Source organism: Cupressus sempervirens, chromosome 11, assembly GCF_028749045.1.
Source record: "Cupressus sempervirens isolate cs-2001-9-10 chromosome 11, ASM2874904v1, whole genome shotgun sequence".
Classification (NCBI taxonomy): domain Eukaryota; kingdom Viridiplantae; phylum Streptophyta; class Pinopsida; order Cupressales; family Cupressaceae; genus Cupressus; species Cupressus sempervirens.
The window spans coordinates 680,247,816-680,536,173 of NC_143128.1; the positions used below are offsets into that span (position 1 = coordinate 680,247,816).

At 33.3% G+C, this 288,358-nt stretch overlaps 1 pseudogene; it reads left to right on the forward strand.

Moving 5' to 3' along the window:
- The first annotated feature begins 70,616 nt into the window (after positions 1-70,616).
- LOC149531546 (putative cysteine-rich receptor-like protein kinase 33) lies at positions 70,617-219,049 on the forward strand (annotated as a pseudogene).
- Positions 219,050-288,358: the final 69,309 nt, after the last annotated feature.

The window sequence follows — 288,358 nt, forward strand, 5'->3', positions numbered from 1 at the left end:
ATAATGGATTACTCTTAGTACACAAGGTGCCTGAATTACCAAGTTTTCACCAAGGTACCTATCCAAGGTGCTTGAATTGCCAAGTTTTCACCATTAGAAGCTTATTTCTCTTTACTATTTTTTTTTTTGTTTTTTTTTAAAAATAAAAAAGCTGGGTATACCAACGATATTCAAGCATAGAACTTCTTGAGATGAATGATGTTAGTAGGATCATTCAAAAGTTCTCCTTCTAGTGTAGATAGCTGATAGGCTCTAGAGCCAAAGGATGCAGTGACAATATAAGGACCAAGCCATGTAGGTTCAAACTTGCCTTTCTTTTCTCAATCTACTTGGACTTTCATATTTTCTTTGAGGACCATGTCGCCTAGCTGAAAGTGTCATGGAAGTACCTTCTTGTTGAAATTCCTTTTGAGATGAGTTTGATAGACTGTGAGATGATCATAGGCTTGTTCTCACTTCTCGTCTAAGAGATCTAGTTAGGTGAGTCTGGCTACTCTATATCCTTCATTTGATATTTTCCCTTGCAAAGATATGTGCAAGGAGGGAAGTTCAACCTCTATGGGTAGTATAGCTTTAGCACCATAGACTAAGGAGTATGGAGTTGTGCTGGTGGATGTGCGAAAGGAAGTTTGATAAGCCCATAGGGCAGGATTAATCTATAGGTGCCAATCACGGCCAAAATCATTGACAACTTTCTTTAGGATTTTGAGGAGGGTTTTATTAGTTGCCTCTGCCTAGCCGTTACCTTGTAGGAAATATGGGCTAGAAAAGCGGTGATGGATGCAGAGGGAAGTGCATAATTCTTCCATGTTGAGATTTTCAAAGTTACCTCCGTGGTCGGTGAAGATGGTGGATGGGATGCCGAAGCAGAAAACAATGTGGTACAAGATGAACTTGGAGACCTGAACTCCTATAGTTAAGACTAGGGGGACTACTTCCACCCACTTAGTGAAATAGTCTATAGCTATTATTATCTATTTATGTCCATCAGATGAGAGAGGTGTGATAGTTCCAACTAGATCAAGGCCCTAACAAGAAAAAGTTCAAGGGGGTGCAATGGGCTCTAGATCTTGTGCTGGAGCGTGCACGAGATTTGCATTCTACTGACATGGGAGACACTTTCTAACAAAGTCACAGGAGTCTTCTTAATTGGTAGGCCAATAGTAGCTTGTTGTAAGGATTTTTCATGCTAGGACAATACCACTCATGTGGGCATTGCAATGTCCAGAATGTACTTCTTTTAACACCATCGCAACCTCATTTTCATCTAAACATCAAGAGAGAGTATCATGATAACCCCGATGATATAGGGTATTGGCTATGGTATGAGGTGAGGGGATATGATACCATCGTTAAGGTAAGTGTGAATCTCATGGTACCAAGGGGATTGGGGACCAACCAAGATACAAACATGGTTTGAATCCTCATTCGCATAGGTAGGTGTGAGGAGCTGCTCAACTAAAAACTCATACCGTGTAACTACTTGGGGAATTTCCAAGAGTGAGCCGATAGTAGCCATAGCATCTGTCGCTTTGTCCTGCATTCGAGGCACTTGTGTAAATTGAAGCTTTGTAAAATGTTGGGTTAGCTGATCAACTAGCTCTTTGTAGGGTAATAGCTTTTCATCTTTGGTTTGATATTCATTTAGGACTTGCTTGATGATGAGCTAAGAATCGCCAAATATTTGTAACTCAGTGATATTCCATTCTACAGCTATCTTTAATCCTGCTATGAGAGCCTCATATTCAACTATATTGTTGGTGCTAGGGAATTGTAGCTTGAAGGCTTTTGGAATGTAATCTCCTTGAGGTGTGACCAACAATATTCCTGCCCCTGATTCATGAGATGTATATGAGCCATCAAAATAAAGTTTCCATGGGGGTTGTTCTTTAATTAGATAGATATGTCCATCTAGAAATTTTGTGATCAAAGGATATGCATCTATTAGAGGTGCATCAACTAGGTGATCTGCTATAGCTTGCCCTTTGATTTCCTTTCTATCCACATACTGGATGTCAAATTTGCTAAGGAGCATAACTCATTTGGCCAAACGGCCTGTAAGTGCTATTCTGGAGAGCATATACTTGAGAGGGTCTAGTTTGGAGACTAGTTGGATGGTATGACTTAGCATGTAGTGGCAAAGCTTTTGAGTTGAGAAAACAATTGCCAAACAAGTTTTTTCCATAGGAGTGTAATTGAGTTCATAACCAACTAGGGTTCTACTGATGTAGTAGATGGCTCTTTCTCTATCGTAGTCATCGAGCTATGCTAGAAGTGCCACTAGAGTAGTAGGCGTTGCTGATATGTACAAGATCAAGGGATGACCAAGAACTCGTGGAACCAAGATAGGGGGATTGGCGAGGTACTGCTTGAGCTGATCGAAGCTGCATTGACATAAAGGATCCCACTTGAAGTTTTCATCTTTCTTCAGTAAATGTGTAAATGGCATACACTTATCTACAAGCTGGGAGTTGAAGCACCAAATAGATTGGAGCTTTCCCTAAAGAGAGCCAAGTTGTCATAGTGTCTAGGGAGGAGGCATGTCTAAGATAGCCTTGACCTTCTTGGGGTCGATCTCTATACCTTGTTTGGAAACTATAAAGCCTAGAAGCTTGCCAGATGTGACCCCAAAGACACAGTTCTTGGGATTCAGCATGAGATTATATTTGGCTAACCTATCAAAGACTTTCTCCAAGTCAGTAGGATGATCCATGAAGGTGTGAGATTTAACTAAGATATCATCCACATAATCCTCCAAAATGGTATGGATAAGATCATGGAAAATGGCTGTCATAGCTCTTTGATAGGTAGCCCCTGTATTCTTTAGGCCAAAAGGCATCATGTTGTAACAAAAGGTTCCCCAAGGGCTAGTGAATGCTATCTTATGCTGATCCTCTGTTGCAATCTTGATTTGATTATACCCGAAAAATCCATCCATGAGGGACAAAATTTTATGTCCAACTGTACGATCTACAATCATATCTATGTTGGGCAAGGGAAAATCATCTTTTGGACAAGCTTTGTTAAGATCTTTGAAATCAGTGCAGATTTTGATGTCACCGGAAGGTTTAGTGATGGGGACCATGTTGGAGATCCACTTTGAGTAGTTGATAGGTCGGATAACCTTAGCAACTAACATTCTTTCTAATTTAGCTTTGACCAGTAAAGCCACCTTGGGGTGCATTTTTATAAGCTTTTGTCTGACGGGCTTGATCTTTGGATCGACTGCAAGATGATGAACTACAAGCTTTGGATCCAGCCCTGACATGTCTTGATATGACCATGCAAATTGGCCAATTTTCTCTCTTAAGACATCAAAGAGGAGATCAGCTTGGTCTTGTGATAGGGATGTAGCAATGTGAACAAGTCTGGGGATCTTTGAAGAACCGATGTCGACTTCTCTAGTATCCTCAATTAGAATAGAAGACACCTCTAGTCGATGATCTTGAGGAGGCAATGCTAAATCCTCATGTTCTACTTGTGACTCTAGATTTTCTTGTTGAGGGGTTCTCTTCACTGCTTTAACTAGTCTCGATTTCACCTTAGTTCCAGTTTTGGGTGGATCAGAACTAGGTTGGGGATTTTCTCCAAAATGCCCCTTGGGATCTAGCTTATAGATATAGGCAAATTCTGGCTTTGTTTTCCTATGAGGAGTTTTGGCTCCCATGAATCTCAGAAGTGCTTCCTCTGATGTGAACTCATCAATGTGTATGATTCTTGGTTGGTCCCAATCTATGAGTTGTGGATGGGCAAGTGGTAGGTCAATGAAATGGATAGATAGTTCTTGGAGAATAGAGTCTCCTAGGGAGATTTGGTATGGGATATCATCATAGGCTCTCTTTTCAACATCCTCAAGAGTGTCTTTGATTTTGATAAGGTTGCGGTGAATGTTTGAAAAAGCGTGACCATTCTCATTGGTGCCCCCAGTTATGGTATGCCAAAGCCAAGACCTGACTTTGATTCCCACTTGTGTGCGTCAATGGGGCACTACATGCCTCTTTCTTCTAGTCCTAGACCACCACCTTGATAGTTCCATTTTTTAGTGATGAGCTTATGTTCTTGGGGATACTTCTGGCTGAAGTGATCAAGGCATGCTTGATTTCTTGGAGGTGCATCCTTATGTAACCAATTGTTGATATCTGGAGTGAGCTCCTCATGAAGAGGGATTTTCGAGGATACAAAGGTTGTTGGGCCAAACTGTTTGTATCGAGGAGGTGGAATCTCCTTAGCTTTGTGATATGTCAGTCATCCATGGACATGTGGATCAAGTGGGAGTGCCCCGACAACAAATGCATCTAATAGACTATACTCTCCACAGCCTTTGTTATTGATCTTCACGGTAGATAGGGTGGAGGCAAGGATGGTTTCTGGGTCATTACAAGTGTGGGATGAGCTGGCGATGGTTGTGCCAATATCAATTCTAGGGAAATGGTTTACATATGAAGCTTCAACCGCATTGGAGTAAGTAAAGGGTTCTAAATCAGCATGGATGGTTACCTCAGTGCCTTGATGCAAAAATTTGACGCACTGATGGTAAGTGGATGGAACAACTTTCATGGCATGAATCCATGGGTGACCAAGGAGGATGTTAAATGGTAGGTTTAGATCAATAACATGGCAGAGTGTTTCTTCAATGACTGGCCCAACCTTGATTGGCAGCAAAATAGTTCCTTCTCTGGTTCTTTCCAAGTTGTCATAAGCTTTGATGGTGATAACCTCACTGATGATATCTGCCTTAGTATACCTAACTTGTTTTATGAATTTTTGAGCACAAATATTCAAGGCTGATCCATTATCTATCATTACTCTTTTTATAGAAAAATTGGATACCATAATGGCTATGTGAAGTGGAAGGGTGTGATCTGGCTCGACCACAGGTATGTTAGTGGGTTTGAAAGATAGGGCACATGAGGAGGATAGGTGTCCAACGAGATTACAAAAATTAGTAGTGTCGATATTTGAAGGGACATTAGATTCTACGAGAACACTGCCAAGGATGTTTTTCTACACAGGACTAGTGCAGAGAAGGTCTAAAATGGAGATTTGGGTTGGCATGTTCCCAAGGTGTTCCAAGATATTGTACTGGCTTTTTATGGAGCTGATGGTGCTGGTGAAACGGGTGGGCCTGGGATGTTAAATTGTGCTCTTCGAGTGGTGACTGCACACTCATCGTTTGGTCCTTGGATATTGATAACATTGACATAAGGCTCTTTCTCGAATATACAACCTATGAGGCTACCATAGTCTATATAGGATGAAGTGTGGTCATTTTTCTTCCCATTCTATTGGTTTGGCTGGTGGTTGTTGGTGTTGTTGTTGTTGGTTTGGATAGGTGCTTTTCCAAGATTTTGGTTGTTGTGAGGAGGAAAAGAATTTTGATAGATCTATAAGCCTGCATTGGGAGAGGTTTGGGCACCAACGGTGATTTCTTTCTGATCAATGAGGTCCTGCACATAATCTTTCAGTTTCATGCATATGAGGGTAGTGTGACCTTTTACCCTATGGAATTTGCAGTACTCATTATCTTTGTACCGTGTAGCTTTGGATTGGATTGAGTCAATTTGCTGGGTAGGAGGAAATTTGATGAGGTTTTCCTTAGTCAATTTCTCAAAAATGACATCTAATGGCTCACCAAGTGGTGTATAGTTTCTAGGTGCAGGTTGGAATCTGGGCTTTTGCCCTGTAGCTACATTGATGGCATTAGCTTGATTGTTAGACCTTTGAAAGTTGGGTCCTAGATTGTGGCTTTGATAGCTTTGGCGATTCTACTGTTGGTAGTTGATAGCTTGTTGATTGTTTGGTTGATAAGGTGGGTTGGATTGATTTTGGGAAGGACCAACAATATTCACATGTCTCGTATCAGTAACCCCATATGTTGCAACGTGCTTGTTTTTTTTCCAATACCTAGACTTGTCATTTGAATGTGTTTGATTTTGGTTGGCTTCTTTGTAAATCTTGACCACACCATCTTTAATGAGTCCTTGCTCAAGGATCATTCCTTTCTCTTTGATATCTTTGTAGGTCTGCAAACAGTTCATGGTCATGTGGTGAGCCAAGCTGAGATGGGCATTATCAATAAACATTTTCACCAAATGGCGCTCTGGCAAGGTGCAAGATATGTGGGTGGTAAGGGTTTGCCATCTTTGCAAATATTCGGGAAGGCTTTCTCCACCTTTTTGTTTAGTGTGGACAAGATCCACTACTGATAGCTCTATTTCAAAAAGATGGGCATATTGGGCTACAAATGCCTCAGACAATTCAAAAAAGTTTTTAATTATGCCATATGATATTCTATAAAACCATTCAAGAGCTGGTCTGGCCAAGCTTTTGGGAAAGAGACGCAAGAGGAAGACATCATTGTATGCCACTTCTTGGCAATGCATGTAAAATTTGTTAGATTATGGTGATTGATCAGGAAAGTACTATACATACTTCATAAAAAATTTTGGGCTGTGGTTGACATGGTAGTCAACATATTATGGCCGACATATGGCTGACATGTTGTAACCCTAAATTGAATAAAATACTTGTATAAAAGGGTTTAGGGTTAGGTATTTTTTATTATGTTGTGATGCAAAATTGGTTCTTGCAGCAGTATTGAGCTGTAAGGGATTACGGATTGTAATCAGGTTGTAATCACTAGATTGTAATAAGATCGGACTTGTTGTTTGGTGGATGTAGCCTAGGGATTGGGTGAACCACGTTAAATCTTGGTGCCTTCTATTCATTTTTGTGTGATCTATTATTTTTGTTATTGGTTATATTTGCATGTAGTTTTTATTTATGTCTGTGGTTTATCCTAACAAGTGGTATCAGAGCAAGGTTGTCTTTCAGTTATCCTTTGCAAGAAAGTCTCATAGTCACGGTTAAGTGGGAGTCTCATGGTTGAGTGGGAGTGATGGTAGATGAGGGTAAGCTAAGGGTTGACAAGTTTAATGGGCAGAACTTCTAGTTATGGAAGATGCAAATGGAAGACTATCTATATTAGAAGGATTTATGGAAGCCGTTGGAAGGCAAAGCCAAGAATCAAGGAACTATGTCAGAGGCTGAATGGAATCTTTTGGATAGAAAGGCACTTGGAAGCACTTGGTTATGCTTGGCACCATCGGTGGCATTTAATATTACAAAATAAAAGACGATAGAAGATTTGATGAAAACCCTAGCAACAGTGTATGAAAAGCCCTCCGCTTCAGAAAAGCTATTTCTCATGAAGCATTTATTTAATATGAAAATAGTAGAAGGTGGATCCATTGTAGATCATTTAAATGAGTTTAATACTATTACTAGTTAGTTATCTTCTATGGGTATCAATTTTGATGAAGAAATTAGGGCTCTCTTGATTTTGTGTTCTTTTCCTGAAAGTTGGAATGGCTTGGTAATGGCAGTGAGTAATTTTGTTCCTAGATCTAGTACCCTAAAATATGATGATGTGATCAGTGTTATTTTAAGTGAGGAAACTCATAGAAAATCCTCAGGTGGATCTACATCAGGAAGTGCTTTGAATGCACAAAGCAGGGGCAGAACAACTAAGAGAGGAAATAACTCTGGAAATTGTGGGAAATCAAGAGGAAAGTCAAAGGGGAGGAGGTCTAAATCGAAAGGACCAAATGATTGCTAGTACTGTGGGAAACTAGGGCACAAAAAGAAAGATTGCTGGAATTGAAAGAAAAATGAAGGAGATAAATCAGATGGAGACAAGGAGGAAAATGTGGTAAGTAACAAATCCGAAGAGGATGCTTTGCTTCTGTCTTTAGAGAGTGTTGACAATTCATGGATTTTAGATTCTAGTGCTTCATTTCATGCTACACCTCATAGAGGTTATTTCATTGATTATGTCCAAGGGGATTTTGGGCTTGTTTATTTGGGGGATAATGAACCCTGTCAGATTGTTGGAAAGGGAAAAATTAATATTAAGTTGCAGAATGAGAATCATTGGCTACTACATCAGGTAAGACATGTTCCAAGGCTGAGTAGAAATTTAATTTCAGCTGGGCAACTCGGTGATGAGGGTTGTGTAGTTACTTTTAATGGTAAAAATTGGAAGGTTTCAAAAGGTTCCCTTGTAGTAGCAAAAGGTGAGAAAGTAGGCACCTTATATCTTTGTACAAGTCATATTGTTCCTTCTACTTTAATTGTTTCAAAGAAAAATGAATGTTCAGAAACAATTGTTGCAGTTGAGTAGGGAGAACAAATAGCTACTGTAGATTCTGATATAGTGTTGTGGCACAATAGACTTCGGCACATGAGTGAGAAAGGTATGAAAGTACTTCATTCAAAGAAAGTTTTACCAAGTTTAAAATGTGTGAATATGGATTCCTGTGAAAGTTGTGTGTATGGAAAACAAAAGAGAGTGAGTTTTGTAAAGACAGGGAAGGAAAACAAAAAGGAAAAATTAGAGCTTGTGCATACAGATGTATGGGGACCAGCTCAGGTATCTTCCCTTGGTGGATCTCATTATTATGTTACATTTATTGAAGACATAACTAGAAAAGTATGGGTTTATTTCCTTAGACAGAAATTTGATGTATTTCAAACTTTTAAGATATGGAAATGCTTGGTTGAAAATGAGACTGGTAAGAAATTAAAATGTCTCAGATCTGATAATGGTGGTGAGTATTGCAGTCATGAATTTGAAGATTATTGCTCCACTAATGGTATTCATAGATAGAAAATTGTTCCAAAGACTCCACAGGAAAATGGAGTGCGCAAGGAGCATGAGGTTGCATGCTGGGTTTCCCTTACACATGTGGGTGGAGGCTGTCAATACTGCAGTATACTTGATTAATAAAGGTCCCTCTACTCCTTTGGGTTGTGGTATTCCAGAGGAAGCATGGACTGGTAAGAAGGTGAGTTATTCTTTTTTCAAGACCTTCAGTTGTGAAGCTTTTGCTCATATAGACTCTGAAAATAGAACCAAGCTTGAAGCTAAATCAAAGAAATGTGTCTTTTTTGGATATGGCATTAATGAATTTGGTTATAGGCTTTGGGATTTTGAAAATCTCAAAATTGTTAGAAGTCGGGATGTCATATTCAATGAGAAAGTGTTGTACAAAGATCTGTTGCAGCAACATGAGAAGAAAGAAGATGATTATGTAGTGTTGGATGATACTCCAAAAGCTAATGTTCTAGGCATTCCTCATGATGTGCAACAACTGCAACAAAAAATACCACACGCACCAGTAAATGTTAGATGGTCAACAAGGCAAATTAGACCTCCACAAAGGTTTTCTCTCTCTTTCTATTCTATTTTACTTACTGATGCTGGTGAACCTAAAAGTTATGATGAAGTTGTGCAGGTGGATACTAAGATTTAGTGGGAGTCTGCAATGAAAGATGAAATGGACTCTTTGCTGAAAAATAAGACATGGGATTTGTGCAAGTTTCCTGCAGGTAAAAAGGCTTTATAGAATAAGTGGGTTTATAGGTTGAAAGAAGAGGAATGAGGTAAGAAAATATTTAAGGCCAGGTTAGTTATCAAAGGATTTGCACAGAAAAAGGGAATTTATTTTGATGAGATATTTTCTCTTGTTGTTAAAATGACTTCTATCCGTACTGTTTTAAGTCTTGTGGCTACTGAAGATTTGCATTTAGAGTAGTTGGATGTTAAAATAGTCTTTCTTCATGGTGATTTGGATGAAGAAATATATATGGCTCAGCCATAGGGTTTTGAGGTCAAAGGTAAGGAGAAATTAGTGTGCAAATTGAAGAAAAGTTTATATGTCTTGAAGCAAGCACCTCGAAAATGGTATCTAAAATTTGACAGTTTTATGCGTGAGCATGGATATAACAGGTGTCATTCAGATTACTATGTTTATTTTAAGAGGTTGGATGATGATAGCTACATTATTTTATGTTTATATGTTGATGATATGCTTGTAGCTAGGTCTAACATGGATCATATTAAGGGGCTAAAATGCCAGTTAGCACATACATTTGCTATGAAGGATTTGGGGGTAGAAAAACAAATCCTTCGTATGAAGATTTGCAGAGATAGGATGAACAGAACCTTGACACTATCTCAAGCTGATTATGTTGAGAAGGTGTTGCAACATTTCTCTATGGAGAATGCTAAAGCTGTCAGCACACCTTTACCTAGTCATTTGAAATTGACTAAGGAGATGTGTCCCAAGACACAGGAAGAGGAGGATACAATGTCCAAGGTACCCTATGCTTCAGCTGTAGGAAGCTTGATGTATGCTATGGTATGCACTAGGCCAGATATTGCACATGCAATGGGAGTTGTTAGCAGGTATATGAGTCATCCAGGATTTGAGCATTGGAATGTTGTTAAGTGGATTCTCTAATATTTGAGAGGAACATCCAATAAGTGTTTACACTTTGGGGGCTCTACTACTGATTTATAGGGCTATGTTGACTCAAATTTGGTAGGGTATATTGATACCAGGTGGAGTACTACAGGTTATTTCTTTACTGTTGGTGGGGCATCTGTGAGCTGGGTTTCTAGGTTATAAAAGATTAATGCTCTATCCACTACAGAAGCAGAGTATGTTGCTACTATAGAGGCAACCAAAGAGATGATATGGCTTCAGTTCTTCTTGGAAGAATTGGGACATCCTTAGAAGGATAATTATTTGTTTACAAATAGTCAGAGTGCCATTCATCTTGCTAAGAATCCAACTCTGCATTCTAAGACCAAACACATACAGTTGCGGTACCATTTCATTCGGTCAATTTTGGAGGATGGACAATTAAAGCTGGAGAAGATACATACCAATGACAATCTAGCAGTTATGTTGACAAAGGTTGTAACAAGGGAGAATTTGAACTCCTCTTCAGCTTTGGTTGGTCTTTTAGATTAACCATGAATAAAAGAACAGCAAAGTCTAGGGTGGTTTGATCTAGTGGGAGCCCCATGTGGTAGTAGTATTGGTACAGGATCAGTCTCCAAGTGGGAGATTGTTGTTTCGTGTGGAGCCTGATTAGTCCCCAAGTGGGAGATTGTTAGATTATGGTGACTGATTAGGAAAGTACTGTACATACTTCATAAATAGTAGCTGACATATGGTCGACATGTTGTAACCCTAAAATGAATAAAATACTTGTATAAAAGGGTTTAGGGTTAGGCATTTTTTATTATGTTGTGATGCAAAATTGATTCTTGCAATGATATTGAGTTGTAAGGGATTACAAATTGTAATCAGGTTGTAATCACTAGATTTTAATAAGATCAAACTTGCTATTTGGTGGACGTAGCCCAGGGATTGGGTGAACCACGTTAAATCTTGATGCCTTCTATTCATTTCTGTGTGATCTATTATTTTTGTTATTGGTTATATTTACATGTAGTTTTTATTTCTGTCCGTGGTTTATCTTAACAAAATTCTTTGATATGTGTGACAGGGTCTCCTTTTCCTCTGAATTTTTCAAACTTGGGTGTCTCAAAATGCTTGGGGAATGGAGTCATAGTAATGGCTCTGTCAAATGGGTAAGGACACACATTCTCAAATTTGAAGGTTTTTGGATCATTTCCCTCTTGGATGTTCTTCAAAGCTATCTTCATGGCTTCCCATTTTGAATTAATGGGTGATGGCTGGGGTGCCCCCAATGTAGGAGTGCCCTGAGGTAGGTATGTGCTAGATGGGGCAATGGAATATGGATGGCTTTGAGGTATGGGCTGGTAGGGATTGTACATGGATTGGGCAACTGAATGATGGATGATGGGTTGCGCTGGTGGAGGTGGCACATATTGCTGCATGTGTTGTGAGGCTTGCTGTTGATATTGGATTTGAGGTTGGGATTGAGGAACATAATTTGGTTGTGGGATAAATGGATTTCTTTGTGGAGGTAAGGTATAAGATGGTTGTGAAGCTTGGGGAAAGGATCGGGGAGCTTGTGGAACTTGAATTTGGATTTGAGGAGTTTGACCAATATATGTGGGTTGTGCCCCCATTTAGGAAGGAATCTGCATGGCAAAAGAGGCCAAGTAATTGGTAGTTGGTGGTGGTGGATTTCCTCCTAGAAGTGGCATAGAAAAATAGTTGGTAATAGGAGGTAATGGATTAGTTGGTGGTGGAGGTGGTGGGAATTGAAAGCTTGGAAATGGAACTAATGGGGTTTGATAGCTTGGTGGCTAGATTTGAAATCTTGGTAGAGGAGTGGTAGGTGCTTGGGTCACTTGAGAGCTTGGAAGAACATTGGTAGTAACCTGTGGGGTTTGATAGCTTTGTGGAGTGAGGGTAGTAGCATGTGGATTTGTGGCTAATGGCACTGAGCTCCAAGGACCTAGTGGAAATGATTGAATTGTGTTCTGAGCTGAGCTAAACAAGATAGGGGTGATGAAGGGTTGATTGCTTGGCCCCATGGGTGGCATCTCGGTTGTATATTGCTGAGGTTGGCCAAAGATGCTAGCACTGATTTGGGAGATGGGTGGATTTGGAAGGCTGGGTTGGAGAGCAGTAGCAACAATAGTGAAGGGAGTGAATGATGAGGTGTTTTGGATGAAGGGGGTTTGGGATGGAGTGGTATGGACCAATGGTGGAGTGGTGGTGGCTGGATTGGTTTGTAGAAGGGAGATTTCAACTTGAGTGGAGGCTGGTATGTTTTGGTCTGCTGGATCATATGGGGTGGGTTGAGGCTCTTCTTTTGGCACATATTGAGGATAATTTGAATCATAAGAGCCTATGGGTGGTGGGAGTTGTCCAAACAACAGGTGAGATGGATCTAATAAGGGAGGAGGTCTTCCAAAGTTGAAGGCTCCTATGTTGTCCCTTTGAAAGTTAGCCATGATTGTTTCTTTGTTCTTGTCTATAATGGCGTTCACCAATACTGCATTTCCTAGTTGGTTCATGAAAGCTTCAATGTTAGTAGGTGATGGTATAGTGTTCTCTGGACTGAAGGATGGTTGGGTGCTCAAGGGGAGCAAAGCTGTTTGATCCAAATGATAGTGCTCCATTGTTTCCTTCTTCTTGGGTAAACGAGTGACGGGTGGCATGAAAATGCAAAATGTTCCTAGGGATGAGATGCAACAATGCTGATGGATGCAAAGGGGGAAGGCTTTTCTATGCAAATGATTTCCTAGGTTGAGGCAAAGCTGTATGACAAAACCTAAGGAGGATTGGGTTGGGGATTCTAACTTCAAAGATATGTTGCCAAAGCATGAAAGGTCTGCTTTCCTATGTGCAAGCTTGGTGGTGATTGTGTCAACTTAAGGATAGACTAATGATTCTTTAGGAAGAACACGAGATTGACCACTTGTGGATCCCAACCTTTAGCTCAAGGTGATGAGGGATAACAAGTGACAAAGCTAGATTACCCTAGACAAAGCTCTGTCAAAGGGATAACCTTGGTGAGATTGGTGGATTTGGAAGATGTTAGGAATGGTAAACTTTTGGCAAAGTGACAACAATTTTGAAAGCTTGGATGTGAAGTTTTTGGATTGCTGGCTAGATGGTTTGGTTCTAAATGAGATGGATGAGTTAAAATGCTTAAGGGGAGGACTAAAGATGGCTATCTTTCCTACAAAGATGACTCTAAAGTGAAGCTTATGAAAAAAGATGTGGAGAAACAAGGGGGTCTAATCATAGAAATCATGCCTAGTTGGTAATGCATAAGCAGGGTTAACTCCTGGATGTTGGTTAAGTTGGATAGTGTGATCTAACTAGGCATCTTGAAGGGCTTCGTTAGCAGCTTTGTCCTCTACTTTGTGGAGTTTGGAAATTCGAGGGCTTGGTGTTATTTCCTTTCTCTTGGCTGAAAGTTCTTGATATGCCTGAGATGGCTTGAGCTTGGCTTTCTGAAACTTCTATTTGGGTTTGGGTTGTTCTGACGTAAATTCTTGAATCTGCTTGGCTTTGAGAGATCTCGGTTGTTTTGCTTCAACTTGTTCAACTTCTAGAATAGGCAGTGACTACGCTAAGTATGCCCTAAGCTAGGATTGACCAAGTTTGGCAAACATTCATTCAACAAAATAAAAAATCAAGCAATAGATAGGAACAACCAGATAGATGTCTTTGATTCTTAGAATGTGATACTTGCGCCAAGGAGTGTGTATGTTTTACAAATGTTTCGATCAGTCACTTCAAACACATTAACACCCTAGATGGTTGTCTACAAGGATGACAGTTGGTTCAGCTAGGGAGTCCTTGATATACCCAAGGTACGAGAGGCCCAAGTCCATAGATGAAACCAAAAAGATGTCACACAGCCAAGAGGAATGGTAACCCACTTCTCCTCTTTCACTTCTCAAGGGTATAAAGTTCCTTGAGGCTTAGCCCGAGTGACAAAATCTTGATTTGAAGAGAGGTGTCTTTGGATTCACCTCCCAATATTTATACTCCATTGGAATGCTGGAGTTGAGGTCATCCAAGGGGTGATGAAATCCCCAAGCAGGCCTCCTAAAAAGGGAAACAAGGTTTTGGATCCTAATCTTATGCACCCAAGATGGCCTCGAAAGACGACAAGGGGAGAGAAGACTTGGATGACCTTGCCCTAAAAAACACGCTTTTTCTTTTTCCAACTGATGCTTAAGTTTTTTGATCTAGACTTTAAAAACACACATGTTTAGGATGCAATATTTATTCCAACTTTGAAGCATTTGACAAAAGTAAAACTGAATGAAGAATGAATACAAGAAGAAGAGTTAGGGTCAACCAAAAAGTAAACTTGCATGCCTAGAGGCCCTCCACGTCAAGTATCGATTAATTTCTTTTAAGGCATTCAAGAGTTGGTGTGATTTTGTTTTAAGCCCAAAACAAAGATGTGTGAAATTTTATTTCAAGTGCACTCCCCGAGGCCCTCCACATCAAGATTTGTTCAAATTTTGATGCCCAAATGAAGTGTTAGCGAGCCTAATGTGCATTCAAGGAATTTTCTAAGTTAGAAAAACTAATAAAAATACAAGTGAAGTTTGATCTTTGTGGAGCACTTAACACCCTCTTAGGTGGACCCATCCCCATAGATGGCGCTAATATTGCAACCAATGGTTAAATTGATGGGTGATTAAAGAGGGTGAGTCCAACTACAAACTCACTTAAAACATCTTTATTTGGTTTTTATAATTTAGGAAGTTTCTAGAATGTAGATTCTTTTTATGTCCCAAAAGATGATTATTTGATCTATGGCATTCAAGATTGGATTTGTTGTTTTAATCATGCATTCATAAAATAAAAAAAACTTGATTTTAATACATGGCACTCAAGAGTGATTTTAGCAACATGCATTCAAAGACAAGTGATTAAACATTCAAGTTGTTTCCTTTGAGCATTCAAGATTGAGATTTTGTGTGTTGTTTTAAGAACTTTGAAGTGCTTTGTTTTAACCTTAGATCATTCAAGATTGTGTTGGACTCAAAAGTGAAAATGACTCTTTGGACTTTGGTTTTCATTTAAGATTTTGTGTTCTAGTTTGCATATTTTAAGCCCAAAAATGATATTCCTAGATTGTTTTGATGCATGAAAAACCTAAGAAACATTCAAGATTTTGCAACAAGACATTTTTTTGGAACAAATAACAAAGCTTTTAGGACAATTTTTGGCAACCATTTAGGACTCTTAGTTTTCATGAGATTTTTAAAAGAACTTTAAAATATTTGCAAATGAGGCTCATTTTATCCTTGATTGATGCTTTGAGTTTGATTTAGATTTTAGTGTGCACTTAGTGTTGATTTTGAACCTTTTGAAATGGAAACTTGAAGTTCTTTTTAAATTCTCAAAAATGAAGTGTTCCTGACTTTGCATGAATGCATCTAAAACCTTGATGTTGCAAGGATGCAAATGATTGGATTGGATTAGTTTCACTTATTAAAAGATTTTATTTTATTTTTTGCAAATTTTTAGTTTTTCAGTGGATTTAAGTATGATTTGGGGGTTCATTTTAAGCACTAAAAAAAAGTGTGTATGATTTTTCTTCCTTAAAAAAAAAATGGCCAAGATCTCCCACAAGAAGAAGAAGAAGAAGTAGATGGAATAAGAAGAATATAGACAAGAAGAGGAAGAAGAATTCCAAGTGCTTTGTCCACCTATAAGCTTGAAAAATCTGCAAACACTATGAGATAGACTATGAGTTCCTTTATCTTCTTCATGCCCATGTGGACCTACAAAACCAATTTATACAATCCTACCAATCACAAAAAAAAGAAAAATAAGCCAAAATTAGCAAATGACATACAAAACTTGACTAAAAATGCTAAAGAAGATGACCCATGCAGGGTCCCATGGGGCATGCCAAAATGTATATGAGCAATGTTAGTATGCTAATAGAAACCAAATTTAAATAAAGCTTCTAGAAACTAAAAAAAATTCATAAACTTCAAGATAGACTAAGATGAGCTCTCTCAATAAGAAGCTCTCTTGTTGAGTGGCTTTGTCTAAATAGATAGGATGTATGCTCAAGCTTATGCTTCAAAAAGAGCTTTAAATGGAGTTCAAATTTGGGTGTGAGTGTATGGTTTTGATGTAAAATGGCTTCTTAAAATGGCATTATGACTTTACTTCATGGATTGTGTTGTTTTGCAAAGGGGAAGGATCCAATTTATAGGCAAGAGGCTTGAGGGATTGAGGGCTAAGATGCAAGGATGGGGAAAAGCTCATGGAGGGCTTAGATTGCATGAGAGGAGAGCACATGGATTGTGCTTCCTTACAGCCAATCAGGGAGTGACACATGTCATAGGGTGACAAGATGGAGGAAAGGGGAAGGATGAGTCAAAAAAGGAGGCTCAAGGGATAAAATCTTCATAAATACCCTCATAATGGCTTGTAAGAGCAATGAAAGGGCTTTGGAAGAGTCATTTATGGCCTAGTGGGCTTCATAAAGTTTTATGGTTGGGATATTTTGAGGGAGATGAGAGGAATTTCGACTTGGGCTTGATTAGGAAGGTTTTAAGCTTGCTTAGGATTGTGCAAATGATTAGAGGATGGATTATGATGGTTTAGCATTTAATGAGGGTGGGTGAAGGAGGAGATATTTGTTAACTTTGGCTTGGGTTAGTAAGTCTTAACCCATGTTTAGGAAATGTGACAAGGTTAGGAGGGGATTAGGATTAGGTTTAAAGACATCTTCTAGAAGAGTCTAGACTTTGGATGAGGATAAAGACTTTCTAGAATAGTCTAGAACTTCCTAGGATGAGGATGAAGACTTCCTAGAAGAGTCTAGAACTTCTTAGGATGAGGATAAATTAGATTTTTAGGAAATAAAAAAAGTTTTATTTATTTCAAGGGTTTGGGTTGAGGAGATATTTATTAAAACTTTTTTAATAAACATGAGGATTAATATTTAATCTTAATTAAATATTTTGAGTTCAGATTAGGGGTAGGAAATGATGGGATTAGCCTTTAATCAAAATTAAAGAAGGATTAGAAGATTTTGGAAGAGATTAGTGGTCTTAAGGAAATTGGCCAAGTTTTCGGCAAAAAATAAATTTTTTATTTATTTTGGATTTTTTGGTCAATTTATTAATTAAATAATTAATAAATAAGAAAATAATGTTTAAATAAGATTTAAACATTTTTGGGAGGGATTCCTTAATTAAATATTTTTAATTAACATAAAGGGATTTAATGGCATAAAAATAAATTAATTAATTAATAAATGATGATGTCATCAGGAATTTTTTAGAAAATAAAAATACTTTATTTTCTAAGGGATTTTAGGTGTCTACATTAAGTATTTTGTTGCTTAGTAGTGTAAAAACACCAACAAGGTACAAAGAGAAAGAGAATACTTGTAGAATGACATACATGAGAGGACATGTGAGAGAGAGTGAAAGTGAGAGAAGGGATCCGTATGGTATGAAACTTGGGAGGAAGGATAATGAGGGATCCAATAGATAAAGATGTTTATAGGAGAGACATCTAGATATATTTATCATTTTCAAATTGTAGAGATAACATCTTGTATGTTTTTTTGCAAAATATAAAAATGGAATATGGGATAGAGATGGGGTAAGGGCGAGATGAGGTAGAGAGAGAGAGAGAGGAGAAAGATGTAGATGATATAAATATTTAGAAGGATGATTATTAAGAATAAAAATAGAGAGTTATGTTGATAGGATGGTGTGTGTGTGTGTGTGTGTGTGTGGGAGAGAGAGAGAGAGAGAGAGAGAGAGAGAGAGATGGATGGTGAAGTCAAGAATAATAATGAGAAAATATTGGTTCACAAGTTCAACAACTGTTGGAAAAATGAAGATGGGGTAACTGAGAGGGGAGGGGTGAATCAGTTACCACAAAAATAAATTCAACAGTCCCAAAGATGCCTTAAACTTAGTTGCTGCAGCTACTCGGTAAACACATAAATTACTGCTTAAAATTTGATAGATGTTTAGTTAATTTATTAAGCATTTACTGAAATAAGAAACCATGCAAAAGAAAGTAATCATGAACACAGTAGACACCAGATTTACGTGGAAACCCAATATGGGAAAAACCACCAGCAACTAGTCACCAATTTTCACTCTTCTGAAGTGAGCCCTGTTAGGAGCCAACCCTGTTAAAGGTTACAAAACACACTGTTAGGTGTGACCCTGTTAGAGGATTTAATCACCCTGTTACGAGTGGCCTTGTAAGATGTCTTTAGAACAATTCAACTGAATTGCCACCCTGTTAAAGGATTTATGGAATGGCTGTTAAACCAACTCTGTTAGGAGATTTTGGAATCACTGTTACAATGGTTAGAAAGCAACAATGAATGATCTGAAAATACATGCAACTTATCTTGCTGAATACAGATCTCAGTTTAGCTCCACAAGATCCTTACTGATTAAATATATCTTTGCAGCTCCAAGATTTCCCTCTGCTCAACTCTACTTAGGCACACATAAGTCTCTTCCTTGCACTTCCTTGCACTATCTGTATACACTCTCTATTCCACACTTTTCTGCATCTTGAGCACCTCTTTATATACTATACATAATACCAGGTCGGCCCAACCAACTTGACAAAACATATTCCAAAGTCGGCTTGAACTAACAATCAAAACAAAATTCTTCACTGGCCGACGCTGCTCGGTCAATACAGAACCAAAAAAAACTGCTTCCTGTGTTAACCGGCAGAACTCGGTAAAAACTACAATTACCAGGGAATTCGGTAAACCTGCCACTTCCTTTGGAAATCGACTAGACTCGGTAAAAGCTGTCTTCGACTACCGAGTGAGCTCGGTAAAAACTAAGCTTTCCTTAGCTTACCGTGCGAACTCGGTTAACACTAACTGTCCGCTACAAAATCCTTTGATACCCGAGTGATCTCGGTAAGAACTAAACTTTTCTTAGCTTACCGTGCGAACTCGGTTAACACTAATTCACCGCGTGACATACAGGAACGCTCGGTATACACTGCAAAAGGCTTTATTGACCGACTAAGCTCGGTAGACTCTGTAAACTATTTTCCTAACCGACAGAACTCGGTAGACTCTGTCTGATAATTGATATGGCATTTGTGTAACATCAAAGACAATACACAATTACTTAATTGTATCCAACAATCTCCCTCTTTGGCATTGATGGCAACACAACATGTCATAGCAGAAATGAAATTTGAAAGCAAGTCTACATCAACACAACACAATTATGTAATTCTCCCTCTAAGATAGAGAACTCTCCCTCTTACAGTAATCTCCCTCTGTGAAGGAATTACATAATCAAATTTCGGAAAGATATGACAGTAAAACTCTCCCTCTTTGACAACACATGCCAAAGACAATCCAATTTCAATGAATTTCATTGTACCTTTAGTACTGATTCATATGCAATATTTTCTTGATTTGCTGCATCAACTGATGATTGTTCAATTTTGTAAGAGCTGATGCATCACTAAAACTTATTTTTAGTGAACTTCAGATAGGGGAATGACCCCTAACTTACCTCTGAGATACAAAAATGCATCCTTAGGTAAAGGCTTTGTGAATATGTCAGCAATCTGTTCCTTTGTATGGACATATTCCAATCTGATTTCCTTATCCTGCACCAATTCTCTGACAAAGTGATACTTGATTGCAATGTGCTTAGTCTTAGAATGCATTACTGGATTCTTAGATATGTTGATTGCACTTGTATTATCACAAAACATGACAACTGGTTCCTTGATTTCCATCTTCATGCCTTGTAGCAATTGCTTGAACCAAACAATATTAGAACAGTTTACTGCTGCAGCAACATACTCTGCCTCTGCTGTTGATTGAGATGTACAATTTTTCTTTTTGCTTGTCCAAGAAACCAACCTCTTTCCAAGAAAGAATGCACCTCCACTTGTGCTTTTTCTGTCGTCAAGGTTTCCTGCCCAATCAGCATCAGTAAACACTTTTAAGTCTAGGTTTCCTCCAAATTTATACCATAATCCATAATCTTCAGTTCCTTTCAGATATCTCATTATCCTCTTGATTGCCATCATGTGATTTTCTCTTGGTTTGGCTGAAAATCTTGCCACAATTCCAACTGCAAGAGCAATATCTAGCCTAGTTTGAACTACATATTGCAACTTTCCAATCATAGATCTGTACAATGTCTGATCTATTTCCTTTGAATCATCTTCTTTTGTAAGTTTTAGTCCAGTACACATGGGAGTTCCAACTGGTTTACAGTCTTCCATACCAAACTTTTTCAATATCTCTTTGATGTATTTTGCTTGAGTGATGTAGATGCCATTCTTGTTCTGCTAAATTTGAGGTCCAACAAAGAATTTGATTTCACTGAACATTGACATTTCAAATTCCTTGCTCATTTGTTCTGAAAATTCTTTGCAAAGATCATTATTCCCTGTGAAAATAGTATCATCTACAAATATTTCTGCCAGGACAATCTTATTTTCTGGTCCTTCCTTGATATACAAACTACTGTTATCATTATTTCTTTGAAATCCAATTTGAATAAGATAGCTATGCAATCTTTCATACCATGCTCTAGGGGCTTGTTTCAGACCATACAGTGCCTTGTGCAATTTGCAAACCATATTCTTTTTATCTGGATCTATAAAACCTTCAAGTTGTTCAATGTAGACCTCTTCATCCAGTATACCATTTAGAAATGCTAACTTGACATCCATCTGATAAACTTTAAATCCTTTGTAAGCAGCATATGCTAATAAGGTTCTAACACCTTCCAATCTAGCAACGGGAGCAAAAGTTTCTCCATAATCTATGCCTTCCTCTTGAGAATATCCTTTGCACACTAATCTAGCTTTGTTTCTTGATACTTTACCATTTTCATCCAACTTATTTCTGAAAACCCACTTTGTACCGATTACATTTTTGTCTTAGGCCTGGGTACAAGAGTCCATGTCTTGTTTTTCTCTATTTGCTCTATTTCTTCATTCATTGCTTCAATCCAATTATCATTTTCTAATGCATCTTTGATAGTTCTAGGTTCAAAATCAGCAAGTAAACAAGTACCTTTCAACTTACTTCTTGTGATGGTTCCTTCAGATTTGTTTCCAATGATCTGATCTGCTGAATGATGTCTCCTGACATACTTGGCTAGAAAAGGTTCTTTTCCTTTTGGATGAATCTTGTCGTTATCTTCTTGCATTTCACCTTCATGCTCAGTTTGGTCTGGCTCGATTTCAACTGGCTCGGTATGCACATGCTCGGTTACCTCAGGCTTGGTAATCTCTAACTCGGTATTCTCTGACTCGATAGACATTGGCTCGGTAGATGTTGGCTCGGTAGATGTTTCCTGCAACTCGGTTAGTGATGACTCGGTAGAAGAAGGTTTTTGATTCTCAGATGCAGTTGATATTATATCTGGTTCACTGAAGACGAATCTTTTGTAATCTTCTGGTTCTCTTCTGCTTTCTTCTTCAGTCTTTTCTGCAAACTCATCAATTTTCACATGTATACTTTCTATGACTTTGTGAGTAGATAAGTTCAAGCATCTATATGCTTTACTCTTGCATGAGTATCCAAGAAATATACCTTTTACATCAAATTTACCTTTTCTAGATTCTTTCAAGATATAACATTTGCTTCCAAATACTTTCAGATAACTTACATTGGGTTTATAGCCATACCATAATTCATAGGGAGTTTTGAATGAGTCTTTTTTCAACTGTACTCGGTTTAAGGTATGAACTGCTGTACTGATAGCCTCCTTCCAGTATTTGATAGCAACATTCTTTTCTATCATCAAAGTTCTTGCACAATCCATGATGGATCTGTTCCTTCTTTCAGCTATGCCATTTTGTTCAGGAGTACCTGGTGCTGAAACCTGTCTTTTGATTCTTCTTTCAATACAAAAGTTATTGAATTCATGTGAAATAAATTCACCACCTCTGTCTGATCTTAGGCATTTCAATCTTTTCCCTGTTTCTTTTTCTACTCTTGCCAAATACCATTTGAACTTTTAAAATGCTTCTGATTTGTTCCTTAGGTACATGACGGTCATCATTCTTGAATAATCATCAACAAAAAGAATAAAACATTTTTCACCAGTATAGCTTTCAGTTCCAATAGGTCCACATAAGTCAGTATGCACAATTTCTAATAAATCTTCAGACTGATAATTTTTGCTTTTGAAACTAGACTTACCCATCTTTCCAATTTGACAATTCTTGCATAAACCGACCTCTGGTTTCTTTAAATCAAGAATGCCTCTCACTTTCTTGAATTTGCTTATCTTTACCAAATTGTCAAAATTCACATGACATAACCTTTTATGCCATAACCAACTCTCTTCTACTTGAGCAATAAAATATGAATGTTCACCAAGTTCAAGATAGAACAAGTTACCTTTAGTTTGAGTACCAGATCCAATAATCTTTCCTTTACCGTTCAGCAGTCTTGCTTTGCCTTGGATGAATTTTACTTTGAGTCCATTGTTGAGTAACTGTGCCACACTCAAAAAATTGTGCTTTAGGCCTTCTACCCAATAAGCATTATCACATACAAGTTCCTGGGTTAGAGTGATTCTTCCTTTTCCTTTGATGCAACAAGGTTCATTGTTTCCAAATCTTACACTACCACCATCATACTCTTCAAATTGATCAAACTTTGTTTTATCTCCAGTCATATGATGTGAGCAGCCACTATCAATGATCCATGTATCATTCTTACTTATGTGAGAGATGAGTGCCATTTCTTCATTGTCAGATTCATCTTTTACAGCAATGTAAACAATCTCATCCTCTTCTTCATCATTAGAATCATTAGAATCTTTAGCCATAAAACATGATTTCTTACTTTTATCCTTAAATGATTTGAGATCTTTCTTACTGTTCCATTTATTATCTTTCTTTTCATCTTTATCTTTTTTGTTTGGACACCTTGCAACAATATGACCGACTTCTTCGCATGAAAAGCAGATTAGGGGTACTTTACCTTTGTATTTACCTCTTCTTCTTGAATATTTCCTTGCAAGTAGAGCTTCAATTACTTCAAGGTCACTGTCAGAACTCTGATCTGATTGATCTTCACTGTCTGACTGAGATTCCTTCTTCTTCTTGCCTTTGTCCTTGAGTGAAAGCTTGGCTTCAAATTTAGACTCAATGTTCTTTGCAGCTGGAACATAATTATCAAAATTATCTAGTTCAAATGCTGTCAATATTCCAACTATGGCCTCTAGGTTTATCTTGTGATTGGCTTCACACCTTCTTTCTTGAATGGCTGATACCCTGATGGCATAAACTGGAAGTAGAGTTCTAAGAACTTTACTTATGACTGTCTCTTCACTGATACTTCCTCGAGAAGCTTTGATAGCACTGACACATGCTTTAATTCTTTCAACATATTTGGCAATGTTTTCATCTTCTTTCATTTTCATCTGATCGAACTGTCCTCTCAGACTTTCAGCTTTGGCTCTTCTGACATTGTCATCTCCACCATAGATCTCTTTCAGTCTTTCCCACATTTCATAGGCAGTAGTGCAGTCCTTGACATCATCAAACTCTTCATAACTCAAGGCAGATGCAACATCAATCATCATAATGTTATGAGTCTTCTTTATAGCAATGTCATTGACTGATAATGTACCTGATGGTTCTACATATTTCTCATCAAGATATTTCAGACCAGTGTCACCAATGGAAGCTAGATGAAGTCTCATTAATCCCTGCCATGCTGAGAAGTTGTTTCGGTTAAGCCTTGGGATTTCCCTCTTGTAAGACATCTTGATCTTTGGCTTAGATTTTTGAAATCTTCTCCTGCAAGGACCAAAAGCTCTGATACCAATTGTTGGAAAAATGAAGATGGGGTAACTGAGAGGGGAGGGGTGAATCAGTTACCACAAAAAAAAATTCAACAGTCCCAAAGATGCCTTAAACTTAGTTGCTGCTGCTACTCGGTAAACACATAAATTACTGCTTAAAACTTGATAGATGTTTAGTTAATTTATTAAGCATTTACTGAAATAAGCGACCATGCAAAAGAAAGTAATCATGAACACAGTAGACACCAGATTTACGTGGAAACCCAATATGGGAAAAACCACCAGCAACTAGTCACCAATTTTCACTCTTCTGAAGTGAGCCCTGTTAGGAGCCAACCCTGTTAAAGGTTACAAAACACACTGTTAGGTGTGACCCTGTTAGAGGATTTAATCACCCTGTTAGGAGTGGCCTTGTAAGAGGTCTTTAGAACAATTCAACTGAATTGCCACCCTGTTAAAGGATTTATGGAATGGCTGTTAAACCAACTCTGTTAGGAGATTTTGGAATCACTGTTACAATGGTTAGAAAGCAACAATGAATGATTTGAAAATACATGCAACTTATCTTGCTGAATACAGATCTCAGTTTAGCTCCACAAGATCCTTACTGATTAAATATATCTTTGCAGCTCCAAGATTTCCCTCTGCTCAACTCTGCTTAGGCACACATAAGTCTCTTCCTTGCACTATCCGTATACACTCTCTATTCCACACTTTTCTGCATCTTGAGCACCTCTTTATATACTATACATAATACCAGGTCGGCCCAACCAACTTGACAAAACATATTCCAAAGTCGTCTTGAACTAACAATCAAAACAAAATTCTTTACTGGCCGACGTTGCTCGGTCAATACAGAACAAAAAAAACTGCTTCTTGTGTTAACCGGCAGAACTCGGTAAAAACTACAATTACCGAAAAATTCGGTAAACCTGCCACTTCCTTTGAAAATCGACTAGACTCGGTAAAAGCTGTCTTCGACTACCGAGTGAGCTCGGTAAAAACTAAGCTTTCCTTACCTTACCGTGCGAACTCGGTTAACACTAACCGTCCGCTACAAAATCTTTTGATACCCGAGTGATCTCGGTAAGAACTAAACTTTCCTTAGCTTACCGTGCGAACTTGATTAACACTAACTCACCGTGTGACATACAGGAATGCTCGGTATACACTGCAAAAGGCTTTATTGACCGACTGAGCTCGGTAGACTCTGTAAACTGTTTTTCTGACCGACAGAACTCGGTAGACTCTATCTGATAACTGATATGGCATTTGTGTAACATCAAAGACAATACACAATTACTTAATTGTATCCAACAAAACAACATAAACAATAGGAAAAGAATAACAAGAAGAAAAACAAAAACAAGGAAACATTGTAAATATAATAAGAAAAGTGTCACACTATCATAGGTCCTAGGTGACTTTATTAGTGCCACTAATGCATACAAAAATAAAGAGAAAAATATAAAAATATTTGAAAGACAGGGAAGCTTTACAAAACCCTAATTAGGGTCGACATGCAAAGGTAAAAAGGATAAAAGAGGAGATCATGAAGACTTGTTAACATAGGATTAAGAAATTTAAGAGTTTGTTATAGAACCAAATTTTGGTCCTACATTTGGTTACATAGAGCATACAAAAGGATTGAGGAAGTAGAGATAGAAAACAAAGGATCTCAATTGCTTTACATAGAAAGCATTTTATAGGTCATTGCTACCTTGCTTGAATACTTCATAGTTTATGTGCAAGTGTTTGTGAAATCCCTTACCCAAGGAGTTCTTGGTAGGACTAATTGTTTTAAACAAAACTAATTGTAAATCCTTTAAAAAGGTTAACAATGTATAAGTGGGATACAATCTCTTACAAAAATAGCCTTTATTAGGACTTTTAGATATATCTAATAATTTATTAGTCACCTTAACAAGGTGAGTCACTTAGAAGGTGATAATATTTCAGCTCTTAATTGGGAAACCCTTTTACTATAGTAAAGAAATATGGGTGATATCCCCACTCTAATTTTTACCTCTAATCAAGGGTTTTTGAAAGATCAAAACTCATGGAGTTATATGTGGATGAATGATTTTATTATGATTATTATTTTACTAATTTACATTTCAGCGAATAGTTAAACTCATTATCATTGCAATAGTTAATGATTATGCATAATTGGTTAGTATATTTCAAATTTGAATTATGATTAATGTTTTATTTGGTGAATTTTTAATAAGTGCATATTAGTTTAATTAATTTTCACTTTCATTATAAATATAAATGTACTTCATTATTTACATACACATTATTAAACATACATCTTGAAATGATTTTACATATATACCAAATTCATGACCAAAATGTTTATGTCAAAATAGAATTAAGATGGAATATGACACCTCAAGAAATACCATGATCCCCAAGAATGCTAGTTCATGCTACCACAATCTTAAGTGCTCAAAGATATGATAAGTACACTAAGATAAATATGTGGGACAAATATCATCCAAGTTCTTCACAAAGGATTGAACCAAAACATAAGCTCAATACAATCACCATGATGATTTAAACAATTAGTGGGACATCAAGTGGTAGATCATTTAATGATAAAAACATTAATGTACAATATGCAAAGAAAATGTTATTCGTCTAAAGGAAAATTAATGCTTAGCCAACCAATACACCTCAATTGGTTGAAACCAATTGATTTACAATCATAGATGCACTAATGAAGCACCAGAGGTTGGAATAAGGATGTTAACTCTAATGACAAACATGCTGATAACCATCAACCTTATATTCCAATAATTAGTAACCCTAAGTCAAAGTGAGTCCAAATCTCTAATTAAAATCAACTCCAACATTAATACTAAACTAAATTGAACCCAAAACTTGTCCATGGCCAAACCCTAAACCTACTTCAACCCTAAACCAAATATGGTTCAAAATAATGGTTAGAATTTGATTAGAGAAGTATTTTAATTATAATTTAAATAATTTAATTTAATTCTTAGGATTGGCCACTCACAATGCTACTAGCTATACATATTATATAGTATTATATAGAAAAAGCCTATAGATATGGAGACTTTAATTTACTTTTAAAACAAGGTCTTCCATTAAGAATTAAGATATTGATAACTCATGACTTTCTTTATATATATTGTATACCATATATTTCCACACACACACACACACACACACACACACACACACACACAGGTAGTCCTATCTATGCTTGAAAAGGTTTTAATAATGTCTATATTTTTTATTAAGAATATGCTTTAGAAGTCAAGTTTTTTTGGTTCTAGAGTCGTGTTGAAGATTTTCATGTCAATAGTTAATGGAAATAATCACATGGCAATTAAGGTATAGCTTCAAATATTAATTTCAATCGATCTACATTTCAATGATGAAAACCATAATTATTTTGTCAAACAAAGCATACATTTATGTTACATTGACTAAATATATCAACTCTCATTCTTTCGTTTACACACAGAAAATATTTTTTTGAACTCACATGACATAAAAAACTATTTTTTTTCTTCCATCCCTCTCTAATCCAAATAATCCAAATATGATTTCAGCCCTACAATATTATTCTTTAGAAGCCTTGCTACATTTGCAATTATTAAATTTTAGGCATTTCTTATTCATAACATAGCCTAATTTATACAATTAATTACAAGATTTTCCAATTTCATAGAAATCACATAAGATTAGAATATCTTATTATTATTTCATTGCATTCTTGCAGTATCTTTTACTAGGATTTTTTTTTTTTTTTTTTCACGCAATGCAATCTTAAATATAATTACTAATTTCTTCAATATATTTATTAATAATTTAACATAGGTAGATGATTCTAGGATGAGGAGAGAATGTTGTAGAGGTGCAAGGAAGTTTTGGGCTAAGGCTTGGTCCCTAGCCTCCTATGCATCTATGTCCTTTTTTATTGTTGGGTGCTAGATTTAATGACAATAGTGTTTGGTTTTTTTAACTATTGGAAAACTCTTACAACCTTTGCTATTGTTGGGACTTTTGTTGCTAGGTTTTCATTTTTTTCAACATTTGTTGTGGTTGTCGAATTGAGGTTTTTTTATTGTTGCTATGACTAGGCCTGAGATTTCTTCTACATTGGTGAGGATAGATGGTTCTTCCCCAACTATGCATGCAATGAGATCTAAATCATTTTATTTAGGGGAGAGCTCTAAGATGAAAAAAGTTAATGGTTATATTCTACATAGCCATGATCACCCTATTCTAGTTATTCCTCCACCGATGATGATGAAGGATATTGAATACTGGACTATGTATGCCTTGATATGCAAATTTATTAGAATCTAGATTTTCTTATAGTCTCTTGAGGCATGGATTTGTCGCTCATGGAAGGTGGAAGGAGATATGAAAATCATGTTGGCTTGGTAAAGCTATTTTTTTTTGTATTCTCATGCATGTCTAATCATAATTGTGTTTTTGAAGGAGTACCTTATTTCTACAACCATGTAGGGATAACTTTAAGAAACCCCCCTTTGGAAAAAATGTATAAAAACATGGCGAATCCAACATTATTTTAGGGGTAAAAAACTAATTTGAATTGGCAAATTGTTTTTTCAAAATAAAAATAAAAATTAATTTTATTAGCAATTTTTTCCTGTTGTATGATAATTTTGTAAAACCATGAAAAATCTTTAATTATTTTAGAAAATCATGACCAAAAGTAAAAATATATAGAAACCATAAATTTGTATTATCCAAGATACAATAACCCTATTTAATGACTTTAGATGATCCTAAATCAATAGTCTACATCCCATTTCGGACTAAAAAGTTAAAGTACAACAAGTTTCAGATAAAGTTTTTGAAATAATGATACTTGTCCATAGTATAATCTATTTCGCGCCAAAGATTAGAAGGATACAAATTTCCTAAGAAATTCTTTGGAATAGAGACACTTGTCAAATATATGTACTTTACCTATAACTTGACTTAAAGTTTTACCATAGATTAGCAAATATGACCATCAATTAAGACATGCCTTGTAAATTGTGGGTGAAAACATTTAATTTACCATGTGGAAAGATTAGATTCTATTGGCAAATTCATTGTCAAAATAAAAATGATTATGTATCATTATTGGTGATTGGTTTGAGCATGCAACCTAGTTTTTGTAAATTGCAAGATGTTTCCACCCAAAAAAGTGCCAAAAATTTGCCAAATTCAAGGTCCCTGATGAGTGAGAATAGCCATTTGGTGAATATTCACCACTAAAGTAAACCCTGCACCATGTGGGTTTATTTGTCAAACCTTAGCATTTAGGATTTTAACTATGTTGAGGATCTCCCTTCAATAGTGCCAGTGTGGGTTTTCTTGCTTCACCTTCCCCTGGAGTTCTAGACAGAAGACATTCTCCATGAAATTGTTGCTCTACTAGGAAAGCCAATTGTGACTGCATATCAATCCCTTGATAAAAAGGTTATTTCTTTTTTTCTAGAATTTGTGTTGAGATTGATTTGAATAACCCATTACCAAATCCTTTGGAAATTTGTCTTGGGTCTTCTTCCTAGGTGCAATAGTTAGATTATGAATCCCTCCCTTTTTGATGTTGGACATGTCATAAGTATGGTCATTTATTGCATCAGTGTCCGTGAAAATATATTTCTAAAGGAGTGGATGGTTCTACAATCAACAATGGAGGTGGCCGTATGGAAGATGTTGTAGGAAAAGGAAAAACTCAAATGGATAATACAACTAAGGGGAAAACTCAACTAGATAATATAGTAATAGGAAAGGCTCAAATGCAAGATAAGAACGGATTTACCCCTACTCACCCATGAGCTAAGGGGCACAGTTCAAAGAGGCCTTTGAAAGATTGACAATCTAATTTAGGTTTTAATTGTTTTGAGCTGCTGGATAGTATAGTTTTAGAGGAGGGTATTCCTCCTAGTATCTCTTTTAATCCATTTTTCTCAGATGAGGGAGCTCCACCTCATGATGCTTGTGGTGCATCCTAGGTTTTAGTACACTATAAGAGTGCTCCACATGTGGTGCCTGAGGATAATGACATTGTTTTGGCCAACTTGGTTAAGGATGTGCTAGCATCTGGTAATGGTAAGGGGTCTCTTCTCCCCTTGGGGTTGATGCATAAACCCTTTAAGCATGTTTCCTTTACTCCTCCAAGGAATGGGTGCAAAATAAACTAGGACAAGATTAAAATCCCATGAGATATATTGATAGAGTCTTGGTTAGTGAAACCATTGGATGCTCATTTTACCCATTCTACTCAATGATGATTGTTCTCTCATTGAATGTTAGGGGGTTGAATATCATCCCTAGACAAAATGCTATCAAACTCTGGCAGTTGATTATTCTCTTGATTATTTTTGTATCCAAGAGACTAAGCTCTCTATGGAGTCTATGGTTTGATATGCTTCTAGTATTTGGCCTTGTGGACAATGCCAGTGTGCTGGGACTATGAGAAGTCTTGGTGGTTTAGCTACCTTTTGGGATCAATAGAAAATTTCTCCACTTGGTTGGGTTTCTTTTTTCTCACCTCTCTCTATGGTGGCTATTTATTTGGACTCGGGTGAGGTGATCATGATTAATAATGTGTATGCACCTATTGATTTTGTGCGAAAGGAAGAACTTTGGAGGCATATTCAGTATGTTTGAAATTTTTTCCCTTTTCATCCTTGGGTGTTAACATGAGAATTCAATTTGGTTTTAAGTCTGGAAGAGAAGTAGGGTAGTTAGGCTAGATTGGGGCCTTCTTCTACTCTTCTTCATCAGCACATAACACTTTTTCACCTCTTTGATGTTAAGCCTTCTAATAATCTCTATACTTGGAATAATAGAAGGGCTAGGGCTGATGCCATCTCAAACATCTAGATAGATTTCTTATTTCTTATTTTTGGGTTAGTAGAACCCTTACTCTCTCTTTGGAAATTATAGAGTAGAGGGGTTATGATCATTAGCCAATAAAATGTTATACTACTAGGGTTCTTATTCCAAGGTGTCCACCTTTTACGTTTGAGTTGATGTGGCTTTGTGACTCCTCTCTTCATTATCTTGTATTTTTTGGGTGGAGAGATAGAGCTCCTGCATATGGTACTACTATGTTTTCATTTTATAAAAGGCTTCAATATGTTAAAAGGAAGCTTAGAATATGGAATCAAAATTTTTTTAGGAACCTTCACTCTATTAAGAGGTTTAGTTAGGAACATCTCAATGTCATATCTTGGCAAGGTTGAATCCCTTGTTTCTAGAGTTTTAGAAGAATTAGAACTTTGAGAGGAATTTTTTGGAAGCAAAGGCTCGAGTTGATTGGCTCCAAGAAGGAGATAGGAACACTTCTTTTTTCCATAAAATTGTGCAATCTCATTGGAATCAGAGCAATATTTCTTGATTGGTTAATTCTGAAGATATTCAACTATCTTCCTTTTAAACTTTGTTCTAGAAGGCTACTCTGTACTTTTCTACCCTCTTTTCTAAGGACTCTCCTCCTAATGATAATGAAGAGAATATTATTTTTCATGTCTTCCTTCCCTTATTACCTAGGAAATGAATGACTGTCTCATGCAACTAATCTCTTTGGATGAGTTGAAGGAGGTGGTCTTTGGCATGCCTAAGGGAAAAGGTCCTAGTCCTGATGGTTATCTAGTTGAATTCTTTTAGGAATTTTGGGACATCATTATTGGAGGTGCTTAAGGAATCATATTCTAGCAAGTAGATGCTTTGGGCATTGAGTTCTACTTTCTTGACTCTTATTCCAAAAAGAGAGGGGGCTAATCAATCAAAGTTTTTTAGACCTATTGCTTTATGTAATGTGGTTTACAACTTGTCATTGCTAAGTTGATTGTTCAGAGACTTAAAAAGTGGCTCCCCATTATTAACTTAGAGGAACAAGGTGTTTTTGTTGTAGGAAGACAAATTTTGGATAGGGTGGTTATTTCTACTAAGGCTAGTCACTCTATGGCTAGTTCAAAGGAATGATCTATGTTTGTTAAGTTGGATATGGCTAAGGCCTATGATAAAGTTAAATGGAGTAATAGAAGGAATATTCTTCTTACCTTTACTTTCTCTTTGACTAGGTGAGATGGACTATGAGTTATTTTACTTCTGCCTCTTTTTTTGTTCTTCTTAATGGTCAACCCTCCCAACTATTTGATGCCTCTAGAGGTCTCCACTAGGGTGATCCTCTTTCCCCTCATCTTTTCATCATTATGGCTAAGGGCTTGGGTAGATTCATTAATTATTAGGTATCCCAAAACTCTATTTAGGGGTGGTAGTGGAGTAATGGTTTACCTACTCACCTTCAATTTGTTGATGTTTCTGCTCTTGCGAGACTTTCTTGGATCAAGGAAGTTGAAGCCTTTCAACATATTTTAGATATTTATTTGGTGGCATCAGGGCAAAATTTTAATGAGAAAAAATCTTCTATTTATTTTTTAACACTCTTGATTCTATTTACCAAAGGATTGTTAATATCTTGTGGTTTTAGATTGGCTCAGCTCCTTGGACCTATCTCAAGATCCTTATATATTGTTATTTCTAGGTAGCCACAAATATTTTGGAAAAATTTGATTAACAAGCTTTAGGAAAATGTAAATCATTGGACTCATACATGGTTGTCTACTATTTCTTGGGTTATCCTTCTTCAATCTATTATTCAAGCTCTTCCTACTTATAGAAGCATAGTTTAGGTTGCTCCTATTTTACTTTCTCAAGATGTTTGATGCTCTTTCTCAAAAATTCCTTTGGAATGGTAATTTGCATAGCTCTAAATGAAGTTTGATTAGCTAGGAGACTATTTGCATGTCTAAGAAGGATGGTGATCTTGGTCTTGAATAAACTATGTTCAGTAGTCAAGTTGGTGCTGGAGCACCCATAATGAATCCCATCAACCTGTCAAACCTTTTAGACCAGGTCAAAAACCTTGGATCCAATTATAAAACCTCAGATCTCAAAATAAAACCTCAAAAAGATTAATCAAATAGGCATTTAGACCAAATTGTATGACTCAGTTCCAAGATTGGCACTGTTATAAGCCCTTGGTCAACTATGGTCAAAGATGGTCAAAGGGCCTAGAATCTTAGGATTTTGGATTATTTCATGTTTTATCATGTTTAAGAACTATTTGGGTCATTAGATTTAAGTTTTTATAACATTTTCTTAAATAGTGCAAAATTGCTTGAAAAGTTGTCAAGCAACTGTTTGCAAATCAAAGCAAAAATTCCCCAACGAACATAACAAGTTTGAAATGTTGTAATGACCATTGGAAGGCCTATAATAAGCCCTTTCAGTTGGGTAATAGGTAGAGGGAGATTATGTATTTTCAACTTTCAATTTAAAAAATACCCTATTTTTATTGCTAACAACCTATTGTCCTATGTTGTACAGATTTGTACGAATTCATCCAGGGTTTAAAACCTACATTTTTGGATAGGTGGATGAAATAAATTTCCAAAACTTCTAGTTTGAAGTCAGCATCTATTCCCTTACTCAATAAATTCACATTTTTGTGTAAGTAGGTCCATATTTCTTGCTAACCTAGGGTTTTGACGAATTTTCAAGCATAGATGATGTAGTGCCTACTGTAGTTTGTATTTTGAAGATTTTTGTCGAACTCTTTTAGGCTAGTCTTATGCTTGATTATCAGTAGAATTATTTTGAAATTATCAGATATTGTTTTACATTCAATTGATTATATGATGAGATTACTTGGTACTCTATACTGCATGTGTGCATGATGATTATTACAATGTTTTCAGCTATTGATGATGATTAGTTAGATGGTTATTATCCCTATTTTCTTATGGATACTTACCCCATACTTGCATGTGTATGGTGTGTGTGTTTGTTTTCATTATGTATGACATTTCTGATGTGGTTGAGGAATGTAGTCATAGTCACCTACTAATCAGGATCTACACGATGCACCACTTACTGTCATTGCTTGTTTAGCTTAGAATATTGTGTCTGTACATGCATGGATTTTTTGCATGTTGTGGGTACTGGGTGTCGACTTCCCTGAATTGCTAGGATGAGCATACCCTATTGCATTATCTCAATCGTAAGAGATGGGAGATAAGTTCTTAAGTCCAAATCCTAAACCTTTAAGTCATTTGTCCTAATTGAAAATTAGGACAAGTATCTAAGTTAAGTACCCTTCCAAATGTGTCGAATGACGTTAATTCATGATTATTAACCATTTAGTTTGATTTTGAATGTGTTTTTCTCTGATGGGTTTTCGTATTTTATTTCATGAGTCTTTGGTAGATTTTCTATTAATTAAGTCTGATTAAAAGATTAAATTAATGATTTAATTTAATGGAAAATTATTATGATATTTTAATATTTTATTATATTTAATTAATTGAGAAATTAATTAAATTAAAGAATTAAATTTGAAGATAAAAGTTATAAGTTCAAATCTAGAATGTGATAATATTTATTTAATTTAATAATAATATATTTATAGTTCATTTTTAAATAAATGCTAAATAATATTATTATTTAAGTTAATAAATATTTTATCAATTAAGTTTCAAAAATAAATTAAAAAGTGAGAAGATATTAAATTATTAAAAAGTCTCAAGTTTGCATGATGTATGCATGAGGTTTAAATATGAGAAATTAATTAAAAGATTAAAAAAGTAAACTTAATAAAGATGTTGCATGATGTGCACATGAGTTTAAAACTTAATTAATTAATTAAAAATGAAGTCAAGTAAAAATTTAATAAAGTGAATTAATAATTCAATTAAATGTGCATGGGAAAAGATAAAGAAAGATAAATAAAATTTAATATTGAGTTAAGAATTGTGAGCAAGGAGTTCTCTCGAGTGAATGCACAATTAGTGCCCTGATTTAAGGAGAGAATTCTTTATCACAATGGAAGGGTTCATTTTTTAGAGAGGAAATTTTTGATGCAAATTTTGGAAAGGAAAATTTTGAAATTTTTTAGAGAGAAGTTATGGGATAGATGCTAAATTTTTGCACAAATCTTCTGGGCATTGTGAATTTAGCATTAGAATCCATGTAGATTCTTATGATTTAAATTGCATAGTTACTTATGTTTATTTAGATAATTCTGTCTTCTTCGTGACTATGAATTGATTGTCTTTATTTCATTGCAAACAAATATTTCAATCTTATCATCTGGAAATTTGGGCATGAATGTTGTTTTCATCTGGTTATGGGAGATAAAAAAAATAAAAAAAAATCAATGCAATCCTCCCTTAGTAAAATAAAAAAGATTGGAGATTTAAATCGAGAATTGGGTTTGAGTTAAAAATGAAATTGAGAAATTAAATCCAAGTAGGGTTGAAGATAAAAAGAAAATTTTTAATTTAGAAATTTGAATGGTTACACTTATTCTTCCTATCAGACTAGTATTGTAAATGTTATATATATATATATATTTTAAAAGGTGTTTGTTTGGGTTAAATTTTATTAAAATTAAATGATAAAATTTTAAAATAAAATGAAGTGCGTATTGGTTCACATTGGGAAACTAGTTTTAAAGCTTTGTTTTTAATAAATTAAAAATTATATATATATATATATATATATATTTGGGAGGGGGGGTTTAACCCCACCCCATCCCCTTACCTCTATGCACGGAGGCACTGCCTATGGTAGCAGTCCACCTACCGCACGACAGGCATCATATTCTTTATGGCTGGCAGGCCTTAAACATGTATAATATTTTGTTTAAATTATTTTTTTGTTTTATTAAAGTTTAAAATTATGTTTTAAGAATTATTTATTAATATATTTAATAATTAATATTAATTTATATATATATATATATAATATTAATAAGCTTTAATTTATTAAATGTTATAATAATAATAATAATAATTACTAGTTATTATATGATTAGTAAATGAATAATCATTTAGTAATAATTAAAATTATAAATAATAGATATTAATAACTTAATTAGGTGACTTAAATTTTAATAATATTTAATATAGTGTTAGTTAAGTTATTATTAAAATAATGGTTGGGATCGTAAAATTGCAAATTATGTAATTAACTTAATTAAATATGATCTGATTAAGATTAATTTATAGGGTAAGTTGTCTAATTAAGTTTTAAATTTATTAAATTATTATAATACTAATTTTAATAAAATCATGGATTATTTTATTGTAAATCAATGATTATTATTTTAATGAGTTAAAAATAGATTACCCTTAGTTTAGAAAATTCACTCTAACTAATAGGGGTAATTCTGTTTATTCTTCGAATATTAAAATGTGTTAATTGTGGGGGTAAACTCAGAATTGTTCATCTACCTAGAACATGCATTAAAATGATCATTGAAATGCAAATTGAAACTTAAACTTTATTGTTCTACTCAACTCTATGTTTTCAAAACTAACCCAACCATGTGATTCAAAATGAACTAAAACATGTACTTGCATTATGTTTTTTATGTATTGCCTGTGCTTTCGGGTTTTGGGGTTGACCTAGCATTAACCAGTTTAGGTTGTTACGAAAGCCTTGGAAGTTATGAATTTGTGATGTCATGCTGATATTTTGATCTCGATCTTTTAGCCAAACCATGCTAATGTGATGGTGTGCTCTATGATATGTTTGTATTTACTAGTTTGACTCATTGATTAGTTATGTTTGATTTGTTTTCCAGTCAGCTTGAGAGGAATGAGATGTTTTGGATGATTTGTTCTTGATGATGTCATGTTGTGACATGTTTGACTTGACCATTTTGGAGTCTTCGATCATTATTATTTTGGGATACTTTCTGGTTGCTCATTGAGAAGTGATGGAACTTGTGATTTATCTTTGATGTTTTTCAGTTGCTCATTGAGAACTGTTGTGATTATTATGATTATCTTTTGGTGCTTCCCAGTTGCTCATGGAGAACTGGTGTGAATATTGTGGATTATCTTTTGATGCTTTTCAATCGCTTGTATAGGGCTGAGGTGATTTCTATATGATTATTGAATTGTGCTTTTATTGAGCTTGGGGTAGGTTATCTATATGTAGTGTCAAGAAGTGGCTTGCAATGGGGGATGGGGGCCCTAAGTGGCTTTGGGGATAAATCATTGTAAGTTGTTTTTATAAGTGAAAACATTACACTAAATACTAACTTAAATGAACCTAATAAGAGTTAATTGTATGTTCTCATCCATGCCTTGAGTGCTAGTACAGACTAGGATGGGAGTAGAGAGAATATTTGGTTACAACCTTGCATTCTGTAGTATGCCTCGTTAGTACAAGAGGATAATAGTAGCTGCATAGGGATCACTAGAGGCCCTGGAGTCCTAAGCTAACTGCTAGGGTAACTTCTACATGATGTGTGCGATGACACTTTCCCGCTTACATAATAGGTTTCCTATGTGTCTTGTGTGCCTTTGGGTCTAGATGTTGATCTCTGTGTTGGAACCTTTGAGTTAGTATACTTTTAGGATTTCTTGGACTTAGAAAGTATTTGTGTTATGTGATTTGATATCCTATTTGGGACTTGAGACTATCTCCTCAGCACAGTGGGAGTGGGCCGTTTAAGTTCCACACAGTCGAGTGGTAGTGCTTTTTACTCTTACCATTGAGATCTATTTGTAGTCACTATGGCTAGAGCTTCTTGAGATTTTTTTTATCATGTTTAGGTGATGTTATTACTGACACATTTCCTTATATTGATGATTAGCATGTGATAGGTGATGTTATCTACTTTGTAGGATCATCTTATGCTTTGTTCTAGCTTGTCAGATTTCCTTATGATTATGTTGAAGCATGTTTTAGTAGTGATGTCCCTATTACTATAGTACCAATGATCTATTCAATGGCTTGGGATGTTGAGCGTGAGAGATGGCTAGGGCCCATGATGGTCTTATGATGCTTTTGATGGATGGGAGGAACCATACACTTAGTTAGTTGTGTTTTATGATGGATAGTTGTATTTCATGTTGGATGTTATATCTTTTATGATGGATGGATGTATCATGTAAGTTATTGGTTTCTTTTATTTTACTGTACTTTGTATCATGGATTTGAGGAGGATGATGTATCTTTATTTCTATTTCTACATATGTATATTCTTTTAGCCTTTCATACCCTGTGGCATGTAAAGTGGATGATTGAGAATTCCAAATTAATTTTCCAAGAGGCATTAGGAACAAATGTATAGTATGGACATTGGACTTTTTGATTATTCTTTTATGTGGATGTCATAGTTGTTAGACTTAGAATTAATTAAAGTAAATGTGATTCAACGTCATGGGATCCTTAAAGAATGAAACCTATCATGTATGCTTTTAGTTGATTGTATGTTATTGCTTCCGATACTATGTGTTTGATGTTTATGATTATCTTTCTTGTTTTCAAAAAAAAATGAAAAATGTTTGGAAAACTTAGTAAAACTTTAGGTTAATTCTTTTGGATCCCTTGGTGGGGCATTATAATAAGGATTTCACCATGGAAATTTAATGACCTCTAGTGAAATCATATTATAGACATGTACTTTAAGATGCAAGTGTTTTTAAGTTTGTACTTGCAGGGATCCTTGAGAAATTTGAAGCCCTAGGCATGCAATTCCCATGTGCATGCTAGGAAAAGGATGCAACATCTTCCACAACTCCAACCAGACTTGGCATCAAGGCTTGAAATCAAAATTTTAACTTTTCTAGGGTTGTCCTCACATGTTTCGATCATTTTTTTTTAGGATGGAGTCCTAGAAAATGTACTGCCTAGTTGCCCTAGTTGCCTAAGTGAGAAAGTGAACAAAAGCCAATTTTTTTGTGTCATCAAACCTTGGTGCCTTATTATGTTTTCTAAGTCCCAAAAGGGCATACAAAACTGAATTTTTTTCCCTAGGTTGTGTGGGGATATTTCCTTTAAAATTTGATTTTTATCAAAAAGGGCTACTAGCCTTTTTGGATGGCTTAACAAAGCAACTATGTGGAAAAACTTACATAGTTTGGTTTGACCATTGTTTCATGTCATTGGTGGCCTAAATAGACTATTACCATGTTTTGGAGTCTTCCTTGGTTATTTGAAGAAGTTTAAGGTTGTTTTCACACAAAAATGGTCAATTTGTGCATTGTGAGCAACTTGTGATAAGTTGTCTTGTTCATAGGGTCCCCTAGTGATTAGGGTTTTCCTTGTTTTGGTGTAGGGTTTTGATAACATGGTATCATCCTTGTAGCACTTTTGATTGGTGTTTGCACATTTGATCATATTTACTAAGATATTTGATTGAAGGACTTTAGTGAAGAGGGTTTTTGGACCAATTGATCACCTTGTGATCAATCCCACTAGGGTCCATTGCATCACAAGCATTGGCTACTAAGATTTACTAGTGATAGTGCTCTAGATAACATCAACTTTGGGCTTGTATTATTACTCAAAAATATTTTAGAGGTGTTGATCCTTTCTCTATTTATGCACTTCTTCTTGAAGGTTGTGGCAATATGATCTAGCATACTCTCAAGACTGGTGCTCTTTTAGTTAAGAGGGGTCTTTCTGGATATGTAACGGAGGCTCTAAGGCTTTTTTTTTATCTAAATCTTGGGATGGATTCCCCTCGATCTTATCCATGTACCCTCATCTTCAGACTTTCTAAGATTCTTTTTTGGCTGCTAGATGGGATAAAGTGGCTCATTATAAGACTCTTTACAATTGAGACCTATTTTTGGTTATAGATGGAAGCACTATTTAGATTAGCCTCTTGGAGGCACAAATGTGGATCATTAGGAAATTTCTCATATTTTGGCCTCTAGGGCATGTTTCTCTCTTCTAGGACTAGATGTTTTGGCTTAGGGAGGTACCTTGTCTAGTAAATATTTTGTCTCTATAGGGTATCAAGAGATAACTAGACAACTATTAGGGGATGCAAGTTTGGAATAAATTTTCTTGGTCCAAGTGTAAGTTTTTCATGTGGCTAGTGGCTTACAACCATTTTCTTACATGAGATAATCTTTGTAAACATGAATCTCAAGGCCCCTTGTTTTGTGTTTTGTGTGGTAATGGGGAGGAGTTTGTTTCCCATCTATTCTTCCATTGCTTATTTTCTAGTTAGTTATGGCACATTTGGTGGAGTGCTTGGGGTTTCTCTTTTTGGTATGCTTCCTCTTTGCCTGAGTTCTGGGCCTGGTTGGGGAGTGCTCCCTCCAAGGCTTCTCCTCTCCATGCTACTTGGATTATTGGCCCCTCGTTCATTCTTTGGCATATCTGGCTAGAGAGAAATTAGTGAATCTTTCAAGATGTTTGAATTAGTGTTATGCATCTTTGGTGGAAGATCTCACATTCTCTTTGAGAAACTTTTCAAGCAAAGTGTGAGCTAGATGGGGGTATGGATCCAGTTGATCTTCTTATATGCTATTGGCTCAATTTTCATCTTCAAGATGGGCCTGTAGCTCAATGGTATCAAAGAGTACCCAAACAGCCTCGACAATAGGTGATCAGGATGGGCATTGGAATCCTCCTCCTTATGGAGTTCTTAGAATTAACACTAATTGTTCTTTCTAGGGGAATCCAAGACTTGCTAGTATTAGGGGAGTGCCTCGTTGTAGCTATGGTGAAGTTAAATTATTTTTCTCAGTGCACATGGGTTACTATACTAACTATTTCATGGAGGATCAAGCCATTTTATATGATGTGGAAGAGTGTTGTTTGAGGGGATGGTGCAAGATTATCTGAGTCCGACTCTCAAGTGGTGGTCAACTTGCTTATGTCATAGGAGCTTGAGGATGTTAGTTAGAAATTGGCTACTATTGTTAATCACACTCTTCTCTTTTGTACCTCTCTTCAGTTCATTAGGTTAACTTACATTCGTCATGAATGGAATAGAATTGCTAATTGTTTTGCCAAATTGACTTCTTTTCATGCACTGGGCAAGAATATTATGGATAGGGGGCAATTACCCTTTGATTTGTTACAAGAATTTGATGAGCTTGTTGATCAAGATAGAGTTCCTTGTTGAGCTCTCCTTATTACAATCCTTTATGTCTTAATAAAATTTTACCCTCTTTTTAATTAATAACTTTTAAAAAAAACTCATTTTATTTTAGAAAAATATTTATTATCTATTAAACTTTAATTTTAGACTTATTAGAATGTAAAAACAATTCTATTTTAGACTTATAAGGCAATCTTAAAATGAGAATGATGGAAAGAATGAAGTAGTTATTTTGGCAGTCAACAAAAAAGGTGTTTAAATTAATCAATTTTGACACTCTGTGAAGAATTTTGTATAATTCACATCTTTATTCATATATGTGTTTCGTGATGGTCAACATTACACCACCATCGAGGTAATCATTACACCATATTTTGGTATAAGTGCTAGTGTACTATAATCTAGGATAACAATTTTATTTTTGATATTATATTAAAGGATATAAAGGTTGTGAATTAGAATGTGCTAGAGTTGTTGCTACATTACAAGATTAAAATTGTTCTAATAATGAACAAAAAATAATATTATTCAACAAGGATCACTATTGAGAATTTTCAAGATAAAGAGAGACTACCACAAGAAAAATAAATATTATGGAACATATCAATAGAGCTACAAATAAATCCAAGAAACCTTGAGGGAACTTAGTATAATTTCATAAGCAAAGAAATAGGTAATATTTGTACCACGACATAACAAAACCTATTGAACAACTCAATGACCATTTAGAAAATGTAATATAATTTTACAAAAGATTACATAATATTTACAAATTCATAAAAAGAATATGTAAGCATTGGAGATTTCCATTATTTTTTTCATCTAGATAATTTAGATTTCAATTTATATAATATAAAATTCAAAGTTAATAATTATTTTAAAAATTATTAAACTTTTAAACAAAGTTTAAACCTCCAAGTCTCAGTGTAGAATATTTAAAAGATACGATAAGTGAGAGATTATGATTTTAAAGCAGGTGGAATGAGTGTTCTGAAGCAAATGTTAACATTGCATAATTGAATTTCACTGAGAGGATGAAATATGATCCACCTCGCTGAAGTTAATATGTTCCCAATTTGAGTCTAATTTCAAGCTTGGATTTTCTTCCATAGTCTGTCCAACATCAACATTTTCAGTCCTTGAACCATTTTCCAAGAAAATCTGTTCCCAACTAGAATCTAACTCAAAGGATGAATTTCCTTCTACTTTTTGGAAGACATGAACATTTTGTAGCTCACGGACATATCTTGAATCTTCAATGTTAGTGGGACATTCAGTATAATCACTCATATTATATTCTATTTGAGAAGGTTCTTGTAAATCTCTGAATTGTTCTTCATTTTGCTTGGTTTCTGCGTTTACATTTGTTTTCTGGTTCAAATGGTAACTTTGTAGGTTCTTAGGCTTGAACTGTGCGCCACTATAATTCCTCCTCTTCATGGGGCAATCCACTACAAAATGACCCAGCTCTCCACAACCATAACAATTTCTATTTCGAATTTTGTAGGTCGGTCCATTTAAATTATTATGCGACACAGTTCCTGATTTCTGAGCATCCATTCCAGACTTGATAACATGATCCATGGAATCTTTAAGCAGTACAAACACTTTGCCTGGTTTTTTAAGCACAATGATTTAAAATTTCCCTCCACAAAATAAGACTAGAAACTTATATTACTGTCATCAAATATGGTCCTCCAAGTTTGGTTATTTGTATGATTATATGTGAAATAAGGTTGCAGCAGTCGCACCCACAAGGGTAATGGGCGCATCGATAGAATCTGTTGGTTAAAAAAAAAACATTCGATTATATGTTAAAAAGGTAGTTTTCAATTACTTGATTTCACTTTCTAAATGATTAGAGAATGTTTTAGTTTAGTTTTTATAGGTAAATTAATAGGACATTTATAAAGGATTTTAATGCTGAAATGGTTATACTTGCTGTTTAATAATGGTTTTCTCTTTTTTTCTTTTTCTGTATAAAAGTACAAAATATCTATTCATTTAATAATTTCTAATTTGTGTTAATTTCTTTCTGAATTTAAGTAATATAATCTTTTAACATTGATTTTTTATCAATCACAAAAAGTAGTTTCCAACTTTTGATGCCTAGAGCTTGTTCATGGGCAATCTTAGTTCTATTCAACATAGATCCAATGATCTCAAATGACTTTTTCTAATGACCACTCTTGACATAACTTAGAATCTACACATATTTTAATTTTTCAATCAGTAACGCATTCAAGGTCAGCAATTAATAATATTGCGTGCAATTTCAATTAAGTTGTCCTTTTTTCAAATATGTTTCATAGGTTATCTATAATTTTACAAATGGATGCATTATAAGAATAATGAAGTGCTAACTAATAACATTATTAGGAACATACTATAGATGCTTGCTTGATCAACAAGACTCTAGAATTTATTCTTCCATAATTGACCTCACAAGTACAATACAAACCCTCCATGGTCAACACCATCCTTATCCAGAAACCTCTTGAATATTTGAGTATATGAAGTGTTCCTACCAGTGGTAATCTTAGGTGACAAATTAGTAAAACTTATGCAAAGCAAAGTTCAAAATGATACCTACTCACTCTCCATTAGAGACTCTCATTTCTCTAGTGCATCAAATAACTAAGCAACCATGAATGTCTATCACTAGCATGTGGTTGGCCTTAAGAGAAAATGCTCCTAGCATAATCCATCCTACTATCTATGTGGTACAACTAAGACACATGACATAATATGCTCCTTTACTACTATTAATTTTCAGCATGGATAAGCTTATCTCTAAATTGGTCATAGCCTTTCCATTGGTGATGACCGTAGATGGAGAACTATAGCCTACATAATGAAGTAATCAATAGATACTTATTTGGTTTTCCTTATAGTTAGTGTACCATGTTGCTGTTTGAAGGATATATAAATACTATAATCCATACTATTTCAATTTGCTTGGATTTCACTAAACTAGAAGGGTTCAGTTATTCAAATCTATTTGAGCCAACAAGGTAGTCATAGGACTATTACATAAACAATGATGGTTGTACTCTTCCTAGAAAAATGTTAAAAATGTCATGAATTGATCAATTAAAGCTAGGGGTGCTATGATTATTCTTCTTATATACCAACCAATAGCAACAAATAAAAGTATGTAAAATTCCAACAAATGATTTATCAGCTAAAATAATTTTTTAAAAGAATTTTATTATTAATAATTATAAATATAAAATATTAAAGTACAATACAACCAAATTTAAAAATCAAATGTTTGACATACTCATACCAATAAAAAAAGAAAAATCTACAAGCCAAATCAAACGAATGATCAAGCCATAAGTATGTGAGGCTAATTCCAAGAACCTGTATCTCCATAAGGATATTCAATGTCAAACCTTTTAAGATGGAAGTTGATGAAATGACAACTATAAAATTTCCTACAAAAGTTGGAATATTGAAAAACTGAAAAAAATGGCCTACACTTGATTTTGCCATATGACTGCCATGACTTCCAACTACGAAAGCTCTGAAAATGGTGTCTTATTCCTAATCCCTTCTCATATTTCTCCTTTCAAGAAGATTATAATATTACTTGGCCAACACTCTTTCCTTGGACTATTTGTTAGTTGTCTATCTTCATTATTATTGCTACTCAAAGAGGTCTTGGATATGCTTTTCCATTTATTCCTCTTCACACAAAAAATTTTAGCCTACAAAACTAGCAATCATACCTTAGTGTGCAAATGGGTATGTCATAAATGTATGAAAGGTCATTTAAGTATTTTTCCTTTTGTTGGATGCTCCCTCTCATCCTCTCTAGGTCTCTTTATTTTTAAACTAATATATCTCACCATCTATATCTCTTTCTATTGCATCCTTTCTACATCTTCCTATATATCTCCCTATATCTATTTCTATGTTTACTTTTCTTTCTTTCTATCCATCCTTTACTTTCCACCACCCCCTTTCATATACCTTTAAATCTTTACATCTATATTTTTCTTCCACCATATCTCCCTATATATGTATATCTATTTTGTTATATCTCCATATATTTTTATCCCTAATATATCTCCCCCATTTGTATGGGAATATATCTTGATCAAGTTATCTTCATACAAATCGCTATCCCTATATCTTTCTCCCTCCCTTGATCTATCTCCCATATTTGTGTATCCTAATCTTTATCTCTCCCATTTCATATATATTTTTATAAATGTACTTATCTATGTATAATGTCTCTCTATCAATCTATTTTCTCCTCCCTCCTCCTCTCCCTATATATTCCATCATATTTTTACCTCTCTATCAATCCATCTTACTATCTATATATTTCTATTGATCCCTCTCACTTCTTATCTTTTGTTCTCTATCTTCCTGGCTCTCTTTATCTTTGTCTCATCTTGTACCACTCTCTATCTCTTCATCTTCTATTTTTTCCTTTCTCCCTCTCTATTTTCATTTCTCTATCTCTAAACACACATCCCTCTCTCCATTCATCCATACCTCCTTATCATTATTTCCCCATCTCTAGATATACTTTATTTTTATCTCCACCTTTATCTTTCTATTTCTCAACCTATTAAATGTAACAAAAAAAAATGATTGATAATTAAACCTAACTACTGTACTATTAAACTTTATCACAATTTCAAAATGATCACCTTAGTAAAGAATAAATATCAATATATCACAACAAGACTCGGCATAGCTATTCATCACAATGTATTTTTCACTAATCATTCTTATTTTGAAAGTATTTTAATACTTTATATACAAGAAAAATTGATCACCTAGCTCAAGAATAAAAATCAACAATGACACCTCATTTCTATTAACAATAAAATTTTAAAGAAAAGTGTCTTCTGAATAACCAAAAATGTAATTTGTATTGATAGAGGTGTAATTATACCATTTGATTTTCACATATGGGCTACTCATTCAAGCACTTGTAGGGCTTCAAATTTTTTTAGAAAATAGGAATGTGAATGATATTAGTTCTAATTGCCTAGATTGAAGATTTGAATTGATCTACTCCCCACAAGATTAAACCCCTCATTGTCTAGTGAAGCATTGAGGTGATCTACAAATATTATTTTGAGAGGATTCCCAGAAAGCTTTAGACAACATCATGCTTCGTTAACATAGAGGATAAAATTATGTGTGAAGGATTATATATATTTTTAGAGACACTTGAAACTCACGGTGGACCCTCATATCGTAAGCAACCAAGATAACTTTGCAATTGTAGATTAAGTTTTGTCTAGTAAATTAGGAAGTACAGTTTGGCTTCCAACTATAAGGATTACAATGTACCACCACTTTGTTATCTTGTGAGTAGTACAAGAAAAGGATTACAATGTACCACTTTGCTAGTACTATTGCATTCAATTTACATGATTAGTGAATTAATTTATAATCTATAGACCAATCATAATGAATTATTTTTTGATTAATCAAACATTTCTAAAGTTTATATATTAATTTATTAAAATAATTTATTATTAAATCTAATTTTCTCAACAATGATTGACTCATTTGATTTGGTCTTATAGGACCCCTTTTTTCGGATGCTCTCCATATTGATTTATTTTTTACTATATTTTAGATTGTTATATTTTATTAATATTTAATATTTCTATTTTTTAATGAAGTTATTTATAAATTTACATATAATTATTTTAATCTTTTACTATTAAACATTACTTGTTGATTACTTTTAATATATATAAAAAATTCTTTTATAATTTATTATATTCAATTTACTTTTAACAATCAATAAATTAATTTATAAACTATTGACCATTTATAATTATTATTTTTCTTTAATCATAATATTTTAATATAAATTATACATATTAAAAGATAAAAATATTTATTTTACAAAATACACATTTATTAGTATTTAATATTTATATATTTCTAATGAAGTGATTACTTCTAATTACTTTTATCTTATACTATGAAAAATATTTTTTATTAATTCTTAATACATACAATATTAAATATTTTACTAAGATAAAAAATAAAAAATATTTATTTCACAAAATACATATCAAACTAATATATTTGTAAATTATATTATATTATTTTATAATACTAATACATTAAGAAAAAACATTATACATCTAATACATGCCAACAAAACATAGATGGGGCTTATAATACTAATACATTAAAAAAACATCATACAGTTTAAAAGACCCATCTCACCTTCATTCAACACCTTTCACAAGATAATGATAACCATGATGAGTGTTTTTTTGCTAGTTAGAAGATAATTAATGATAACACCATGACAATGTTTACGGAAGCCGAATCATCAAAATCATCTTTGTTGGTAAGTGAGACTTAAATAAAACACACAAAACTTTGACAATCAGTTTCCACTCAACTATAATCAATATTAAATATTTGAATTCAAATTATTTGAACTCAGTGGCAGGTGGATACCCATAACTATTTAATCTCCATCTTAGTTGGCTCTGCATATATATATTGTATATATTTTTCTACAATGGAGGTGACAGATATTCCTAGAGAAAAAGCGAGACTCCTACGGCAAAGAGTATATGCTTTGAAGTTTTTAATGACCACGCTAATTATCAGTCTTAACGTGGAGATGTCATAGTTGTCTCGTGTATTTCTTCTGTATTCTGCCTTTGCAATCCAGAGTTTCTTGAAGAATTTAAATCCTTCTCATTTCCATGGATGCTTGGACCGTTTTCCTGACTTCTACTTCCAGAACTCTTTTTCAAGAAGATAGTGGATAACTTATTTATGAAAAAGGATAGAAGAAGGTGAATATATTAGAAAACAATAATATTATTAGTGCTTATATCTTTGAAGGATGCAAGGGTTATGGAGATCGTCTTTGATATATTTAATTTACATGCAAATGGAAGTATTCTTTTTTCAACACTTTAGAGTTGTGAGAAACAAAGTCTAATAATTAAACTTTAATTTTTTTCAAAATATTTTAAAAAGTAGTATATAAAAAATGTATTACAACATTTTGAAAAATCTTTGGTAGTCAGAATATCAAACAACTCTTTTCTAAAATTTATCTACAAGACCTCTCATACATACATATGAGATATAGATTGTGAGGACCAAACTTACCACTCCTATTCCAAACATTTGTAAATTGAAATCAAAGTCAGGTGAAAAATTGCAGTATTCAAATTATCAAATTTCCTATGTTTCGTGTTTACACATGTGAACTATTTGACAAATTTCTTCAATGATCTATAGTGAAATAGATGTAATACTTGCAAAATGCAATTTTTTTTTTCCAACTTATGAAATATTTTAATTACAAATGAAATATAAGTTCTTCCAACTTATAAAGTAGTCTTTATATGAGAATATTTTATTTTTATTTTTATTTTAAAGTAATTTTTGACACAATATATGTATTTTTATTTAGCTATGGAGTTGATGAATAGCATATTACCTCTTGCAAATTATCATTTTTATGAGAGATAGTTTAGTAAATTGGCTAATAGGTTTATTATTTGTTGGATCATAAAAGTAGATATAAAGTTTAGCAATGATGGATCAGGAACAGGTCGATCAACGTCTAAGATGGTAGGCAATGGCTATGCAGCCAGTTATTTAGATAACTTCTAAAGGGAAATTGTTATGCTTACTTTTTTTTTTTTAAAACCTCCCCGTGGTAAATTATCTAAATAATTGGTTGCATAGCCATTTCCTAGATGGTAAGGTTCAAGATTTGATTGTGTGAAGGTATCTAAGGTCTTTATGGCACCCGTGTTTCGATAAATGAATGATCCCCCATTGGAGTTAGAAGGTAGCCGATGAACAAGGTATATCTTTGAAAGACTCGTTAGTCTAAAAATTTAGTTTGACATGAGGCCAAAATCTTGACAATGAGAAAGCTCCAATAAATTTTCCAACCTTTATTTTTGTTACCATTAATATTTGACATGCCCATTGCTTCTACATGGGAGTTTTTTCAAACTTTGCACCGACATTTGTGTTACCATTGTACCTTAAAAGTTCCTCAAAGCTTATTCAACTCCATTTGTGTAGTGCCTACCCTCGTTCACATCTTTTCTAGACTCATTGTTGCTATTATTATCAGACTTTGATGGACTAGTATTATGTTGATGGATTAGTAGGTATTGTTTTGACACTATCAGACAATATGTTATGGATTCAGTTGTTATATGATGAGATCATTTAGACTTTACATTTCATGTATGTATGATGATCATTATACTGTTTTCAGTTATTGTTGATGATTGGTTAGATGGTTTATTATCTCATGTGTTATATTATGGATACTTACCCCATACTTGCATGTGTATGGTGTGTGTGTTTTCTTATTGTATGGCGTTTCTGATGTGGTTAAGGAAGGGAGTCGTAGTCACCTGCTTAGTCGGGATCTACACGATGCACCACTTCCTGCCATTGCCTGTTTAGCTTAGCACTATATATATATAGTATGTACATGCATGGCTTTTTTGCAGGTTGCAGGTACCGGGTATCGACTTCCCTGAATTGCCAGGATGAGCGTACCTTATTATACTATCTCAATGATAAGAGTAGGGAGATAAGTTCTCAAGTCCAAATCCCAAACCCTAAAACCATTTGTCCTAGTGAGTTGGGACAAGTATCAGAATTAAGCACCCACTGAATGTGTCCGATGACATATTTCATGATTTTTAATCCTTTAGACTGATTTTGTATGAATTGACCTATGATGGGTTTTCATATTTTGTTATGAAGGTCTATGGTGAATTTTCTGTTAATTAAATCTTAACAAATAGATTTAATTAATAAAATTAATTATTTGAGAAGATTAAATATCATGATTTTGATATTTTGATTATAATTAATTCAAGGAGAATTAATTGGGAGAAAAGAATTAAATAAAAAAGAAAATTAGAAAATTAAAATAAATAATAATTATAAAATACTAATAAATTAATAAAAAAATAATAATAATAAAAGTTATTAAATTAAAATGGGAGTTATAAATATTGAAATGGAAATTAGTTAAAAATAATTGGAATTATAAACTTGCTTGGAAATTAATGCAGTTCTCCATTTTTCATGTGTCAACAACGCGGGGGTTAGTGCATCAATTGAGCACATGGTGTCTACAACCCTAGGGCTTATCAAAAAGGTTGGAAATAGGCCCATGCTTAGTTGGTGACATCTTCCAGCTGGTTTTAGAAGCATTCTAGGGTTATCCTGAGAGCTCTTTATATTCGAGCATTCCTTAGAAGCTTGGACATAACGTGGAGAGCGTGGGTAGTGTGGATAGTGTGGAGAGCAATTGGAGCATTGGAAGATTCGAGAACTCTGAAGAAGGGAGCTTTCTCTGCGGGTTTTCTAAGGAAGAGCGAATTAGCATCAGAATTCGGGTAGATTCTTGTGATTTTACTTATGTTATTTTCGCATCATGCATTCCCTGTCTTCTTCGTGTCTTCCTTATGTCTTCTGAGAAATTACATATTTCTATTGCATGCATTCTCAATATGGGCAAATAAGGTTATTTGAGAATTTTATATGCATAGATCTGATAAGATAACGGGGCTAGGGTTTAAACTCATGACCAAAAATCCATTAGATTATTAGATAAATTTGGGAGTTAAAAGTTTATAAGAAAATTCTGAGAGTTAAAATATATTGTGTATATATGATTTTGAAATCTGCATACATAAATATTGTATATATATGCATTATTTACACAAATACTGTGATACAAATTCGTATATATATACATATATATATATATACATATATATATATACATATATATATACATATATATATATATACATATATATATACATATATATATATATATACATATACGTATATATATATATACGTATATATATATATATATATACGTATATATACGTATATATATATATATACGTATATGTATATATATATATGTATGTATTTAATTGGTGAATCAATTATCGAATCGTAGTAAAGATTCATGTTAATATCGCATGAGAAAGTTTATACAAAAATTATTTAAAATTGCATTGGGGAAAACATATATATGAATGCGTAGTGGGACGGATGTACCCCATGCGCTTTGTTGGGCGCGGAGTGCCTGCTGCCGCAGGTACTGCGATGTCAGCAGGTACTACGTACCTGCTGCCACCGCAGGCCTGTGACCGCAGAACCCTGCGTGCCGCAGCTGGGGTCACTTTGGTGATGGCCGACGGCCTGTTTAATTTCAATTTTGTTTTAAAGTTTGTTATTTGATTTTTATTGTTATATAATTAAATTTTGAAATTAATATTCGGTTTTTATAAAATGAAAAAAAAAATTAATATTATATATTATATATGTATGTATGTATATATTTAAATATAAAAATATATATATATATGTATATATTTAATATATATATATATATATGTTATTAAAGGATTTAAAATTGTTGATAAAAGATTTATGAATTCATCTTTTATAATGATGAATAGTTTTGTAATTTTATAACTTTAATTGTTAAGAATTAATTAATAGTTTAAGATTATAAAATGTATAAAGTATGTGAAAATTAAAGTTGGTGGAAACATTTTTTTTAAATGTTATAATCGGAGATTAAAGTTTAGAGAGAACTTTTAATCCTTCCAAAAATAGCACATGGAAAAAAAACGTATAATATGTTCCTTTAAACTTGGAAACATAAACTGAGACTTGGCATTTGAATTTAAATTTGAAACTTAGCGAAACCAAAACATGTGTCTACATTGTGTATTCCTTATGTTAATGTTTTGGGATTTTGGGTTGAATAGTGTTGACCAGTTTTAGGACGTCTACCAGAGGCTTGGGGGTTATGTGATTGTGATGTCATGATGATGTTTTATTTCTCGATCTTTATAAACCCAACCATGATTATGTGATGGAATGCTCTATGTATTGGTTGTGAATACTGATTGTTATAGTTGAAATTCTTATGTTTGAGATACTTGACTTAACCATTATTTTTGGTCATCGATCAGTTATCCTTGGATATATTCTAGTCGCCATGATGGGACTAATATGTGGATTTATTCTTGATGATGTCATGTTGTGACATGTATGACTCAACCATTTTGGAGTCTTCGATCAGTATGATTTTGAGATATTCTTGGTGGCTTGTTGAGAACCAATGGATATGGTGATTTATTTTGAGATATATTTTGGTTATTGAGAACCAATGGATATTTTGATTATCAGTGATACTTCAGTTGCCAATAGAGAGTTGTTGTGTTCATGATTTTCTATGGATGTTTGCTCATGGTGATTTGATTCTTTTATGCATATTTGATGATTTTATCATGGATATTTGATGATTCTTATTGTGGATATTTGATGATTTTATGGACTTTCTTTATGATTATGATACCATGAGCATTAGGGTAGGATATCTGCATGTAGTGTCGGGAAGTGGCTTGCAATGGGGGCCGGGGCCTTAAGAGGCTGCCAGGATAACTCATTGTAAGTTGGATTAATAAGTGATAACATTCACACTTAATACTAACTGAATGAACCTAAAAAGATAAGAATTTTGGTTCTCGCCCATGCCTTGAGTGCTTGTATAGGCTAGGATGGGAGTAGAGAGAACGCATGGTTGCAACCTTGCATTCCATAGTATGCCTTGTCATAATGAAAGGATACTAGTGGCCGCATGAGATCTGTATGGACCCGTGGAGTTTAGCTAACTGCCAGGGTAACTTGTATGAGATAAATGCGATGACACTTTCTCGCTTGCATAGTAGGTTCCTACATGTCATTGTGTGCCTCTGGGAAGTAGATGTCTGTTTGGGTGATTGGAACCTTTGAGTTAGTATACTTTTAGGATTCCTGGTCTTTAGAGATTTGTGCTATGTGGTTAGATAGCCTATTTGGGACTTGAGATTATCTCCTCAGCACGGTGGGAGTGGACCACTTAGGTACCACACGGTCGGGTGGTAGTGTATTTTCCACTCTTATCATTTGAGATTCATTGAGACATCGTGGTTGATGCATCCTTCGTGATGGTGGATATGTATCCTTTCATTGATGATTAGCATATGCTAGATGATGTTATCTTATGCTTATATTTGCATGTTAGATTACTTCTACATATGATGTGGTATTTATTAGGAGTGACATTCATACTATGTTAATACCGATGATCTTCTCGGTGATTTGGAATGTTACGCACGGAGGGATGGCTAGGGCCCACGATGGTCTAATGATGCTATTAACAGTTGGGAGGAACTGTGCACTTAGTTTATTTTGTTGATCTTTATGATGGATGTATATGACTTTTATGATGATGTATCATGAGTATCATGTGATTATCTTTACTTCGATGTGCCATGGATTAGAATAGGATGATGTACCTTATTCTACATATGTATATTCTTTTAAGCCTTCATACCTTGTGACATGTACAGTGGATGATTGAGCAGTTGGAAATGTAATAATTGAACATTGGACTTATCATTATTATTTCATGTGGATGTTATAAACATGTATGTAATTCACGTTAAGGGATCTTAAAGAATGTAATTTGTTGTGTATGTTATGTTTACTCTTTAGATGGTCATTGCTATTGCTTCCATTATTGTGCATAAGTTTTATGTGGTATTTACTTTCATGAAAAAAAAGAAGTTACCATACTTAGTGAAAAATTCTAGGTTAATTCTTTGGATCCCTTGGCGGGGCATTACAATTTGTGCATTATTGGAAATCATGATATCTAGATTGGGCCCTATATTAAAAACTTCATGTATATTGTGTTCTCCATGAAATGGTGAAAAGGGAGTTACATTAAATGGTTGGTGGCCTCGTTTTTAATTAGTTCTTCTTATCACCTTCGCATTGAGTATGATTAATTGTAAAAGGTTGTAACAAGGATAATGAATGTGGCAATGCCTTAGTTTAATTGAAAATGCACATGAACATGACAAAGCTTAAATATTTTATCTATCGGTACCTCAACTAAAATTGTGTCTATATATCATAGACATGCAATCACATGCTCATCACACTAAGACAAGGACATATAAGTGGTTTCTATATAAAGAAGACATATTATTGATTGATTCTCACAACTTACTAAATATGTATTAGCATCGACTTTGGTTCTCCCATCACTTCCGATTGTAACGATTTGTCTCCTACACCTTAAGAGGCAATTTATCATCTATACATTCATAAAATTCAATTCATCTAATTTATAATATATAGGGTTGCTATAATGACCCTTAACAATAGGCCACTAAAAAAACCCCTAAATTTAATACACTACTGAAAGTATATTGCTAAAATAAAGAAATTGTTCTACTTAAATAACTAATGTAAAATAGTGCCAATGTATTCATTCAATGATCACCAAATGTTTTTCATAAGCTATGCAATTTTCAGCATCGAAACATTATGACATGGCACAGTACAGACAAACCCTAACTAGCTATATATACAATTGAGAACTTGTTACAACTACAAATTGAAATGAAGAACCTAGATTGATAAGATATTGGAGACTGACTACTAATGATGATATGGTGAAAGTGCAACTCCACTTGAAACTCCAAACCAACAATTAAGCACAAGTGAAAGGACTGAAATATCCTTCCCACAGCTGCAATAATTCAGGTGATCTTTCACACCCTCAAAATTGTGTACCAATTGAGAGTTTTTGTTCTCAATGGCCAATTGTGACTACGTGTAGAAACCCTAGGCTCCAGACACACATCAAAAAATATCAATATAAATCTCGATAATAGGCAATGAGCCCTCAATGCCTATTTATTCTTTTTTTTCCTCGATAGGTCGGCCTCCTTTTTAATTTTTTCTCTATTTTTTCTAGCAACCTCTAGAAGATTGTTTTATTTAATGACTTTATAAAACATATTACTTTATTAAGTTAATTAAATATAAAGTTACCTTTATATATATATATATATATATATATATATATATATATATATATATATAATTATAATTGATAACTTTATAAATAATTAACTCCTCCAAAAATGGGACATTACAGGTCCACCCCTCCTAAAATTGCTTGGCCTCAAGCAATCTTAATGTTGGATGTTGCAAAATCACTTCTCCCTCCCAAGTAGCATCTTCAATAGGTAAATCTTTTCACTTAACCAGATACTCTTTGATTACTCTTCTGTGAAGCTGCTTCTCTCTACTGTCCAAAATAGATTTTGGCACTAAGATCGATTTCCCCTCATCATCCAAGGGAGGTAATACTACAAAAGGCATCACATTCTAACCCAACACCCTTTTGAGGCGTGATACATGAAACACATTGTGCACTCTACTATCTGTGGGAAGCTCCAACTCATAAGCCACCTCACCAACTCACTTGATGATCCTGAATGGTCCATAATAGCATGGCTTGAGTTTCTCTACACCACTCTTCTTGAGAGTGGATTGCTTATATGGCTGCAACATGAGGTAAACCATATCATTTACCTCAAAACTATGCCCAGTCCTCTTCTTGTCTGCATACTACTTTTGCTGGTTCTAAGCTCTAGCAATGTTGTCTCTGACAATAGCAACTATATCCTTACTTTCTTGTAATAGTTCACCTACACGAGGTACTCGACTGTCTCCCAACAACAAATCTAAGAAACTAGGTGCCTCATAACCGTAAAGTGCCATGAAGGGAATCATTTGTATAGTCATATGATATGTAGTATTGTAAAAATACTCATAGGGATATATCCATTTGACCCAAGCTCACTGTTGATCTGCCACATAATTCCTCAAATACCCTTCCACCCATTTGTTTACAATCTCTGTTTGACCATCGGTCTGTGGGTGATAACTGGTGCTAGGTGTAAGCTCAGTGCCACACAACCGAAATACCTCCTGCCAAAAATGACTCATGAAGCGGCCGTCCTGTCACTCATAATGCTCCAAGGCAAACCATGTAATCTAAAAACCTCCCTGAAGAAGACCTCTACCACCTGATTTGCTGAGTATGTAGTAGTGATAGGGAAGAAGTGAGCATATTTTTTCAGCCTATCCACCACCACATAAATACAATCACGCCCCTGGGCCCTAGGCAAGCCTATAATAAAACCCATAGAGATGCACTCCCACTTCCTGTCTGGAATAGGAAGTGGTTGTAGGAGCCCTGCTGGATAAGTGTGCTCTTGTTTGTTCTACTGGCAATCATGACACTCACGCAGATATTGCAAAACATCAGCCTTAAGTCCCTTCCAAGTGAACCATTCCCATACTAACCTGTAAGTCCTTAAATACCTAGGATGGCCTACTGTAGGTGAATTATGGAATGCTCTCAAAATCAACTACTTCACTTTCAATCTTGGGACTAAGTAAATCCTATTCTTGTAAATGATCAAATCATCTACGAGAGTGTACCTGGTGTCGATTTCTTTTCCCTCCACTATATTAGAGGCCCATGTGTCTCTGATATATTCTACTACAATCAAGTGTCGTCAATCCTTTGATATTTGAATCATAGAAGTGAGGTGTGGCCTATGGGATAAAGCACCTACAACAATATTCTATGTCCCCTTAACATAGGTGATATCAAAATCATAGGCCTGTAACTTACTTACCCACTTTTGCTGACAATCATTTAGGTCCCGCTGTCCCAAAAAATGCCTCAAACTAATTTTATAAGTTTTTAATACAAAATTTTCTACCCATAAGATACTGTCTAAATTTGGCCAAGGCATGCATGATGGCCAACATCTCCTTATCATATATGCAGAATGATCTCTCTGGCCCTCTGAGTTTCCTTCTCTCATAAGCTATAGGATGCTTGTCTTGCATGAGTACAACACCAACTCCCTCTCTAGAAGCATCACATTGAAGATCAAATGGCTTCATGAAATTACGCAATGCTAATACTAGGCATGTAGTCATTATTTTCTTGAGCTACATAAAAAAGTCTTGTACCTCTCGAGTCCACACAAATCTCCCTTTCTTCAACAAATTTGTCATGGGTGATGCATGTTGTGAGTAGCCATTGACAAAGCTGTGATAGAATCCACGTAGACCAAGGAACCCTCTTAACTGTGTAAGGTTCTCTAGTGGTGGCCAATCAACAATAGCACGGATCCATTTGCACTCCTTCTGCACTAATGATGTGTCCAAGATACAACAATTCTGTCATCCCCAAATCACATTTGGACTCCTTGGCATATAAGGACTCCCTCTGTAAAATGCTCAATACTGTCTCCAAGTGCTCTAAATGTTCTTTCCATGTCCTACTATAGATCAAAATATCATCAAAGAACACCAACATAAATTTCCTTAACTAATGGTGGAAGACTTTGTTCATAGTGGAATGAAAAGTGGCAGGTGCATTAGTCAAACCAAAAGGCATGACTACAAACTCAAAGTGCCCACAATGACACCTGAAAGCAATTTTCTCAATATCCTGCTCTCAAACTCTAATATGGTGATAGCCTAATCTCAAATAAATTTTTGTGAAATAACAAGCCCCATGCAATTCGTCTATCAGTTCATCAATGTGTGGGATGGGATACCTATTCTTTATAGTTCTCTTATTCAACAACCTGTAATCAATACACATTCGTAGAGTACCATCCTTCTTTTTTACCAAAACAACAGAAGATGCAAAAGGTGACTTACTTGGTTTGATGTGTCCTATTGCTAGCAACTCCTTGATGGTCCTCTCAATCTCATCTTTGATTCATTTTGGGTTCCGGTATGGTGTGATCATGACAAGCTTAGCGCCTTCCTCTAGCTCGATAATGTGCTCAATGCCTTTGTCTGGTGGCTTGCCTAGTGGAATCTCGCTAAAAACCTTCTCATACTTGATTCTCAATTTCTGAATATCTGGATGATATTCAATCTTATGTTGCTCTTCTTGGGTAGGCATCAAGACGCATATTGCCACCCACTCTATATTATTATGCCTAGCTAATCTCTCCAACTATCTAAGTGAGATAGTCCTAACATCACCATTATGAATAGCCTTTAGCACATGAGTGCTGCCATACACCCTGAACCATATCTCCATATCCTCTAGTCTTAGAGTAACCTCCTTCAAAGAATGTAGCCACTGCATCCCAAGTACTATGTCCATGTCACCCATGTTGACCACATGATAGTCCGCCTTGAACTCATAGTTGTTCAGGCACAAAAGTAGATCTCACACCATCCTGTCATAGTGAAGAGTATATCCATCAGCTACCTTGAATCTCAATCCTTTGAAATCCTCAATAATGAGTCCACACCTCTCCACAAATCATGCATCAATGAAATTATGCGTGGGACCTATATCCAACAGAGTAATAACCTTCTGTCCTGCCAAGACTCCCCAAAATTTGAAAGATCCCTATCTTTGAATACTAGACAGATGTGCCTCCTATAAATGTAGCTCTGGAGCCTCTTTTTTCTCATCACTATCTACCTCTTGTTCACCCTCTACCTCATTAGGATCCTCATCATGGTGCTCTGAGATGTCTGAATCCGAACCTTCGTAATAAGCCCACATCACTTGGTTAGCCTTCCCCTTAGGCCTAATAGGACAATCATGACCAAACTCATAGGGACCTTTGCAAAAGAAGCATAGCTTCTTCCTACGTAGGTCATTAAGCATTTCCTTAACCCAAGGTGTAGCTTGCTTGCCTTTTGAGTCACTAACCTTCTCTTTACCCTTGCTAAATTCCCCTTTGTTATCTCTAAATGATGAAGAACCCTTTGAACTAAACCGGTTTTCTAGAGTTGCAAGTTCCATACTGTGGGCTTTCTTCATGGCTTCCTATAATGTAGGAGGATCAAAGGCCTTTACCCACCCCTTGAGTGGTTCAATTAATCCCTCTGTGAATAAAATGACTAGCCTCCATTATAAAATGTCAGGCACCATCACTGCAAGAATCTAAAAGTCATTGATAAATTGTTCTAAGCTTCTTGACTATCTCAATTGAGCTAACTCCCAAAAATAAACTTCAAGATTTTTTTTATCAAACCTTTCTATCAATCTATCCACAAATTCTTGATAAGTGGTTACTTGATTGTGTTGCAATGCGATCATGCCACGTGTCCACCAATCATGTGTTACCCCATCTAAATGTAAAGTCGCATACTTGAGTGCTTCAAATTATATCATAGTCTTCAGTGATAGGAAAGTATCCACCTTATGAATCCAAGCACGAGAAATCATTTTTCCACTACCATCAAATGTGGGTAATACCAACTTGTTGGTGACTTGTCGCAACTCACTGTGTTTATCTGCCTGCTTTTGCCTGGCATCTCTATATTTCATGTACCTGTCAAATGTCCACCCATCCTATACATATGTTGGTAACGAATCCCACTCATTCCTTTCTTGTCAAAGTTCATCTACAATATCTATTACCATAGCATCAGGTGTGCATGCTGGAGTTTCTTCCCTGAATGTAAGATGTGTGGGTCTGTCAGTTGTTCCAGACTGTCCTATGTTGTGATCCTGCTATGTTCCTATCATCCTAGTTAGTATCATGATTATTTCTCCTATTTTCCCCAATCAAATGTTGCATCATAACCATCATTGCTTGTGTACTTGCCTCTATTGATTGTAGAAGCCTCTCCTGATGCTGTAAAGTCTCATCATCTTGCACACTTTTGGATGGGCTTTGAGAACATCTCTCAGCCATATTCTTAGTTATGTTGGTTCCCTGCGTAAATTGGCTAGATAAACCCTATCAGGCTGGCAGGAAACCTACTCTGATACCATTGTAATGATCCTTACCAATAGGCTACTAAAAAAAAACCTAAATTTAATACACTGCTGAAAGTATATTGCTGAAATAAAGAAATTGTTCTACTTAAATAACTTATGTAAAATAGTGCCAATGTATTCATTCAATGATCACCAAATTTTTTACATATGCTACGCAATTTTCAGCACTAAAACATTATGACATGGCACATTACAGACAAACCCTAACTGATTGTATACAATTGAGAACTTGTTACAACTACAAAGTGAAATGAAGAACTTGGATTGATCAGATATTAGAGACTGACTACTGAAGATGATATGGTGAAAGTGCAAATCCACTTGAAACTCCAAACCAGCAATTAAGCACAAGTGAAAGGATTGAAATATCCTTCCCACAGCTGTAATAATTTAGGTGATCTTTCACACCCTCAAAATTGCATACCAATTGAGATTTTTTCATTCTCAATGCACAATTGTGACTACATGTAGAAACCCTAGGCTCCACACGCACATCAGAAAATATCAATATACATCTCAATAATAGGCAATGAAACCTCAATGCCTATTTATTCTTTCTTTTTCTCAATAGGTTGGCCTCCTTTTTAATTTTTTCTCCGCTTCTTCCAGCAACCTCTAGAAGATTGTTTTATTTAATGACTTTGTAAAATATATTACTTTATTAAGTTAATTAAATATAAAGTTACCTTGTAATATTTATTTATTTATTGATAACTTTATAAATAATTAACTCCTCCAAAAATGAGACATTACAGTTGCATTTAAATGAATTCTACAATAGTTCACCTTCATATTTTCTAGGATTACACATGAATGAATATCATAATTTATGTAGAGGTTGAGATCATTACAAAATAGTTGAACATAACATTATGCTCTTTTCAAATAAAATGCTTATATTTAATATGTAAGTTTGAATTTTGCATCTCATTATCCATCTGAATCATATGTTAAAGAAATATTTTACCCAAAACATCTCTTTGTTGTTCGAAAATGCCCATCAAAGAAGAAGACAAAAAATTTGAATTAAGCGTCATGCTGGATGAAACAAAAATTGAGGAGAGCCAAGAAGAAACTAAGGTTCAACAAAAAAATTTGTAAATGAGAATGGTGAAAATACTACGAGATGGAAATAATTTCTTCAGAGCTCCGATAGATAAACTTGAAGGTGACCAAGACCAACACTCTAGTATCATGGAATGATAGTGAAGTATATTATGGAGAATCGTCCTTAGAGTTTGAACCTTTCTTTTCTCAAAAAGATGACGTGAATTCTAAAGAATACTATGAAAAATACTAGAAGATGGAACTTGGGTACACCATTGTGATATTTATGCATTCTCTATGGTGACTTGAACTAACATTTATTAAATTTATAATTTTGATAGCTCAGATAATCCTACACTCCATGTCTCATATCACAATGGAAACAACTACAATAGTTTCATTAATAATAATGTTAATGTTCGTGTAACATCTATTCTTTTGTAGGAGGATAAACAAAGTATGATACAAGCAATAATGAATAGGAGCCTATAAAGTTTATTATTGATGAAAAAGGGTACAAATATGCTGAAAAATGGTGGAAAGAAGATAAATTATTGAAAAGACAAATGAACCTCGATGAAGTAAAAGTCTAATAGGGTGTATTCCATGGGTACCAAGGAAAATAAAATAACAAAATTAAACATTATCTTACCAAGGTTTTACTATGCACAAATAAGTTATGAGCACACTTTCCAAGTCAACACTATAGTGACATCATTTGTATATATAAAACTATTGGCCTAAACCTTATACCCTTCAAAGGTTCAAGTGCTAGTAATTTAGTAGCCACGACCATAACGATGTGGTAGGAGCTATAGTTCATCATAAAGACTATGATAAAACAAAATTGAAATACAAATCTTATTTCAATTGAAAATGTAACAATATACCATGAAATAAAAAAAAGTGAAATACAAATCATATTTCAATTGAAAATGTAAAAATATACCATGAAATTATAAATATAGTAAGTTATAATTTATTTTTGTAAAAGAATGTGTGAAGTTGGCAAAAAAAAAAACATATGAAAATGTTGTACTATAATTTGTGTACTCAAAACCATTATAATGAGGGTAAATATGGTCAAGAATATTTCTATCTTGATAACTACACACACACACACACACACACACACACAATCTTTCATTCCTCGATTTTAGTCAAATGAAAATAATAATTTAATTCTAAGTGTAATTATAAAATCGAGGAATGAAAGATTGTGTGTGTGTGTGTGTGTGTGTGTGTGTGTGTGTGTGTGTGTGTGTGTGTAGTTATCAAGATAGAAATATTCTTGACCATATTTACCCTCATTATAATGGTTTTGAGTACACAAATTATAGTACAATATTTTCATATGTTTTTTTTTTTTACCAACTTCACACATTCTTTTACAAAAATAAATTATAACTTACTATATTTATAATTTCATGGTATATTTTTACATTTTCAATTGAAATATGATTTGTATTTCACTTTTTTTTATTTCATGGTATATTGTTACATTTTCAATTGAAATAAGATTTGTATTTCAATTTTGTTTTATCATAGTCTTTATGATGAACTATAGCTCCTACCACATCGTTATGGTCGTGGCTACTAAATTACTAGCACTTGAACCTTTGAAGGGTATAAGGTTTAGGCCAATAGTTTTATATATACAAATGATGTCACTATAGTGTTGACTTGGAAAGTGTGCTCATAACTTATTTGTGCATAGTAAAACCTTGGTAAGATAATGTTTAATTTTGTTATTTTATTTTCCTTGGTACCCATGGAATACACACACACACACACACACACACACACACACACACACACAATCTTTCATTCCTTGATTTTAGTCAAATGAAAATAATAATTTAATTCTAAGTGTAATTATAAAAATTAAGAATTGTCTTTTTGTTATACTAATATTGATTGTTTCTTTATTGAGATTCAATCCTTAGAATTTATGTAATATGGTTGTCCATGTCATGGGCACTTGAGTTTTTTAATGATTACCTAATAATAGAAATATTATAAGTATAATTTTCTTTTACTTTGGTTTCATGTTGGGTCATTATAACTATCATTTCAAGATGACTTTGTCTTTGAATTTATTTTTATTTAAATTTTAATAATGATTTTCTTTAATGACATTAATTTTAACACATTTCTCCATCTAAAAATGTAGTGACCTAATGAATATTTTGTGGCCAACATTTAATGTCATGTAGGATTGCTTTCAAAGAGCACATTAAAAGTTTTGTAGCATATCTCATGTTTCTTGTACACTTATATATTATGTTCTATAATATTATTCATCGTTAGTTTTATATATTCCAAAAGAGGTTCACCTTCTAGTCTTTGATTTCTACTTTAGATTCATATTTTCCAATCTATTTAAGAATGAGAATTCCAAGATAAAAAGTTAGAAATCCCTATTAGCTCTCCATGTAGTGAAATCATCTCTAGATTGTATATATTTAACTTATCATCATTCCATGCAAGGGTATATATTTTCTTTTGCAATCCATCTGTAACGCCCCTCTCGGGAACCCAAGAGAAATAAACCTAACATGTTACAATGTTTACTGAACTATTTTTTTTTTTTAAAGTTTAAACAACATCAAGATAAAATTAATGCGGAAGCAATATGAACATACACAACAAATACACATTTGCAATTACAGATATAGTTTCAATTCCTCAAGGATTCCTTTACGTTGAGTCACATTTAATAAATTTTAAATTAATTAGTTTAAGTTTCCAAGTACAATGTCTCAAGATCATAAAGAAATAACAGATACATAATCGCATAAGCAAATGCATAAGTATAACAATACAATGAAAGTACGTCCACTAAATAACATCCACTGCACATGTCGCAGGGTATGTGAAAATAGATACAATACATCATAATACATGATCACATATATATACATCATCTGAAAAGAAGTCTCTGAGATAAGAAATAAGAATGATAAAGGTACATCTCCTGCAATGAACCTCCAACAGTTGGCAATGTGAAGGGGGAACCCAAATGGTAAGAAGGCACTACCTCCTGACCGCGTAGTTACCTAGTCAGGCTTCCACTCCCACCGTGCAGGGAAGATAATGAACGATCCACAAATGGCTATCAAACATAAAACACTCCTAGGCATGGAATACCTACTAGCCAAAACTATCTCAAAGGTAACACATACTACTCAAGAAGATAAAATAATCCAAAAGTAAGAACACTCAAACCAATACCGACACCACATAACCAAACATCATACACGAACCAAGTATAAACCAAATACCAAGATCATAAGATAAAGTCAACGAAAGATAATCATCTCAAGTCAAAAGCCACATGTCAAAAGTACAACAACCATGAATCACCAATCATCATCAATGAAAGTAAATAACCATAATGAACATATCCAACAATAAATACACCACATCCAATAGTAAGTACACCATTAGAGATACACAAAATCTACAGAGGAGACTCAGCTACATACTAGGGAGTGTCATCACATGGCTGCTTGAGTTACCCTGGACTGGTTACTTTGAACCCTGGACCCTCAACATCACACATATGGAAACTAGAAAGCCCTCTCAAGAAGACGAGGCACTCATCTCATTCCCATCCTTATTCTATAGAAGCACTAAAGGCATGAGTAGATCAAAAATCTCTAACTTATCTTTTTAGTGTATTTTCCCCCCATAAATTTTAATTACTAGATTATCACTTATTACATAACTTGCATTAGGTTACCCTGGTACTGACCACTTTGGGTCCTGGACCCCTATGCAAGCCACTCTCAAGTCACATACCTAGACAACCTCTCCTAAGCACATAAATCCACAGTTGTGTCCCATACCACAACACCCATAAAGATCAAACTCAGTTCCTTAACAGGCAACCTGATAACAAGATGGTTCTCCCACCCAAGTAGACATAATTGTACCACCAAGCAAATCTCATAAACATAATTTCAATTTAAATCACAAGATATATCATGACATCCAGTCACATAAATAGTATCAAAGAAATCCGACAAAGCCTCTGGTGTACATCCTAGACTGGTCAAGATCTAAACAACCCCAAAATCCAAAAGCATAGATAGTACAAGCAAACAGTATAATTTCATAGTTTGGGTTTGATTTGAAAGGACACGATAAGTAAAGTTTTAGTTTTTCAATGTTTGTGTTCACGTAACTAGTCTCATAGTTCAATTGATTGATAGTATACTTTTGAGTTAATCTGAGGTTTCCATTTCTAGTTGAGCATATGTTTTAATCAGATAAAACCCATAGTTCACCCTTGCAAAAATATCTTGTTCCTATATCCAAATGAAACACACAATTACCCATAATTGATTTCAAGTTAAGTTCCCAAAACAACCCAAAGGTAATAATTAAATTGTCAATAATACTATAATTTTATTACAAATTAATATTACAATAACTAAGTAAAACTTATAACTTAGTTAAACAACTTTCATTATTAACTAATTCTAATTAAATTATATTTAATTAGGTTAATAATATCCATATCAAATTTTAATCTCATGATTATAAATCACTTTGATAATAATTTAATTAAGATTTAAATAAAACATTATCATAATTTAAATCAATTAATTATATTAATAATAATAATTTATTACAACATAATTTAAATGATTAATAATAAAAAATCATTAACATTTTATAAATGAAAAACTAATTAATAGTTAACACATATTAAATAACATTTAAAATTTAATAAAAATATATACTAATACTAATTAACAAATATATATATCATAAAAACTATGATTAAAACTTTATTTAAAACTTTCTAAATGCCAAACAATCTGCAAGCGATTTTAAATTGTTGTAGGGCTTAATAAAGCCATTGGCCAAGATGCCATGCGGCCACTTTACTGCCCCCCCCCCATCGCAGTACCCTGCGACTTCACCGTGCAGGTACACGTGAATGCCGCCGGTCGAATAGGTAAGTGGGGGTAAGTTAGTTTAATTTAATTTTTTTTAATATTTATTTTATTTTTGTATTAAGTTTTCCTTTTTGCCTTTCCCCCCCATAGAATAACTCACATCATTTTATTTTTAGATTTATATAAACTTTAATCATAATTTATATATTAACACTTTTTTTTTAATATATGTATTTTAAAATTTTAATTTATTTAAATTGTGACAAAATAACCATCTAAATATATAATCTAAAATTTTATTTTATTTTTAATAAAATTTTAATCCAAAACAATGCCCCCATCAATTATATAATTTATTTATTTATTTATTTTTAAATAAATGATTGCCATTTAAATTTGGTAGGAGAAATTAAGTTGAACCAATCTAATTTTCAATCTACGATCAAATCCTTTCCAAGTCTAAATTTCTCAATTAAGAAAAAATATTTTCATACTAGAAAAACAACACATGTAAAAGACACGGAGCAGACAGAAACTTGAAAAGCGAAAAACTACTATACAATTAAACCACGAGATCCTACCTGGATCTGATGCTAAATAGTGGAAGCTATATAAAGATTCCTACTGCAAGTGAAACCCTTCAAGCTACGAAAAACTTCCCTTCTTTTCCAAACCCTCTGATTTTCCCTTCAAACCTGTGTGTGTCCTGAAATCTGTGTCCAAAAATCTCCCTTGAAAAATGAACCCTCAAATTTTGATAAGAAGTTCTCTTCCTACAATCGGGGCACTAATTGTGCGTTTACCCGAGAGGTCTCTTGATCAATTTTTTTAACTCTAAAATCAACCTTTATTTATCTTATCTTTCATATTTTCATGCACGTTAAATGGATTATTAAATCTCTTTATTTAATTTCCACTCAACTTCTATTTTAATCAATTTATAACTTATAAATCTCATGCGCACTTAATGCGATTAAATATCTTTATTAATTTCACATGTTTAATCTTTTCAATTAATTTCTTTTATATTCAACTCATGCATAAATCATGCGAACTATAATCTTTATGATAATTAAATATCTTTTCACTTTTAATTTCATTTTTAGAAACTTAATTGATAAAATATTTATTAACTTAAATAACAATAATATTTAGCATTTATTTAAAAATGCACTCTAAATATATTATTATTAAATTAAATAAATATAATCACATTCCAAATTTAAACTTTAACTTTTATCTCCAATATTTAATTCTCTCTTATTTAATTAATTCATTCATGCACAATTAATTTTCTTTTTAATTAAGATATTCTTTTATTAATCCTTCATGCACTTTAAGTGAATTGTTAAATTACTTTATTTAACTTTCCACTTTGACTTTGCTTTTAAAGTTAATTTATAATTTTAATCTCATGCGTACTTTATTAAAATACCTTTATTCAAGTTCACATGTTTTTATCTTTTAAATTAATTTCTATATTTTAAACTTATTCATGCGAACTTAAAACATATTCATAATTTAATATCTTTCTCCTTTTAATTTTTTTTGAACGTTTAACTTGATAAATATTTATTAACTTAGATAACAATAATATTTAGCATTTATTTAAAAATGAACTCTAAATATATTATTATTAAATTAAATAAATATTATCATGTTCTAAATTTACTCTTAAAACTTTTATCTTCAATTTAATTCTTTATATTTAATTAATTTCTCAATTAATTAAATATAATTAAATATTCATAATATCATAATAATTTTCTATTAAATTAAATTATTAATTTAATCTATTAATTAGACTTAATTAATAGAAATTCATCAAAGACTCACAAAACAACATACGCACAAAATACACACGGGTTTAAAAAGGGTAGACAGTCTGTTACAAGTCCTCCTTGCAGGACAAGTATTATAGGCTTATGGCTAGGATTGGACCTGATCATTATCTTCCCATTCTCACCATTTGAGTATTTGTAATAGGGCACGCTCATCCTGGCAATTCAGGGAAGTCGATGCCCGGTACCTGCATCCTGCATAAAAGCCAAGCATGTACATGTATATAATATATCTAAACTAAACAGACAATGGTAGGGAGTGGTTCATCGTGTAGATCCCGACTAGCAGGTGACTATGACTCCCTCCCTTAACCACATCAAACACGTCAGACAGAAAGATAAAATAAACACGCGCACCATACACATGCAAGTATGGGGTAAGTATCGTAAAAATCACAAGTCTAATACAAAATGCGCACATGTAATAATGCATCTCTATCAATACAACATAATCATCATTAAAGATATCACGTTAACATTGTTACAAAAGAAACCACATTTACTAATTAAGAATCATTAAGACATCATTAACGACACATGAATGAAATCAACTAAGCAACAATAACTGATACATTTGTAATCAAAGTCATGAAATAATATCATAATATTACAAATCTAGTATCTCTAAAGCTAATCAAAGCATAAAATCAACCTAAAAGAATTTGACAATGATAACAGAAATGCGATCTAGGGGCAGGCACTACACCATCACAAGGAAGATTTAATGAATCATTCCGAGGATCTTTGTATTGACATTATACAACTTTAACCTTCATATGTATGTATGTATGTTATTTTAATGTATTTTGTATTCCCCTTGGCATGATTGAGTAAATATTATGATATTTCTATTGTCAAACTCGTTGACCCAATATTTTATGAGTAGTGTTTCACAAGAACCCATCTCTCATGAGAATTAATGGAATAGTTAGTACTCATTGGATCTAAGTGATTCTCTTTGAGGAGAAGTACCGGGACTTCCCTAGAGGTCACCCATCCTAGTAATACTAAACTAGGATCATTAAATAGACTAGGATCATCTTGTAAGGATCAATTTCATGTTTTTCTTCTTATAGATGGACTATGAGCTTTTCATATTGTGATGTAATTCTCAATCTTTATTTTCTTATCTATAGCTACATCATGCCTCCAATCAAGTTCAACCATCAATAGTGTACTATATATTATTAAAGGATATAAAGGCTACAAATTAGAATGTGCTAGTTCAAGTGTTGTTATGGTACAAGATTAAAATTGTTCTAATAATAAACAAAAGTTATATCAATTAACAAGGATCGCTATTGAGAGGTTTCAAGGAAAACAAGGACTACCACCAAAAAAAAAAATATTATTGAACATATCAATAGAGCTACAAATAAATCAATGAAATCTAAAAGAAACTTAATATACTTTCATAAGAAAAGGAATAGAAAATAATTGTACTACCCCACAGAAAAACTTTTCTAACAATTCAAAGACCATTTAAAAAATGTAATTTAATTCAAAAAAGATTATGTAATATTCACAAATTCATTAAAAGAATATATAAGTATTTGAGATTTCCTATTTAATTTTTTTATTCATATAGATAAATTAATCTCAATTTGTATAATATAAAATTCGCAGTTAATGATGCATTGTTTTAGAGTTATTGAACTTCTAAATAAAGTTGAAACCTCCAAGTTTGAGTGTAGAATATTCAAACAATATGATAAGTAAGAGATTAAGGTTTTAAACAAGATGGGATGAGCACTCTGAAGCCAATGAAAACATTTTCTAGGTCACGGACAAAACTTGAAGCTTCAACGTGAGTAGCACATTCAGTATAATCACTCATACATTCTATATGACAATCAGAACAGCTCCTAGGTTCTTGTAAATCTTTGAATTGTTATTCATTTTGCTTGGTTTCTGGTTCAAATAGTAACTTTGTTGGTTCTTAGGCTTGAACTATGCACCCGTATAATTCTTCCTCTTCATTGGACAATCCATTACAAAGTGACCCACCTCGCCACAACCATAACAATTTCTATTCCGAATTTCGCAGGTCAGTCCATTCAAATTATTCTGCGAAACCATCGCTGATTTCTGAGCCTCCATTCCAGACCTGATAACATGATCCATGGTGTCTTTAACCGATAGAAACACTTTGACCCACAGTGATTTCAAATGTCACTCCCCAAAAAATAAGATTACAAACTTGGATTACTATTATCAAATATGGTCCTCCAAGTTTGCTTATTACGCCGAAGGCGTTCCCTATATGAGAGTGAGAAGCTAAAATTTAAATCCGATGACGGAAAATCATGCAGAGCGAAGGACTGCCATTGAAGCAATGTTAACCGTCGATCGATTTTCACCTTTTCATCATAGCGCATGACGTACAGAACACTGTGGATTCAGCGTAAGGGCGATCTGCTGGCAAAGAGAGACTTTTACTACAAAAGCCCCATGGGCCAACTCATAGGTCACGACCAAGACAATCGGTTGACGACCAAATCTGATTGTAGTTTTTTGTGGTTCAAGACTTAAATGGCCAAACATATCATTTCTTATCCAGAGTGACCAAAGCAGATCGTGTATAGTAATGGTTTTATTTATTTATTGCAAAACTTTGTGGAATTTTCTTATCCATGAGTTGAGGAGAATCCTTCCTTAAATGGGTTGTTGTATTCTTTTTAGTAAGGAACTATTAGTAATGGTACGTGAAAAATGAAAGAGGTGTTAAGATCGATAAAGAAAGCCGTAGTCTTTTTTTTTTTTTTGATAATTTGTATATTTTATTATATCGATTGAAAATATTAAAGCTACAAATCAAATATGCATCCATTTTTAATGACATACCATTGGAGCCCATATTGCATATTTCAATTTAGATCTAACTGTGGAAAATTGGAAAATTGTTCAGATGCAATGACTACCATTGAAGCATTTTCAAGAGTAGATGGATTTTTACCTTTTCACCGGTCTAAGCGCATGACGTACACTGCCATTGATACTTGGAAATCAATGAATAACAGTGATACTGATGAAAATTACAGCACAAGACAAAAAAGAAACTAAACAAGAGAGAAAGTCATAGAGAGGAGAAGCCATGGAGAAACCCAGAAAATGGGCTCTGCTGAACACAGGCCCAGTCCATTATATTTATAGAGAAATATATATTAAATGCCATTTACACTGTAGGAGAAGTTAGCTGAAATATTAATGAAAGGCAGTTGGAATGGACGGTGCAAGATCTATGGTCTGTGTTGGGCGCATGCAGAAATTTCTCCTTGGTCTGTGTTGGGCGGATGGTCTGTGCCGACCATATTTGAGATAATTAATTTATTTCAACATCCCCCCTAAATTAATTATCAAAAAATTTCAAGTATCCCCCCATAATCTAGAAACGATGGGTCCTGGCCTTAAGCCTTGTTAGGTACCCATTTACAATCAATTATCAAATGCTTTCACTCTTCTTGTTTCTCCCATCATAATCACTCTAGGTTTTGTACGGATTACCTATAACCGATGCAATATCAAAATGGTTTTAAGTTCACCACAAACTTCTCAAACATCACACAAATGGTTTCAAGATCACCATAAACTTTGTACTCAAATGGTTTACAAACCAAGCACTCATTGGTTCTAATGACCACGAATCATCACTATGGGGAAACTATCACCACTTTGGGCCTTTCTTTTTTGTACCTACATCAAACTAAATATTGAGTCCATATAAAAAGAAATCCATCTACCGAGATACATGGGTACCCAGCCGTTGTACTCGCCAGTTCTATATGAATCCTTTTCACATACATGGTTCATCAATATGTCAAACCAAAAAACCTTTAGGGTGTCGGGCACAACCGATAATGCACCCCATACATTCATATAGCCCATTAACAATCATTACTAATTCAATTTTCATCACTTGTTTGGGGATATCAATGCAACCAAATTCTGTTACATGACCACTATCAAGAACATCATATCTTTCAAATTCTCACTTCCAATCTGAACACTTTTATCCAATCAACACACACACAGACCTTTGCACCATTACAACAAATTGTAGCATGCCATCTCTTTTCCTAATGAATGCTAACTCCTACAACTGATTTATAATACTCCACACATATTTCAAAATAAAGTACTATTAATAATAACAAAATTAGCTTTCACCTTCAATTTTAGCTTCCTTCTTTTCATGGCGTCTCTCTTTCTCATAGCACTCCCTTGATATTTTCTTGTCACATTAGAAATATGTATGCAATCTTTGGCTCTCCTGCTTGCACAAAGTTGCTCCACATCCCACAAACATATGAATAACAACTTGACATTCCCGCATTAATAGCAATCCAACACTCTTGAGTTGCTTCAAATCAGCAATGCTTCTTTATTTTTGATTATCCACTCCAATTTCACACATTACCAACAATATCATACTTTCAATTTCTCTTCCTTCTCGGAATATATTTCTTTGGCACAAGTTATCCTTTAACACAATATGTTGTCTCGTTAACTAACTACATCACAAATCACATTCTTTGCCCAAATACACCACCAACCATCTTCCATTCAAAGACAATATCAATCATCTTTCACAATGGCTTGAACATTCACTCTCACACATGATAACAATCTCGTTTGAGGAAATTTCTTTGGATCTCCTTTGCAACACTTTTTTCCTCTTTCAGCTCACTTAACAAATTAACATTCACAGAACTTCAATCCAGCTCCATAATGGGCAGCCTTCTCACAGCAGCATCCTTCTTCACAAGACATTAGCAATCATATCACAATCTTTCACTCCGCATCTTTCAATCACAATATTTCACTCATTGCTCTCTCAAGACTTTTGGATCATTTACCATAAGCTCTGATACCATGTAGAAAATTAGAACACAAGACAAAAAAGAAACTAAACAAGAGAGAAAGTCATAGAGAGGAGAAGATATGGAGAAACCCAGAAAATGGGCTCTGTTGAACACATGCCCAGTCCATCATATTTATAGAGAAATATATATTAAATGCCATTTACACTGTAGGAGGAGTTAGCTGAAATATTAATGAAAGGCAGTTGGAATGGACGATGCAAGATCTATGGTCTGTGTTGGGCGCATGCAGATATTTCTCCTTGGTTTGTGTTGGGCAGCTGGTCTGTGCCGACCATATTTGAGATAATTAATTTATTTCAACAGATACCACAAGACAACAACCCAAAGAGGGAACTTTAATGAAATTCACAAAAAAAGGCATCGATGTTTTGAAAAAATCTTCCAAAGCATTTTGCACCATATATACTGTGATTGCAAAGTTAGCTCAATTGGATATGTTGAATGGTTTAGAAGATTTCTGACTGATGTAAATCGTAGTCACGCTGATATGAGGGCAAAGTTCTTTCAGCTGACTTTGTTTTGTAGACTAAAAGGGGAAGTACATTGTACCACAGTTCTAGTGGTAACTAAGTGGGATTAGATGCCATTACTTGTAATGGTGTTTCATTTTCCTGGTCTAATTTATATGTCATTATCTGCAACGAAGTTTTTATTAGTCCCTGCCTTCTAAAGGCAGGGATTAAAGTTTTCGATTGCAGAGATTAAAGTTTTCAATTGCTTACTTCATATTAATGACCGCCTTGATAATGGTGCACACTCCCCTATCTCATATTTAGCCTATAGTTTGTTAAAAATAAATCATTAATGTAATTATTATATTTTTATTTTTATTTTCTAATTGGATCTCTTGTTTTTTCTGGGGAGTCTTTTTATTTTAGAATGAGAAAAAATACAGATTTTAGGACATTGTTATGGAAGCACTTGTTTCTTTCCACTTGTTGTCTGCATGTACTGAATAGAAGGCATTGCTTGCTACAAACAAGTGTCTGGGAAAAAGAAGTGAGGATACAAAGTAGCCTCGTCACTCTCTCCCTCTTTGCTTTGTAATCTCTTTCAATTTTCTACTGGGTTTTTACATCCTACAACTTTGCAAAGATGCAACACCTTCCATGGTAGGGTTTTTTATATCAATTTATTTTCACACCAGTTTTCAGAATATTTGGTAAGTAATATGTCATGACTTTTGCAAATTTCAAATCGAGATTCATTTGTTTCTATAACATTTTTTTGGTTGCACAGTGTAAATTATGAGAATCAAATCTATTATTTTGAGCTAAATTTAAAATTTCAGTGTGCATATTGAAAAATATTTTACCATTTTTACCCACATAAATTGCAAGTCTCCTAGATTTCACTCAAATTTCTACTTTTCCCCCTTGAGCATAATTTCAAATACCTGGCTTGCAGGAAGAGCTATTTTCTGATTAATGCTCTTTTCCTACAATTTATAAACAAAGCAGAGCAAGCGTACCAATACACAATGACAGATGTGCAACTACAACACTTAGAGGCTCATAACAAGCCAATGATAGAACTTAGAATCACAAAAAATCATTCTTAAAGTCTAGTAAACTCACTACAGTGATGTTAAATAAGAACAAGGAGTGTCTTTCAATAAAGGGTAAATTCAGAAAGGTGAGCCATAGCAGTTGATCAAACCCACATGAAAAAGTAGTAAATTGAAACAACATAAAAACACTTTTCATTAGAGGTTGAGCGAACTTTGCCAAAAATGTCCTAAACATTTCATGTGAAGCCATGTCCATCTTAGACAAATCAGTCTCTCCATATCTCATTCTCCTACAAATCACAATCTTCATAAGCAGTCATTGAGAGAATTATGAACAGATCCAAACAACAAAAAGGAAAATATGTTAAAACATAAGAAGTTGCAGAGAGTGTTGGGTCGTTTTCAAGTTTTGAGTTTATTTGCATTCAATGGCTCCAGAATTGGTGTCCTAACATTAATTTTCAAATTCATGTAGGAGTTATCCCTGATAAGTTATAAGTAATCACAACTACTGAAGATTGAGGCAATTCACATACCTAAAGGTGAGATTGGGGATCTCCTACTCAAGTTTTAGTGTTACTTCTTAGGCAACAAGGAAAAGAGTGTTCGGAAAGAAATAAAAAATTGTGGACTAACCCTTCGATACTTCAATTTGTAAGCAAGCCTACACATAACAACAAATAAGCACTTGCCAATTTGCACAAACTAGCTCTCTTCATTGTTGCAAATGACAATTATTTGGGAAAAGGAAAAGATTATGAAAATTGCTTGCCATTTTCAGCAATGTCACCCACATTTCACAAGACATGGAATAAGGAATTTCGGCTAACAATCTAAAGTCCATGCATATATTGATCGCATATTTTTTCATACTCCCCCACTAAAGATAGGGATTCCAGTTGTACGCAGGCCTTGTTTTTAAATTTGAATTAGGTGTCATAAGTTGAAGCTCAATTATTTACTAGTCTTTCTAATTGAAATGCTTCCTTTAGCCCCCCTCTCTTTGTATCTTATTATATCTCTATCATCTTAATTTTACAATTACTACTTTCCACAAAAAATAGTAAATACTCCTTTCTTATATTATTAGGATTGCACCTTCTTTTAACCCATTTTAAATTTCAAATTTTATATCCCCTTTTACACATCTTTATTTAATTGTAAAGATAGGTTAAAGAGTTTTAAAAAAGCGTTCAAGATAATTTGACACTTGAATATTCAAGTCATAGCTGAGTTAAAAATATGCATTAGAAATAATAGACACTTTCATTAGAATTGACATTATTAAGTAATCAACAAATCAATATAAAACACTTTCATCAAACCATTGTTGTTGGACAGAGGATCATAGCCAAAAGATGGAATCTTCGCCAAGAACTATCTCTCACTATTGAAATTTACTTCTTGTCATAATAGGAATTTTGTACAAGGTAACCCCAACCTAAGCAAGTGTTCAAACATAGGCAAAAAATCTCCTTGGTACTACCATTGAATAAAGACATAGACATATATGACTAATGAAACCCCTAACATTTTCAGTCTACAAGATGATGTACCCCCTCTTTACTTCAAATACCTGAGAATCCTCACCAAAACACACACAAATACAAAAAGCATGGGAATGATAATAGATAAAGGTTAGAATTTTTTTTTTTTAAAATCATAATAACAATTAATTAAGATCATCCTTTGAAGAAAAAACACCCATTCAAGAAATTGTTACCTTCTTTCTCGCCAAATATTGAATATTAATATTTCTATTGGATCACATAAATATCTCTAAAATAAAATATAAGAACTCTATACAAAGAGATATAAATATAGAAAGATAGATGTAGACAAAGATATGGATAGAAGGAAATGTACAGAGGAGCAAAAGGTAGGTTCAAAAAGAAATAGAGATACATAGACAAAGTAGTAGCTTCTAGATGGGGTAAATGAGAGAAGAGAGAGGGAATGACATAAATAGTTAGAAATATAGAGAGATAAAGACTAATAGAGGGTGTTAAAAAGAGACACATAGGTAGATACAACTAGAGAAAAATAGAGTTATCAATATGTACAATTGAGAAGAGGTAGACATCCTTATTCACAAAGACTAATGACATTGTTCTCTATCTACCCCTCTCCTATTTATATATTTTTCCATAATGTATCTTCAACATTTCTTCGATGTACCCATTGTACACCAAGGTGCGATTGCTATTTTGTATGATTATATGTGAAATAAGGTTGTAGTAGTCACACCCACAAGGGTAATGAGCGCATTGATGGAATGGTAATTTTTGATCAATATGTTTAAAAGGTAGTTTTCAATTACTTGATTGCACTTTCTATATGATTAGAGAATGTTTTACTTTAGTTTTTATTAGTAAATTAATAAGACATTTGTAGACTTGTAAAAAGAATTCAATGCTGAAATTGCTATATTCATGTTGGGCCACCCTTAAACATCACACACTAAGGAAGAAATTAAGTTTAGAAAATAAGTCTACTTTGACTATTTAGCACTTTTAGCTTTGGAATCAAGCTTAGTGTGTGATGTTTAAGCCGTCAAATCCATCTTTGCATACAAGCTTGTTGTTTAATGATGGTTTTCCCTATTTCTTTCTTTCCAAAACTGTCCAATAATCAGAAAAATAAGAGCAGCCTTTGTGTACGAAAGCCCAAAATATCTATTTATTTAATCATTTTTTATTTCTATTAATTTCTTTGTGAATTTAAGTAATACAAATCTTAAAACTTTGATTTCTAATCAATCAGAAAATGGTGTTTCCAATTTTTGATGCCAACTTGCTCAGGGGCACTCTGAGTTATGTTCAATTTTTCAAATGATCTCAAATGACTATTTGTAATAACCACCCCTATCAAGACTTAGAATCTGCACATATTTTAAAATTTTTTCATTGAGTAAGGACATTCAAGGTCAGTAATTGATAACATTGTGTGAGATTTCAATTTAATTGTCTTTTTTCCAAATATAATTCATAGGTTATCTACAATTTTAGAAATGGATGCATTATAAGAACAATAAAGTGCTAACAAATAGTATTATTAGGAATGTATCATAAATGCCTGCTTGATCAACAAGACTCTGGGATTTATTCTTTCATAGTTATCTTGACAAGTATAATACAAACCCTCCATGGTTAGAGCATCCTACTGTACATAGGAGAAACCTCTTGAACACTAAATATGCAAGCAAAGTGGAGCTCAAAATGATACCTACTTATTCTCCATTAGAGACTCTTCTTTCTCCAGTGCATCGAATAACTAAGCAACCAGGGATGTCCATCATCAACATGTGGTTGGCCTTAAGAGAAAATGCTCCTAGCAAAATCCATCCTACTATCAATGTGGTACAACTAAAAGACGCCTGATAGCCATAAACACAATCTCTTGTGCCAAGCTTAGCTTTAATAATTAGGAGGTTTCTAATTTAGAATAAGTAGGTACTTACTAGACATCCCTTATAACTATCTACCAAGTTGGTGTTTAAACGATATATCAATGCTATAATGTATATTGTTCCAAGTTGTTTGGTTTCCATTGAATTAAAAGGCTTCAATTATTCAATTTTATTTGAGCCAATAAGATAGTCATCCTATTACATAAACAATGATGATTGTACTCTTCATAAAAAAATCCCAAAAATGTAGAAATTGATTAGATCTCTACAATTTGATGTTGCTCAAAATTGAAGGAGGCTAAATGTGAGAAGTTATTATACTTATATATCAAGCAATAACAACAACAAAAAGTATGTAAATTTCCAACAAATAATTTATCAGCTAAAATATCAAACTTTAAGAATTATATTATTGATAATTATAAATATTAAATAATTAAAAAAAATTGTTTTACACATTCACCCTCAACAAAAATAAATCTACAAGCTAAATCAAATGAATGATCAAGCTGTACGGTAAAGCTAATTCGAAGAAGCTCTATATCCATAAGCACATTCAATGGCGATCATTTTGAGACAGAAGTTGATGAGATGACAACAATAAAATTTCCTTTGCACATAGATTTTGTCATGTGACTGCCATGATTTCCAACTACGAAAGCTCTTAGAATGGTGTTTCTTATTTCTTCTCCTTTCAAGAAGATTAAAATATTACTTGGTCAGCACACTTTCCTTGGATTATTCGTTAGCTGTCTATCTTCATTATTATTAGTAGAGAGCGCACTGAAAGAGCATTTCCATTTAATCCTTTTCACGCTAAATAGACAGTGACATGCTGTCATTCCATTGATATCTCTTTCTTAATTGTTTGCCGCATTATTAGTTGCAAACTGGGGTTTTATTTCTGCCGTATTGTGCTTAAATTGCTCTTTACACTCTGTCAAAGACAAAATAACCAATGAGTTATAATAGAGGAAGAAAACATATAACCATGTCTTTTCATGTAAGGGCTTATTTGGCTGCGGGAATAGGAATAGCTATTTTGGAATAGAAAATGCAGCTACGTATTTCTGTTTTCTGTTTGGTTCAGCCAATATTTGATGGGGAGTTTGCAGACCTCAAAATTTATGTTTTCTAAAATAAATAAAAATGGAATAAGAATAAGTATTCCAATAACACTTATTTGGGTGGAATTGCAAAACCCCATTTTTTGACCAAAATTGAAATACATATTCATATTTTACTTTGTATTCCCATCCAAATGGAAAATTTACATATACCTATTTCGCTTGTATTTCCATTGCCAAACAGGACCTAATTGATTATTCATATCCACGTGCTAGCCTCTCGTTCTAAAGAGTAATTATATCCATATGAGTTATTCTTTTAATGGAAAAGTTAGTTGAGCTCATTTGAATATATTAATTGTAAATAGATGAATAATTTTCAATTAAATTTCTACTAATGAAAAGTAGATAATATTATTTTTGTTCACGGAAAGGTATAATATCTAATAATATGAGTTTACCATGTTTCTTATTGATAAATAATAAATGTTTTGAATTCAAATTATTTCCATTCGGTGGCAGGTGGATACGCATAACTATATAATGTCCATCTTAGTTGGCATTTCAGCGATATGTTTTTGTATACATTTTTCTGCTTTGAGGCCCCAACAGAAAAATCATTGCCACTGGAAACAAGGCTTCTCTGAAGATATTTTTAGAGTATAGGATTGTATTGAGTTGCGGATAAGCAGGTATGATATCTCTACCTTATTTTAATCTCCCACTACAACCATGGAGGTGACAGATGTTCTTAGAGGAAAAGTGAGTCTCCTACAGCAAAGAATATATGCTTTCAAGTTTTTAATGACCACGTCAATTAACACAATCTTAACGTAGAGATGTCATAGTTTACTCGTCTATTTCTTCTCTACTCTGCCTTTTGCAATCAAAAGTTTATCGAAGAATTTAAATCCTTGTCATTTCTTGCATCCTCCTTGAACATTATAAATGCATTTCTAAATGGGAGTGGGGTTATGCAATTATGGAGTTTTCAATCTCCTTCCATGGACCCCTGACGAATTTTCTCTTATTCTTACTTGGAGCTCTTTGTCAAGAAGATAATGGCTAATTATTTATGAAAAATGATAGGAAGTTGAATATATTACAAAACAATAACATTATTACTTATTATTTTTGAAGGAATTAAAATATATTTTGATTATTGTTGTGTTTTGAAAAATTGGTAGAAAAATTATTATTAAGTAGAGGCATATTTTGATAAGTCAATTTGTAATATTGTTATCATGATTCAAGTATGTAGCTTTGAGTCAAATTTATTGACCATGTTTCATGAAAAGTGGTTGAGAAGAACACATCTCCAATAAGAATAAATGGAGCACTTAGCAATCATTACATCTAGGTGATATTCACAACGGTGAAGCATTGGAGCTTCTTAGGAGGTCACCCATCCTAATATGGGTCAACTCGGGCACACTAAACCATGGAGATTCCTCCAAGGTTAAATCCACTTAGCTTGCCACTCCATTTATGAAACCTTCACCAAGTGTTTTTGGCACTAATGTCAAAGGGGGAGATTGTTGGTCCCTAAGGTGTGTGTTGTCTATTAGTGTCAAAGACTTAGTCATTCATATGTCAAAGTTGCTCAGTCATTACAGCAACCGAGCCATCTTACTAAGGTGAGGCTATGTATATTAGATTAGTTCATATCTTAGTTGAAGTTGAGCAATTTATTATTGTTGAGCAAGTCTATGGTCATCAAGTACTCCTATACATGTCGATTGAGACAAAACATAGTATAAGCTGAGCTATACAGAGTTAGTTCATACGAAGACATACAATATTTGCAAAACATATAGAAGTCGAGGGACAACATGAAGATTACTTATGACCTAGCATTAGAGTGTTCATGTGTCGAGAAAGCTATTATTGGTATATTTAGCACAAACACTTATTTTTGGCTTGCTTAATGCATGATTTGATGACCACAAAGTAATTTAAGGATATTATTATGCACTTTGGTATAGATCATTTATCCCTATGCAAAGTGACTAACCAATCAGAAAAATGGAAGGTATAAGTGACAAAAGGGAGAGATCTAGATAGTTGATCTTGATTTAGAACTTTCTCCAGTTGGTTATAAAAGGAGGATCTAAACCCTATTTTCACTAAGGGTGCATGCATGTACAAGAGAAGAAAAGTTTCAATGCTTGAAGTGAAGTTTGAAGGACAACTAGTTAGAGTGACCAAACAAAGTAGTGAAGGGAAGAATATTGATATATCATATTAGAGATCAGATTAGAGATTGGAAAGAGGAGATCCATAACCAACATATTAAGTGCAAATTGAAGAATCATGTAATGATACATTCTATCAAGTATTTTGGGGTAAATACCTTAATAGAGTGGTCCGAATAGATTTGTTGTAAAGCTTCTACATAGTGCTTACTTAGTTGTAAGTTTTAAATCCTTTAATCTAGGTAGACTAAATAAGTATTGAATGCTCTTAAAAGGGCATACCCCTCACATGGTAGATCATTAGAAATGATCAAAAGTATAGCCCTAACAAGAAAACTTTATTGATGTACTAGTGAAGATTTGTAGGTGTCATCCCCACCCACATTTTACCTTCACCTTGAAGGGTTTCTAGGTAACCAAGATCTTTGTGTTATGTGTTCATCATTTATTTACATATTTTATGGATGTGATTAGCTATTAGATCTAATACATCATTGAAGTAAAAATATACGTGATTTATGTAACCCCTATCAAAGGGTTTAAGGTGAAGTTATCAAATTTGATATTTTTGTTTCAAAAGGTAAAAGTTTTATAGATCATGATTCACCCTCTCCCCACCCCCTCAGTATCTATTTTTTCCAATAGGCTTCCAACAATTGGTATTAGAGCTTTGTTCTTTTACTAGAAGTCTAACCACTTCAGAGTCAAAATGTTGAAGATGGAGGCTCATAAGTTGGGAAAGATCATTGAAAATCAAAAGCTCAATATACAACTTGCACTATAATAGCTTGGAGAAACAAGAGAGGAATTGAAGAAATCCTTAAAAAGAATGAAAGAGATGGCTATCTTGTAGAATGACACATAATATCAAGAAGAAGACATTAAATGACTACTTGATGATAGAAATTCTAGTGAAAGTGATGGAGCAAAAAAAATCTCTTAGAGGAAAAACACATTGATTAAAGAGATAAGTGGACTAAAGAGAGAGCATGAAATCCAATCAGTAAGACTGTATGTAGTGACTAAATGGAAAAAGAAATTTGAGGAAGATAAGACAATGGGTGATGAAGACAAAAGACAAATGGTCACAAGACTTGATGAAATGACATCTTATGTGTAGAAATCTACACATAATAAATTTGATATCTTGAATCAATTCCTAAGTGCAAATTAAGAGCTCAATAGGAAAGACATGGATATTGCAAATCTAAAATCTAAGAATGAGCATCTAAAGAATGAGTTGAGATCTAAAAAGGAATTCATTAAAAGGTTGAGTAAACCTAAAGAAGTTAATACTATGAAGAGTTGACAAGATCACAAAGTGTTGGCATAAAGTTATTTGCCATTAGTGACAACAATTTTCTCACAGTATTAACCGAGTAAAGAAGAACTTAGTATTAACCGAGTTCAGTCGGTTAACATAGAACTTAGTATTAACTGAGTTCAGTCGGTTAACTAAGAACTCAACATTAACCGAGTTCGGTTGGTTAATTAAGAACTCAATATTAACCGAGTAAAGACGGATGCAGTGTTAACCGAGTTCGGTCGGTTAACATAGGACTCAGTGTTAACCGAGCTCAGTCGGTAAACAAAGAAGTTTGTTCTACCGAGTTTGTTTTGCTATTTGGCCGACTCAGTTAAATTTTGTCTACTTTTATTCAGCCGACCATTGCATGTAATTTTAACTTGGATGGTATATATATGTAATGTATTGTATCATTCTAAATGTATGTGAAGAATGTGTGCGAAAGCATGTAAGCTGAATTTTGAAGGTTTTCAGCAAGGTCAGCATTGGAGCAGAAATGTTTTATCTGTCATATCAAGGACAATCAGAGCATAGCGGATCTTATCAGCAATCAGTTGTATTCAGATCCACTGTTTCATTCTAACAAGTGAATCAGTTTTTATAAATCCTTTAACAGGGTAGACTTAACAGTCTTTGTACTAAATCTCCTAACAGAGTGCATACTTATGAAGTATGCTTCAAATCCTTTAACAAGGTGGATATAACAATCCTTTATGCTCCTAACAGGGCAGATCACCAGAAGTGATCATTGTATGCCTTAACCGGCTAACTTCCTACTGCAGTAAAGAAGATTTGTGGGTTTCATCCCCACCCCAGTTTTACTTTCTATTTTGGAAGGTTTCTGGGTCACCAAAATCTCTATGCTTATGTGTTATGAATGTCTACATACTGCAGATTAGGTGATTAAATATTTTACTGGTTAATATGAATTGATTTAAGATTTTATGTTTACTGATTCACCCCTCCCCTCTCAGTAAATTATTATATCTTGAATATTTTCAACAATTGGTATCAGAGCTAACTTGGTTCTCAGGACAAAGCTTGACAGCTTGAGCAAAGATCAAAGTCAATGGAGATATTCAGATTGGAGAAAGTTATAGAAAATGAAAAGTTAGATCTTGAAATGGCCATGGTTCAACTTAAAGAAGCAAAGGAACATCTTTCTCAATCCCTAAAAAGAAGAAAGGATCTTGCAAAACAAATGAATGATCATCAGTATGTTGAAGTGAAGATTGAAGACCTGTTACCATCAAGCAATTCAGAAGAAGCTGACCAAGCAATCAAAGAACTTCTAGAAAAGAATGGATCTCTGCAAGAAGAGGTAAGAAAGCTTAAGAGAGAACAAGAAATACAGTCAATCAGGCTATGTGAAGCTTTGGATCAAAGAAACAAAGCACAAGAAGAACTGGAAGATAGAAGTCATGAAATCCGCAATCAAACTCATCAGTATGAAGATCTCATAGACCAACTCACCAATGCAAATGAAGAAATCAGGATTCTCAGAGCACAAAATGAAAGAATAAGGAATGATTTGAACATTGAAAAGAAAATCAATGAAAGTCTACAGAATGACTTGAGATCAGAAAGACAAATCAATGAAAGCTTTGAAAATGACCTAATCTCTGAAAGGCAAGTCAATGAAAGGATGATGAAATCTCAGGTAGACGTAAATCAATTGAATGAGCAGAATCTTCAAAAACAAACAAGCAAAGCTGGTCTTGGATACAAGGAAGCTGGTGAATCCTCCAAGCAAGGTGAACAAAGGAATAAAAGATCCACTTGTAATCATTGTGGCAAGATAGGTCATACATCAAACAAATGCTGGAGCAATGGGAAAGCAAAATTCAATGGTAAGTGCTTCAACTGCAATCAGCATGGTCACAAGGCAAATGAGTGTAAAGAAAAACCAAAATTTGAAGGCAATTGTTACAAATGCAAAAAGCATGGTCACAAGGCATTCCAGTGCAAATCCAAATCATTCAATCCAGCTGAACAACTTGTCAAAGCCATATTCGGATGGGTATACAACACCTGGTGCAGATGTCACTATTGTGGAGAGTATGGACATACTGGCATGAATTGTGCCAGACATCACCTAAGGAAAAAGGACACAACTGTAAGGTGCTATACATGTACAGAACTCGGTCATATAGCCAAAAATTGCATGAATATCAAAAGAATTGAAGATGAAAAGAAAATCAAAGTAGATAACATTCGAAAGCAAATGAAGCAGCAATGGATTCCAAAATCTACCGAACAAGATAAGTCAGATAGGAGTGTCACTCAAGAGGTGGGTGACTCTACCATTTCCAATTAGTATTCATATAAGAAACATTGGAACTGCATCTTCCAAGATTTATCCTATGCAGCTCCAAAGGAAGAAGATGGATCAAATTAGTATTGTAGATACACTCTGACTCCAGGACGGTTCAATACTTTACCAAGTTTGGTTGGATGTAACAAAGCTTCATTAACCGAGTAGCAGTTACCGAGTTGAGTCGGTAAGAGACTTTGCCGAGTTCGGTCGATCACAACTAAGTTTCATTGACCATGTTGTGTCAACCGAGCAAGGTCAGTTCGTGACCTAACCGAGTAAGGTCGGTACTTCAATATTTTCTTTCGATCGCCGAGTTGATAATATCTACCGAGCTAGTGGATGACAACCTATCATTTCTTCTGCCATCGTACCAAAACATTTATGGCAAATTTGTTATCAAAAGGGGCAAAATTTGATCTAAATTTTTATTGCGAACAAAGAGCTAAGGTATTTTCTGCAATTTCAGAGCGAGCTTAAGACATTTTCGAGCGAATTTTTCAAAAGAGCGAAAGAATCAATTCAGAATTTTTCTACACCTACCAAGTAACAATGGCATCCGGAAGTGGAAGCTCTAAGACTAAGAAAGGCTCAAAAATGCTGGTTAGAGGAGAGGAATGGAAGGCGCCGAACTTCAAATTAGCACCAGCTATTGCAGAATCATTGGACCCTAATGGTGCCCAATCTCAAATTCCTTCAAAGGTACTTCTTGTCAATGATATAAGATCTCATTTTAAATGCTCTATTCAAGAACTTGGAAACCTAGAAATTGATAATGCCCTAGGTGAAATGAGCATAGATGGAAACCTAAAACCCGAACATAAGCATCTTGAAACAAAAGGGTTAACCCACATTTTGCACTTGCCAAGGAAATTTCAAGTTAAATGGGTTAGGTATGTACTCAGTCGAGTTCACAATGGCCAATTGTGGTTAGAGCAACCAGTGCTCATCACAAAGAAAATGATTAACAAAATTACTGGACTCCCCATGCTGAGCAAAGCCAAGTCTACCAAAACCCTAGGTCGGGAGGAATTGCAGAAACTAACCCAAGCAGAATGGGATGGTAGGGGACTTAAGCTGAATACTGTAGCTGACGTCGAATTGAGATTTGGCATTCACGTCATTGCTCACAAAATCTATAGTTCAAGCCGTCCAAACAGTGTACCCTGTGAAGCTGTGGATCTGGCGTACAAAATAGTGAAGAAGAATTTAGAATTTGATTTATCAGAATTACTTTTATCCCAATTCAATAAGAATATGGAAAGCATTAGAACCTCCAAGAACAATCCTTGCAAATTCGGTTCGCTTTTGATTTGTTTATTCTTCTATATTCAGAAATCTTTTCCATCAAAGGGATCAGTAGTATGGAGAAAAGATATACCAATTCTTTATCAGATAAACGAGTTCATTACAGAACTAGGTGAAAATTTTGATAGTATTTTGGATAACTATTTTGAAGAATTTAAGGAAAAGATGAATCATAGGTTCCGAATTCCACCCAAACTGGTTGAAGAATACAAGGAAGACATATGCTTCATGGTAGATTGCGACAAGGTATACATTCAGGCAGCTAGGCCTCGAGTAGCATGGGTGAAACCTCTTCCCTATGAGGTAAAAATTGACGAAGCCAGGGATATCATAGAAGCACTGGTGAATGAACCAGTAGACCCAAGGCAACCAATTTTTGGAACATATGATCAAGCTAAGGCCAGAATTGAGCTCCAAATTAAAATCCCTCAGGCCATTAGCAAAGGAAAGAGAAGGATAACCCAACTGAAGACGGAAGTTGGCTCTCTTATGATAACAGAAGGCAAAGGAGAAGACGAAGAAGAAGAAGAGGAAACCGAGTCAGACAAGGAAAAGGAGCCTCAACAAAAGAAAGGCAAGGTGATCATCACCAAACCTAAAAGGCAAGCCTCTGCAGTCTTCTCCAGGAGAACAAGACAAGGAAAGAAAGAACCTGTACTTGTTAAGCCTCCACTCACATTTGAGGATAGGTTGAAGCAATTAGAAGTAGGTGCTAGCTTCACAAACTTCAAAGCATTGAAGTTTGAAACCAGAACAGAACAAGAAAAGATGCAGATTGAGGAACTGGTACTGAACAAGATGGGTAAATGGAAATACTCACCGGACCAGATAGCCTCCCAGATCTCCAAAGAACTATTGGAGAGGTTGCAAATCAGATGGGAAGCTGCAACCAAGACTGTAAAAGACATCTATGAGCAGACACTGAAGAATCTCCTGCCGAGTTTCACTAATGCTGAAGTGAAAGCATCACTGAAAGATCACGAAGGCAATATGATGATTAGATTCCACACCTGTTTGATACTTGTCAAAGACATTGAGCATGTGGTAAATGATGCAACAAACATGTGGAAAAACATCTATCATCTACACAAATCCAGTGATGATACTGTTGAAATCAAGGACATTGACAACAGTGATGATGATGAAGATGATGATGATATTGAAGATATTCCAGGGGATCTTCATTCAATCATGTTAGAAGTGGAAGAAGAGGCTGAGAAAGAATTAGAGGAAGAAGAAGCTGAAAAAGAAATGGAGGATAAAGAAGATGAACAAGCAAAGGTGGAAGAAGATCCAGTACAAATTGCAGCTGAAGTCATTGCATCTCTTCCACACTCTCCATCCAAAACAGTTACATCAACTATGGAAATAGCTTCTACTGGTAAGTCCTCTCAGCTCCGTGTACCATCTATGCAAGTGCCAATCACTTCATTAACCGAGTTGCAGCCACCTTCATTAACCAAGTCTCCATCAGTCTCTGCAGTAAGTTCATCATGCACATAAACCTCTACTTCAGAATGTATAATAAGTGTACCTACAGATACTACAATTTTGACTTCTCTTAATCAAATTTTGGCAACTGTTAGCTCTTCCACTCCATCCTGTACAGCAACATCAATTTTTGATACCATTTGCACATCTCTTAGTCTTCCTTTACATAGTCCTATTCCAGTCTTATCAGCCAGCCCTGCCTCATCAACTATAGTCTCAGTTCACAAGGGTCAAGATGAAGTCTTTGCTGGAAAAGCAAAAAGATACATGTTTTCCAGCAAGACACTGGATGAGGAAATTGATTTGGATAAGGACATTATCCTTCCTAAAATAGATCTTGATACAGCATCAGTTGATGAAATGAGAATGCTCAGTCAGCTATTAGAGCAGAAGGCTAGGCAGAAACAGCTACGGCATGAAAGAGATCTGGAATATAGCATCATTGAGAGTGCTAAAAATATTATAACAGAGGCTATAGGTGTTGAAGTAGATTCTACTCAACACATTTTGATTCAGTTGGAAGAGGCTGTAAACAAATTCAATGAGGATACCTCCGGCCAAGAAAAGTTGATTGAAAAGGCAGAGAAGAAATTTGACAATAAGGTGCTTGAGCACATTGCTCAGCATATTGCATTAAATCAGGTAGAATTGTCTACAATTTTGAATAATTTTGAGAATTCTTTTAATAATGTAACTTCACTTTTTGGAAAACTCTATGATGTTACTAAGTATACCAAGGATATAAAAGAAAAGTTGAATAAAATTGATGAGGATATGAAGGTCAGTGCCCAAGTGCTGCAATCTGACCTCAGTACAAGTTCATCCCATCATCATAAAATAAGATTTTTGTCGGAGAAACAGGCAGAATTGCTGAGAGAGGAAGCAAGAATCAGGTCTACTCTCATAGATATCCAGAATATGATTCTTCCTGTCATGACTTCAATGCAAAAGCATATTGCTCATTCCAGAACATTGATTCATGACAACAATTTCTCAGTTGCAGATCATATGATTGAACTTTCTGCAGAAATTCAAATTGCACTCTCCTCCAGAAAAATTTTGCAAGAAAATTGGGATAAGACTTTGGCTCTTATTCTCAAGGTACATTCAGAATTTCTCTCTCATTTTGAAATCTCAGTGTAAATATATGTTATTTGGCATTATTGTCAAAAAGGGGGAGACAGAACTTCAGAACTTCAGAGCTATCCGTGCAAAGATATATGTATTGATCTGTAAATACTGTGCATATTGTATGGGGGAGACATACATCTAATAAGATCTACAATTTTGGAAACTTTTTGAAATATATGTCAATTTCTGTACATAAACTTTGATACATAATTGTTTTTGTCACTAATGCCAAAGGGGGAGATTGTTGGCATAAAGTTATTTGCCTGTTAGGAACCTGTGTGTTCCTTCTGTTTATTTTGTTAGAGTAGAGTTGTTGGACGCATATGCTTTGTAAGTCGTCCCGTGAGTTTATTTTATTATCCCACATGCATAGGTAGTATTACTTTTCTAGATCGTACCCAGTATATAAGAATAGGTTGAGGCCCTTGATGGGCACGGACGAATTTATTGTATTGAGCTTGCTCAAAGGAGGTTACCCCCTCGAAGTGGCCTGCGATCAGTAGATTTATTCTGAGTTCTGCTATCACTTTGTATTCTGTTATTTTGAGCATTCTCACGATATTGCTATAAGGAGGTTCTTCTCATCTGGTATCAGAGCACGCTCTTGGGCTCGCTGGGTGGAAATTACATCAATTTTTTTTTTTCTGTCGTGGCCTTCAGGTTCCTCTCACTTCTAATATCTCTTGTTATTGCAATAACTCTTTTCAGTTGTTCTGTCTGTGAGTGAATTTTTCTAAGAGTAAAAATTTTTCTATTTTTTAGTCATAGCTTCCTTGTTTGCTTTCTGTTTCTGCTCATACTTCCGCAGAACGTCTGCAATATCATTTCGCATACTTCCTTCCTTGGCGACCCAACCCCAAATTTTACATATCAAAGCCCTAAATCCCTCATTTATCTAATTTTAGGGTTTGCCCTATCTTTTTCACCTCTCATCCAATCGCCACCAAACTGAGCCACAAGATTCAATTCCTCATTTTGCTCCCTTATCCCTCTTGGACTGTTCGCCTCATTTCGCCTCCCTACCCTTGAAACCCTCATTTTTCTTTTTCCCTTGTCCCCAGAGAGTCTCCCACCACCCGTCGAACACCCATTTCCTATATGAGTTTTACCCAAATCCAAGTTTGCCGTAACTAAAAAAGTTTTTGTTCTCATCTTCTACCCATTTCAAAAAAAAAAAAAAAAAAAAAAAAAAAAAAAAAAAAAAAAAAAACCTTGTTTTATGGTTGTTACGCGTACAGGAGAAAAAATCATGGAAGAGGAAATTGCATCCCTCAAAACCAAACTTCAAGATCTGGATGACAAAATTCTGGGTCTTAACTTTCAGCAGTCAGCCATGAGCCGAAACCATTCAGGAGATACTGGGTCCTCTTCTGGCAATTTCCGTGGACCAAAGCTTGATTTTCCATGCTTCGATGGTTCTGATCCGACTGGATGGATCTATAGGGCAGAGCAGTATTTCAGCTTGCATAATACTTTGGATCACCACAAAGTCTCCCTTGCATCTTTTCATTTGGAACATGAAGCTCTTCAATGGTTCCGTTGGTACATCAAGGCTAATGTAGGCCCAACGTGGAGCAAATTGTGCACCCTCATTTTGGAGCGCTTTGGCCCTAGTTCCTTTGATGATTTCACAGGAGCACTCACTAAACTGCGTCAAACAGGCACTGTAAGAGAATACCAGACAGAGTTTGAAAAATTAGCTAATCACACAGAGGGCTTGTCTGATGAATTCTTCCGTAGTTGTTTTGTCAGTGGTCTGAAGGATGCACTTCGCTCAGAAGTCAAAATGTTTCGACCTACTACAATGATGGAAGCCCTTGGGTTGGCTAAGTTAGCAGAAGACAAGATTAGTGCTCTACAACGCTCCAGATCTAATTTTGTTCCATTCAGAAATACAGGTTCTCACAACCCTCCAGTCATACCAGCTCCCAGAACTACTCCGATCAAGCACTTGTCTGAAACAGAGATGCGAGTTAGGCGAGACAAAGGGCTTTGTTATAATTGTGATGAGAAATGGTCTCGGGGCCATAGATGTGTTCAGCAAAAGCTCTATCTCTTGGATGTGGATTCTCCACCGGAACTGGAAGAATATGTAGATGCTCAGGAAACAGTGGATGCTGAGGTTGAGCCTCACCAGCCTGAACCTCCTTCCCCAGAAGCTCCACCAGAGATATCTGTCCATGCTTTGGCAGGAGTCACTACTCCACAAACCATGCGGGTCCAGGGTTTCTTCAAGAAGATCCCTCTTACTATACTCATTGATTCTGGTAGCACTCATAACTTCATTGATCCACGAATAGCCAAACAGGCTGATTGCTTTATCCATCCCTGCTCTAGCTTTGAAGTCATGATTGCCAATGGGGGCACTTTACCTTGTAAAGGGAAATGTCGCAATGTGCGTCTCTCTATTGGAGATTATAACATGCGCTCTGACATGTTTGCCTTACCCTTAGGTGGCTGTGATGTGGTTTTGGGTGCCCAATGGTTACGCACTCTTGGCCCCATTCTCTGGGATTTTGCTGAACTTTGGATGCAGTTTTCAGCCGAGGGGCACCAACACACTTTGAAAGGCTTACAACCAGGGTCTCTCAGCATCATCAGTTCACACCATATGGAAAAACTTCTTAAGAAGAATTCACATGGTGTCATCGCTCAGCTCCATTCCATTCAGATGCAGCCATCAGCAGTCTCTAGCACTCCTGCCGATCTCCAACACATTTTGGACAAGTATTCTGGTATATTTGCTGAACCTGTGGGATTACCTCCTTCTCGTCCAGAGGACCACCGTATTCAGCTCCTTCCTGGTAGTGTTCCGCCCAACATCAGGCCCTACCGCTACCCATTTCATCAGAAGACCGAAATCGAGATACTTGTCCGTGACTTACTGAAGCAAGGTATTATTCGCCCTAGTACCAGTTCCTTTTCTTCTCCAGTTCTGCTTGTTCGCAAAAAAGATGGGTCATGGTGACTCTGCATTGATTTCCGCGCACTTAATCATCTCACTATAAAGGACAAGTTTCCCATTCCAGTTGTTGATGAACTTCTTGATGAACTTCATGGGGCTCATTTTTTCTCCAAGTTAGATCTTCGTTCTGGGTATCATCAAATTCGGGTTAATGAGGAGGATATACCTAAAACTGCCTTCCGCACACATGATGGTCACTATGAATTTTTAGTCATGCCCTTTGGCCTCACGAATGCTCCTTCAACATTTCAGGCAGTGATGAATAACATATTTCGACCATACCTCCGGAAATTCATTCTAGTCTTCTTTGATGATATCCTCATATATAGCAAAACTTGGGCTGAGCATCTCCATCATCTGGAGCTTGTCTTGCAACTTCTCTCTGATCATCAACTCTGTGCAAAACTATCTAAATGTGTGTTTGGCCAGGAGGAAGTGGAGTATCTCGGGCATATTGTTGCACACCATGGAGTGCGGGTGGATCCTACAAAAATAGATGCCATGAAAACTTGGCCGCATCCTAAAACTCTCAAGAGCCTTTGGGGTTTTTTGGGGTTGACTGGCTACTACCGCAAGTTTGTCAAAGATTACGGAAAAATTGCAGCACCATTGACAGCTCTGTTAAAAAAGGATGCCTTCTCCTGGACCCCTGTTGCTGAGACTGCATTTGAACAACTGAAACAGGCTATGTGCAGTACACCTGTTCTCGCGATGCCAGATTTTTCCAAACCCTTCACTATTGAGAGTGATGCTTGCGGCAATGGATTGGGTGCTGTTCTCCTGCAAGATGACCATCCTATTGCGTTCACTAGCAAAGCCCTCTCTGGTAAGAATCTAGCCCTCTCTACTTATGAAAAAGAAATGATGGCTATTTTGCATGCTGTACAGAAGTGGCGGCCATACCTCTTAGGGAGTCATTTTTGCATCAGAACCGATCACCAAAGTCTGAAATACTTCCTGGAACAACGGGTATCCTCTCCTACACAACAGAAATGGGTCAGCAAACTCATGGGGTATGATTATGAGATCACCTACAAGAAGGGTAAGGAGAATATTGTGGCAGATGCTCTTTCTCGCACATTTGATAATCAAGCTTCCCTTTCCGCTATTTCTAAGCCCATTCCCAATTGGTTAGCGTATGTTCAGCAGGGCTATGACAGTGACTCTTCTTTATCTCAAATCATTCACCAGCTAGCCAATAATCCTTCTGCTTTACCACATTACTCTTGGGATGGTTCTTCTCTTCGATACAAGGGTCGGCTAGTGCTTCCTCAGAACCCAGCTCTACATTAGGCTATTTTTTATGAACTCCATGCTTCTCCTTCAGCAGGGCACTCAGGCTTCCTCAAAACTTATGAGCGAGCAAGGAGAAACTTCTTTTGGAAAGGAATGAAACAGACGATTCAACAGATGGTGGCTGAATGTGATACTTGCCAATGCCACAAGGGTGAAACGACCCTCCTTCCTGGCTTGCTCGAAACATTGCCCATCCCTACACGGATTTGGACTAATATTTCTATGGATTTCATTGAAGGGCTTCCTAAATCCGGTGGCAAGACAGTGATCTTGGTTGTGGTTGATCGCCTCTCGAAATATAGTCATTTTTGTGCCCTCAGCCACCCCTATACTACCTCCTCTGTTGCACAAATCTTCATGGACCAGATATTTCGTCTTCATGGACTCCCTTCTTCCATTGTCTCTGATCGTGATGCAACTTTTACCAGTCATTTTTGGACTGAACTGTTTCAGAAAACTGGCACCAAACTGAAGATGAGTTCGGGCTATCACCCACAAACTGATGGTCAAACGGAAATTGTCAATAAATGCTTGGAAACTTATCTTCGTTGCTTCACTTCCGAACAGCAACATCAGTGGGCCAAGTGGCTCCCTTTAGCTGAATGGTGGTACAATACCTCTTACCACACTGCCTCTAAAATGACTCCATATGAAGCAGTCTATGGTCAGGCACCTCCAGTGCTCCTTCCCTACACTCCCAACAGCTCACCAGTCCAGGCAGTTGACATAGTTCTCCGCAGCAGGGATCAGATTCTTCGTACCTTACAGGATAATCTTCACATGGCCCGTAATCGGATGAAACAACAAGTAGATCAACACCGTTCTGAGCGCTCATTTCAAGTTGGGGATATGGTTTTTCTTCGTCTACAGCCATACAAACAATCCTCCCTAAAGCTGAAAGGGCGTCATAAGCTGGCCCCAAAATTTTATGGGCCTTATCAGGTTCTGCAGAAGATTGGTTTAGTTGCTTATAAACTGGAACTTCCTCCTTCTTCCCGCATTCATCCAGTCTTTCATGTTTCTTGTCTAAAGAAAGTTCTGGGTATCACTGTCAGAGCCCAAACTACTCTCCCTGAAATGGATACGGAAGGATCCATTATCCTGGAGCCGGTGGCAATCATTGACCAGCGCACTCGCCAGCTTCGCTCTCGCTCCATCTCTGAGGTCTTGATTCAGTGGCATGGCATGCAACCAGAGGATGCTACCTGGGAACCCCTTCTTCAGATTCAACAACAATTTCCACACCTTAAGCTTTGAGGACAAAGCTTTTTTCTAAGGGAGAGGGGATGTTAGGAACCTGTGTGTTCCTTCTGTTTATTTTGTTAGAGTAGAGTTGTTGGACGCATATGCTTTGTAAGTCGTCCCGTGAGTTTATTTTATTATCCCACATGCATAGGTAGTATTACTTTTCTAGATCGTACCCAGTATATAAGAATAGGTTGAGGCCCTTGATGGGCACGGACGAATTTATTGTATTGAGCTTGCTCAAAGGAGGTTACCCCCTCGAAGTGGCCTGCGATCAGTAGATTTATTCTGAGTTCTGCTATCACTTTGTATTCTGTTATTTCGAGCATTCTCACGATATTGCTATAAGGAGGTTCTTCTCATTGCCATTAGTGACAACACTTTTCTCACAGTATTAACCGAGTAAAGAAGAACTTAGTATTAACTAAGTTCAGTCGGTTAACATAGAACTTAGTATTAACTGAGTTCAGTCGGTTAACTAAGAACTCAGCATTAATCGAGTTCGGTCGGTTAATTAAGAATTCAATATTAACCGAGTAAAGACGGATGCAGTGTTAACTGAGTTCGGTCGGTTAACATAGGACTCAGTGTTAACCGAGCTCAGTCGGTAAACAAAGAAGTTTGTTCTACCGAGTTTGTTTTGCTATTTGGCCGACTCAGTTAAATTTTGTCTACTTTTATTCAGCCGACCATTGCATGTAATTTTAACTTGGATGGTATATATATGTAATGTATTGTATCATTCTAAATGTATGTGAAGAATGTGTGCGAAAGCATGTAAGCTGAATTTTGAAGGTTTTCAGCAAGGTCAGCATTGGAGCAGAAATGTTTTATCTGTCATATCAAGGACAATCAGAGCATAGCGGATCTTATCAGCAATCAGTTGTATTTAAAATCCACTGTTTCATTCTAACAGGTGAATCAGTTTTTATAAATCCTTTAACAGGGTAGACTTAACAGTCTTTGTACTAAATCTCCTAACAGAGTGCATACTTATGAAGTATGTTTCAAATCCTTTAACAAGGTGGATATAACAATCCTTTATGCTCCTAACAGGGCAGATCACCAGAAGTGATCATTGTATGCCTTAACCGGCTAACTTCCTACTGTAGTAAAGAAGATTTGTGGGTTTCATCCCCACCCCAGTTTTACTTTCTATTTTGGAAGGTTTCTGGGTCACCAAAATCTTTGTGCTTATGTGTTATGAATGTCTACATACTGCAGATTAGGTGATTAAATATTTTACTGGTTAATATGAATTGATTTAAGATTTTATGTTAACTGATTCACCCCTCCCCTCTCAGTAAACTGTTATATCTTGAATATTTCCAACACAAAGAAGACCCCATGACACATATAGTCTAGGCTATGCTGGGGACCTATCATCTATTGAGGAAGTAGAATCATCAAAGAGTGGAGAATGAAGGAATGCAAAGCCAAATAACAATAAACGTACATGTTATCATTATGAATAACTAGGTCACACAACAAATATTTATAGAAGCAAGATTGGAAAGAAAATCCCCATGCCCAAATTCAATGGATACTATTTTAATTGTAAGAAGAAAGGACATCAAGTACATGTGTGTAAATCCAAAGACAACAATACATGAGTTACACCTAGATTTGAAGGATATTGTTATAATTTTCAAAAGTATGGACATAGAGCTCAAGAATGCAGATCAAAGGAAAAACCTAACTGGACAACCAAGAAGCAATGAAATACATCTAAGCAAGATAACACTTATGATTGGGATTATAATACTTGGAGTAGTTGTCATTACTATGGTGAATATGGTCATATTGGAGAAAATTATATTAGGAGTAGTTTGCGATACTGTGGCAAATATAGTCATATTGGAGAAAATTGTATTAGGACACATTTCAGAGGTAAGTACAAGAGTTGGATGAATGACAATATAGTTTGTTACAATTATCATAATATTGGACATTTGACAAGAAATTGTTGGACTCGAGTACCAACACCAAGCAAAAAATAGAACAAAGGTAAAGGTATTGTTGATGTAGATTGGGTAAAAGCATAGATCTATGTCACCTTTTAGGATCTCTAAAGCTATTTTGGTAAAATCTCATTTCTCTTTTAAAACTCATCTTTCTTCAAGAAATAAAAATACCCTTTTATAGATCTCAACATTGATATCTATTGGAATCTCTAATTATTTTTTTCAATTAGTGTTAGACACTTAGTCATTTACTAGGAAGAGTCATATGGTCATCACTACAACTGAGGTACACTATATTGTGTGTATCAAGCTCTATAGGAGCTAAGTAAGTGTGTGGTTGCCGAGTATTTTCTATACAAGTCAAGCTCAACACGTACTGAGAAGTTCAACCATATGAGTGCTAGGTTTCATAGTATGTGCTGAGCACAATACAAATTGAGCATCAACAATGATGTGTATTAGAAAATAGTGAGTTTTGAGTATCAGAAAATAGTAAGTGCCAAGCAATGTAGAGTATATAGAAAAGTTAATGAAAAGTTAATAATGATACAAATTCTAAGGTAAATCATTTTTCAACTGACATGGAAGGAACATTTAATATTTGTAGAGGTTGTTATAAAGATTTTTTACGCATTAATGATGTGGATCATATATCCCTATATTTTGTGATCAACGATTTAGATGAAGAGGAAATATATGGAAGCATCTAGAAAACTCTTTACAAAACCCTTTAGACAGAGAACATTTTAACGTAGACTATATGATGATGATGAAGAGACAAGGAGAAAAAAGAATGCACAAGGAAGGGAACAATATGTGAATGGTGAAGTAAAGGATTGAGATTAGATCAGAAGTCATGAGGAAGTGTTATGTTATCTCCTAGCAAAGCAAGTGACCTAATCAAAGTAGTGAAGGGGAAGAAAAGTTTTATCAGATCAAAAGAGAGAACCAGTTAGCAAGAAGAAGGCTCAAGATCAGCTTACAAAGCATATTGAGAGTCGGATACTAAATCAATTCTGATCAACTTGAATAAGGGTAAATCTCTTAACAAAGTGGTGTTAATAGATCATTGTAATCTCCTAATAGACTCCTTACTTTATTGTAAGTGTTAAATCCTCTAACAAGGTTAGACCTAGCAGTCTCAATTTTTTTTGCAGGGGAAGACCCCTCATAGGGTAGATCATATTTTACGATCAAACATTGTAAACCTAACAAGTTAATTCTATTACTATAGTGGTGAAAATTTGTGGGTGTCATCCCCACCCTAGTTTTACCTTCACTTTGGAGGGTTTCTGGGTAACAAATATTGTGTTATGTATTTATTTTCATGCATGTGATAGATTAGATTTACATGTTACAACAAGTTTACTATTACAAGTTTTACATGCACAAGACTACTGGTGAATGTGTGAGTGAATTGTTGAAAAGTAAAAGTGCTTAAGATTCTTATTCAACACCCCCCCCTTCCTTGGTATCTTTTTATCCTATTTATACTTCCATGAATCAACAAATTTCATTATTATATAAATTTCATGGTGTTTTGATTAGTTATAACTTATATGTATTAATTTCAAAATATCATAAGTAGATATTTTAACATTTGAGAAGATGCTCACTCAAAAAATCAAAAAAATAGTAAATCATATCAAAAAAACTAAAATTTATATTTATCTCTAGAGGAGTGATTCATCTTTAGGAATATGCACTTTATTTTTAAAAAGGTATAGATTTGATAGAGAATTTTTTACAGGAGGTAAAAACTATTCATTTCTGTTAAGGTTGAACTCTGGTACTTATAGCAAAAAAAATATGCATTAAAAACTAATTTTTTTTTCCCCCTAGCTATGCATACCATCTATAACATATTTTCAAATTAGATTAAAAAAGGATGATTTTCATATACTTGTTTGACAAGAACTACACCCTATATCTTCAAATTCTAAGTGCAAATACCATTTTTATGTTATTTAAGTTGAACAATTTGTGTTCTAGGATCTTTTTCTTCATAAAAGGTGACACAAGCTTGTACTTTTACCTAAATAGACAAGAAATTAGATAAATCAAACATGGAGAAAGAAGAATGGAGGTAAAATCAATGGAGCTATTGATATCAAGATCACCTAATCTAATGGATTAGGTGATCACACTACATCAAACTAAGAAAAGAAGGTATGTAAGGAATTATACATCAAATGATATATTATACATCAGTTACTAACATGAGATATAGTGAAGTCCATGTCTGTATAAGATGAGATGCATTGGGATAGATCTAAAACATGAATTGAGTAAATAGCACATATACTGAGTTGTAGCATAGTTGATGTCGAGCATCATTATCAATGTCACTTGTGATTGAGTCACAGTGAGGACCAAGATCTTGTATTGACTGAGTTGGTGTACTGACTGAGCCAGTGAATGGAAGTATAATGTCTAAGTTGTCTTATGTGAGTCGAGATAGTTGTCATACACTTTGTGTTTACCTACTTAAGTATGAAGCATTAAATGAAAGTGTATTTTGACCATTTGTAGGTATTTAGTTGATTTTGAGTTCATTTGTATACTTACCCCATGATTTAGACCCCTTAGAGTGATATCAAGGTGAGTATAGAGTGATTTGTGTGAATTGTAGAAGATTTTACTATCTATCATTGGTGATACTGTGTAAGTTTGCAAAGTCTCTTTGAATCGAGTTAATTTATTTTTAAAATTGTTTGGAGTTGAAAACCTTATTTTTCAATGACATCATCTACATCTATGAGTGGGAAGATGGAGGCATTCAAGGACAACAATGCTCAAATTGTGCATAATGTTGTGTGTCCTCCAAAATTCAAAGTATATCTAGAGATTGCAATGACCAGAAACTCATCTAGGTAATTGTTATCAATTCCACCCCATGTCATCATGGTACATGATGTAAGATCATGTTATATGTGTAAAGTTGGAGAAATTGGTGATTTCAAGCTAAGGAATGCATATGATACACTATGCAAGAATGGAGTGTTGAAGGAGGAAAACATAGTTGTGGCTGAGAAAGAGTTAACTCATGCCCTAGATTTTCCCATGGTGTTTAAGGTGGAATGGATCAAGATTTTTTTGAGAAGGTTGCACAATATGAACTTGTGGGTGGAGAATGGGCCAGTTAAGATTACTAAATCAATAATACATCAAATAAATGGTTACCCTACCCTTGAATGAGTGAAGAACATTCGATGTTAGTGAATTAATATAATTGAAGACTGCACTAAGGCGAAGTGGAATGGCTAGCAATGTCAATTGATGCAATTGAAGATCTGATCATTGAGTTTGTAATCCAAGTGATTGCACATAAATTCTATCAATCAAGACAATTGGGCAATATGCCTTGTATAGCTATAGATTTGGGAAAACAAAAAGTCAAGAAGGACCATCAGTATCACTTGGACAAGCTACAATTAATTTATCTAGTGAAAAATATTGGAGCTATCAGGAAAATAAATAATACATCATGTAAGTTTGGCTCACTTATACTATGTATAATATTTATTTTTAGAGCTCCTTTCCTACCATTGGAGATGTAGTGTGGGACAATGATAAACTTGTAACCAAGAAGATCAATGGTTATATTGAGCAATTAGGTGAAAAATTTGAAACAATTTTGGTTGGGTATTTTGAAGAGTTCCAAAAAAAATGAAGAATGGGATGAGAATACCTAATTCAGTGGTTGATCAATATTATGATCATATATGTTTCATGCTTGAAATAGACTATACCTATGCTCAAGTAGTCATAACAAGGCTTGCATAGCTAAGGCTAATACAATATGAGGTTAATGTTAATGAAGTGTCTGTTGATATTACAACACTATTGGTAGAAGAAATTGACACAAATGTCAAGAAATTCTACACAAATGAGACTTCAAAGATCAAAATGATGATGCAGAAAAAGGTTCCAAAGATGGACAAGAAGAGAAAGAAAATGATCCAAGACCTAGAGGGTAAACTTGGAGAATCCCCTATGCAAATTACTAAAGGTAAAGGGAAAGATCATGAAGTGATGGTGATAATGGTGATGAAGATGAATCTAAAGGTAAAGGTATTGTCATTTTTGAGCCCTAGGAACCAATAGATAAGAAGATTGTGATTGTTGATCCTAAGGTTAAAATGACCCAAAAGAAAGTGGTAACTCCACCCACTGTAATACAAAGATGAGTAACCAAACAAGGGTCCAAGGAAAGAACTACTACAGTCGTAGATCCAAAGAAAGGGATAGTGAAGATAACTTGGCTATCAAACGGAAAGAAGAGGTCATCAGAGGCCAAGGAGACCAAGTAAGGTTAGAAGAAGAGGTCAAGGATGAAGCTTGTTGTTAAGCCTAATGAGGAGGATCATGATGAAGCTAAGATGATTGAATTATATGATTTGAGTAAGTTTTAGATAGTGCCTAAGTGAGCTCCTCAGGATATTGCAAAGGTATCTAAGAACATTAAAATTTCAGTAGGGTTAACAAGATTTAAACATGTAAAGTGTGATTCTTTAGATAAATGTGATAAAGAAAGAGTTGAACAAGCAATTTTTTCCATATGATGGTGAATTTTCAATACACACCAATTGAATTAGGTAAGTAATTACCTAAGGAATTATACAATAAAATTGATCCCAATTGGAAATGGCTATTGATCACTAAGAAACAAATGAGAGAGGCCATATTGGCCCAAGTTATGCCAAACTTAGGAAAGTATCATATTGATATTGCCATGAAGGATTTTGCAAATAAATTTGTACCTAAAATGAGAGCTTATTAAATTTTAAGAAATAGAATTGAAGATGTGATTCAGGAAAGTTTAAATTATTTGGAAAGAAAACTTTTGGGATTATTCAAACACTAGAAAAAGAGAAAGAAAAGTAAGATGATAGAGCTGAGTTGGATAAAACTAAGGATTTGTACAATGATGTTAAACAATTAGTGGAAACTCTAGAGAAAATGGCTCAAGAGAAGGTACAACAGATAGAGTTAGTCATCATTGAGGATGAAACTCCTAACAATACTTTTCCCAATGTGACTTTAGATATCAAAGAGCCAAAAAAGTTAGTATCAACCAAGCTAGAGAAAGAGGAGAAAATTCCTAGATCTATTAGACACTTTGATGGAAAACACGAACACAATTATTGTGAAAATCATAGAATATCCAAGGATTAGAGAGAAATAAATGGATCAATGTGTAACTATGACTATAGCTAAAACACCTATATTTATTGTTGATTACAATGCTCATCTTCAACAGAAGAAACTTTTGATAAATCTCAATACATAGAGTGTGTCAAGAGTTGAAGAGAAAGGAGATGGAGATCCTTCTAAGGTAGATTAGACCACAAAGGTTCATATTGATGTGTTCAATGCTCAAGTAGAGAAATCTAATACAAATGAAACAAGACCACATGTCTTAGAACCTCTTATCAAGGAAAAAAAGGACAAGGAGCCACTTAGTGGTGCAATGACCAAGGAACAAGGTGAGGAGCAGATGGAATAAAATAAAGATAAATGTCTGAGTGTAGAGCCTCCTACACAATATATTGCTCAAAAAAGTGGTATACTTGAACAACAAGTGATTACAACTCAGAAGGAGTCAACTTCAGTAAGTATTGATGCTAGTAGTTTACAAGAGCTAAAGGGATCAAGTGTGGTGGTTTCTTTACACTCTCTACTTAGCATTGCTGAGTAGTAGTACCCCTAAGGAGAAGATGTCAAAGAAGAAGACAAGGTGACCTAGAAAGCTAGTAATGTTGGATGAAGTTATAGTGATCCCTAAATTTGACAGTGATAACTTGACATATAAGAAAATAATTTTTTTGCAAGATCCATTAACCAGGAAGACTAGATATCAAAGATGTTGATGAGAAAACCCCAATTATGCAACAACTAGTGCATATTTTACATAAGGTGAATGAGGAGGACATTGATGCAACTAGAAGGTTATTACAATGGTCTGAGAAAAAGTTTTAGAAGAAATATTTTGAGAAAAGTGTCAACTAAAATTTCCATGAGGAAAGTTGAAATTTGAAACCTTGTAAATAATGTAGGAGGATTAGTAAAGAAAATTAAAATTGTGTATATGACATTATGTGATATGTCATGTTTTAGAAAGGATATATAGGATTGGATTGATAAATTGTAATTATATTTGACGTCTACAAGATATTCTTTGAATGTGGACACAAGTTCAAGTTCCATTCATTATAATAGATTGATTTTTCCTCAAGGGAGATTGGCTTAATTGCAAGCCATAGATGGCAAGATGCAAGATAAACTCATTTCCATTCAGTCAATGTTGATACCACATTTAGAGGTTACACAGAGAGAGTTGTCACTAGCCAAGGACATAGTCAAAAGACATTGACATCTATCTATTGCATAAAGTTTGGTTGAACCAGCTACTCAGCTAGAGATAAAAATTAAATTTTTGGAATCTACCAGATCTAGTTGGGATAATATGTTGGCAATGATTATATAGATTCACAAACCATTTTTCGACAAGTATGGTTTGACCCCATCACTCTAATAGCCATAAGTGACAAAAATAAGGGGGATATATGTTAGAAGGGGGAAATGAAAATACAATTGGAGTTTCAAAGGTATGATTCTTTGAAAATTTTGTAATCAATATTCATTTTGAAGTCAATTTATGTTAGAAGTCATGTATATATGTTGCCATCTTTTTTAAGACCATGTCATCATCTAAGGGGGAGTACTATTTTAAGTTTTGGATATAATTTTGAATCATGACAAAAAAGAATTTCCACTGATGTCAAATGGGGAGATTGTTCATCCCTAAGCTGTGTTGTCTATTAGTGTCAAAGACTTAGTCATTCATATGGAAGAGTTGGTCAGTCATCACTATGATCGAGCCTTCTTACTAAGGTTGAGCTATGTATATTAGAGTTGATCATATCTTAGTTAGAGCTAAGAAATTTATTATTTATGAGCAATTCTATGGTCACTCTGTACTCCTATACATGTTGAGTGAGACATAAGACAATATAAGTCGAGCTATAGAAAGTCAGTTCATGCTAAGAAATACAATATGTGTGAAGCATATAGAAGTTGAGGGACACATGAAGATTAGTTATAATTGAGCATCAAAGTGTTCATGTGTTGAGAAAGAAGATTTTCGTATATTTGGCATAAACACTAATGTAAATCAGTTTTGGCCACTTAATGCAAGATTTTATGATTGAGGAGTAACTTAAGGAGATGATAATGCAGTTTGGTATGGATCATTAATCCCTATGAAAGATGATTAATCAAATAGAAAAATGGAAGGTATAAGTGGAAAAAGGGAGAGATCTACATCATTGATCTTGATCTAGAACCTTCTCTAGTTGGTTATAAAAGGAAGATCCAAACCCTATTTTCAGTATGGCTGTATGCATGTGAGAGAGAGAAGAAAAGTTTGGATGCTAGAATAAAATTTTGAAGGAGAATAATAAGATAGAGTAATTGAGCAAGGCACTGAAGGGAAGAATATTGAAATGTCCTATTAGAGATCAGATCAAAGATTAAAAAGACGAGATATGTAATCAACATATTAATTACAAATTAAAGGATCAAGTACTGATACATTCTAGCAAGTATTTTAGGGTATATCTCTTAACATAGTGTTCCTCATAGACCTATTGTGAATCTTCTAATAGAGTTATTTCTGAGTTGTAATTTTAAATCCTTTAATCAAGGTTGATTAAATAATTATTTTAAGCTCTTAATAGGGAAAACCCATCATAGGGTAGATCACCAGAAGTGATCAAAATTGTATCCCTAACAAGTGAACTATATTGTTGTGGTAGTGAAGATTTGTGTGTGTCATCCCCACCCCAATTTTACCTTCATCTTGGATGGTTTTTGGATAACCAAAATCTTTGTGTTATGCATTGATCATTTGTTTACATATTTCATGGATGTGCTTATTTGTTAGCTTTGATATATCATTGAAGTAAATATTTATGTGATTTATGTTACTACCATTAGAAGGGTTTAAGGTGAAGGTATCATATTTTAAATTTATTTCAAGGGATAAAAGTTTTATAGATCCTAATTCAACCTCACCTCCTCCCCCCTTTAGTATATAGCATTCCCAATAAAATTCCAATGAGAATTACTTCAACTTAATTGAAAAGCCATAGGTTTTCATGCTACCCAAAACCACAAACCTTGCATTTTGGAAAGGATCCAAAAACCTTATAAACTTCCCAACTACAAGCGAATAGTGCCTAAACTAGTGTCAATTACCATCCAAACTCTTCCATTTTAAGAAACAAGGCATCTATTGTAATTAACACCATATTTTGAGTTGTATCTAATATTTAATATTGTACCCAACTGTCTTTGTGCCAAAAATAGTGATAGGAAAATATTTGAGAAATTATGTTAGATATGACACCATATATATCAATGTGTTTGGCTTATTCATTTCCTCCTTTGTTGCATCTAGATTTTATTCTACTTTGGCTTCCAATCATGCTTCATGCTTTACCTATTGTTATGCTTCTAGTTTTTCTTCTATTATAATATCCTTTATTGCTTCTATTATGGCTTTCCATTTTACTTCTTCTTAGCTTTCCGATTTTTCTTATTTCTTAATTTGATTTTGCTCCCCATTGTGTTTCTAGTTTTTCTTCTTCTTTGGCTTCTCATTTTTCTTCCATTATAATGAAAATTATTGGTTCTAGTTTCTCTTCAAGAATTGCTTATAGTTATTCCTCTTCTATTGCTCCTAGTTTCTCTTCCATCATATCACCATTTTTCACTTCTGAATTTTCTTCTTATATTACCTCCACTTTTACACCTATTTTTGAGCAACTTTTTGCTTCCAATTTTGCTCCTAGAATTTCCCCTAGTTGTTCTCCTATTTTTGCTTCCAATTTTTCTTATTGTGTTGCTTCCATTTTTTTCTTCCATTATGACATCTTTTGTTTCTTCTGATATAGCTTCTATTATTGTATATTCTATTGTTTCAAAAGTTATTTCCAATATAACTCTTTTCTTTCCTACCTAATTTTTTTTTCTATTCTTTCTTTTTCTTTTTAGTTGTATTCTATTGTTGCTTCCTTTTTAACTTTTAAAAATATTTCTTATTTTAATTCTATTTCTTATTGATTTAATATATTTTTTACCAATCAAAAAACCCATGTTGACATGAAGAATGTGAACACCAAAATATCAAAGATTTAATTGAATCCAACAACATCCATCCTGAGTAGCAAATCAAAATCATCATATGTAATAAATATTCATCCAAAAATCATCGACCACTTTCAATATATATAAACTAAACATTTAATATTAATAAGATAATCATATAACTAAAATAATTGAGATTCCAATATGTTGGTAGACCAAAAGCATGTCTAAATGATATATGTCCAATAGTGCACACAAGTCAAAATGGTACATGGGACATATAAGGGGCTTGACCAAATCAAGATCAAAACCCACTCTCAATACAAGAGATGCCAATTTCATATCCTTTAAGTGTAGGGAAAACCCAAAGATAGAAATCTTTGTTCCATTATTAGTATCATTTTTAGTTCTATAGTATTGGGATGCAAATGCAAATGCATTCAATTCCATTAGTGCTCTAGCTTCAATAGAAAAAATATCGCTTCCTATCCCATTCAATTCAATTTACTTTGATGATCCAAAGCCACAAACAAGAACTAGGTCACCAAAGTCAGGTACTCCTCCAAATCAATTTACAAATGATACAAATGAAAATCATAAATTATTTAACTAAAAAATTCATACAAATCAAAATAATACATGCCTAAGATTATATAAGTAAAAATGATAAATGTCCAAATGTATCAACTCAGCATTATGGTATCACAACATTGAAAATGTATCAATGGTATATCAAAATTAATTTATAATTCAGTTTATATGATCATGAATTTCACTAGTTACTAGTAAAACCCACCTTATGATTATCACCTTGACCACCACAATTATCATCACCACTACAATATTCATCATCATTATTTTCATCATCATGGGCCTTGATATTTGCATTGACATCATCCTTGGTGCAAGGGACCTCCCTTCTTTTTGGTTTGTTGAGTTGTTAAGGGTTAGTTAAGAGGTTATGTGTGGCTAATAATTTTGAATGGTCCTTGGAATGCAACTAGTCCCAATGAGTTTGTAAAAGAGCCAAAATTGCTCATTAGGTCCTAAGTTGGTCACAAGTTGCTCAAAGAGCCAAAAGTTGTTAGGGATTAGAAAATAAGGTATTTTGCTAGTATTTAGGTCCTAGGGATCCTAACTAGGGTCCTAGAATAGATCTATAAGTACCCATTTGATCAAAAGATGCAAAAAGCAAAAATTGCTCAAAGTTGCAAAGTTGATCAAAAACTTATTTGAGCAACTTTTGTATTTTTTGCAAAAACTTGCAAATGATAGTTTGGGAAGTTGTAACTACCCATGCTCAAGTATTTGAGCATGGAAAACATATTTTTGTAGATTAGAAGGTTTCCAATCAATTTCAAACATGTCGACCTACTATTCAGAAAATTGCAATATTCTACATTATTTTTGTAGAGTTTTAATGCCCTAGAATGACTATGTATGGATTGGGATAGATGTTCTAACTTTAGGTTTTCTTAGAGTAGTGTTTCCTCTTTATTTTTTATATTCAAGCTTGGTCTGAAGTTATTGTATTAGGGATTTGTGGAATTATCTTGGTGATTGTTTTGTGATTCTCTTTCACAGGGCTGCTACCACAATAATGACTTTAGCCTTATCATCCATAGTGGAAAATGTGTGAAACCTTGTGGGATGCTAGGTTATACTTTTTAAATAATGTTTCTTTTTTGTTTTGCACTTTTTAAATTGGATTCCAAGCTATGGAGTGATGCCGTAGGCTAACTACTAGGAGTAGGTGAGCTAGGATGATATGAAAATGTTATTGTAGAGTGCACCATGATCAGTTCAGGCCAAACCAATGGCATGTTCTAAAGCCCTACAATTTTATCTTGAATAAGAAAGTGGTTGGAAGGATTTATTTGAAGTTTTAAAGGACTTAGTGGCCTAAAAGAACTAGTCCAGAGGCCTAAAAGATAGGCTAGAAACTAGGGCTAGAGGGTAAGTAGGGTTGTGTGTATTTTAAGACTATAAATTTAGATTATAGAAATAATAGGTGATAGATTTCAGATTCTTAAGGTTCTCCATCAGGTTTCTTGGTCGAAGGATTTAGAGTAATGGAATAAAATAGTGTTAGTAGACCTAAAGCAAATAGTCCTAATTAGCCCTATTTGAAGATAGTGAGTTCTAAATGGTTGTTGATGTTACTAGAGGTGTTATTAAAGGTTAAGAAGGATATGAAGGGTATGAAAATAATAATTATAAACCAAGGAAATGAGAGAGAAATATCCTAATAAAGGGTTAGGATTCTAGGGGAAGCAGGGACTAGCAAGAGTAGTGCCTTGATAAGGGAGATTAAGTCTACACCAATCTAACTATATCTAGGAGGAATATTTAGGTAAGAGTCTTAAAGACTAATATTGGTAGAATGATTAAGAAAAAAGACCCATTGGTTGGCTCAAGGATTGGATCCTTAATTAGGAGTGGTTAAGTGTTGGAACCCTAGACCCTATGCATCAAAGTGGTATTAGAGACAACTTTTAGCTAGGTGTATGTCAGACATAGAAGTGAGCCAAGAGGTTGACAATATGCCACCCAAAGGAATGACCAAGGGTGCCATAGTGGATTTCTAGTCAAGGACCTATTGGCCAGATCCAATCAAGTAGACACACCAAGTAAGAAGAAAATCATAGAATGGGGAGATGAGAGTGAGGAAGATGATGACAGTCAAACATGAGAGACATCTAAAAGGGGCAAGGATAAATAGATGGAGAAGGACCAAAAGGTGTTTATGGATGCCTTTAAATCCCTTAACAAAGATAGTATGGAGCATATTCCTTATTATAGTGGTAGGTTGAATGGAGAAGAATTATTGGATTTTTTAGAGGTCATAGATAATAAATTTGATTACAAGGAAGTCCAAGAGGAGAAGAGAGTCAGTTGTTCCAAGGCTAGACTAAATGGATCATAATTAGTATGGTGGAACATGATGTAGGATGATAGGGTAGAAATAGGGAAGAAGATTAGGTTGAGGGTACAATTCCTACCCATAGATTATGGAATACACATATATCAAAGGTTGCATAGCCTAAGACAAAGGGATCTCATAGTAATTGCCTAAACTAAAGAGTTCAATAAACTAAGCCCAAGAGCAAGAAGAAAAGAAGAGGAAGTGGAAAGAGTGGCAAGATACCTCAATAGATTGAGATAGGGGATTCAAGATGAGATCAACATGATGGCTCTTGATAGTATGCATAAGTGTTTCTAGTTAGCCTTGATGGTAGGAGAGAAGGCTAGGAGAAGACATGATTCACATCAAAGAGTAAGAGGTAATAGAGGTTTCAGAGGTAGGGGTAACTTTGGCATAGGAAAAGGACCAAATAGATATAAGAGACTCAAGAAAATGATAGTGGGGGTAATAATAACAAGAACACAATTTAGAGAGGGGGATATAGAGGAAGAGGACCACCTAGAGGTAGGTTTTAGTCCCAAGGTAGAGGTAATATATTCTTCACTGGTAGATGTTATAATTGTAATCACGTGGGCCACATTATGGGAAGATATCCTAAGAATGGTTCCACCTCATCCATGGGAGAAAGGAGAACACAATTGGTACAAGAGCATGAAATCCAACATATCACATCACCTATTTCCAAAGTAGGACCAATATTTGATGGTGATAATTTAATGTTGAGAAGGAATTTTCTAAAGGTCCCTACTATGGTAGAACCACCTCATAGGAAGAGCTTGTTTAAGACCATTTGCAAGTCACATGAGAAGATCTGTTGAGTGATAGTGGACTCTATCCCCACAAAAAATATAGTATCAATAGAGATGGTAGATAAGTTGAACCTCAAGAGGATACCCCACACCACTCCCTATAAGGTGTCTTGGTTGAATAAGGGCAAACAAATACTAATGGATGAACAAACATTTGTGGAATTTGCAATAGGGAGAATATAAGGACAAGGTGTTATGTGACACAATGCCTATGGATTATTGTCATCTCTTGTTAGGGTGTCCATTGCAATATGATGTGAAGGTTTTACATGATGGGGAGAATAATAAATATGTGATCACCAAGCAAGGAAAGAAGTTCCAGATGGACCCTTTGATTGAACCTAAGGAAGAGAAACATGTGGGGGAAAGTGTGATGTTATTGAGTGGGAAGGAGTTCCTAAAGGCTATGAAGAAGAAGAAAGGATTTTTTTGTGTAGCAATGGTAAGACCTAGGGACAAAACTAAGGAGAAGGTCCATGTAACTCAAGAAGTGTAGTAGTTATTAGAGAAGTACCATGGGATAGTGGAAAATGGGTTACCTAGTGCATTTCCACTTATGAGAGAGGTAAGTCATCAATTAGATTTGATACCAAGAGAAAATATACCAAGCAAGGTAGCCTACAATATGGCACCACGTCAAAATGCTAAAATTGTAAAATAAATACAAGATTTTTTGGAAAAAGGCCTAATAAGGAAGAACATGAGCCCTTTTTTTGTACCAACTATCCTTGAACCTAAGAAAGATGGAAAATGGAGAATGAGTAATGACTCCATGGAAATTAACAAGATCACCATCAAATATAGATTCCCTATGCCCTAGATTGAGGATTTGTTAGATGATTTAGGAGGATTTCACTACTACTCCAAGGTGGATTTGAAATTAGGATATCATCAAATTAGACTTAGGCCTAGTGATGAATGGAAGTCAACCTTTAAAACAAATGAAGGGTTGTATGAGTGGCTAGTAATGCCCTTTGGCTTGAAAAATGCCCCAAGTACCTTCATGAAGCTAATGAGTGTATTTGGATAACAATTTGATTTTTAGTAGGTAAAAAGAGGAGCATATGAATCACTTGGAGATGGTCTTGAGGAGGCTACATCAAGAGAAGTTGATGATTAATCAAGAAAAGTGTGAGTTTCTAAAAATTGAATTGGTATATATTGGGTTTGTTATTTCCAATGGGTGTATTAAAATGGATATTGATAAGGTCAAGTCCATATTAGAGTGGCCAAAACCTAAATGCATAGGATATGTTAGGATTTTTCATGGGTTGGCATCCTATTAGAGGAATTTTGTGAGAGAATTCAGCCATATATGTGCACCTATCCTTAACACTATCAAAGGAGGTATAAAGTGTCAATTCAAATGGATAGAGGCAGTAGGTAAGGGGTTTGAACTATTAAAAAAGATGATTTTAGCTCTACCTACCCTAAGATTTCAAAACTTCAATCAAATATTTATTGGAGAGTTTGATGCTAGGAAGCTAGCCATAGGGGAAACACTAAGTCAAGAAGGACACTGTGTAGTATTCTTTTCTGAAAAATTGAATGATGCAAAAGAGAGATACTCCACTTATGACCTTGAGTTATGTGTAATGGTCCAAGCCTTGAAAAAAGGGAGGAACTACCTCCTACCAAAGAAATTTATAGTGTATACAAACAATCATGCCCTTATCTTCTTGAATGGGCAAGAGAAGTTAAATCAAAGACACCTCAAGTGGGACATTGCAAAACACTTGAACAAGTCATTGGGTACTATGTAAGGATTTTTGTGGAGAAATTTTAGGTGTGTCAGAGGGCCAAAGGACATAGCAGCAATGCAAGGTTATATCAACCACTAACTATACCATAGAGGTCATGGGAGTGCTTGAGTATGGATTTTATTTTTGAACTCCCTAAAAAACCTAGAGGGTACGATAGTGTATTTTTTTATGGCTGATCATTTTAGGAAAAAGGTACACTTCATCCTTTGCAAGAAAACTAATGATGCCTCACATATTGTAGGCTTATTATTTAGGGATATAATGAGAATCCATGGGTTGCCTCTCAACATAGTGAGTGATAGAGACAGTAAATTTGCAAGCCACTTTTGGAGGACCCTTCAAAAGATGTTAGGAAAAAATTTGTCACTTTCTTTACCCTACCATCCTTAGTCTGATGGAAAAACTAAGGTAGTAAACAATTCTTTGGGCAACCTATTAAGGTATTTGACCAAAAAACATGGTTAATCATGGGATCATATCATAGGGTAGGTAGAGTATGCTTAAAATGAATCCATTAATAGGAGTACTGGTTAAAGCCCCTTTCAATTTTTATATGAGACTAACCCTAGGGTGACTTTGGAGTTAAGGGATCTCAGTTTACATGACAAGAGGAGTGCACAAGGGGAGTCATTTGTAGAGAAAATGAAAGAGCTTCATGAATGGGGTAGAAAGAATTTGCAATATCAAGTGGAAAAGTAGAAGGCAACAACAGATAAAATAAGGAAGGACTTGTAGTTTAAGGTGGGTGATTAGGTGCTCACTTACCTTAGTAAGGGGATATTACCAAAAGGAAAACCAACTAAACTATTGATGAAGAAGATAGGACCTCTAAAAATCTTACATAAGATTGGGAAAAATGCCTATGAAGTAGAACTTCCTCCTAACTTGTGAGTTTCACCCATTTTCAATATATGTGATTTGTGCCCTTACAAAGGTACTCATATTGATACTGGTTGGAACACCATTGTATACTTGGAGGTAACTAATTGGGTTAAAGACTTTACCACTTACCAACCCTTGCAACTAGACAACTTAGTGGACTTCAAGGTGATTAAGAAGACTAGGAAGGAAACCTACAAGACCTATTTGGCTAAGTGGAAAGGAATCCTAGATGATAAGGCCACTTGGATGACTAAAGCACATATTCTAAAGTATGGGGTTACCATTGAAGACCTCCTAACTCAAGGGACTAAATTTATTTGTCCCAAGGGAGTATGGTGTAGGCAAGCTCCCTTCTTGTTGGTTTTTGGAGTTTTTAAGGTAGTTAAGAGGTTGTGTGGGGTTAGTAAGTTCCAATGGTCCTTGGAATGCAACTAGTCCCAATGAGTTTGTAAAAGAGCCTAAATTGCTCATTAGTTCGTAAGTTGGTCAAAAGTTGCTCAATGAGCCAAAAGTTTCTCAATGGGTCAAAATTTGTTAAGGATGAGAAACTAAGTTGTTTGGTTATTATTTAGGTCCTAGGGGTCCCAACTAGTGTCCTAGAATATACCTAGAAATAATCATTTGATCAAAAGATGCAAAGAGAAAAAAATGCTCAAAAGTTACAAATGATAGTTTAGGAAGTTGTAACTACCCATGCTCAGGTATTTTAGCATGGGAATCATATTTTAAGGGTTTAGAAGGTTTCCAGTCAGATTTCACACATGTGGGCCTATTGTACGAATTGTTGCATCATTCTACATTATTTTTGTAGAGTTTTAATGCCCTAGTACAACTATATATGGATTGGAACAAATGTTCTAACTTTTCTTTTTTGTAGAGTAGTGTTTCATCTTTATTTTTCATATTCAAGCTTGGTCTAAAGTTTTTAGATTAGTAAGTTGTGCAATTTTCTTGGTGACTGGTTTATGATTCTCATTCATAGGACTGCTACCACAATAATGGCTCTAACTTGATCATCTTTCGTGGAAAATGTGTGAAACCTTGTCAGATGATAGGTTTAACTCTATAAATAATATTTTTTCATTTTTTTGATTGGATTCCAAGTTGTGAAGTGATGCCCTAGGCTGACTACTAGGAGTAGGCAATCCAGGACAATATGAAGATGTTTTTGTAGAGTGTACCCATGATCAGATTGGCCCAAAGTAATAGCACATTCTAAAGCCCCAGGATGTTAAATTGAATGATCAAATGGTTGGAAGAATTTATTTGAAGTTTTAAAGGACCTAGTGGACTTTTGGTGAAAATTGGTCCAAAGGCCTAAAAGATCGGCTAGAAACTAGGACTAGAGGGTGAATAGAGTTGTGGATGTTTTGAGGTTCTATAAATTTGGATTCTAGAAGGTCTAGGTGATAGATTTCAGATTCCTAAGGTCTTCCATGAGATTTTTTGGAATGATTTGGAGTAATAGAATAAAAATAGTATTATTAGACCTAAAGCAAATAGGCCTAATTATCCCCATTTGACCATAGTGATTTCTAAATGGCTGTTGATGTGACTAGAGGTGTTAGTAAAGGTCAAGTAGGATATGGATAGTATCTAAAAAATTATTAGAAACCAAGTAAGTAAGAGAGAAAGATCATAAGAAAGGGTTAGGGTTCTATGGGTAGCAAGGACTAGTAGGACTAGTGCCTTGATAAGGGAGATTAAGTCTACACCAATCCAACTATATGTAGGAGGCAAGTTTGGGTAAGAGTCTTGGAGGCTAAGATTTGTGGAAATATTAAGAGAAAAAGAGGCATTGGTCGGTTCAAGGATTGGATCCTTAATTAGGAGTGGTTAAGTGTTGGAACCCTAGACCCTTTACATCAATCCTCTACCCTATGATTCCAATCAAAACCAAAATATTTTGGATCTTTATCTTGAGGATCATCTTCATCTTGTGGAAGACCTAAGTTCTACCTTAAAAGAATAAAAAAGTAAAGCTATTGTTTACTTAAAGTAATAACAATGTGTGTTTTATATAAATAATATTTCAACATATAAATGAAACTACAAGTATATTATACGAATAAATAACTAAATTGGACTAAAACATATAACAAAAACATAGTTCATAGAAAAAAAATAGAAATCTACATTGACATTTCTTGGCTGTGGTACTAGTCATAGAATAGAGTCCAAGTGGTTGTAGGAACAATAACATTATAGAGTTTTCATTGAACAGTAAAATTGGAGGTTATTTTTTTTTCTATCTCATGTCATGTCTAATTGTTGACTTGTATCTCAAGAGTGGACAAAAAAACTACACAAATTACCATTCCTCTTGCTACTAAATCTAGTTAAGAAATTTTCTTAGGTGAAACTCATAAATTTACTTAAATAAAATAAAATAAAATATTCCAATATTTGTATTATTTTCCAATACTTGTTTTTGTTAAAACACTCAAATATAGAATTACAGGGAACAAATCCATCCTATTTAGAAAACCACACAAAAAAAGAAAGAAAAATAACTCTTTAAAATTTAAAAATGTTTTGAATATTTTATTTTGGTATTTAATTTATAATGTCATGATAGGGCTTTTAGTTATTGATATTTGTTACAATTGAAACAAATAAAGATTAAATTCCCTTAAATGGGATTAATTGGGTTGAGCCAATGTATATGGTATCAGATCAAATTGTGTGGAGTCTATGTATAAAATTAGAGCATGGATGGTGGGAAATTGTTAGTGAACAATTTTTTCCTTTTAAATATTTTAACTAATTCTTGACTCTATTCCTAAAATTAGGGAAAGTTCAACACTAATAAATAAGCTCCATACAATGTGAACTCTTTGTATTGAACTAGTAAAAATTCTTGACTTGATATATTTTTATGGTTTTTCCTTATTTTAAAAGAATAACTTATGAGATTACTTCTAACTTAAAATCATAAGGCATAATATTTAGTTCATAAGATGAAGAGAATGTGCAAATTAAGGATTAACTCAAAACACACAATAATGATTAGCCACATTATAGGTTCGTAATTTGAAACAATCTAAGGCAAAAAAGAAAAGATGTAAAGTACTTTTTTATTTCAAATACCAAATCAATATACAATGCAAGAAGTAAACCTTCTTTACACAACATTTATTCTCATATGACAATAAATGAAATGGTTTGATAAACCATAAGATTTAATAGTAGGAATTCATGTATATAAAACTATAAATCCATATATCATTTCAATGAGTATCAAAATATTACAAATTAAAAAATCAAATAATTAGAAATAAAAAAGATTTAAGTATCATGAGATTCAACCCTCTCAAAATTGAAAAAATATGCTTATATAGTTGCATAGGGCTTTAAGATTCAATTGTAAAAATTAGCTCACTTGGGGTGTTACAAACCAACATACCTAATTAAAGTCTTTAAAAAAACTAATTAAAGGAAAACATGCTAAGGAAAGAAGCCCCTATATCCTATCTAATCAATTCCCTGTACTGGCGGTAGGATGTTAGAATTCTTTAGAATAATTAAGAGGGGAGGGGGGGTGTTGAATCAAATATCCAATGTCTAGATGTACAAATAAAAAATTTCATTTCTTAGTAGACCCATATCCATAAAACCTTATCATTCATGCATCCATTAGATCATATAATACTTAAACATTTTAGATTATTGTCCTAGGTCAAAACAACTTTGTAAGAATGTAACCATGAAACATAACACATTTGACACAAGGATTTTGCATCGAAACCTAATTTCAGAATAACCACTCATAACATCCTACTAATTCTAACTCTTCTAAAGTGATTCCCTATGAAAGGCCAACCCTATTAAAGGTTATAATACACATTGTTAAATGTGACCTAGTTAAAGGATTTCAATCACCCTCTTAAGAGTGAGCCTTGTTAGTGGACTTTAGAGCATTCCATTAGAATGCCACCTAGTTAAAGGACTTACAAATGACTATTAGGTCAACCTTAATATAAAGGATCTACCCTAGACTGATACAATGATTAGAAAAAAATAGTAAGGCTAGGGGTGAATGCAAAGTTGGGTCACAATTCCATGGAAGTCAATTCTGCGAAATGAGACCTCTTCAAAAATGGGTACCCGATTTTAACAAAAATAGGTACCCAATTTTAACAAATCGGGTACCCATTATGGTTTGGGTGCCTGATCCCTATTCAAAAATTAGGTACCCCCTAATTTTTTAATATAGATTGGGTACCCAAAATGTGATTTTAAATGTGGGTACCTAATTTTAAATGAATCAAGTACCTAATTTTAAACAAATTAGGTACCAGATTTTAGAAACTGGGTACCCAATTTCTAAAAACCATAAAACCCACTTTTTTGGGGGGTTTCATTCATTTTCATTGGTGTTATAAATGGGAGCTTGATTTAAGCTTAGAAATGGGAGCTCATTTTTGGATTTTTAATGACCCCCAATTGTTGTTTTTCATTGTACCAGGTATTTTACTTCTTTCTAGTGTTTTATTTCATTGTTTTTAGTTTTATGCTTTATAATTCTATCAATTTATTAGTTTTTTCATGTTTAATAATTTTTTATTGTTGGTCTTAGAATAGTTTTGACAATTGAGTGTCAACACACTTAACCACTTTTCATCTAGAAGCCAAGTACACTATATGTGCCGAGCCAGAATTCCAATAGGTACCGAGTGTCTTTAAGTGTCGAGCATTATACAAGTGCCAAGTGATATATAGGTGTTGAGTCACAATTGGTGTTGAGCAAGTCAGAATGCTTCATGTGCCAAGTGAGCCAGAACTATGCATGTGTTGAGCAAGACAAAATGTAATAGGTGCCGAGCAAACCAAGATCAAACATGTGCCGAGCATCAGTAATCCAGTATGTGCTAAGTAACAAAGAATCAACATATGATTTTGTGTCTTCACAAACTTAGATGTAAACCATTCTTTTTTGAATTGACATGGAAGGATCTCAAAGGATATTAAATATAAGAATGAATCTTTTATATTTCCTATGCAATCAACAGGAAACCAATAAGAAAAATGGAGAAGGCATGCAACTAGTAAGAAAAGTGCAAGGAATGAGCGGGAATTAAAGATTCAATATGGATTGTAGATCCATATCTAATCCTAAGTCTATGAAGTCTTTATAAGAAGGCTTAGACCCCATGATTTCAAGTTGTTGAATATAAGTTAAGGAAGTTGCTATGTAGATAGCAAAAATTGTAGAACAAGACAAACAATAGGGGAATCAAAGACTTAGTGAATTGAGTAGCAATTACATATCCAATTGATTAGAAAAAAGAAAGGGATATGAACAGATATTAGATCAAGAAAGGAAAACATCAGAATGAGTAGATCAAGTGCCTAAAATCAGCAATTGAAGATTGTAAGCAATCAGGTCATAGATTTCTAATACTCTCTAGCAATTGTATTAGATAGTGAAAATCCTATGATGATAGGTTAGCTTAACAACTATTTTGTAGATCCTTTGAAGAGGTGATTAAATCCTTTAACTAGATCACTATTGACACATTGTAAAGCCTTTAACAGGGCAGACCCTCAGAAGTGGTCAAAAAATTATTGCTGCAGTGATTTTGTGCATATCATCCCCATCCTAGTTTTACCTTCTTATTCTTGGAGGGTTTTTGGGTTACCAAACTTCTCAAGTTATGTATTTTTGATGCATGTGTTTACTTTATGTTCATTTAATATTTTTACATGCATGCAGTTTACTTTCATTTATTTTTTTTAAAGGATTTGAAAAGGTTAAAGTGTGGTACTTCTTATTCAGCCCCCCACCCCCTCACCCTTTTCCCTTCTTAGAAGCACTCTTCCCATTTGAATATTCTAACAATTAGTATCAGAGAAAGGTTCTCACAAGGAAAAGCCTAACAACTTAGAGAAAAGATCTAAAGATGGAAGTCTTCAAACTTGGAAAGATCATAGACAATCAGATGATTGATGTGCATCTTGCTCTACACAAATTGGAGGAAGCAAGAGAAGAATTGAGAAAATCCTTAAAAAGAAGGAAGGATATAGCCATAGCTAAAAATAACATACACTACAAAGAGATTGATACCACAAAATTTGTTGCCAATGGAGATTCCAAAGAGTTTGATGCAACAATAGAAAAATTGATGGAGAAGAATAGAGCTCAAGTAGAATAAATCATAATACTCAAGCTTGAACAAGAATCACAAGCCATAATGTTTTGTGAAGTAACTGAACAGAAGAAGAAAGCCATTGAAGACAAGGCTATGATAGAAGATGATAAGAGAAATCTTACCAATAGATTGGAGGAGAAGATAATTGAGTTTGAAAGAATCTCAAACATGCAGCTTGACACCTTAAGCCAGATGATGAATGCACATCATGAGCTAAATATGAAAGACATTGAGATCTCTACATTGAAGATACAAAATGATCAACTGCAAAATGACCTAAAAAGAGAGAAGGAGATAATAGAAAGCTTCAAAAAATCAAGTGAAGCCATCAAGCACTTTGAGCAATTACTAAAATCACCAAGGGCTAGCAATGATACTTCAAGACTCAGTTACACCAGCACTAAACAAGGAGAATCATCCAAGATTGCAAAGGAAAAGAGTAACAAAGTTAAGAACACTAAACCTACTTGTCATTTCTGTGGTAAAAAGGGGCACACTACTAATTTATGTAGGAGTAGGAAGACCAAACAGCAAGACAAACCCAAGAACAAGGGTTATTGTCACAAATGTAATAAGCAAGGATACCTAACACAAGAACGTAGGACCAAGACCATGAGGACACCAAGATTTGATGGTAACTGCTACAACTACAAAAAGTTTGGAGATAAAGCTTTTGAGTGTAGATCAAAGCCTATGTGGACACCTAATTAGCCTAGAAGGAGAAACGACCATGAACACCACTACAACTGGTATTACAATACTAGGCAGAGTTGTCATTACTGTGAGGAGTATGGGAATGTTCCTAAGAATTTCATAAGAACACACTTTAGAGGGAACTATAGTAGGTGGTTGAGTCAAACCACATGTTTCAGTTGCTTGAAGATTGGTCATATCAGCAGGAATTTCCCAACAAAGTCAAAAGCACCCAAGTCAGGAGTCAACAAAAGAAAAGAGAAGGTTGATATGGAACACATCAGAGGGCAAATGAACATGGCTTGGAAGAAGAAAGATGAGTGCAACACATCAAATGGAGGGATCACTTCACCCAAGAGGTCAAGTGGTCACATCTTATCCAAGTAAGCAAGGATAAGTGTATGGGACTGATATACAAAGTTATATCACACATTAGTCCCTAGACAAACAAGCACTGCAAAGAAGGAATCAACATGATTAGAGATTCATACAAATAAAATTCAAGGTTTTCACTAGTGTTTCTGAGTTGTCCTTAGATGTCAAGTAGTCATTAGCAACTGTGTTGATGGTTGATGCTGAGTTGAGAAATGTCAATGGAAGCCAAGTGAAGTTGAAATCTAGTGGAAGCTGAGTGAATGAAATCTAATGGAATCCAAGTCATGTCGAAACCTTCAAGTATTGAGTGTACAACTATATGCATTATGCGTTTAATGCTAGGTTTTTAGGGGTATAAGGTCAAATTTTGATCATTTTTATCCATTTGAAAGTAGAGAAAAGATGAGAAGAGTGTAGAAGTGATCAAACAACAACCTTGAAGCCTTTTGCAGTGATTTCAACAATCTAAGGTATTTATCAAGTGTTGAGCTATGTAGTGTTAAAGTTTTAATATATTGAAACCCTAGATCAGTATAATGGCTTCTATGTTCTAAGAACCCCAAGGGAAAGGAAAGTCATGAGGTCTAGCTAGTTAGTAATGAAGTAAAACAACCTGAGTTTAGACCCATTCCTGAGGTAGCCTAAAAGAATGACCCTGCCAACACATTATCCATAATTACACCCAACGTTGTTATGGTGTAGGATGTAAGAAAGTGTTACAACTACAAGATAGGGCTATAGGTGACCTTGAGATATTTCAAGCCTATGACAAGCTGTGTGACAATAGGATTCTGAAGGATGAGTTTCAGATACTTGAGAAGAAGGGTTTAAGAAATGCCCTAGTTTTTCCCATAGTATTCAAAACAAAATGGATACAGATTGTCTTAAGAAAAATACACAATGGTTTTTTGTGGCTAGAAACATGACCAGTTAAGATTACCAAGAGGATAGTACATAGGGTTATAGGTTTCCCAACCCTAGATCAGCCCAAGACCCTAAGAAGTGATTCAAAAGGGGCCATTGAAAAGAATACAGGGGCTAAATGGAATAAAAGGGGCATGACAATTGACACAATCACATATCCCCTTCTAGGCTTTTCTGTGAGAATCATTTCTCACAAATTCTACCAATCTAATAGATTAAATAGTGTACCATGCATTGATGTGGATGTACCCTATAAGCTTGTAAATAGAGATCATACATATGATCTAGCAGAATTGATGTTGTAGTAGATAAATGAGAACCTAGGAGCAATAAGAAGGTCAAAAGGTGCTCAATGCAAGTTTGGTTCAGTCCTTGTTTGCATATTTTTCTATGTCATGGAAGAGTTTCCTTCAATTGGAAAAGTAAACTAGAATCCAAACAAAACTAAAATCACTCAAATCAATGAATACATTGAACAAATGGGCGACAACTTTGAAGCCCAAATGACAAGCTATTTTGAGGATTTTAAGAAATTCATGAAGCAAAGGTTGAGGATACCAGTTTCCCTAGTGGAACAACATGTCAATGATATCTGTTTCTTAGTGGACATTAACTACACCTACATACAAGCAATAATTCCAAGGGTGAGATGGCTTAGACCATTAGGTTATGAATTGGATATTGATCAAGCATCAATAGCAATCATTGCATTGCTTGCAGAGGAAATAGATAAGACTGCCAAAAATTTTGGCACATATGATGTTGTGAAATTTAAAGTTGAAATAGAGCAGAAAACAACCTTTGTAATTAAGAGGAAAGATAAACTAGTGAAGCAAATAAAGAAGAAATTTGGTGTAGAAATTGAAGGGGAAATAGGTGTTGAAGAGGAGGAAGAAGAACAAGGGCAAGGCCCAATGGAGTTAACCCAAGGCTTAGGAGAAGACAAGGAGGAAGGTGCAGAGGAAGAAGAAGCTGAGGAAGCACCTACATAAGCTAAGTCAAAGAAGAGAAAGGCTAAAACTCAGCCTCCAGCCCAGCCAAAAGAGAAAAAGAAGGCTACATAAACAACTCGGGCCAAGCCAATGCCAGTAACAAGAGCTACCACAAGAGCCTCTACTGAAAAGGCCAAGGAGCAAGCAAAAGAGAAGAAGAAGGCCACTAAAAAGACTAGTGAAGTGCAAAGGAAAAGAAGAAAGTATGTTGCGTAGCTAGATTTTGATGATGATGAGGGAATAGAATTAGAGGATATCAGCCAATTTAGAGTGGTAAACCATCCTCCCAAATCTACCATAGATAAAATTAGTGAAAATATTAAGAATTTAGATTTGACTAATTTGAAAAGCCTTAAATTCAACAAGTTAAGTAGAGAAGAAAAAAACAAAATAGAGGAATCTATATATGCCATGATGGTTGAAATTAAGAACACACCTCTAGAGCTAGACAATACCATGCCTAGTGATTTATATGAGATAGTTGAAAATAAATGGTATTATTGTCTCAAAATGGAGAAGGAGATTAGAGAATCTACCTTAGCACAAGTGATGCCTGACCTAACAAGAGGTCAAATTTGCACCAAAATATAGAGCCTTCAATATTCTAAAAAATAAAATTGAAGATGTAGTGAATAAGTCTAGTCAATATACAAATTGACTGGTGACAAGGGTGAAGAAGAAAATAAGGCTAAAGCCAGTGAGAAGGAAAAGGAAGCCAAAGCAGTGGAGGAGGAAAATAAAATAGAATAAAAGGAAGAAGAGAAGAAAGGAGAAGAAGAGAAGAAAGAGGAAGAGGATAAGGAAAAAGGAGAGGAGGAAACATAAAAAGGAGATGTAATGGTAATAGTTGAGCAGTAGAAACAAGAGGAACAAAGTGTGCATGACACACAATTTCCACCTCCTAGACCTCCTCATGTAACCATCACACCTGTAGACACTATAACAATTAAGGATGTTCCTGACAATTTTTCTTAGAACATCAATCCCCTAACTGCGGAGGATCTCTCCAAGATCCTTCACCAATCAACTCTACAAGCATAATTATGTACAAATCCTATGTTGGTGAGTGTGGATGAGTTGAAAAAGGTAGTAGAAAGACCAATAAAAAACAAGGTTAAACCACAAGAACCACCTTTCATCTTTACAACTACTAGCACTAAACTCCTAATGATTCCACCACCATTTCCAATAGTTGACACATCTAGAACAGGTGATACCATACAGAGGAAGCTGAGTGTAGATGAAAGGAAGGATACAACAATAGGGCCAATAGGACAAATTGATACATCTGATCCTATAGTAAAACTCCAAGGTACACCCTAAGTAATTAACATTGATCAAGGGAAGTCTAATGAGGAAAATGAGGATACATCAAAGGAAGAGGAGAAGTCTGCTATTCATACATTAGTAGAGCTACCAAAAATAGGCATTCCTACAAAAACTCTTCAGAAGCCGAGCACTAAAGCCATACCTTTACAAATATCAACACCAGGCTCGAGCTCAACCAAGGTGATTAGGGTACTTCATTATGGAGATCCTAAGCTAGATGAAGAGATAGTAATACCTTCTTATGACTCAAATATTATCACCATGGAGCAGATTACAGAGATGCACGATGTATTAAATAGGAGAAGACAAGAAATACTCAGAAAAGAGTATAAACATAAGCAAACACTACATGATATTAAGGACATCTTTATGGATGCCTTTAGCTTGCAGTCACCAGATGAGTCAAAGCCTATAATGGAACAAGTATCAAATATAGTTGACTAGGTGACAAGTGAAGACCAAGATGCCAATGTCAAACTTATGGAGTGCTCTAAGAGGAATTTTCAAGGGAAGGTGAATGAGAAAATATCTAGTAGCATAACACTTCAATAATTTGAATTGGCCAAGAACATTGAAAAGGTCAAAATTGTAGTTGAGAATATCTTCTCATTATACAAAAAGTTGTGTGATTTCTCCCATTTCACACAAGAGACAGGCCAAAGGATCATGAGCTTGGAGAGAAATATAAAGATTTCTAGCATGCAACTACCCACTAATCTAGCTCAAAGTAAGAAGCATTTTGCTCAATCACTTCACACTCAAAGAGAATTAGCTGCACTAGCATGTGAAGAGGCCAATATAAAGACCAAATTGATGAAGATACAATCCTCCATTACCCCACATCTGGAGGTCCTCCACAAAGAGAAAGTCTATGCTGAAACCATTTTAAAGAAAGATCCTAATCTTTCTACATTATATGGACTTGTACATCTTGTTGCAGAGACTGCCATCCAACATAAGTCACTAGAAATTGCTTTGGAGAATTGGGATGCAGCTCTCAAGATGATAATGGAGGTAAACAACTCATTTTTGGCAAAATATAGTATTACTCCTTAGCACCCTTTAACATAAGTATCAAACAAGGGGAGATAAATATAATGTTTAGGGGGAGAAAGAAACTAAAGAGGGAAATATAACTAAAGGGGAGAATACTAAGTATTCTATTGATTATAGTGTTTCATTAATTCTTTTGAGAAACAATAAAAGGGAAAAGATTGCAAATAGCCCAAAAGGGGGAGATAAGACATAAGGTGTAAATAGTGTGGGGGAGAAATCATGTTTTGGGGGAGATATCAATAAAACCTACAAGTATAATCAGAGTAGACAAAATAGATAGAACAACTCAATAGACAGGTACAAATTATAGAAATAGGGCAAAGGCAAAGAATATCAGGTATATCAACACATAATTTTGGTTACAAGAATAGACAAGGCACAATCAGCTGAGGGGGAGTTGTAAGGTATTTTGAACAAATTTTGAAATTTTGTACATATGCAGAGTAGAATGATTAATGTACTCATAAGGTCAGATCAATAATGTTTAGTTAAGTGTTTTTGACACTCATGTCAAAGGGGGAGATTGTTAGTCTTAGAATGGTTTTGATAATTGAGTGTCAACACACTTAACCACTTTTCATATAGAAGCCAAGTACACTATATGTGTCAAGCTAGAATTCCAACAGGTGCTAAGTGACTTCAGGTGTCGAGCATTATATAGGTGCTGAGTGATATATAGGTGCCAAGTCATAGTTGATTCTAAGCAAGTTAGAATGCTTCATGTGTTGAGTGAGCTAGAACTATGCATGTGTCGAGCAAGATAGAATGTAATAGGTGCCAAGAAAACTAGGATCAAACATGTGTTGAGTATTAGTAATCTAGTATGTGTTGAGTAACACGGAATCAACATATAAGTTTGTGTCTTCACAAACTCAAATTTAAACCATTTTCTTTTTAGCCGACATGGAAAGATCTTGAAGGATATTAAAGATAAGAATGAATCTTTTATATTTCCTATGCAATCAACATGCAGCTAATAAGAAAAATGGAGAAGGCATGCAACCAATAAGAAAAGTGCAAGGAATGAGTTGGAATTAAATATTCAATATGGATCATAGATCCATAGCTAATCCTAAGTCTACAAAGTCTTTATAAGAAGGCTTAGACCCCACGATTTCAAGTTGTTGAATAGAAGTTAAGGAAATTACTAAGCAGATAGCAAAAATTGTAGAATAGGGCAAACAACAGGGGAATCAAAGACTTAGTGAATCAAGTAGCAATTACATATCCAGTTGATTAGAACAAAGAAAGGGATATGAATAGATATCAAATCAAGAAATGATTACATTAGAATGAGTAGATCAAGTGCCTAAAATCAGCAATTGAAGATTGTAAGTAATTAGGTCAAAGATTTCTAATACTCTCTAGCAATTGTATTAGATAGTGAAAATACTATGATGATAGGTTAGCTTAAGAGCTATTTTGTAGATCCTTTGAAGAGGTGATTAAATCCTTCAACAAGGTGACACTTCATGTAAAGTGTTTTAAAACCTTTAACCAGGTCACTATTGACACAGTGTAAAGCCTTTAACAGGGAAAGCCTTTAACATGGCAAACCATCATAAGTGGTCAAACAATTATTGTTGTAGTGATTTTGTGGGTATCATCCCCACCCCAGTTTTACCTTCTTATTCCTAGAGGGTTTATGGGTTACCAAACTTTTGGTGTTATGTGTTGTTGATGCATGTGTTTACTTTATGTTTACATGCATGTAGTTTACTTTCAATTATTTGTTTTAAAGGATTTGAAAAGGTTAAAGTGTGGTACTTCTGATTCACACCCCCCTCTCAAAAGCACTCTTCCCATTTGAATTCCAACATTTTATATGTAAAATCGTAAATTTTGATTGTTAATAATTTTATATTTAGATTATTTTATAGATGTTAATTTAAATAGTTTTCTATCTATTCATTTTAATTTTTTTTTATAGATGTTCATTTTAAAATTAGTATTTTAGATGTTTCAATGTATTTAATAAAAGTTATAGTGATGAATGATTAGATAGATGTAAATTAGATTGTTTAAACATGTAATTACATTGATGTTTTAGATTTATTTCTACTAAATAGTAATTAATTATAAATTAGTTTGTGAACCATATAACTAAAAATGTAAAACTAAATATATTCCTAAGAATTTAATGTGCTCCCTTAACTTATGACCATAATTTTAACTCTAAACCCTACATTCATGTAACTCTAATCATAAGCCCAACTCTTTAATCCTAATATTAACTAAAATTCTAATCCTAAATAGTTATGTAACCAAATCCTTAACACAACCTTATCCCTAATTATGACATAAATATAGACTCTCTTAAATTCTATTTGGTCTTTTCAATAAATAATGTTTCCCTTCCAAATCAAATGTGATTTTAAATCCCCTACTCCAAATTATGTGTCATCATATCCATTTATCATTTCATTATTCAGTTAGATAAATTTTACAACAAGATTTTCAATAATTTAATGACCATATCTTTTTTTATAAAACTACATACTAACCCTAAACATAGTATTAACCTTGATGTGAAATCTCACTCTCACCATAATTATAAGCCTAACCCTAGCACTAATTAAAATTTTAACCATTATATCATTAAAAATGAGAAACCTAACTCTAATCATTAATTTGAAACCCTAATACAAGTATCCTAACCCATTTCTTAAGTGATATACTCAATCCTAAATTTTAAACCCTAATTCTAATTGTAACTTCAAATCTTAAACCTAACACTTGATCCCTATCTAGGTAACCAAAATAGTAACCTTAATGGAAATAAATCTTAATCCTAACCATAATTAAAAATTGTGATCCTTAAAGCTAGTACGTGATCCTAAAATTTAAACTATATTTCTAATCTTAATTTTTAAACACTAATTCTAAGTGCTAAACTATAATCTTAAATTATAATTCATCAATCCTAAATCTAAACCTAAACCATAATTTTAAATTCTATTGCCAAATTTATAAATGATAAGCCTTGAAATAGTAGTCATAATCCTAAATCATATATTTTGTGCCTCAATCATAATGTTAATCACTCTATACCCTAATTCTAAATGGATAACCCTAAATCATAACCCAAACCACAATCTTATTTATGTTAAATCCTATTTGTTTTAATATTGAACCTTAATCGTAAATGCTAAAGCATAATCCTAAATATTTAAATATAAATGTTAAATACTCATATTAAATTTCCTAGAAAATACATACCATAATCTTAATCATATTTTTAATTTAATGGTGTAAAACCATACCAGAATCTTTACCCTAGCCCTAATTCTAAATGTGAAACCATGATTATAAATGGTACACCCTAATTGCTCAATAATTACACTAAATGCTAAAATCTAAATCACTAAACACTAAATTATCCCAATCTTAATCATAATTAAAAATCACAATCCTTAAAGCTAGCATGCCATCCTAAAATGTAAACCCTAATTCTAATCCTATTTTTTTAACACTTATTCTAAGTGGTAAACTATAATCTTAAATTATCATCCATAAATCCTAAATCTTAATCTAAACCATAATTCTAGATTCTAATGTCTAATCTTAAATGATAAGCCTTGAAATAGTAGCCGTAATCCTAAATCTTATATTTTGTGCCCTAATCATAATGTTAATTACTCTACCCTAATTCTAAATGGATAACCCTAAATCCTAACCAAAACCACGATCTTATTTATGTTAAATCCTAATTGTTTTCACATTAAACCTTAATTGTAAGTGCTAAAGCATAATCCTAAACATTTAAATACAAATGTTTTAAAAAACTCATATTAAATTTCCTAGAAAATACATACCATAATCCTAATCATATTTATAATTTAATGATGTAAACCCATACCATAATCTTTACCCTAGCCCTAATTTTAAATGTCAAACCATGATTATAAATGGTAGACCCTAATTTCCCTAAATGCTAAAATCTAAATTACTAAACACTAAATTATCGCAATCTTAACCATAATTAAAAATCACAATCCTTAAAACTAGCAAGTGATCCTAAAATGTAAACCCTAATTTTAATCCTAATTTTTAAACACTTATTCTAAGTGCTAAATTATAATCTTAAATTATCATCCATAAATCCTAAATCTTAAACTAAACCATAATTCTAAATTCTAATGCCTAATCTTAAATGATAAACCTTGAAATAGTAGTCATAATCCTAAATCTTGTATTTTGTGCCCCAATCATAATGTTAATTACACTACCCTAATTCTATATGGATAACCCTAAATCCTAACCCAAACCACAATCTTATTTATGTTAAATCCTTTTTTTTTTAATAGTGAACCTTAATTGTAAATGCTAAGGCATAATCTTAACCATAAATATAAGTTATTTTTAGAATTCACATTTAAGTTGATTTATTAATAACTTTTTTGGAGTATTATTTTATAATTAGGCTTAAATTTGGTATAATGTTCAATTAGCTTTAACATTAAAGTTTACTTAAGTGTTTGAATTTATTTATATAATTGATATGGTTTTAAAGATGTACATTTATAAATTTGATATTTAATATTTTTTTATTAAATAGTAATTTTGTAATTTTTAATATTGTTTAAACATATATATATATATATAGATTATATTTGATGGACTCGCCCCACCCCCTTCACCTCCTTCACCCCCACCCCCACCCCTATGATTGCCCCCTCCATCTCCATGTCCACGTCCAACCCCCCCTCCACAACCACCTAGTCCTCCTCTAGCACCTATTCAAAGGATTTGAGGGAGAGCATGAGGTGCAACCTTTGTGACCTCATGTGTGATATTCAAACCATTAGGCATGAGTCCCACTCCCTCACCTACTTTGCCTTGCAGATAGTATGCAAGGCATTGTACATGTTGGTGTTTTAAAATGTTATGCTTCAAATTATCACATGAGAACATAATACAACTAGGAGCAGCTACTTCCCATCTCAAACATGCCCTTTCAAAAACTGGACCAACTATAAGGCTAGAGCCTTCTTCCACTTTAGGCTCTACAAAACCTAGATGTTTGTACCTTAGATTCATTTATAAGGTACTAGTTGTTCAAAAGAATATAATTGAATCGAACAAAGTAGATAAAACACTTATTTCTCCTATACTCATATAATGATAAAGATATGCAATAGCAAATTGCAAAATCTATGAAATCCACAAGCTAAGTGATGGAACCCTTTTAGCTCTTAAAATGAAAAGGGAAAAGGATGATTATAATTTTGATTTTAGAAAATCCACAAATATGAAAAAGTAGGAAAAAAATGATCCTATAGAAAAATAGTGCCTTATCTATTGGGTAGTTCCACAAATCACACACATACATCTATGATACTAGTGACATATTCCATACATCAATATGTCAAATCTATCCTATCACTTTGTAAATTAGACATCAATGTTCATAAAGACCTCATTCTCATGAAATATGCTTCTTAAATAACCAACAACCTTCTCAAATACATCAAGCATTTACATGGTTCTTTGTTACAACAACAAAATATACAAGACATGGAACCTTATTGGGATGAAAATGGGTCTAATTTCTTTGTCCCTAAACCACAAAACATTATAGATTACAAAGATAGAAGACAAGAATCAGAATGAAACTAAGAAGTTTTTTGTTCATTGTATTAATTTATTTGAAACTATACATTCAAGATGCATGTAAATGACCCATAAAACTAATAAATAGATGAGAACTATCTACATTAATTTCATTACTGTTGTTCAAAGAAAAGAGAAAATTGAAGAATGTGGTATCACAATCATCATAGAAATTTCAACCTAACTGGAACCATCCTTGTGCTATCACAACAGTGAAAAAGATCTAAGAAACTGGAACCCTTACAATGAGAGAGAAAGAGAAAGATATAGGAAAGGAATGAAATCTAGGAACTAATCTAGAAGTGGCAAATGTCCACTTGATTCTTCATTCCCTACTACTTCAAAATGTCTCTCTTCTCTCTACAACCAAAATTAGAAAGGAATCTCATTATTATGTGTAAAAACCTTTGAATTAAATCTTTCTAACTAATGAGAAACCTTATCTTGAAAAGAACATCAGGTATGAAACTAAAAAAACTACTAAATCATTCATTAAACTGACTTGGAGGTGAAAATGTCAACACTAACTAAATCCTTGCTTCCTTTGGTTAGTTCACCATTTTGCCAAAAATTAGATCTGAATTGTTGTAACAAAAAGTGGTCGAAGAAAAAGGTACCTGATACAAAACCCTAAATAACTTGAACCAATGTCTTCCTATTCAAGAAAAACTCCAAATATGGAAAGTTCATTCTCTACCAATTCCAAGGGTATATGATAGTGATATGTCAACTTAATGGAAACACCCAAAATCTCCATTTGATGATCAAGCTCCTTGCATGACCCCCTTTATGCAAAAGCTTTACATAAAAAATTAATCATTTGCTAAGGTCAAAAGTATATAATAAAACCATTTTGATTTAAATGGCCCTCCACATGAAAATTCAAAAAGAGAATAATTAAAAAATTATTTTTTTGACTTGATAATTTTCCCTCTAAATTTGCATTCAACAAAATTGCTTTGACTGACCCTAATACGTGTCACCTCGCCATTAGTCAGATTTTGCACTATCACTATCACCTAGGTGTCATATGGCATTCTCTGATTAGACCTTCATGTACGATCACTACCACATCATCATTTGTTGGGTATCATGCCACATGATCACCATGCAGCACTTCCTAATTGGTTGACTAGATTGCTCATTAGGTTCTAGTAGTCTATCACATGTCATCTTCTCATTGGTTGTCATATTTTCACATTGGTTATTTGGTGAGAAAATTTATTTTATGAGAATATGATAATTGTTAGATCTGCCATGTGGCATGATATAGTGCACTACCCTATTTTTTGCCACATCACCACCTAGTGCCACATGTCAAAATGTCACATTCTCACATCCTAGCCATCCTTCTACCACGTTGCTTGCAAAAATGCAACAAGCCATCATGTGTCCTACTTTTCCATGTTAGCACCTCAATTTCAGTACCAAGTCAAGAAGCCTCTGCTACATGTCATTTTGGAATTCACCCATCTACCACCATGTGTCATGTTATGATTTATCAGTAGTCCACATCATCCCCCACCTTATTGAGGACATTTTTCAAAATTACCTTGAGGTCACCAAGCTAGTTAGGTGGCATCTAATAAATATTTGGCTTATAAAATCCGATATCTTAAAGACATTTAATGATGGAGTACTCTTTTATAAAAAGTACAAACATGCCCCTAACATGGGAAATGTGGGATTAAAGCCTTGAAAATATGTTTCAACTTCACGCATCTCCAACAAGATTTGTAATTGACACCATTTGACCAATTAATAGACATCAAGCCACTATTACAAGGCCTTGTGTGAAAAATGAAGTCAGGGAGGAAAATGAGTCATTGAGGAGTCCTTCATTTTTGACAAATAACAGATTGGTGACATGGAAAAATGAACTCAAAAAATTGATTGGTGTTCAAAACCCTCAGAGTGGTCACTAGATTGTTGTACAATTCTCCCTTCTCAAGAACTACAAATTGTTCCACAAGGGAATGAAAACAAAACTATTATTTATCTTTATTGTTTTTTTGTTATAGGTTCTTACACTCATGACACTACCTCACCCACTCAAGAAGACCTTTAAATCTTAATGTTAGGGCTCCTTCTTTATCGAAATTAGTAGACTATTGGGCCCCTCTTCCAATTCAAAATGCATAAAAAACATCTAGAGCTCTTCCCACAATAACATGCTTTAGGGGACTGGACATTCAAGCCACCAACGATGGAGGGAGTTTCTATGGGGCACCACCAGCTGAACTACATCATTAGGGATGGATGATGTGCTCTACTAAAGGTGTTGAAAGAGAGAGATTTTTGAAAACAAATTGATACAAGTATGATAAATGTGTTTCAATCATTATTTTATCACTAATGTCAAACTTGCTTTTTACTAGTTATACAACTGCTTATATGATTTAAGTACTATCACTTGTTTGATTGATGAAGAGAATTTGATAAAAAATATGTAACAAAAGAACCTAGAGGGCAGGTTGAGTTATGATATAAAAGAGGAATACACAAATGAGCTAAGATAGTGATATCATAGTGTATTGATAATCTACTTAAGGTTACAAAGGTTGGTTACACTAAGCAAGTTCAGAAGAACAAGTCAAACAAAGTTTGTTTACCAAGCCTGACTGAATGGATAGTAGGTGTTGAGAAAAGTTAGTGCAAGTCAAGAAGAAGATTAGTTGGAGCTGAGTAAAATTTTATTTTAGTGTATGCTGAGCAAAATAGTGGATTTTGAGTAAAGTTTAGTTGATGCCAAGCACCAATAAACTTTACTTCATGGTGAGTGATTTTTTAGAGGATGACAAGCAATGTAGTATGTGTCAAGCATTACAAATAAGTTAAAGTTAAGTGACAATTGTTGGAGATCTGATTGAAAAGATCATTATTGAAGAAGGAAGAATGTTTGCAAAGAGGGAGATTTTTGATAAAGAATATTTTTAATCATTATTTTGTCACTGATGTCAAATCTACCATTTGCTAGAATGAAAATTTCTTATAAGATCCAAGTACTATCACTTAGTTGATTGATGAAGATGATTTAATCAATAAGATGTAACAAAAGTACCTAATGGAAAGGTTGAGTTATGGTTTTGTAATGAAGTGCAAGGATCAGTTAAGACAATGGTAAAATGATGTATTGATAATACACTTGAAGATATAGAGGTTGGTCACACTTAGAAACCTTGGAAGAATAAGTTGTAACAAGGTTGTCTGCAAAGCTTGACTTTAGTTCATTAGTGAGTGCTGAGCAAGCTAGTTCACGCTGAGTAGATTTTCAGTTAGTGCTGAGCAAAAGAAAAATCTAGTGTGTGTCGATTAATACAGAAGGTGCTGAGAAAGTTTAGGTGCCAAACAAATAATAGGTGTTGAGCATCAAAAAAACTTAGTGGATGCCGAGTGAATCCATAGTACGTGTCAAGCATAAGTAAAATGTAGTTGGTGCTGAGTAACACAATATGTGTCGAGCACCAGAATTTCAATAGTGCCGAGCTGCTACATTATTTGAAAAGTCAAAGATTCACCAAATCTGACTCGGTAAGTTTGTTACATTAAATTTTGTGAACTAGATGGAGGATAAGGATGACGAGTTGCTGGCACAAAATTTTAGGTAAACTATTTTTGGGAAAATTCAAGAGGATTCTTCATGATGTTTCTAGAAGGAACAAGATATGGGGTAGATTTATTATATCCTACCTAATCCATTCAATCTAAAACTAAAAGTGGGAAGATTTGAGATGGAAAAGTATTCTAGACTTCTATTTAAGAAGTCACAAGCCAAGAAGCAAGAGTGGTTGGGGTGCCAAGTTTTGAAGTTGTTGAAGTATATCAAGGAGATGGCATTGAGAAGGAAGAACAGAGCATAGAGGGTCTGCATCAATAAGTGGCTATATAGAAGATTACACTAGTACATTGAGCATGGAGACAAAGCCTGAAAGGAGGAGAAGCTATCAGAGCTGAAGGGACTAAAAGCCAAGCAATTTTGTGAGCTAAATAGAGATATGAAATCGCCAAGTTAAGTTATGAGTTGTATCAGGTCAAAAGCCCTTGTTGTTACTCTAACAATTGTATCAATTAGGGTAAAATCCTATGGAATTAGGTTGTTTTAACATCCATTTGTAAATCCTTTAAAAGGGTGGCATTCCAAGTGAATGTTCTAAAGTCCTCTAATCAAGCCCACTTCTAATAGGGTTGTTAAATCCTTTAACTAGGTCACATTTAACAGTGTGTTGTAGCCTTTAACTGGGTAGGTCTTTCACATGGCATCACTTCAAAAGAGTGAGAATTGAGTAGCATGTTACTGGTAGTTTTCCCAAATTAGGTTTCCACATAAATCATTGTGTAATATGTTGATCTTTCATGTGTTATTCTTGCATGTTGATGTTTTAGTAACTTGCTAAGTAGAAAAGTTTAAGTTTGGATGCATGAATAGTTTAATGGGCTCACTTTACTTGATGAAAAACTTCTATTTGGACATTTGGACTTTGAATAACTCATTCACACCCACCCCCTCTCAATTATTCTAAAGTGTTTCTAACAATTGGTATCAGAGCTATCTACTAATTTAATTTAAAGGTACTAGAAGCGGATAGATCAAAGATGTCCAAGAGAGAAGTTTCCAAGCTCAATAGAGATAACTTCACTAAATGGAAAAAGTTGATGAAATTGCACCTTGGATCAATAAGTGATCATGCACAAACATCAATTGAAGAGCACATGTTGATCTAGCTATACCCACTACAAGATATGAAAAAAACAAGGAGCACAATTAGGTAATGCTAGAGATTGCCTCTGCCCTCAACTATGCTGAATTTGATGACATCAAGGGATGTGACTCTACATTATGTGGAAAGCCTTTACTGATATCTATAGAGGAGATCAGAATGTTCAAAGAGAAAAAAGAGAAAGCCTCTGTGGAAAGTTTGATGACATGAGAATGGAGGAAGGTGGGAATATTGCTCAATATCCCTCTAGAATGCAAGAAGTAGTAAGTGTAATAAGAAGTTTGGGTGGTCATTTAGAAGATGACACTATTAATAGAAAATATTTAAGAACCTTGCTCCCCATCTATGCTATTAGAGTTTCAGCCATACAAGAACTAAGATGTATACCAGGAAACACACTAACTTTTGAAGGTATAGTAGGAAGACTCACTGCATTTGAGTTTTTCAATTTTGATAACTACAGACTTGAGAATCTTGAATCTACTTTCAAGGCCAAGCTATCATTGAAAGATATCGAGGAGATGAAACTAAAGAAGAAGAAGAAAAAGGTAAAGTATGCATCCAGTGATAGTAACATAGATGAAGAAGATTTGGAACAATTGGAAGCATTACTAGCTAGAAGATTTCATAGAGGGAAAGGTAAATTCAAAGGTAAGCTTCCTATCACTTTTTTTAATTGCAATGAAGTAGGAAATATTGCAGCAAGATGCACATAGAAGAATAATTACAAAGAAGTCAACAAGAACAAGAACAAAAGAGAAGATGATAGCAGAGATTACAAAGATAAAGGCAAAAAATGTTACATTGTTGAAGAAGATGATTCTAATGAAAATGATCATGAAGTAGTCTATATAGCCATGAAAAATGAGTTAGATGAAGATGAGGCAACATCATAGGTAACATGTGTGAACAAAAATGAAAAATGGATCATAAACAATGGATTCTCACATCACATGACAGGAGATAAAAGTAAGTTTTTTACCTTTCCTCAATATGATGAAAAAAGTGTTAGATTTGGAAATGATGCTCCATGTCCAATCAAAAGAAAAGATTCAATTAAAATTAAAAAGAAAATTTCATGTGAAAATGCATATTATGTTGAAGGATTGAACTGTAATCTACTGAGTGTGTCACAATTAGGCAATGTAGGATGCAAAGTAGAATTTGGAAAAAAAACTACCAAAACCTATGACATTGATAAAAATATGATAGGAAAAGGTGAAAAAACTAGGAGTAATCTATTTTACCTAGATATGGAAGATGCATCTTGTTTTGTTGTTAGATTTGATGATGTGTGGTTATGGCATAAAAGCCTAAAAACACAATGTGCAAACAATGTCAACTAGGAAAGATGAACAAATCAAGTTTCAAAAGAAAAACCCACACTTCCAAAGAAGTACTAGAGTTAGTGCATCTTGATTTATGTGGCCTAATAAAAGTGCAAAGCTTCCAAGGAGACAGATGCATAATGTTGTTTATGGATGAATGCCATGTTCTTAAAACAAAAATTTGATGCATTTAAAATGTTTAAGTGGTATTTGGCTAGGGTTGAGAAAGACAAAAGAAAGAGTATGAAGTGCCTAAGATGAGACAGAGGAGGAGATCAGTACCAAGAACTCCACCTCAAAATGGCATTGTAGAAAGAAGGAATAGATTAGTGATAGACTATGCTTGAACATTAATGATGGAGAAAAATGTTGCTCTGAAGTACTGGAGAGAAACTATAAGTACAACTGTCTACACCCTAAATCGAGTACAAGTCAAAAATGGTACAAATGCAATACCTTTTGAATTATGGTATGGTCACTCACCCAATGTAAAACATTTCAAAGTATTTTTTTGTAAATGCTATATTACTAAATATTCTAGAAATGGCAAGTTTGATGGAAAGAGTGATGAAGGCATATTCCTTAGATATTCTACTAAAGTAAAGCATATAAGTGTTTGAATACTAACACTAACAAGATTGTGGAGAGTGCAAATTTAAATTATGATGAGCATGCAGAAGCTCAGGTTGATGAAATCAAGAAACCAAAAGAATACAAATCCTTTCTATACTTCTATGAAGGGATGCCTACTGAAGATAAAGCTACCAATTAGGTTGGGAATCAACAACAAATTCCAGTATCAGCCAAATCACAACCAGTGAATGCCGAGCTACATTCGTAAGCCAAGTTACAAAATGAAGATAATGCACATTCTGATTCTAAAATCAATACATATGAAAGAGATGATGAAATATTTGAAAGAAATGTGCACAATGACTCTGAAACTGAAAGATCAAACATGGAAAGAAGGATAGAACCAAGACTATCCAAGTATGTGAGAAGACATCACCCTACTAAATAAATCATTGGTGACAAGGAAGCTAGACCAATAACAAGGAATAGACTAAGAAAAAAATCATGTCTATTGAGAAAGATTAAGACTAAAATAGTGAAAGATGCACTACAAGATGATAATTGGTATAATGCTATGGAAGAAGAGATAGATTAGATAGAGAAGAAAAAAACTTGGACCTTAGTTCCAAGACTAGCTAATAAAAATGTGATTCGTACCAAATAGGTATTTTGAAAAAAACTAGATGAGAATGGTGAGATTACAAGAAATAGGGCCAGAATAGTCTGCAAATGCTATGCACAAGAAGAAGGACTAGACAATGGGAAAAAATTTGACCTTGTTGCAAGGATGGAAGTAGTGAGAACACTACTTGCATATGCTACCTACAAAGGTTTTAGAGTCTACCAAATGGATGTAAAATCTACCTTTCTAAATGGTATACTGGAAGAGGAAGTGTACATAGAACAACTAGAGGGATTTGTTGATGACAACAACATGGATATCATTTGTAGACTGCATAAAAAACTTTATGGTTTGAAGCAAACACTTAGATCATGGTATGAGAAACTACAATATGAAGATTAGATTTGAGAGAACAAATGACAACAACCTATATATCAAGGAAAAAAAAGGTAAAGATATTCTGATATCTAAAATCTTTGTTTATGACATAATATTTGGAGGAAAACATGCCCTATGCAAAGACTTTGCTGATCAAATGAAACATGAGTTTGAGATGTCAATATTTGGAGAAATCAAATTCTTTGTTGGATTACAAATACATCAAATAAAGCATGGCATATTTATGACCCAATCAAAATATATCAAGGAGATAGTCAAGAAATTTGGCTTAGAAGATTCAAAACTAGTTAGCACACCAATGGTAACAGGACATAAGTTATCCAAGAATGATGAGTTAGCTAAAGTAAATCAAAGAGAGTATAGATCAATGATTGAAAAGTTACAATATGTTGTGCATAGTAAACTAGACATTGCATTAGCTATTGGAATAGTGGCAAGATTTTTTGCAAATCTAAGAGAAAATCATCTAACGGCAGTTGAAAAAATGTTGAGGTACCTAAAAGGAACATATGTCTTTGGATTGTACTATAAGAGGAGTGAAAATTTGGAGTTAAAAGCTCACACTAATGCAGATTGGGGAGGTAATATGATGACAAAAAAAGCACCAGTGGAGGAACACTTTTCTTAGGTAAAATATTGGTTACTTGGACCAACAAAAAGAAAACTTGTACCTCACAGTCCACAACAAAAGCTTAGTATGTTGTTGATGCGATCAATTGCACCAATATTGTATGGATCAAACATCTACTACAAGGTATCAAGGAAGAGGTAATGGAACTTGTGATACTCTATTAAGATAACACAAGCGCCATCAACATATCAAAAAATCATATGATGCATGCCAAAACAAAGCAAATTACAATTAAGTATCACTATGTAAGATAATTAGTGGAAGACAAGAGAGGATGGAATATGCTAGCTCAAAGGAACAAATTGATGACATCTTCACAAAAGAAATACCTAAAGATGCATTTGAGTATCTTAGAGGTAAGTTAGGGGTGACACCTCTATCCAAGGCTATTTGAGCAACAACACAACTGCCCTACATCAAGAGAGTTGAATATTGAAATGTTAGAAATTGATGCAGAGGATACTTACTTTAAATTTTTTTCAAAAGTAACTAAAGCACTGAAGTTCCAAATTAGTCACAAGCAAGGTGACAGAGGGAGAAATTGAAGTTCCTAAAGATGCTATACTTACATGTTAAGATGCCAAAATAATATGTCTTTGGCATTATTGTCAAAGAGGGAGAAATAGAAAAATTTGATCAAATCTATAGAATAAAATGCATAAAGGGAGAAGTAGTTGATACCAGAATAGCAAAAACTGATCAATTCATATAGAGGAAGAAATACCATGTAGAGGGAGAAATAGTAGTTAAGAAGAGCAAAGCTAATCAAAGTGGTAAGCTATAGAAAAGAGGGAGTCATATAGGACCTGATCAAACATGTAGAAGGAGAAGAAATAGCAAAAAGGAAACAATAGCTAAGAGGGAGAAGAAGAAGCAAAGAAATCAGGATAGTAGATCAGAGATGGAGATGTGAAAGCTAATGAAAATAGAAATGGTAACAAAACTTCTTTTTGGCATTTGATTTACTATTTTAAACTAGTTAGCATTTTGATAACTTGGTTGATCAGTTTGGTTTGCCATCAATGCCCAAGAGGGAGATTGTTGGAAATCTAATTGAAAATATCATCGTTGAAGAAGGAAGATTGTTTCCAAAGAGGGAGATTGTTGATAAGAATTTTTTCAATCATTGTTTTGTCACTGATGTCAAACCTATTATTTGTTGGAATGACAATTGCTGATAAAATCTAAGTACTATCACTTAGTTGATTTATGAAGAGGATTTAATTAATAAGATGTAACAAAAGTACCTAAGGGAAAGGTTGAGTTATGGTTTTATAATCAAGTGCAAGGATTAGTTAAAAAAATGGTAAAATAATGTATTGATAATACACTTGAAGATACAAAGGTTGGCCACACTTAGAAACCTTGGATGAATAAGTTGTAACAAGGTTGTCTGCAAAGCTTGACTAAGTTCATTAGTGAGTGCCAAGCAATCTAGTTCATGCTAAGTAGATTTTCAATTAGTGTTGAGCAAAAGAAAAATCTAGTGTGTGCCAAGTGATACAAAAGGATTTGAGCAAGTAATAGGTGTTGAGCATCAAAAGAACTTAGTGGATGCTAAGTGAATCCATGGTAGGTGTTGAGCATCAGTAAAATGTAGTTGGTGCCAAGTAACATAGTATGTGTCAAGCACCCAAATTTCAAAATTGTCGAACTATTGCATTATTTGAAAAGTCAAAGATTCACCAAATCAGCTAACAGGTTTGTTATATTGAATTTTGTGAAATAGATGGAGGATAAGAATGATGAGCTAGTGGCACAAAATTTTAGGTAAACTATTTTTGGGAAAATTTAGGATGATTCTTCTATTGGAAATTATTAAAAAAGATCATGAGGGAGATTGTTGGAAATGATCATATATAAAACGTAATGGAAGTAATGGAACTAGTAAAGAATGTTTTCAATCATTGTTTTGTCATTGATGTCAAACTTGCTACTTACAGGAATGACAATTTCTTTAGTGATCCAAACACTATCAAATGGTTGATTGACAAGGAGGAGGCAATCAATAAGATGTAACTAGAACATCTAGAGAAAGGTTGAAGTTATGATGTTGAAATGAAGTACAAGGATCAGCTAAGCCATTGATAAAAAAGTATATTGATAATAATAATATATTTGTTTCTGGATTTGATTGTGTAGAGATTTTTACCATCAATGTTTCGAATCACACTACATGATCCATCATCAGGATGAAAATAGAGCAAGAGATGTAAAACACAATGAGTTGCAGAAGTTGACTGACCCAAAAGATGAAGGTACCAGAAGGAAGAGAGATTGCACACTAACCAAAGGAGGAAAGAGGGTTGGACAAGGAACCAACAAGGGCACACTCCACACACAACAAGAAGGAAAGAACATAAAATAAAAACCAAGAAATCAATCAAATGTAGGAAAAGTAATGACACAACTAACCAATTCTTAGAGCATAAGAAATATGCACGGACAAACAAATACATAATAAAAAGAAGAAAACCTATGGAAAAAAACAATAAATATAGGCAAATGAAGCATGCGAGTAATGTTACCAAGATATATAATCATATAAGGAGACTATGTAAGAAAGAGTGTGTGAAAGTGAGAGGTAAAATGGGTATCCAACACTAGGAAAACACAAAAAATAGTAATAAAAAAGAACAAGAAAAAATCACAATAAGAAACCAATAAAAATGAAAAGAAAGTTCAAAAAACATATAACCAAATAAAACCAACAATCACTATATATATATATAGTTAAATAAGACACGTGCACACATAATATAACAAGTGTATGTGTGTGTGTGTATTTTATTTAACACGAATGTTAATAGATGAACATAGAAAGAAACCAAAAACTAAACAACCAAAAAAATAGCTAATCAATGCATGATAGCAAATATAAAAACAAGCACTAAATATATATATATCAAACACATGTACACATAGTATAACTACTATGTGCACGCTCCAAAAATATGTACAAACCAAAGCGTATATATGTATGTATATATATATAGGAAAGTATATAAAATAAAAGTAAAAAACTTATATCTATATAACCTGTTGAAAACCTATGCACACGAGATAAGGTGTGTGTACACATTTTTTTAACGGGTTATATATATATATATGTCACAAATATATAAAAATATATAGAGAAGGATAGAAAAATGTATCAAATATCTAATGCTAGAGAGAGAGAGAGAGAGAGAGAGAGAGAGAGAGAGAGAGAGCGAGAATATGCGTCAAATAATGAAATATATATATATATATATCAAGGTAATAATATATAAGTAAGAAACAAAAACCTATATGACACATTGAATAAGACAAATGCACACGAGATATGGTGTGTGTATGTGTTTTATTTAACATGTGATATATATATATATATATATATATATATATATATAATAATGAAAAAAAATAAAATAATTTTTTTTTTAAATTAAAAAAAATAAAAAATAAATGAAAAAATAAAATAAAGAATTATGCAATGATTGAAAACCCTAAGAAGAAAACAAGGAGGAGAGAGATCAAAGCAACAAGAAATTAAAAACTCAAGACAAAGAAGAAGCACGAAAGCAACAAACAGACCGAAAAAAGCAAATAAGGAGAAAATGAAGGGAAAGAGAGAAACCCACCAACGGAGAGGGGAAGCGACCAAGCAGGAAGGAGAGGGAGGGGGGGTGAGAGAGTGGGATTACCCCTCATGACAATGGTCATTGCACCTCGAGGTTAACATTGGTTGCCACGAGGGATTAAGGGTCCAACCATCATCACGATTAAGGTTGATGGGGTGGTTATAGATCTCAACGGCTTTCTTAAGCTTTCGTTTGAAATAGTTGTCCTCATTGGCTAGGATCTGTGTGTTTTCCAAACAGATGTGGTGTTTGGAAGAGAAAGAATGCTCAGCTAAGGCTGATTTGCAAACCATATCATGTCGAATGTCTGCAATGTGCTCTTTTATCCGAGTATGGAAAGAGCGACCAGTTTTGCCAATATAAGGAGTCCCATAGGAGCAAGCAACTTTGTAGACCCCTGAGTTAGAATATGCATCTCTCGAGTCTTTTAGAGGTGGGACATGGTTTCTAATCTTGGATAGGGGTTTGAAAGCTACTCTCAAACCTTTTTTGGTCAAGATCTTGGCAATTTTTTGTGAAATACCTTCGACAAAGGGGAGAGAGGAAAACAAACCAAGAGGAGTTGGGGAAGGTTTGGGATCACAATGAGAAAGGTGGAGGGACCTTGCTTGGTTGAGAGCTTTGGAAATTTTTCTAGTAGAGTAACCATTAAGCCTAAAAACATGATGCAAGTGGTTTAGTTCAAGGCTTAAATGATCATCATCACAGATTCTATAGGCTCTCAGGGCAAGGGTCTTAAGAATGCCAAATTTTTGGCTAGGGGGGTGGTGGGAGGATGAATAGATATATGAGTCTGTATGTGTAGCCTTTCTAAACACCTGACAACCAAGGGTACCATCTAGTTTCTTGATGAGAAGGACATCAAGGAAAGGCAAACAATTGTTAGACTCGAGCTCTTTGGTAAAGGAAATGCAAGGCGCTATGTTGTTGATGTGTTGGTGGAACTCCTCTAATTTATCCATCCCATGAGGCCAACAAATGTTCGTATCATCAACATATCGCGTCCACCACTTAGGCTTAAGAGGGAAAGATCGAAGGGCCACCTCTTCAAAATGTTCCATATAGAGGTTGGCAATGATCGGGGAGAGGGGGGATCCCATGGCTACACCCTCAACTTGCTCGTAGATGACCCCTTGGAAAGAGAAAAAAGTGGACCTGAGGCATAACTCAACCAAACTAGCAATCTCCACATTGGTCTTGAGCTTCACGATTTCAAATGAATCGGGAATAGGAACCTTTGTGAAGAGAGAGACAACATCAAAACTCACCAAGAGATCATTACTGTCTAGATGAGCACCCTTAATGAATTGGACAAAGTGGGTTGAGTCCTTCACAAAGGAATCAGATTTTCCCACCAAGGGTAAGATAAGTTTGGTGAGATGGGAAGCAAGCGGGTACGTAGGGGAGCCAATGATGTCGACAATAGGTCTAAGAGGAATACCCTCCTTATGAATTTTTGGGACACCATAAATGCGAGGGGTGACTTCCTTCAAAGGGACTAAACTTTTCTTGACGACATTATCAAAGGAAGATACCATGACCCTAGATTTGACAAGCTTAAGGATTTTAGCACAAGGGTTACGAGGCACACTCAAAGACACAAGAAAAAATGGTCACAACTTTTGATGACATACTCTAAGACACAAGAAAATGGGCACACTAAAACATATCAAAGATGCAAGGTTTTAGCTAAGTCAATTGTAAAGCCGAACTAAGTTCATTAGAGAGAGAGAGAGAGTCGAGCAACCTAGTAAGTGTCAAACAGATTCCTAATTAAAGCCAAGAAAGTTCAACTTCAGCAAGTGCTGAGTGAACTTCAGATGTCAAGAAAAAATAAGTGTTGAGCAGAAATAAGTGCCAAGCAAATACAAGTGCCAAGCAGAAATAAGTGTCGAGTAGAAATAAGTGCCAAGCAAATACAAGTGCCGAGCAAAAATAAGTGCCAAGCACAAACAAGTGTTGAGAAAATACAAGTGCCGAGTAACACAAAGATGCTGAGCATCAGTAAACCAATAGTGGCGAGTTGCTGCATTTTTTCAAAAATTGAAGATTCGTCATTTTTAAGCCAACAAGGTTGTTATCTTGAATTCTGTGAATTAAATAGAAGATAAGAGTGATGAGCTGGTGGCACAGAACACCATGTAGAACATTTTTGGAGAATACAACTGGACTCTAGACGAAGTTTCTAGAAAAGAGCAAGATATGGGGTAGATACATTATATCCTACCTAATCCATATGAAACCCTAAAGTTGGAGAGGGAGAATCAAGTGAAAAAGGCAATCCAAATTTCTATTTAAGGAATAACAAGGTCATGAAGCTGAGTGAGAGGAGAGGTCAAGTATGAAAGCATAAAGTGCTAAAGGAAGTGCTAAGGAGTAAGAAAGCATAGTTACTCTACTTCAATAGAGGACCACAAATATGATTGCATTGGTATGATGAGTAAGAAGACTCAAGGAGATGAAGCTTGAGATGACAAGCTGTCAGAGCTGAAGTGATTAAAGCTAAGCAAAGGATTGAGCTAAAGTGTGATCTGAAATCTGCAAGATATGTTGTAAGTTGTATCAAATCAAGAAGCTATTATTGTTACTTTCTAGCAATTGTTACAGTTAGTTTAAATCCTATGGACTTAGGTTGGTTTAATAGCCATGTTGTAAATCCTTTAACAGGGTGACATTCTAAGTGAATGTTCTAAAGTCCTTTGATCAGGCCCATTCCTAAAAATATGGTGAAATCCTCTAACAAGGTCACATTTAATAGTGTGTTGTAAGCCTTTAACAGGAGAGGCCTTTAATAGGGCATCACTTTAGAAGAGTGAAAATCAAGTAGCATGTTACTAGTGGTTTTTCTCAAATTGGGTTTTCACGTAAATCATTTTGTCATGTGTTGATCTTACATGTTTTATCTCTGCATGTTGATTTACTGTAATTTCCTAAGGATGATTGATTTAGGCTTGGATGGATGAAAAGTTTATGGATTCACTATAATTTGTGAAAAAGTATTATTAGGGCATTTGGACCTTGAATAACTGATTCACCCCCCACCACCCCCCCCCCCCCCCCCCCTAGCCCTCTTAGTTATTCTAAAAAAATCTAACAATTGGTATCAGAGCTAAACTGTTGATTCAGTTTAAAGGGACTAGAAGCAGAAAAGATCAGAATGCCTAAGAGAGAAGCCCCCAAGCTCAACAGAGACAACTTTGTTGCATGGAAAAGTTTGATGAAGCTACATCTTGGATCCATAGGAGTTTATGCCCAAAATTCAATTATTACTGAACATGTTGATCCAACTGGTACTCTTACTGCAGAAGATTTGAAAAACAAACAAGAACACAATTAGACAATGCTGGAGATTGCTTATGCACTCAACTATGCTGAATTTGATGATATCAAAGGATGTGACACTGCATTCAAAATGTGGAAAGCCCTATCAAACATCTATGGAGGAGATCATAATGTCCAAAGAACAAAAAGAGAAAGCCTCAGAGGAAAGTTTGATGATATGAAAATGGAGGAAAGTGAGAATGCTGCTCAGTATGGCACAAGAATAAAGGAAGTGGTAAGTGCAATAAGATGTTTGAATGGTCAATTGGATAAGATACTATTAATAGTAATTTCTTAAGAACCTTGCTCCCTATCTATGCTATTAGAGTATCAGCAATACAAGAACTAAGATGTGTACTAGGAAATAATCTAAGTGTTGAAGGAATAGTGGGTAGACTAACTGCATTTGAGTTATCTAACTTTGATAACTACAAACCTGAGAATGTTGAATCCGATTTCAAAGCCAAGCTATCACTGAAAGATGCTGAATAGGTAAAATCAAAGAAAGGAAGAAAAATGAAATATGTATCCAATGATAGTAGCACTGATGAGGAAGATGTGGAACAATTGGAAGCATTGCTAGCTAGAAGATTTCACAGAGGCAAAGGAAAATTCAAAGGTAAGATGCCTATGATTTGTTTCAATTGCAATGAAGTAGGACATATTGTTGCAAGGTGTACACAAAAAAAGGATTACAAGGAAGGCACCAAATATAAATATAGAAGAGAAGATGATAAGAAAGATTACAGAGACAAAGGCAAGAAATGTTATATTGCTGAAGAGAATTCTGATGATAATGATGATGAAGTTGTTTATGTAGCCATGAAGGATCTTTCTGATAAAGATGAACCTACAACATTGGTAACATGTATGAACAAAAATGACAGATGGATCATAGACAATGGATGCTCACATCACATGACAGGAGACAAAAGTAAGTTTGTTAACTTTACTTAGTATGATGGAAATAGTGTTAGATTTGGTAATGATGCTCCATGTCAAATAAAAGGAAAAGGCTCCATTAAGCTTACAGAAAAAATTTCATGTGATAATGCATACTATGTTGAAGGATTAAACTACAATATGCTAAGTGTCTCACATTTAGACAATGTAGGATGCAAAGTAGAATTTGGAAACAAAACTACAAAAATATATGGTACTGATGACAAATTGATAGGAAAAGGAGATCAAACAAGAAGTAATATGTTTTACCTTGATATGGATGATGTTTCTTGTTTTGTTGCAAAATTTGATGATGAATGGTTATGGCATAGAAGGCTATGTCATGTCAAATTTGACAATCTGGTCAATATTAGTAAAATAAAGAAAGTCAGAGGTTTACCTAAATTAAAAAAACCTAACAATATCATGTGCAAACGATGTCAGCTAGGAAAGATGACAAAGTCAAGTTTCAAAAGCAAAATTTATACATCTAAAGAAGTACTTGAGTTAGTTCATACTGACTTATGTGGTCCAATAGAAGTACAAAGCTACAAAGGAGATAAATACATAATGTTGTTTGTTGATGACTATTCCAGGATCATGACTGTTATGTTTTTTTTTTAAAAATGTGATGCTTTTCAAATGTTTAAGTGGTATGTGGCTAGAGTTAAAAAGGAAATAGGAAAAAGTTTGAAATGCTTGAGATCAGAAAAAGGTGGTGAATTCACATCAAATGAATTTGAGATATTTTGTAATGACAAAGGAATCAAAAGACAAGAATCAGCTCCTAGAACTCCCCCACAGAATGGAATTGCTGAGAGAAGAAATAGATCTGTGATTGACTGTGCCAGAACATTAATGATGGACAAGACCGTTGCTCTAAAATACTGGAGAGAATTTTTAAGTGTAGCTGTTCATACACTGAACCGAGTAAAAGTCAAGAAAGGTACTAGTGCAACACCTTTTGAATTATGGTATGATCACTCACCCAATGTTAAATATTTCAAAGTATTTGGTTGCAAATTCTTTATCCTTAAAGATGCTAGAAATGAGAAATTTGATGCAAAAGATGATGAAGGTATATTCCTTGGTTACTCCACTAGAAGTAAAGCATACAAGTGTTTGAATACTAACACTAACAAAATTGTGGAAAGTGAAAATGTATCCTTTGATAAGCATATAGAAGTCCAAGCTGAAGAACCAAAGAGAATGAACGAATATAGAACCTTAGTCTATTCTTATGAAAGAATTCCTATTGATGAGGATGATGTCAATCAAATTGAAATTCAACAACAAATTTTAGTTTTAGCCGAGTCACAACCAGTGAATGTTGAGTTACATTCAGAAGCCGAGTTACAAAATGAAGAAAATGCACAATCTGATCCTGAAGTCAATACACATGAAATAGATGAAGAACAACCTAACAACGAAGTGCATAGTGACCCTGAATCTGAAAGATCAAACATGCAAACAAGGATAGAACCAAGATTATCCAAATATGTAAAAAGATATCACCCTATTGAGCAGATAGTTGGTGACAAAGATGCAAGACCAATGACAAGCAATAAACTAAGACATAAATCATGTTTAATCAGCAAACCTAAACCTAAGACAGTATATGGTGCATTACAAGATGATGACTGGTATAAATCTATGGAAGAAGAGATTGATTAAATAAAGAAGAATAAAACCTGGAGTTTGGTTCCTAGACCAGTTGAGAAGAATGTGATTGGCACCAAGTGGGTATTCAGAAAAAAACTAGATGAGAATGGTGAGATTACTAGAAACAAAGCTAGGCTAGTATCCAAGGGTTATGCTCAAGAAGAAGGATTAGACTATGGGGAAACATTCACTCCTATTGCTAGAATGGAAGGAGTAAGAACTTTACTTGCACATGCTGCATATAAAGGTTTTAAAGTCTATCAGATGGATGTAAAGTCTACTTTTTAAAATGGTATACTAGAAGAAGAAGTCTATATTGAACAACCAAAGGGATTTGTTGATGAGAACAATAGAGATATGGTTTGTAAATTACATAAATAACTCTATGGTCTGAAACAAGCACCCAGAGCATGGTATAAAAGACTTCACAAGTATCTAGTGCAAATAGGATTTGAAAGAACTGATGATAATAGCAACATGTACATCAAATCAGAAGAAGGTAAGGATAATATTGTATCTAAGATCTTTGTGGATGACATAGTTTTTGGAGGAAAGGAAGTGCTTTGCAGAGGCTTTGCTGAAAAAATGAAACATGAGTTTGAGATGTCTATGTTTGGAGAGATCAAATTCTTTGTTGGATTGCAAGTACATCAACTAAAACATGGTATATTTGTGACACAATGAAAATACATCAAAGAGATACTTAAAACATTTAGATTGGAGGAGTCCAAACTAGTCAGCACACCAATGGCAACAGGAAATAAGCTATCCAAAAATGATGTATCAGCTAAACTCAATCAAACAATGTACATATCCATGATTGGAAAACTACAGTATGTTGTACATAGCAGACTAGACATAGCATTAGTAGTTGGAATAGTGGCTAGATTCTCTGCTAATCCCAAAGAAAAGCATCTCATAGCAGTAAAAAGAATAATGAGGTATCTCAAAGGAATTGATAATTTTGGTCTATATTACAAAAAGAATGAGAAGTTTGAACTCAATGCATATACAGATGCAAATTGGGGAGGCAAAATTGATGACAGAAAAAGCACAAGTGGAGGTGCATTATGTTTAGGTAAAAGGCTAGTAACTTGGACCAGCAAGAAACAAACATGCACATCCTAGTCCACTACAGAATCAGAATATGTGGCAGTAGCAATCAATTGCACAAACATTGTGTGGCTCACACATCTATTGAAAGGAATGAAAGAAGAAGTAACTAAACCTGTGATATTGTATTGTGATAATACAAGTGCTATAAACATATCCAAAAATTTAGTAATGCATGCAAAAACCAAGCATATTGCAATCAAGTATCACTATGTCAGAGAATTGGTAGAAGACAAACAAGTGAAGTTGGAGTACATTCATACAAAGGAACAAACAGCAGATATCTTCACCAAACCATTGCTCAAGGATGCTTATGAATATCTTAGAGGCAAGTTGGGGGTAATACCCCTAACTCAAGCAGTATAAAATAAGCAGAAAGCTGCTCTACATCAACAGGAACAAATCATTGAAATATCAGAAGAATGATGCAAAGGATGATAGTAGGAGCAGAAACTCCAAATTAGTCACAAGCATGGTGACAAAGGGAGAAAACATGAGATGCAAAGCTTATACTTCGCATGTTAAAGATGCTACATCTTTGGCATTTATGTCAAAGAGGGAGAAATATGCAGAAAATTGATCAATACAAAGCAAGAGGCAGATATATAAGAAAGAGGGAGATATATGAGATCAATAGTAAGGATGTAGTAGTCAAGATAATGCATACAATCTTGGTGGTAACCAAGTTGATCAATTGATCAGTTTGGTTTGCCATCAATGCCAAAGAGGAAGATTGTTGGAAATGATTGAAAAAGATCATGAGGGAGATTGTTGAAAATGATCATATATAAAAAATAATGGAAGTAATGGAACTAGTAAAGAATGTTCTCAATCATTGTTTTGTCATTGATGTCAAACCTGCTACTTACAGGAATGACAATTGCTTTAGTGATCCAAACACTATCAAATGGTTGATTGACAAGGAGGACACAGTCAATAAGATGGAACCAGAACATCTAGAGAAAGGTTGAAGTTATGATGTTGAAATGAAGTACAAGGATCAGCTAAGCCATTGATGAAAAAGTGTATTGATGACATACTCTAAGACACAAGAAAATGAGCATGCTGAAACATATCAAAGATGCAAGGTTTTAGCTAAGTCATTTGTAAAGCTGAACTAAGTTCATGAGAGAGAGAGAACTGAGCAAGCTAGTAAGTGCTGAATAGATTCCTAGTTGAAGCCGAGCAAGTTCAACTTCAGCAAGTGCCGAGTGAACTTCAGATGCCAAGCAGAAACAAGTGTCGAGCATAAATAAGTGCTGAGAAAATAAAAGTGCCAAGCAGAAATAAGTGTCGACCAGAAATAAATGCCGAGTAGAAATAAGTGCCTAGCAAAAACAAGTGCTAAGCAAATACAAGTACCAAGTAACACAGAGATGTCGAGCATTAGTAAACCAATAGTGCCGAGTTGCTACATTTTATCAAAAATCGAAGATTCATCAGATTTGAGCCGACAAGGTTGTTATTTTGAATTTTGTGAATTAAATAGAAGATAAGATTAATGAGCTGGTGGCATAGAACACCATGTAGAACATTTTTGAAGAATACAACTGGACTCTAGACAAAGTTTCTAGAAAAGAGCAAGATATGGGGTAGATACGTTGTATCCTACCTAATCGATATGAACCCCTAAAGTTGGAGAGGGATAATCAAGTGAAAAAGGAAATCCAAATTCTTATTTAAGGAATAACAAGGTCACAAAGTTGAGTGAGAGGAGAGGTCAACCATGAAAGCATAAAGTGTTGAAGGAAGTGATAAGGAGTAAGAAAGTACAGTTACTCTGCTTCAACATAGGACCACAGATATGATTCCATTGGTATGATGACTAAGAAGACTCAAGGAGATGAAGCTTGAGATGACAAGCTGTTAGAGCTAAAGTGATTAAAGCCAAGAAAAGGATTGAGCTGAAGTGTGATCTGAAATTTGCAAGATATGTTGTAAGTTGTATCAGATCAAGAAGCTATTATTGTTACTTTCTAGCAATTCTAATAGTTAGTTTAAATCCTATGGACTTAGGTTGGTTTAATAGCCATGTTGTAAATCCTTTAATAGGGTGACATTCCAAGTGAATGTTCTAAAGTCCTTTGATCAAGCCCATTCCTAATAGTATGGTGAAATCCTCTAACAAGGTCACATTTAGCAGTGTGTTGTAAGCCTTTAACAGGGCAGGCCTTTAACAGGGTATCACTTTAGAAGAGTGAAAATCAAGTAGCATGTTATTGGTGGTTTTTCCCAAATTGAGTTTTCACGTAAATCATTGTGTCATGTGTTGATCTTGCATGTTTTATCTTTGCATGTTGATTTACTGTAATTTTTTAAGGATGATTAATTTAAGCTTGGATGGATGAAAAGTTTATGGATTCACTATAATTTGTGAAAAATTATTATTAGGGCATTTGGACCTTGAATAACTGATTCACCCCCCCCCCCAACCCCCCACCCCCCCTCCTCAGTTATTCTAAAGAATTCTAACATCTTCATGATGTTTCTAGAAGGAACAAGATATGGGGTAGATCCATTGAATCCTACCTAATCCATTAGCTATAAAATTAAAAGTGAGAAGATTTGAGAGTGAAAAGTATTCTAGACTTCTATTTAAGAAGTTATAGGCCAAGAAGTAAGAGTGGCTAGAGTGCCAAGTTATGAAGTTGTTGAAGTATATCAAGGAGAAGGCATTGAGAAGGAAGAACATAGCACAGAGGCTCTCCTTTGATAAGAAGCTATATAGGAGATTGCACTGGTACATTGAGCATGGAGAATCAAGGAGACAAAGCTTGAAAGGATGAGAAGGTGTCAGAGCTAGAGAGACTAAAAGTTAGGCAATGTTGTGAGCTATACAAAGATCTAAAATTTGCAAGTTAAGTTGTGAGTTGTATGAGGTCAAAAGTCCTTGTTGTTACCCTCTAACAATTGTATCAGTTAGGGTAAAATCCTATGAACTTAGGTTGGTTTAAAAACCATTTGTAAATTCTTTAATAGGGTGGCATTCCAAGTGAATGTTCTAAAGTCCTTTAACCAGGCCCACTTCTAACAGGGTGGTTAAATCCTTTAACCAGGTCACATTTAATAGTGTGTTGTAGCCTTTAACAGGGTAGGCCTTTCACAAGGCATCACTTCAAAAGAGTGATAATTGAGTAGCATGTTACTGGTAGTTTTTCCCAAATTGGGTTTCCACGTAAATCACTATGTTATGTGTTTATCTTTCATGTGTTATTCTTGTATGTTGATGTTTCAATAACTTGCTAAGTAGGAAAGCTTAATCTTGGATGCATGAATAGTTTAATGGGCTCACTTTACTTGATGAAAAAAAATTATTTGGACATTTAGACTTTGAATAATTGATTCAGTCCCCCTTAGTTATTCTAAAGCATTTCTAACAACAACATTATTAGAAAGATCATGAATTTTATGGATCTAAGCTTACAGGTTTTCTTTCTTGGATTGCATGAACTAGGTTCAAGATAAGATTGATGAACTGGTGTTACAAAATTCATGGTAAACCATTTTAAGGAAAATTCAAAGAGGATTGAAGGAGAAGTTTCTAGAAGTGATATGGAATGAGGGGTAGGTTCATTGAATCTTACCTAATCCATCCCAACCCTAAATTCGACAATGGAGAATGAATGAAAAAAGATCTTAATTCTCTATTTATAGGGATGGTTGGTTAGAAGCAAGGGTTGTCATGTGTGAGAACCTAAGGAAGACAAGGACTCAAGGGTATTTCTTCATCAAGTGACCTAAGTGAAGAGTCTACATTGGCATGTTAAGCAAGAAGGTTTAAGGGTATGAATGCTTGAAGGGTGAACAATCTATCAAAGCTTAACTTTATGAAAGCCAAGAAAAATGGAGGATTAAAATGAAGATTTCTAATTTGCAAATGGAGTTGTAAGTTGTTATTAGATCAAAGCCTTACTGTTACTCTCTAATAATTGTATCAATTTAGGGTAAATCCTTTAGATTAAGGTTGACCTAATAGTCATTTGTAAATCCTTTAACTAGGTGACAGTCCAAGTGAATGGTCTTAAGTCCTCTAACAAGGCTCACTCTTAATAGGGTGATTGAAATCCTTTATCAGGGTGTATTTTAACCTTTAATAGGGTTGGCCTTTCACGGGGCATCACTTTAGAAGAGTAAAAAAGAGTAGCATGCTATTAGTGGTATTTACCAAATTGGGTTTCTACATAAATCATTGTATCAAATGTGTTGTTGAATCTATTATGTTTCTTGTTTACATTTTTGCAAATTGATTTGATAGTAACCTACAAGTTTTAATTGATTGCATAAATCTTATGGATGCATGCATGATGATAAATGTTTTATGGGTTCACTAAGCTATGAAAAGTTTTATTTATGCATCTAGACCTTGAATAACTGATTCACCCCCCCTCTCAATTATTCTAAACAATTTCAACAATTGGTATCAGAGCCATCTACCTAAGAGGACTGGTTTGAAGGTACTAGAAGCACAAAAATCAAGATGTCAAAAATAAATGTACCCAAGCTTAATATAGATAACTTCCCTATATGGTAGAGTTTGATGAAGCTAGATCTTAGAGGACTTGGAGATCATGCATAATTTTCTATTACTACTGAGCATGTTGTTCCTACTGGAGCCCTAACTACTGAGAATATGAAAAAGAAGAAAGAACACAAGTAGGAAATGTTGGAGACTACCTTTGCCCTAAGTTATGTTGAATTTGATGATATCAAAGGTCTTGATAGTGCAAAGAAAATGTGGGATGCTTTAACCACCCTCTATGGATGAGGCAAGAATGTTCTAAGAGCCAAAGCTAAAAGTCTCATAGGTAAGTTTGATGATATGAGAATGAAAGAAGGTGAATATATTGCTCAATATTACTCAAGAATAAAAGATCTTTTAAGAAAACTAAGTAAAGTTGTAAGAAAACTACTACTACATATATATGCTATTAGAGTTTCTGCAAGACAAGAACTAAGATGTATACCAAGGAATACTTTATCTCTTGAAGGTCCGGTAGGTAGACTCACTACTTTTGAGCTATCTAACTTTGATAATTATAAACCTAAAAATATTTAATCTACTTTCAAAGCTAATATGTTATTGAAGGAGCTTGATGAGAAGAAGAAGAAGAAAAAGACAAAGTATGTGTCTAGTGATAGTAACACAGATGAGGCGAATGTAGAACAACTTGAAGCACTACTGGCAAGGAGATTCCACAAAGGTAAAGGTAAGTTTAAAGGTAAATTACCTATCATTTGTTTTAATTGCAATGAACCTAGTCATATTGCTGCTAGATGTCTAGAGAAGAAAAACTATAGAGGTGGTGACAAGTACAAAGGTAAAAGAGATAAAGACAACAAAGATTACAAAGACAAAGGCAAGAATTCTTGTTACATTGCTGGAGAGGAAATCAAAGATGAATTTGACGAACATGGTGATGAAGTGTTGTATGTTGTAATAAATGATGAAGATGATGAAGATGAGGCAACTACACTAGTGTCTTGTATGAACAAGAGTGACAGATGGATCATTGATAGTGGATACTCACATCATATGACTGGAGATAAAAGTAAGTTTATATTGTGAATTGTTATGATGGAAATAATGTAGATTTGGTAATGATGCACCATGTTTGATAAATGGAAAAGATTCTATGTGGCAATGCTTACTTTGTTGAAGGACTAAACTATAATCCATTGAGTGTGTCACAATTGAATAATTTAGATGTAGGTTGAGTTTGAAAACAAGATTGCTAAGATATATGATACTGATGGAAAACTATTTGGAAAAGGGTGATCAAACTAGGAGTAATCTATTCTATCTTGATATAGAGGATGCTAATTGTCTAATTGTAAAATTTGATGATGTGTAGCTATGGCACAAAAGGTCATGTCATGTTAGTTTTGATATCTTTTTGAGTATTAGTAACATGAGAAAAGTTAGAGGTTTGCCTAAGCTGAAGAAGCCTAATAATATATTGTTAAAACAATGTCAGTTAGGTAAAATGGCAAAGTCAAGTTTTAAGAGAAAAACTCATACCTCTAAAGGAATAGTAGAGATTTTTCATACTGACTTGTGTGGACTAGTTGAAGTACAAAGCTAAAAAGGAGATAAGTACATTATGATACTTGTTGATGATTATTCTAGAATGATACAGTTATGTTTCTAAAACAAAAATATGATGCTTTCCAAATGTTTAAGTGGTACTTAGCAAGAGTTGAGAAGGAAACAAGTAAAAGTTTGAAATGTTTGAAATCTAGTAGAGGAGGAGAATTTATATCAAATGAGTTTAAGATGTTCTGTAATGATAGAGGAATCAAAAGAGAAACATCTGCTCCTAGAACCCCTCCACAAAATAGAATTGCTAAAAGGAGGAATAGGTCTATACTAGATTGTGCTAGGACACTCATGATAGGGAAGAATGTTGCTTTTAAATATAGCAGAGAAGTTAGAAGTACATTTTTCTATACCTTGAACCATGTAAAAGTCAAGAAAGCTATCTCTATTGAAGAGGATTGTGCAAATAAAGCCACAAACCAACAACAAGTTTTAGTGACTTTCGAGTCACATAGTGTGAATGTTGAGTTGCACTTAGGAACTGAGCTACATTCAGATGTTGAGTTACAAAATGAAGTTGAGGCACATTCTAATTCAAAAATTAGTGTACATGAGAGAGATGTTGGAATACCTAAAAGAGATGTACATAGTGACTCTAAAGTAGGCAGGCCAAATGAAGAAACTAGATTTGAACCAAGATTGTCCAAATATGTCAAGAGACATCATCCCACTACACAAATCATTGGAGATAATGATGCTAAACCAATAAAAAGAAACAAGTTGAGAAATGATACATGCTTGCTAAGCATAAAAGATCCTAAACTAGTCAAAGATGCCTCAGAAGATTTGGACTAGAGTAAAGCCATGGAAGTAGATATTGAACAAATTGAGAAAAACAAGACATGGACTCTAGTTCCTATAGCAGAAGACAAAAATGTGATTGGCACTAAGTGGGTATTTAGAAATAAAATAGATGAAAATGTTGAAGTCACAAGGAACAAGGCAAGATTAGTCTGCAAAGGATATGCACAAGAAGAAGGAATTGACAATGGAGAAACATTTTTTCCTATTGCTATATTGGAAGGAGTGAGAACTCTACTTGCTTATTCTGCATACAAATGTTTCAAAGTTTATCAAATGGATGTTAAATTTGCATTTCTGAATGGTATATTAGAGAAAGAAGTCTACATAGAACAACTAGAACAATTTTTTGATTCTAACAATAAGAACATGGTATGTAAACTACACAAATCTCTATATGGCTTGAAACAAACACGAAGAGCATGGTATAAGAGACTTCATAATTATCTTGTCAAGATTGTCTTTGAAAGGATTGATGATAACAACAATTTTTGCATGAAGACAGAGAAAGGCAAAGGTTTTTTATTGTTTGAAATTTTTGTTGGTGATATTATGTTTGGAGATCAAGATTCTTTATGTAAGGATTTTGCAAATGAAATGAAGCAAGAATTTGAAATGTCTATGCTTGAAGTGATCAATTTCTTTGTGGGTTTGCAAGTACATCAGATAAAACATGGTATATATGTCACTTAGTAAAGTATGTCAAGGAGATACTACAAAATTTTGGATTGGAGGATTCCAAACTGGTAAGTACACCTATGGTGATAGGCCATAAATTATCAAAGAATGATGATTTAGCTAAGGTGAATCAAACATTGTACTAGTCTATGATCAAAAAATTACAATATGCGGTACATAGCAAACTTGCTATTGCATTATCTATAAGGATAGTTGCAAGATTCTCTGCTAATCCTAGGGAAAATCATTTGATGGTTGTGAAGAGAATAATGAGATATCTAAAAGGAACAAAGGAATATGATCTATACTACAAGAAAAATGAGAAATTTGAATTAAGAGCCTATACTAATGTTGATTGGGTTGGAAACACTGATGAAAAAAAAAGCACCAATAGAGGAGCATTTTTCTTAGGCATGAGGCTAGTTACATGGCCTAGAAAGAAATAAAACTTCCCTTCACAATCTACTATTAAAGCTAAATATGTTTTTGTTGTTGTAAATTGTAAAAACATTGTATGGCTCAAATAGCTATTGAAAGGTATGAAGGAAGAGATCATTGAACCAGTGACACTTTATTGTAATAATACAAGTGCTATAAAAATACCAAAGAATCCTATGATGCACTCAAAGATTAAGCACATTTCAATTAAATATCATTACTTGAGAGAATTAGTTCAAGATAAAGAGGTGAAGATGGAATATGTTAACACAAATGAGAAAATTATTGATATCTTCACAAAAGCATTACCTAAGGATGATCATGAGTATCTAAGAGGTAAACTAGGGGTGATATCCCTATCAACAGCCATCTAAGTAACAAAAGGAGTGCCCTATATCAAACAAGTTGATTTCCATATGTTACAAATTGATGCAATGGATCTTACTTTAGAAGCTGCCTAAAGTGATCAAAGAGCTGAAATTTCAAATCAATCACAAGAAAGGTGATACAAGAGACATTGAAGAAGTTCATATCTACATATTAAGATGACAAATCTTTAGTGTTGTTGTCAAAGAGGGAGAAATAAAAGAGTTAAACTAATTCTAAACAGAGAAACACAAGAGTTAAATTTATTCTAAAAGAAGAAATATAAGAGATTGAAAAAAGAGGGAGAAATCCTAACACACAGTAAGAGGAGAAATGTTGAATGTTGAGAAAGATAGTGTATCTACTAAGATCATCTACCTAGTAAGAGGGAGATAACTATAGAAGGAAGATATGAGAAGTAATTCAGAGGAAGTCATAAGGCTAACACAAAATAATTTTGTAACCTATTTAGAAGATGAAGGATGATGATAGAGGGAGAGATTTTAGTACAATAGATTATTTTCTTTTAGGTATTTTGTTGGTCATACTGTTTTAACTAGATAGCTTGGTTGATTAGTTTGGTTTCCATCAATGCCAAAGAGGGAGATTTTTGAAAATAGATTGACACAAGTATGATAGATGTGTTTTAATCATTTTTTTGTCACTAATGTCAAACCTAATTTTTTCTGGTATGACAACTTCTCATATGATTTAAGTATTATCACTTGTTTGATTAATGAAGAGGATTTGATCAAAAAGATGTAACAAAAGCACCTAGGGGAAAGTTTGCCTTATGATATAAAAGAGGAGTACAAGAATTATCTAAGACAGTGATATCATAGTGCATTGATAATATACTTAAGGTTACAAAGGTTGGTTACACTAAGCAAGTTCAAAAGAGCAAGTCAAACAAAGTTTTTCTACCAAGCTTGACCGAATGGATAGTAGGTGCGAAGAAAAGTTAGTGCAAGCTAAGTAGAAAATTAGTTAGAGCCTAGTAAAATTTCATTTTAGTGCATGCCAAAAAAAATAGTGGATGCTAAGTAAAGTTTAGTTGATGTCTAGCACCAATAAACTTTAGTTCACGATGAGTGATTTTTGAGAGGATGTTGAGCAATGCAATATGTGTTGAGCATTAGAAAAAAGATAATGTCAAGTAACAACATTATTATAAAGATCATAAATTTAATGGATCTAAGCTAACAAGTTTATTTTATTTTATTATGTAAACCAAGTTGAAGATAAGATTGATGAGTTGGTGTCACAGAATTCGTGCTAAACCATTTTAAGGAAAATTCAAAGAGGATTGAAGGAGATGTTGTTGGATACAATTGTCTAACTATGTGTTGTCTTTGATGACACAAAAATGTCATATCAATTGGAAGATAGTGCTTACCAAGTTCACTTAGTTAGCAAGGCAATTTTCCTTGTCTATTAAACATTCCTAAAGATTACTCTGCATAGATAGTGTCTACCGAGCTCACTCGAGCATCAAAGGAAAATGTGGCAGAAAGTAGTGTTAACTGAGTTCTCATGGTTAATGAAGGAAAGTTGGTTAGAGTTAGTGTTCACTAAGTTCACTTAGTTTCCAAAGGATTTTTCAAGTTCATAGTGTTAACCAAGCTTCTATTGGTTAACACAGGAAATCATTTTAGGATTTGTATTTACCGAGCAGGTTCAGCTGATGAAGGATTTTGTTAATTTGGGATATGAAGTTTAATTATTTTTAGTATTAATTCTAGCTAACTATGGTAATGTTCATTGGTCATTGTAATTTGTAATTGAACCAACTTGATAATCTGTATGGTATAAATGAAAGGTCAAGTTAAGATTCTAGTGTATGAGTGAGTATGCAAGTGTATTGATTATTTGAAGAGGAAAGTGTCAAGCGAATTTGAAGGATGGTAAGATATCCTTGAGGAGAAGCAAAGTTATATTTGATCAAGAAGGATCTAGCATGAAGAAGAATAGAGATCTATAATCAGCAATTTAGTTGCATCTCATTCAAGTCATTTCATTATTACTTTTTTACCATTGTAGCAGTGATTCCAAAATCTCTTAGCAAAGTTGGTTTAACAACTAGTTGTAAGTCTTCTAACAAGGTGGTAGTTCTATTGAATTGTTCTAAAGACCTCTTGCAAGGCCACTCCTAATAGGATGATTAAATCCTCTAACAAGGTCACACCTAACATTATTTTTTGTAGCCTTTAACTAGGTTGGCTCCTAACATGGCTTACTTTAAAAGAGTGAAAATCAATAGCTAGTTACTTGGTGGTTTTTCCCATTTGGATTTCCATGTTAAATCTAGTGTCTCATGTGCTCATGTTATTTCTTTTATACTTGCATGTTAATCACTATGAATGTTTAAGTTCTGTTAAAGTATAACATACACTGTATTTATCAAGTTACAACATTTTTAGTATGTTTACTGAGTGACAGAAATAATTAGTTTTATTAGACATTTAAGGGATATGTGGGATTTTTTTTTTTGGTAACTAATTCAAACCCCCCTCTAAGTTACTCTATCTATATTTCCAAAAATTGGTATTAGATCTTTTGGTGCTTGCAGGAAGGGTTTCAAAGACCTAAGCTAAAGATTAGGATGTCTTACAAGAGAGAAATTCTAAGGCTTAACAGAGAACTTTTCAGCATGGCAGGGTCTCATGAGACTTCATCTGGCTTCTGTTGGTGATTCAAGATTAAAATACCTTGATGAAGAATACACAACTCCTTCTGGTACATTATCTATTGGTGGCATTACTAAGAAAAAAAATTCATAACACCATGATGATAGACATTGCATCTGCTCTAAGCTATGAGGAATTTGATGATATCAAGGATTGCAAAACTACCTTTGAAATGTGGAACAAGTTAAAAGATATATATGGTGGTGATGACAATGTGAGAAGAGCCAAAGAAGAAAGCCTTAGAGGAAAATTTGATTAGATGAGAATGAGAGAGGATGAAAACATTTCCAAATATGTTGAAAGGATCAAGGCTAGTGTCAGTGCAATCAAAGCTTCTGGAGGAGAGATCAAGGAAGAAATAGTTGTAAGTGAAGTTCTTAGAACATTTCTTCTCATTTATGCAATTAGAGTATCTACAATTCAAGAAAGAAGGTGTGAAACAAATCATAAGATAACTTTGGACACCTTAGTAGGAAGATTGAGAGCCTTTGAGCTAGATAACTATGACAATTATGTTCCAGCTTCCAAGAATATTGACTCTACATTTGAGGCCAAGCTTTCACATAAGGAAAAAGACAAGAAAATAAAGGACACTCAGTCAGAAAGTGAAGAAGAATCAGAAGAAAATTTTGACAATGATCTTGATGTTTTTGAAGCTCTATTTGCAAAGAAATATTCTACAGGTAGAGGAAAATACAAAGGTAAAGTTCCTCTAATCTATTTTTCATGTGAAGCAATTGGTCATAGTGCTGCCAGATGGCCAAATAAAGGAAGCAAGGATGAGAAGAAAGATCATAAGTGCAATGGGAAGAAAAATTTCAAATCATTCAAGGACAAAGGTAAGAAAACATGTTTAATGGCTAATAATTTTGATAATAGTGAAGATGAAATAGTTTACATTGCTATGAAAAATGGATCTAATGATGATGAAGAAGATAAGATGGCACTTATCTCTCATGTGAGAAAAAATGATAAATGGATCATAAAAAGTTGATGTTCACATCATATGACTAGTGACAAAATAAAGTTTGAATACTTTGAAGACTATAATGGTGGCAGTGTAAGGTTTGGAAATAATGAACCTCTTGCATAAAAGAGAGAGGATGAATTTCATTAACCAAAGAACTTGTCTGTGATAATTCCTATTGGGTTGAAGGACTAAAACATAATTTGTTGAGTGTGGTACATCTAATCAATATTGGATTCAAGGTGGAATTCATGCATGGCAAAACAAGACTATTGGATGACAAAGGAAAATTGATTAGATCAGGCAAACAAACAAAAGGTAACTTGTTTTATCTTGATCTTGGTGAGTGCTCATGTTTTATTGCTCAAGTTGAAGAAAGTTGGTTATGGCACAGAAGGTTATGTTATTAAATTTTGATAACATGGTGAAGATAAGAAAATTCAGGATAGTAAGAGGCATTCCTAGTTTGAAGAAACCTGATGTTGGTCTATGCAAGAATTGTTAGATTGGTAAAATGGGAAAGACTAGTTTTAAAAGCAAAACTTATCAGTATGAAGATATCTTTGGTAAAATGGGAAAGACTAGTTTTAAAAGCAAAAATATCAGTCTGAAGATATCTTGGAAATTGTGCATACTGATTTGTGTTGTCCTATTTTAATTAACAGCTATAGTGGAGAAAAATTCTTCATTCTTTTTGTTGATGACTACTCTAGAATGATGACTATTATGTATCTAAGGGAGAAGTCAAAAGCATTTGAGAAATTCAAATGGTGTTTGGCAAGAGTAGAGAAGGAAACAAGGAAAAGATTGAAATGCTTAAGGTTAGATAGAGGTGGTGAATTCATCTCCAATGAATTCAATAACTTTTGCATTGAAAGAGAAATCAAAAGACAAGTAACAACCCCTAGAACTCCCAAGTAGAATGGAATAGCTAAAAGGAGGAATAGATCTATCATGGATTGTGCAAGGATTCTAATGATTGAAAAGAACATTTCTATCAAATACTAGAAGGAAGCTATTAGCACTGGAGTTCATACCTTAAATCGAGTATAGTTGAAGAAGGACTCATACAAAAACCCCTATGAGTTATGGTATGGCTATAAACCCAATGTAAGTTACCTAAAAGTATTTGAAAGTAAATGTTATATCTTGAAAGAATCTAGAAAAGGAAAATTTGATGTGAAAGGTGATGAAGGTGTATTTTTAGGATATTCTTGCAAGAGTAAGGATATAGATGTTTGAATTTGTCTACTCATAAAATCATAGAAAGTGCACATGTGAGAATTGATGAGTTTGCATAAAGGACTAAAGAAGAAAACAAAAAGGAACCAGAGGATTACATGGAACTAATATAGATTGGTTTCTAAAGAACTAATGATAATAGTAGTTTGTACATCAAGGAAAGACTAGATAACAAGATTTTTTTTGTAGAAATATTTGTGGATGATACTTTATTTATAGGGAATGATGATCTATGCAAAGAATTTTTAGAGCAAATGAATAAAGAGTTTGAAATGTCTATTTTTGGTGAGATTAAGTTCTTTGTTGGTCTTCAAATACAATAGAGCAAGAATGGTATCTACATCACTCAGTCTAAGTATATCAAGGAGATACTCAAGAAATTTGGTATGGAAGATTCTAAACTAGTTAGAACCCCCATGCGTACTGGATTGAATTTTACAAAAGATGATGACTCAAAAGAGGTAGATCAGACCTTCTACAGATCAATGATTGAAAACTTATAGTATGTAGTTGAAACAAGGCCTAATATTGCTCTTGTAGTTGGTATAGTGGCAAGATTCTCAGAAAAACCCAGAGAAAATCACATGATGGCAATCAAAAGAATCTTGAGATACTTGAAAGGAACTGAAGATTATGGCTTATGGTATAAACATAGAGGAAATTTGGACTTAAAAGTGTCTCTTGATGCTGATTGGGCAAGAAATATTGATGATAGAAAGAGTACAAGTGGTGGAGCATTCTTTCTTGGTAAAAGGTTGGTATCTTGGACAAGCAAAAAATAAAATTACACATCCCAATCTACAACAAAAGTAGAATATGTTGTAGTAGAAGTAAATTGTTCTAATATTGTTTGGTTTAAATAGTTGTTGGAACACATGAAGGTTGAGATCAAAGAATTAGTTGTCATGTTTTGTGGTAATACAAGTGAAATTAACATATCAAAGAATCCAGTGATGCATTCCAAAACCAATCACATTTCTATAAAATACCACTTTTTCAGAGAATTGGTGTAGAACAAAGAAATCAGATTGGAATGTGTCAATACAAAAGAACAAATTGTAGACATATTAACTAAGCCATTACCTAAGGATACATTCTTGTATCTAAGAGGTAAGTTAGGGGTCATTCCCCTATCTGAAGCTCACTAAAATAAAGTTTTAGTGATGCATCAATAGGAACCAAATTGAAGATCTATAAGTTGACGTACCATAGTCAAGGAAATATTGCATATGAGTCAGTACTCAAGGTACAATGATACTCATTTGGTACGTGTTGTCTTTGGCATGTGTTGTCAAAGAGAGAGAGTTTACTATCGTATCTTTCTAAAATCTATTTGAGGGAAATTACTATATTAGACAAGTTTGCAGCATAAAATCTAAGAGGGAGAAACTTTCTATCAGAAAAAGACTTGTTTTAAAATTTCATTGTGCTATGACATGTTGTGTTGCCATCAATGCCAAAGAGGGAGATTGTTGGATATAATTGTTTAATTGTGTGTTGTCTTTGATGTTACACAAATGACATATCAGTTGGTAGACAATGCTTACTGAGTTCACTTAGTCAACAAGGCAATGTCTACTGAGCTCACTCATGCATCAAAGGAAAATGTGACAGAAAGTAGTGTTAACAGAGTTCTCATGGTTAACGAAGGAAAGTTGGTAAGAGTTAGTGTTCACCGAGTTCACTCGATTTGCAAAGGATTTTGCAAGTTCACAATTTTAACCAAGCTTTTGTTGGTTAACATAGGAAATCATTTCAAGACCAGTGTTTACTGAGCAGGGTAAACTAATGAAGGAATTTGTTAATTTGGGATATGAAGTTTAATTATTTCAAGTATTGATTCTAGCCGACTATGTTAATGTTCATTGGTCATTATAATTTGTAATTGAGATGAGTTGATAATCTATGTGCTATAAATGAAAGGTCAAGTTAAGATTCTAGTGTACGAGTGAGTATACAAGTGTATTGATTGTTTGAAGAGGAAAGTGTGAAGTGAATTTGAAGGATGGTCAGATATCCTTGAGGAGTAGGAAAGTTATATTCAATCAAGAAGGATCTAGTGTGAAATAGAATAGAGATCTATAATAAGCAATTCAGTTGCATCACATTCAGGTCATTTCATTGTTACTTTCTTACCATTGTAGTAGTGATTCCAAAATCTATTAGCAGAGTTGGTTTAACAGCCAGTTGTAAATCCTCTAACAAGGTGATAGTTCTATTGAATTATTCTAAAGACCTCTTGCAAGGCCATTCCTAACAAGGTGATTAAATCCTCTAACAAGGTCACACCTAACAATCTATTTTGTAACCTTTAACCAAGTTGGCTCCTAATAGGGCTTACTTTAGAAGAGTGAAAAGTAGTAGCTAGTTACTTGGTGGTTTTTTCCATATTGGGTTTCTACGTTAAATGTGGTGTCTCATGTGCTCATGTTATTTCTTTTATGCTTGCATGTCAATTACTATGAATGTTTAAGTTCTGTTAAAGTATTACATACACTGCATTTATTGAGTTACAACATTTTTAGTATGTTTACCAAGTCATAGCAATAATTAGTTTTATCAAACATCTAAGGGATCTATAGATTTGTTTTTGTGGTAATTGATTCACCCCCCCCTCTCAGTTACTCTATCTATATTTCCAACAGAAGTTTCTCAAAGTGATGTGGAACAAGTGGTAGATTCATTGAATCCTACCTAATATTTCCTAATCCTAAATTGGATGATGGAGAATGATTGAAAAAAGATCTTAATTCTCTATTTATAGGGATGACTAGTCAAAAGCAAGGGTCATCGTGTGTGAGAACCTAAGGAAGACAAGGAGTCAAGGGTATTGCTTCATCAAATGACCTAAGTGAAGAATTTGCATTGGTATGTTAAGCAAGAAGGCTTAAGGGTATGAATTCTTGAAGGGTGAAGAAGCTATTAGTGTTGAAATGTGTGAAAGCCAAGAAAAATGGAGGACTATAATAGAGTTTTGTAATTTGCAAATGGAGTTGTAAGTTCTTATCAAATCAAAGCCTCACTGTTACTCTCTAATACTTGTATCAGTTTAGGATAAATCCTTTTGATTAAGGTTGACCTAATAGTCATTTGTAAATCCTTTAACCAAGTAACATTCCAAGTGAATGGTATAAAGTCCTCTAACAAGGCTCACTCCTAAGAGGGTGATTAAAATCCTTTAATAGAGTCACATTTAATAGTGTGTATTGTAATCTTTAATAGGGTTGGCCTTTCACAGGGCATCACTTTAGAAGAGTGAAAAAGAGTAGCATGTTACTAGTGGTTTTTACCAAATTGAGTTTCCACATAAATCATTGTGTCAAATGTGTTGCTAAATCTGTTATGTTTCATGCTTACATTTTTGCAAATTGATTTGATAGTAACCTACAAGTTTTAAGTGATTGCATAAATCTTATGGATGCATGCATGATGGTAAATTTTTTATGGATTCACTAAGCTATGAAAAGTTTTATTTATACATATGGTCCTTGATTAACTAATTCACACCCCCTCTTAGTTATTCTAAATAATTCCAACAAAAGGTAGGAAACCCCCTCTTTCAAACCTAGTATTCACCATGTTTGGCTCCTAGATCAACCCCTTAGAATATGTTGTGTCATATCATCCCCTTTATTTATCCTTTAAGAACATAGGTTAAAATGAGTGAAATAGGAGTATTCCATACCACTCTAATTAGACAGAGCCCTGAGAAAAGTGAAGAATTTTTAGAATCCTTTTTGTTATCAGTATCAAGTGTATCTTCTTTATGTATTGTCACTCCCTTCTACTGAATAGAATTATTGCTTCCTGAGCCCAATTTATGCTCATATGTGGATGTCAAAGATTGATACTACCCTCTTGATTCCAAAAATGAAAAGTTAGATCAATGTGCATGACAATAAATTTCTCCATCTTCAAAACCATGTTGCTCACTTGAATTCTTGTGACTTTTAGTGCATCTTTTTGAGCTTGACTTATTTTTATCATTGTGTGCTTTCCTAGAAAAAACCTCCAACTAAGGATTAATTATTATATTTCTCTTCACTTTATTTTGGTTAAAACCTTGTAACAATAGAGAAGATTTTTTTTCAAAATGGTTGTCAATAACACTATAATTTGTCCCATCTTGATGATCTTTTAAGCTCATCTTTTTTCTTGAACATCTCATCAGTCAAGTGGGTCTGGCTGAAAAAAATTCAAACTAAAACACTTGATACCTCAAACTGATCAAATAAACACCTAGCACTAACTAGAATCAAATTTGACCACTGAACGATCATTTAAAATTCATTTTACCATTTATTTGTAAACTATCAATTTCGTGCCAAGGTGTTTGCTGACTAGCCTTAAAAAATGATGGAAATAGATGACCAGGCATTGAAATGAAACATGTTGATTCTTTGTTCTACATATTCTTACCCTACCAAATCTTGTGTCATGATGACCTTAGGGTCAAAATATATTGACCATCAAAGTTTCCTTCTCAAAACTACCTATAAGAAAACATATCAGAAAACCATAAACTACATTTTGTTTTGGCTTTATAAACAAGTCAAACTGACACTTGGGAGAATGAAATCTGGGGCATTAGTTTACTATCATGAGGAGAGTATAAATCTAATATTTAGGTTCATGAGGAATAACAAGGAACATTTGACGAATTCTCAAAGTGGAGTAATTGGATTTGCAAGATTTGAAACACTAGTAGAAAAGTGATTTTTGCAAATGGAATGGACTTAGGTAAGTGTGCCAACAAATTCATTAAGACTTGCAAACTAGAACACATAAATAATTTTTAGAGTAAAAAAAAATGGTACAATCCATTTGGTTTAGGCAATCATGAGTTCATAGTTATGACATCCTAAACAAGGGTACTAATCAATATGCACTTTATGACACCAGTAAAAAATTATAATTTGCATATGGAACCATGTTCGAAAACTAATCAAATGGATTTTCCATAAGCTCAAATTTGAAACATAGCAAGTTTTTTACCTCTAGAATGTAATGCAAAAGTAATTTTCTCATTTTAGTCTATTGGGTCAAAGTTACAACTAGTCAAATATGGCCTTACAAAATTTTGAAAAAATTACATCAACATGATAATAGTAAACAACTAACTTTGAGGGATTCAAAACCTAGTCAAAACATAACTTGAAATATAAAACATATGTTTTTTAGTATGTATATTAAACACTCCAAAAGCAAAAATTCATGAAAAATTATTGGGCCAAAGATATTCACATGTAAACTAGGCTTCCTGTTGATGCTTGACACTTAGGTAAAAATGTATATTTGAACATTGCAAAAAACCAATCCTAACAAAATGACTTAGAATGATAATTTATCTTTACAAGATGTATGAATATACTAAATACAAGGTGTTAGAAATATTAAACACATCTTAGGCCTCAAAAGGATAGTCAGGTACACTTGCATTAAATGTGCATATAGGTGCTCCAAATGACTCAAAATTTTAAAATGACACTCAAATTAGGAAGGCAATTTTGAGTCCAAACAATATACTCTATCAAGCATTTGGATAGTTACATTGATAACTTTCAATTATGGAGGAAAAACATGTGTGCCTTCTATTCCGATGGTCTATTTTATAGAGAGGTCCATTAGCTCAAATTAAGTAAAGGACATTTTAAAAGATATTTTGTAGACCCTAAGATGAGTCTTGAGATTAGAAAGAAGAAGCCTCACATTTCTATTAGATGGTGCACACATCCATGTATATCAGTGCACTTTTGGGAGTGGTGGTCGATGGTATTTGACCATCCACCGCATGCAAATCATGAGATGCCCAACTACTTTCTTCAAAAACTATGGGCTAAGTTTGAATTGGGTCTGAAACCCAACTATTTTGATATTAGTCATTTTAGGGGGTTGGTGGAGGGATGCCTCAAGAACTTCCCGAGGCAAATCTGAGTAATAATATGAGGAATCAAATATGTCCTTAACCTCTTGTATCTCTTCCTACACCAGTTGTCCCAATGCCTCACCATCCTCAAGAAGTGTTATTTTCTCTTACTTCATTGAGTGCCCTTTCAAGCAATTTAGTAGAGTAGTGGATGTAGGTGGCAAATATTTCTCCACTTGGAAAAATTTATACTAGTGGTGGAGGTATATGCAAAAGCCTCCAGAGCGATGCCAACATGGCACATGATGGCCATGATGCTAAGGGCCCTGATTTTGATGATGATGCATAGGTTGCTCATGGTGATGGTAGTGATGATATTGATGTATCATCATTTGTTGACCTACTACATGAAGAGAGAGACAATCAGGAGCAACATGAAAAAAATTAATTAAAATTTATTAAGTACATAATTATTTACTTTCTACATATATGCATAATTGTATTAACCATATTAATGTATGTTAATTTTGAAATAACAAAGGATGGATGATATTTTTCCTCCTAGGAGGTAGTATAGTCTTTTTTTGAGACCTACAAACATTGGCAACCCTCATACGACATGGACTTTGAATTACACTATAAATAATGTACATTTGAACTCAAATTTATTAAAACATGCTCATATGTTCTTTTTATCTAATTTTGTAGTGATTATCGTCTGTTACATAGTTCAATGATTGTATAGGTCATAATCCATCAACCACTTAGGCACAACCTCAAATACCTATTTTAACTTATCTTAAACTTTGATTCATGTATAATTTTATGTATTTTTGTTTTATGAATAGAAGATGGATTGTACTTATCCATATAAGGCTCAGTATAGTTTATTTTTGACTCAATCTTTTGACCATTTGAGACATGGTGTTGATCATCATGGTAGCATATATTTAGACACATTTGAGACATTAGCTACTACTCAGGTATGATATATATGTTTTTATTTCAAAAAACTATAGTGTAAATTATGTAGTTTTTAATTTACGTACTTTATAATTCATGTATATATAATTTTGACTCAAGGTTTATGTATCCATAATTTTAGGACTATGTTGTCATTAGTGTTGTTGAGACTATGGGATTAAGCCAGATGGAGGTATATACATCATCCTTTGGGGTTAGTATTGTGATATATGTACATACATAGTTCATTATGTTCTTTATAAAATTTTAAAATTTTATGTATTGTAATGCATACTCTCTCTTTTGAAATGCATCTATGATTGTCTCATGCTCATCCATTGAAATTGTCCATAATACCTTAGTGGTGGGTTTCCCTTTGTGAATTTCTAATTTGATATTCATTACCACAACCAAATGAGAATAGTGTAAAATCTTCTTTTTGGATTGGTAGTCTTCAAATACTGGTAAACCATTTCTTCTTGTTAGGTATGTACATAGCTAGGTGCTAGCTACAACAACAGACCCAATTGGATACTCAAAACCATCATCATCTACTTGATGACATATCAATTTTTTCTTAGGTTTCACATATTTAGCTAGCAAAAACTCAGTTTGTTCATCATTATCATTACGTGCAATAACACCATAAACATGTCCTAAAAGATAAGATAAAGTACATAAATATTTTAATCACATGTATACATATATAAATAATATATTAATGACATGTACATAATATAAATTGGAGCATGATCACAAAAAAATTTAATTAAATTATGCATACCAAGTTGTATCAGGTCTAAAATACCACCATAGTCTTCGGATGCAAAAGTAAAATTCTAGCCTTCATTTACTATATCATCTTGAAAATGTGTCTCAGTAGGTGCTAATGATTTATGATGGGGACACAACCCAAGCATAGAATGGACACAATAGGAAAGGAAAATTTTTATTAACTATGAAAATATGCTAGTACACTTAGTGTAGAGAAACAGACTCCAAAACATGCCCTATGGCTTAGAATAGCATAAATATGGGGATAATTTCTTCTCCCAGTACCTTCTCTCAAACTCCACTCCGAATTGCCTTTTACAATGCCAGAAATGTCCTTAAATAGACCCCAAAGGGTTAAGGATTAGGAATACATTCTAGAAAGTGCTAGTTGACATCCACTGACCAAATAGAAGGCTCCAAAAGTCGCGTTAGAAGTCGGCGCAAAACTAGAAGAATCCAAAAATTGTAACCAAACTTTCGGGAGACATAACTTTTGAACCATAGCTCTGATTGACGAACTATTTACATTTCCAAAAAGCTCTCAAAGCACTCTATAGACCTATGAACTAGCTTCACTTGTCCCCCATTTTTCAGCTCTATATGAAGTCATTTAATGCCCCGAACCTGACTTTGAAACATTCTTAAGAGGTCTCCAAAAACTAAAAAACTGCGATAACTTTCAAATCATGCATCCTTTTGACCTTATTCTTTTTTTGAAATATTCTAAATTACAATTTTAATCCTCCCTCCAATCTACACCTTCTAATCCACCATAATTATGGCTCAATTACATAGTCCTATTTTTTTTAGCATTTACACGTATCCCAAGGTGCTTAAATACTCTAGCCCAGAACACTAATAGTGGAACTGTGAGAGTTGGAACCTTTATTTGACCCAAATGGGTATCCAAAAATGAAAACACATAAAATAAAAACTATGTCTAGGTACATTTTTTTTGGGTGACACAGGATTGCCCTTATACCTCTAGATGCTCCTACATCAATTTATATTTCCAATCTTCAACCCATTCTCTATTCTTGCATTCTTCTTATTCACCTACAAGACAAAACAAAAAAAAAAACAAGCAAGCTCCCTAGTCCATATAGTCCAAGTGCTAGAATCTAAACTCCTAAATGAATGACATTTAGCTAACCCACTAATTATGCCATAGTCACATCTTGAAAGGATATTCTTCTCTTCAACTAGGTAGAAGAAACCTTTGATTATAGAGTTTTGACTTGATCTTGTGTATAAATATTTGTTACACCATTCCACAATCTCATGTGCATTTTCAAATTTATTTTTTTCCTCAAATTTTAATTGTTCTCTACTAAGGGTTCTCTTCATGCATGCACCAACACCATCATGTTCTCCTTTACCATGTCTAGTCTTAAAAAAACTCCACACATGTTGGATATTAGTTTGTTTATGCATCCTACACAACCAATAGAACATTCTAGCATTCTTGAATTATCTTGTATAGTCATCTAACCATATCCAATATTCTATCATTTGAATTTATCTCTCTTTTAAATTATCATAAAAGACCTTGAAACAATATTGGACAAACTCAAATGAATGAAGTTTATTATCACTCATATAGGAATGGTACTCTCCCAATATTTTTTGATCCTCCTATGTACTATCAGGTGCATGCCTATAAACTATATGAACATAAATTATTACTTTTGCTAAATTGTAATATTGTGGTTGTAGCTCATCTTGTGGTGCAAGTGTGTGGTTCTCTGCAAAGTCAAGAACTAAAAGTATAGCACCAATTGGAAATGTATTCTCACATATGTGGAATCATCCATCAAGTCATCTAGCATATTGATATTTTTTCACATATTTTTGTATGATCACACTCTTAAACTCATCCATAAATGCATGACAACTAACTTTATCTCTAACAGATAACACCTTCTTCCAATCTTCCCATCCTTCAATGGATATTCAATAGTTTTGAATCTTTTTACAAAAACTAATTGTTGTCCAAAAGTAGTCAAAATGTTTTCATGAAAAAATTTATCTAACAAAGAAAGATTGCCACATGCATCACTTTTAATAGAATGACATGCATTGAAAAGAAAGTATTGGTCATTAGGTGGCTTACAAAACAAACTTGATATGAAATTCTTTATAGTTTGAGGTGCTATTTTTATACCACATTCTTGCAAGATTTCTTTACTATTCATGGTACCATGTATAGATCAAAATACATCATAACGGTAATGAAATTGAACATGATTTTTACAACATGTTATTCTTTCCTTGTTAATCCTTACATACCATGGTTTACACTTTTCAAAATCTCTTTGACTAATGGTAATAGTTAACACCTTACCATCGACAATTTTTTTGAACAATTTTTTTTGAGTCATGTCCAAAAGTTTTTTAGGATGTGGGTCACATATTTTTGAGCCAACTCTCAATTTAAAAACATCTGTTAAATTAGGTGATACTCTTGTATTATCATGCTAGAAAGTTTCAACCAAACTTTTGACTTCACTAGTAAGTTTCATATCAGATCTCGGGAGTTTACCACTAGAAGTCCACAAACTATTTGTTGGATCACATTCAAACTTAACCCTTCTCTTTAAAACTCTTTCTAAAGTCTTAAAATTCACATTAAGATATCCACTTATGTTACTAATCAATCTTTTGTCAGTAGTTCATTTATTAACTAAAGCTATTGTTATTGCTTGTTGTGTTGCATTCTTATCTTTAGAGTGACTTCTCTTTCTGATAACATCGAAAGCACTAGCAACAATGGATTGAACTTGTTTTAAAGACTCATTTTTATTCTTTGGTTTTCATTACTTTTCATATTTTAGACATTTCAATTAGTTGCAGCATCAACTAACATTGAAACCCAAATTTCTTATTATAAAAAAATGTCTATATAATCTATTAGCATGTGTCCTAATTTGTGTCCACAAAACCAATCCATGAATATTATCTAGCACATCACTAGAATGATGAAAATTATGTTCACACACTTCAGTATCATTATGACATGTTTGTTCAGTACTTGGTGTTTCTATGTCTATATTCATACCATTGTTGTTTTTAATTGGCATTTCATTTTCAATGTTATTTGGAATTTGAATCTCATTTTCATTTTTTCTTGGTATTTCTTGCAAGACATGCATTTCCATTGGATTTTTTTGTGCATGATCATTTAGCCAAGGCTTTGATTAGAATGTGCACCTAAATCTCTTTGCATTGGGTTCTCTTCTCTAGCCTCTCCATCCATCGTGGTATCCCCAATGTCTTTCTCCTCTGAAACATTTCTCAACTCTCTAATTCTTTTTCTTCTTTCTTGTTGATGTTGTGCTTCATTCTCTTTGTTTATTTCAATCTCCTCGTTTGTTAGAATTTTTTTCTTTTTCTTTCTTCATTGTTTTGATCCCATGTTTGCACCAGTTTTGAATTTGAATCAATAGCTTGCAAATTGTACAAGATAATAAGAAAACAAAATAATTATGACAAAAATTCATTATTGCAGTTTGAAACTATCATTCAATCACTACAATAATTGAAAAATGCTTTGTTGGGCATCTTTTGGGGCCCAATAGGTAAATCAAAATCTAGTACCCAATTCTAAAACAATCAAACACTCGATTATTTAAAATCAAGCACCCAATTTTTAAATAATTGGCTACCCGATTGTTTAAAATTGGGAACCCAATTTTGTTAATGACTAAATCCAAATTAGGTACCTAATTTTTGAATTATGAATCGAGTGCCTGATTCTAGTGCCATGGGTGAGAATTTGCATTAGGTTTTGCCTTGGGGAAATGCATGGCAGAGGCTTGGTGGGACCAAGCCTGTGCCTTTATGAACAAAATTTTGACTAAGGAATTTAATTGAAAATTTTGAGGATTGTTGTAATTTTTATACAATCATCCCCATTGAATTTTTTGACAAAACAAAAACCCATTATAGGTCTTACTATTATGAATGGAGTTAATCAAACTCCAGATGTGAAAGTTATGGCTTCTAGAGTGGACCCTATTTTTATTTCTTCAAAACCCAATCAAGTTTTGAATAACCCAATCAAGTTTTAAAGAGACTTTTCATCCTAGAAACCCAAATGCATTTTTTTAAAAATGTATTCTAGGAAAGCTTAGTAACTAATCCTAGGTAGTTTTTGGAATTTTGAATAACTTGATTGGCTTATTGAAATTTTTAGGTTTTATTTTTTGGTGTCTACTAAATTGTACACCATCTTGGTGCACACACCCTATTAACATAGAAAAGGACCCATTGATCCATACAAAGACTAGGTATATTTAGATCAAGTGGAGAAATCTAAGGAAATCTAGGTATACACCCATTGATATTGGAATATGTGAATACTAAGGAACAATTATTGGAAATCTAAGAGGGAAAGTGTGAGACCTAGAGAGTTTGGGGGGGGGGGGGGGGGGGGGGGTGTGGGTGTGAATAAAAATCTACAAATTATCTTTCGCTTCAACATGAAACATATTTGATATGACCACATAAAAACCCTCATTTAACATTTATCTCATATCAATTAAACCATTCACATTAACACAATATCATATCTACCTTCTAACATTGTAAATGTTAACACATTAACCCACAAATTTGGTAATGTAGAAACCCTCCAAGTTGAATGTAAAACTACGGTTAGGGTGACACCACAAAATATTTTCTACAACAAAAATAGAGTTTTTCCTATTAAAACTACAATGATTTGATCACTTTTGATTATTTACCCCGTGAAGGGTCTACCTTTTTAAATTCTAAAAGAACTACTAAATTTTACCTTGGATAAATGATTTTTACATCACAATTAAGTGATTACTCCATTAGGAGATTTATATAAGCTAGTAAAATCTACTATATTAAGAGATTTAAACCCTAAAACACATGCTAGAATATTTTGTACATGATCTGTTGGTTAGTAATTTAATGCTTGATTATATATCTCCTTTATGCAATATAATATTAGCTAATTATGATAGATCTAATATATTTCTACTAAAAACTCTTCACTACACTACTAAGTCTCTACACATTGATTCACCTCTAAAACTTCACTCTACATTTGTACGCTCATGCATTTTGAATTAGGTCATAGACCCTCCTTAAATAGATGATTGGGTGAACCTTCTAGATCTAAACCAATAATCTATAATCAATCCTTTTACCATTTGGTCCTTTCATTTTTCTTATTGGTGGATTCCACCATGGATTAATGATCTTCTTTTCAATATGTAATCACCTCATCAATCTTCAAAACATGCTTCTAGCTTGACAAAAATGGTTAACATAGAATTTAGTTCCATTCCAAAAAAAAATGTGAAACTGTGTTACTTGACACTTACATCACATTGAAACTCGGTATAATTTTTTTGTCATGTTTTTCGTTGGCATTAATTGTGCTTGACATGAACTAGATAACTTAGCCTCTATGTCACTAGACATTCACTAATATCTTTGACTAACTCAACAATCTTTGGAATACTTAGCAACCATTAGAATGCTTGGTAATAACTACTGCTTAGCACTTGACTTAGAATATTTACAAGTCTTCATTCCTTAGCTCAACCTATATGGGATGACTCAATCATTATGATGATTGAATAATCCTTCCTTGTGAGTGACTAAGTTTTTGACACTAATAGACAACATGAATTAGGAATTAAAAATCTCCCCTTTTGACATTAGTAGAAAAAATATTTTGTCATGATAAAAAAGTATCCAATACAAAATTGAAATACAAGTATCCCCCTGAGAATATAATACATACCTTGCTTGGTATACATTGTACATGTACTGACCCTTAGTCAGTGTATACATGCATAACTTCAAAAGATGAAATTTGAAATCTATTTTCTTTTCTCTACAAAACTCCCTTTGATCATCTTGATCATGTCCATTACCCCCCCTTTTTTTGTCACTCATGGCTACTAGTGTGTACTAATGGTAATTCCATACTTGTCTAAAAATGGTTTGTGGATTTGTAATATCATGGCTAGAGCATGATCCCAACTTGTCCTTATAGATTCTAAAACTTGAATTTTGATTTCTAGCATAGCATCCAAATCTACCAAACTATCAGTAGTTGGAAGATTTGGATCTCTTTATTGATTGGATCTCTCTTTAATAACCTCCAAGTGAGGTATCAACATGGTTTAAATAAAGATAAGGTTAGCCCTCATTCTTCCATTATTGGCCATAAACTTGGCTAGCCTTTCCTGGGTGAATGTTAATCTATTAAAATGAAATAAGATTATACTTGCATCCATGATCAACATAATTCCAAAAAATCATGAATCCACTTTCTCCTTATATCTATAAGCTCTATATTTTTCCTTGTAAAGAATGTTACATCACACAACTTTTTGTACAAAGAATGAGTATCCTTAACAACTTCTTCTATATTATTTATAAGGTCTAAGAGATGAAATTTCCTTAATGCAATTTTAGTAAAAACATTTTCTATAACTTTCTTCTCAAATTTCCTTGTAGTCCATTGCATCAATTTCTCATTTATATCAATGTGTATTTCATTGACTTTCCACAATATGAACTAATTAAGATATAAAATGTGCATTTTCATTAAGGTTTTCCACATCTAAATTTTCTAGGATAGTATCCTTAATTTCATGTAATACCTTCTTTTGTTGTTTCTATTTGTTCATCTCTTCTTGTCTTTTCTTACTTGGAAATAAATATTGTACCATTTTCATCTACTCATATGTCAAGTTACTACTATCCCAATTTGGAATCACAATTACTTCATCTAGTGTCATTGGATTTCTAGGTGACTACACCTTCTTCTTCTTGATCCCATTTCCTTTACAATCTGGAGTACTAGAGTTTGTTAATGATAATTTCACACTTTTAGTTTGGAGCTCTAGACTTGATCTTTGAAAAATTGCTTGTGTTCCTTTGACATTGTTTGGCTCCACTGATAATCTTTTTTCCTTGGTCATTGTGAGTTCACCAATTGAAGTCAGTTACACTATCTCATTTTCTCCCTCAATATTTGGTCATAAGACATTTGGCCTCTCACTACTTGCTGTAGACTTCTCTACTTTTTCTTTCTAGATCTCTTGATCCTTTCTCTCCTCTACCTTATCTCTTTCTCCATTTTCCAGCCCGCTCTATTTCTCAGCAATAGAAGAAACCTTTTCCTTTTCTAGAACTTGAACATTAGTGTCATTAGTAACAATTGATGTATTCACTAGACTAATTGTTACCTATTGATCTTATTTTTGATCACTAATCTTAGATATTCCTTGATATGAATGATCACTCAATTAGTGCTCATCAGTACATCTTTGATTGATTAAGGAGCTTGCTCCTCCTTTTTATGGCTCTTGGTAAATACTAGCCACATTTGGAACTATATTATCTAGAGTTTCATCTTCAATAGTGACTATCTCTATCTATTTTTCACTTTATTATGCCTTCTTCTGAACTATTTCAACCAACTACTCAACATCATTATAGATGTCTTCTTTATTATTCAACTCAACTTCTCTTGCATCCTTTTCTTCCTTTTCTTCTTTTTATGCATTTATATGCATCTGTCTAAACACTTTCTTCCATACCATATTAATCTCTTATACAACCTCTTCAATTGTATTTCTAAATTTTTAATATGCCCTTGTCTTAGGCACAAATTTCTTAATATGATCTTTCATAGCTATTTACATATGATGCTATTCTGAATCAAGCATAACCTTGTCTAATGTATCCTCTCTCATTTGTTTTTCAGTATTTAGGGCCCATTTCCTTTTATCATCTATCTTATTATATAAATCTTATATAAATACCTTACCTATCTCTATTGATGTATATTTAAAATTCATCATCATGTTAATAACTTCTTGTTCAACTTTCTCTTTATCATTCTTCTCTAAAGTTTCATACTTAATATATTTAAAACTAGCTAATCTTGTTGAACTCCTTAAATTTTCACATACATTGTCAATGTCTTGAGGCACTTTTCTTGTTATAATTTGAAATTAACTTAAGTCATTTGAATTGGTCTTTTTAGCCTCATTTCCATCATCATCATAAAGCTTGACAACTAATTTTATTCTCATCTTCTTCTTTTGTTGGTCTTGCTCGGCTCTTGTAGCAATTGCTTCCCTCTTACTAGGTCTTTTTCCCTTAATTGGCCTTGTGATACTCATGATTCCCTTCTTCATCAGCTTGGTAGTTGCAAGACTTATTTCCTTATATATCTATCTAGTGACCCTCCAAGCTATGGTAGTGGGCTTGGCTCCCACTTAATTCAAGCTTATCTTTACCTTAGGCTCAACCACAATTATTTTCTTGTCTTTGATTTCCTTAGGCTTGGAAATAACTATCTATTTTTTCTTTACCTTCATGTTCTTCTTCATTTCCTTCTTCATTGATAATTCCTTCACCTTTGCCTCTAGTTATCTACAATGGTGTCTCTCCAATTTTAGCTTCTAAATCTTGAATCATTTTATTTATTTCTTTGTCCATCTTATAGACCTTGGTTTGCATCTTCATTTAGATTTTTGCACTCTCGTATGAGCTAAGGGACTCAAAATTCTTATCAATCTATTCAACCAATAGTGTTGTGATGGAAACTAAGACTTCATCAAAATTTACCTCTTAATGTAGAGCTCTTAGCCATGCCACCTTAGGAATAACAACATGAACATATGTATAGTCGATATAAACAAGGAAAAATATATGATCGTAATATTTATCAACTACTGACTTAGGTATTCTAAACCTATTCTTCATCTTTTTCTTAGAGTCCTCAAAATAACCATCTATTTTGGTTTTAAAATTCTCACCTATTTGATTGGTGAACTCATTTATTTGCTTGGTCACTAGCCTTGTCTTATCCCAAATTACATCACCAAAAATATGAAGTGAATTATGTACATAAAAAAATATACATATGACATGAGAACTAAACTTACAAGATATATTCTTAGAACCTTCCTTACATCTCCAAGGTTCTCTTCTTGTTGGATCAGTTGCAATTTGGTGAAATCATAGCTATGGTCCTTCTCAAACATTTTTTTGCCCATGTCAAGAGCTACACATGGCACACTATTTAGTCAACTTGACTGATAAAACTTGTGATCAATAACTCGAACTATAAACTCGATCATATGATCCTCAATAGTATTGTTTGACATGTTGGCATGAATTCTAATGATATTAATTTGGGGGAGTATCATAAGAGTTGGAGAGTATTGACATGTTGCATTCATGACTATATTTGTCATTGATGTCAAGATAGTAGTATGTCTGTAAAGACTTGCAAAGTAATAGAAAGAGACTGTAGTTGTATAGAAAAGGTGTTGTTTGTTTGGTGATGCATGGTAATGGACATTTTTAGTACAATTTTCTAATGAGATGGTTCAATGCACAACATGTAATTAAAAGATGTACAGAAGTTGTACCTAATTTATAGAGAGCAGTATAGAGGCAGAGCATTAGGAAAGAAATTCCTCATGTTTGTTTGCTATCTTACATTTGAGATGCAATGAAGAGATGTGCATTCAACCAATGATAGAGGATAGTCTTTCAATGATGTTATCAAGTGCACAAGCCCTAGTTTTTCTTGAAATGTAGTATAGACTAGGTTACTGAGAGCGGGAGGGGGTGAATCAAGAACCAATAAAGCTTGTACTCTAATTTACCATGAATTAAACCTTCATAATATAATATGATCTAACTACATGCATAAAATAACAAAAATAATAAAACATTCATAACACTTGACACAATATTTTGTAACCCAGAAACCTTCCAAATAGAAAGTAAAACTAGGGGATATGATATCCACAAGCTTTATTATTGCATTATAAAGTTAGCCTATTAAAGCTTACAATTGATCACTTTTGATGATCTGCCCTATTAGGAAAAATAAGGACTACTAGGTCTACCTTGTGAAAGGATTTACAAGATATAATGAAGTATGCACTTTGTTAGGAGATTTAGAAAAGACTGTTAAGTCCACCTTGTTAGAGGATTCAGTGGATGCACATGTTAGGATGAACCAATGGTTGATCTATGATTTGGAACTTGGTTTGTTGAATGAGATTCCTTTGAAATACAATGATCACTTGACTATGATAGATAAGGCTCTTCTTTTTATTATACTTCTTGTATCCTTCTTAATTTGCACTTATACTACTTTATTGATTCATTATGATTTGTAACTTAGTTTGTTGAATGAGATTCCTTTGAAATACAATGATCACCTGACTGTGATAGATAAGGCTTTGCTTTTTATTTTACTTCTTGTATCCTTCTTAATTTGCACTTATACTGCTTTATTGATTCACTATGATTATATATTGGATATGATAAAATGTGTTGCATTTATACCAATCCAATATATTACCTTCTAGAGTCAATTAGAATACCTAATTCAAACAATCTTCACTAAGTCATCTTACTACTATAACCTAGGCTTTGAAGACAACTCAGGTGATATTTTGACACTCAAAAACACTGTTAACTTGGAGAAAACACTAGAATTCATTTAACATTGATTCTTGGTCCGCATTGACCACTTAGAGTATTAGGAACTTGGTTAGCATTGAGTGACTCAATGAACACTGAAGAACTCGGTAGACTCATTTGTCACTGAATGGCTTCCTCAATACTACCTTCATTCACTTCATTAATATTTCCATCTCAGTAGACACTGATAAACTTAGGTAGCAATATAGAGCTTAGTTGAGACCATATCCTTCATCTCTTATAGCGAAGAGGTCAATAGCAACTCATAATTTCTTTTGGAGTTTGGTAGACTCTTCTACACTCAAGAGACTCTTCTTTTTGCATATGGATCTTGGTAGCAATTGTAAACTATTGATTAAGTGTTAAGTGACTAATACACAAATGATTTGACCATAGGGTCAATAATCTCTCCCTTTGGCATTAGTGATAAAAACACTTATCTTACCAAAAATTTGAATACTCAAGATACAAGTAAAAACTCCCCCTATCAACATGTTTGGGTCTATAACTCAATTTTGATTATTGTCTATTGTTGCTACTGTTCGATAACCATTGACTCTGTTCTATTTAGTTTTCAAATTTTTTTTGGTAAAACATTTTTTCTCCTATGTATATACATCTCCTTTACTATACATGTATTTCTTTCTTAAATATACATTCCCCTTGATTTACATATGATATGCATTCTACATTCCCCCTTTTTTGACACAAATGCCAAAAATGTAGAACTACAAGGTAATGGAAAAATATGAAAAGAAATCACTCTATACCTTCAAAAGTATGGACATTTTCTTGTCCTAATTCTCTTGCAAAACTTTTGAATTGTGCAAAACTATCTGCACCTCTGCTAATAATTCCATCATGTGATCAACTATAGAGAAATTATTGTTATGGATCAATGTTTTTGCATGTACAATATGTGTTTGCATTGCATCCATGTTAGGAAGTATCATCCCCTGTATTTCTACTAGTACAGCCCTCATCGTAGCATCTTCCCTCAACAATTATGCATATAGATCTATTAGATATCTGATCTTCACAAAATGTGCAGAACTACTTTTAGGATTAAGTGACAACTAATGTGCACTTGCCTTCATATTAACATCTACCTTATATAACTTATCATTTATTTCCTTAGTAAATTTTGATGTATCACTTAACTTCACAAATAATGTAACAACATTATTTATAGAATCTTCAAATGTAGAAAGAATGGTAGACAATTTTACTTGATCAATGGTTATTTTTTGAGATGCCTTCTGCAAAATTATATCTTTCCCATTCACTTCCTCATTATACTTATGATCTACTTCAACAAGTTGATCTAGAACTAGTTTCTTTTCATCAACCTCAATGCTCAGTGCATCAACAAATATGCTTTTAATATCTTCAAGAACTTGGTTTTTTCTTTTTCTTTTCTTCTCTAAGTTTTTGTTGTTTTTTCCTTTTCTTCCATAGCTTACCAAGGGTATTCATTTGATCAAGAGTTAGATTGGAAAGATCCTAATTTGGTATTACAATGTCCTTCTCTAGATCAATTTCTTTAGTAGAGGCTTCTACCTCTTTACCCTTTTCTTTCTAAATAACAAAAGAAATAATTTTCTTTTCTTTCTTCAAAACTTCAGTGCTCAGTTGAGGCTTAACCTCAACTATCATTGCGCTTGTCATAGTAGAGACAATAGTAGAAATAGTATCAATAGTAGTTATAATAGGAAAATTGTGTGCCAAAAATTCTTGATTTGCGTACCAAAAATCTTGAAATATGTCCCAAGAAATCTCAATTTTTGTACCAAAAATCTTGATTTATGTGGAAAACATCTTGATTTTTGTGTCCAAAAATCTCAATATTCATGACAAAAATTTGAAAATTGTCACCTTCAGAAATGTACCCAATCTTGAAGCAATATTATTTTGCCTTAGATTCCAACTGTTTCCAATTTGGACAAATTTTACATAAAAATATGGTTTTTTGGGCCCTCTGAGATCAACAGTGATGTCCATTTTGGTTCAAAGCCTTTCAAAAATAAGTGACTCCCTAGATTCAATACAAAATGACTCTAAAAAATGAAACCCTCTAAAAAGAAAAGCATAGATTCTAAAGCCAAGCCAAACCTCTCATAAATAGAATAGGGGCATGTAGATCTAGAGCTCTGATACCATGTTGAAGTTGATGAAATATCAACCCCATAATTCCCAAGAATCAATTACATGCAAACACCTTTCATAAAAGAGAGAAGCAAAAAGCTATGGAGGTTGAAATTGCCAGATCCATAGATGCAACTTTCTTGATGAGCAAAAAGAGAGATTTCTATTATCAAAAGTGAATTAATTAATTACAAAGAGATCAATCCTTATAGAAGGAGATCAAAACCCTAATAGGTAAAACATAGGTTGCATGATAATAATTAATAAAAGAATTAATCATTATATGCCCAATGTTTAGGTTGAGTAAACTATAGATAGTGAGTGACTTAATAATTAAATCAATCTGATCTAATTAATAAGTAAATATTTTATTACTCTAACATAAGAAAATTATCATTTTACACCTCAGCTAAGACATTTTAAAATAGAGAAAGAAATTATTGTCAATTATCAAGAAGATGAGTCAAGATAGAAAAAGGACACTACTTATTATCAAACCCTATAGAAAATAGAGAAATAAGATGACCCTGTGACAATTGAAGAGTAAATGGTTACTCCAACCAAGGGTATAAGTAAGAATGTACCCATTTCATCTAAATCACCATTGGAATCATTTATTGCAAGCATGATGGGAAACATTTTTTAGTATGAATGTTGATGGTATTCCTTTGGGGGAGTATCCTAAGCATTAGAAAGACTATTTATGATTGACATGTTGCATACATGACTATGTTTGTCATTTATGTCAACATAGCATTTTTTCTGTAAAGACTGATAAAGTAACAAAAAGAGAATGAGGTCATACAGACTATATATTGATTATTAGGTCAAGTGAAGTTAAGGACATGTTCTACACTATATCCTAATCATGTGGATAAGTGTGTATATAAGGAGTTAAAGAAATGAAAAATATATGTTTGATTTATAGAAGACAATAAGAACACATAGTATCTAATAAGAGGTTTCCAATGATTTATTTGTATCTCTTAACTGGCATAGAATCATGATGAGCATACTTAGATAGTGATAATACATAGCTTGACAATGATGTCAGAGAGTGCGCAAGATCTGAGGTCACACATGTGGAAAGTTGTAAAGAGTGTGAGCCAAAAATGATTTGTAATTACAAAACCTTGTCAAGTTTTGTAATATCTTAATAAGGTCCTCTTATAATTAATTGAGAAAGCCTCAAGGCCAAATCAAGGAATTATTTTGAGGATATGGTATAAAGGAAGGCTATTTTCCTTGTGGTAAAGTGTATTATTGATTTATGAAGTGTGAATTATGCAAGTGATGTGTAAATTTGGTAAATGTGTACAAGAAATCCCAATGATAATTTGGATGTGAGATTGGTGATTTGGTATTGAGATCAGAAGAAAATAAGTTTGGTCAAGAGGAAAAAGGATATAAATTTATTCCATTTCTACTATTCTACAAGGAATAATACATGGACTAGTTGGACAGTTAGTTGAGTGGTCTTGCTTCTGAAGTTGTTTGGATGGTAGGTCCTTCTACCTTCTACAACTCCTAATAGGGTTGGAATCTCCTAATATGGATTCAAAGTCTCCTAACAAGGACTAATATTTACTGAATGTATTCATTGACTCCTAATAGAGTCCATCCTCTTACAAGGAATATTTATATTAGTACATCATTTTGTCAGTACCATCTGCACTGAGGTTTTTCCTTTGATAAAAGGTTTCCCAAGTTAACATAAATGGTTTTATTGTGTACAAGTATCTTGTTATGGTTGTTGATTATATTGTTCACATGCCTATAGATTAATAATCTTGATATGTATTTTAATAATTGGAAAACTAATTCATCCCCCCTCCCCTTAGATATTCTAATTGACTTTACTTTCAAGACATTTCACTAGTAGTAGCAAAAGATCCTGAGATTGAAATATTTAGTCAATTATATGTATTTTCTACTAATAGAATTATTAAGAAGAGAAAAGAAATCAAAGGAAGTCAAGAGATTCTTGAGAAGATGATAGACATTATGGAAAGTTTGATGAACATTGAGATTAGTGAAAGTAATCCAAAGAAGAAGGCAACCAAAGTACTAGAAGAATTTGATATTCATTTTAATACTTTGGTTTAATTTGCTACAGTCAAGGTACAAGAAAAATATGATGAAAATATTTTTAGTAAGGTATGTAAAATTGTAAAAGATGACTTGGAAAATCCAGACATATTTATTAAAGAGTTTAGGAATTACGATCATGAGGGAAAGGGGTTATATGAGAAATGTGTGTTGGCACATGAATATATGCACACCTTTATCTCTAAGATCAAAAGTAAGAAAGATGAATTGAATAATGTGAGTAGTGAGCTGAAAAATATAGATGTTGAAGTCATTGAAATAGCGAAAAGGATAATCAAGATTCATGATGAATGAAGAATGTTGGAGTTTAGAAAGGGGTAGACATTATAGAGATTATCTTTATTAAGAGAGAATTTATCCTTGAATATTGACCCAGTGCAAAAACATATTGATGATTATCTAAAGGCAAAGGCATCTTATGAACATTTTTCTTATCTAGACTTCCAAGCTACATAGTTGGAATTTTTTGGTTTGTGTGTAGTCATCATTATGCTAAATTCACTCAAGATGTAGGAACAAATGTTTGATCATCTTGAATATAATTTTTTCTAATTGTATTGCATTGCTACCAAATTGATCAGCATAAAATAATGAAGGTAAAATCAAATTTTTGACTTGTAATTAGTTTCTGACTCACCTTTCTCATTGATGTCAATGGAGAAGTTTTTGTATGTACAAGGAGATATAAGGAGGAATATTTAATAGAGAGTATATAATAGAAATGACCCACATTTTGAAATTTGTGTATGACCATGTAAAGAACTTTACAATATTGAATTTTTGTAATTTTGGGACTTAGCAAATTTTTGCATATGTTACCAGTAATGTCAAAGGGAGAGATTTTTGGAAATTTAGATAAGAGGTGAGTATGGAAGTGCATTGAGGTTGTCATTTATGGAAACTTATCATCCCTATTAATTCAACATGTTCTAAACACACAATTTTTCCTTGAAGACTTAGAAACTATCTAAGTATCATAGAGTTTATCTATCTGCAAAGACACCTTTTTGGCTAGTGTACTTCATATAATTTTTGGCACATACAAAGTTGTTTGGAGAAAATATAGAGTATTATGGTTTCATACCTATATATGTGAATCATTATTAGTAGTACAAAAAATGATATTAAAGGTTTAACAGTCACAGGTTTGTACGGTAAGAACAAGATAGAGTTAAGGAAATTGGTAATTTAAGTTAAGGAATTGTTTTGTTTACCAAAAAAATTACTTAACTATTGAGGGATGGCATCTTAGATGTTATTTTTTGGCTATTTTTTCTGATATTTATCCTATCATAAATAACCAATCTGAGAAATTTCCAATGGGTTGGATATGTCAGAGGTGGGTTAACACAAGAAATTTATTCACATTTCATGTTGCCAAGTGGCTTAGTCTATTCTTTGATTGATTATATTTGTTTATTATGGTGTCAAGTGGCTCGGTCTTTTCTTCGGCCAAGTGGCTTAGCCTTTTCTTTGATTGAGTAGCTTGGTAGAGGATGGGTTAACCTTCATGTTGTCTCATGTTTTTACTGCTGTCATGTGTCACAATTCTAGTAAAGTGGTGGTGTTTCTACTTTCATTTATGCTAAAAGATCCATATTGTTTCCATGTAAACCATCTTTCATGTCAGGTGCATCCTTTCAATGGTTAAGCAAGTTGGACCCACATGGTGGGAATTAACATTTTATGTTTCTCATTTTCCCTGATAAATGTCTCCATTCTTATTAGTTATTATGTTGCTACATTTTCCCATGACTTGAAGTCCCAAAATTGTGTCACATGGTGGGGGTTCATCTTTTGTGTTATCCTTTCCTATTCTCTATTTTTCTACTTTTCATGGGGACATCTGTCATTGAATATTATTAGGGCTTTTTTTTCCAACATGTGTTGTGGGCCCATGTTAATGTCACATTTTTTAAGGTCAATGACATGCATCTTTTTAAAAATCAATTGTCATTCTTTGTTCCTGTTTCAAAAATAGATGTGTTCTTGTGGATTTGTGAAGGTCAATAAATCAACTCTATAGGCATACATGGGTGGGTTAAACTTGATGTTATCTCATCTAGATAATTTTACCAATGCATGATTTGATTTGTTGCAGCCATGACACATTACCAAGACACTTCTTTAATCTTGGGTGATTTTTAGGTCCTCGTTTTCACAATGTCAATGCATCTCCATGCTTATTTATTACTTATAGGGAGAAGATCTATTAGATTTATCCTTCCAACTATTGGATGCATTCTTTTTTCCTTTCCTATCACTTCTGAGAGAAAGTTGCACACAAGATCAAATTTTATTTTGATATTTATTGATTTCTCTCTCTTTGTCTGTACAACTTTAATTCCATCATAGTTGGGGTTTAAAATTCAATATAGAATATGGGTTATGCCTAAACCCTATAAAGGAAAAGTTTGGACATATTTTGGAGGCACTTCTCTAGTTATTTTACAACAATATTATCCTATGTAATTGTAAATTTCTTTTATTTTCCCTTGAATTAATAGAAACCCATGTTTACTCTTCTTACAATTTAAATATCTTGTCAATATTTTGACTTGTGTTGAATGTTTCTATTTTATTATTTCAGTTTGAATATTGGGTTTAACTTGTTCATGGGGGTTGTATTGTGAATTTCTTCTTCTTTTCAAAATTTCATTCATTCTAACTTGCATATAAATCCTTGAAGGGTAAATTAGAGTTAGGATTTTTGTAGTTTGGGGCCTTTTATTAATTTCATGTACATCTACAAGAAAAGATCAACCAAATTTTTAATCTAGTGCATCACCCCCTTTCATTTTAGAAATTTAATTTTATGCATTCCGTCTCCCTTTTCCTGTCAAGTTTTAGTTTAGGTGTATCTTGATCTTAAGAAAGCCGGCCTTCTTTGGAGATTCAACCTTAGAGCACAAGTCCCACACTAAAAGGTTGTTTCCATGTTACATGAGGTCACTTGAGGGTCATACCTCAAGAAAGGGTGCATACTTTTGTGTTAACATTAACCCAAAGTGGGAAAAGTCAATTTTGCATTTTTGGGACATGTGTGAAGACATGAAGGCCACTACGACTGAATAACTTGGTATAAATGAAAGTTTTGGTTATATGAAGTTGTGTAAGTTTGATGGTATGTTTTAGAAATTGATATGCTATTGTATTGGGATTTAAACTTAATGTTAGAATAGAGTAAAGGTAGAATATATGAAGTTGTGTATAGAGAACTACGAAGGAAAAATAAAATGTTGTATATATTAGCATTATCAAAGTGTTTATATATTTGTTCCTTTTGTATATACCATATTGTAATTGCATTTTTGTGCAGTGGGCTCATCTTGCATATGTTTTCTTAGTGACAACTCCTAAAAAAGTTGGGGCTTCTAACAAGTCCAAGTCCTCTAACAAGGGTAAAAATACTATATAGATGTAACATGACTCTTAATAGGGTCAATATCTTTCATAAGATACTTTTGATTAGTGGATCTTTTTGTGGGTACCATCCCCATCGAGATTTTCCGTAGTTAACAAATCATGGTGTTATGATTTGGACTACCTTATTTTAATGTTAACATCCACTAATCCTCCACTTCATGAAGATATTCCTTGCACCCCACCCACTAATATTCCTCCAATTCAATATAAAATTATTTATTATCATGATTCTATTCTATCCACTTGGTTATTTGATCCAATTCCATCCCATGGTCTAATTGTTCCTTCTATTCCACTACATAATCATCTTATAAGTCAAGATCAAAGTACCCCTTCATGTCCATGTCATGATTCTAGTCCATCTCAAGATCTTATTACCTCACAATTACCCTCATTGTCCTAATCCTCTAAAAGATCTCATCACACCTATCCAATCTATTCATGAATCCCATATACATAAAATTATAGCTTGTGTTGAAACTAATAATCATAGTATTGAAGAAATAATGTCATAAGATGTTGGTACACCTTTCACTCCTTTGAAATTAGAAATTCCTACATCCAAATCTAAATGCTCCCATCACCCATATTCCAATCCATTTTGGGAGATTATATCCATAATACCGTTCCTTCCTCATACCAATCCATTTTGGGACATTATATGCATAAGCTCATTCCTTCCTTATCTCTGTCTATTTTGGGTCCTTGTCCCAATGCTAAAACCTTCATTCCTTTAATCTATTTTGGGTTCTTAAATGCATTCATGCACCACATCCAAATTGACCACCTTATCTCATCAATACCTAATTAAGATTAAAAAAACCACACATCCATATGATGAAGGGAGCTCCCCTTAATACCATAAACCATAACAAAAAAAAAAAGAAACAATAGCAAATGTGAGAACAAAACATTGACTTCTTATTTGTGTTACAAATGTGAAATTATAGACTTTACAAGTTCAATATGCTAACCCACATGGGTTCCTTCATTACAGTAATTTGCAAGACAAGCTACAAACTATCGCCCAAAATTGTCCTAGACGATGTTCAAACTTTTCTTAAATAGGAAATTTTATGCCACCCAGGAAGGTTCTAGATGCTCAAACTTAATACTGAGGGTTGATAGACCCTGACAATACATATAGAGTTGGCTAAATACATTTTTGACAAATTATTTTAGAAATTCTAGTTTCCCAACTTCTGAAGGCCATAACTCTTGAACCATTGCCTTGATTGGCTATTACAAGCACTTTTTGGAAATGCCAACTCTTTATCTATAGGCCTAAAGATTTTTTTGCAAAATTTTCCACCAAAAATCCGCAATAACTTCTTTGATACTTAAGCTAGAGCAATGAGACTTTATGGTAGGCTTATAATTCCAAAATGAACCTTGATGTACAAAATAAGAACATTTTGAGCTCGTATGACAAACTTATTAAAAATAGCAAGTTCCCATAAATAGTAACCACCTTGTCTACTTGTCCTTATTAAAATTGAAAAGAATGAAACAAAATAATTTTTGGGTGATGCAAAATTTCTTTTACACCAAAGATGCTCCTGCATCACCTTGCATTCCTTCCAGTATTCACCTTCCATCATTTCATCCATAAACTCTCCATACAATTTGATTTCCAATGGAAGAAAATTGGATATGAAAGCTACATTGCATAAATTAAAAAATCTACAAACATCCAAGGATCAACATGTCCTTGTAAAACCTAGTGGTGCTTATTATTTATCTTTACTTTTTTGTAAAGGGTTTTGGTTCCCTTCAAAACTTGTTTTTACCTCAATCTAAAACATGTCCCCTCTAAAAGATATTTTCATGAAAATATCAATATGATCCCAAAGAAAGAAAAAATCAATAGACCAAAAAGGTTATAAATGTCTTGTTCTAGTTTGTATGTGATATATTCCGAGTGAAAATAATAGGTGCCGAGTAGTGCCGAGTTAAGATGCCGAATTTAGCAGGATTGTTTCAAGTACCGAGCAGAGTTCTTGGTTGCTGAATTCAACAAGAAGGTAATTGAAGCAGAGTATTGCTGATTTAGGTGCCGAGTGAAGTAGAATGATATAAGGTGTTGAGCTAAGGTGTTGAGTTTAGAAGGATTGTTTCATGTGCCAAGTAGAGTAGATTTTTTAGATGTCGAGTCAAGGTCATTTGTATTAGGTGTCGAGTTGCTTGGAAATAGAGTAAGACTCAAAGTTCATTAATGTTGTATGATTTTATCAGAAGCATTTATGATGACATGACATGCATAGTATATTTTGAGTGTTTCAAATTTGATTATTCTCTGACGACATTTAATTTCTATTTCTGTGATTCGATTTCCTCATGTGGCTAAAATTTGAGTCATTAAAATGCTTCATCATTAGTACTTTTTCTAGCTCTTTCAAGGAAATTTTCTATGCGAGCATCGATTGCTTATATCATGTTGTACTATGTAATTTATTGCTTGAGGAATGACATCTTCAATTGCACATATATGCAGGAGCTCTATTCTGTGGTCTGTGCTTGTGTTTGTGTTACAAGATGAGTTCTAGGTGGGATATAGCTCTGACTTGTGAAATGTGTCACAAACAACATTTTGTCATCATGCCGAAGAATTTTTCTATATGCTTGCCACCGGCATTGGAGGAAACTATGTTACCAAGTATTATTTTGGATGAGGTGTTGGATCAAATGTTTTTAATTTCTTCACTTACAGTCCAAAGAGCTATTCGGCATATCATTGGTGAAGAATTTTTATATCCTTTGGCACTTCTATATTTTTACCCATCCCAACTCATTTCAATTTTCTTTTCCAATTCTATGGATCTCCTACAGTCACCTGAAATGCTTCAAGCTTTGGCCCATAAGGTAATCCAACAACACTTCTTGGTTGATAACAAATTGATTGTGGCTTTGCAAAAGTATGACTTATGGAATGGAGTGGCATTAGTTGGTGGTTTGTTCTCACATTTTCAACTCCTGCACAATCATGAGTTGTATGTTGTTTTTCAGGTGTTTAAGCATGCTATATACACTGGCAGTTTCATTTATTTAAAACATGCTTTGCCACCTGGACCAAGATTAATTCGTGTTCATTTGGTGGAACGAATAAAGATGGTGGGTTAGGCTATGATTTATTTGTAGAAGGAATCTAATGTTTCAAACTCTAGGGATTTGAATGTTGCTTTTGTGTAGCTGATTGAATAGAATTTTTGGGATTTAATTGATGAGGTTAACTTGGATTTGGATTGGATTCATGGCAATTCAGATTTTTGTTCTAGCTGGGGCCTTATTCCTGGTGGGCTTGGGTCAATTGAAGGTGGTTTTTTGTTTGATTGGGAAGATTTGTAAGATAAGTTCTAAGTGCTAATTGCTAGGATAAGTTTGTCATGAAGATAGTGCTTGGAAAAGTCCAAAGAAATCATTGTCTAGGTACTCTTTGGTTCACCGTTGGGTGGTAGTTGATACACCCCTTGTAATTATTTAATTAAACTATATAAATCTATGTATATATTAGGGATGATGCTTGGTTTTCTTCACTGATTCTTTCCTAGTTGACCTCATTGAATCAGTCTTAATAAAATATTATAGTGGCTTGCCACTTTTGCTTTTTACAAAAAAAAAAGGTTATAAATCTAAAATTCAAAAAATATGTGAATTCCCAAACTACTTAATAAATCAATGAATCTCAAAGAAAAAATAAAAATTTCATCCAACTTTGCTCATCTGATACATCCTCCAATATTCCATCTTCCAACTCCATTTTGGGTCCTTATATACACAAATCTACTATCCTAAATCCATCATTTCCTTCATCTATTTTGGGTCATTATATCACAAAGTTTAAAATCTATCCTCAATATCCTTCAAAATTTCTTGCTCTCTACCACCCTTCAAGTTGTGCACCAATCATGATCTTCCCACCTCCTTCATCCACTCATTAATAAGTCTTTTAAACTACTATCCATCAACCACTTTCTATTCCCCACCATCACCCATCTTTGATAGCATATTTTGCAAAAAATGTTATTCACCATCTCCTAGTCCATTTCATCCTCCTTTTAACCATCCTACCAACATCTATGAGAAAATACTATTAAAAAAATTAAATAGGAAAATATATATATATATATATATATATATATATATATATATATATATATATATATATATATATATATATATATATATATATATATATATATATATATATATATATATATATATAAAGATACCATCCATAGAACTAAATTCTTGAGTTCTCCCTCCATCTTTGTATCACATATTCTTTATCTTCCAAATCCAATTATCCTAATTCCCTTCACTCATCCTCATCCCCTTACACTCTACATTTGGAAGCAAGATTCATCCATACTATGATACCATATATATCTTCCATATTTCATATCTATCTACCATCCATCATCCTATCTAAGTACATCATCCTTTCCAACCTTTAGTCTTGATTATCCTATTCCTTTCATCCATCCATTATCCTATATATCTCCATTGACTTTCACATATTTGATCTTGACTATTGTTGGAATTCTTTAGAATAACTAAGAGGGGGGTGAATCAATTATCCAAGGTCCAAATGTACAAATAAAACTTTTCACAACTTAGTGAACCCATATTCATAAAACATATTCATGCATGCATCCATTAGATCATACAATTACTTGAACTTGTATATTATTGTTCTAGATCAAAATAATTTTGTAGAAATGTAAACATGAAACATAACAGATTCAACAACACATTTGACACTAGGATTTTACATGGAAACTCAATTTGGGAAAAGCCACCAATAACATGCTACTCATTCTCACTCTTCTAAAGTGATGCCTTGTCAAAGGCCAACCCTATTAAAGGTGACCTATTTAGAGGATTTCAATCATCCTATTAGAAGTGAGCCTTGTTAGAGGACTTTAGATAATTCACTTGGAATGTCACCCAGTTAAAGGACTTACAAATGAATGTTAGGTCAACCTTAATCGAAAGAATTTACTCTAGACTAGTACGATGATTAGAAAGTAATAATAAGGCTTGATTTGATAAAAAACTACAACTCACTTGAAGATTATAGATATTTTTTTCAGTCCTCCATTCTAGTTGGCTTTAACATACTTTAGCTCTGATAGCTTAGTCGCCCTTCAAGCATTCATACTCTTAAGCCTTCTTGATTTGCTTGCCAATACTAGTCTCTTTTGTTTGGTCTCTGAATGAAGCAATACCTTAGACCTCTTATCTAACTTAGGTCTTCAAACATTGACCACTCTTTCTTTTGATTAGCCATCTTTATAAATAGAAAATTAAGATCTCTTTCTCTTTATCCTCTATCACCCATTTTAGGGTTAGGTAGGATTAGGTAGGATTCAATGAATCTACCCATCTTTTCTTTTTAGTCCCTTCTAGAAACTTCTTCTTCAATCTTCTTTGAATTCACCTATAAATGGGTTACCATGAATTCTGTGCCAACTCCTCATATTTATCTTCTACACACTTCACAAAATTCAAGAAAAAAAAATAGTCAGCTTATGATTTAACATGAATACTAGCACTTGGCATCAATATGTTGTCACTTGGCATCCAAACTATTCTTCCACTCATCTTCAACTAGATCACTCAGCAAACACTAAATTTTACTGGTGCTTGGCATCAACTAAACTTTACTCAACTTACACTATATCACTTGACATATACTAAACTTTCACTTTGCTCAGCACCTACTATCCACTCGGTCAAGCATGGTAAACTCAATTTTTCTTACTTGTTCTTCTAGACTTAGTCATGGTATCCAACATTTGCAACCTTAAGTAGATAATCAATGCACTATAACATCAATGACTTTGTACTCCTTTTTCAGACCATAACTCAACCTTTCATCTAGGTTCTTTTGTGATCTCATTTGATCAAAACCTCCTCATCAATCAAATAAATGATAGTACTCAAATCAACTAAGTAGTTGTATTACAAGCAAGTAGCATATTTGACATCAATGACAAAACTATGATTGAAACATATTCTCATACTTGTATCAATCTGTTTTCAACAATATCCCCCTTTGGCATTAATTTCAAACCAATACCAAAAAGAAATAATTCCTTGTATTGAAATGTCTCAATCTATCAACAAATTTCATCTTCTATATAGGCTACAAAATTTTGTTTTGATCAACAAACAATCAATTCATCCTTATGACTCCCTCTTGATTACTTCCTCTAATATTCAATTATTTGTCTCAATTAATTGTGTTCTTATATCTCCCTCAACACTATCTCCATCTTACTAGGTAGATTTATGTCCTTTAATCAATTTTCCCTCTATAGTATATCATTAGGTACAATATCTCCATTTGAGTAGATATTCCATGTTTCTTCCTATAATTGGTAGTACACTTTCTCCCTCTTTGAGAATAATGCCAAAGACTTGACATCTTAATATGTAGATGTAAACATTTTTCAATTTTTCTCTCTATCACCTAGCTTGTGACTAATCTATAGCTCTAGCTCCTTGATTACTTTAGGCATCTTCTAAAGTAAGATCCACTACATCAATGTGTAACATTAGTCAATCTTCTCAATTGATGCAAGACACTTCTCATATTTCTTAAATAGCCTTAGATAGGGGTATCACCCCTACTTTACCTCTTAGATACTCATGATCATTCTAAGGTAATGATTTTGTGGAGATATCAACTATCTGTTCTTTTGCATTCACATATTCCATCTTCACCTCTTTCTCTTTAACTAACCCTCTCAAGTAATGATATTTGATTGCAATGTGCTTAGTCTTTTTATGCATCGCAAGGTTCTTTGATATATTTATAGCACTTATATTATCATGATAAAGTATCATAGTTTCAATAATTTCCTCCTTCATACCTTTTAGTAGATGTTTGATCCACACAACGTTCATACAATTTACCGTAGTAGCAACATATTAAGCTTCAGCAATAGATTGAGATACACAGTTTTATTTCTTGCTAGTCCATGTAACCAACTTTTTCCTAAGAAAAATACTCCTCCACTAATTCTCTTTCTGCCATCAATATTTCTAGCCCAATCAACATCAGTGTAGTCTCTCAACTCAAACTTCTCATTTTTCTTGTAGTATAGACCATAGTCTTCTATTCCTTTTAGATATCTCATTATTCTCTTCATAGCCATCAAATGATTCTCCTTGGGATTAGCAAAGATTCTTACAACTATCCCAATAGATAATGTAATATTAGGTCTACTATATACTACATATTGAAGTTTACTAATCACAAACCTATACAATGTTTGATTCACCTCAGCTGAATCATCATTCTTTGACAATTTGTGTCATGTCACCATAGGTGTGCTTAATGGCTTGTAATCTTCTAATCTAAAAATTTCTAGTATCTCCTTTACATACTTAGACTAGGTGATGTATATATCATATTTTAGCTAATGTACTTGCAAACCCACAAAGAACTTGATCTCTCCAAACATAGACATCTCAAATTCTTTCTTCATTTCATTTGCAAGAGCTTTACATCAAGTTTCTTGACCTCCAAATGTGATACCATCAACAAAAATTTTAGATAGTAAAATACCTTTGGATTTTTCTATCTTCAATTATAGATTGTTGTTATCACTAGTTATGTCAAATCCAATATTCACAAGATAATTGTGAAGCCGTTTATACCATGCTCTTGGTGCTTGCTTCAAACCATATAAAGCTTTGTGTAGTTGACACACCATTTTTTTGTTGTTACCATCAAAAAATCCTTCTAGCAATTATATGTAGACCTCTTCTTCCAATATGTCATCCAGAAATGTAGATTTAACATCCATATGATAAACTTTGAAACCTTTGTATGCACAGTAAAAAGGTAGAGTTCATACTCCTTCCAATGTTGCAATAGGGAAAAATGTTTATCCATATTCTATCCCTTCTTCTTGTGCATACCACTTGTAAACAAATCTTTCCCTATTCTTTGTGACTTTACCATTTTCATCTAACTTTTTTTTGTACACCCACTTGGTGCCAATCACATTTTTATCTTCTAGTCTAGGAACTAGAGTCCATGTCTTGTTCTTCTCAATCTGTTCAATCTCTTCTTTCATGGCTTTACTCCAGTCCACATCTTCTAAGGAATATTTTAAAATTTTAGGTTCATGCATGCTAAGAAAATATGTATCACTTCTTAGCTTTTTTTTTTCATTGTTCTTGCATCTGTATCTCCAATAATTTGTGCAACAGGGTGATGTCTTTTGACATACTTTGACAATCTTGTTTCTTCTCTATTTTTTTCATTAGGTCTATACAATTTAAAATCACTATTCACATCTCTATTAGGTAATTCATCATCTCTTTCATGTACAATCATCTTAGAATTAGAATTTTCCTTAGCTCCATTTTGCAACTCGGTGCATGATTGTAACTTGGTTCCTAAATGCAACTCGATAGTCACTAAAACTTTCTTTTGATTTGCAACTTGTTTTAAAACATCTTCATCAAAAGACATACCTTCATAAAATTATACAAATACTCATAAGATTTACTTTCTATAGAATATCCAATAAATATACCTTCTTCACTTTTTGCATCTAATTTACCATTCTTGAAATCTTTGAGAATATAACACTTGCTTCATAATACCTTAACATATTCTACATTAGGTGAGCATCCATACCATAGTTCAAAATGTGTTGAATGAGTGCCTTTCTTTAATTACACATGGTTCAAGGTATAGATATATGTACTTACAACCTCTCTCCATTATTTCAAAGCAACATTCTTCATTCTTCTCCATCATGAGTGTCCTAGCGCAATCCATTACAGATTTGTTCCTCCTTTTAGCAATTCCATTTTGTGGAGGGGTCCTAGGGCCAAATGTCTGTCTTTTGATTCATCTATCATTAAGAAACATCTCAAACACATTTGATGTATATTCTCCTCCTCTATCAAATCTCAAACATTTCAGGCTTTTACATGGTTCCTTCTCAACTCTTGCTAAGCACCACTTAAACATTTGGAAAGCATCAAATTTTTGTTTCAGAAACATGACTTTCATCATCCTAGAATAATGATCAAAAAATATCATAATGTACTTACCACCTTTGTAGCTTTTCACATGAATTGGTCCACACAAGTTAGTATGAACAATCTCCAAAATTCATTTAGAGGTGTGAGTCTTACTCTTAAAACTAGACTTTGTCATTTTTCCTAACATTGTTTGCAAATTATATTGTTAGGTTTCTTCAACTTAGGCAAACCTATGACTCTTCTCATGTTACAAATAGTAACCAAGTTATCAAAATTAACATGAAATAAGCTCTTGTTCCATAACCACTCATCATCAAATTCTACAACTAGACAAGTAACATCATCCATATTAAGGTAGAATAGATTACCTATAGTTTTCCATCAGTATCATACATCTTAGCTATCTTGTTCTCACTCAAACTCAATCGTGCAACCTAAACTATTCAATTGTGATACACTCAACACATTATAGTTAATTCCTTCAATGTAATAAACATTTTCACATTAAAAAAAATCTATGAGTTTGATAGATCATTTTCCTTTTGTCAGATAGGGTGCATCATTACCAAACCTTACACTATTTCCATCATAATATTTCAAGGTAATGAACTTACTTTTATCTCTATTCATCTGATGCAAACATCGAATATCAATGACCCATTTGTTATTCTTGTTCACATAAGACACTAGTGCAGTTGCCTCATCCTCATCAAAATCATCCTTCATTGCAACATACACCACTTCATCATCATGATTCTCAAATCCATCTTTGGTTTCCTCTTCTACAATATAGTAAGAATTTTTGTAATCTTTGTTGTCCTCATCTTTTCTACTTCCATATTTGTATCCACTTCTATTGTTATTCTTCTCTTTACATCTAGCAAGAATATGACCAATCTCATTTCAATCAAAACACATGATAGGTAACTTACCCTTGAATTTACCTTTATCTCTATGAAATATTGTTTCTAGTAATGCTTCAAGTTGTTCTACATCCTCCTCATTTTTATTACTATCACTGGAAACATATTTTATTTTTTTCTTATTCTTCTCATTAGGCTCCTTCAATAACATCTTAGCTTTGAAAGAAGATTCAACATTGTCAGATTTGAAGTTGTCAAAATTAGATAGCTCAAAAGAAGTGAGCCTATCTACAAGACCTTCAAGAGTCATATTAAAACCTAGTATGCATTTCAATTCTTGTATTGCAAAAACTCTAATAGCATGCATGGGCAGTAGTGTTCTCAATTTTTTCCTTAATACAGTCTCATCATCTATCTTACTAGTAGAAAATCTTATACCATTAACAACATAGTTTTTCCTAGAGAAATATTAAGCAACATTCTCACCTTCTTGCATCCTCATATCATCGAACTTACCTCTAAGACTTTCAAATTTGGCTCTCAAAACATTTTCATCTCCTCCATAGATGGTGTGAGGAGTATCCCACATCTTCTATGCACTATCAAAACTCTTGATGTCATTGAACTTGGCATAACATAGGGCAAAGGAAATCTCCACCATTTCCTAATTATGTTCTTTCTTCTTTTTCAAATCTTCAACAGTTAGGGCTCTAGTAGTATTAGCATGCTTAGTAGCGATGGTAGATTTTGTATGGTCTCCAAGACCTCCTAGGTGTAGCTTCATAAGACTTTTTCATATAGTAAAGTTGTCCCTATTAAGCTTGGGTACCTCTCTTTTTGACATCTTGATCTTTTTGTTCTAGTACCTTCAAATTAGTTCACTTAAGAAGATGGTTCTAATACCAATTGTTGGAATTCTTTAGAATAACCAAGGGGGAGGTGTGAATTAGTTATCCAAGGTTCTGATATACAAATAAAACTTTTCATAGCTTAGTGAACCCATATTCATAAAACATATTTATGTATGCATCTATTAGATCATTCAGTTACTTGAACTTGTAGATTACTATTCTAGGTCAAAACAATTTTCTAGAAATATAAATATGAAACATTACTATTCAAAAACATATTTGACATTAGGATTTTATGTGAAAACCCAATTTGGGAAAAACTACCAGCATCGAAACCTAATTTGGGAATAACCACTAGTAACATCCTACTAATTCTCACTCTTCTAAAGTGATGCCCTGTGAAAGGCCAACCATGTTAAAAGTTACAATACACACTGTTAAATGTGACCTAGTTAGAGGATTTTGATCACCCTATTAAGAGTGAGCCTTGTTAGAGGATTTTAGATCATTCACTTGGAATTTCACCTGGTTAAAGGATTTACAAATGACTATTCAGTCAACCTTAATCCATAGTATTTACCCTAGGCTAGTACAATGATTAGGAAGTAATAGTAAGGCTTGATCTAATAAAAAATTAAAACTCACTTGTAGATTACAAATATTTGTTTTTGTCCTCCATTATGCTTGGCTTTCACACACATTAGCTCTGATAGCTTGTTCACCCTTTAAGCATTCATACTCTTAAGCCTTCTTACTTTTGTTTTCAATAGTAGTCTCTTCTATTCGGTCTCTGAATGAAGCAATACCTTAGACCTCTTGTCTAACTTAGGTGTTCGAAAATTGACCAACCTTGCTTTTGATAAACTATTTTTTATAAATAAAAAACTAAGATCTTTTTTCGGTGATCCTCTATCATCCATTTTAGGGTTAGGTAGGATTAGATAGGATTCAATGAATCTACCCATATTTTCATTTTAGTCCCTTCTAGAAAGTTCTTGTTCAATCCTCTTTGAATTCACCTCAAAATGCTTTACTATGAATTTTGTGCCATCAACTCATCATTTTTATCTTCCACATGCTTCATGAAATTCAAGAAAACAAAATAGTTGAATCAAATTAATTAAATATATGCTTAACATGAATACTAAAACTTAGCATCAATATGTTGTCACTCAACTTCCAGATTGTTCTTCCACTCATCTTCAATTAGATCACTCGACAAAAATAAAGTTTATTGGTGCTTGACATCAACTAAATTTTACTTGGCTTACATTGTATCACTCATCATACACTAAACTTTCACTTTTCTTGGCTCCAATTTATTTTCTACTTCACTTGCACTAACTTTTCTCAACACCTACTGTCTACTCAATGAAGCTTGGTAGACTCAATTTTTCTTACTTGTTCTTCTAGACTTATTTAGTGTATCCAACCTTTGCAAATTTCACTTTTCTTGGCTCCAATTTATTTTCTACTTCCCTTGCACTAACTTTTCTCAACATCTACTGTCTACTCAATGAAGCTTGGCAGACTAAATTTTTCTTACTTGTTCTTCTAGACTTAGTTAGTGTATCCAACCTTTGCAACCTTAAGTAGGTAATAAATACACTATAAAATCACTGTCTTAACTAATTTTTGTACTCCTTTTTCATACCATAACTCAACCTTTCATCTAGGTTCTTTTGTTATCTCATTTGATCAAAACCTCCTCATCAATCAAGTAAATGATAGTACTCAAATCAACTAAATAGTTATCTTACCAAGAAGTAGAAAGTTTGACATTAGTGACAAAACAATGATTAAAACACATTCTCATACTTGCATCAATCTATTTTCAATAACCATATCCATATTTTGCATTTTCTAGTCCTTATCATATTCATTTCCTCCATCCTCCATCCACAATCCTACAAAAGTCCATCATCCTTTCATATGTCTTGGTTTTGATTACCCCATGTATTTCCTCCATTCCATGTTACACATTCCATCCATATCCTTTGTATAATTATCTATATCTTATTCATACCTTTATCTCACATCTCTTATCCATTCATGTTTCACTTTCAACCTTTTCTTGTGATCAAAGCTCCAGTCATAAAATTAAAAGAAATGTTAACAATATCCATGCATGCTTGATGTAGGAGCATCCTGGGTGTAAGGGAAATCTTGCATCACCAAAAAATATTTTATTTTCAGTCTTTTCTATTTTAATAAGGACTAGTAGACAGGGTGGTTACTATTTATGAGAACTTGCTATTTTTAGTAAGTTTTTCATATGAACTTAGAATGTTCTCATTTTCTATAGGAAGGTTCATTTTACAGATATAAGCCTACCATAAAAATCTCATTGCTCTAGCTTAAGTATTAGAGAAGTTATTGCTGATTTTAGATTTAAAAAAATTGTAGGAAAATCTTTAGGCTCACCATTGGAGGCCTTAGAGTGCCTAGATAAAGTCCAAAAACTCAACAAAAGGGTGTTGGCATTATTCCAAGCATGTAGATCAGGAACTGGCATTCCCAAAAAGTGGTTATAATAGCCAATCAAAGCAATGGTTTGTAAGTTATGACCTTCCAAAGTTGGGCTACCTAAAATTTCTAAAATAATTCTCAAAAATGCAATTGGCTGACTCTATATGTTTTGTTAGGATACGTCAATAGTAGGTATTATGTTTGAGCATGTAGAACCTTCTCAAGTGACATAAAACTACCTATTTAAGAAAGGCCCAAACATTGTCTAGAATAGCTCTAGGTGATAGTTCACAGCTTGTCTTACAAATTATTGTAGTAAAGGCACCCACATGGGTTAGCATATTGTACTTATGAAATCTATAATTTCACATTTGTAGCACAAATATGAAGTCCATATTTTTTTCTTGCATTGTTTGTTGTTTCTTTGTTTCTATTATTAATTTATGGTATAAGGGGGAGCATCCCTACATTAAGTGGTATTAGAGATAGAGTTCTTGAGTGTATGGAGAGATCGCTAATTGTGAGGCAGTTTGCACAAGGACTATGGTTTTGGGCTGAGTGTGTAGACATATTATTAATTGTGAGGTAGTTTTCTCTAGGGTTTCAGTGGAAGCACAAAAATGCCTCCATGAAGAGAGTGTGGTAGAAGAGTTGTAGGTGTTACACTTGAGGCTTTTTGAGCCCACCAAAAGAAAATGCAAGCATTGGAAAAAAAAATGTGAAGAGGAATAAATCTTCCTACAACACATGAAAGCGAGTATGAGGAAAAAGTAGAAGAAACTACCAAAGCAAAGGTAGTTCTAAATCTAGAGGAAGAGAGGCTTTTTAGGGCCATCTCCAAGATTGGAAAAAGACCTAAGTTTGGCATTCCCACATTTTTGGAAAATCTTAATCTAGAGGAGCTGATCGATTGGATCAATGAATTGGATGAGTACTTTGAGTATGAAGATATTGATGATCCTGATAGGGTCAATTTTATGAAGACAAAATTGAAGGGACATGCAAAGATTTGGTGGCAGGAGGTTTAGTTGGAGCAAAATATAAAAATAAACAACAAAATCACCAGATGGGATCAAATGAAAGAAAAAATGAAGAAAAAATTCATTCCTATGGATTATGAGCTTGATCTATTGAAGAAAATGCAAGGTTTGAAGCAAGCGGGAAAATCTATTCAAGAGTATACCAAATACTTCTACCGAGTTCTCATTAGAACTAGTCATGTAGAAGCTGATAAGGAGAAAGTCACTCATTATATTAATGGGTTAAGGCCCAACATTCAAGATGAGTCTAGTCTAGTTCGAATGAGAAATATGGAGGCATACCAATTTCCCTAAGAGTCAAGGAGAAATTGAGCAAGAAGTTTGACAATAAGAATAGTGGAAGAGGTCATGGTGGAAGATTTGGTGGATGATCTTATGGTGGTTGTAATGATGATAAAAAGAAAAACGATGAGGCTAGAAGTAATAGTGAGCACCAAAGGGGAAATATTTCAATCATTTGCATTATTAGAACAATAAAGATCAGAGAGGAAGAGACAAAGGACAAGGATCTGGAAGAGGATGCTTCCATGGAAAACATTTTCAATATGGACAAGGGTATAGAGCATTTGAATGTACCTAGTTCCAAGGAAGGATAGGTCAAGGAATAGAAGGTCAAGCAAGAGTTGCACATGTTGATGAAGATATTAGATCCTCACATTCTAAAGATGCTAAAAGAGGAGAAGTCCTAGTTAACTAAAGAGTCTTGCTGAGTGGTGAGAATGAACTTGAACAAAGAAGGATCTTGTTTCACACAAGGTGCAAATATGAGGATAAGTATTGTGATGTGATCATTGATGGTGGAAGTACTGACAATCTGGTGTCATAAATGATGGTCACCAAGTTGAAGCTGAAGAGGTAGAAACACCTGTGTCCATACCGTATTTCTTGGGTGTAAGATGACCACAAGGTCATGTTCAATGAGCAATGCTCAGTGAAGTTCAAGATTGGAAGCTACTAGGATGAGGTACTATGTGATATCATACCTATGGAAATATGTCATATGTTTTTGGGTAGGTCATGGTAGTTTGAGAAGCATGTTGTACATGATGGGTGAAAAAATACCTACACTCTAACTAAGGATGGAGTGAAACATAAGTTGAAGCCATTGAAGGATAAAGAAGAAAAGGTATGTAGTGTTGCTAGAATATGTTTTGTTCATGGAAAAGAGTTTCTTTAAGGTATGAAGCATAAGCATATGTGTTTTTCTATAATTCCTAAAGATAGTAGGGAAGAAGTAGAGGAGGTACCTGCAAAAGTTGTAGATATATTGGGAGAGTTTTCTGATATTGTATTAGATAATGTACCTAATGGATTGCCCCAAGTGAGGAAGATCAGTCACCAGATGGATTTGGTTCCATGAGCTAGTTTTCCAAACAAGGCAGTGCACAAAATGACACCAGTAGAAAGTGAAGAGTTGAATAGGCAAGTTCATGAATTGTTGCAAAAGGGGTTGATTTGAGAGAGTTTGAGTCCATGTGTTGTACTAGCAGTATTAGCACCAAAGAAGAATGGAGAATGGAGGATGTGCATAGATTCTCACACTATCAACAAGATCACAATAAAGTATAGATTTCCATTTCCAAGGATGGATGATATTATAGACTATTTGAGTGGAGCTAAGTATTTCACAAAGATAGATCTAAAGAGTGGGTACCATAAGTGTCATATCACAGAAGGTGATGAGTGGAAGACTACTTTCAAGACAAGGGAAGGACTATATGAGTGGTTAGTCATGTCATTTGGGCTAACCAATGCACTGAGCACTTTCATGAGGCTCATGAATGAGGTACTGAAGGAGTTTCTAAGTAAGTTTGTCATTTTTTACCTAGATGGTATATTGATCTTTAGTAAGACATTAGAGTAGCATTCGATTCATATTCACAAGGTGTTTGATAAGTTGAGGGAATAAAAGTTGTTAATAAACCTAAAGAAGTGTAGTTTTGAAAAGAAAGAGTTGGTGTATTTGGGATTTGTAGTCTTGGGAGAATGTTTGAAAATGGACCTAGAGAAAGTGAAAGTTATCCTCGAATGGCCTACTTTGAGGAGTGCAACAGAGTTAAAGATCTTTTCATGGACTGGCTACAATTTACCAAAAGTTCATAAGAAGTTTTAGCAGTATTTTTGGACCCTTGACTGAAACAATGAGAGGGGACAAGAAAGAGTTTAAGTGGACTGTAGGAGGAGATAAGAGTTTTAATCTATTGAAATAGAAAGTTATTGAGCAACCTACTTTAGCACTTCCTAATTTTAACCAAAGTGTTTCAAGTAGACTGTGATGCTAGTGGTACTGCTATTACCAATTTAACATACTTCCTAAATTTCTATGTCATGTAATGAACTATGTGTGTTTTAGTTGTTGAGAATACATATTACAAAATGAAAAGAATGCAGAAAGTAAAGTACATGAATTAGTAAATAGGAAAATTGATCACTTTCATTCTGAATACAAGTACCAAAATAGAACATTTTTTTATTGAAATATCTAAAAATTATTTTGATGAGGTACAAAGTGTTCAAATTTTTCATAGTACTTAAATACAATGCATTCATCACAAGAATTCTCAGCTCCTACATAATATCTGAATTAAACACATTGTATAAACAAAAAAGTACTAAAAAGAGATAAGAGGAAAGGCAGCCATTGCCTAAATGGGAGATTAATTGTGTAGAATGTTGAAGGGTTGAGCCCGCATCTTTTTCTAGGAGTAAACTAGTAAAAAATGAAAGAAGAGATGGGTCAGTTCATGTGAACTGAACAATAGATAATTTTCTTGTCATCTATACTTTTTTATTCCTACAACATGGTTATTCAGATAACTATATTAAAAGACAAGAAGGCAAGTGAGAAATGTAAAAAATAAAACATGTTTATACTAATGAGTTTGTTCCATGTGCAGATATAGGTATGAGACAAGTACATCATGGAACCATACTAGAATGCTGTAATACAAATCTGAGATTTATTTTACACCACCATTATGACATGAAGTTGCTAAATCAATAGTGGATACAAGAAATGAAGGAGTTTCTGTGAAATATTCATGTAAAAAACCTCAGAGAAGATGGAATTTTGAACAACAAGAAAAAATAAAGATAGTATTATAGTTGTATCAAAATTCGAACAACAAGGAAGAAAAAGTATCACAGTTATATTAAAACCTAAACAACAGTAACTTACAACCACTGTCATTGGTCAACTATGATACACACACACACACACACACACACACACACATCTATTTCAGCCAATCAACTTATATGCCTTCAGCGGTTTCAAAGCTAAAAGTCCAAAGTTTTCAAGTGGTTTTTGATATCACTGGTGGATGTTATAAACCATTCCCACATACAAAGCATGCATCAGTAGGAGATAAAAGCACCAAAAGTATGTCTAGAAAGCAATCTTGCAAAGAAATCACTTTGAAGTGTGAATGTAATTTTAGGTCAAAAGACATTAAAGCATAGTGACAAAGATCTTTCTCCATCACATGTTGAAAAATTATAAGGTCTAGTCTTGAAGGGGCCATTATAACGTTTATGAAATATGACAAATGCAAGTAAAGTACCTACAATTTCTAGATCTCAAGTCTAGCAGTAGATTTTGAGGTTTTCAAACTTTGAATATCTCATAACAAAAGAAAAAGAAGGCAACATTTATAATAAAATTTTGCAAAAAGGGAACAAAAGTTCATAGAATTAAAGGCAGTTGTTCAAGATCTTCAGTCACAATTGAAACCTCCATCACTAAAGAGTGCCACGAAAGAAATAGGATAAGAAAATCAAGGAATTAGAAGAAAACCTTGCTGTAGTGAATTTTTACAACACAAAGTAGAATGGGTAAGCTGTTGATGAAGGAATCTGGAGGAAGAAAACAATGAGATTGGAATGATGGCTTCTAAGGGGAAGATACATGAACTTGGTATAAAGCTTAAGCTGCAAAAGAATCAAAATCTTGAGCTAAGATGCCAAATTCAAGAATTATTGGACTACATGGAAATGCTAGAGGAAGGAGTTGACAAATCAAATGAATTGGTAAACACAAGAAAGAAAATAGCTCCAAGATAGAGATATTGAAGCCAATAAAATGAAAAAAGATAAAACCATGAAAGGATAATTTAGTTACAACAATAAAATTATTTCCAAATAGAACCCATATTAGATTTAGCTAGAAATGTTAAAATGTCATAGTCATCAGCATATTTGAAAGCCAAAAAGCAAGAGAACTTCATATTTACCTTTGTAAAATCAAGGAAAATGAAGCCATGTTCATCTAACAACAACCCAACAACCATATCTAACCAGCTAGAAGCTGTCCAATAGGAGAAATATGACTATGACTAAAGGAAGAAGCCATCCAGCTAAAATAGCAAGCTCATAGCACATAGAAAATGCTTAGATTAAAAACCATAGTGAACTCCATACATCCAAAAAAGGGCATGCTATCCAAAAAATATAGCAAAATTCGCATGGAAGAAAGATGGCATCAAATGAAGAGCTTAAATGGAAAATACTCCAACAAAATCTGCAGTTAAAGCCCAAATTTGAGCCATTCAGCAAGAGAAAAATCTTCTATGAGCAAATACTGGTGTTCGAAAAGATTTGGCCACAAAAAAATGTCTAGCAAGCTGATACACATGGTGATCAAAAGCCAAAACTAGTAGGAATGACGTCCAACATTCATCACAACAAGAGTGTACTGGAAAAAATGCAAGGAAACATACTGAAAATGTCCAAGGCAAGGATGAAATCTGTAGGAGAAGACATCATTGCAGCTAGGGTTTGAAAACCCTCAATTTTCCTTTCATGTGTGAATGAAAATCAAATGACCAAAGAAAACTAAAGCAAATATGTCCCTTTTTGCCTTTTACATTTCTTTTAAAAGCCCTTTTGCAATATTTTACAAAAATTTTGGGTCCATGCATATAAGTCATGCAATATATTTTACATTTTTGAAACTCCAATTTTATTTACTTACTTAAGTTTAATATGTATTAAATGAATGAATGTCTATTTTTCATTCAATACATATTACAATTAAATAAATAAATTCTATAAGTGCTATATATATTAAATAAATTATTTAATACATATGACACTTATAAAAAATATACTTTATATTTGCCTTTCTTATATTTAATGATATTAATGTGTTTAAAATAGATAAAATATAATGATAAACACATTAAGATTATTAAATATAAGAAAAAGAAGTTTTATGATTATAAAATTAATAAATTAAATGGCTATAATTATTAGGCCTTTAATTTTATTAATTAAATAAAGGGAGTTAAAGTAATTTGAATATCTTTAATGCTTAAATGCAAGGAGGGGAAGTTGAGAAGCTAATTTTGAACTCTAAAGAGGACATTCAGTTAACACCTAAGTATGGAGCTATCTTTGGATGGTTAAGGGTAGTTTATTTTTCTCATGCATTGATGGGGCACTTTGATGCTATTTTTGGTGATTTATGGATCAGTTAAGGGAAATTATGCATGTAGTTCAAGATGAGAGCCTATTTTATGCATATTTTGCATCATTATGAGGAGTTTTACATGCTATATTTTTGGGTTACTTGATGGATCCAAGTTTGGGTTTTTGTGCATGATTTTGAGGAGCTAAAGATAGTTTTCGAGTTATCTATCAACTAGACAGGTAGTTGAGAGCAATTTTCAGAGGCTTCTTCATAGTTTTTATCATTTTTGATTGATTCTTTCTAGGCATGATCTTGGAATCTAAATTAGGGTTATGATTTCTATATATTGTACATTCACCTCATTAGGAGGCATCTTCTTTCGGATTCATCTTTTTGCACATTGTAGATTTTGAGTTGATTGTAAGAGAAAATTTGTAGCAGAGATTTTTTCAGCATTGGTTATAGAGATTCAACGGTTCCTTCTCATTGATTCTTGTGCAATTTTGTGAATCTTTTACTTTAATGTTGTGTTTGCCTTCATTTAAGTTACATTCCTTACTGCAAATTTGAATCTTGATACTTTTGATTACAAGTATTTGTTTGTGATCATTGTTCTTTTGCAAAAATTGGTGAAACTTAGGTATCCCTTTCAAAGTAGAAGATCCCAGTCTTTGCATAGAAACACTTTTGTGGTTACATGTTTGTCTAAGTATTGTGAATCAATTGTGTCTTTCATAATTCATGTTGATTTGATTAAAGTTACATTTAAAACCATCGGTGTATCACCTATTTTAGGTTAGTATTCATTACCTATTATTTACTTCTTACCCCTTATCTCACATATATTTTAAGATTAGGTGATCAAAATTTAGGAACTGGCCTGGCTTCTAGAGATTCATCTCTTATTTTAGGAAAACCCACCACCTGAGAGAGTTTCCATGTTTCAGCAAGATGGCTAGATTTTACATCTCACTATAGGCACAATCTTGATTGACAACAACTACAATAGGAGCTATTTTGAGTCAAGAAGGTAGACCTATTTCTTATTTCAATGAGATATTAAATGATGCAAGAAAATATTCTCTTTATGATTAGGAATTTTATGCTATAGTTCAAGCATTGAGGAAGTGGAGACACTATCTTCTTCCCAAGGAGTTTGTTTTATATACTAATCATCAAGCTTTGCAATATTTGAATAGTCAAGGAAAATTGAAACAAAGGCATTTAAAGTCAGTTGAGATTTTGCAAAGTTATGCATTTTTTTTGAAACACAGGAGTGGGAAGTCTAAAAAAGTTGTGGATGTTCTTAGTAGAAGACAACTTTTGCTAACAAAAATGTGGATAGAGGTGGTTGAGTTCAAGGAAATCAGTACATTGTATCCAAAAGATCCTAATTTTGGTGAAGTGTGGAAGGCTTGTATAGAACCTATTACACTTGATAGGACCAATTGCTTGGATTTCATGATCTAGGATAATATGTTGTTCAAAGGAAGCCAGTTATGCATTCCCAAAAGTTCAATGAGAGAGAACCTCATGAAGGAGAAACATAGTGGAGGATTGGATAGACATTTTGGCAAAGATAAAACCATAGCCTTGGTTGCTGAAAATTATTATTGGCCACAATTATAGCAAGATGTAATGAAATATGTACAAAGTTGTCAAGTATGTTAGATGGCAAAAGGAGTAAAGTAGAATATAGAGTCGTATCAGCCATTACCTATACTAGAGAAGCCATGGGAGGATGTTAGCATGGATATTGTTCTTGGATTATTGAGGACCCAACATAGGCATGATTCTTATTTTGTGGTGGTTGATAGGTTTTCAAAGATGGCACATTTTATTCCTTATAAGAGAACTAGTGAGTTGTTTTTCAAAGAAGTGGTGAGACTACATGGTCTACCAAAGAGTATAGTTTCAAATTGAGATACCAGATTTGTTGGGTATTTTTGGTGTACATTGTGGAAGAAGTTGAATATAGATTTGAAGTTTAGTTCATCACATCATCTATAGACTTATGGGCAAGCCGACATTGTGAATCATAGTTTGGAAAACTTGCTGAGATGTTTGGTTGGAGATAAACCAAAAGGATGGGATATGATTTTAGCACGTGTGGAATTCACATATAATAATTCAATCAATAGGAGTACTAGTAAATCACCATTCCAAATTATATATGGGAATAATCCTAGAAATGTTTTTGAATTGAGGAAGTTAGATAAAGGAGAGATAAGTAGTGTTGAAGTAGAAGATTTTGCTAAACATTTGAAGAACATCCATGAGGAGGTGAGGAAGTACATCATAAAGATGAATAAATAGTATAAGGCTAAGGCCGATCTGAAAAAGAGATATAAGGAATTTTAGATTGGAGATGAAGTCATGGTTCATTTGAGGAAGGAGCATTTTCTAGTGGGTACATATAATAAGCTGAACATGAAGAAGTTTCACTAGTACATTTGCACTTTTTTTTCTACCAAAAATTTCAATCAAACCTATGATTCCTTCTTCTTCTTCTTTTTTCATTCATGCATCGGTTGAAAATAAAAATTCTATGCCCAATTTGGTCAAAATTTCAACCAACCTATGTTTTCCCAAGTTGAATTTTGACCAACATTATAACAAAAAAAAAGAAAACATTTCATTCATTTGCAGGTAAATAGAAAAAAATTATTCATTTGTAGGTAGAAAGGTATGAATGCAGGAAAAATTGAGATTCATTCATGCATTAGGTGGGATTTTCTCATTTTTGGCTTTATGTTGTAGATCTAGTTGCATATGCTGAGTCTGGGCATTATTTTAGGTTCTTCGAATTCTCTAGAGATTCTCTTCCATTTGAATGCAAACCCATGGAATCTATACCAGATTTATACCCATGCATGCAATGGGAGATCCTACCTGAAGTAGATATTGCAAAGTGTCCAGCTTGAAAAAAAATGCCATTAGTTTGATAGGTCACCGCCCCTAAAATTTTATTCAGTTTACTTAGCCTTCAATTTATGTGGCTTGTGCCCATAGATCCAGCAAAGGAATCAGTAGCAAAAAAGACAAGAGCACAGACATAGAGCCCATAGACAGGGACCTTGTTTGTTAAAAGGTTAAGATTTTCCTTGTGTTTTCTAAGGTTTGACTAGGGTTCTTGGTGAATTTGTATTTGGGTTGAATCCATAAGCTCTGGAAAAACCTAGACCAGGTTCTTTGCCTGATCTAAATAGTTAATTTCTTGGCTATAGAAAAACACACAAGATATTATGGTTATTTATTTCAAGAAATATGAAGAGTTGTATGTTCTACATATGCTTTCTGGTTCAGTTTTTTATACCTTGCTACACAATTTTGTCTAGGTCACAAATGGAGGCAACAAATTTTTGACTTCTGAAACCAACTCTATTAATGATGGGTAATTAATTATTTTTCCCAATCTTTCAACTAATGGATTATTTTTTAAAGATCTAGTATTTCTTATTTAGTTAATTCATTAGTTAAGTAGTTCCTCATCTACATATTGGAATCTTGTTTGGGTTTATTAGAATCCTCTAATCTTTCTCATCCATATACTAGAATGTTGGACTGAAGCTACATCACATAACTATGAAGTTGTGTTTGGATTGCTCATCTCCTTTATCCATAAGATTAAATTTCATCAAGTGTTCTACGAACCTTTGCATATACAAAGTGAAGCTATTACCTAAGTACTTGCTCTCACAATAGTATCTTGAAATTCCCCTCCTCCATCTAAAGAAGTAACAGTGGTATCAGATGATATTCCTTTTAGCCAAGGAATTTGTGCTCTTAATTTTTAATTACTAATGTTCATTCTACATTTCTAAAGGAAGTTAAAAGTATCACAGAGAGGAGCACCTTTGCATTACCAAGAATTGTCAAATAAAACATTGGGATTATTTGTTCAATACTTGCTAAGATATGTTGAGTGTGAGGTTTCAATTGACATTAGGTTGTGATATTTAATTATTGGTTGCTAGTTGTTTTTACTTGTTCCATTTTGATAGTGGATCTTGATAATAAAAAAAGAAAGATTGCCAAATCTAATTTTCTAGTCATTGAGAAGTTAGCATGCACTTACAATAATTATAATTGATAGAGATAACAGGTTCATTAGTAGTTTTGTTCTTCACTATGGGCTAGAATGGACATGAAGTTGACAAAGTCTAGAATATTCCACCCTCAAATAGATGGGAAGACAGAGGTGGTAAATTGAATGATTATTCATACCATATGAATGTATCACTCCAAGCATCCTCACATATGGGATGAGAGCTTTCCTTATGTGCAACACAACTACAGTCGTACACTACATAGTACTATAGGGCACATTCCATTTGAGGTGTCAACCATTGGCATGTATGGATGTAGCACTACCTGTTATGCAATCTAATAGTCCACTGAACACTAAAAAATAGGCAAATAAAGCAGAGAAATTATTAAAAAGTTAGACACCTACAGCAACAAGTTCATGATATTTAGGAGCAAAGCAATAAGAATTTGAAGGATAGACATGATCAACATAGAACTCTTCATCACTTCTAGTTTGGTTACAAGTTTTTCAGGCTACATCTAGTTTTTAATGTGGAATTGCTACTACCTTATTTTCCTCCAATATTGGACATTTCTCAAGTTGCTAAAATGAAAAAAATTATATATTCACACTAAATTGGAAAATTTTGGCACGATACAATTTTTATAGTACTAAATGACATTCCTAAGGAAGAAAATTCATCATGTACCATGGTTAACTAATTGTATGAATAGTATCCCATGTCTAATTTGTACACTCTCCAAAAATGCTTTAGTCACATTCATTTTGTCAAGGGATTTGTTTGTGCATGCTTCTCCCATCATTGAGATATTGTGGGATTTGGGTGGGGCTTGGTTGGAGCTTCCATTTTAAGTTAGGTCCCCTATTAATACCTTAGGTTCCTTTTTATGTACAGCTAAATACCTTTCGAAAATATGTTCTTCAATTTCATCTTTGGACTCATTTATTTCATTGTTTAATCACAGTCAAAAATACTAGCCACGGCTGATAAAAATGCATAATTCCTATGTTCTCAAGTGGAAAAAATCAATTTCATCCATTGCAGTGATGTATCTCTACTCTTGAGTTTTGACTAGAGATTTTCTATCCATATTTATACCTAAATCCTTAGACTATTACTTGAAAACAATTACAGAATTATCTTTACACATGTGAATGAAACAAATCTACCTATGGCCTTATAAAATCCTCGGGATGCACTGTTGTTGGACTAGGTATCTAGACTTAAGGATTTCTCTAGAACAAGATCAAAATATATGAAACAATAACATATCAGACTTGCTAGGAAATCTTTACTTTCTAAACATTTAACCTAATTCATCTAAACATAAGATATAGAAGTTCTTGCCAAATGTGGAGATCATTATACCGAGAATTTCCCTAAGGGTTAGTATCTATTTATCCTCCCCCTCTTGCATAATTTTTTCATACTTCGCTCAACATATTGCCTTATTTAAGTTAGTACATATAGTGTTGGCTCCTTATTTATCTAGTATAGTTTCATGCTTATTTCTAAACCCTTGACACATTTTGTTTTCTTCACTTTCATTTCCTTTGTTGAATGGATTATAGTCTATGCATATTTTATTTGATTTTGGCTAAATGCCTTTGTGTACATTTAGGTGAGGCCTTTACATTTTATATATAGGGGCTAACTAATAGTGTCTAGCATTTACATCATCCAATTTAAGAAACATGGTACTAATAATGATTTACCAAATTGTATATACCATTCTCTGGTGTTTTCAGTGAGAAGACAGTGTAGCAATTGAGTAGAGGAAAATGCCAACTTTGTTAACCCTGACTATGACTACTTTATTTTAAAGTAAATTTGATGAGTCAACAATTAAGAGTCCCAACCAAAATGAAAACAATGGTGTCAACTAGTTGATTGAATTACACAACTGAAAGTGCAACACATAAACACTTGTGCAACTTCTCCCTTCCTTCATTTAGAGGTTGATTTAATTAGTTCATGTCTTATTACATAGAGATTCTAGTTGAAGAAAATCTCCTAATAATGAATATTTAAGGACCAAATTGTAGACACCCTCTATAGAATAGATGGTATGGCGATTGAGAAACCAAAAACTCCAACTTTGTTTCTAACCTTGTGCATGACTGTGAAGACAAAGTTTTCTTCAAGATGGACCATTTTCAGTGAATCACATGTAACCATTACTTTAGAAGCCTAGCCCAAATAGATATAATAGTATGCATTAGTATATTTATTTTTCTAATTGAAACTTCAACAATAATTATATCCTTATGTGAAATGAGGTAAACTGACATATTTGAATTCTAGAAGTCAATATGTCAATATGCTTTTATAAAAGGATCAATCTTTACCAATTTGACTTATAACCTTATCCTCAAATCTGCTAAGAGGTTTTAACTTGTATATACATATATATCAGATATGATTAGAAAACTTGACCCTTGATATGTTTGGCTAGAAATTTTGCAAAGTCGATATGAATTGGGTTGCAAAAAATTTGAATCTTAGTAAGAGAGTTATTATGTTATGATACTGAAAAAGAATTTCTCATGTCTTTGTTTCTTGCAAATTGTGTCTTTGAATATAATAGTTATTGATATTCATTTTGTATGTATGATGTAGGAAACTAAATTGGAAATAGAAGCATATTTTGTATTGGATAGAAGTCAGACACAATTCCTTGTGTGTCAAGATTGGCTTTATGTTTATTTGGATATACTAGATATTAAAATGGACAAAATAATTTACAGAACCTATTTTTATTAAGTATTCTTTCTTAAAGATGGTGAGGTTTGTTGAATGAGAATTCTCTAAAAAATTTATGCAATGTATCGGCTACCCTAGAAACTACAAACACCATTCATAGCTACTATTGAAAGTGGGAATATACAAACCATGCCAAACAAGATCATGCTAGCCTCACCATTGCCTAGGCCTAGAGCACTTATTAGGGGATGCTTTTAATATGAGGCATCCATTAATTGGTGGAGCAATGATTGTTTCATTATCTAACATTGTCATTCTTAAAAGGATTTTTAACATCTTTGTAATCTTCACAGTGCCTTAGTGCTCTATCAGTATGTGGAATCATTTTACACTCTTTGTAAGGTATCTACTTGTAATAGCTAGAGTAATTTTATCCATTCAAATAGTAAGAATAATTAGTCCTACAATAAAATGCTATTGTCATTTCATAAATACTGAAAAGCTATTAGTCTAATGGTAGTTTTCAATGAATGACTTTTGTTTTGATTTCAATAAAACTCCCAGCTAGTGCTCAATGCTCTCCATTAATTTCCTCCATAGTTTTCCCAGTGTACAAGTCAAAGAATTTATTATCCAAGTTTTCTAAGTTTTGTAGGTTGTTGCTCTAAGGTACTAAATTTAAGAGCCTTATTCAAGGGCTTCCATTAGCTATCCAAGTAGGTACTATCATTACATAGCCTATTTTAGGAATGAACATATCCAATACCTACTTTTTGAGTACCTACTAGATGGTTACTTTTCAAAATGGAACTGCAAATGAATTGCTACAATGCCTTTATATCTTACTTTCTCTAATTTTTCATAAATATTCTTCTAAAAAAAAACTACTCCAATATTAGGGAGAGATTGATACAATAGGAAAGGTGAAGGTATTCAAAACATAATGAGAGTTACAAATTTTAGAATTTAGACACTTGTGCCAATCAACAACTTTAAATCCTTCAAAGGACTGACTTGTTTAGGTCTGTTGTAATGCCCCTAAATGCTCATTTTAGTTTCATAGATACACAATCAACTTGGATACAAAGACCTTTAAGACTCTATCACAATGCCATACTCCTATTTCACAAAGCTTCCTTAAACTAAACCCAAAAGACTGAATAACCTTCCTAATAGCCTTGCAATAGATTTGTTATTGACACAACTTTCTCCCTCTCAAGGTAATTGATAGGAAAATAACATTTCAAGATACCTTCTTTATAGTTTTATAACACAACAAAAACTTTTATATGACTGCTTTAGACTAGTGCACCTATTCATAATAGTTTCTTTGACTTAATGCATAAAATTGCCTCAATTTTCAAGGAAAACACATGACACATTCCACCCAGCACTTCCTACTCCTGGATAGTCCCTTCCTACACCAACAAAAAGGTTAATTTCAAAATGAATTAGCTCTAAGGGTTTTGCAACACCCGAATCTCCAAATCCTAACTCCAAACTTGATTTTTCTAGGGCTTCCTTAATGCTTGATCTTCACATAGTCTTGCACCCGATTGGTGATGGATTCACCTTTACTTTACCTTATTAAAGTGTTCCCAAGCATGAGATCCCCTCCTTTCTCAGGAAAATCACTCACTATTGCACACAGTATTTAATTCCATTATATCTTCACATTGTTCTTTAACTATGATCTATTTCACACACAACTACATATGCATGATTAGTGGGTTTTATGATACATGTTAAATAACATCATTCCATGAATGTTAGACCTCTACATTCATGGAATGACCTTCATTCTTCCTAAGCTGTTACTACAACAACAAGTTAAAATAAAGTGTGACTAGTTTAAGTTACAACTGGTGCAGCAATGAGCCTATTAAAATATGAAACTTATCAACAAAATACATCAAATGATGAGGAAACCTTGTCAAAGCATTTTCAGATCTAATTTAGATACAAAATGGAATCAACCTATAGACAGCCGAAAGGTTTTATTTGCTATTTTTTTCACTAGTACATAACCTAATCCTTCTCCTCTCTATCTTAACAAAGATTTCTCTTCTCATATAAAAGGCTCCCTATCAAAAAAGATAACTACTTTACAACTAATTCATCCAAATTCTGTTGTTGATTTGAATATTAAGTCTATAATCCAAAACTTTCCTCTCAAAACTAAACTAGCCATTTTGTATTCAAATATTTGAATATAACAAAAGAGTTTATTTGAAATTTTGAACCATAAGCCCTTTCTAAAGACTTGAGCTTTCAAACTAGTCTATTCTAGACTCTTAAACACAATTTAAGGTGTGGACATCATTTGTCCATTACAATCAAACTATTGATCCTTTTAAGGACATTACAAAAATGAAATGTAGTCCTTTGAGGACATCATAAATTGGTAGAAGAATTGCAATAGTTTAGTTTCATTATAGGTCTTAAGATCCTCCAATTGATTAGAAAACCTTGTGTATACATTCCATTCTTTGGATTTCCTTGAAGATCTTGAAAGTCTGCATATTCTCCAAATTGGTTGTGTGAGGTACTATGGCACCAGAGATTGTATGCTGCTCCCAATTTTAATCTATGCCTATTCAAGGACCATGTAAGTATCTAAGCTTTAAAAAATAGAGCTGAATCTTTCTTTCTCCCCATGGACATCTCTTAACCACACTAAAACAATGTAAGATTAAACCCTAACCGAGATGAATAATATATAAACCAAGACTTATAGAGGTCGTTCATATTGCACCATAACTAAAAAAAGATTATGGTAATAACACAAGGGTAATAAGCACTTCCTAATAGACTTCTCTAAGTTTCTATTGAGAAATAAAGAAATAAATTATCATAGTGCTAAAAAATAACTTTATTAAGGGGTTTAGTGTTTTGTAATAGAGTTGTACTTCAAATCCCCAACATGAAATATTGTGCATTAAACTCAACAAATAGGAATTTATGATGACCTTGTTTGGTAGCATGGAGACCATCTTCACCACCTAGAAAATGTAGCATTCTTCCCACCCTTTTCAACATCTTCTATTTCATCTACCTCCTCATTTAGTACATAGCCACATCATGGATTGATGGTAAAGGGTGGGTTTTGGGAAGAGCCCAAACCATTGTCCATGATTCTACTATACATTTCTGCTACAAACTAAGTACTACAAACTCCATCTCTATGCATCTACATTCTTCTTACATCCACTGGCATTATTTGGTTATAATCCACCTACAAATGAAGTTCCAAGACATCCATTGATCATGCCCACACTATCATCTCCTTGGAGGAGAGCTCAACCTCAGACTCTAACATTAGAACCAAGTAGTCCAATCACTTGACCACACTCTATTGACAAATGAAAGGCATTTGATCTTTAGATGTTATGTTATATATTTTAATATTTTATCTATAATTTTTTTGTTCCATAGATCCTACATTTCCTGTCTTTTTTCCCCGTTAGATATTAATAATACTTTAGTTTTCTAGGAGACCAAGTTTCTATGACAAATTTTCCAATAAAACCTAAAACCCAAGAAAGAATAATAGTTTCTTAGCTTTCTCACCAACCTTAACAAACTTCTTGCCCTTTGATTATAATATGGACATTTATTTAAACAAGGAGATTTGACACTATACTTCTAGTCTCTAATTGCCTAATATACTTTCTCTATATTGTATTTATAATTTTTTTTGTTCTTCCATAGATCCTACATTGCCTGATTATTTATTCTATTAGATATTAATAAAAATTTCAATACATTTTATTACGTTCAGTATCAAAGACTTATACTATAATGAGAAAAAACTAAGTTTTTAAAAATATTTTCAATGAAACCTAAGAAAGAGTTGTAGTTATCCCAACATTTTCACCAACTTTTCATGCATCTTTGTTCTTAGCTTATAATATGCACATTTATTTATTGACTTGATTTTTGCATTGCATTGCACTCTTTGCCAAGAGGTTTAACACTAAACATTCTAGATCTTTTCTCAAGTCTCTAATTGTCTATGATACTTATAACCATTTCATTCCTCCATAAGTTAGCATTAGTTTTATGGAATCATAATGTGATTTTCTCTTTGAAGCTACCATTTTCTATTCAATTTCATGCTTAAAATAGGCTGAACTTGTTTCTAATGTGGTTGAATGTTTGAAAGGAATGCAAGATGGATTCCAGTATGGAAACAATTCAAAGCTATGTGGAGAGGGTTTTGTTGGACTAAGGCAATTCAAGTTGAGTTTTTCTTTTAGATGACCCAAACCTTTAGGTTCAAAGGCACTAAACATCACCGAGAAGGTTCCAAAGCTCTCAGTATCTTCCTGGTAGCAAATTCCATAGACCATAGATGTGTCAGAGAGTTGTAAGGATTGCTCCAAACCCTCTAAAACTCTTGCCCTTGCCATTGTTTTAAGTGTGATTTCTTTAATATCTAGAGAAATTATGGTTCGTGTGTTTATGTTTTCATGGTTTCAAAGGTGCAAACAAAAGATTAGAAGTGCTTATGAGACAACAAAGAGTAGGTTAAGAACTGATAATTTAAAGGACATTAGCAAGAAATGCATCACTCCTTTGATTAGTCTTGATTATTCAAAGGATTGGGATCCCTTTGCACATGGAATTATAGGCTCACAGAACCTATAGAGCTTTAGGTACAACCTCAAGGTAATTGAATCTGCAACACAATATTTCTCTAAAAAAATTCAGCTAGGAAGGAACAACTATTATGCTACTTACAAAGGGGTGTTAAGAGATGCATTTGTTATAGCTATCAAAACCATGAATAAGATGAGTTGCAAGATAGAGGAGTTGGAATTCCAAGACATTCTTAAGTCACTTTTGAAACTTAGGCATGCAAATATTGTTATATTAAGAGGGTTTTGTTGTTCCAGAGGTAGGGGTGAGTGCTTTCTGGTTTATGATTTTGCACCTAGTAGAAATATGTTGCAATTTTTTAATGAAAAAGATGGGAAGCATCTTGATTGGTCTGCAAGAGTGAGGATTGCACATGGTATTGCAAAACGTAAATTCCCAAACCTAATTTTCAAGGGATTCTTATTTTCCTTCATTTATTTTTTCAACATGAATGTACTAGAAACATTAAACAAAAATGTTAGTTACTAACACCTTTTTGATACAAATACTGTGGGGTCAATTCACCTTGACCTACACCCTCATAATGATATTATAATACTAGAATTTACTCTCAATTGGCTGGTCATTCTATCAAAATGTATTTATAAGTATGGAATAAAACATCAACATCCATTGGCTAGGAGCAATATCCTAAAGGCTAAAACTACGAGGCTACCTGATCAATTGGCTAGATCAATATAGTAGAATGTATCATTTGAGTACATTAGAAACATTTCTACTCCCCTAACTAAGAGTATTATCCCAACTCAATTCTTAGATAATAACTATATATATTTATATTTTAAACATATCTTATCTATCTTTATGCAAAATTTTTGGTTAAACAAATCCCAGGGGTATTGGTTCAAACTTCAACAGAGTTTCATATAGTCTGCATATCCATTCTAAGTGACAAGTATCACAGTGATGATGTTAAGCAGATTAGTTATTAGAAGTATTATTGACTATTTCCTGTTGAAGTGGTGGGCACCTGAGTAATCCTTCATAAATGCTTACCATGATGCTAGCTAGATAAATAATTATTGTTTAGAATTTTTCTTCTTTGGATGAATTTGCCAACATAAATAAATACATAAGTTTAAATCAATGTTGATGCCTCTTGGAGAAGCATAGTTAGTTGCACTGCCCTATTTTGACCAGATTTGGCCTCCTATAATATTGTCGATGAAATATTGAATAGTCAAAAGAAAGTAAAACTTAACATACACATTTTAGTTACTATTGTTTTTAATTCTTCTTGGTCTTGTATGTAGTAGATGCTATATTTATAGATGCATTTTGTAGGTATTGAGTATCTACATGAAGACATGGGCAAAGATGGTATGCATCAAAACATCTCAACCAAGAAGATTCTTCTTGACCAACACATGAATCCTCTTATTTCAAATTGTGGGCTACACAAGCTTTTAGTAGACACCATTGTATACTCAATCCTCAAAGCTTCTATAGGAACGGGATGCTTGGCTCCAGATTACACTACAGGAGGCCATTTTACAGAGAAGAGTGATGTGTATGCTTTTCGAATCATACTCTTGTAGCTTATAATAGGTGAGAAGATAAACTCTACAATAAGGCCTCTTTTAGAGACTAGAAAGCTCAAGATATAAATCTAGGTCAAAATTATTCAAAAGTAGAGACCTACAATTTGGCAAAAGTTGCATTGGACTGCACCTCTAACTTTATACTCTTCGTAAGGTATCTACTTGTAATAGCTTGAGTAATTTTTTCCATTTAAATAGTAAGAATAATTAGTCCTACAATAAAATGTTGTTGCAATTTCATAAATGCTGAAAATTTGTTACTCTAATGGTATCATGTAAGGCTATGAGCTTTTCATTATGCTACTCATGCATCTAGATATATTCCTATTTTAGCTATGTTCTTTATATAAATATCCTTTCTTTATGTCAATTGTTACTAATTTTAGAAAATTCTTATTACATTTATATAGATTGTTGCATCAACTATAAATTCTTTGGTAGGTGCACTAAATAAGATCTTTTGTGCTTCACCTGATAAGGCAATGAAAGAGATGCAACAAGATTGTTTTAACTATTTAAGTTTGGGAGGTGTGTTTTCAACTGGACCTATGGCCCTATTATCTAGCCTCAATCCATGACCACTGAGCTTGTTTGTACATTTATTTGTGGTGGTTGTATATGGTGTTGGCCAACTATTGTTACCTTTTCCTTCACCAAAACAATTCTTGCTTGGAGCCTGCTTGATTTTTGTAAGTGCATGATTATTATGTCATGATTTTATGTGTTGGATACAATTGTCTAATTGTGTGTTGTCTTTGATGTTACACAAACGTCATATCAGTTGGCAGATAGTGCTTACCAAGCTTAGTTGGTTAGCAAGGCAATTTTTTGTGTCTACCGAACATTCCTAGAAATTACTCTATGTAGACAATGTCTACCAAGCTCACTTGGACATCGAAGGAAATTATAGCAAAAAGTAGTGTTAATCAAGATCTCATGGTTAATGAAAGAAAATATGGTTAGAGTTAGTTTTTACCAAGTTCACTCAATTTCCAAAGGATTTTGCTGGATCACAGTGTTAACCAAGCTTCTGTTAGTTAACATAGGAAATCATTTCAGGATCAATGTTTATCAAGTAGGGTCGGCCAATGAAGTATTTTGTTAAATTGAGAAATGAAGGTTAATTGTTCCAAGTATTGATTCCAACAAACTGTGGTAATGTTTATTGGTGATTATAATTTTTAAATGAGTTGACTTGATAATTTGAATGGTATAAATGAAAAGTCAAGTTGAGAATTATAAGGAGTATGAGCGCATATGCAAGTGTATTGATTGTTTGAGAAGGCAAGTGTGAGAGAATTTGAAGGATGGTCAGATATCCTTGAGGAGAAACAAAGTTATATTTGATTAGGAAGGATCTAGTGTGAAGGAGAATACAAATCTATAATCAGCAATTCAGTTGCATCTCATTCAGGTCAATTCACTGTTACTTTCTTACCATTGTTGCAGTGATTCCGAAATCTCCTAGCAAAGTTGGTTTAATAGCCAGTTGTAAATCCTCTAACAAGGTGATAGTTCCATTGAATTGTTCTAAAGACCTTTTTCAAGGCCACTCCTTATAGGGTGATTAAATCACCTAACAATGTGTTTTGTAACCTTTAACTAGGTTGGCTCCTAACAGGGCTCACTTCAGAAGAGTGAAAATCAATAGCGAGTTACTTGGTGGTTTTTTCCATATTGGGTTTCCATGTTAAATTTGGTATCTCATGTGTTTATGTTATTTATTTTATGCTTGCATGCTAATCACTGTGAATGTTTAAGATTTGTTAAAGTTAACATACATTGCATTTATCGAGTTATAGAATTTTTAGTATGTTTACTGAGTGACAACAGTAACTAGTTTTATCAGACATCTAAGGTATCTGTGGATTTATTTTTTATGGTAACTGATTCAACCCCCCTCTCAATTACTCCATCTATATTTCCAAAATTTATAAACTCATTAATGCTTACCTTTTAAGAATGCATTCTTTGATCAAAAATAGGTTATTTGAATTTCTTGGTTTAAAATTCTTAAAATTGAGTTCCCTTCTTAAACGATACAAACTAGAAATCTGGCTAATATTTTAATTAGGATTTTCTATTTAGCCATTTTTTGATTGGATATGAAATGTTATATGTCTGTAATCCCCCAAAAAAACCAATGGCTTTTTTGAGAAGAGCTGCTTGTGAGTATTATCCACTACTGTATATTTGCTTGGATAAATACATAATCTTCCTATTATGTTTAAATTCTAATACCTAATTTTTCTTATTATATTTCCTTCTTAACTAGCAGAACTTTTAAAGAAGCACTTCTCAATTTAGTGCAGCCTTTCTTTCATCCTTCTTTAAAATGCCCCTTCAATACCATTTCAAAATTAAATAAATACTTATAAATGTGATTTTGAACTAATAAGCATTCAGAGAATAGATAAAATACATTGGCAGGAAGCACAAATGATTGTTGTACACAATTTGACTACAATAGGTTCATAAGCATAGGAAAATGCAAGCATTGGCTAGTTTCAGTGAGAAAGATTTGGAGCTGCAAATTGTCTGTTGAACTCTTGAAATGGAAACTAAGGCTTTGGAGGAGGCATAAATAAAGTGGTCAATGGGCCAAGACAATGATATCCACTTGTAATATTCAAAAGTTTAAGAAAAAATGTTCATGACATTTTTTGGCTACTCTAATGTTGTTCCTATGTGGTGATGGTCATTGAGTTTACTACAACAATTCTTGAGATTGTCTTATAGGAGCAATTATTTATACAAAGATGATTCGATGAGAGAGCCATAAGACTTGTTAGTTTGTTTGAATGACTCTCCCATGTTAACTCTTGAATAAAGGAATACAAGCCCATATGATCTCTTTAATTAATCAAGTGCAATAGAGAATAGTTTAATCAACTCAAATTAGTGATCCATGCATCTTGGGGATGATCATTATCTTGAAATTGGAGTTAAAGTGAGAAAATAGATCTTTGAAGAGTGTTCTTTGGATAATGTAAAACTTGTAGTTGATTTTTGCTAAACCTATTTGATAGTTGATTACTATTTTACTTATTGAATTGGTCAATTCAATCCTAAGTTTGATCTTGAGGTTGCAAGTAGAATACAATCTTTTGACAAATTGTAGACATCCTGAAGAACTTTTTCAACACTAGAGGAAATAGAGAAATTACAAAATAGAACTTCTGAACTTTCTAATTTCCATGTTGTAGACTAATATCACATGGAAACTTGAATATAGGAACTTTTATCATCTATACACATATTCTTAGAACTGCAAGTCAATATCTGTATATGCAAAGAAAATACAGAAGATGTAGATATATACTGTATAATCTATTAGAGTTCATGACTTTTTATTAGTACTTGTGATTGGTGGCTATCATATGCAAGCCCTAGTGTAAATTTCAATTATTCATCTTGATTTAGAAGGTGACATTAGAGCTTGTATCCTCATGCATTTTTCATATAGTTTGCAACAATATAACAACTTTGTAGTTAGGGTCATAAAATAAGGTGACCAATGGCAACCTAAGGATTTTTAAATTTGGTCTCCATATGTTTAAGCTTTGACAGTTTTCATGTCATTAATCTTCTTGGACTAGCCCCTTTAGTTCTGTTGAAGTCACTTACAATGCCCTGTAAAGTGTAAATAGATTAAAGCTTTGGACTGTAAACTTTTTCCTATTTTTTGTATTTTACTTTTCCTTAAACATTGAATTTTTTGGTATTAGTTATTCACATTCTAGACTTTTCATGGGAATCCCTTTTCTTTTGTGATAATTTGAAGATTTTTTTTTCATAAGAAAAGTTTTAAAGGGATAATTTGGTTACATCTTGACTCATTGAATCTTTCTTAAGTTCTAGTCACTTGATTTTGGCTGATTCTACACTAAGATAATCGAAATATTGTGGTCAATGCTCTTGCTTTGCATTCTATTACATGTATCAAATTATGGTGTCAGAAATGATATTTAAAATAGAAATTAATATATGATGTGTAAGGAGCAAGTTAAGAAATGTGCACATTAGTTACACCATCTATTATAGCATGACATTTTTAGTGCATGGTTATTTGTTTATTGATAGGTGTGTTTTTATTATAGAAAATTTGGCTAGTACATTATGTTAAAGCACAGTTGTATAGATCTATTTCAACTCAATTACCATTTCCTACTATCCTATGTGGATCAATATAATAATTTTATAAAAATCATCCTATTATTATCCAAAACGAGCACATCCCAAAGGTAGTTAGTCCAATGATGACATAGTGATAACGATTTGATATAGATCTCAATGTAAGGCTTTTGTTGGGTATCTAACATGCCCAATCCATATCCCTTAAATCAAAAATGTTGACCAATTCAAGATTAGAAACCTTATTCAACATGCTTTCACTTATTTTTTCTACTTTGACTTCTACATCAATACCCACATAGGGGATAAGAGTCCATAACAAAGATGACAAGCATCATTTTGTGGTGCAAGATAATTAGTGATGGAGTAGATAATGAAGAAGTGCCCTCTCCATAGCCCTTATAACCACAATGTCAACCTTGTGGAGATTAGAAACCTTATTAATTGGTGGCTTTGACCCCAAAAAATTTGGTTGCATAAGCATCACTCACATAATTAATGGTGCCATATGCATAAATATCCATTTGTTCCATATTGTGTCAAGCAATTGCTTCTTATCCAAGCCATTTAATTTGCAATCTTTTAAATCTCTACAATGATAAAGTTGGAGTAGGAGAATTTTTCTTCTCAAAGGTGGCCTCTTATTGTAAAGTGTCCATTCCATTATCTGTTGAACTAGATATGTCTTATTTGTTGAATAGTTAATGGAATGGATGCTTTACAATCAGAGGACACCTTTGAGAAGAAAATTTTTCCTACTACAACTTTATTTTTGTAAAGATTTAAAAGTTTGCAAATTAAATGGCTTGGATAAGAAATAATTGCTTGATACAACATAAAAATAATTTTGACCAAACATTGGTGGAAATTTCCACCAATTCGTGATAGTTTTCTACTAAGAATTGGTTGAAATTTCTACTAATTATAAAAGAATTTTGACCAAACATTGGTGGAAATTTCCACCAATTCTAAAAAAAATTTGACCAAACATTGGTGGAAATTTTGAGCAATTCTTGATAGTTTTCTACCAAGAATTGGTCAAAATTTCCACCAATTCTAAAAAATTCAACCAAACATTGGTGGAAATTTTGACTAACAATGACAAATTAGAGGTAGCAAAAATTTAAAAATTTTGATTAATGAATTGGTCAAAAGTTTGACAAGAAAAATCACCACTAATTGCTTGGTTGAAATTTTGACCAAAATTCATCAAAAATTGAGTTCAAATTTACTAGTGTTTGGCCCATGCAACATAGTTAAAGGGCATGATTCTAGAAATACTTATGAAGTAGAGTTTCCTATTGAATTGAATATTTCACCAGTATTTAATATTTTATATTTGACAAAGTACTATGAAGGAGGTGATGGGGATGAAGTTGCAGAAGTACAATGGAGTATTCTAGCAACTAGTTTGGCTACAAAGGAGATTGAGGAGATATTTAATAGTCACGTTGGAAAAAGTACTAGAAACAAAACTTATGAGGAATATCTGGTCAAATGGAAAGGGAGAATAGTAGAGGATTCATCATGGCTAGCAAGGGAGGAGGTTAACCATCTTGGTTTTCCTTTGAACACCTGAGACTTGACCGGGTCACTTCTCAAATTACTCCAAGTATCTGATGCAGGAGCATCTTGGGTGTAAGCACAATCTTGCATCACCTAAAATTATTATTTTTTAGTCTTTTCTATTTTAATAAGGACTAGTAGACAAGGTGGTTACTATTTATGGGAACTTGCTATTTTTAGTAAGTTTTTCATATGAGCTCAAAATATTCTTATTTGTTACATGAAGGTTCATTTTAGAGATATAAGCCTACCACAAAAATATCATTCCTCCAACTTAAGTATCAGAGAAGTTATTGCAGATTTTTTATGGAAAAATTTGTAGAAAAATCTTCAGGCTCATTGTTGGAGGCCTTAGAGTGCCTGGATGAGGTCCAAAAACTTGACAGAAGGGTGCTAGTGCAATTCTAAGCCTGTAGATAAGGAGCTAGCATTTCTAAAAGGTGGTTATAATTTCTAATCAGAGCAACAGTTTGTGAGTTATGGCCTTTTGAATTTGGGCTACTAAAAGTTTCTAAAATAATTGTCAAAAATGTATTTGGTTAACTCTATATGTTTTGTTAGTGTAGTGCCTACCCTCATTCACATCTTTTCTAGACTTATTATCAAACTATGATGGACTAGTTTTATGTTGATGAATTAATGGTATTTCTTTGAGACTATCACACATTATATTATGGATTCAGAGATTATGTGATGAGATCATTTAGACTTTACATTTCATGCATACATGATGATCATTATATTGTTTTCATCTATGGTTGATGATTAGTTGATGGTTATTATCTCATGTGTTTTATTATGGATACTTACCCCATACTTGCATGTGTATGGTGTGCATTTTTTCTTATTGTATGGTGTTTCTGATGTGGTTAACGAAGGGAGTCGTAGTCACCTGCTTAGTCAGGATCTACATGATGCACCACTTCCTGCCATTATCTGTTTAGCTTAGCATTATATATTGTATGTACATGCATGGTTTTTCTGCAGGTTGCAGGTACCAGGTATCGACTTCCTTGAATTGCCAGGATGAGCGTACCATATTACACTATCTCAATGATAAGAGAAGGGAGATAAATTCTCAAGTCCAAATCCCAAACCCTTAAGCCAATTGTCCTAGTGAGGTAGGACAAGTATCTGGATATTTTACCCACCGAATGTGTCGAATGACATGATTCATGATTTTTAACCCTTTAGACTGATTTTGAGTGATTTGCTCTATGATGGGTTTTCATATTTTATCTTGGAGGTCTATGGTGAATTTTCTATCAATTAAGTCTTAATAAATAGATTAATTAATAAATTAATTATTTGAGGAAATTAATATAAAATATCATGTTATTTGATATTTTGATTATAATGAATTAAATGTGAATTATTGAGAAAAAATGAATTAAATAAAAGAAAATTAAAAAATTAAAATTAATAATAATTATAAAATAATAATAAAAGTAATAAATAAATAAAATAATAAAAGTTTCAAAAATTAAAATGAAAGTTATAAAGAATAAAATGGAAGTTATAAATATTTAAAAAGAAATTATAAAAAAAGTAAATTGGAGTTATAAGCTTGCATGAGAATTAACGCACTTTTCTATTTCTCATATGTCAACAACACGGGGGTTAGTGCATCAATTAAGCACATGGTGTCTACAACCCTAGGGCTCATCTTGAAAGTTGGAAAAGACTCATGCTTAGTTGGTGACACCTTCCAGCTATTTCTAGAAGCATTCTAGATGTTTCCTGAAAGCTCTTTATATTCAGGAATTCTTAGAAGCTTAGATGGAGCGTTGGGAGTGCAATTGGAGCATTGGAGGACTCAAGAATTCTGAAGAAGGGAGGAGCTTGCTCTGTGGATTTTCTGAGGAAGAGCAATTTAGCATCAGAATCTAGGTAGATTCTTGTGATTTTATTTATGGTATTTCTGCATCACGCATTCTCTGTCTTCTTCGTGTCTTCCATATGTCTTCTGAGAAGTTTCATATTTTTATGCATTCTCAATATGGGTAGATTAATTTATTTGAGAATTTTATATGCATAGATCTGAAAGATCACGGGGCTAGGGTTTTAATTTATAGCCAAATCCATTAGAAAATTAATTGAGTGAATCTATAATGCAAATATTTTAAAATTCTTAAAATGTAGATATAATCTTTGTGGAAAAAAAAAAAACATACAAGTTTATGTATTCTGATCTGCACACAAACACACACACACACACAGATATATACATACATACATACATACATACATATATATATATATATATATATATATATATATATATATATATATATATATATATATATGTATGTATATATATATATATATACATATATATATATATATATATATATGTATGTATATATATATACATACATATATATATATATGTATGTATGTATATATATATACATACATATATATATATGTATATATATATATATGTATGTATATATATATTCGATATATATATATATATATATACATACATATATATATATGCATACATATATATATATATATGTATGTATATATATATATATATTCGATTTTTGTATTAGATTCATAATAAATGTATACATATATATATATATATATATATATGTATATATATATATAATAAATCGAATGAGCGATTGATAAATCAAAGAGGGGAAAACTTAATAAACCGCATTGCGATTTATATTGCGTGGTTACATTGTTAAAAAATGAATATATTAAAATGCCGTGGGCACGATTTGTACCCTGTGCCTATGGAAAGCAAAGGCCTGCCATCACAGGTCTACGGTGACAGGGGTACTACGTACCCACTGTCGGCACAGTGCTTGTGACCGCAGGTACTGTGTACTGCAGCAAGAGTGGGGGGATAACTAATAATATTGTTATGTATAAACGTTTATGTTAAATTGTTTGAAGCAAATGTTATATGAAATCGATTCTCATATGATGTATGGTGTAAATCAAAAATTGTTAATTTGATTTTATGAAACGTAATAACTATTTATATATTTACATATGTATGTATGTATATATATATTCAAATATATATATATATATATATATATATATATGTAAATGTGTTATTAATAAATTTAAGTTATTATTATTTGATAAAAGATTTATATTGAAGGTTTATTTTCATAATGGTGACTCTTTAATAATTTTCAACTAATTAAGATTTAATTTTTTTAAATTACTAAGTAAATAGTCGATAGTATGGTGGGGAATGTATCAAACAAATATTATAATTGGAAAGTGGATTTCTAGTTCTTTTAAGGAAAACTTTTATTTATCCAAAACAATACATGTGTTCCTCTATTCATTCTTCAAACTTGGAAACATAAACTGAGATCTTTACATTTAAATTCAAGTTGTAAATTTGGCAAAACCAAAACATGTGTTTGCATTGTGTATTCTTTATGTTGTTGTTTTGGGTTTTGGGTTGACTAGTGTTGACTAGTATAAGACATCTACCAGAGGCTTGGGAGTTATGTGTTTGTGATGTCATGATGATGTTTTAATTTTGATCTTTATAAACCCAACCATGGTTATGTGATGGAATGCTCTATGTATTGGTTGTGATTACTGATTGTTATAGTTGAGATTCTTATGTATGAGATACTTGACTTAACCATTATTTTTGGTCATGATGTTATGATGTGACATGTTTGACTCAACCATTTTTGGAGTCTTCGATCAGTATGATTGACATATATATATTTTGGTTATTGAGAACCATTGGATACTTTGATTATCAGTGATACTTCAGTTGCCAATAGAGAGCTATTGTGTTCATGATTTTCTATGGATGTTTGCTCATGGAGATTTGATGCTTTTATGCATATTTGATGGTTTTATTATGGATTATCTTTTGTGAATTTTAGATTTATGAGTCCATGAGCATTAGGGTAGGATATCTGCATGTAGTGATGGGAAGTGGCTTGCAATGGGGGCCGGGGCCCTAAGAGGCTGCTAGGGTAACTCATTGTAAGTTGGATTAATAAGTGATAACATTCACACCTAATACTAATGGAATGAACCTGAAAAGATAAGTGTTTTCTTCTCGCCCATGCCCTAAGTGCTTGTACAAGCTAGGATGGGAGTAGTGAGATGTATGGTTGCGACCTTGCATTCCGTAGCATGCCTCGTCAGTATGAGAGGATACTAGTGGCCGCATGAAATCAGTATGGACCCATGGAGTTTAGCTAACTGTCAGGGTAACTTGTACGTGATAATTGCGATGATACTTTCCTGCTTGCATAGTAGGTTCCTACATGTCATTATGTGCCTCTGATATTAGATGTTGGAATTTTGTGTTGGAACCTTTGAGTTAGTATACTTTTAGGATTCCTGGACTTATAGAGATTTGGGCTATGTGATTTTGATAGCCTATTTGGGACTTGAGATTATCTCCTTAGCACGATGGGAGTGGACCACTTAAGTACCACGCAGTTAGGTGGTAATGTATTTTCCACTCTTATCATTTTGAAATTCATTAAAACATCATGGCTAAAGCATCCTTCATGATGATGGATATGTATCTTTTTCATTGATGATTAGCATATGTTAGATGATGTTATCTTATGCTTTCATTTGCATGTTAGATTAATTTCTACATATGATGTTGTATATATTAGGAGTGACATTCCTATTATGTTAGTACTGATGATCTCTTTGGTAGTTTGGAATGTTACACACGGAGGGATGGCTAGGATCCACGATGGTCTAATGATGCTATTAATGGTTGGGAATAACCATGCACTTAGTTTATTATGTTTGATCTTTATGATGGATGTATATGACTTCTATGATGATGTAATATGTATATCATGTGTTTATCTCTACTTTGATGTATCATGGATTAGAATAGGATGATGTACCTTATTCTATGTATGTATATTCTTTTGAGCTTGTCATACCCTATGACATGTACAGTGGATGATTGAGCATTTTGATATGTAATGTATAAACATTGGACTTATCATTATTGTTTCATATGGATGTTGTAGTAGATGGATTCATGTATGTAATTCAATGTTAAGGGATCTTTAAAGAATGTAATATGTTATCTATGTTATGTTTACTTTCAGATGGACATTGCTATTGCTTTCATTATTGTGCATAAGTTTCATGAAAAAAAAAAAATGCTACTAAACTTAGTGAAATCCTAGGTTAAATTCTTTGGATCCCTTGGCGGGGCATTACATTTGGTATCAGAGCCCAAGTTTCTACATTGGGAGCTCTGGGTATTTTGGAACAACTAGAACTTTGAACTATTAAGTGTATCTTTCCGAACTTGAACTAGGTGAACTGAAACAGAACTCGAACTGTTATTTGAATATTTTTCATATTTCAACACTTAGTTTCAAAACTGAAAATTTTACTTAAACCTAAACATAGAACTAAACTTAGTACCTTGTACTATTGTAGGATGGTATCTGGGACTAGGTCTTCTGTTAGAGGTCATGGTAGAGGCCATGGTCGTGGCAGAGCTATCAGTGTCCATGAGTCTTCACATGAGGGATCAGCTCATGTAGAGAGCAAAGAAGAGCACTCTAGTAGCTAGCAAGATGAGAGCCGTAGAGAGGACCAAGCTGAGTCTGAAGAGGTTGGTTTGAGGTAGATGATGCAGACTATTCTAGAACGTATACCTCTTGTTCAAGAATAACCCAAAGTGCACCAGAAAGAACAAAAGCATAGACCCATATCTAGAAGTCCTCGAAAGGATTGTCAGAGGTCCATTGTGTCCACTCAGATGAAAGATCTTTCAAGATCCAAGGTTAAGCCTTTCAATGGGCAAGGTTCTGGTTATGTGGCCGAGTAGTGGCTTATTTCTCTTGATAGAATTTTTTCCATGCAGGAGTTCGACAGCAATGTTAAGACAAGATTTGCGATCACTAATCTAGAGAATTTTGGGGCCACTTGGTGGACGATAGAGGAGAAGAAGTCGGGAATCGATATGAGCAATGTTACATGGGAGTTATTCCTAGAAATTTTTCGTGAACGATTCCTACCAAAGGAATGGAAATAGCAAAGGGCTGATGAATTTCATAATCTCAGACAGTACACTTTGTCAGTGATCGAGTATGAGTGTAAGTTTGATGAGCTCATGTCTTTTTTAGGGTTTAGTGAAAATTCAGCTCAGTTGACATAGCATTTTATTAGGAGTTTGAATAATCGTATTATTGGAGGAGTTAAGGTATTTGAGCCAAAAAACCTCAAGGATACGGTGCATCGAGCTATCCTTTTTGAGCAAAGTGTCAACCTTGGTCAAGGTGGTTTTGTAGGAGTGCCAGCAACATCAGGATCTAAAAGCAACTACAATTCAGGTGGTAACAATAAGTTTTCTTTCTTTAAGGGGAAACAATATCAACAACAGTCTCAGTAGACACAGCAACAGAAGGGCTCAAATTCTCAAGCTCAAGGCAGTGGCAAAGGTTCTAACACCAAGAACAACCACAATGCTCAATGCAATAAACATAATCAGTCCAATCAACCAGCTCAGAGTAGCCAATCTTTTGTGAGTAGAAACAGTCGTCAGCAATCAAATGTACCACCTATGGGAAGAGGTTCTGACAGAAATACGAAATGTTTTTCATGTGGTCAGATTGGACATTATGCAGCGCAGTGTCCTCAGTGAGCACCTCAGTTTTTAGGACCTAGACCTACAGTTTCAGAGCCTACAGTTGGTGATGCAAGTAGAGCTCATAGAGTTTTTGTAGCAGTAGATCAGCGTCAGGCAGATCATCGAGGAATAGTGGTTGAGACCATAGGTGCTATTAGAGGTATATCTCTTTCAGTATTGTTTGATTCAGGAGCTACAAATTCATTTATTTCACCATCTATAGTATCTAAGTGTAAGCTGGATGCGGTGAAGCAAGATCATGGTTGGCAAGTGGAACTAGCCTCGGGCATTAAGATCTCCATAAATTCTATAGTTCATAACTGTGGGCTTAGCTTAGGAAGCTTTGTTATGACAGTGGATCTTCGAGTCATACCCCTTGGTTCCTATGATGTGGTTCTAGGCATGGACTGGCTTGGATCTCATAGAGCCAATATAGATTGTAGGAAGAAGATTATTATGTCCCAAGATGACCAAGGGAATGATGTGTAGATAGTTGGGATACTGAGGCCTATATCTCTACGGATGATTTCTACTATGCAATTGAAGCGAAGTTTCTGTAAGGGATGTCAGATATTTGCTGTTATGGTAAATAATCTTGATGAGGAAGATCCCATGAAGAAGACTTTAGATCACCCAATTTTGCAGGAGTACACAAATGTTTTTCCAAGTGAAATTCTAGGCATGCCTCCAAAGAGGGATATTGACTTTAGTATTGATCTGATTCCTGGAGCGGAGCCTATCTCTAAACCTCCTTATCGCATGACAACACAGGAATTGGGTGAGCTATGTCTTCAGTTAGAGGAACTTCTAGCCAAAGGGAGCATTCAACCTAGTGTATCACCATGGGGAGCTCCAGTGCTCTTTGTGAAGAAGAAAGATGGTTCTTTGCGCCTTTGTATTGATTACAGACAGTTGAATAAGGTGACTATTAAGAAAAGGTATCCTTTACCTAGGATTGATGACTTATTTGATCAGATCAAGGGAGCTACAATATTCTCTAAGATTGATCTTAAGTCAGGATACCACCAGCTTCGCATTAAGGAAGCAGATATTCACAAGACCGCTTTTTGAACTCACTATGGGCATTATGAGTTCACAGTGGTACCTTTTGGGTTGACTAATGCTCCATCAATTTTCATGAGTTTGATGAATGGTGTGTTCCGATCTTATTTAGACAGGTTTGTACTCGTGTTTCTTGATGACATATTGATATATTCTAAGACTCAAAAGGAGCATGAGGAACACCTGCGGTTGGTTTTGCAGTGTTTGAGGGACAATCAGCTTTATGCCAATGCAGCTAAGTGTGAATTCTTCAAATTGAAGATTGAGTATTTAGGGCATGTTATTTTAGGTGATAGTATTTTAGTGGATCTTTGAAAGTTCTAGGCGATAATAGAATGGCCTACACTGACTAATGTGTCAAAAATTTGTAGCTTCATGGGTTTAGCCAGTTATTATCGTAGATTTGTCCAAAACTTTTCTAGGATAGCACATCCTATCACTTCTCTTCAAAAGAAAGGAAAAAAGTTTGTATGGATAGAGAAATGTGAGGAAGCTTTCCAGAAGCTCAAGGAGCTTTTGACCAGTGCACCGATTCTAGTTGTACCTGATCCAAAAGGTGATTTTATGGTGTGTGCAGATGCTTCTCTTGAAGGGATTGGGGTAGTGTTGACGTAGAATGGACGGGTGATTCTATATGAATCGTGCAAGCTGAAGGATCATGAGTTAAATTATCTTACATATGATCTTGAGTTAGCGGCAGTAGTTCATGCTTTGACTAGATGGAGACATTTTTTGTTGGGGCACATATTTGAGCTACATAGTGATCATCGTAGTCTTCAGTACATTTTTACTCAACCTAATTTGAATGCTCACCAAAGGCGATGGATGGAGTTTCTGTGCGAGTATGATTTTGAGGTTAAGTACATTCAGGGTAAGGAGAATGTCGTGGCAGATGCTTTGAGTCGTAGGAGACATGTGGTATCATCGATGACCCTTAGTGTGGATTTGAGGAGTCATATTGTTTAGGCACTTCCTATAGATTCTTGGTATCAGGAAGTGTGCAGAGAGATTGATTTAGGAAGATCTCTGGAAGGTAAGTTTGCAGGTTACGTTCAAGAGTTAGATGGTCTTTTGAGACATTTGGGGAGGATTTATGTGCCATTTTCAGATGAGCTTCGCACCTTGATACTGGCCGAAGCCCATCGTACACCTTACTTAGCATATCCAGGTCTCAAGAAGATGCATGCTGATTTGAAACGTTTGTTCTTTTGGTCTGGGATGAAGTGAGATATTGCTGATTTTGTGGCTAGGTGCCTTGAGTGTTAGAGAGTTAAGGCAGAACATCAGCACCCAGCTGGACTTTTGAAGCCTAATCTCATTCCTTCTTGGAAGTGGGATATCATCTCCATGGATTTTATAGTAGGATTACCTATGACTGTCCGTCGCCATGATGCTATCATGGTCATCGTTGATCAATTGACTAAGGTGGCACATTTTTCACTGATTAGGTATTCCTACATAAAAGCTTCTGTAGCTAATATCTTCATGCGTGACATTATGAGATTACATGGTATTCCTAGAAAGATCATTTCTGATAGAGATCCTGTATTTACATTTGCATTCTGTAGAAAAATGTATTTGGTTGACTCTATATGTTTTGTTAGTGTAGTGCCTACCCTCGTTCACATCTTTTCTAGACTTATTATCAGACTATGATGGACTAGTTTTATGTTGATGAATTAATGGTATTGCTTTGAGACTATCAGACATTATATTATGGATTCAAATATTATGTGATGAGATCATTTAGACTTTACATTTCATGCATACATGATGATCATTATATTGTTTTTAGCTATGGTTGATGATTAGTTGATGCTTATTATCTCATGTGTTTTATTATGGATACTTACCCTATACTTGCATGTGTATGGTGTGCATTTTTTCTTATTGTATAGCATTTCTGATGTGGTTAAGGAATGGAGTCATAGTCACCTGCTTAGTCAGGATCTACACGATGCACCACTTCCTGCCATTGTCTGTTTAGCTTAGCATTATATATTGTATGTACATGCATAGTTTTTTTGCAGGTTGCAGGTACTAGGTATCGACTTCCCTAAATTGCTAGGATGAGCGTACCCTATTACACTATCTCAATGATAAGAGAAGGGAGATAAATTCTCAAGTCCAAATCCAAAACCCTTAAGCCAATTGTCCTAGTGAGGTAGGACAAGTATCTGGATATTTTACCCATCAAATGTGTCGGATGACATGATTCATGATTTTTAACCCTTTAGAATAATTTTGAGTGATTTTCTCTATGATGGGTTTTCATATTTTATCTTAGAGGTCTATGGTGAATTTTCTATTAATTAAGTCTTAATAAATAGATTAATTAGTAAATTAATTATTTGAGGAAATTAATATAAAATATCATGTTATTTGATATTTTGATTATAATTAATTAAATGTGAATTAATGAAGAAAAATGAATTAAATAAAAGAAAATTAGAAAATTAAAATTAATAATAATTATAAAATAATAATAAAAGTAATACATAAATAAAATAATTAAAGTTACAAAAATTAAAATGAAAGTTATAAAGATTAAAATGGAAGTTATAAATATTTTTAAAAAAATTATAAAAAAAGTAAATTGGAGTTATAAGCTTGCATGGGAATTAATGCACTTTTATATTTCTCATGTGTTAACAACATGGGGGTTAGTGCATCAATTAAGCACATGGTGTCTACAACCCTAAGGCTCATCTTGAAAGTTGAAAAAGACCCATGCTTAGTTGGTGACACCTTCCAGCTATTTCTAGAAGCATTCTAGATGTTTCCTGAAATCTCTTTATATTCAGACATTCTTAGAAGCTTAGATGGAGCATTGGGAGTGCAATTGGAGCATTGGAGAACTGAAGAATTCTGAAAAAGGGAGGAGCTTGCTCTACGGATTTTTTGAGGAAGAGCAATTTAGCATCAGAATCTAGGTAGATTCTTGTGATTTTATTTATGCTATTTTCGCATCACGCATTCCCTATCTTCTTCGTGTCTTCCATATGTCTTTTGAGAAGTTTCATATTTGTATGCATTCTCAATATGGGTAGATTAATTTATTTGAGAATTTTATATGCATAGATCTGAAAGATCATGTGTAGTGCCTGCCCCTAGTTTGCATTTTGTTATCGTTGTTGAACTCTTTTAGAACTAGTTTTATGTTGATGGTTAGTAACATTATTATGAGATTATCAGATATTGTGCTATGGATTTAGTTGATATGTGATGAGATTACTTAGACTCTATATTTCATGTATGTATGATGATTATTTTCAGTGTTTTCAGTTATTAATGATGATTTATTATCATATGTGCTTTCTTATGGATACTTACCCCATACTTGCATGTGTATGGTGTGCGTGTTTGCCTTGCGTGTTTGCTTTTGTATGGCGTGTCTGATGTGGTTAAGGAAGGGAGTCGTAGTCACCTACTAGTCAGAATCTACACGATGCACCACTTTCTACCATTTTTTGTTTAGTTTAGTATATATTGTGTTTGTACATGCATGATTTTTATGCAGATTGCAGGTACCGAGTATCGACTTGCCTGAATTTGCCAGGATGAGCGTACCCTATCACATAATCTCAATGATAAGAGAGGGAAGATAAATTCTCAAGTCCAAATCTCAACCTTTTAAGCCATTTGCCCTGTTTGGAAAATTAGGACAAGTATCTGAGTTGAGTACCCTTCGAATATGTCGGATGACATAATTCGTGATATTAACCCTTGGTTTGATTTTGTATGTATTTTGGCTATGATGGGTTTTCATATTTTTACCCTTGTGAAGTCTTTGATGTATTTTCTATTAATTAAGCCTAATTAAAAAGATTTTAATTAATGGTTTAATTAAATGAAAAATTAATATGGTATTTTAATATTTATTTTATTTAATTAATTGAGAAATTAATTAAATAAAATAATCAAATTTGAGAATAAAAAATTAAAAGTTTAAATTTGGAATGTGACAACATTTATTTTAATAATAATATATTTGGAGTTCATTTTTAAATAAATGACTAAATAATATTATTATTAAACCTAATAAATATTTCAGCAATTAAGTATTGAAAAATGAAATTTAAAAGTGGAAAATATATTTTAAATTATTAAAAGATTCTAAATCTCATATGATTAAAATATAAATATATTAAGATTAAAAAGTGGAGATATTAAAGTTAGTGCATGAGACTTAATAAATAAATAAATTAAATTTGGAAAGAGTAAAGTAAATTGGAGTTATAAGCTTGCATGGGAATTAACATGTGTCAACAACACGGGGGTTAGTGCATCAATTAAGCACAAGGTGTCTACAATTCTATGACTCATCAAAAAGAATTGGAAAAGACCCATGCTTAGTTGGTGACACTTTTCAGCAGTTTTAAGAAGCAATCCAAAGGTTTCTTGAGAGCTTTTTATATTCAGGCATTCATAGAAGTTTAGATATAGCGTGGAGAGCAATTGGGGAATGGAAGCTACAAGCTACAAGCTTAAAATGGAAGCTTCAAAGCTTACATGCGGAGGAGGAGATTCATATGCTCATATATTTTCTACTTGCTTCTATGCTCCTTCTAGCACTTCTAATCACTTGGAGGATTCGATCGGCTTGGATTCTTGGAAGAATTGTGAATGATGGAGAAGGAAGGGATTTTCTATGAACTTCTGGGGCATGGCAAATTAGCATCAGTGTCTAGGTGCACTTGTGATATTCTCATATTCCCTTTGCACTCTTTTTCTTCCTGTCTTCATCATATTTGTTTTATGTGTATGAATACTCTCTGTATTTGAAATTGGAATCTAGATATTTTATTTGGATGAGAAGAAAACAATAAAAAAATCTTAGATCCAATTAAGGAGAAATAATTAGGTCTTAATCAGGTTTGGGTTCGAATTTATATTGTGAAATTAGATAGACAAGATTTGCAATTAAAATAAAAATTCTAAGTTGAAAATTTAAATGATTAGATGAAATCTTTCTGTCAATTATATTTTTAGATGCATATGAACAAACCCTTTTATGGTTAAACTTAGAGAACAATTATTTTAACAGGAAATTCTTAATTCATCACAATTTGTCCTGTTGCTGCCCCTTGGATAGACCCGAATTCAGTCATTCATAACTTTTTATCATGATCGAATTTATTCGATCGCTCCACTCAGAATTGGCACAACTTGGCCCTCTCCAACATATTTAAATTTTAGCTCGATCTAATGGTTCATTAGGGAGATATGACCGTCGTACTGAGACTATTTTATTCAAGGAGAGATATTTCTCTATTTCCCATAACCAAGAGTTCTTTATGCTTAAACTTCATAAAAATAATATATCAAAGCATGGAATGAATTAAAGATATTATTGCAATCTTCCCTTATTAGAATCTTATTAATATGCATTAGTTTTATATAGTTTATTATCTAATCTAATTAAATCAAATTTAATTAAAAATAGTTAATAGTAGAAGAAGTGTAATTAATTATTAGACAATTTAAGTAAATGGATTTTTAAGTGAGAGAAAATTAAAAGAAAAGAGATATTAATGATTTAGTTGTTATTCATTGATTGGTTCGAATATCAATCATTATAATTGAATATTGAAATTATTAGTGAGTTATTATTTATTAATAATTGTTAAGTTTAGCAAATTATTAATGAAAGATAGGATAGATAAATTTATATAATTATTAATTGATTCAATTAAGTTTAATCTAATTGAGATTGGTTAATAATTGAAGTGTAGTATTAAGAATTTAGTTGAGATCAAATTAAGGGGGGGAAAATACAATGGAAATGAATTCATGTTATCATGAATGAAATTGTGATTAATGAAGTTGGTGATCATTATACTTAGAATCATCAAATATTATTTTGGACAAATGATTACCTATTGATTATTAGTAAATCTTTATTCGGAGAATGATTCTTAAGGTAGTTATATTTAATTTACTAGTGACATCGTTGTTAGAAAAAATAAAAAAGAATCTATTATCGTAGATTTATTTTAACTTGTTATTAGTTATTAAACTATTACTAATCCTAATGTTAATGAAATAGAATATAGTTGATTGATAATTAGTTGAATCAAATGGGGTTTAACTGAATGATTATCAATAATACGAGTTTGTCAAGGAAAAATTAGTTTTCATTGATAGAATGGCGAAGGTGGTCATTATAGATCTATTAATAAGATTTCCAACATAGCTTGTTATTAATAAGTTATTGAACTATTAATATGAATATTTGGATTATAGATGACTTTTTACGCACAAACTATTGTTAGTTATTAGTCAACTGGATTTGTAATTATTAATTAAATCAATTAACTAGAGTTAATTGGATTTAATTAATAATTAAGTTATGTAATAGAGATTTAATTGATATAATTCTTTTAATAAGATTGTAGAAATATTGATATCAAGTTGATAGGTCTTATTCTTATGACTTGAATGATGACCTTAGATATTTAATGGTGAAGGCTTAGTAAAATTTAATTGAGGACTATTAGAATATGGACCTATGTTAATTGATTGATGTAATTGATCATTTTAATAAAGTTATAATCTCTTATTCGAAGAATGATAATTGGTCCTCTTATAATATAACGAATAATGATTCTAAAAAAGTTGAAAGGTTAATCAATTAGAATATGGATCATGGTTAAATATAATGGACAATTTAATTAAGGTCAATGATGATTAGTTTAGTGAATATTTATCCTTAAGTTATTCTTAGAATATAATTCTTAATAATGGAAGGATAATGCTATCGAGGAACAAATGGGTTGACGTGTAGGTCAAATGATAAATCCTATACACTTGAAGTATACTTGCAAAAAGAAAATTGGAAACCTCTACACTTGATTCAACTATGTAATATAGCAAAACCAAAACATGTGTTTGCATCGTGTATTCTATATGCTTCTTGTTTTGAGTTTTTGGGTTGACTAGTGTTGACCAGTCCTAGGTTGTTACCAGAGGCTCGGGGGTTATGAGATATGATATCATGTTGATCTTATTTGGTCTCGATCTTTATAAGTCCAACCATGGTTATGTGATCGTATGCTCTATGAAATGTTTGTATTTACTGTATGTTATTGTTCATCAGTCTTCATGTGTGAAGCTGAGATGTATGTGTATGAGACACTTGAGCTAACCATTTTTGAGTCATCGATCAGTTATCCTTGGATTACTTTCTAGTCACCATGATGGGACTAAAATGTGGATTTATTTCTTGATGATGTCATGTTTTGACATGTTTGACTCAAACATTTTGGAGTCTTCGATCAGTATGATTTTAAGATATTCTTGGTTGCTTGTTGAGAACCATTTATCTTGAGATATATTTTGGTTATTGAGAACCAATTGATACTTATGATTATCAGTGATGCCTTCAGTTGCCAATAGAGAACTGTTGTGGTCATTATTTTCTATGGATGCTTTTTCAGATGCTCATGAAGATTTCATGATTCTTACCTTGGAGATTTGATGATTCTTATTATGGATATTTGATGCTTTTATGCATATTTGATGATTTTATTATGGATTATCTTTTATGATTTTGAGATTTATGATTCCATGAGCTTAGGGTAGGTAATCTACTTGTAGTGTCGGGAAGTGGCTTGCAATGGGGGTCGGGGCCCTAAGTGGCTGCCAGGGTAACTCATTGTAAGTTTGGTTAATAAGTGATAACATTTACACACTAAATGGGAATTAAATGGACCTAAAAAGATAATTGTTTTGGTTCTCTCTCATGCCTTGAGTGCTTGTATAGGATAGGATGGGAGTAGTGAGAACACATGGTTGCGATCGTGCATTTTGTAGTATGCCTCGTCAGTATGAGAGGATACTAGTGGCCGCATGAGATCAGTATAGACCCGTGGAGTTTAGCTAACTACCAGGGTAACTTGTATGTGATAAATGCGATGACACTTTCCCGCTTGCATAGTAGGTTTTCTACATGTCATTGTGTGCCTCTGGGAATTAGATGTCAGTTTTGTGTGATGCAATCTTTGAGTTAGTATACTTTTAGGATTCCTAGACTTATAGAGATTTGTGCTTCATGAATTGATATCTTGTTTGAGACTTAAGATTATCTCCTCAGCATGGTGGGAGTGGACCACTTAGGTTCCACGCGGTCGGGTGGTAGTATATTTTCACTCTTATCATTTGAGATCTATCCGAGACACCGTGGCTGGAGTATCCTTGGTTGGTATTTATTCTTCATTATGTTCTTGGAGCAATATGATAGATAATATACCTTATGATGGATGTATTTACTGGTATGTTTCTTATATTGATGATTTACTTTACTTTGCATATGTTAGTTGATGATTTATTATGCTTTAGTTTGCATGTTAGTAGGATGTTTTAGGAGTGACATTCCTACTATGTTAATACTGATGATCTCTTCAGTGCTTTGGAATATTATGCATGGAGGGATGGCTAGGATCCATGATGGTCTAATGATGCTATTTACAGTTGAGAGGAACCATGCACTTAGTAATTTATGTTTGTGATATATGGTTATCTTTTGTGATGTATGTTTATATCTTTTGTGATGATGTATCATGTATGATATGTGGTTTCATTTATGTTATTGCATCATGGATTAATATTAGATGATGATGATGTACTTTATTTACTTGGATGTTTATTCTTTTAAGCTTTTCATACTCTGTAATATGTATAGTGGATGATTGAGCTAAACTAAAATATAATTACAAAAGGACACTTGTATATTGTTTAAGTACATTGGATGTATCATTGTTATTTCATAAGGATGGGATGTTACATGAATAGTTAATTTAGATGTGATACAACATTAAGGGATCTTTAAAGAATGTAGCCTGTTATGTATATATGTTATGTTTATTTTCATTTCAATTGTTGCTATTGCTTCCGCAAATGTTATGAATGGTTTTATCTTTCATGTTTAAAAAAAAAAAAAAATTGTTTGACAAACTTAGTAAAATTATTTGGATCCCTTGGTGGGGCATTACATCACGGAGCTAAGGTTTTAATTTATAGCCAAATCCATTAGAAAATTAATTGAGTGAATCTATAATGCAAATATTTTAAAATTCTTAAATTGTAGATATAATCTTTCTGGAGAAAAAAAAAACATACATGTTTATGTATTCTGATCTGCATACATACATACATACATACATACATATATATATATACATGTATGTATGTATGTATGTATGTATGTATGTATGTATGTATGTATGTATGTATATATATATATGTATATATATATGTATATGTATACATTTATTATGAATCTAATATAAAAATTAAATATATATATATATATATACATACATATATATATATATAAATACATATATATATATATATACACACACACATATACATATACATACATATATATATACTGATATATATATATACATATGTATATATATATATATAATACATCAAATGAGCGATTGATAAATCGCAGAGGGGAAAACTTAATAAACTGCATCGCGATTTATATCGCATGGTTACATTGTTAAAAAATGAATATATTAAAATGCCATGGTCACGATTTATACCCAGTGCCTGCGGAAGGCAGAGGCCTGCCGTCACAGGTCTACAGCGATAGGGGTACTACGTAGTGCCTGCGACTACAGGTACTCTGTACCGCAGCAAGAGTGGGGGGGATAACTAATAATATTTTTATGTATAAACGTTTATGTTACAACGTTTGAAGCAAACGTTATACAAAATCGATTCTCATATGATGTATGGTGTAAATCGAAAATTGTTAATTCGATTTTATGAAACGTAATAACTATTTATATATTTACATATGTATGTATGTATGTATATATATATATATATATATATATATATATATATATATATATATATATATATATATATATGTATATATATATATATGTATGTATGTATATATGTAATATGTAAATATGTTATTAATAAATTTAAGTTATTATTATTTGATAAAAGATTTATATTGAAGGTTTATTTTCATAATGGTGACTCTTTAATAATTTTCAACTAATTAAGATTTAATTGTTTTAAATTACTAAGTAAATAGTCGATAGTATGGTGGGGAATGTATCAAACAAATATTATAGTTGGAAAGTGGATTTCTAGTTCTTTTAAGGAAAACTTTTATTTATCCAAAAAAATACATGTGTTCCTCTATTCATTCTTCAAACTTGGAAACATAAACTAAGATCTTTAAATTTAAATTCAAGTTGTAAATTTGGCAAAACCAAAACATGTGTTTGCATTATGTATTCTGTATGCTGTTGTTTTGGGTTTTGGGTTTACTAGTGTTGACCAGTATAGGACGTCTACCAGAGGCTTGGGGGTTATGTGTTTGTGATGTCATGATGATGTTTTAATTTTGATCTTTATAAACCCAACCATGGTTATGTGATGGAATGCTCTATGTATTGGTTGTGATTACTGATTGTTATAGTTGAGATTCTTATGTATGAGATACTTGACTTAACCATTATTTTTGGTCATCGATTAGTTAACCTTGGATTATTTTCTAGTCACCATGATGGGACTATGATGTGGATTTATTCTTGATGATGTCATGATGTGACATGTTTGACTCAACCATTTTTGGAGTCTTCGATCAGTATGATTGAGATATATATTTTAGTTATTGAGAACCATTGGATACTTTGATTATCAGTGATACTTCAGTTGCCAATAGAGAGTTGTTGTGTTCATGATTTTCTATGGATGTTTGCTCATGGAGATTTGATGCTTTTATGCATATTTGATGATTTTATTATGGATTATCTTTTGTGATTTTGAGATTTATGAGTCCATGAGCATTAGGGTAGGATATCTGCATGTAGTGACAGGAAGTGGCTTGCAATGGGGGCTGGGGCCCTAAGAGGCTGTCAGGGTAACTCAATGTAAGTTGGATTAATAAGTGATAACATTCACACCTAATACTAACTGAATGAACCTAAAAAGATAAGTGTTTTGTTCTCGCCCATGCCTTGAGTGCTTGTATAGGCTAGGATGGGAGTAGTGAGATGTATGGTTGCGACCTTGCATTTCGTAGTATGCCTCATCAGTATGAGAGGATACTAGTGGCCGCATGAAATCAGTATGGACCCATGGAGTTTAGCTAACTGCCAGGGTAACTTGTATGTGATAATTGTGATGACACTTTCCCGCTTGCATAGTAGGTTCCTACATGTCATTGTGTGCCTCTGGGATTAGATGTCAGATTTTGTGTTGGAACTTTTGAGTTAATATACTTTTAGGATTCCTGGACTTATAGAGATTTGTGCTATGTGATTTTGATAGCCTGTTTGGGACTTGAGATTATCTCCTTAGCACGGTGGGAGTGGACCACTTAGGTACCATGTGGTCGGGTGGTAGTGTATTTTCCACTCTTATCATTTTGAGATTCATTGAGACATCGTGGCTAAAGCATCCTTCATGATGATGGATATTTATCCTTTTCATTGATGATTAGCATATGTTAGATGATGTTATCTTATGCTTTCATTTGCATGTTAGATTACTTTCTACATATGATGTTGTATATATTAGGAGTGACATTCCTATTATGTTAGTACTGATGATCTCTTTGGTAGTTTGGAATGTTACACATGGAGGGATGGCTAAGATCCACAATGGTCTAATGATGCTATTAACGGTTGGGAGGAACTGTGCACTTAGTTTATTATGTTTGATCTTTATGATGGATGTATATGACTTCTATGATGATGTAACATGTATATCATGTGCTTATCTCTACTTTGATGTATCATGGATTAGAATAGGATGGTGTACCTTATTCTATGTATGTATATTCTTTTGAGCTTGTCATACCTTGTGACATGTACAGTGGATGATTGAGCATTTTGATATGTAATGTATAAACATTGGACTTATCATTATTGTTTCATATGGATGTTGTACTAGATGGATTCATGTATGTAATTCAACGTTAAGGGATATTTAAATAATGTAATCTGTTATGTATGTTATGTTTACTTTCAGATAGACATTGCTATTGCTTCCGTTATTGTGCATAAGTTTCATGAAAAAAAAATGCTACTAAACTTAGTGAAATCTTAGGTTAAATTCTTTGGATCCCTTGGCGGGGCATTACAGTTAGGTTTTGTCAACCCTATGTATTAAGTTTGAGCATCTAGAACCTTCTTGAGTAGCATAAAATTACCTATTTAAGAAAGGTCTGAACATTGTCTAGAACAACTCTAGGTGATAGTTTGTAGCTTGTCTTACAAATTCGTGTACTGAAGGCAGCCATGTGGATTAGCATATTGTAGTTATGAAATTTGTAATTTTGCAAGAAGTCCATATTTTGTTCTTGAATTTGTTGTTGTTTCTTTGTTTCTATTATGATTTTATGGTATTAAGGGGCGCACCCTTTCTTTAATGCTTTAGAAAATACACACACTTTTGTCTCCATGTAAATTTTTTCCCAATATCTTTCACTCGATTTTGACACTGTTAGTGTAGGGCATTTAACTTCTTTGCAACATGATTGTTTTTCTCTCACCCATGTATTTCCTCATTCTTTTCTCCCCCATATTCTATCACCATTCATTCCAACCCTCTATATTTCATTCATAAAATCTCTCCCCCCTTTCATTACCTTGCATTGGCTCTACATTTTCATTGGTTCCACTCTATTCTACCTTTCATTCATTCAACCAAATTCATTACCTTCTAATCTAATCAATTTTCTCTTCTTCCAATCCTTTCATGTCAAATCAATGTATCTTCTACTTCAATTAATTTTCATTGTATCCATATCATTTTTATTATATTTCAATATTATTTAAAATATATTTTCTAATCTCATTCTATTCAACATAATTATTAAAATATTCATAAAATAAATAATAATAAACATTAAAAAATAAAACTTAGAAAAGATTTAAAAAAATCCCAAATCAAGAAAAATGAATACTAATCCAATAAATCCAATCTTTAAATATAGAGCATCACTTCTTAATCACTTCATCATTTTTACCCATACCAATAGAAACAATTAACAACATTTAATCATCATCATGGAATGCTTCATTCCCAATCATTGGATGTGCATTGTTCTTATCATTACATTTTCCATCCTTAATCAATTAGCATTATTCAATCCATTAATTGATTTTCAACTTGACAAGGAGAATTTTTTTGGTTTTCTTTTGGTTTATTGTGCATGCTTTTATTTTACTTATATGTGTCAACATTTTTTGCATTTATCTTGATCTTTGCATCCTATTGTCACAAGGTGTCACAATCATCCATATCATGGTGTCATAAGGCATATGGTTGCACTCAACACTTTTATCATGTATTTCACACATTATCATCTTGGTTCCTAATACCTTAGTGCATAGTGTTGAGTACAATATCAAACTTAGGTCATTCACACCATTGCATCATAACTTTATATATTCTATCATTTTTTTCTTCCTTCCATAGTGCTATCCATTTTGAGAGCACATGTGTGTTCTCCTAAAATGTCTCCTCTTGATACCTCTCCAACCTTTTCATCCTTCTTTATTCTTTTGTGACTAGGGAATCATGTTACTAGTCTTATCCCTTTGACCCATGATTGATTTCTCTTTGATATAACATCACTGATGCTACATAAAAGAAAAGAAAAATGTAGACACCAAAATTTGTCCAATTGAGCATAACTACCCTTATCCTAGCCAATTAAATAGATATTTTAATATTTACTCATATTCAATTTTTATTAAATAAATTCACATTTATTTATTTACAACTTTCTTTGTTTTGTATCCTTGATTTTTAAAAAATTACATTTAATGAATCATAATCTATCTCCTATCCCCAAAGTTTAATTGATTCTTAATTGATCAAATGAACCTAGTCTATTTCATTCCATCCCACTTTCTTCTTAATCCTTTACTTTAATTAAGTGAATGATCTTTTTTTACTTAATTAATCTTGTGCGAACAACCTATGAAAGTGATTTGTGAGCATAATTTTTTATTTGAATGATGAAACCCTAATCCACATGAAGTCCACATGGTCTCCACTTGGCCTCCAACTAATGAACACTTCATTTATCCTAAGAAATCCTAGCATTTCATCTGATGTTGAATCTCCATTTTTTTTTTCATTTGAATTTCTATAAAATAGGATCTCTCTCCTCATTTCTATAACCAATCCCTAGTTCATTGTTATGTTTCTATTTTTGTGAGAAACCACATTTCAACAATGACAAAAAATCAATACTTCTTCATTGCAAGAAGGTTTACATGTTTTGTATGAATTTCTTTATGTTTCTCTATTATTCTTATTCATTACAGTACATGTTTTTGTTGGAATGTAAGAGGAGTAACTGAGAGGGGATGGGTGAATCTGATACCATAAAAATAAATCTTAGATCCCTCTAGATGCCAGTAAAAAACATAAACCAAACTTTATTGAAACTAAAATATTGTTGTAACTCAGTTAACACTAAAACCCCCAGTTAACACAGTAACTCAGTTTACACTAAGAATTACTATCACTTGATAAACACTCAGTTAATAATAAATATATGCATTGTTACTTTGTTAACACTGAACATGAAGATATCATGATATTAAGTGTGATTAACCTTAATTAACTTATTTGCAGAATCATAAATAAAATAACATGACCACAAGAGACACTAGGATTTAACATGGATACCCAATTTGGGAAAAATTGCCAATTGCAACTAGTTATTATTTTTTACTCTTTTGAAGTGATACTTTTTAGGAGCCAACCCTATTAAAGGTTAAAAAACACACTATTAGGTGTGACCCTATTAAAGCATTTAGTTCACCCTGTTAGTAGTGTCCTTGTTAGAGGTCTTTAGACACTTCAATCTAGAAATGCCACCTTGTTAGAGGATTTGGAAAATAGTTGTTAAGCTAACTCTATTTAGAGATTTGATTCACTCCTACAATTATTAGAGAGTAATAATGATATGACCTAATTGTTGATGCAAACAATAATTGCTGATTTCAAATCTCTATTTTGACTTGAATACTTGATCCTTCTTGATCAGAATGTTCATTGTAGGTCGATCAACTCCTAATTCACTTCCTTGATTTATATTTTCAATCCCATGCTTCTTCTTCACATCCTTACAATTCAATCCTCAACTTGGCCTTATACTTATATTTTTTACCCTATCAAGTTGGTTTGAATACAATTTCAAATAAATGAAATTCATCCCATGAATTAGCTAGAACTAACCAACAAAATTGATAAAGTAATATCCTTCATTAGCTGACCTAACTCGATCAACACTAACTTATAAGTATTTTTCCTTTAGACTTCCTTTGGTAACTAAGTGAGCTCAGTTAACACTCATTCCATGCCAACTTTTCTTTGATAAATGAGTAAGCTTAGTAGACATTGTCTTCCTACAAAATCTATTTGGTAGCAGGGTGAGCTTGGCTAACACTCACTCTGAACTTGGTTAACACTGAGACACTCATCATAACTTGCAACTTCCTTTGACTCCTAAGTGAGCTCAACATACATTGATTTCTTGGAATATTATTGACATTTGTGTAACATCAAAGATAACATACAATTAAATGATTGTATACAACAATGTCCCTCTTTGGAATTGATGAAAACATAATATTTCATGATACATAGAAATTTTAGATGAAAATATAAGGATAATATCCTCAATTTCATTCTAATTCTCATTCATGAGAACTCCTAATATCAGTGTTAACTCCCACTATAATTAATCTCTAATTGTAATGACTGCAATATCAAACTCTCCCTCTTTGATACCAACAAAATTCATTCTCCCTCTTTGACATCTCTAATGTTCACAAAAAATTCTTTGATATATGATAGAAAATTCTCCTTCTTGGACATCTCATGCCAAAGAAAAAAATAAATGTAGTTTCCATGTGCCTTAATGTATCACTAAAATCTGATTGGTGAGCTTTAGACAGGGAAATAACCCCTATCTTACCTCTTGGATATAAAAATACATCCTTAGGTTGTGGCTTGATGAATATGTCTACAATATTTTCTTTTGTATTCACATATTCTAATCTCACTTGTCTTGCACCAATTCTCTCAAGATATGATATTTTATTACAATATGTTTGGTCTTTGTATGCATCATTAGATTCTTCGATATGTTGACTATACTAGTGTTATCATAGAAGATAACAACTAGGTCCTTGATCTCCTCCTTCATACCTGACAACACTTGCTTGAACCACACAATGTTGGAACAATTGACTATTATAGCAACACATTTTGCTTCTATTGTAGACTAAGAGATATAATTCTTTTACTTTCTTTTCCAAGATAGAAGCCTCTTTCAAAGAAAATCTGCTCCACCACTAGTGCTCTTCCTATCATCAACACTTCCTGTGCGGTCTGCATCAATGAATGCCTTGATTTCAAAGTTTCCTCCTTTCTTATACCACAAACCATAATCTTTAGTACCTTTGAAGTACCTGATGATTCTTTTGATTTCCATCATATGATTTTCTTTAGGATTAGTAGGGAATCTAGCCACAATACCAATTGTTAATGCTATATCAGGTCTTGTATGCACTATAGATTGAAGTTTTTCAATCATTGATCTATATGTTTTCTTATCTACCTCCTTGGAATTGTCATCTTTCAAAAGCTTATGTCTAGTAGACATAGGTGTTCCAACTAGTCTAGAATCCTCCATTCTAAATTTCTTCAATATCTCCTTGACGTATTTTGATTGGGTGATATAGATACCATCATTCATTTATTGAATTTGTGAGCCAATAAAGAATTTAATCTCTCCAAACATTTAAATTTCAAATTTCTTACTCATTTCCATGATTTTTGTTTTGCACAAATCATCATTTCTAATAAATAATGTATCATTAAAAAATATTTTTGCTGACACAATCTTCTTATCTGGTCCTTCTTTGATGTATAGGCTATTGTTATCATTAGTTACTTGAAAACCAATCTTTATGAGATAATTGTGTAACCTTTTCATACCATACTCTGGGGGTTTGTTTGAGACCATAAAAAAATTTTTGTAGTCTATAGACCATGTCCCTTTTGCTAGGATCAATGAAACCTTCTAGTTTCTCAATGTGGACTTCCTCTTCTAAGATTCCATTCAAGAATGTTTATTTCACATCCATCTGATATAATTAATATCCTATGTATGTTGTATATGTAAGGAGTGTTCAAACACCTTCAAGTCTAGAAATAGGAGAAAAAGTTTCTCCGTAGTCAATACCTTCCTCTTGAGCATAACCCTTGTGTTGGAATTAAAAATGAGAAACATTTACTTCTTGGGGGGGGGGGGGCATGGGGTGAATCGTAAGTTCAAACTTTAGCTATTAAAAATTTCACCATTCACTACATGCATGTAACATATGAACTAAAAATAACATGTAACTCACATACATCTAAATCATGTAAGCATATAATCACACACACACACACACACACACACACACACACACACACACACCATATATGATTACCCAGAAACCATCCAAATGAGAAGCTAAAACTGGGGTGGGGATGACACCCACAAATCTTCACTACTACAATAATAAAGTGTAGCCAATTAAGGTTACAATGTTTTAACCATGAAACATGATCTACCCTATGAAAGGCCTAACCTATTAAAGGCTTACAAAGACTGTTAAGTCCCAACTTGTTAGAGGATTTCAAAACCCTATTAGAAGTGTTCCTGGTTAAAGGACTTTAGAACATCCACTTAGAATGTCACCCTATTAAAGGATTTACTACAGCCTACTAGGACTACTCCACCTAGGAGATTTAACTAAAATCACCTGTTAGGATGTTTTAGCATAGATCTTGTGATTGGCTCTAGTTGACTATTTAAAGATCAAATCCATATAGTGTCCTTCTTGATCCCTTTTGATCTAATATAACAATTGTTGTATCCTTCTATTCTTTGTTCTCCTCCAACTAATTCTACAATTCACTCTCACTGCTAAGTCACCTTGAATGCTCTGTGAACAAATTCGATCATTCACCCCTTTTTATCTCTTGTAACATGATCTCTTTCACTCTCTTATTTCCTTATAATTTTTGGGGCTTCATCTTCTTTATAAAGAATTTTGTGGCTTAGGGTTAGGAATAAATCTACGACTGAGATTCATTCTTTTTGTCACTTAATCCTTCCTATTTTTTTGATTGGTTGTATGCAAATGCATAGGGATTCTACAAATAGATTTGTCCTTATCTTTAAAGAACCAAAATCTAATTTATGCAATCACAAACAAATATGTCCAATCTATGTTACTCGGCACTTGAACTTACTGATGCTAAGAACATACTATAATTTTGATTCTAACTCGACATCTGAACTTCTCGACATCTATTGTTCACTCAACACTTGAATCACTCAGCATATGAGTGACTCGACACTCATTTCAACTTAGGACAATCTTGTATTTACATATTATACTCGACATGCATTACTAGTTTAGCATAAACTAAGTAAATGTTTTAAGTGTGTTGAACTCAATTGTCAAAACCAATCTACGATCAACAATCTCCCCCTTTGACATGAGTATCAAAAACACTTAACTATACATAATCAATCTAATATTCTCAATTATAACATATTCACAACTTGACTTATATAAAAAACTTCAAAATTTTAAAATTTTGTAATAACCTATATACCTCAAAATTTATAACTCCCCCTAAGTTAATGTGCCTATTTTATATCAAAAAAAATATGTTCTCCATTCTAAGTAGATTGGTCTCTTGTTGATACTCTTTCATCTGAAATGCTCTGCTTCTATTCTTTTTCTATTTTGAGCTTTCTTTCTCCTTTGTTTATTTTGTTTGCTCCCCCTTTCATTATTCTCTCCTTGCTTTATTTTCTCCTTCCCTTATTTTCTTTTCTTTCTATGAAGTACTCTCCCCTTTGGTTTATCTCCACCTTACTCTTTTCTTTCTCTCTCCCTTTTTTTATTCTTTTATCTCCTTCTTTTTGATACTTATGTAAAAGGGTCTATACACTTATAGTGTATTTTTCCAAAAAGGATTTTTGGACTTCCATAATTATCTTTAGAGATGCATCACAATTGTCACATACAACATCTAGTGACTTGAGTTGGATTTCTAGCTTAACTGCTAGGTGAACTAGTCCTTCTAGTGTTGAAAGATGAGCACCTTTCTTTAACAAAGTTTCTACATATCCTAGCTCTTTATGGAGTTTACATATGTAGGGTAAGGGAGGCTTAAATTTTTTTCCACTTGGCTCTTATATTAGCCTCTTCTACTATTAACATAGCTAGTTGACTCTATGATTGAAGCAATGTGTGAAAATGCTTCTCACTCAGAGCTAGGTTTTGAGGTAGTTGCATACTTGATATATTGAGATTTCTCTCTAGACTCATAATTCTATATTTTGTGTCTTGAGTGAAGAGTGTAGGGTCACATAGTTTAGTGTACAATGAGAAAATATTCTCAAATACCTTCTTCACATCCTCAACCTTTGTAGTTAGTGCAACTTGAGTAAGTGCTATCTCACCAGATATTTTCTCATTCACTTTACTTTGGAATTTCTTCTCTAACCACTCAAGAAGTTTTGCACTTGTGTCAATATCTTCATTATTGACCTTTTCAAAAAATTTTGAGAATTTTTCCAATAGAGTCTTTGTTTCTTTTCTAAAGCTTGTTGTAATATTACTATTTCATCTATAGTCATAGTGTCATAATCATACTTAGGAATAATTATCTCTTCATCTAAAGTTACATTACCATAGTGATTTACCTTGTCAACTTTTGTAGAGCTTGCCCCTGGTGCTGAAATTTGTAGGGTACAACTTTCATGCTTGGCTTCTAAAGGATTTTTGTAGGAGAGCTTGATGTTGGTAATGTTACCAATACTTGAATAGCTTCTTGCTCCTTTTCCTTTGGTGTATCCTTGCTCTCTTTATATTTTCTCTCATTAATCACAATGATTTGAGTTGCACCTTGTTCTTATGTTTGTGCTTCACATACAGATACATCTATTTTTCTTTTTTTCTCTTCTATTGTCTCCTTTTCTTCTACTTTTCTTTGTTCAATTAAATTAATTGTAACATTTGTGTCAACCTTAGTGGATGTGTCTACTGATGTTTGAGTCAAAGGTTGAGCACTAGTAGCTAAAGGGATGACAAAATCTCATTCTTTTGTATTCACCTTATCCCTTGTAATCTCAACTACTACATTCTAAAGTTCATCTATAGTAACCAATACTAGATTTTCACATAGTCTTTCTTGAAGTGTAGATTGCTCTAGTATCTTTTTTAGATCTTCTGCAGTTAAAGAATTGATGTTTTGAGCTGAACTATCATGAACATCCTTAATAGTTATAGTTTTTGTAGGTATCCTATTATCATGAGGAGAGCTCATACTTGGCATTTATGTTTCTTGCACACTCTATTCTTCCTACTACTCTTCAGCTATAGCTATGTCTTCATCTCTTTTTTGTATCTCTTCCATAGTATTATCCTTTTCTTTATCTTCCTCCTTGTCATCATCCTTATCATTATTATCATCACCATTATTTCTTCCCTCAAAAGGATCTTCTTCTCCTTCTTTGATAGTTATCAATCCATCAATTAATTTCTAGATTTAAGTGGATTTCTTCAAAACATCTTCAATTTTATTCTGAAGAATGCTAAATACATTGTATTTTGGTGCGAACCTTCCACCATATTTCTTGTTGGCCTTGGTAATATGTCCTTTTGTTAATTTTGGCATTACCTAGGCTAATTGGGATTCTCTAATTTGTTTCTCTAAGTTTAAACAATAATGTCATTTATTTTCAACAATAGTATATAATTCCTTTGGCATAGTGTTATCTAATTCAAGTGGGGTGTTCTTGAATTTAGATATCATTTCATATATTGATTCTTCAATAAAATTCTACTGTTCTCTACCAAGTTTCTCAAAATTAATACTTTCTAAACTAGTCAAATCTACATTATTTTTAGCATTCTCATAGATATTTTCAAGATCAGATTTTGGTGGATGACTTACCACTCTTAATTGGCTTGTATCCTCTGATTCTATTCTCTCATCACCAAATTTAGGTTGTGCAATGTATTTCCTTCTTTGGTTCTTCTGCTCTTGACCTCCTTGTTCTTTTGCCTTGGCCTTCTCCTTGGCCTTTTGTGTGGTGGCTCATGTGCTTGCCTTGGTTGTTGGTGCTAATGGCTTTGTTGGGCTTGGGTTAGCAATCTTCTTTTCCTTTTTTTTTGCCACAAGATGTGTGTTGGCCTTTCTCTTCTTTTGTTCTACTTGTACTGGTGCTTCCTTGATTTCTTCTTCCTCAGCACCTTCCACCTCTTCTTCATCCTTATCTTCTCCTAATCCTTTGGATAATGCAAGAGGTTATTGATTTTGTTCCTGTTCTTCCTCTTCATCATCATCTTCTTCTTCTTCACCTGTACCTTCACCAAATTTGGCCTTTAATTTCTTCACCAATTTTTCTTTCTTCTTCAATGTGGAGGTTGTCTTTGATTCCATCTCAACTTTGGACTTCATCACATCATAATTTCCAAATATTTTGGCTATTTTATCAACTTCTTCAATAAGAAGTGCAATGATGGCAACTGAGGCTTCATCAACATTAATCTCATATCCTATGGGTCTTAGTCATCTTACCCTAAGTATGGTAGCTTGTACATATGTATAATCAATATCAACAATAAAGAATATGTCATTGTAATACTATTCAACAAGTGAAATAGGTATTCTCATCCTCTGCTTCATAGACTTCTTGAATTCTTCAAAATAGTTGGTCATGACAATTTCAAAGTTATCTCCCATTTTCTCAATATACTCATTGATTTGAACTGCAACTAATCTATTTGTCTTCCAACTCACCTTGCCAAAAGATGGGAATGTATTCTAAACATAGAAAAATATGAAAATTAGGATTGATCCAAATTTTCACTGTACACTCTTGGTTTTTCTAATGGCACCTAGGTTTTCCATTATTTGTTGCACTTGTAGTTTAGTTAGATCATAGGTATGATCCCTCTTCACAATTTTTTAGCCCACATCTACTACAATATAGGGTATGCTATTCAATCTATTTGATTGATAAAACTTATGAGAAATTACCCTTATGGAAAAGTCAAGTAGTCGGTTTGTGATGGTATCAATAGTCATTCCACATTTGTTCCATTTGGCTCCTATTTTTTTCTCTATAACCTCGTTTGAATCACTTTGTAGAGTCTTTGGCAGATCTAGGGTTGGAAAACTATTCACCCTATGAACTATTCTCTTTGAAATTTTGATAGGACCATCTTCCAGTCATAAGCATCCATCTCGTATTTTGCTCAACACTATCTTGATCCATTCTATTTTTAACATCATGGGAAAGTCTAGGGCACGAGCCAAACCCTTCCTTTCAACAATCTTATATTCTTCTTTTCAAATGCCATTTTCACACAACTTTTCATAGGCTTGCCTTATTTTCATGTCTCTTATTCCTCTTCTCTTGCACTTGTAGCATTTTCTGATGTCTTGGACAATTATGACTTTCAGGGGAATCATGGTAAGTGCACTTGATGGGTCTTGTTTATAAGAAACATTTGGAATTGCTCTAAAATCTACTTGTTTCACTTCATTGCTAACTAATTGAACATTTAAAACTTCTTTTACCTCTATGTTCCTTGAACTAGATGCCATTTGACAAACTAGGGTTTATACAAATTTCAAACTGTGTGACTTGGCTTATGAAGAATACCTTGGAAATTTGATGAACTAGTGTTGGATTGTTGCTAGAATCTGTGCATATGCCTCAAACTAGTTTTTGAGTCACCTTCTACTCTCTTTGTATTTTCTCAAATTTGAGATGATGAAAAATGAGTAAAAATTAACCTTATACCCTTTCTAAATTTTGCATTTAATGCTTAAAACTTGTATAGCTGTAAACTTGGCATCAACATGATTTTTTCTTTACTTGACATCTAATGAAATGACCATCACTCGACAACTACTACAAGCTCAGTGTCAACTAGCTAACTTGGTAGCTTGACACTAAGTAGTGTTCTACTCAACATACACAGAGAACTTTTCATGCTCAAAAATAACATGAAAACTTTGAAGATTTAGCTTAAATTTTAACAACACCTTGCATCTTTATTCATGTTGATCCATACTCTTTAGTGCCATTTTCTTTTGGAACTGATGTATGATATAATACTTTAAGTATCAGTTGCACATACCTCTTGTTTTCTTAGTTTTATGGGGTGTGACCACTTAACCCATTGAGTGATGCGATCTCTTCTCCATTTGATGTATTGCAACCATCTTTCTTCTTCCATGTCTTATTCATGTCATTCTTGATATGTTCAACATCTGTCTTGCCTTTGTCTTTATCAAATTCACAACTTGGTGTCATGGACCTAGTTGGACAATGTCTACTGATGTGATCAGTCTTCAAATAGCTGAAATATGTAGTTTGACTCAACCACCTCTTGTAATTACCACTAAAGTGAGTCCTAATATAGTTTTAAGGTACATGTCCATATTCTTGACAATAGTGATAGCTATATCTTGTATTTTAATCCCAATTATAAGAATTTCCATAGCTTCTTACCATTGTTGGATTGTTTGATGACCATGTGGACTTGGATCTATAGTCAAAGGCTCTATGTCCATACTTATGATAGTTGTAGCAATATCCTTCAAATTTTGGTGCATGCATGGTTCTAGTTCTAAATTCATGTGCCTAATCACCTTGTTTATTGCACTTATGACAATGGACAATGTTTTTAGGCTTAACATTCTGATTTGTATTCTTGCTCTTGTACACATTATTAGTATGCACTTTCTTTCCACAATTATGACAAGTAGGTTTGGAATTCTTATCTTTGTTATTCCTTTCCTCAACAACTTTGGATGATTCTCCTTCTTCAATGCTTGTGTAGCCCAATCCTAATGTATCTCTATTAGATCTAGGGGATTTTAGTAATTGCTCAAAGTACTTGATGGCTTCATTTGGCTTGTTGAAATTTTCAACAAATTCTTTTTCTCTTTTTAGGTCATTCTATAGTTGTTCATTCTACAACTTCAATGGAGTTATCTCAATGTCCTTGAAATTCAACTCATGAAGAGAAATCATCATTTGGCTTAAGGTATACAATTGCATGCTTGAGATCCTAGATAGCTCTGTTGACTTTTCTTCCAGTCTTTTATCCAAAATTCTTTTGTCTTCTTCAATCATGGCCTTGTCTTTTATAGCTTTCTTCTTTTGTTCAGTCACTTCACTTAGCAATATAGCTTGTGATTCTTGCTCCAACTTGAGATTACTAATTTCTTCAGCTTGTTCTCTATTCTTCTCCATTATATCTACAATTGCTACATCAAATTCATTGGAGTTACCATATGCAAATAGCTTTGTGGTGTCAATCTCTTTCCATTGTGTGTCATTTTCTGCTATAGCAATCTGCTTCCTTCTATTCAAGAAACTCTTCAAAGAATCTCTAGATTCATTCAGTTGATGTAGTATAAGATGTATCTCAATCTCCTCGTTCTTAATGGTCTTCCCCAATTTGTAGACTTCCATTTCAACATCTTTCCTCTAAGTTGCAAAGCTTCTTCTAATAACTTAGCTATGATACCAATTGTTGGAATTACAAATGGGAACATGTACTTTTGAGGGGAGGTGAATTAGAAGTTCAAACTTCAGCTATTAAAAATTTCACCATTCATTAGATGCATGTAATATATGAAATGAAAATAACATGTAAAGCACATACATCTAAATCATGTAAGCATATAATCAACACACACACTTAACACTAGATATGATTATCCAAAAACTCTCCAAATGAGAAGGTAAAACTGGGGTGGGGATGAGACCCACAAATCTTCACTGTTGCAACAATAAACTGTACCCAATTAAGGTTATAATGGTTTGACCATGAAACATGATCTACCCTATGAAAGGCCTGCCTTGTTAAAGGCTTACAAAGACTATTAAGTCCCACCTTGTTAGTGGATTTCAACACTCGATTAGAAGTGTTCCTAGTTAAAGGAATTTAGAACATCCTCTTAGAATGTTACCCTATTAGAGGATTTACTATAGCCTATTAGGACTACTCCGCCTAGGAGGTTTAACGAAAATCACATATTAAGATGTTTTAGCATAGATCTTGTGATTGGCTCTAGTTGCCTAATTAAATATCAAATCCATACAATGTCCTTCTTTATCCTCTTTGATCTGGTATAACAATTTTTTTATCCTTCTATTCTTTGTTATCCTTCAACTAATTCTACAATTCGCTCTCACTACTAAGTCACCTTGAATGCTCTATGAACAAATTCGATCATTCATCCCTTGTTACCTCCTATAACATGATCTCTTTCACTCTCTTGATTCCTTATAATTGTTGGGGCTTCATCTTCCTTATAATGACTTTGGTGGCTTAGGGTTAGGTATGAATCTATAAATGAGATTCATTCTTTTTGCTTCTTAATCCTTCCTATTTTTTGATTGGTTGCATGCAAATACATAGGGATTCTCCAAATAGATTTGTTCTTATCTTTAAAGAATTAAAATCTAACCTTGTGTCATCTTGAAAATAATTTACATATTTTTTTGTGAAACCAAAAACAAATATGTCCAATCTATGTTACTTGACACTTAAAGTTACTGATGCTCAACACATACTATAATTCTATTTTTGACTTGGCATCTGAACTGTTTGGCATCTACTGTTCACTCGGCACTTGAATCACTCAGCATGGTCTATCTCTTGGCACTTGAGTGACTTAGCACATGAGTGACTCAACACTCATTTAAACTTGACACAATCTTGTATTTACATATTGTACTTGGCATAAACTAAGTAAATGTCTTAAGTGTGTTGACACACAATTGTCAAAACCAATCTGAGATCAATACCTTGCAAACTAATGTTGGTTTGTTTCTTGAAACTTCTTCATTCTCATTTAGCTTCCTTATGAATACCCATTTTGTGCTAATTAAATTCTTGTCCTTGGGTTTAGGAACAAGATTCCAAGTTCTATTCCTCTTTATCTGATCAATTTCTTCATTCAGTGCCTCTATCCAGCTTTAATTTAATAATGCATCTTTGATAGTTATAGGTTCAAATTTAGTAAGAAAACATATACCTTTTAACTTTTTCCTTGTCATTCTACCATCTAACTGATCTCTAATAACTTTGTTAGGTGCATGATGCCTTCTAACATATCTAGCAAGTTTGGTCTCCTTCTTTATGAATTCACTAGGTTCATCATGATCTTCTAAATCATGCTTGGGTCCCACTATCTATGACTTAGGTCCATTAGATGACTCAGTTTGAATATGTTGAGACTCAAATCCTTTTGACTATGAATCAAGTGGCACTGGCTACAACTTGGGTTGAACTAGGGATTTCAAGGACTTGAGTGGTGAAGACTATTGACTGCCATTTACTGGAACTTTAGGTATAGTATCGAGCTCATAGTAAAAGATGTTTCTATAGTCTTTAGGTTCTTTTTTGTTTTGTTTTTTAGACCCTTCTACAAACTCATCAATCTTCACATGTGCACTCTCTATAACATTGTGAGTAGATTGATTCAAACATTTGTATGATTCACTCTTATTGGAGTATCCCAAGAATATGCCTTCATCACTTTTCACACCAAATTTTCCTTTTTTTGACTCCTTCAGAATATAAAATTTGCTTCCAAATACTTTGAAATAACACACATTAGGTTTGTAGCCATACCATAATTCAAAAGGTGTTTGATTTGAGTCCTTCTTCAAATAAACTTGGTTCAAGGTATGAACTGCAATGTTGATTACTTCCTTCCAGTATTTGATAGTAATGGTCTTCTCTATCATCAGTGTCCTTGCACAATCCATGATTGACCTATTCCTTCTCTCAGCAATACCATTTTGTTGAGGTGTACCAAGTGTAGATACATGTCTTTTAATTCCTCTTTCATTGCAGATTTTACTAAATTCATTAGAGATATTCACCTCCTCTATTTGATCTTAAATATTTTAGTTTCTTTCCTATTTCTTTCTCAACTCTAGCCATATACCATTTGAACTTTTGAAAATATTTTGATTTTTTCTTTAAATACATAGTTTTCATCATCCTAGAATAATCATCACCAAAGAAAAGAAATTACTTATCTCTAGTATAGCTTTGTCCATAAAGATCTTTATGAACTAGCTCCAAGACTTCTGTAGAATGATAGTTTCTTCTTTTAAAACTTGTCTTTCCCATCTTTCCAATTTGACAAATCTTGCACATCTCCATATTAGGTTTCTTCAAGCTTGGAATGCCTCTAACACTTTTGTCCTTTCTTATGTTGGCTAGCTTATAAAATTTCACATGAAACAGCCTCTTATTCCATAACCATCTTTGTTCTACTTGAGCTATGAAACATGAATTTGTAGTTAGATCTAGGTAGAATAGGTTACCTCTTGTTTGATTACTAATCCCAACTATATTTCAATTTGCATCCACCAACATAGCTTTTCTATTAATGAATTTTGTCTTGAATCCAATGTTATTCATTTGTGCCACACTAAGCAAATTATGCTTCAGTCCTTCAATGGTTAGTGCAATACAACCTTTTCCCTTCACATAACATGGTTCATCATTTATAAAATGATACTCCCACCATCATAGTGCTCCAAGTGCACAAATTTAGATTTATCACCAGTCATGCGGTGAGAAATGACAACTATCAATAATCAATGTATAATTCTTATTAACATGTGAGCTAAGGTTCATCTTATCATTCTCATCATCTGATTCATATTTAACAATAATGTAAACCATTTCATATTCTTCACTACTATTAGAATCTTTAGTCATGTAACAATACTTTTCACCTTTGTCCTTATAGATTTTGAAATCCTTCTTACCTTTTTACTTTTCACACTTTTTTTTTCTTTTCCTTCTCTGTTTGGACACCTTGGAGCAATGTGTACAACTTCTTCACATGAAAAGAAGATCAAAGGAATTTCTACTTTGTACTTTCATTTGCCTTTGGGAAATCTTCTTGCAAGAAATGCTTCAATTACTTCAAGATCATCATTAGAACCATCTTCATCTTCACTATTAGATTTCTTGATTTTAGACTATACAACTTTCTTCTTGAGTGATAGCTTAACTTGGAATGTAGACTCAAGGTTACTAGAGTTAGGAACATAATTATCAAAATTATCTAACTCAAATGTTGTCAACCTTCCCACTAGTGCATCCAAGGTTATATCATTCTTAGGATCGCATCTTATTTCATGAATAGATGACACTCTAATTGCATAAATTCGAAGAAGGTTTCTAAGTACATTTCTTACCCATGTTACATCATCAATTTTCCCACCTGAGGCCTTGATTGCACACACACTAGCTTTGATTCTTTTGTTGTATTGTGCAATGCTCTCATCTTCTTTCATCTTCATCTGATCAAATTGACCTTTGAGACTTTCTACCTTAGTTCTCCTTACATTTCCATCACCTGCATAAACAACATTCATCTTGATCCACATCTCATAAGTAGTAGCACAATTTTTTCCCTCATCAAATTCAACATAGTTGAGGGTGGAAGTAATATCAATCACCATGATGTTATGATTTTTCCTTTTGTAATTTCTTCCATAGTCATAGTTCTAGTAGGTGCCACATACTTGGTGTTCAAATACTTTAGGCCTAAGTCTCCAATTTTTTCCAAATGCAACTTCAAGAATTCCTTCCATGCTTGGAAGTTATCTCTATTCATCTTAGGGATCTCCCTTCTATAATACATCTTGATATTTACCTTAGGTCCTTGAAACCTTCTCTAGAAGGACCAAAAGCTCTAGTACCAATTGATGGAAATATAATAGGAGTAACCTAGAGGGGAGGGGTGAATCAGTTACCACAAAAAGAAATCCCATATCCCTTTAGATGTCAATATAAAACAAAAACCAAACTCTATTGAAATTGAAATATTGTTTTAACTCGGTGATGTAGATGGTCCAGGGTTCTACCAATTAACTACTTCTAATTAAGGTTCTAATCTTCAATCATCCAATGATTCTTATTTCTTGTCCTTTCCATCAATCCAAGCCTCCAAGAATCTTCACCCAAGTGGCCTCCTAGGCATAGTTGGTTTGGTGTAGAATTAACCTCCCTTTTAAGGCACTAGTCCTACTAGTCATTCCTTCCCTTAAAACCCTAACGTAATGCCCTATCCAAAGATCCATGGAGACAAGGATAAATATAAGACAAGATAATTTTTTTTAAAAAAATAAGAATTCACATTAAATACAACATACAAGGATCACAAAGATTGCAATGGAAGACTAACCAAACATCTTGACACTAACGGATCTCCAAACACCACTACTGACCAAAATGACTAACAACAAAAGACACAAAACTGAATTTGAATCAAAAAATTCCAAATTCAAAATGAAACACCTAAGGATTCAAGATCACCTAAGAGGGTAGCCAAAACACTTCCCAAAAAGTTTTGGTTAAACCAAAAAGTGCCTAATGTCCATGCGGACAGGTTTTTACAAATACCAGGTGATACTTTAAATCAGCAGTAGGTGATACTTTCCAGTATCATATAGGCTTTCTCAAGAAGGGGTGTGACACTTTTAGGGTTTGGGTAACACTCCTCAAAAGCATGTGTGATACTTTATCAGTATCGTATGACACTTCTTCAAAGGGGGTGTGATACTTTCTAGTATCGCACGACATTTCACTAAGAGACAAGCGATAAAATTAGGGATTGCATGATAGATCTCTATTAGGCATGCAACACTATTTTGTATTTCCCCATGCCAACACATGATCACCCAAGAATGCAAGAAAAAAAACTCTAAGGTTTAACTAAAGAGAAAACTAGAGTTTAGAACCTCCACACCAAGGAGTACTAGATCCACAATTCAAGGCATAAACACTTGAACATAATATTGAAATATAGATACACAATCTACCCATCTAACAATCAATAAAGGGAAAGTACAAAAGGAAACATCATAGTTTACTAAAACAACATTGTAATAACTAAAATAACATCACAATGAATGGAATAACTAAACTAAGTATGCGGTTCCTCCCAACCATAATAGTATCATAAGACCATCATGGGCCCTAGCCATCCCCCGCACATAACATCCCAAGCTACCAATAAAATCATTGGTACTATCATATCAGGACATCACTACTAAAATGTGCTACAACATAAGCATAAGGAAATCTAACATGTAAGAAGTAAAGCATAAGATAATCCTAGAAAACAAAATAACATCATCTATCATATGCTAATCAACATAATAAGGAAATGTGTCAATAAGTAACATCATCTAAACATGATAGAAAAGCATTCCAATGAAAGCATAAATCACAAGAAAGCATACTTCGGAGCCCAAAGTACCAAGTGATAACCTCCAGCAATGGTTGCACTAGGATAAAAAGGTCATCTCTATACATCAGTCCCTAGCAATGATATAGGTAGCTATGCCTCCCAACCATGTGGAACCCATAAGCCCACACCTATCATTTTGATGGAGATAATGATCCAACCTCAATCACACACAAAAAAATATCGATGACTAACATTCATGCCAGATAGTATGATAACTGAAACCAAGAACATAAATGATGCATAAACTATAGGTCTTGGTTTGATACTCAATGGGCTACTAAGTAGGGGCTAACATCATGGAGAGTCACTTGGAATCAACAAGCCCAAGTTCGAATCTGTGCAGACTCAAATTCCCAATGGAAGGATCACACACTAAAGCATTGTTTTATTATCTTAAATTTTATTACCACCTAATGTTTTATTTAGTTATCACTTACTTAAAACTTCCTTTACCAACCCTATGACATCATGACACCAGGCTATGAGATAGAAGCCCCCTCCATATGCTACCCTAATCTACCCATGCTCATCTAATGATGAGTGCCCATAGGCATGCAAATTCCCAACTCAACCCTATTGATCATAACTTCTATAAGTACCATGGAAGATTAGGCCTCACAAGTCACCTAAGAAATGTATGTGCACATACTCATGTGTGTCACACCATCATCACAAAGATCATAACACAAGGACTAGATGAGAACACAAGACAAAACTCACACAACCAAAAGTAGACTCGGGAGGACAGATGTAGCACACATCCCAATGCAACATAAAAATGCAACAAAAGTTTGATTGACATTCAAATGGATAATCCAAGTCCATGACCAAACTCATGCCAAGAAAACTTGAGAAATTTGGGTGGTACACAAAATGAGGTAAAAACACAAAAATTGAAAAACATTGAAATTAAAACCCATTTGGCCTTTTGGTACAAAAACCCGTAAAATCCAATAATGTTTGGGTTTGGACAACGTATGCAAAAATGGCTAGTATAGTGGTACAAAACCTTAAACCCCCATCCTAAAAATAGGAAAATGTTCATACCTAAAAATTGAGTAGAACAAATAGACAGAAATAGAGGAGAACACTAGTTGTTAGCCTCCTAACAAACTGCTACTAGAAACAGAAGCTAAAACAAAGCAAAAACAAGAAAACTAGAAATCCCTACCTGATAGCAAAAGGGATAGAAACTAAAAATAGCTCAATGAAATAAATTTCCCATTAAATCTACAAAAATCACAACAAAGAGAGGTCTACCTAAGCTCCATCCAACGATATTGATCTCAAAAAAATCCCCCACTTATAGCTCTCAGAATGAACAAAAATCTAATCTTTAGAAAGATGATTTTAGAAAAGCTCTCCAATTTCAAAATTTTAAAATTGAAAAGTGATAATACAAATCCCTTTTTCAATACTTATGCACTTTTTGAGTGAATAGTCAATTAGGGCAAATAGCCAGTTAGACTAGATAGACTTTGAATTGACCCAAATGAAACTAGGTTATTCCTCATAACAAGAATTCAGCTAAGGTAAAGCTGCCATAAATTAAATCCAATAAGATTTAAAGCCCAAAAACCCAAAATCGTAGAAAATCACTTAACAAATTTTGCAACAATGTGAATCTCTAAATGCACAAACACATTCACTAGTCTAATCACATAATACAGATGAGTTTGGATTTAATAATCACTGAAAGTTTTAATTAAACAATTAAAGTGAGGATATGTCAACCATACAAGGACAATATTGGTAAAATATGAATAGCTAATTCACTAACTCCATGTGCCACTGCAAAAGATATAAATCATGCACACTAAAATAAATGATCAAGTGCAATTGCATATAATATCATAGCCAAAGAAAAATACATTAAATACCTAATTAATCTATTTACATCACTCACATTTACATAAAGCATAAAGAGACAAGAATGAAGTAAATAACCATATCATAAAATCCATCACATAACATAATCAGAAAATATGTCCAAATACTAGATAATCATATATCATCATAGACCTATTGTCATCTCAAAACGACATCAACATGCAAATATGATAAATTGAATAACATACTTATATATCATCTATGATATTGAATCAAGGTATAACATTTGAGGCTCAAGTCATTTCAAAGTACATATAATAAGAGTATCAAGTATGTCTCAAACCAAAAGTAGACAAGGGTACAAAATTCAAACACAAGAGGCACTACACCTAACCCTTGCTTAGGATATTTTTCTTACAATCCCTTGGATTATGCTAATGTTTTAGATACCCTTTATAACCTTCTTGATTTCATTTAATACTCTTGGTCACATCTAGAAGCATAGAAAACTCACTATCTTCAAAAATAGGGGTAATTAGGCCTATTAGCTTCTAGCTTTAGCAGCCTTGTTTTGTACTAATACCCAAAATTATTCCAAAAAATCCCATGAACAACCCCAGTAATCTTAAATATATCGCCTATCACTCCAAGATTCCAAAATTGTAGAGTTACAACACAACCACAACCTTATTCATTCTTAAGGCCTAGTTTCTAGCTTATCTTTTAGGCCTATAGACCAGTTAGCACTAAAAATATTCTAACTTCTTCCAACCTTCAAATAAATGTTCCAATAAACTATCACATTCAAGGTAGAATCCTAGGGCTTCTAGGTGCTCCATTGGTTTGACCCAAATTGATCATGGGTGTGCTCTGCAATAGCTTCTTAAACTTGTCCTAGTTCACTTACTCTCAGCAATCAGCCTAGGGCATCAATCTATGGCAAGATAACCAAAAAAAAAAATGAAAAATGAAACAAAAACATTATTTAAAATGTCTAACCTATCATCCCACAAGGTTTTGGACATTTTCCACCATGGATGATTAGGTTAGAGCCATATTTGTAGAAATAGTCTTGTGAAGGAAGTTCTCATACCAGTTAGCAAGAAAATACTACAAATTTCTAATCCAACAACTTCAATCCAAGTTTGAATATGAAAAATAACAAGGAAAAACTATTCTACGAGAATTATAAGCTTGATCTCTTATGCTAATCTATACACAATTGTACTATAACATTAAACAATGAAAAACTCAAAAAATTATCCATACAATAGGCTCACACTTGCATAATCTGAATGGAAAACCTTCCAACCTTCCAAAGTTTTATCCTCATTCTCAAATACCTATGAATGGGTAGTTACAACTCCCCAAACTACCATTTTCAACTTTTTCAAAAAATTGCAAAAGTTGCTCAAGCAACTTTGCAACTTTCGAGCAATTTTTTCTCTTTATAATTTATGGTCAAATGGCTCCACCTATGACAATTATAGAACATTAGGTAACATACATAGGATCTATTTATTCAATCAAACACTTTAGTTCCCATACCTAAACATATTCGACATATTGAGCAACTTGGGACCTAGTGAGCAATTTAGCTCTTACATTTGGACTAGTTGCACTCCAAGGACTCTTGGAACTTATAAAGCACACACACAAACCTAAATAACCTCTAAGAACTCAAAAAACCAAAATTGGGGTGGTTCCCTACACAACTCAGTTAACATAGTAACTCAGTTTATATTAAGAATGATTAACACGCGGTAAACACTCAATTAATACTAAGTATATGCACTGTTACTTTGTTAACATTGAACATGTAAATCTTATGAAATTAAGTGTGATTAACCTTATTTAACTTATTTGAATAATCATAAATCAAATAACATGAAAAAAAGAGACACTCAGATTTAACATGGAAACCTAATTTGGGAAAAACCACCAATTGCAACTAGTTACTATTTTTCACTCTTCTGAAGTGAGCCCTATTAGGAGCCAACCCTATTAAAGGTTACAAAACATACTATTAGGTTTGGCTCTATTAAAGGATTTATTTCACCCTATTAGTAGTGGCCTTGCTAGAGGTCTTTAGATAGTTCAATCTAGAAATGCCACCTTGTTAGAGGATTTGAAAAATAGTTGTTAACCTAACTTTGTTAAGAGATTTGATTCACTACTACAATTCTTAAAGAGTAACAATGATATAACCTAATTTCTAATGCAAGCTTTATTTTCTAATTTCAGATCTCTATCCTATTTTGAATACTTGATCATTCTTGATTAGAATGTTCATTGCAACTCAGTCAACTCCTAATTTGCTTCCTTGATTTATCTTTTCAATCTAATGCTTCTTCTTCTCATCCTTACAATTCAACCTCAGCTTGACCTTATCCTTATATGTTTTACATTGTCAAGTTAGCTTGAATACAATTTCAAATAAATGAAATTCATCCCATGAGTTTGCTAGAACTAACCAACAAAACTAATATAGGAAAATCCTTCATTAACTGACCCAACTCGATCAACACTAACTCAAAAATGGTTTTCCTTTGCACTTGCTTTGGTAACCGAGTGAGCTTGGTTAACACTTGTTCATGCCAACTTTTCTTTGGTTACCAAGTGAGCTCGATAGAAACTGTCTTCTTGTAAACTTCATTTCATAGCCAAGTGAGCTCGGTTAACACTCGCTTTTAACTTGCTTAACATTGAGACATTGGTCATGCACTACAAATTCCTTTGGCTCTGAGTGAGCTCAGAATACACCAATTACTTGTAATATACTTGACATTTGTATAACAACAAAGAAAGCATAAAATTAAATGATTGTATCCAACTTTTTTCTCTATATTAATTATATTTGAGGTTTACATAGATATTTAGGAATAAAATTAGTTTCCCACGTGTATTTATTTTGTTACATTTTTATGTAGAGAACATGAATCTTGAAGGAGAATATTGGTGATTAGTAACTATAACACACTTAATAAACCTTCTAATTAACTAAATGCATATTCTAATCACGCAAAAATACTATAATCATGGTTGTAAGAGATGTTTTAATGGATATTTCTAATTTTCTATTGATGGAAATTACATCTTGATCTCTTCACCACTTAAATATTTAAGGATTCATCAAAGGTCAACTTACTAAGTTGGCTAAGTATGGATGAACAAAAATAGGGCATAGGATCAGGAAATCAATGAGCACAAATATGTACATAAGTATGTTGTACAGTTAGGGAATGATTATACATACATCATGGCATCTAATCTTATGATTGCATGTATTTATATTCTACTATGACTGATTTATGTAGATCTAAATATCAATTAGATAGAAAGTATATAGAGCAATGCGATGCACTTTTTTGATCAATCAAAAACCTTACGAAATCAATTATCTAATAATTTTTATTATAATTTTTCTTAGAACTGAGCTTTTTGTGTCATAAATATTTTTCATTGAATTTTTCATGAGCATTTCTATAGAGATTTTATCAAATTTTTATACATTATCTATTTTGATTGAAACAAAACCGATACAGTTTCATTTCTTAAATTGTGTATTTTAGATCGAGATTTTTAGTTGTTTCAAAAATAAAGGTTCTTAAGGGGAAAATGGAAGCTCTCAATGAGATTTATATAAAATAAGGCTTCCACTTTCTATATATTCAAATACAAGAGAAAGAGGGTCTTCCAAACATGATTCTCACTATTGCCCAAGTTAGATTAGCAAAAACCCAACTAGGATGAAGGGATGTCAATGATAAACCTAATTTATAGCAATAAAATATGAAATAAATTCTTCTTTCATGTAATGTAAATTCATTTAATATAGAATTTAAATGTGAATTGAGATAATTGGTTTATTGAAATGTATAACATAGATCTAGATGTTAAATGTATGCAATCAACTTAATTAAAAAATAAAAATAGGTATATGCTAAAAGCTTAAATATATGATAGAGGACTTACCTTGAATAATTCAAGGGTTTATATCTTTTTTCTCTAAAAACATGGAACTTCCAACTACATATCTACCATTAGGATAGAAAACCTAGAAAATGTTATTTTTCTAAAACCCTCAGGAACATGTCAACTTGGTGGAAAAGTTTCAAAATACTTTACAAGAGAATGTACATATTCCTAGGACATAGAATAAAAGTAGAAACAACTCCTTTACAAAGGTTACACATGGGAAAATTTGATTTATTTTGTTGGGGCTGGAGGGGGAGGGGATTTCATTGGTCAACTCATAAATTGAGGAATCAACCTTAAAAAAACTTAGTGTAAATTGTGAAAGGAATAAAAAAAATTTATATGTTTACCTTACTTGATGAAACCATTTTCAAGAAGGGTCTTCAAATTCTTGTGTGTTGTAGATGTTGAATTTGCATGGGGTAAAAGCACAAACCTGTGTCACCCTTTGTGATATCTTTCACTATTTTGGCCGGAAGCCTTTCGGCCGTAATAGCTCCGACCGAACATATGTGGTAGTTTCGTGCACCTACGTGGCTCGTACCGTTCCAGTCGAAACCCATTTGACTAAAACGGTTATGGCCAAAACCCTGGGCCGGTATAAAACTCGCTGCAAACCTCTAGCGGCTATCATTGTTACTGTTCTGGTTCTTGGATTTTTGGAGAGCGGGTCAAGGGTTTCGACCGTAACTGGTTAGTGGTTTTTTCCTCCCCATTTTTTAATAGTTTTTAAACGTATTTTTTTATTAATAGATGTTAATTGTACTTAAAATAGTTGTTTTTGACCTATTTTGTGAGTGAAATGCTTAAAATTGTTTATTTGTTAATATGTTTAAATTAATTTAGATTGTTTTAGAATGGTATTTAAATTAATTTGTTAGCAAAAATGTAGTTAAACATGAGATTAAAATGTAGAAAAACATTAAGTTAAAATATAGAAAAATATTAGGAAAAACATTAGGTTAAAATATAGAAAAACATTAGGAAAAACATTAGGTTAAAATATAGAAAAATATTAGGTTAAAATGTCAAAGAAATTAGTTTAAAAATATAGAAAAACATGAGGTAAAAATGTAGAAAAATATTAGTAAAAAATGTAGCAAACCTTTAGGGGACATTATTCAATTTCTAACATAACCTGATGGATCTAGAGGTGAAACAATAATATCTTATGGTGAAATTAATTTTGACATTAAATACACCTTCTAATATAACCCTATATTAACTACAATCATAACCCATACCACATTCTAACCATAACATAGGCCCTCTACTAACCGAATGAGCCACACTTAGATATTGATGATGTTCATTTTAACAACTAGTTATTGTTAGGTAATAATGAGTCTTACATTACCAAACAACACATTAAGATTAGTTAAATGATATGTTTTTAGGTACGTTATCCATGCATCTATGTCTTAAGGGGACAGAGGAGTCATAATAGGTCATACTATTTTTTATAGGTTCTAATAAGTCTTAATATGTTTTATTAGGATATAATAGGTCTTATTAGGTAATGATGATTCTTACATTACCAAATGACACATAATGACCTCATGATACATTTCTAGGTATTTTTATCCATATATATGTTAAGGGGACCTAGGGACTCCTACTAGGTCATTACGTCTATTATAGGTTGTAATAGGTATTCATAGTTTTACTAGCACATAATAGGTATTGTCAGGTAATAATGAGTCTTACATTACCAAACAACACATTAAGATCACTTATGTCAACTGCGTTTTTCAATACGTTATCCATACATGTGTGTCTTAAGGGGACATAGGAGTTGTAATAGGTCATACTATTTTTTATAGGTTCTAATAAGTCTTAATATGTATTATTAGGATATAATAGCTCTTATTAGGTAATGATGATTCTTACATTACCAAATGACACGTAATGACCTCTTATGATACATTTCTAGGTATTTTTATCCATATATATGTTAAGGGGACCTAAGGACTCCTACTAGGTCATTACATTTGTTATAGGTTGTAATAGGTACTCATATGTTTACTAGCACATAATAGACTGACCTTACTATCAACCTTAATAAAGCTATATCCCATTTACTTTATTAACATTCTTAACTCTAATTCAAACTACTAAATTAAGTCATGAGTTCTAAATTGTAAACTAACATTTGCTAACTAAACTCATTTACTTATCTAGTAACAAATTTTTCTATCCCTATGTCCTAACTCTCATCTACACTCCCCATAATCATCAAAGCATTTACATCAGAATCTAGATTTTAGTCAAGAATTATATTTTTTTATTGCATGTATGTACATGTGTACACTTAGTTATCGTTTAATCAAGAAATTTTATTTTATTTTTATTGCATATACATGCACATGTTCGAATATTTATTTTTCACATTTGCATGAGCACGTTACAATGTACATTAGATATGGTCTCTAAGATAATTTGTTTTAAAATACATATGTATGTTACATGATTGAATTTAGCACCATACATTTAATGTTGTGTATTTATATGTACATGTGTTTCAAATTAAATTTAACTTTTAATTATTTTAATTTAAATACACTTGTATGTTTATATTTGTATATATATGCATGTGCAGATCTCTAGATATTTATCACTCTTGTAGCTTCACATTCATATCCTCATATTTATTTTCATATATACATTATGGCATCTAGTTCTAGGGATCATGCTCCTGCACCCTCAAGGGATGCCAATGTTCATGGTGGGGGTCAGAGTGCTGAGTCTAGTATAGCACGTAGATCAACCTCCTCCACTCATGATAGACAGCAGTTATTTAGAGATACAGTTGCGAGATTATCTCGTGCTATGTAGGTTTTGGATACCTCACTTTCCTCTTCTACCACCCTCCCTAATAGGGAAAAGGTCACAACAATGCGAGAGGAGTTATTTCGTATGATTCAGATAGTTGAATCATACAACCCTTTTGATGATATGAGCATTGAGACATTTTATTCTTCTTTATCTCACAGTGTCACTGGCACTATGAAGTACACACAAATTGACACTGAGTTTTCCATCGGCATGGTGAAATCCATGTTTCCATCTTATGCAGATCGTCACAGAGTCAGAGGCTACTCATCATAGATGGCCACAGAAAGATGAGTTCCCCCTATATTTTTGCAAACAATTGTTTGCAGAATTTCATTTACACTATGGTGTTGAATATACGAATTATCTAGGGCATGTTGGACAGGGTCAAGGGAGACTTTCTGATAGATTTAGACCCATGGACACTCTTGCGCCTATTAACAAACAAGCAATGGTGGGTCCAAACCTTTTGGTTATGCCGAGAGGTCCACAAATGGCTACTGCAAGTGAGAGTGTTCCTGATGACACAATTAGGACACATATTTTTTTGAGCATTGCCACCATCGCCACACAGTTACACGAGATTTCTTCTGATCAATGTAGTCGATATATGCTATGGTCTCAAGGTACCACTCCCATAGCTGCATCATCTAGGACACCTGTTGATGATGATTATGGAGTTGCAGACATACCTTCTCTTGTAGACATTTCTGCAGTCTTAGAGGTGGATGCATTGCATCGTTTAGCATCATATTTAGCATCTGATCTTTTAGATGCATATTGAGCATTATCTACACTCTTAAGGATTCCACTTCGTGACATGATCTCTCAGATTAGACATGAGTGATAGTATGTTACATTTTGCTGATCTACAGACACCGACAGATCCTACACGTCATGAGTCCCAAGTATGTTACAATATATATATATATATATATATATATATATATATATATATATATATATATATATATATATATATATATATATATATATATATATATATTCGATTTATATACATGTAGATCTTGATATAATTTGTCTATACACATAATTAAATGGTTCAAGTTATCATTTGACACAGGGTTCAGATGCAGCTAATAGACCCTTTTGGGGACAAGGCCCAGGATTAGGAGGGGGGATGTAGCTGATTAGATCATATGTGGCCTTTTATTTTATTACACATATGTTATGTCTAGATACATATTTATATGGATAGTTTGATGTTTTATATGTTATTTCCATATGCATACATTTTATATCCAGACACTTTGATGTCTTATATGTTATTTTCAGATACATGGTTTATATGGACACTTTGATGTTTTATATGTTATTTCTAGATACGTGTTTATATCATGGACACTAAATGATGTTTTATATGTTATTTCCAGATACATGTTTATATGGAGATTTTGATGTTTTATATATGTTATTTCCAGACATTTGATACATGATCTATTTTTATACATTTGATATGGGTACATTATATTCTCCAGATATATGCACATGTATGTTATTGAGCTTTTAATGTAGACATCTATTTTATTGATCTTTTGATGTCTTCATCTTTTATGTAACTTATGTATGTGTTATGCACATGTTTCTATATGTTATTCATATTTTCAATATTCAAGTTTACATGTATATGTATAGTTATTCATCTTAATGCCTTAATCTAAGTGTAATTAACTATATAATTTTAATGGTCGATGTACATAACAATATAACATATATTTAATGACATGTCTTAATTAACTGTATAATTAACTATATTTAGTCTAATTATATTTAATGTAGATCATGTATTAACTATATTTAATGGCATGCCTTAATTAACTATAATTAACTATATTTAACCTAATTAACTATAACTAACTATATTTAATTAACTATAATTAACAGCATTTAATTAATAAAATATAATGTATGTAATATGTAACATAGTTCATATAACATATACATGTAAGAACATAACGATTATATACAAACATAAAGAATGTATCATATATGAACATATAAAGATTATATGTACATAAATACATAACAACATTAACAATCATATGTAAGAAAACATAAACAATGTACATATAAATACATACAAATACTAAAAGGGTTGTCTTAAGGGGAGGTCCTAAGAGACCTGGTCTTAAATGAGATATCCATGTCGAATTTAAATAAAAATAACAATACATGTCTAATTTTGCATATGCAAGATAAATGATCCAATGTACAAAAATTTATAAAACAAATATCCTGTCAATATTAAATATGAAAGTATAAGAGCTATACAGGCATAACTCAACTAGAGCTCCACAATAAGTACATAGGTAAACTAGAGCTCCACAAACAATGTATTGTTAGGATCCTCTCTACTTTTTATTATCTCTAGAAGTTTTTCATGTTCTTCAATAGGCAATTTCCACTTTTGATTTTCATGATGTCCTTTTCTTTGTACTACTTTAAATTGTAATTTGGTTGCTATAACATGGTTACTATAGTGTAAAACCTTTTCTCCAGGCTTGTATTCAATAAATTCAATACCACTACCAATTACCCTTGTTTTTTGATAATATGTTCCTTCAATAAAAACTGATCCAATTGGATATCAATATTCATCAGCATCTATAGTTCCTTCTAGCAACTTGTGTTTTGCTTTTGTGCATCTTAAAAGATAATAGTCCACATTTTTCACATTATCTGGTAAGGCTTGAACTGCAAAAATTTCTCCTACATGTATATAAAAAGATAAATATAAATTAATTTTTAAAAAAAATACATGTATATTAATTTATATATATGTATATATGCACACAAACTTGCCATAACTAAATCAGAAATGCACTCATAATCAGCTGAATATACAAGATCATGAATGTCAATGTCAATGTCAACATCTTCAAAAGGAGGCTTTCTAACTATCTCCTTCAAATCCCAATGTGAAACATATCCATTCCCAATATTTTCACATGTACTCACTACATTGTCCTTAATGTAGTCATCACAAAAACATGTTTTCTCTCTTACTTTAATGACTAGAGGTTTATGGTTTCCTATAGTCATCACTTGATGTAAACTTCTAATTCCAGGAATCGTTTGACAATTGTAAGGATTAGATCGATCTATATCTGTTACAAATACAAAAAATAATTGTCATATTTCAAAATAAATATTTAATTAAAAACTCAACTTGATTTGAAAAATACATTAAAAATAAATATAACTTAGTTCACCTTTCACCTCCCAAAAGTAATGCTTATTGTATTCAGTATCTCGAGTAGCAAAATGAACTTTGCACCATTCAACAATTTGATTTCTGCTCTCTATCCTATTCCCTATATGTACATACAATATGCATGTATATATAAAATTTAAAATATATGTTATTAGAGTATTAAACTTGTACATTTTTAAAATGCATATATTTACCTGCAAGTTCATGTTGTCGAAGTGCACATTTTATACATGCTCCTACTCCATCATGCTCCCCTTTTCTGTGTCCACTTTGAAAGAAATTCCATAAAAACCTAACATTGGTTCTAGCATGTTGCATTGCTAACCAATTAAATGCTTTTGCAGATTTGAATTGTCCTGTGACTATGAAACATGATAAGTATCTACAATTATCCGTGTACATATATCAAATAGAAATAGACATGTCCAAATAAATATAAGTTAAAATAAAGTTAAATAATTGTGTAACTATTTTGTGTATACTAACTTGCACATCCATCAGACCAAATCCAGTGCTCTGAAACATTTATTTCACAACTTTTGAGATCTTCAGAGAACATTGCAAAATAATGAGCCACATAACTCCTGTCATGAACTCTATCATCACTAATATAGAAATGAACCTCTTTGATGATGATGCGTTCATTTTCATCCAATCTTTCTATCTGATCCACCTCAAATTGTGCATGTCTATAGGTCACTTGCACAAATTTTGCAACTTGTTCAAAATGATAATATTGGCTTTGGAGCTCTGTATGAGGTGCAAATGTATAATTCTCAGAAAAATCTACAACTGAAAGTATACAACCAGGTGGAAAACGATTTTTGGAATCATGAAACTATTTAGCTTTCCATCATGTACCATGATAATGTTGGATATGTGGATATATCAATGGACGGAACTTGACCATGAACTCATCATAATGCAATTCACTCTCCTTCAATACAATTTTTTTGGATTCATCCCCTCTTTTATTTTGGTATGTCTCATATTCATATCTCATCCATGAAACTGGTGTGGATTCATTAATATTCTCAACTTGCATAATTTTAGAAAATTTGTGTAAATCTGCACAATCTTCACACTGATTTTTGATGCATTGCACTTTGGATTCATCTGAATCTTCTAATTTATCACATGATATGGACCTCACAAATTGTGTTGTACTGCTAGGGATGACCAAATTAGGATTAAGTATTGCCATAACTTTTTTAAATGATTGCAAGTGTAGACCAAATTCAACATGATTTCTACAACAACAAGTTTCTTGCATCCTATTTATGCGTACAAAGGAAGGACGTAAACTCTCAAACATTCTCTGACATATTTTGACATTTGAAAATTCTTGTTTGAATGCTTCAAAAAGTTCACTTTGAGTTATATCTATGAAATGTTTTGGATGTTCAATTTTGGCCCCTGCTCCTTGATCTTTAATTTGTATAGTATCACGCCTGTTGGAAGAAACACGAGAATGTGTGGTCCAAAATTCAATAACTTGTCTTTTTGCTTCTTTAGAAATCCTGTCTTTTTGAGGAACTCTACAAATATTCACCCAGTTATTCTCAATGTTATCATCTAGCATATTTCTCCTCTTGATGTATCTTTGGACAGTTCTTCTAGATATATGTAGTACATCAAAAATTGCACATACCTATTTTCTATGTGTCAATTTTCTACTAGATATAGTAGTCATCAATGCTCTACGTGCATTACTCAAATCACCTCCTCGAGTTGTGCTGTCAATTTTGTTATAAGCATTTTGAAAATTTTCAACTATTGTCTTATTAATATTATGGGCATGGTTTTTCTTGTTATCAACACCCAACAACTCTAAAACAGGTCTCATATCTTTTCTCCTAAATAACTTGACAAATAATTGTGCCTATCCAAATATACTTTTATCCTTGAAATATTCATCCCACATGTTCTAACAATGCTTTCTAATAGTGTTATCATTTATCATATCTTTAGATGGAATTTGGTTTAAAAGTAGTTCTTCATCCAAATCCATCAAATTTTTTATGCTTTTTAATTTGTCTCTATCAATAGAACTGCCAATTTCTTCCTCTTCATTACTTTCATTTTCTTCATGAATCTCATCATGTTCAAGAATTTCAGTAGGTTGGTTTTGAGCATGTTTTGTATGGCCTTTCATTTTGTCATCTCTTTTTCTATCATATTTCCTTGATTTTTTCCTTTTACTACCCATTGAATATTTCAATCTATAGAAAAACAAAAAATTAGATTTCACCAAATATCAGCTAATTGTTTAATATATAATACATAAAAATAAAAATAATTAGAAGAGAAAAAAAGCACCTTCAAAATATTCGATCCTTTGCAATATTGATTAAATCCACAGAACAGTTGTTGAAAATTGCTTCAAAATTAATTGTTTTTTTTAAATCTTCTTCCAATTTTTGTTGTCCCTATATATTTAATTTTAAAAAAAAGGAAAAACAATATTTTTTTATATCAAATAGTCACATTAAGTGCTAGCGGTTTATTCTACCGATAGGTGTTTCGATCGAAACTATTTCATCTGTAACAGTTTCGCCCGAAACAGTTACAGCGGAAATAGTCTATGTGGCAGCCAAACAAGCAAAAATTAGAACTTCTATAAACATCTCACTTTGAAGGCCAATTTGTCCTACTAAATTGAAGTATTTTTTAAAACTAAAAATATACTTTTGTAGTTCTTGGAGTCACGATTATGATTGTATAATTTTTTTAAAGTTTTGATCATGAATAATATGTTATAATTTGAAAATATTACAAGTAGGTATCTTAAGATTTAGAAAGATGTCTATTCAACAATAAGAAAAAAATAGTAAATCATGTTAAAAAATAAAATTATTTTTATGGTGCACTAGAGGAGAGAGTCTTCTTCAAGAATATGTAATTTTTTTAAAAGAAAATGTAGATTTGATGGAAAAAGTTTGACGAGAGAAAAAAAATTGTCTATTTCTGATAACTTTGACTTTGACCAATTATAACTTCAAAAATATTAGCCAAATTTCAATTTTTCTTTTTCGGTGGACTAGGTATACATGTTAACTCTAACATATTCCAAAATCAAACCAAAATATGAACATGTGCATATATTTGTTTGACGGGAAAAAAACTCTATATTTTTAGTATTTTAAAAAAAATAAAAAATACACTTTAAAAATTCAAAAATAAATAAAATTTTCACTCAATTTTTAAAAAAAAAATTATAAACATAAACTTCATCCAATTTTACGCATTTCATTAGTTTACATCATCTTCAAATTCTAAGCACAAATGCCACTTTTATTTCGTTAAAGTTGAAGACTTTAAATTCTGATATCACTTCTCCTTTATAAAAGGTGACACAGGTTTGTGTTTTTACCCCATGAAGGGGTAGAAAATCTCTAAAAATGCAATGAATTTACCAAAACCACATCATGCAACCATGTGTATTGTAAATGTGAATCAACGAATAATAATATAAACTCCACAACATATATCTCCTCCCTTCATTGCCAATAGAATGCTATATCTTGAAGATGAAATGATCACAAAGGATGCTTGAATCTTGAATGATGAATGCTTGAAATACCTTAGGAAATATCCTTTCTTGAGTTCTTAAAGATAATTTTTGATGTCTTGTGATGATAATATGTATTGATGTGAACATGAAGTTCCTAGGTTTCCTTATACCAACTTTCAGGATTTAAAAAAAACAAACAAGTTGATCAGATCACCCAATTTCTAGAATTAACTCCCTAAGAAAAACTAGCCTTAGAGCACAAAATCTTAGATTAATGGGCCATATTTTGGGTAATAGGTAAACTTGGGTCCCCCTATTTAAGAATTATCTCATAAAAGGAGAGCCTCAAAGTCTCATAAGCTATACTTATAGAATTGGAAAAGAGGAAACTAAATGGGATAAAGAATTGATTGATCATAAATCCATATATGGTCCATATGGTCACTAAAGGAAGGGAGATAAAAATATCCTAAATAATGGGTGCATTCATTTTATTATGCTATAAATGGTAAGAGAAAGTAATATGTTATATAGTTGACTTTCTTAATATGTGAAAACGTGTACTATTGAGGTCATGTTAATTATATAACACTTACATGGAACTATTATAGTATATATGATTTTTTTTCTTAGTTCATGTTTTGGATTATAATCCATTTCAGGGTTGAATCCCTTATGTTGTAATCAGTTGGGTTTTATCACTTTATTTTTGCATCTAAGAACTATTATCTTGGTTGTATGCCTAAATTCTTACTTATTTACTCCTTTTGTATCTAAACCTTTAACAAGATTATTATTATTTTTAAGTAATTATTTGTGGGTCATATCCCCATTATGGATTTTTCCTTAAGAAGGTTTTTATAATAAAAATCATGGTGTTGTGAGTATGTAGGTTTTTAATTTTTGTTGTTTATATAATTTATATTTTAGTTTGATTACTTTATGGTTGTGGAATTAGTTCAATAAGTTGATAATTTCATAAACCCCTCCCCCTCCCCACTGATCTTAGATACTAACAACTTGTATCAAATATTTGTTCCTTACACAAAACATAACCTTAAGGAAGGTCCATTTTGCATTATGATGGTGAAATTCGTGACTATGATGAGAAGTCACAAGTTTAGCTATCATTATAGAAACTAAATTAGAAAAAATAAGAACTATGATCAGTGAAGTCAAGATGAAGATAGGACATGATAGTTAAGAAGGTTTTGTAACGAGTGTTATAGAAAAATGGTTGATAGAATTGAGATAAATTTTATTATGGTCATTGTAGAAGTGGATTCATGATATGAGATCACATGTGTAGCATCTAAATTATTATTTTTTATCATGGCCATGATCACAACCTAATTGGATGAATGGAGAAAATATTTTAGATTATTATAAAGTAAAAACACTTAAAGATAGATAAAAGATTCTAGATCATTTGAATGGATGATATATGTGATCTTATAGGTTGATATTATTATTAGCATGAATTTTGATGAAACTACATTGGGGGAGTATCTTAAGCATTGGAGATTATTAACATGTTGCATTCGTGATTGTGTTTCTCATTGATGTCAACAAAGCAATAAGTCTCTGAAGACTGAAAAAGTAGTAGATAGAGACCTTAGTTGCATGGACAAGGTTTTTCTTGTATAGTGATGCACGGTCATGGACATGTTCATTACTATGTCTTGATGATGAGGCTTAATGTGCAACACGTAAGTCGAATGTATACGAAATTTGTACTTCATTTACTAAGAGAAATACAAAGATAAAATTATTGGAAAGTAGTTTCTGATGTCTATATTACATCTTTCATCTAAGATGTAATAAGAAGATGCGTACTCGGCCAATGATAGAGGATAGTTAGATGGCGATGTCAGAGGATGTGCAAGCCCTAGTATCACACATCTGAGAAGTTTTATAGATTGTGAGATGATAGTGCTATTGTAATTGTAATTAATCAATTATCTTATTATAATTAATTGGGAAAGCCTTAAGGTCAGCTCAAGGAATTATTTTGAATATACAATATAAAGGAAAGCTTTTTTATTTTTGTAAAATATGTATAGGTGTTGTGATCATTACATGAAGCGTGAATTGCAAAAAGGAGTAGAGTGTGTACTCAATGCGAGTAACCAATCCAAGGGATTATTAGATGTGAATTTTGTGATCTGGTTATACAATCAAAAGGAGCAAAGGTTCAGTTGATAGGACAACTTATAAGGAAGTACAATTCAATTCTATTATTTTGCAAGGAATAATATAGAGATCATTTGAATAGTGGGTTCATTGGTCTTTTCCTTGAAGCTATTTGAGTAGTGGTTCCAACTATCTTCCACAACTCCTAACTAGGTTGGAAAAACTTCTAATAGGGTTGGAATCTCCTAATAGTGATTCAAAGTCTCCTAACAGGGACTGATATGTAGTGAGTTTTGTTATAGAATTCTAATAGGATCCATCCTCTAATAAGGAGTATTTATATTAGTAAATCATATTGTGGGTACTATCCCCACTAGGGGTTTCCCTCTGATCAAGGATTTCCCCAGTTAACATATCTGGTGTTATTGTGCATGACTATCTTATTGTGGTTTCTAATTATATTTCTCATATGGTTAAAGTTTAATAAGGTTGAATATTGTGATATTAGTTGGATAACTAATTCCTACCCTCCTCTCCTTCTCAGTTATATTAGTGGACTAAAATTTCTAACAATTATGATAAAGATTGGAGGTCATGAGATAATGAGTTCACATTATTTAGATTGTTGGAATAGTAAAAGGTAGTTTTGAAGTGGTGGATTGGAGTCAAAATGTGTTTGACTACCTTAGATAATTAATAATAAATATTTTTTTCAAGGTCAATGAAATCACGATAAATATATTGGGACATTAAGATCTGAGAATTGATTAAGGTATTTGAGTGTGAATATTAAAATTTGACCAATTGGCTAGGATTAAGAGGAAAAATATTATCTCTAATAGAACTATTCTTAAGAAGGTAAGTGAAGTAAAAAAAAAAAAAGAGTTTTGGAAAAGTGTGAAGGTTGCAATCAAGATACATAGCATAGCATAGTAGAGAGTAGTTACAGACATGCATAGAGAAAATTGGATCTACAATAAAGCAGTGACGTATTCAAATAGAAAATCTTGTTGTTTTCTAATAGTTACAACAACAAAATCCCTCAATTGGGTGAACTCTAATAGGTTATTGGTGTAAATCCCTTTACCAAGTAAGGTCTTAAAAGAGAATTTAAAATTCTATCACAAGGTATATTCTTATAGATATTAGTGTACTTCTAACAAGGTATAAATCGCTTCAAACAAAGTAAACCCTTACAAAGGGTTATTTTAATCTCCTAAAAGAGAAACTCATTTACTAAATTAGTATTATTGTGGATATCATTACTATTGTGGTTTTTCCTTACTCAAATTGGTTTCCATGATACCAAAAATATGTGTTATAAGTTATGGTGTTGTGATTGCTAGATATTGTGTAGTTTTATTTACTTACATTAGCTCTATCATTTTTCATTTGGAAGTTAATATTTCAATTCATCATATTAGTGGTTGAATTAAATTACTCCATTTTTGTATTAATTCATCCCTCCCCTCGCCTCTAAGTACCTAAAAATCATAATAAATGGTATAAGAGTACTAGTCCTCTTGCTAATTAGTTTAACAACTTGAGGAAAAGATCCACAATCATGGAGACTTGCAAGTATGAAAAGAAACTTGAAAGTAAAACCCAAATTATTAAAGAGTTACATGAAAATATAATGAATTTCATAGCCATAGGAAGATAAATCATTGATAGGCCAAATCAAATCTAGGACTACATTGATCAACTATCTAAAAGATCCATACCCAAAGAATCTAAGCAAGCAATTGTAGATCTAATGGAAAAGAATAATAAGCTTAAAGATAAAGTGGAAAACCTAAAAAAGGAACTTGAAATCCAATATTTTAGGATGTGTGAAGATCATGAAGGAAAGAGAACAACTGATGAAGTAAGGAAAACTACAAAAGATGCTAACAAAAGTGTTGATAATGCTGAAAGGAAAGGGATGAGAAACATTTTGGTATATCCTGAGAGAATGAGATCATGCATGAACACCTTTGTGCAAAAAATATTGAGAATCATTAGATTCTAAATAATAATGAAAGAGAAAGGGATGAGCAACATTTTGGTATATCTTGAGAGAATGCCATCATGCATGAACACCTTTGTGCAAAAAATATTGAGATTCATTAGATTTTAAATAATAATGAAGACTAAGATAGGAGAATGAAAAGTTGAATAAGGAGATAAAGATTGAGAAAGATGCAAATGGTAAGTTGAAGCAATAAAGTGAAGAATGAAAAATCTTGTTGAATTACTAAATAACTAGAGGAGGCATAATGATGCAACTAATCTTAGATACATATGCTAAGGAAAATTTGTGATATGTGCTTCATTTAAGTCAAGATCCAAGAAGAAATAACATTCTTTAAAGGAGGTCACAAGAAATCCAACTTAGAGATCTAACAATTCTAATTATTATAATTGTAGAAAGATTGGTCATACATAAAATATATGTTAGTGAATAATTCTTATTCATTCAAAGGTCATTTCTATCACTGGCATAGATATGGTCATATTACATATGAGTGTAGATCTATAACTAATAGTAGATCCAATAATGGTAGTTTCAGTAGATACTATTATACATTAAATAAATATGGACATAGAGCTAAGGAATGTAGATCTAAGATGAAAACTCCTAGGTTGTCTATTCAAGTAGAGAACTCTTATAGATGAGAGTAATGTTTCAAGGATACATGTTTTATAAGAGGGAAATTTGGGCATCTAGTAGTAAATTTTAAATTAATAAAATGGAAAGGTAGTGTTGAAGCTTGGTTTCCAATAGTTTCTTTCTAGTGCAACAAGACCAATACCTTGCTAGATATTATAGATTCAAGAACTAATATCTTGACCTATCATAGGAGGAAAATATTAAGAACCCCATAAGCCTTGATGAGATCAGAAGTGAGATGAAGAATATGTGGGTGAAGAAGGAAGAGAAGAAAGAACATGTCAAGTCACTTGAAGGGAAGTCACCATCCTCTAGTGTACAAGATTCATCTACAAACTAGGAAAAATACAAGATTCATTTTGGTTTTTATAAAGGAATTAAGAAGCTTGAGTAATTATATGATGATTTCAATTAATATTTAATGATATCTGTCATAACCATTGGAGAAACATTAACCAATAAGTATTAGTTAACTAGTGAAAAGGCACTATTCCTACCATTGGTAAAAGTATTGCTTAACTATTTTAGACCACAAAGTCTAAGTCCCAATGATAAACATATTTTGCACCTTTACTCTCTTCTAATAATTTGAAAGCTATCTTGAGTACTATTAAGCAATTATTGTACTAGAATTACAATTATTGGAGCGAAATTCTATTGACTTGTTGTTAACCCTAACTTGTAAATTATGATTTATAAGTTTAGTATATTGTTTGATATCTATATTATTTTAATTGAATGCAATAAAAATGAATGTTGATATAATTTTTATACTTAGAAATGCAGAGATTCATTGACCAAAATTCAAACTTTATCCTATCAAATTGATCAAAATGGGTATGTTCAATTCCTTTTCTACTATCACACCAAGAGTTTTTAACAATTGAATATGTGCATATCTATATTTACTACAATATTGAAGATCTAGGTGAAAAAATAATACAAAAATAATACAATGGCATGTATATAGATGGAATATTGAATGATGAACATAAGAAATTACAAACCAAAGGCTTGACATGTGTGGCGAGCATTTCCATAGAGTTCAATCCTAATTAGATACAATACATGCTAAGAAGAGTACATGATTAGTATATGTGGTTGGATAAATCACATAGAATATTGAAGATGATATTTCATGGAGTCATATATTTTCAAGTATAAGGAGAAGAGGGTATGTTAAGATACACATCATAAAAAAAAATCACCAAGTTAACAGAATAAAGATATGATGGTAGATCCATGAAAATTGATGATACTAAAGATAAGGAGATTTATTTTTTTCCAATAGTGATAGGTTATCAAGTATACCAGTCTAGTAGAACAAAAAAATTACTAGTGGTGCTATTCACATTGCTTACTAGATTGTCAAAGATGATGCGGTATATGATTCATGGAATATGATTAGAACTCACTTCTACCAAACATAGAGAGGAAAAATAAAGATAAGAAGATATCACTCAAGTATGGATCCCTATACATCAAAGAATTATTTCTTAGTAGAGGTAAGGTTACATGGTCAAATTATAAACTAGTGATCACACAAATATGTGAATTCATAAAATTGTTAGGTGAGAACATAAATTATATTATGTGGGAACATAAATTATATTATGTAGTGTTACTTTAAAGATTTCCAATATTAAATTCATAAATATGAATAAATCCTAACTAAACTTGTAGAAAATTATAAATATGATATTTGTTTCCTAATAGATACATATATATTTATTATGTAGGTTGGAAAACCTAGAACCCATTGGCTTCCACCTATGTTATATGAGGTATAATATGTCATTGTAAGTTAATATGTTGATGAAATTTTGTATAGCACTATGGAAAAGAAGCTAATAATATTTATATCATATGGTAAATCCCTTGCAAATGTTTGCAAGGAGTTAAAAACGCTAGTGATTGAAAGGAAAACAAGAAGCATGACAGTTACTTAATAATAGAAATCTGGTGGTGATTAAGAAAATATGTCTAGAATAACCATATAGTAAGTTGATGTCAATCAGTAAACATCATTTCTACCTATAGAAGAGTGAAAATAAAGAAAACTAGATCACTAGGAAAAGAAAAAAAGATTATACTTACAAAAAGTAGAGGAAAACATACTTCTTAGAAGGAAACTCCTAGAAATAAAAAGAATGGGTAGAAGCAATCTAAAGAGGAAGATGAGGAAAGGATAGAATCAATTAGAGAAGCCTTAGAACTAAAGAAGAAAGATGTGACAAGCAAAGAAACTACTATTGATGAAATAGAAAAATATATTTTGGAAATCAGTGGACTTGCAGTAGTCAAGAGAAAATACATATTTGGGATTGATGAAGACAGAGAATCTCAAAGATACAATCATACATCATCTTAACAAGTTCAGTAGAATACCCTTGGAGATAGATTCATTTATTCCTAATGTATTATATGAACTGATTAATGCTATATGGACAACATTTCAAGTAGATAAAGAAATCATATAGAAAGAACTAATAAAGGATCAACTTCATATGAGCCATAAAGATGCTAAAGTAATATTATAAGCTCAAAAGAAGCATTTTGGAGTGAAAAATAGAGCCACAATAATCATAAATGGGGACACTCAAAATTTTCATAGTGATAATGTTGAGATGTAGAAGAATATTCTAAAGGCTAAGGAGGCTACAACACAAACTAAAAAATATTAGTCTATACTTATTGAATTGGATGATAAATTCATGGTAGAAAAGATCATTGGTAATGTTGTTCAAGATGTTCCTAGATAGGTACATGACATTTAAGGTCATAGTGTGGAGTACCCATTAACCAATGGTACCAAAGCATTATTATTTTACATAATTGATAAAAAATAATCCCTTAAGGAATAGAAAAAGGAGGAAATACCTAATCCCTAAGTAGAAGAAATAAAATATTGTAGAGAGAGAGAAAAAAGAAATTTAAAAGTGTTAGAAAGTAAATTCCACCAACACAACTAACATAGGGGGTGAATCAATTATGTTCTTAAAAAACTAAAATTATCTTTATCACATCCAAATCTTATATCTAATGTTTACAAAAACCACAATGTAAGAACTATGTACAATAACATGAGATTTGTTAACTACAAAAACCTTGGTAGGAATGATATCCACAAGATTATGTACTAATATGAAAATTCTTTGTGAAAGGGAAAGACTCTATTAGGAGCCAGTTAAATACAATCAATCCCTATAGTCTCTATTAGGAGACTATGAATTCTTGCTAGAAAATTCCAGCCTTATTAGGAGTCGATAGGAATTAAACTAAAATAAAATAATCATATATAAATTTAGATTAAGAAATAGAATATTAAATAGAGATATTTTACAAGTATTTACTAAAAAAGTTCTCTTTAGTTATCAAATTCACCATGCAAGTAAGATCAACAAGGATACTACAAGAAGGAATACCAACAACTCTAGAAACAATATACCAAAGATCATATGGCATCTTATGGTTTTTGAGAAAAATTAAGGGTATTACTTGATTTGAATTTTAGGTTGAGATTTATGTTGCACATGCTCAACTTAATTAATATTATGATTATTATCTTTGAATTTTTCATCCTAATTAATGTTTGTAGGAAACATTTGTTAGAAACAATAGTCCACCAAGATAACTAAGAGAGGAGGGGGGTGAATCAGTTATCAAACAATTAAAACATTTGTCTTCTTCAAAAAAACATAATTGTTCAACCAAAGTAAATAGAAACTATAATAAAATGCACATAGACAATGTTGGTCTCAGATTAGTTTTGACAATTGAGTGTCAACACACTTAAGAAATTTTCTTAGTTGATGCCGAGTATAATATAGATGTCTAGTTACAATAGATGCCAAGAAGATAGATAGTGCTAAGAAAGTTTCAACTACCGAGTGAATATAGATGCCAAGTGAACTATAGGTGCCAAGAAAGATAAAAAATTTGTAGATGCCAAGCAAGATAGAATTCCTATATATGCCAAGCATCAACAATCAGTAACTACTAAGTAACATAGAATCAACATAAGAGTTTGTGCCCTCACAAACTTATATGTAAATTATTTTTGAGCCAACAAAAGATGAATCTCGAAGGATCTAAAAGATAAGATCGAATCTTTTAATTCCCTATGAAATCAACATGCAACCAATCAAAAAAATAGAAAGAATTGAGAAAGAAAGATGGATGAATCTCAATTGTAGATTCATACCTAACCCTAAGTCTCAAAACCTTTTTAAGGAGGTCAAAAACCCAATAATTCAGTAATGAAGGAAAGAGTATGCGAGAAGAGAATGCATGCAAGGAGTGATTACTAGTGAAGTTTGAAGGGAAGTTAAAGGGGTGTAAAGACTTAGAGAAAGTGCAGCATTGCAACATCAATTAACAAGAATAGAGTCATATTAGATCAAATAAGGATTAGATTAGATTGGACAGAACAAGGATCTAAAATCAGCAATTGACGATTGTAAGTTATTAGGTCAACACATTCTACTATACTTTCTAGACATTGCATTAGGAGAATGAAAATCCTATGAAGATAGGTTTGTGTAATAGCCATATTGTAAATCCTTTAATAGGGTGCTAAATCCTTTAATAGGGTGGCATTCCAAGTAAATGTTTGTAAATCCTTTAGACATGTCACTTTTAACAAGGTGTTAGAGCCTGTAAAAGGGTAGGCTTTTCGCAAGGTAGACCATCGATGATGGTCAAACTTTGTAACCTTGACAAGTTATATATTGTTGTAGTGATAAGTTGTGAGTGTCATCCCCACCCCAATTTCACCTTCTCATTTTGGACAGTTTTTGGGTGATCAAGTATTGTGTTGTTTATTCTTATGCATGCCTTTACTTTCATGTTAATTTCATATGTTACTTGAATGTATTGATTTCAGTTAAAAGTTTTATAGCTTAAAAATTTGGCATTTCTAATTCGCCCACCAGACCCCCCCCCCCCCCCCCCCCCCCACCTCAAAAGTATTCTTCCCACTTGTAAATTCCAAAAATTGGTATTAGAGACAAGTTCTTACAAAGAGAAGCCTTACAACTTGAAGAAAAGATCTAAAAATTGAGGTCTACAAGCTTCGTAAGATCATAGAGAATCAGGAAACTGAGATACAACTCTTTCTACATTCTTTGGAAGAAGCTAGGGAAGAATTGAGGAAATCTATAAAGAGAAGAAGAGAAATCACCATAGCTGATAGTACAAAGAGATTGACACCTCAAAAGTGTTTTCCAATGGAGATTCCAAGGAGTTTCATGCAGCAATTGTAGACCTAATGAAGAAGAATAGAGCTCAAGAAGAAGAGATCAAAACTCTCAAGATTGAACAACAATTACAAGCCATGATGCTTTGTGAAGTGATTGAATAGAAGAAAAGAGCTATTGAAGGAAAATCTATGATAGAAAATGACAAGAGAAACCTATCCAAAAAATTGGAGGAAAAGTGAATTGAGCTTGCAAGAATTTCCGACATGCAGCTAGACACCATAAGCTAGGTGATGAATACCCATCATGAACTGAATGTCAAAGACATTGAG